The following is a 288,358-nucleotide window of genomic DNA, read 5'->3' on the forward strand; positions in this document are numbered from 1 at the left end:
CAAATGAAGAGTCTCGATCATTGCAAAAGCCTTCTAACTGGTACCGTCACTTCTTCTTTTACCCCCTATAGTCTATTTATGACAGGACAGCCCCAAGAGATCCTTTTAAAATGTAAGATCCTATTTCCCCTCTGCTCAAAGTCTCTATGATTTCCTATCTCATTCGGAGCAAAAGTCAAAGATCTTACAATCACCCTCAAGACCCTACATCATCTTCCCTGCACCTTCACCTCTGACATGTCCCCAATGACCCCGTGTTGCTGGCTTCCTCTGCTCCAGCCACAACAGTCTCCTGCTTTTTCCCCAAACCCACCAGGAACAGTGCCACCCCAGGACCTTTGCCCTTGCTAGTCCCTCTGCCTGGAACACTCTTCTCCCTTGTGCTTCATTCCTTCTTCAACCTTAGGTTTTTGTTCAAACGTCACCCTCCCAGGAAAGCCTTTCCTGACCGTCCTATTTAAAGTTGCCACGTTTCCCCTCCCACGCTGCCACTTCCTCTCCCTCTTCCTGCTTTGTTTTTCTCCGTAGCACTTGTCAACACCCTGTGGCATATTATACATTTTATTTATTTGTGTTGTATTTTTCCCACTCTAGAAAGAAAACTGCATTAAGACAGGGATTTTTGCTCATTTGACTCACCGCTGTGCCTCTACTCCCTAGAGATACCTGGCACCCTGGAGGTTCTCAACAACTATTTGTTGAATCAGTGAAAGAAAACAGAGCAAGGCAGGTTCCTGAATGCCCTGTGCGCTGGTTCTGATAATCGAGGGATTCACGTCCTTCCTTCACCTTTTAGAAATCGTGCATCCAAAGTTCATTTTCATAAACAGAGCATATAGATCAGGAAACCAGCACGAAGTAGTAGTTAAAATCTCAAACCCTGCAGTCAGAGCCACTGAGCTTGAATCCCTGCTCTGCCACTTGCTGGAGACCTTGGAAAATCCACTTAACTTCTTGAAGCCTCAGATTCCTCAACTGTAAAACAAAATACCTACCTCCCAGCCTTGTTGTGGAGATAAGGGAAGATGGTGTATGTAATACCTGCCGAGCACCAAGTAAGCGTTCAGTAAATGTAATCTATTGTTCTTATCAGAGCAATTATAAGAGTAAGGAAGTATTCAATAATAATAAAAATAACAACCAACAAGCTTTCAGAGGACGACAGCTTCACTTGTCCTGGGAAAATGAAATATGTTTAATGGAGGCCCAGGATGAAGTTCTTACATGCATGTCATGGAAATAATGGCTTTGCCTCTGTCAACGACCATGTAGAAGAGTTGAACTCAATATGCACTTCTTCCTCCTATTTCTCAGGTAACATTTTACCCTTTCTCAGTTCGCTTCATGTCCTCTTACCCTCAGTAGTCTGGAATCCCAGGCAGCATTGCCAGATAAAATACAGGATGCCCAGTAAAATTTGAATATCAAATAAACAACTATTTTTTTTAGTATAAGTATGTCCCAAATATTGCATGGGACAGAATTATATCAAAAAGAAAAAAACAGTTGTTTATGTGACATTCAAATTTAAGTGGCCTCCTGGCTTGGTTTGGTTGGGTTTTTTGCTAACCCTAAACCCAGACCAGGAACAAAGGCTATTTTCAGCAATAGTTCCACCTTCAAAGTAAATCCAGCCACTTTGTCATCATGAACACCCTTATTTTCAGACAGGCTTCCCAGTTAAATTACCAAAAATAAGTGCTTTGTATCTCAGAAACTTTCAGATTGTGGGGAAACTAAATCTCATTCTTTTATTTATTTTCTAGATGTAACCTCCCTTTTCAGAGCACAGTAAAGGCATAAATAAAAGCTGGCTGACATTAAGGAGAATCTCACTCTTTCATAGTCTCAGTACTTCCATTTCTCCAGTGAGAGCAGAGTCCCTAACCTCCTGCGGGTGACCATTACCCAATTAAAGCCGTTCACTGATTTATAAGGGCAAGAGAAGATGGGTTGAATTAAGGGGAAATGGTAACTTGAGATTTTGGCCCACAGAGAGCTCCAAATAGCCTGACACAGCTGTGAGCAGGGGAAGGCACTGCCAGACCACACCCTGAATACAAGTAAGTTTCCCACATAAGTTTGATGTCATGTGACAGCCACAGTATCTGCAACAACCGAATTTTCATCTCACTGTTAGGTCTCAAGCCCCCAAATGATGGAAAAAAACGAAGCGAACTTGGCGGGGTCATTTCATTTAAGTTAGAGGTTTCATCACCATAATCCAATTCCAATCACGGGGCCATAATTTTATCCAAGTGACAGCAGTTTGCTCTCTGAGTCCCTGAATAGAAGGATACTTTTCTTAATGGCAGTGTCTTCTCATGGTGCTTGTGGACTTCTAAGTTGGCTCAGTTAGGCGAGAGGATGTATGACTCCAGGAGGGGATCCATCCCTTATAGTTCAACATTTATTGAATGCCTTGTTTGTACATGTCATTTGACAAGAGCTGTGAAAGGCACAAGAATGAACCTCTACCCTCAAAAAACTTAAAACCTACTGTGGGGAGGGGGGAGGAAGTAAGACAAAAAGTAGATGATGGTCATGGGTTGAGCAGAGAGTCAGAAAAGGCTTAGAGGAGTGGGCACTGCAGACAGGCACTGAGGAATAAACACGAGCAGGAATATGAGAAAAGGACCAAAAGTATGATTTCATGAGGAGCATTGAATAAAACCTTTAAAATCCAGTCTCTTCGCAGACGTAGAGAATGGACTTGAGGACACGGGGAGGGGGAAGGGTAAGCTGGGACGAAGTGAGAGAGTAGCATGGACATATATACACTACCAAATGAAAAATAGATAGCTAATGAGAAGCAGCTGCATAGCACAGGGAGCTCAGCTCGGCACTTTGTGACCACCTAGAGGGGTGGGATAGGGAGGGTGGAAGGGAGACGCAAGAGGGAGAGGATATAGGGGTATACATTTGCATATAGCTGATTCACTTTGTTATACAGCAGAAACTAACACACCTTTGTAAAACAACTATACTCCAATAAAGATGTTTAAAAAAAAAAAGAATCCAATCTCTTAGGCAGAACTAAGAATATGTGTAGTCACTGGGGAAATAGGCAGACGCCATATTGCTGAGGACCTTAAAAGGTGGTTATTGAATTTGCAGTACTTGGTGGTCATTAACAGTTTTTGGAGTCAGGGTGACAAAATCAGATCTAGTGCTTCATTAGGAGCCAACTCCAGCCCTGGTGGGAAGAGGCAGCAGTCACTATATGGTGTGATCTGATGGGATGCTGAAAGGCCCTGTTTCTCCTCACACCTCAAACATCTCCTCTCAGCCCAGCAGGGTTCTAATTTTGAGATTTTTATCCCATGTTAAATGTATTGTCTCTTAAAAAGCTGGATATAATAGTATATGAAGGGCCTTAAGGGATGTCAGTGATAATCCCTGAGGGGCCCCAGGATTTACTCTAGGGGGTGGGAAGAGAGTAGGGCTGTGGATGAGGCACTGAAGGAGGGGCTGAGGACCCGCCCTCGCCTGCTATTTAGCTTAGGGCCTCTCTCGGTAACTGGCTGGCTTTTTCACTGGTGGAGGAATACAGGGAAGAGTTTGGGTTACAAGCTTGCACCAAGAATTTACTCCGAACTTTCCACTGACCCCCTACATGACTCTGCAGTCAGCCACCAATTGAATTCTTCCATGTCATCTATAAAATGGGTAGAAAGATAGCACATCTTGACCTCTCAGAGATGATTCCCCAATAGACAACCCTGTGTCAATCAAATTATTAATTTTATCAATGCTTTGTTAGAAGGGCAGTATCTTGTTTCTTTCAGATTATTTTTGGAGGATACCATGTAGTTGTTTTTTGTTTGTTTGTTTGATCCACAGGAAAATGTAGATACCCCCGCTCTATCTCATTTGATTAAAAAGTGAATACATAAGAATCAGGCCAAGGGGCTGGCCCTGAAGGCATTGCCACCTAGGCCTGTCTTGGGACTCACCTCCCAGGTTTCACAGCGGCCCCAGCAGGCATCCGTGGTGATCCGAAGGCCCCTGCAGCCCGGCTTCTTGGCCAGGAAAGTAAACTCTCTCACTGCACAGCCCACAAACGTGCGCAGGTTCCCGCCGGAGGTGCTGAGGACACAGCCGCAGCCAGCCAGGAGGAGGAGGGCCGCAGGGCCAAGGAAGAAGTATGCCAGCCTCATACTGTTCCCCAAGAGGGAGAGGAAAGAGAGTTTATTAACAGATCCAGCTGCCTCCATGGGACTGCCATCAATGTGTTGGTCGCTATCAAAGGGACATCGCTCTTAGCATTTCAAGAGAAATGAGCCAAGAAATTGTAAATGCCCACAAACTCCAACACAAATGCCCAAAGTTTCCTCCAAGTGGCTCCAGTATGGATTCCATGGACCCACTGAGCTCACTAGACATCCAACCCTCCAAGGGCATCCTCAGGCTTTTCCTTATAGCATTCCACCTGCTGGACTTGACTTGTGGGTAAAAGAAGTTTGTCCCAATCGTCTCTTCAAAATGAACACAGAATATGAGTAACACCAAAAGTAATGCATATCCTAACATAATACAGGAATATACACAAATTCTTTTCATTCAGATCAGGGTATTTGGAATTATGTTACATGCTTTGCTCACAATTATATTTCCAATGTCATGGATGGGGAATGGAGGGGGAGGTAAATAAACAATAATTGTTATGCCCCATACATATTGCTACTAACCCAACCCACCACAAAACTTGGATATGCAGATGTGAACCCTCACACCTGACTTGGCGGCCATTCATAAGAATGTGTCCTACTTGCTACAAATTCCCTCTGGTCTAACCTCCACTCTAATAAGCACCTCGTAGTGAGTGAATTTAAATCCAAATGATGGAAAGCATCACGGGTATTTAAAACATAACCCCAGTCAACTACAAATCTACTGTCTATCCTCTCTGGGTCTTGGTCATTTCCTGTGCTTTTTCAGGAGCCAGAATCACTCCTTTCACCCTTGGCCCACCAGACAGAACATACCTGGATGTTGAAATGAGTGTGGACACTACACTTATAGAACACCCCCAATTCATTATGACATAAAACTGGCTGCAAAGTTATTTATTCCCAAACTGATCTCCTAGTTCCTACTTCTGATCTGTCACCTTAGCAAGGCTATCTGGACTTACCCTCAAGTAGAATGAAGTTACAAGCATGGAGAAGCACTTACCTGATTTTACTGGAGCTACCTCTTCTTTAAAGCTGAAACTTGCACCCAAGACTTTGGAAAGTCACGATAAGCGGTACAAGTTTACTCTGGGTAAATGCCTCTACCCTCTGTTACTGGGCTGCTTGATTGCTCAAATATATAGGAAAGGTCTCGTCAATCCAAACAAAAGGGAGGCAGAGCCTTACAGGAACCACTAAACACATCAAAGCCTTGGGATATAAAGCCACTCTCTATTTTCCAAAAGTGATTAACTTAAAGGGTGTTGTTCTGTTTCTTAACATCGCCTACTGAAACAGAAAGTTACCTTGGTGGGTGACATAATCCTAGGGAAACAGTCAAAGGTAGTTCACCTGGCTCTGGGAAACCAAGTGCACTGGGGCAAGTTGGATTAGATTTTCCTTCGCGGTAACCACAGCTTTCCTTCGAAACAGGAGGCAGTCACCAGCAGCTCATGGCAAACTCTTTCCTTTAACTCACAACACATATCAATACATTGAAAGATAACAAAACAATAATTCTTCCTGGAGACAACATGGGATCACTAACTGAAAGGATGGAAATCACAGTGAGAAGAAACATTTGAATGTCTTAAAATGAGTTAAGGATTAGATCATATTAATAACACTTTAAAATGAATCACACAGGAAAAAAATATTAAGGTGTTCAACATGATTATCTTCCAGCATGGTACTTAAAAATGACTTTTTTTTCTAAGTAGTTTTCAGCATTTTTCACATTTTCTACTTGGGGCAGGCTTTTGTAATAGAAAGTCAATTAATATTGATACTTTAAAAATTAAAATAAACCAATAAGTATCCATTTGTGCTGCATGTAAGGATATTCAATGCTGTTGTAATGGAACTGTTTCATTTGATTTCAGGTTCTTAAAAGTCTAAACTAAGAATGAAATGGTATTCTTTATGAGTGTGCGATACAGTTTATATTCCAGTCTGCAACTGTAGCATGTAAATAGATGAAAAAACCTCATTGTTCATGGCATTACTCGGGGTGCTCTAAAAAATAAATGAAGCAAACATCATTCTTGCCTTTAGGAGTTTACATATCATAGCCAATAATGACATAGCCCAAGACATTTAAGGTGCACATTAAATAAATAAATGATACAAAATAAAGAAGTTAAAACATTTCTATTTTCTGCAAAGAAAGGTGTTCTTTAAATAAACATGCTACTCATTAAGGGTTTGATTTTTTTTTTCAAAACATATAATAACCCTTAGTGAATCTATCACTATACCATCAATACACCCATCTCTAGGGTCAGATTATTATATATATTTTATAGAAATTGAACTAGGTTTGGAATAAAGGACTTTCTTCAGCCCTTCAGCCTGTGAGTAGCATAACCAGACCTGGGGTACTATAGGGACAGACTGCTTACCTGGCGTGAGAGTCCTAACTTGCTGGGCTAAGAGCTAGCCAATCAGCGGTGAGCTGCCGTCCTGACCTGAGACTGTTCAACCCTTTTAGATGAGACCTGAAACATTCATACCTGTGTCTGCAATGTCACAAGATAAAGAAAGACAACAAAAGGAGGCGAAGAGTACCATTCTTTCACCATCCCCTACTTCCTTATAATGCAGAGCCGTGGCATCCTGACTACTCCCCATCAGCATTAACTTCATAAGAATGACAACTTACAGTCACTGAGCACCTACTATGTACCAGACTCCATGGTATCTGCTGTGCTTACATATGTTATCTCTAAATATTATAACAATTCTGTAAATCAAAGATTAATATCTCCTTTCTTCCACTGGGAGAAATGGAGGCTCAGTTATTTTGTAAGCTACCTGCCTTCAAAGACTTTGACAACACTGAGGATGGCAAATAGGTTTGTTTCATCCCCGTAATCAACTGCAGTCAATTGAAGGTGCCGCCTGGAACACTGTGTTAAGAAAGGCCCTTGAATCCATTCCCAGTGCAGAAGGCTGTGGCCCACCAACTTCATCATGAGTGTAGGAGAGGGGAATGGTATACGGATGCCACCTTTTTGCAGTCCGTGCACTGTGCCATGCCACCTGCCTCTCTAGAGACAGTGAGAGGTTGCTGTGTGATTTCTAAGGCTACTTAAGGCCCTGATACCTGCAGAATATCTCAGGATCTCTATCTGCCACCTTCCCTTCCATTCCTGTTGATGTTCCCACCACTAAAGTCCCTCTCTTGTTGTAGCAAAGATGTGTGCAATGTCTCCAAGCACAGGCCCTAGGGCATCTTCTCTCATCTTGCTCCATTATCTTCACATGGATTCATTGTCACCTTGGAGGATGAGTCACAAGATACAAGTTCACTAGGGGTAAGGAGAGGGGAGAAGGGGCGTAGGAGAGCAATCATCTTGAGGTCTAGGGGAGCGTGAAAACAGAAGAATGAGCTGAATGTCAGTGCCTTGAAAGGTTGAGGCCTGGTCCAGGGCGGGCAGCCCCAGACAGGGAGGACCAGGGAGTGTACAATCTGTGCAGGAGATGGAGATATTGCAAGAGCCTGGTAGCTCCCTTCCCTGGCCTAGCCATGCTGATTCTCAGTGGCACAACTTCTTTTGTGACTGCCTTGGGCAAGTTACTTCTCTCAGCCTCAGTTTCCTCTTCTGCAACATGATGGGGTTGGACCCTATGACTCATAAGGTCCTTCCTAGCACCAGAATTTAAAAGTTTGCAAAACTATTTATGAAGATAACAAGCTGAGGGCAAGTCAGATGGAGAATCCAAAGGTTCATATCATCATAAAGTCATCTAGATTTGTGTTTGTCTGACTCTGGCACCTGCCAACTTGTGATCTTGGAGTCTCATAACACACTGAGTTTGTTTTCTACAAAACTGAAAATGTCTCCTTCATAGGGTTCATGTGAGCCTCCTACAAATTAATGTCTATAAATTTCTTATCTCAGTGCTTGATATCTGATAAGCAGGCAATAAATGCTTTACTTTTTTCCCCATCATCATTGTGTGTACCTCTAAGAAATAAAAATCTGCCAATAAAAAATTATGTCCATTAATTATTAGGCATATCCTAATTTCAAAGGTATTAAATGTGAAAAAAAAAAAATATGAGTCAGAAAATAGAGGAAGCAAAGTCTTTGGAGGCTAGGAGAGCTTCTCAGCATTCTGAAACCAGGAGACATGGGTAGGTACCAACCATGCTTCCCCACAGCCTGTGGTGCTTTGAGCTGACACTAAAATTGACCCATTTTTAAGTAGGAAAAAAGGTCTGACATATTAGATTTAATTTTTAAGGTCCAAATCTCACACTTCATGGATGCAAGCTTTACCACAGTACCAACTTTTAATATATTAATAAATCATCATGAATACTCCCAAACAATTTCAGTTCTGACCAAGGATGCAGTCAAACTAACTGAGCCAACCTCTGTCCCACAGGTACTAAGTGAGGGCCCACAAGAACTCTGCTGTCTGCTGCATCACTTACAATGATCTCTTAAGAGTTGAGAAAAGACATGCGTGCTCTGATACATTTCTCCACGTTGTCCTCTCAGAATTCACAATGCTCTGTCCAAGGGCCAAATTAATTAGCATGATGCCTCCTGTGGATGAATAAAAAAGCCACAAATGAAGCTATGTGTTTCAAGGAAGTAAGAGAATTAATGATTTTCTGCAAACAGATACAAGAAAGGTCAGCCTTGGATTTTACAAAGTTGAATTTTGCTTCTAATATCCCTTATTTAGATGGGAAAAAAACTCTGGGATTACAAACGAAGATGAATGGTGAAGTCTTGAAAGAAATTAATTTTATTGAAAAGTCATTTCTTCCTTTGGAAGCACTGGGCATTTGTGGGATAGCTCTTCATTTTATTGATTTAAAGGGATAATATTTGCCCTAGATGATGGTGCAGTTGCTATGGTAACGTTTTTTCTAACGAGACTAAAAATAATGAAGCCTGTGTCTGATTTACTAGGGCAAGTCAAGCCTTTCTCCACAACTTTCTGAAAGAAGTATCTGTCAGTTGTCACAGATTTATTTCAGATTAAGGGGAACATGGTTTAGGAGCTGAAGTGGAATGTTTTTATTTCCGCCTGACTCTTCCACTTTTGAATGTCATAGATTTGCAGGGCATGGCAGACACATGCCCAATAGAGAGGAACAGAGAGGAGCTTAATGAGTCACAAAGAATCATTCTTTATTTCAAGTGCGTCCTGTATTCTCATTGGAATGAGTCCACAAAGCTGCTGGGTCCCCAAATCCTTCATTTGTAATTCCCTAGGCGGTCGCACAGACAAGGCCAAGGTTGTTGTTAGCTAAGCTTTGAAGCAACAGCACCTCATTTGTTAGTTATTGGCTTTGTTCCAGAAAAAGGTTCCTAGGATCATGGCCCCAGAGTGCGTGCGTGTGCCTGTGTGCGCCAATGCTTATGCTTGAGAGATGGAGCAGGGTGATGGGAGAGTGGAGACAGAGAAGAGGAGAGCTGTTCTACTCTCCAGCATTCTCATTATATAACTTAACACATATTTATTAAGCTACTACTATGTGCCAGGCATTGTCTAGCACTGAAGTCACTGGGTTCATTAAAAATAAATAAATAAAAAGATGATGTTGAGAGGCATGAAGGTGGAATAGCTAATAACTGAGGGTAATGATAGATTTCCTTCCTCCTTCCCTTTCTTTATCTCCTCTTCCTTCCTTCTTTCTGTCCTTCCATATTTTATTGAATGTTACCGTGTGTCAGACACATGCTAAGTACATGTGATGCAAATATGAACAGAGCTAAGAACCTGCCCCCAAAGAGTCAAAAGTCTAGCGAGGGTGATAAATAAACCAACATACATATGGCCCAGATATTGTACTCTTGGGCATTTATCCCAGAGATATGGAAATTTATGTTCACATAAAAACCTGTACACATGTTCATGGCAGCTTTATTCATAATAGCCCCAAACTGGAAACAACTCAGGTGTCCTTCAACAGGTGAATGGTTAAACAAACTGTGGTCCATCCATATCATGGAATCCTACACAGCAATAATAGGGAACGAACACACAACAACTCATGAATCTCCGGAGAATCGTGGGGAGTGAAAAAGCCAATCTTAAAAAGTTATATACTGTATGATTCCATTTATATAATATTCTTGAAATGACAAGATTCTAGAGATGGAGAACAGACTAGTGGTTGCCAGTGGTCAAGGAGACCCAGAGATAGGAAGGAAGTGGGTGTGGTTACAAGGGGCAAATGTAGGATTTTTGTGATGATAGAAATGTTCTGCTCTTGACCGTGGTGGTAAATAAATGAACAAAACATATAATAAAATTGCACAGAATTAAATATACACACATACACAGATATAAGTAAACTGAGTAAATGTAAACAAGATGGGTGATTATATCAATGTCAATACCCTGATAATATAATATTGTACTACAGTTTTAAGTATAAAAAACACTGAGGGAAACTGGATGAATGGGACACAGGATGTCTCTGTATGAATAAATGAGTCCTGTGGATGTAATGTTCATAATGATGACTATAGTTAGCAACACTGTATTGTATATTTGAAAGTTGAAAAGAGAGTAGATCTTCAAAGTTCTCGTCACAAGAAAAAAAATTTTGTAACTATGTGTAGTGAGGGATGTTAACTAAACTTAATGTAGTAACCATTTTATATATCAGATCATCATGTTGTACCACTAAAACTAATACAATGTTAATGTCAAATATATCTCAATTTTTTAATGAAAAAAGTATTCTTCATAAAAAAAGTAAAGTTAATTTTAAGTATTACTGTTAAGAAATAAAAAGAATTAGAAGCTTAAAAAAATAAATCAATATAACATTAAGTGGGATAAGTGCAGTAGTAAAAATGGAGATAGGGTGCTAGGAGACCTTAGATTATTTCCTATCGAGGTGACTCTAGCAAGTTGGGAGAGAATTCATTTCAGGCAGAGGAAACCACACGACTCCACCATTAGAGTTAAGAGCAGACTCTTTTGACATGATACTATATATAGAAAATCCTAAAGACTCCACACAAAAACTACTAGAACTGATCAAACAAATTCAGCAAGGTAACAAGATACAAGATTAACATACAGAAATCAGTTGCACTTCTTTACACTAACAATGAAATATCAGAAAGGGAATGTAAAAAAGCAAATCGCATCAAAAAAAGTAAAATACTTAGGAATAAACCTGACCAAGGAGGTAAAAGACTTTTATGCTGAGAACTATAAAACATTTATAAAGGAAATTTAAGATAATTCAAAGAAATGGAAAGATATCCCATGCTCTTGGATTGGAAGACTTAATATTGCTAAAATGGCCATACTACCCAAAGCAATCTACAGATTTAATGTGATCCCTATCAAATTACCCATGATATTTTTCACAGAACTAGAACAAGTAAGTCTAAAATTTATATGGAACCATAAAAGACACAGAATTGCCAAAGCAATCCTGAGGAGAAGGAACAAAGCAGGAGGCATAACCCTTCCAGGCTTCAGACTATACTACAAAGCTACAGTAATCAAAACAGCATGATATTGGCACAAAAACTGACATATGAATCAATGGAACAGAATAGAGAGCCCAGAAATAAACCCACACATCTACAGTCAATTAATCTTCAACAAAGGAGGCAAGAATTTACAACGGGAAAAAGTCTCTTCAGCAAGTGGTGTTGGGAAAAGCTGGACAGCCGCATGTAAATCAATGAAGTTAGAACACTCCCTCATACCATACACAAAAATAAACTCAAAATGGTGTAAAGGCTTAAATATAAGACATGACACCATAAAACTCCTAGAAGAGAACATAGGCAAACATTCTCTGACATAAATCTTACCAATGTTTTCTTAGGTCAGTCTCCCAAAGCAATCGAAATAAAAGCAAAAATAAATAAATGGGACCTAATTAAACTTGTAAGCTTTTGCACAGCAAAGGAAACCATAAACAAAATGAAAAGACAACCTACAGAATGGGAGAAAATATTTGCAAACGATGTGACCAACGATTTCCAAAATATACAAACAGCTCATACAAGTCAACAATAACAAAAAAAAAACAAACAACCCAATAGAAAAATGGGCAGAAGACCTAAATAGACATTTCTCCAAAGAAGACATACAGGTGGCCAAAGGGCACATGAAAAGATTCTCAACATCACTAGTTATTAGAGAATTGCAAATCAAAACTACACCTCACACCAATCTGAATGGCCATCATTAAAAAGTCTACAAATAACAAATGCTGGGGAGGGTGTGGAGAAAAGGGAACCCTCCTATACTGTTGGGAATGTAAGCTGGTACAGCCACTATGGAAAGCAGCATAGAGGTTCCTCAAAAAACTAAAAATAGAGTTGCAATATGATCCAGCAATCCCACTCCTGGGCAGATATCTGGACAAAACTATAATTCAAAAAGACACATGCACCCCTATGTTCATAGCAGCACTATTCATAATAGCCAAGACATGGAAACACCCTAAATGCCCATCAACAGGGGAATGGATAAAGGAGTTGTGGTACATACATACAATGGAATATTACTCAGCCATAAAAAAGAATGAAATATTGCCATTTGCAGCAACATGGATGCAACTAGAGATTACCATACTAAGTGAAGTCATTCAGAAAGAGAAAGACAAATACCATATTATATCACTTATATGTGGAATCTAAAATACGACACAAATGAACTTATCTATGAAACAGAAACAGACTCACAGACATAGAGAACAGACTTGTGGTTGCCAAGGGGAGGGGGAAGAGATGGAGTGGGAATTTGGGGTCAGCAGATACAAAGTAGTATACATAGAATGGATAAACAACAAGGTCCTACTCTGCAGCACAGGGAACTGTATTTACTATTCTGTGATAAACCATAATGGAAAAAGAATATTAAAAAGAATGTATGTATAGGTATAACTGAATCACTTTGCTATACAGCAATTAACAAAACACAACATTACTGTGTATAGTAAATCAACTATATTCCAAAAAAATTATTTTAAAAGAGCAGACTCTTCATCTGTCTTGCTCACTGCTATTTCTCCAAGGCCTAAAACACTGCCTGGCTCACAGTTAATTATCAAAAACTGTTCATTGAATGAATAATAAAGATGTGGAAGAGGATGTGGTGAGTTTGGGAAGCTACAAGGAGTCATCATGGTTGAGCATAGAGTGTGTTTAGGAGGATAGACAGGGATGAGAATGGTAGCAGAAGATGGGCTACGGGTCAGGTACTCTGAAGGGTTCAACCTTTATTCCAACATAGAGTAGGAGCCAAGAAAGATCCTGTGAGCATAGTGAGGAGACAGACTGGAACAAAGACACCAGCTGGGGAGGTTGCTGTGGCGATCCAGGTGAGTCCTTTGCTTACAGTCTCGTATGTTAGAAGTCCTTCAGTATAAGTCCTATGTCCAAAACGGAGGTGTCCAATAGCAATAGAATTCAAGCCACATACGCAATTTTAAATTTCTAGTAGCCATATTAAGAAAATCAAAGGAAAAGGTGAAATTAATTGTAATAATTAATTCCAGTGTGTTAAACTCTAGAAATAAGATTGTACCCAATATTATCATATAATCAACATGTAATCAATATAAAACATTATTCATGAAATTCTTTATACTCTTTTTACATCCTTTTCTTATACTAAGTCTTTGGAGTCTAATCTGTATTGATATGTATCATTGACAACACATCTCAGTTCAAAGCAGCCACATTTCAAGTGCTTAAGAGCTACACGCCCTAGCTACCATATTGAACAGCATAGGTCTAATGCATAGATGGTGCTACCCAGTGGCAAGGAATAATTATTTGAACTTCTAGACCCTTTCCATGTGGCATGACTATTAATTCTCACAACAACAGCAACGACAATCCTATGAAGTATTATTATCTACCTTTATGATGAGGAAACTGAGCCCCAAAGAAGTTAAACAAATTGACCATGGCCTTCCAACTAATCAGTGATGGAGCTAGTATTCAAATTCAGCTCTGACTGACTGCGTTTTCCTCTATGCGGCTGCTTTAGCCACTTTATTATGCTGTTCCAGTGAGAAACCTTGGCCTGCAGTGAGGGATCATAAGATCAATCTTATGGAAACATCTGAGCCCTCGCCAACTGAGCTCGTGCAGCTGATGCATGTGAAATTCAAAACTTGAAGCAGCAAGGAGTCCATAAAAGAGATGATTTTTTTTCAGAATTTATCAAAATGCTTATTTATCTAGAACCTGATTTCTGATCTGCTGAGCCTAATTACTTGATTTGAGAGTCTCAGTCTTTAGATATGTGCTGGTCTGCCTAACTGAATCACTGCTTCTTACCTTAACCTCACTGAGGAGCTCACACCAAAATAAATTATGGGGAGAAATTTCTTCTAAGTAGAGATGGCCCTGACATTTAGTGAATGATGAAGCCAGAATGGTATTCAGGTCCAGAGACGGGACACTAATATAATCAAGGGAATGGAAGAACGTCATAATAAAGGATAGGCTTTGAAAAAAATCACCAGCCTAAAGGATGAGCTGGACAGGCAAAGGCTGAGGGGAAGGAAAATACAGTATAAGATCTTGAAGCCATGATGGCTGTGGATATAGTGAACAGCAGTATTTCTAAGGCTGACCTAAGACCCATTTCTCTCTGTAGCTGTGGTCCCTGGGCCCTGGGTGTCTCTTGGAACAAGTGACCCACATTTGCAAAATGCTGGCCAAGGATTAGAGATGTAGTTTGAGATGTTTAAGAGCTGAATAAAGTAAAAGTCTCAAACCCATGAATCTGAGTTAACAAGCCATGTATAGAAAGCCAACTAAGGCCGAGAACATGAAGCTGAAACAGTCTGAATATTAAGTACACAAACGTCTAATACCATTTGTTGACCTCCTCACTATCTACAAGACCTCTCTATTTGGATGTCACAGAAACATCCCAAACTCATTATGTCCCAAAGTTCTTTATCTTTCTCTCCAGGGTCTTTCCCACCCCTTTCATCTGGCATTTTCCATCTCTGTAAATGAAACCCTTTGAGATTCATTCTAAGCACCTCCCTGCCTCCCCCCCACATACAATTCTATCAGTTTTATCTCCTAAATACCTTGTGACTCAGTTTCCTAATTCAAAACCCTTGAAGACCTTTCTTACTTATGCCTCTGACTCCTTCCTCTCTCTTCACTGTACCTAGAAAGATCTTTTGTCAATGTCAGTCTAAACATGATTTGTACATTCTGGTTTAAACTCATCACTGCTCCCCATGCCACCCAAGACAAAATACAAACTCTTTAACAAAGCTCTCTCCTTAGCCCCTCCCCATTCTCACTCTAAGTTCAGGTCTCTCTGCCTGAGCCAAGGACCACCCTCTCTCCCATCTGGCCTTCACACTTGCCCTTTCCTCTCCCCAGTCCCTACCTCTGCTTCACCCCCTATTCATCCTTTAGGACTTGGCTTAGCTGCTTGCTTCCTTCAGGAAGCCTTCCCTGATCCTCAAAGTCTGAGATGGATGCCCAAGACATGAGCTCTCATCATGCCTCATGCCTCCCCTATTGCAGCTCCTTTCATATGGGACCATCATCAGCGGTTCACTTGTCTCCAACCCCTACTAGATTGTAAGCTCCAAGTAGCTGCCCTGTCACTCTTCTGTTCACCCTTCTATCCTCAGTGCTGTACAGAATAGGCAATAAACAAGTAAATGAGGAAAACTGAATGCTTGCGGAGAACACCAAATATCACTTATTCCCATTTTCCCCCAACGCAAAACTTTGTGAACCTCCATTAAAGTTTGGCAAATATTTCTGGAAAAGCAAATAGTCAATCCAACAAGATCTGCCTTCCCATATCTAAATGAGAACTCAGTGGGACAGTGCAGGGTCATCATGAAATGCCAAGAGGTTTGAGTTAGTGCAATGTGGGGCCCACGTGTAGGGGTGTGGACTCACCCAGGCAACAAGCAGTTCTGGAAGCATTAGGCCCAGGGAGCAGGGTCAGCACCCACTTCCCCGTTATCTTCTTTCCCATCACAGGACACTAAACCTGATGGCTTCCACCCCCTACCAATATGAACAGGTTCCCCCATGTGAGTGGTCAGGCAGGGCACATATCTGCTTCTTGGAACTCCTCGGCACCTTGGTCTGTTTGGCTGAGTTTTATGACTAACTTCAATTACTTGGAAAGGAAAAAACATTTTCCTTCTTTGCAGCTTGAAATATCTCATCAAAGATTTGTGGAGACTATGGAAATCAGATTTGACTGGCAGCCAGCTCTTTGCTTCGATCACTTCTGCTATTCTGTAGCTCTCTTTGGAAAAAGGAGTTTGGGCTTTTCTGACAGCCTGATGGGCAATGACATAATTTTAATAATCCTCTCCCTTCAGGGGCAAAAGTAAAGAAGGAAACTTCATAATGAAATTACTGTGCCTCAAATATGTGGTCGCTAGGTTCATCCTTTCTGCATTGTTCATGTCCAGGACTCTGGAAACGAGATGCGTATTTCAGGCATGCCTGACACTGCTGTTGATGCTCTGTTTTCTACACTGTCTTGAAGACTGATGAGGCCTGCAAAAGACTGAGCCTGTGAAGCTTTAGAAGTACTATCAGAACACACACACCACAATTCAACTCTGTTCATCACGTAAAGATCATGGATCTAACTCTTCAAAAAATTACAAGGCCCTTGTATTTTTAGACTCCAATTTCCAATGTTATGATTGGGGTTAGTTGGGAGGAAGGGATGCTTATCTCCCATTCTCACTTGTCTGTAGTGGACAAGAGGAGAGAATGGATAGAACAATTCAGCCCTCTGTCTCTCTACTCCACACTTCTACCCTCTGTCTCTTTTCTGATCCAATCATGAGATTGGGAAATAAACAAAGTGACTCAGCATCCTGGAGGTTTAGAGTTCAGGTAGATTTATCAGTTGGGATGGTTTTGGCTGCAAATAACAAGCCACTGAAGATGCCATAAGCATACTTGAGCTTCAGTAACAAGAAACCCGGAGTCAGGACGATCCGGCGTTGGTGTGGCTGCTCAACAGTGTCATCAAGGCCCCAGGTGCTGCTCATTTGTCTCGTCTGCGATCCCCAGCGTGTTGACATGCCTCCCTTCATGACCTGCCGCAGCTCCAAACTTAGTGTCCTTAAGCAACAGTGTCCGAAAGCAAAAAGGAAGGAAGGAGGGAAGGAAGGGAGGGAGGGAGGGAGAGGGAGAGGGGGAGTGAAGGAAACAGGAAGGAAGGAAGGAAGGAAAGAAAGGGAATAAGGATACCTTGTCACAGCACTTCTCTTTTAAGAGAGAAAACGTCTTCCAGAAGTTTCCTCCGATTTCCTCTTTAATCACGTTGGCCAGAATCAGGCCACACAATCATGCGCTAGCTGTAAGGAAGGCTGGGAATGGGAGTACCTCGTCTGCAGCTGGAAGACCAGCTTTGCTCACAAGGGAGAAAGGCACCTACTGGTGTGTCAGGTAGACAACCACCAGTGCCTGTCACGTGTGTTGGTTTGAGTCAGAGCAAAGGCCATGTCAAGTTGTGCTCTCTAATTTAACCTCATTCAGTAGGAAAGCCAATATTTGTACCTCCTCCTGTCAGATTCCTGTGTCCTGTCTTTCTATTAGTTCCAAGCTCAGAGCCAGGAGACAGTCATGATTACTTATTACCCTCAAACACTAACAGTTACTGCCAGGAGCACAGCTGACCATAGAAAAATAAACCACCACCCTCAGTTTCTTCATCTGCAAAGCGAGAGGTTTGGATGAGAGCATCTCCGAAGCCCCTTCCAGCCCTGACAGTCTGTGGTTCTATGACTGTGCATTCAAATGTCTCCAAGCAGTGAATCAAATCACAATCAGCCTAAGAAATATTATGAAAGGAAACAATTTTACTCACATTGATTTACATTGGCCTTAAGGAATCAAAACTAGTGAATAATGATGACGTTTGAAGCCAGTGTCAGCTTAATAAAAATAGGAACTTGTGAATATGCCCCAAGCCTGTTGTTCAGAGTAGCCATGTAATGGGCTTACGAGAGCTTAGGAAAATTGTTATTCCCTTGAAACTGAGTTTTGTTAAGACAAGCAGAATGACAAGGCACTAAAAGTGGATCTCTCCTTCATCTCTGCATTGAAACGATCTCTAATGTCTACAGGATACAGCCCAAACGCCTTGACACAGCTTATAAAAGGTCCTAGCATCAGCCTCCATTCACAGCTAATGTTTTTAGTCTTACTCTGAGCTCAATACATATGAAGCACTTTACATGTCATGGTCTCTTTTAACCCTCACAACAAGAATATTGTTATAATGTTGTTATCTCCATTTTACATATGAAAAAAACTGGAGTTAAGTAACTTGCCCAAGGTCACACAGCTAAAAGTAATAGAGTCAGGATTTGAATTTAGGCAGTCTGTATCCAGAGCCCATGCCCTTGACCACTATGTTATATTCCTCTACAGTATTTAAATATTTTTTTAAAATTTTGTTTACATTTCTATTTCTACCACTAATCCATAAGGGCCATTGTCTTCCCACCCCTTAGTATTGTATCTGACAGTAAACAGACACTCAATGAAGATTTAAAGAATGAATGAATGACTTCCTGCACAGACTTTTCACTGTTCTTCAAACGTTCTTACTCTATTATACAACCAAGCTGCTGTGCTCTACCTTACACAGCTCCTTCTTCCCAGCAGACTCCAACTCCTCCTTCATGCATGTTCTCAGATGTCACATCCATGCTGTGCTCTTCCCATCCATCTTCCAAAGAGAAAAATAGGTCACATGGAAAACAAGTCACATAAGAAGGCACTAGAATCAGAATGGCATAGGATTTACTTATTAATCAGGATCAGCTAAGAAAAGTGCCCAAACTCAATGACTTACCAAATAAAATCACTCACAGTCAGCAGAAGCAGAGGGCAGGGCTCTGCCATCATTAAGGAACAGACGGTCCATCTTACGATAACACCATCTTCAAGGTGTGGCCTGGAGGACCACCATGGAAGGGGAAGAGAGAGCCTGGAGGACAGTGCAGCCTGAAGTGGGCACATCACGTCCACCCACGTCCCATTGGCCATAACTCAATCTTATGGCTCTGACCTAACTGCAAATAAGGCTGAGGAACAAGGCTGTCCTGCACGCCCAAGAAGAAAATGAAATAAATTGGGTGAACACATAATATTGTTTTCACCAGAGCTTCTTCACAGTACTATGGAAAAAATGCCTTCAAAATTCTAATGAAAAGTATTTTCATCTTAGGAAATTGTACACCTAGACAAATTTTCAATCAAGCATTAAAGTAGAATAAAGAAATATTGAGGTATGCAACGTCTCAAAAAGTATACACCCCATGTACCCTTTCTCAGGAAGCTAGCAAAGAACGTAAACAAGGAAGTAAATAAAGGAAGAAGAAAACATAAAATCCAGGAATCAGGGATCCAAGGCAGGAGAGAGTTGAAGAGAAGTCCAGAAATAATAGCCATACAGAAGGCCCAGAGAACAACAAACTCAAACTGGAGAAGAAGGGTGTATAGTGACCCCATTTGAAGGTGGGGAAAGGGAAAGGGGGCTGGTGATATAAGTGTGCTCTATTATACCACCCTGCTCCCTCATCTTCATTATATGAAGTCAACAAAATAACATCTAAAATTTATAAATCTAGAAATTACAGTATAGGCATATTACTTAGAAATGGAGAAGTAAGTTACAAAAGAAACAGTTAAAAAGAGTTGAAAAGTGTTGCTCTAGGGTAGCTGAACTTGGAAGTGGGGTGGGGAGCAAGGAAATGCCATTTTTCATTATAACTCTTGGTATAGTATTTGAGTTTTTAACCATATAATGTATTTCTTGGCTAAAACTTACATATTTTTTAAACAAAGAGGAAAGAGAGATAAAGAAGTTTTCATAATCTTTTCCTTCATCCTACCCAAAGGTCCCCCCAAGGACCTTATGATGGCCTCAAAATGTCAAGAAGGGAAGAATGGGACAGGGCAAATGTGCATTAATATGACAACTTCTTTGAACCCGCTAGCAGAGTATTTTCCCTTTCATCCAATTCTTTTTTAAAATACTGGTCAGTGGTTCCATCTGCCTGAGCAGGTTCAAGGGAAGAGGGGAAAACAGATGAGGCCATGAACAGAGGCCCTGTAATAGCACTAGTGACCACCACCCATATTGGACCTCTCCTCCATCTTGCCAAAAAAGGAAAAATAACACATTCTAGGCATTTTTCTGAAATCATTATGCTCTATATCCTCCTTATCTAGTTTGACATGACTGTTTGGTGAGCTTATGATGGTCACCCATAAGTATTGCCTTCAAAAGTGCTGGTACACCTGTCAGTCTTACCTGTCCAATTTCAATAATTCACCTTTTGATTTTTTTTCAGGCAACATTTGTTCATTTCTTGGCTCTCTTGCTGCCTTCCAGCAAGAGAGCCAAGAAACTTCCAAAAGTTCTCTAGCAATGGTTCTGTTGTTCTTCCAGAACTTCCAAAAGTTCTCTAGCAATGGTTCTGCTGTTAGTTCTGTAAGATCTATTAGAATGTCATTTACTTGGTCCTAAATATTTGACCACGTTTTTTGGATGTGGGAGTTTCAGTTGTCTCTTCAACAACATTCATCCTGTTGTCATCTATTGGGCACCATTAGGTATGGGGGGTGGGGAAAGACATGAAGAACATATTAACGGTTCTTGCCATTGAGGAGCTCTTAGTCTAGAGGAATAGAATGAAAAATAAGTCAGTAATTTCAACAGTGATAAGGGCTATGATATGCATAGGGGGCTACAGGTTTGGAGGGACACTTAAGTCATCCTGGAGGAAGGAGGATAGGCTTCCTGGGAAGAGGCATCCTTTGATCATGTGAAGGACACAGGAGTGAACATGTTAAGGGAAAGGAAATGGCATTCTGGGTAGAAGAAAGAGCATGAAAAAGCTCAGAAGTGAAAGAGAACGCAGAAGGGTCAGGGAATCGAAAGTCATTTGGGCATAGGGAGGAGTGACAGGAGATGGAGGGCACAGCCAGAGGGGAACAAGGGCCAGGTTCTGCTGGGCAGACACTGGAGGATTTTATTCAGAGGAGTGATATGATCAGGTATGAGTTTCAAATAGATCCCTCTGACCCAGGGAATTAAAGTGTGTGTGGTAGGGGAGGGAGGGTGAGATTGGAGAAAGAAGACTCTGACCAGACATGAGACCATTGAGGTAACGAGGGGAGAATCCCGAGTGTGGATTAAGACAATGGAAGTGTAGATAAAAAAGGAGAGCAACTGAAATCTATTTGAGAGGTTAATTCAACAGGATTTAGGTATAAAGGATGAAGGAGGGGAAGCATCTCAGATGGCCCAAGTGTCTGCCTTGTGACTCGGTAGATGGTGGTAGCATTGGCTAGCAGGGTACTGTGTGGGAATAGGTTTGGGGGCAGGTGAGTTCACTTTGGGTTGACTTTGAAATATCTGCCAGACACTTGTATAGAGACATCTACTCACGGGTAGACACATAGGTCTGCAATCTAGAGAAAGATCAGGGCAAGAGAGAAAACAATTGAATCATCTGCACACAAGAGGTGGTGGAAGCTCTTGGGGGTGAACAAGATCTTCCAGAAAAGATATGTAGCAAAGATAAGGGACAAGATTGGGATTAACATACACACACTACTATATATGAAATAGATAACCAACGAGGACCTACTGTATAACACAGAGAACTCTACTCAATATTCTGTAATAACCTATATGAGAAAAGACTCTGAAAAAGAATGAATACATGTATATGTATAACTGAATCACTATGCTGTACACCTGAAACTAACACAACATTGTAAATCAACTATACTCCAATAACATTTAAAAAAAAACAAAAAAACATAAGGGGCAAGAAGTCAAAAAAGGAGACTCAGAGCTTAATACTTGGCTCATTTGAACCAAAGTATTTATCTCCTCAAGGTTCCCACAGCACCTTGACCAAACATCCATCATTGTTATGACTGTGTACTGTTTTCCCCTGTGCTAGACACAATCAGCTTGAAGGTAAGGACAAAATCTTATTTGATTTCATATCCCTAGGATTAAATACATACATAATTAAGAATATTCTACATGTTCAATAAGTGTTTATTAAACAATGATTGTATACTCATAGTTTATGGAAGAGGCAAAAAATAGCAAGTCTGATGTGCTTCAAATTCAGGAAAGCACCAGGCATGTCACTCAAGAAGAATTTTAATCTAAGAGCACACCTCTTCTCTCTGCCCCCTCATTCTCTTTACTCACTTAAGAGCAGAAATCTGGTTTCTAGATTCTACCACTTGCTTTTCTCCAATCATCATGAAAACAGGAGTATTCTCTTTTTCTGAATTGTCTGGGCTCACTTTTAAAACTAAATTTAAATAGAAATTGTCTTAATTGGTTTCTGCTCTTCAGTTAATCCTTCTCTAAGGCCCTGGCAGGTACGGTGAGATCAGACTCCTTCCTGGGGCCAGCACCTGTGTGACAATTCCAGCAGCATGGTTATTATATGTGAGGCTTTTGTAACCAGAACCTCTCTCTGGGGACAGTTTACTGACATCGGAAGTTCGTCATGGTTACAAAGTACTTTGATTTCACAAAAATAAGAGGTCTTCTCTGCCGAGGTGGCAAGTGGTGTTTTGTTTTATACGGAGTAACTGGGGAAGAACCTCAAGTTCAGTGTCAAAGAGCCAAATTTTTCTCCCTTCCCTGAGCCAGCTACCAGCCTGCTCAGAAGACAGTGATTTGTGTTTATAGTCACTAAATTGAGTTTGAGAGAAAGTAAAGCTGGAAGGCATTTTGTCTTTGAAAAGAGGCCACCAGAGGCAGGCTCCTGCTTCATCTGCCCGCAGAAGTCCTCATGTTTAACACATGGACACCAAGGCGGGAAAGTGGCGGGGGAGGGGTGGTGGTGGGATGAATTGGGAGATTGGGATTGACATGTATACACTAACATGTATACACTAACATGTATAAAATGGATAACTAATAAGAACCTGCTGTGTAAAAAATAAATAAAATAAAATTCAAAAATTCAAAAAAAAATAAAAATTTAAAATATGAAAAAAAAAAAAGAAGTCCTCGTGTTCTCCAGCCATGTGTCCTGGTTGGTAATAAGAAAACATAGTTAAGACTTTGTGCTTGGCATAGTAAGAGCTCAATCAATGTTAACTAAAAAGCAAAACAAATAAAAACAAAAAGGTGATCAGGTCTGAATACTGGACCTTGGCTTCAGTCAGTACAATGCAGCCAAGAGCTGGGGTCCCGGTCTCAGACAAAGCTCAGGACTAACTCTTATTACACCCAAGAAATGACAGCAACAAAATCAACCCTGGAATCTCAGTGGGACGGTCAGCATTTACTGGAAAGTACTCTCCTCATTCTCCTGCCCCTGAGACTGGAGACTAGATTTTTATGATGCTATTTCATACCTGACAACAGAAAAAGTATATATAAATAACAACCAAAGCTGACAAAAATGTTGTGCAAATAACGCATCAAAATTCTGGAGACCCTGTAAATTTGTACAATATTTTTGGAAAATAATCTGCCCATAGGTCTTAAAAGTCATAGAAAGTTTTCTACCTTCTCATTCCTGGGAATTTATCTTAATTGGGAAAAAAATCTAAAATTAGAACACAACTTTGCAAAGTGCCTTTATTGCAGCATTATTTTACAAAAATAGCAACAGGAAATATCTTAATCATGCAAGGATAGGAAAGTGTTAAATTATGGTCCATCCACACAATGGAATAATATTTATCAATTAAAATTATTATAAAGACTGTAGCATGTGGAAAAGCATTTGAAACAAAGTTAAGGGGAAAAAATCAGAATGCAAAATTGTACAAAATAAATATTAGTATAATTATATCTGTTTAACAATTATGCCAGCCTGTGGACAAAAACTGGAAAGTCATATTAAGAATAATTTTTAAGTAGAGTAGATTGTGTTCACCATAAAAGTCAAGTTATTTCAAATCTTCAAGGAAAGAAAATTCTGAAACTATTTAAATAATCCCAGAGAGAGAAGAAAAATAAAGTGCCTTTACAAAGGCCCTAATACAAAGACCAGGATAAGAGAGCACCAGAAAAGAAAGCTATAATCTTATTTTTCTTATGAATACTGATATGAAAATGATAAATAAAATATCAGCAAATTGAATCCAGCAACATATTAAACAAATAATATACCATGGCCAAGTTGGGTTTATTCCAGAAATGCAAGGATGATTCAGTAACAGGAAATCTGTTCATATAATTCTCCATATTAATAGATCAAAAGAGGAAAAACACATGATGTCATCTCAACAGAGGCTGCATGTAACAAAACAAATACAACAGTTATTCCTAATTTAAACTAATATTTAAATTCTAAGTAAAATAGGAAAGATAGGTATTTTCTCAATGTCATCTGTATATCTACACATATGTGCATAGTTATATTGAATTTTGGTTATTAGACCTATAAGAATGCAACAACAGTTAGTTGATCTGATGAATTCCTTCAAGACTAAATGGGTGCAATAACTATTCAAAGGTTCAAAGGCAAATCCTGCTATCAGTGTGCCCTGATCTTTGCAGACTGTACATTCAGGTCCAAGTTACTTTACCTCTATACCCATTAGGATGCTTTGAGCTGCAAATTACTCCCATTCTCAATATTTTCCAATAGCTTTGCTTCACGTAGACAGACAGTTCCAAGTCTATCAACCCACATGTTCTCACCACTGCCTCCTTCTTACCACCAATCTCCATCTCATTCAGCTGTACCAGTGCTTTAGGTTTTTCCTAAAACATACCAAGCACATTCCTGCCTTGGGACCTTTGAATTTACTGTTCCCCCTGCCTAGAAAGTTCTTTCCTCAAATGTTTTAATGACTCACTCCCTCACTTTATTCACTTCCCTGACCAAATAGCATACCTCTCAGATATATGACCCCCAATCAACACTCCCTACCTCCTTACCCTGCTTGATTACCTGATATCATATTATGTATAAATGTGTGTATTGTTTTTTCTGTTAACAGAAGGCATGTTTCATGAAGGTAGCCACTTTGACCATACTTTTCACCAGTACCTGGGACAGCGCCTGGCTCGCGGTAGCTGCTAAGTAGGTAATATGTTAAATACATTGTTGAAAAAAATAGGAAAATCTGACTCACACAGATTTAAACAATTAAGGAATTTATTTTCTCACAAAGCTAAATCCCCAAGGTAGGACAAGCTCCAGGAAAAAGTAAGGCTTTTTTTCTCTTTCTCTGCAGTTCTCTATGGTCTTCCCTCTTTAGTAAGCCTGCTTTATCCTCAGAAGGAGCCTGCCCTCGTGGTCACAAGATGGCTGCAGCAGCACCTGGAGCAATGTGCTTTCTCTTTCATGTCCATTTGAGAAAGAGCAAGACTCTCCCCCTCTACTAGTCAGAGTTCTCTCAAGTTGACACATAAAATTAACTATGATCCCTCCCCCCCCATCACGAAGTAGAAGTCATTCCTTTCAGTCTGATTGAGCCCCCTTAGTTCACATGCCCACCCCTGAACCAATCACTGAAAAGCAGGATTGAATTCCAATTTTGGCTCACATGAATTAGGACCCACCCCTGGAGAAGGGCTGGAGTCAGCCTCCACTGCCTCACATGGGTTGCAGGAGGAAGGAGTGGGTGGATCTTTGTCTTAGACAACCAGCCATGACCACTACAATCTCTGACTTCAGAGAACTCCTCAAGCCCAGGGAACCCTTTCTGATAGAGTAACTAGCCTCTTGGGGTCTTAAAACACAATCATTTGGGGGGGGGGGGTGCTATGTCTTGAATAAAGTACCACTCTTACACAGGGGAGCTGCCTCAAAAATTTTCCTCCTGGGAGAGACTGAGCACTGGGAGAAAGAGAGCCAAATACACCCCTTTCTTGGGAGGGAGAAGGAGATGGAAACTGCAGTGCAAAACACATTTCACCAGAGAGCATTTTTTGCAAATCAGTATCAAAACATGAAGCATCTACAAAATACAATATTCTCCCACAGAAATTAAAGGTCATTTAATTCATATTCAGGCAACGTGAAGAACGGCAGCAATTCAACACAGGAGAAAATATTTTGTCAGCAAAATGAGCCCGGCTGTAAGTTACTGAGAACACATCACCAGCCAGATACCCTAAACTGGTAAACCAATAGTTTGATTAAAAGTTGCTCCAGGCACAACTCTTGCATTAGGGTGATCTCCTAGGAAAGAGAGCCTCAAAGAGACATTGAAAACCATCTGAAGTATTGCCTACCATTTGAACAGTGTCACAGTATCCTATTTAACCTGGGGCAAAAGCACAAACCAACTTCTAATGTATCCTTCCTGAAAAATATTTGATAATTTTTTTACACTGTGACTCCTTCACTGAGATACTTTAAATCCCATATAATTGTTTTCTTTTTAATTAGCTGTTGAGTTGTCACTAACTATATTAAGACATTTTGGGGTGACTATTTCACATGTCTTGAAAATGCTGTTTTTCTCAACATCAGATATGTCCAAACTATTGTAAGTTGGCCTCCTTCTTGACCCCCAGTGCTGGAGGCTGCAAACAACCATAGCAAAGGCAAGCCTTTTGTTTCTAACACAGAAAAGGTAAGACTTTGAGTAAAACTTTCTTGCTTCTTTCTAATTGTCTTGCAAGGGTGTCTTCTTCAAAAGGGCTATTGTTTACTCACATGACATGAGCCTGAACATTATCCAGCATTTATAAGCTCTTTCATGATAAACATCCAAAACTGATTTTGTAATGAATGAGAGGGAACAGTAGAAGATTTGAAGATGCACAATATTGCATTACTAGCCAGGAAATTTGATACGAGTTGCCCCAGAACACAACCAGCAAGGGACAGAACTGGACTACCCTCTAGGGTGCCTACTCCCAGCCCAGGGCTCCTTCTGCTATAATGCTCCTGCCGTGGGAAGGTTCTCCCCTCAGCCAGGCAGCCGAGTCCCTTTCCGGTGTGTCTCTCTGTACACACGGTGAGCTCCTGCTCGTGTGCTACAGTAAAGCACAAATTCAGCTCTGAGTTTTCTTTCATCCAAAGCAAAGACGTAAGGAAGATTTAAACATCCACAAGGACATACTTGTATATATTCCTAAGGATCTATATAGATATATCCAAACTAAAGTTGCTCCAAAGAATCACAGCTACTCCTAGTTCAGATAGGACTGAAAATACACATTAGTAGAGACACTAATCCCTAGGTCTGCATGATTTTATTCAGCAGAAATCAGTGACCAAGGTCAGCCAAACTGCAGAAAGCAGAGAGTCAAACTGAAGTAAGATTGGGAGGTTTCCAGGACTGCTAAAAGGCAGGGGCTTGAGAGGTTGTCAACAAAGTGGATGAGGAAGTGAAGCAGGAGTCTGAACTGGGTGAGTGAGTAGGGACAAGGGAGAGCTGACAGGCCAGGGAGTCCTTGCATTAAGGGCTGTTTCATATTTGTCTCTGAATCCCAGCAAACAGCATAGTCAATGATCAGTTCATATTGAATTTATGTATGAATGAAAGAAGTGGGTGAATGAATTCATACACACCCATGAGTGTACACACAAACAGATGCACACAGAGAATGAGAAAGAGAGAGAGTCTTATACACTAGAAGACCAGGGTCATCATTAGACAAAATTCACCATTATTATTCATCCTTGTTAATTCTTGTTGCCTCAGATGGGTACTTCTTTGCTTCCCTTGCTCTACCCTTTAAGATCGAATACTTTGACGCTCAGACTCTGCATTCTGGGGAACACAAGCAAAGGCAGGTAAGTCTCCTGGGAGGCTTCTAGGGAAGAATTTCCCCTCTAATGAAAAGAGACCTATAAGGAGAAATTGTTCTTCCTTCTTCTGGATGCAGTAACATGAGGACACAGTGCCTGGAGCTGAGGCAGCCCTCTAGTAAACAGGAGGCGACAAGCTTGTGAACAAAAGCCAGTGTGATGAGGACAGCAGTGTGATGATGGAAGTCCCTGCCTCCCATTGTTCCACTAAAGTAACCAATCTTCAGACTTCTTATTATGTAAATTTATAAGTATTTTCATTATTTAAGCCACTGTTAATCCAATTTTCTGTTCTTTGCAGCCCCATCTCACCTGATACAATGAAACCAACAGAGTAGAATCACTCAACTGTAGGCTGTAACACACACGACACTGCTGTAACAAGGAGGTAGCATTGAATTCACTTAAATTGAAATATTCATGTATTTAAGTCAGAAAGTTCAGAAGTACAATAACTTAGGTGAGTTCATAAGTATACTGTTGATAATATTTCTGACCAGCTAATTCAGGAGAAACTGATGGAAACATAGATAAAATCTAAGCCTATAATTTGACCCCCTCTTCCCCTCAATCTATAAAACTAATTCACATAAAATGATTTTTATGTGAATAAAATGATAAAATGATTTGCAATTCATATGTGTTGATCTTCCTTGTACCAGCCGCTATGTTAAGCACTCTACACATATTACCTCTTTAATCTTTAGAACAACACTATGAGGTAGGGAATATTATCATTCTCATTTTATAAATGAGGAAAGGCAAGCTGAAAGTAACCATCAGACTTCCATCTTGCTGTAAACTTCTTCTCTGTTATAATCTCATCCTTTGGTGTAAATGTTTATGAGTAATGAAATACACAAATATCAGAAAGTAAGAGAAAGACAGAAAAGCAAGAGACTTCAATAATCCAATGTTAGAATAAATTAGTCAATGCTTAGGCAAACAAAGCCAACGTATTCAGAACTTAGAATAAGCTAATATGGAAAAATATTAGCTTATTTTAAGCTAATATTTACTTAAACTTTACGTAAGTTTCTTCCAATTCCATTACCCAATTTCTCTCCAGCAGGCTCTGAGTGGGTTTCTATCTCACCTCTCCCATGACTAGATACTGAGAAGGTTTCCTTCAGAAAGGATACCCACCTGTTAACAAAATACTCTCAAGTCATTTCCAAAATTTCCCCTAGAGAATTAATCTTCTTCCAACTCATGTTCGTAAGCTGCCAATCAGATGTCATCAATGGTAATGAAATCCATACCATTAAAATATAAAACTTTTTAAAATCTATCTGTAAAAAGACAACAAAAGACACATTTGTTTACTTTAGAATAACATAGTAACTCTGTGCTATTTAGTCAACTTTCCAACTAAACCAGGATTTCTATTATTCATGACTATGACATTTGATCAAAGGAAAACACTAGAAGGACTACATATGGCTTATTTCTCCAGGCTCTTTTCCCTGGTAGTTAAGCCAAACATAAATTTCATTATCTGGTTTCCAGCCACAATAATGAGCCAGACTGTTCTGAAATCTCAGACATCACAACCAAGGATTTTTGAGAGGGGTTGTAGGTGAATCAGAAAATAGTAGTAATGGCAATGGTTTTTAGGAATAATTTGTCAAGTGGAAGGAAAAAGAAAAGGTTATGAGTAGGGATTTTTCAATGCAATAATAGAATTGCATAATCTCTCCTCTTAAGAACTCGTCACTCAAATTCACTAAGGTTCCAAGATGGCTTTAGAATAAGGTGGTGTCTTAGCAGGTTTTCCAGTTCTCCATAAGGAATATTCTGTAGCAGGCTTCATCACTTTTTCTGTTTAGAAAAGCAACAATTGTTGCTCAGAGGTTACCACTTGGACTCATTTTCCTTATAGGTCATGAAGAAAAATATCTAGAATTTTCCTTATATGGAATTTTCATTTGATGATGAGGGGAGAGCTGCAGGACAACAGATACCACACAGGAATGTGCCAGCAAAGCCATCACAGAGTAATATAATACCCAGATAAAGTCAACATACTTAAGCATATTTAGACATCTACTTGAAAAATGATAATCAAGAACACTGAGAGGCAAGTGGAATCATGCCAAGCATTTTACATACAACAACCTAACAACAACCCCATAAAATTGGTGATGTTAACCTCATTTTACAGGAAGACAGAATAATAAACTACCAAGAGTGATATTTAAAATTTTAAATATCTCAATTATTGTCTATTCTATGTACATATTAGTTTGTGCTTCACTTCAACTGAGAATATTGAAATTAAAGACTTTCTCACTTGAAATCATTGAGCACAAGAGTAATATTGGATATGCACATGAAGGAACATAGGCTTTTTCTAGACCACAAATTCTCAAACTCTTTGATCTCGGGATCCCTTTATTCTCTTAAAAATATTGAAGACTCCCAAGAGCTTTTGTTTATTTATGTTCTAGCCATTAAATCCTTAGTTTCATTTCTACCATGGTAAATATCCATAGATTTTTTTGTAATATCTAGCTACTAATTCATTTTAAAATAACAATAGTAAGCTCATTACAGGTTAACATAAATAACACATTTTGTGGAAAAAAAATATATTTTCCAAAAAAAAGTAGTAACAGAAACTGCTCTGTTTCACACATTTACAAATTGCTGTAATAGCTGGAATATAGAAACATCTGGATTCTCATAAGTATTTTTACATTCAATCTGTTGTGATACGTTGTTTCTATTGATGTATATGAAGACAATCTAGTCTCATAATGATACATAGTTGGGAATGAGAGGAATATTTTATTACTCTTTTCAAATAATGTGTATTTTTTCAACTTTTTTATTGAAGTATAGTTAATTTACAATATTGTGTTAATTTCAGGTGTACACCCAAATGATTCAGTTATACATATGTGCATATAGCTATCTTTTTTCAGATTCTTTTCCATTATGTTATTACAAGATATTGACTACAGTTCCCTGTGCTATACAGTAGGTCCTTGATTATCTATTCCCTATATAGCAGTGTGTATATGTTAATCCCAAACTCCTAATTTATCCTTCCCCTCCCCCACGCCCCACCCCTGCTATCCCTTTTGATAACTATAAGTTTGTTTTCTATGTCTGTGAGTCTATTTCTGTTTTGTAAATAAGTTCATTTGTATCGTTTTTCTAGATTCCACATATGAGTGATATCATGTGATATTTGTCTTTCTCTGTCTGACTTACTTCACTTAATATGATAATCCCTAGGTCCATCCATGTTGTTGCAAATGGCATTATTTCATTCTTTTTTATGGCTGAGTAATATTCCATTGTGTGTGTGTGTGTGTGTGTGTGTGTGTGTTTGTGTGTTAGCCATTCATCTGTCAATGGACATTTAGGTTGTTTCCATGTCTTGCTGGTCTTGGCTATTATAAATAGAACTGCTATGAACATTGGGGTGCACATATATTTTCAAGTCAGAGTTTTCTCCAGATATATGCCCAGGAGTGGGACTGCAAGATCATATGGTAGCTCTACCTTCAGTTTTTAAGAAACCTCCATACTGTTCTCCATAGTGGCTACACCAATTTACATTCCCACCAACAGTGTAGGAGGGTTCCTTTTTCTCCACACCCTGTTCAGCAGTTATTATTTGTAGACCTTTTAATGATGGCCATTCTGACTGGTGTGTGGTGATACCTCACTGTAGTTTTGATTTGCATTTCTCTAATAATTAGCAAAAGCTTTTACGTTTAATTAGGTCCCACTTGTTTATTTTTGTTTTTACTTCCATTACTCTAGAAGACGGATCCAAAAACATATTACTGTGATGATAATGTGTATTCTTTGATACGAAACCAAAACTCAACAAGTGGTAGTTCCTTAAGGGCTGGTTATAATGTAGAATCTGAAACCACGTCAATGAACTTTCCATAATGAGTTACATTAAAATCCACTTGTCTCTCTTGCATTTAAATGGATCGTTTACCCAGGCATGATATTGTCACATACTGCACTGGTCATGTAGAAAACATTAGTTGACTAAATTGTGCAAATATTTCAAGTGTTCATACATTTCATCATACAATATCAAAAAATCACATTCATTAATTTCACCAGCACTCTCATCAGAAAAGTCTTTACATTTTTTTTTTTTTTTGGAAACTGACAAGCTCACAGTGGTGGATACAAGTTTTTCAAAATTCTAATTTTCCCTTAAAATCTCAAATTTCATTTTGCCAACAAATACTGTCAGTTATTTTCCTTGAAGTGACAGGTTCACTTGAAATTTTTGGCAGAAAATATCTGTCACATACCCGATTCTAAATAACCACAGACTGAACTGCCCCGGAGCCCGAGGGGAGGGCGGCCTCACTGAGGCTGCCGGCTCTGGAGGGGACCCACCAGCCGAAGCCACGACAGTCCTTGGGACCACGGGCCAGATTCTTACTAGAGAGGAGCTTCAAGATGGCGGAAGAGTAAGACACGGAGATCACCTTCCTCCCCACAAATACATCATAAATACATCTACATACGGAACAACTCCTACAGAACACCTAACGAATGATGGCAGAAGACCTCAGACCTCCCAAAAGGCAAGAAACTCCCCACGTACCTGGATAGGGTACGTGGGCGGGGGGAAGCTTCAGAGCCACGGAGGAGAGCGCAGCCACAGGGGTGCGGAGGGCAAAGCGGAGAGATTCCTGCACAGAGGATCGGTGCCGAGCAGCACTCACCAGCCCGAGAGGCTTGTCTGCTCACCCGCCGGGGCGGGCGGGGGCTGGGAGCTGAGGCTCGGGCTTCGGAGGTCGGATCCCAGGGAGAGGACTGGGGTTGGTGGCGTGAACACAGCCTGAAGGGGGCTAGTGCGCCACAGATAGCCGGGAGGGAGCCCGGGAAAAAGTCTGGAGCTGCCGAAGAGACAAGAGACTTTTTCTTGCCTCTTTGTTTCCTGGTGCACGAGGAGAGGGGATTAAGAGCGCCGCCTAAACGAGCTCCAGAGACGGGCGCGAGCAGCGGCTATCAGCGCGGACCCCAGAGACGGGAATGAGAAGCTAAGGCTGCTGCTGCCGCCACCAAGAAGCCTGTGTGCAAGCACAGGTCACTATCCACACCGCCCCTCCCTGGAGCCTGTGCGGCCCGCCACTGCCAGGGTCCCGTGATCCAGGGACAACTTCCCCAGGAGAACTCACTGCGCGCTGCACGCTGTTGCAACGTCACGCCGGCCTCTGCCGCCGCAGGCTCGCCCCGCATCCGTACCCCTCCCTCCCCCCAGCCTGAGTGAGCCAGAGCCCCCGAATCAGCTGCTCCTTTAACCCCGTTCTGTCTGAGCGAAGAACAGACGCCCTCAGGCGACCTACACGCAGAGGTGGGTCCAAATCCAAAGCTGAACCCCGAGAGCTGTGCGAACAAAGAAGAGAAAGGAAAATTTCTCCCAGCAGCCTCAGAAGCAGCGGATTAAAGCTCCACAATCAATTTGATATACCCTGCATCTGTGGAATACCTGAACAGACAACAATCATCCCAAATTGAGGAGGTGGACTTTGGGAGGAACAATATATTTTTTTTCCCCTTTTTCTCTTTTTGTGAGTGTGTATGTGTATGCTTCAGTGTGTGATTTTGTCTCTATAGCTTTGCTTTTACCATTTGTCATAGGGTTCTGTGTGTCTGCTTTTTTTTTTTTTAACTTAAAAAAATTTTTTTTCTTAATAATTATTTTTTATTTTAATAACTATTTTATTTTATTTTATCTTCTTCTTTCTTTCTTTCTTTTTCTCCCTTTTATTCTGAGCCATGTGGAGGACAGGCTCTTGGTGCTCCAGCCAGCATCAGGGCTGTGCCTCTGAGGTGGGAGAGCCAACTTCAGGACACTGGTCCACAAGAGACCTCCCAGCTCCATGTAATATCAAACGGTGAAAATCTCCCAGAGATCTCCATCTCAACGCCAAGACCCAGCTCCACTCAACGACCAGCAAGCTACAGTGCTGGACACCCTATGCCAAACAACTAGCAAGACAGGAACACAACCCCATCCATTAGCACAGAGACTACCTAAAATCATAATAAGGCCACAGACACCACAAAACACACCACCAGACGTGGACGAACCCACCAGAAACACAAGATCCAGCCTCATCCACCAGAACACAGGCACTAGTCCCCTCCACCAGGAAGCCTACACAACCCACTGAACCAACCTTAGCCACTGGGGAGAGACACCAAAAACAACGGAAACTACGAACCTGCAGTCTGCAAAAAGGGGACCCCAAACACAGTAAGTTAAGCAAAATGAGAAGACAGAGAAACACACAACAGATGAAGGAGCAAGGCAAAATCCCACCAGACCTAACAAATGAAGAGGAAATAGGCAGTCTACCTGAAAAAGCATTCAGAATAATAATAGTAAAGATGATCCAAAATCTTGGAAATAGAATAGACAAAATGCAAGAAACATTTAACAAGGATGTAGAAGAACTAAAGAGGAACCAAGCAACGATGAAAAACACAATAAATGAAATTAAAAATACTCTAGAAGGGATCAATAGCAGAATAACCGAGGCAGAAAAACGGATAAGTGACCTGGAAGATAAAATGGTGGAAATAACTACTGCAGAGCAGAATAAAGAAAAAAGAATGAAAAGAATTGAGGACAGTCTCAGAGACCTCTGGGACAACATTAAACGCACCAACATTCGAATGATAAGGGTCCCAGAAGACGAAGAGAAAAACACAGGGACTGAGAAAATATTTGAAGAGATTATACTTGAAAACTTCCCTAATATGGGAAAGGAAATAGTTAATCAAGTCCTGGAAGCACAGAGTCCCATACAGGATAAATCCAAGGAGAAACATGCCAAGACACATATTAATCAAACTATCAAAAATTAAATACAAAGAAAACATATTAAAAGCAACAAGGGAAAAACAACAAATAACACACAAAGGAATCCCCATGAGGTTAACAGCTGATCATTCAGCAGAAACTCTGCAAGCCAGAAGGGAGTGGCAGGACATATTTAAAGTGATGAAGGAGAAAAACCTACAACCAAGATTACTCTACCCAGCAAGGATCTCATTCAGATTTGACGGAGAAATTAAAAGCTTTACAGACAAGCAAAAGCTAAGAGAATTCAGCACCACCAAAGCAGCTTTACAACAAATGCTAAAGGAACTTCTCTATGCAGGAAACACAAGAGAAGGAAAAGACCTACAATAATAAACCCAAAACAATTAAGAAAATGGTAATAGGAACATACATATTGATAATTACCTTAAATGTAAATGGATTAAATGCTCCAACCAAAAGACATAGATTGGCTGAATGGATGCAAAAACAAGACCTGTATATATGCTGTCTACAAGAGACCCACTTCAGACCTAGGGACACATACAGAATGAAAGTCAGGGGATGGAAAAAGATATTCCATGCAAATGGAAATCAAAAGAAAGCTGGAGTAACAATTCTCATATCAGACAAAATAGACTTTAAAATAAAGACTATTACAAGGGAAAAAGAAGGACACTACATAATGATCAAGGGATCAATCCAAGAAGAAGATATAACAATTGTAAATATTTATGCACCCAACATAGGAGCACCTCAATACATAAGGAAAATACTAACAGCCATAAAAGGGGAAAGTGACAGTAACACAATCATAGTAGGGGACTTTAACACCTCACTTTCACCAATGGACAGATCATCCAAAATGAAAATAAGTAAGGAAACACAAGCTTTAAATGATACATTAAACAAGATGGACTTAATTGATATTTATAGGACATTCCATCCAAAAACAACAGAATACACATTCTTCTCAAGTGCTCATGGAACATTCTCCAGGATAGATCATATCTTGGCTCACAAATCAAGCCTTGGTAAATTTAAGAAAATTGAAATCATATCAAGTATCTTTTCTGACCACAACGCTATGAGACTAGATATCAATTACAGGAAAAAATCTGTAAGAAGTACAAACACATGGAGGCTAAACAACACACTACTTAATAACCAAGAGATCACTGAAGAAATCAAAGAGGAAATCAAAAAATACCTAGAAACAAATGACAATGAAAACACAATGACCCAAAACCTATGGGATGCAGTAAAAGCAGTTCTAAGAGGGAAGTTTATAGCAATACAATCCTACCTCAAGAAACAAGAAACATCTCAAATAAACAACCTAATCTTACACCTAAAGAAATTAGAGAAAGAACCAAAAACCCCCAAAGTTAGTGGAAGGAAAGAAATCATAAAGATCAGATCAGAAATAAATGAAAAAGAAATGAAGGAAGGGAGGGGCAAGATGGCGGAAGAGTAAGACGCGGAGATCACCTTCCTCCCCACAGATACATGAGAAATACATCTACACGTGGAACTGCTCCTACAGAACACCCACTGAACGCTGGCAGAAGACGTCAGACCTCCCTAAAGGCAAGAAAATCCCCACGTACTTGGGTAGGGCAAAAGAAAAAAGAAATAACAGAGACAAAAGAATAGGGACGGGACCTGCACCAGTGGGAGGGAGCTGTGAAGGAGGAAAGGTTTCCACACACTAGGAAGCCCCTTCGTGGGCAGAGACTGCGGGTAGCAGAGGGGGGAAGCTTCGGAGCCACGGAGGAGAGCGCAGCCACATTGGTGCGGAGGGCAAAGCGGAGATTCCCGCACAGAGGAGCGGTGCCGACCAGCACTCACCAGCCCGAGAGGCTTGTCTGCTCAGCCGCCGGGGCGGGCGGGGCCTGGGAGCTGGGGCTCGGGCTTCGGTGCTAGCCGGGAGGGAGTCCGGGAAAAAGACTGCAGCTGCCAAAGAGGCAAGAGAATTTTTCTTGCCTCTTTGTTTCGCGGCGCGCAAGGAGAGGGGATTCAGAGCGCCGCCTAAACGAGCTCCAGAGACGGGCGCGAGCCGCGGCTATCAGCGCGGATCCCACAGCAACAGGGACGCAGAGGGAAAAACGGAGAGATTCCCGCACAGAGGCTCGGCGCCGAGCAGCACTCACCAGCCCGAGAGGCTTGTCTGCTCACCCGCCGGGGCGGGCGGGGGCTGGGAGCTGAGGCGCGGGCTTCGGTCGGATCCCAGGGAGAGGACTGGGGTTGGCTGCGTGAACACAGCCTGAAGGGTCTAGCGCACCACAACTAGCCGGGAGGGTGCACGAGAAAAAGTCTGCAGCTGCCGAAGAGGCAGGAGACTTTTTCTTGCCTCTTTGTTTCGCGGCGTGCAAGGAGAGGGGATTCAGAGCGCCACTTAAACGAACTCCAGAGACGGGCGCGAGCCGCGGCTATCAGCGCGGACCCCAGAGACGGGCATGAGACGCTAAGGCTGCTGCTGCCGCCACCAAACAGCCTGTGGGCGAGCACAGGTCATTCTCCACACCGCCCCTCCCGGGAGCCTGTGCAGCCCGCCACGGCCAGGCTCCCGTAATCCGGGGACAACTTTCCCGGGAGAGCGCACGGCACGCCTCAGGCTGCTGCAACGTCACGCCGGCTTCTGCCGCCGCAGGCTCGCCCCGCCTCCTCCGTACCGCTCCCTCCCCCTGGCCTGACTGAGCCAGAGCCCCCGAATCAGCTGCTCCTTTAACCCCGTTCTGTCTGGGCGGGGGACAGACGCCCTCAGGGGACCTACATGCAGAGGCGGGTCCAAATCCAAAGCTGAACCCCGGGAGCTGTACGAACAAAGAAGAGAAAGGGAAATCTCTCCCAGCAGCCTCAGAAGCAGCGGATTAAAGCTCCACAAACAAGTTGATGTGCCTGCATCTGTTGAATACCTGAATAGACAACGAATCATCCCAAATTTAGGAGATGGACTTTGGGAGCAGGATATATTAACTTTTCCCCTTTTCCTTTTTTTTGTGAGTGTAGATGTGTATGCTTCTGGGTGAGATTTTGTCTGTATAGCTTTGCTCTCACCGTTAGTCCTAGGGTTAGGTCCGTCTGTTTTTTTTTTTTTTTTTTTTTTTTTTTTTTTTTTTTGGCTTAAAAATTTTTTTTCCCCTAATAAATGTTTTCTTAATAATTTTTTCCTTATTTTCTATTTTTAAAAAAATTTTTAATAAGTTTTTTCATATTTTTTATTTTAAAAAATTAAAAATTTTTTTTTCTTAATAAATTTTTTCTAAATAATTTTTTTCTTATTTTTAGTATAAAAAATTAATAAATCTATTTTTAAAAATTAAAAAAAATTTTTTTTCTTAATAAATTTACTCTTAATAATTTTTTTTCTTATTTTTTATTATAATTGCTTTATTTTATTTTATTTTATCCTCTTTTTTTCTTTCTTTCCATTTTTTCTCCCTTTTATTCTGAGCCGTGTGGATGAAAGGCTCTTGGTGCTCCAGCCAGGCATCAGGGCTGTGCCTCTGAGGTGGGAGAGCCAACTTCAGGACACTGGTCCACAAGAGACCTCCCAGCTCCACGTAATACCAAACGGCGAAAATCTCTCACAGATCTCCATCTCAACATCAAGACCCAGCTTCACTCAACGACCAGCAAGCTACAGTGCTGGACACCCTATGCCAAACAACTAGCAAGAGAGGAACACAGCCCCATCCATTAACAGAGAGGCTGCCTAAAATCATAATAAGGCCACAGACACCCCAAAACACACCACCAGACGTGGATGAACCCACCAGAAAGACAACATCCAGCCTCATCCACCAGAACACAGGCACTAGTTCCCTCCACCAGGAAACCTACACAACCCACTGAACCAACCTTAGCCACTGGGGACAGATACCAAAAACAACAGGAACTACGAACCTGCAGCCTGTGAAAAGGAGACCCCAAACACAGTAAGATAAACAAAATGAGAAGACAGAAAAACACACAGCAGATGAAGGAGCAGGGTCAAAACACACCAGACCTAACAAATGAAGAGGAAATAGGTAGTCTACCTGAAAAAGAATTCAGAATAATGATAGTAAGGATGATCCAAAGTCTTGGAAATAGAATAGACAAAATGCAAGAAACATTTAACAAGGACGTAGAAGAACTAAAGAGGAACCAAGAAACGATGACAAGCACAATAAATGAAATTAAAAATACTCTAGATGGGATCAATAGCAGAATAACTGAGGCAGAAGAACGGATAAGTGACCTGGAAGATAAAATGGTGGAAATAACTACTGCAGACCAGAATAAAGAAAAAAGAATGAAAAGAACTGAGGACAGTCTCAGAGACCTCTGGGACAACATTAAACGCACCAACATTCGAATTATAGGGGTCCCAGAAGAAGAAGAGAAAAAGAAAGGGACTGAGAAAATATTTGAAGAGATTATAGTTGAAAACTTCCCTAATATGGGAAAGGAAATAGTTAATCAAGTCCTGGAAGCACAGAGAGTCCCATACAGGATAAATCCAAGGAGAAACACACCAAGACACATATTAATCAAACTATCAAAAATTAAATATAAAGAAAACATATTAAAAGCAGCAAGGGAAAAACAACAGATAACACACAAGGGCATCCCCCTAAGGTTAACAGCTGATATTTCAGCAGAAATGCTGCAAGCCAGAAGGGAGTGGCAGGATATACTTAAAGTGATGAAGGAGAAAAACCTACAACCAAGATTACTCTACCCAGCAAGGATCTCATTCAGATTTGATGGAGAAATTAAAACCTTTACAGACAAGCAAAAGCTGAGAGAGTTCAGCACCACCAAACCAGCTTTACAACAAATGCTAAAGGAACTTCTCTAGGCAAGAAACACAAGAGAAGGAAAACACCTACAATAACAAACCCAAAACATTTAAGAAAATGGGAATAGGAACATACATATCGATAATTACCTTAAATGTAAATGGATTAAATGCTCCCACCAAAAGACACAGACTGGCTGAATGGATACAAAAACAAGACCCATATATATGCTGTCTACAAGAGACCCACTTCAGACCTAGAGACACATACAGACTGAAAGTGAGGGGATGGAAAAAGATATTCCATGCAAATGGAAATCAAAAGAAAGCTGGAGTAGCAATTCTCATATCAGACAAAATAGACTTTAAAATAAAGACAATTACAAGAGACAAAGATGGACACTATATAATGATCAAGGGATCGATCCAAGAGGAAGGTATAACAATTGTAAATATTTATGCACCCAACATAGGAGCACCTCAATACATAAGGAAAATACTAACAGCCATAAAAGGGGAAATCGACAGTAACACAATCATAGTAGGGGACTTTAACACCCCACTTTCACCAATGGACAGATCATCCAAAATGAAAATAAATAAGGAAACACAAGCTTTAAATGATACATTAAACAAGATGGACTTAATTGATATTTATAGGACATTCCACCCAAAAACAACAGAATACACATTTTTCTCAAGTGCTCATGGAACATTCTCCAGGATAGATCATATCTTGGGTCACAAATCAAGCCTTGGTAAATTTAAGAAAATTGAAATCGTATCAAGTATCTTTTCCGACCACAACGCTATGAGACTAGATATCAATTACAGGAAAAGATCTGTAAAAAATACAAACACATGGAGGCTACACAATACACTACTTAATAACGAAGTGATCACTGAAGAAGTCAAAGGGGAAATCAAAAAATACCTAGAAACAAATGACAATGGAGACACGACGATCCAAAACCTATGGGATGCAGCAAAAGCAGTTCTAAGAGGGAAGTTTATAGCAATACAAGCCTACATCAAGAAACAGGAAACATCTCGAATAAACAACCTAACCTTGCACCTAAAGCAATTAGAGAAAGAAGAACAAAAAAACCCCAAAGCTAGCAGAAGGAAAGAAATCATAAAGATCAGATCAGAAATAAATGAAAAAGAAATGAAGGAAACAATAGCAAAAATCAATGAAACTAAAAGCTGGTTCTTTGAGAAGATAAACAAAATTGATAAACCATTAGCCAGACTCATCAAGAGAAAAAAGGAGAAGACTCAAATTAATAGAATTAGAAATGAAAAAGGAGAAGTAACCACTGACACTGCAGAAATACAAACGATCATAAGAGATTACTACAAGCAACTCTATGCTAATAAAATGGACAACCTGGAAGAAATGGACAGATTCTTAGAAATGCACAACCTGCCGAGACTGAACCAGGAAGAAATAGAAAATATGAACAGACCAATCACAAGCACTGAAATTGAAACTGTGATTAAAAATCTTCCAACACACAAAAGCCCAGGACCAGATGGCTTCACAGGCGAATTCTATCAAACATTTAGAGAAGAGCTAACACCTATCCTTCTCAAACTCTTCCAAAATATTGCAGAGGGAGGAACACTCCCAAACTCATTCTACGAGGCCACCATCACCCTGATACCAAAACCAGGCAAAGATGTCACAAAGAAAGAAAACTACAGGCCAATATCACTGATGAACATAGATGCAAAAATCCTCAACAAAATACTAGCAAACAGAATCCAACAGCACATTAAAAGGATCATACACCATGATCAAGTGGGGTTTATTCCAGGAATGCAAGGATTCTTCAATATACGCAAATCAATCAACGTGATACATCATATTAACAAATTGAAGGAGAAAAACCATATGATCATCTCAATAGATGCAGAGAAAGCTTTCGACAAAATTCAACACCCATTTATGATAAAAGTCCTGCAGAAAGTAGGCATAGAGGGAACTTTCCTCAACATAATAAAGGCCGTATATGACAAACCCACAGCCAACATTGTCCTCAATGGTGAAAAACTGAAACCATTTCCACTAAGATCAGGAACAAGACAAGGTTGCCCACTCTCACCACTATTATTCAACATAGTTTTGGAAGTGTTAGCCACAGCAATCAGAGACGAAAAAGAAATAAAAGGAATCCAAATCGGAAAAGAAGAAGTAAAGCTGTCACTGTTTGCAGATGACATGATACTATACATAGAGAATCCAAAAGATGCTACCAGAAAACTACTAGAGCTAATCAATGAATTTGGTAAAGTAGCAGGATACAAAATTAATGCACAGAAATCTCTTGCATTCCTGTATACTAATGATGAAAAATCTGAAAGTGAAATTAAGAAAACACTCCCGTTTACCATTGCAACAAAAAGAATAAAATACCTAGGAATAAACCTACCTAAGGAGACAAAAGACCTGTATGCAGAAAATTATAGGACACTGATGAAAGAAATTAAAGATGATACAAATAGATGGAGAGATATACCATGTTCTTGGATTGGAAGAATCAACATTGTGAAAATGACTCTGCTACCCAAAGCAATCTACAGATTCAATGCAATCCCTATCAAACTACCACTGGCATTTTTCACAGAACTAGAAGAAAAAATTTCACAATTTGTATGGAAACACAAAAGACCCCGAATAGCCAAAGCAATCTTGAGAACGAAAAATGGAGCTGGAGGAATCAGGCTCCCTGACTTCAGACTATATTACAAAGCTACAGTAATCAAGACAGTTTGGTACTGGCACAAAAACAGAAATATAGATCAATGGAACAGGATAGAAAGCCCAGAGATAAGCCCACGCACATATGGTCACCTTATCTTTGATAAAGGAGGCAAGCATATACAGTGGAGAAAAAACAGCCTCTTCAATAAGTGGTGCTGGGAAAATTGGACAGGTACATGTAAAAGTATGAAATTAGAACACTCCCTAACACCATACACAAAAATAAACTCAAAATGGATTAAAGACCTAAGTGTAAGGCCAGACACTATCAAACTCTTAGAGGAAAACATAGGCAGAACACTGTATGACATAAGTCACAGCAAGATCCTTTTTGACCCAGGTCCTAGAGAAATGGAAATAAAAACACAAATAAACAAATGGGACCTAATGAAACTTAAAAGCTTTTGCACAGCAAAGGAAACCATAAACAAGACCAAAAGACAACCCTCAGAATGGGAGAAAATATTTGCAAATGAAGCAACGGACAAAGGATTAATCTCCAAGATTTACAAGCAGCTCATGCAGCTCAATAACAAAGAAACAAACAACCCAATCCAAAAATGGGCAGAAGACCTAAATAGACATTTCTCCAAAGAAGAGATACAGATTGCCAACAGACACATGAAAGAATGCTCAACATCATTAATCATTAGAGAAATGCAAATCAAAACTACAATGAGGTATCATCTCACACCGGTCAGAATGGCCATCATCAAAAAATCGAGAAACAATAAATGCTGGAGAGGGTGTGGAGAAAAGGGAACACTCTTGCACTGTTGGTGGGAATGTAAATTGATACAGCCACTATGGAGAACAGTATGGAGGTTCCTTAAAAAACTAAAAATAGAACTACCATATGACCCAGCAATCCCACTACTGGGCATATACCCTGAGAAAACCATAATTCAGAAAGAGTCATGTACCAAAATATTCATTGCAGCTCTGTTTACAATAGCCAGGACATGGAAGCAACCTAGGTGTCCATCATCGGATGAATGGATAAAGAAGATGTGGCACATATATACAATGGAATATTACTCAGCCATAAAAAGAAATGAAATGGAGGTGTTTGTAATGAGGTGGATGGAGTTAGAGTCTGTCATACAGAGTGAAGTAAGTCAGAAAGAGAAAAACAAATACAGTATGCTAACACATATATATGGAATCTAAGGGGAAAAAAAAAAAGAGGTCATGAAGAACCTAGTGGCAAGATGGGAATAAAGACACAGACCTACTAGAGAATGGACTTGAGGATATGGGGAGGGGGAGGGGTGAGATGTGACAGGGTGAGAGAGTGTCATGGACATATATACACTACCAAATGTAAAATAGATAACTAGTGGGAAGCAGCCGCATAGCACAGGGAGATCAGCTCGGTGCTTTGTGACCACCTAGAGGGGTGGGATAGGGAGGGTGGGAGGGAGGGAGATGCAAGAGGGAAGAGATATGGCAACATATGTATATGTGTAACTGATTCACTTTGTTGTAAAGCAGAAGCTAGCACACCATTGTAAAGCAATTATACTTCAATAAAGATGTTTAAAAAAAAAAAAAAAGAAAAGAAATGAAGGAAACGATAGCAAGGTTCAATAAAACTAAAAGCTGGTTCTTTGAGAAAATAAACAAAATTGATACACCATTAGCCAGACTCATCAAGAAAAAAAGGGAGAAGACTCAAATCAATAGAATTAGAAATGAAAAAGGAGAAGTAACAACTGACACTGCAGAAATACAAAGGATCATGAGAGATTACTACAAGCAACTCTATGCCAATAAAATGGACCACCTGGAAGAAATGGACACAGTCTTAGAAAAGCACAACCTTCCGAGACTGAACCAGGAAGAAATAGAAAATATAAACAGACCAATCACAAGCACTGAAATTGAGATTGTGATTAAAAATCTTCCAACAAACAAAAGCCCAGGACCAGATGGCTTCACAGGCAAATTCTATCAAATGTTTAGAGAAGAGTTAACACCTATCCTTCTCAAACTCTTCCAAAATATAGCAGAGGGAGGAACACTCCCAAACTCATTCTATGAGGCCACTATCACCCTGACACCAAAACCAAAGATGTCACAGAAAAAGAAAACTACAGGCCAATATCACTGATGAACATAGATGCAAAAATCCTCAACAAGATACTAGCAAACAGAATCCAACAGCACATTAAAAGGATCACACACCATGATCAAGTGGGGTTTATCCCAGGAATGCAAGGATTCTTCAATATATGCAAATCAATCAACATGATACACCATATTAACAAATTGAAGGAGAAAAATCATATGATCATCTCAATAGATGCAGAGAAAGCTTTCAACAAAATTCAACACCCATTTATGATAAAAACCCTCCAGAAAGTAGGCATAGAGGGAACTTACCTCAACATAATAAAGGCCGTATATGACAAACCCACAGCCAACATCATCTTCAATGGTGAAAAACCGAAACCATCTCCACTAAGATCAGGAACAAGAAAAGGTTGCCCACTCTCACCACTATTATTCAACATAGTTTTGAAGTTTTAGCCACAGCAATCAGAGAAGAAAAAGAAATAAAAGGAATCCAAATCGGAAAAGAAGAAGTAAAGCTGTCACTGTTTGCAGATGACATGATACTAACATAGAGAATCCTAACGACTCTACCAGAAAACTACTAGAGCTAATCAATGAATTTGGTAAAGTAGCAGGATACAAAATTAATGCACAGAAATCTCTTGCATTCCTATACACTAATGATGAACAATCTGAAAGTGAAATTAAGAAAACACTCCCATTTACCATTGCAACAAAAAGAATAAAATATCTAGGAATAAACCTACCTAAGGAGACAAAAGACCTGTATGCAGAAAATTATAAGACACTGATGAAAGAAATTAAAGAAGATACAAATATGTGGAGAGATATACCATGTTCTTGGATTGGAAGAATCAACATTGTGAAAATGACTATACTACCCAAAGCAATCTACAGATTCAATGCAATCCCTATCAAACTACCACTGGCATTTTCCACACAACTAGAACAAAAAATTTCACAATTTGTGTGGAAACACAAAAGACCCCAAATAGCCAAAGCAATCTTGAGAAAGAAAAAACGGAGCTGGAGGAATCAGGCTCCCTGACTTCAGACTATACTACAAAGCTACACTAATCAAAACAGTATGGTACTGGCACAAAAACAGAAATATAGATCAATGGAACAGGATAGAAAGCCCAGAGATAAACCCACACACATATGGTCACCTTATCTTTGATAAAGGAGGCAAGAATATACAGTGGAGAAAAGACAGGCTCTTCAATACGTGGTGCTGGGTAAACTGGACAGCTACATGTAAAAGAATGAAATTAGAACACTCCCTAACACCGTACACAAAAATAAACTCAAAATGGACTAAAGACCTAAATGTAAGGCCAGACACCATCAAACTCTTAGAGGAAAACATAGGCAGAACACTCTATGACTTAAATCACAGCAAGATCCTTTTTGACCCACCTCCTAGAGAAATGGAAATAAAAACAAAAATAAACAAATGGGACCTAATGAAACTTAAAAGCTTTTGCACAGCAAAGGAAACCATAAACAAGATGAAAAGACAACCCTCAGAATGGGAGAAAATATTTGTAAATGAAGCAACTGACAAAGGATTAATCTCCAAAACATACAAGCAGCTCATGCAGCTCAATATCAAAAAAACAAACAACCCAATCCAAAAATGGGCAGAAGACCTAAATAGAAATTTCTCCAAAGAAGATATACAGATTGCCAAGAAACACATGAAAGAATGGTCAACCTCATTAATCATTAGAGAAATGCAAATCAAAACTACAATGAGGTATCACCTCACACCAGTCAGAATGGCTATCATCAAAAAATCTACAAACAATAAATGCTGGAGAGGGTGTGGAGAAAAGGGAACCCTCTTGCACTGTTGGTGGGAATGTAAATTGATACAGCCACTATGGAGAACAGTATGGAGGTTCCTTAAAAAACTAAAAATAGAACTACCATCCGACGCAGCAATCCCACTACTGGGCATATACCCTGAGAAAACTATAATTGAAAAAGAGTCATGTACCACAATGTTCATTGCAGCTCTATTTACAATAACCAGGACATGGAAGCAACGTAAGTGTCCATCAACAGATGAATGGATAAAGAAGATGTGGCACATATATACAATGGAATATTACTCAGCCATAAAAAGGAACAAAACTGAGTTATTTGTAGTGAGGTGGATGGACCTAGAGACTGTCATACAGAGTGAAGTAAGTCAGAAAGAGGAAAAACAAATACCGTATGCTAACACATATATATGGAATCTAAAAAGAAAAAGAAAAGAAAAGAAAATGGTCAGAAAAACCAGGGACAAGACAGGAATAAAGATGCAGACCTACTAGAGAATGGACTTAAGGATACAGGGAGGGGGAAGGGTAAGCTGGGACAAAGTGAGAGAGTGGCATGGACATATATATACTACCAAACATAAAATAGATAGCTAGTGGGAAGCAGCCGCATAGCAGCAGGATATCAGCTCGGTGCTTTGTGACCACCTAGAGGGTGGGATAGGGAAGGTGGGAAGGCGGGAGATGAAAGAGGAAGAGTTATGGGGACATATGTATATGTATAACTGATCCACTTTGTTATAAATCAGAAACTAACACACCATTATAAAGCAATTATACTCTAATAAAATGTTAAATAAATAAATAAATACAGTTTGTCTGTCATTGTTTCAAGTACAAATGGTGCCCCATGAAAAACAATCAGCTAATTCAGCTCCCATCCCAGTCACACAAGTGCTTTTCCTCAGAATAACCATCATATTTCAATATGCAGCAGAAGTGCTTTATGCACACTTTCCATATCATCATCACACAAACATTAAAATCATTCAAGGACTGAGATTTAGTAAAATTAATAATTTTTACTGCTTTATTAAGGACATTCTTAATTGAAACTAGCATCATTTTTTTAAGTGAGAATGTGTGGTAATGAAAATTTCAATTACTATTATTATGGTTTGGTGTCCACTACCTTAATTCAGCACTTTTATTTGCCAGCACTTTTATCTTTCATTGATTTTACACTACCAGTGGAAATGTCTACACAGTGAAAAGAGCAAATGACATCTTAATATTGTTCTGAAAATAGTTTTAACCTTTCAGATTCCTAAAAGGGTCTCAGTGTCCAAAGGCCACACTTTGAGAAGCACTGCCCTACGTAAAAGATAGACTAAACTTAGACTAGAAAGCTGGGGTGAGGGAGAAAGAGAGAGAGAGAAATTTGATTTTTGGTTAATTCTTTCTGGAAATCACTATCATTTTTTACCTAAACTTATTCATGGTAGAACTAAAATAAATCTCAATACATTTTCAATGAGGTGATCACCAACTTTCATTAATGTTAATGAAGTCAGTAACATATTGACTGGCACCAGTTACCAAGATTTCTTCCTGAATCTCAAAATCAAATTCCTATAGTTTTTAGGCAAAGCTGTTTTAATTGAAAGAATTGTCTGTATATTCGATGGTTAATCTGTTAATGGCACTGGATTTTATTTAAGTTTCAAAAGTGTTTTGCCCTGCAATATGGTCAATTCATAATGATTTGTGAGATGGTATTGGGAGTTGCAAAGAACTTCAATTTACTCTATCAGTGAAATGACCAAAACATTGAGCAGCCAAGGTGATACATAGAAACTGTATTCAGCACTACCAAATGTAAACTAGATAGCTAGTGGGAAGCAGCCTCATAGCACAGGGAGATCAGCTCGGTGCTTTGTGTCCACCTAGAGGGGTGGGATAGGGAGGGTGGAGGGAGACGCAAGAGGGAGGAGATATGGGGATATATGTATATGTATAGCTGATTCACTTTGTGATACAGCAGAAACTAACACACTATTGTAAAGCAATTATACTCCAATAAAGATGTTTAAAAAAAAAAAGAAACTGTATTCAGTCCTTCCCTGTCTTAAACCCCTTCAGTAGCTTTGGATAGCTTTGGGGATAAAATCCGAATGCTTTAATACAACTTGCAAAGCTGTGTGTGATCTAGCCCTCACCTCCCTCACCAGCCTTGCTCCTTGCTCTCTCTTCACTCTGGACACCCATCTTCTCAAGGCCTTTACTTTAAGTAAAAGACTAAATTGTCAGGATGAATTTTAAAATTCTGGATGGATAAATGATAGGCTATATATATGTGTATATATACACATTTATATAGTTTTATATATAATATATTATCATATATTATTATATATCATAGATTTTATGTTATATTTGAAGAAAGAAAACCTAAATCTTATTAATCCTTTCCTTTTCTTCAGAAAGTAACATATTTACATTATTTTAAAAGCAAATCAATATTAGAAGTCTAACTCCCACCCTGTCCCCATCCACCGAGTTCTGCCCTCACCCCCTACAGGTGATCATTTATATTAATGTCTTACTTATCCTTCCAGTATTTCATTAGGCAAATACAGAGAAATACCCCCGAAATCTTATTTCCCACCCCCCTTTTTTTTTTAAAATAAATTTATTTATTTATTTATTTTTGGCTGCGTTAGGTCTTCGTTGCTGCACGCAGGCTTTCTCTAGTTGCGGCGAGCAGGGACTACTCTTCGTTGCCGTGTGCGGATTTCTCATTGCGGTGGCTTCTCTTGTTGCCGAACATGGGCTCTAGGCACGCAGGCTTCAGTAGTTGTGGCTCATGAGTTCTAGAGCGCAGGCTCAGTAGTTGTGGCTCACGGGCTTGGTTGCTCCATGGCATGTGGGATCTTCCTGGACCAGGGCTTGAACTCGTGTCCCCTGCATTAGCAGGTGGATTCTTAACCACTGTGCCACCAGGGAAGCCCTCCCCTCTTTTTTAAAAAGTGTAAGCATACTGTATAAACTCTTCTCAATACTGCTTTTTTCACCCAATGGTATATCCTGGAGATCTCACCTTATCAGTTCATAGAGATCTCCCTCATCCTTTATTACTAGCTGCATGGTATGCCATAGTATAGTCCTTCAGTCCCCTATTGCTTCATTGTCTCCAATCTTCTGCTACCACAAACCATGCTCTAATGAATAACTGAGCACATATATGACTGCTTCTTTTTTTTTTTAAGGTTTTCACACGTGGTTTATTTCACTTGTATTTCAACAGTGTGGTTAGCATTTAAATTTTGCTTTTAGTACTTATTTACATTCACGTGCACTGAACTTAAGAATACCATCTTTTTGTGTTATGTGTGATTTCTTTTTTTTTTTAATTAATTTTCATTGGAGTATAGTTGCTTTACAATGTTGTGTTAGTTTCTGCTGTACAGCAAAGTGAATCAGCCATATGTATACATATATTCCCTCTTTTTTGGATTTCCTTCCCATTTAGGTCACCACAGATCACTGAGTAGAGTTCCCCATGCTATACAGTAGGTTCTCATTAGTTATCTATTTTATACATAGTAGGGCATATATGTCAATCCCAATCTCCCAGTTCGCCTCCCACTTCCCCCCTTGGTAACCATAAATTTGTTCTCTACATCTGTGACTCTATTTCTGCTTTGCAAATAAGTTCATCTGTACCATTTTTTCTAGATTCCACATATAAGCAATATTATATGATATTTGTTTTTCTCCTTCTGACTTACTTCACTCTGTATGACTATCTCTAGGTCCACCCGCATCTCTGCAAATGGCACTATTTCTTTCCATTTTATGGCTGAGTAATATTCCATTGTATATATGTACCACATCTTCTTTACCCATTCCTGTGTTGATGGACAATAGCTTCCATGTCCTGGCTATTGTAAATAGTGCTGCAATAAACATCGTGGTGCATGCATCCTTTCAAATTATGGTTTTCTCCAGATATATGCCTAGGAGTGGGATTGCTGGGTCATATGGTAGCTCTATTTTTAGTTTTTTAAGGAACCTCCATACTGTTCTCTATAGTGGCTGCTTCTTAAACCTAGCTTTTCACCTCCTGATCAGGAGGAAAGTATAAGCATACTTGTATTCTAACCCCATGGCTAACAACTTGATCCCTTTAGCTTCCAGTCTTTCATCCTAGAACTCCAAGGAGCTTAATTTGTGTCTCTATCTCCCTTTGCCTTTCTCTTCTAAGGGCACCTGACATTGGTTTCAGAATCCACCCTAAATCCAGGATGATCTCACTCAAGATCCTTAACTTAATTACCTCTGTGAAGATCCATTCCATGTAGGGTCACATTCACAGGTTCTGGTTGGACATATCTTTGAGGGGGGGCATAATACAACTCACTACACGCTAGGAAAAGAGAAGCGAGAAGGGCTAACTTCTCTTGAAGGGAGGCGGGCAGGAATGAAGAAATGGTACACTTGCCTCTGCTTAAAACAGCTTATCCTTTGCTTCTGGACAAGTGACACTCCAAGCTTGATGATCAAAAATAATGTGATATAACTTGACCTGAATAGGAACTTACGCCAACAGAGCTAATAAAACAAAAAGTACCTTTGTCTTTTTTTTTTTTTTTTTTTAAAGAATTGGCATTTTCTACTTAGCAAGAGACTCTAAGACTGCCTGTTTCCCACATCAGCTGAAATTATTGTAAACCATACAACCCTGTCCCTGGGAACCCTGCCTCCCATCCACCCAGAAAAGTAAAACAGACAATGAGTTTTAATTAGAGTTTATCAGAAAGTTGGACAAAGGCTCTTAGGAATAATTACAAGGCAGGACCACCCATGATTGAGGGCACTTTCCTAATAGAGAAGAAGTAAAAATGAATCTTTCAAAAGAGAAAGAATATATTTATATGACAGCGGAGAATAGGATCCTGGCTGGAACTGAGGAATATATTGACCTAGATGAAATGGAAACATGTGTACGGATGGATGCTGCACATGCAGTAGCAATTTCCCATGCAGAAGAATGAGTCACTCGGTCAACTGAAATGGTAAGACACTATGATACAAGGCATGCCCATGGCATTCATGAGATCATGCTGAATTAAGCTCATGTGATACATAACAAGTTAGACAGGCATGATCCTTAAGGCACTCAAATGTCTATATATTTGTCATCCTGGTATTTGCTATAGAGAAACATTCCAGATTAGTAGGGACCAAGCATGAATGCCAAGCAGCACTCTTGAGCTGTGGGAGACCCCCAGCTGGGATCCCAAGGCTCACCTTCAGGGTGTATCCCCAGAAGTGGACAAAGTCATGGAGTCCCGCTGCCAGCTTGGCTTGTTAGCAGCAGAACAGGGTTGCCAGTAGGGTCTTCTAGCCTGAAGCATCTTTATCATGTGTCAGGATGCTGGGGTACCCTGGCTGCCACTCCTGGGGACAGCCATCATAGGAAGTGTTCATCCTCTCAAAGGTCAGACTGCTGGAGGAAACATGCAGCAGGGGCCCAATAGCCTGCTGGGGAATCCACGTTTTCAAATGGGTTGGAGATCACAAAGCACAAACCCACCACCAAACGGTCCATCCCTAATACCCCGCTAAGCCTCTCTCACCTAGCTGTGTCCTCCTTGCTGCTAATATTTCCCGGAAACCCCAAGCCCATATCTACACCCAGTGGTTTGGCTTCAATTTGCTCTACTCACTCAGCAGAGAGAGACAGACTGAACCCCACAGGCATATAAAAGTGCAGAGAAATCTATCCACGATGATGGAATAACAGAGTCAGGACAACAGTATCAACCTTGCCCAAAAAGGTAACTGCCACCAAGTAGTTTTTCTTGCACCTCACATGCTGCTGGGAGTATGGTAGGTTTTACTCAGCTCTTGGGGCATCAAAGTGAGTCAACTGTCATCTTCCCTTAACTCAGGTTGGTGAGAGTCATACACAAAACTTATCAATATAGATTTTGGTCTTTGGAAGTGGGGTGCTGTTGTGACAAATACCTGACAATATGAGCATGCCTTTGGAGCTGTGTGGAGCCTGGAAGAATTTTGAGGCACATGAGAGAGAAAACCTAAACTGACTTGGCTTTTATTCCATGCCACATTTTCCTGACAGTGCAAGGAAAACATTTCTTAATTTTAGTATCTTTTGATACATAAGAAGTCTAATAATTTTCAAAATCATTAAGTCTTGTTTCTTGGTTTAACAGTTTCCACCCAATTCACCTGTCTCCTCGTACATTTTACTACAGGAGTAAAAAAAAGAAGGATCATTCTGAGGATGAAAGCAAGAACCCAAAGGACAGAGCCAATGAGGATTATTCCTAGCACTCCTTTCTACCTCCCGTTTCCCTCTTTTTGAACAGGAATATCTGTAGCTATTATTCTATGCCTATATTCCACCGTTGTAGGGGGTAGGGGCAAGAGGTGGATAAAGTTATCTCTCTCATTTTTTTAATTAATTTTTATTGGGTATAGTTGATTTACAATGTTGTGTTAGTTTCTGCTGTACAGCAAAGTGAATCAGTTACATGTATACATGTATCCACTCTTTTTTAGATTCTATTCCCATATTGTCCCTTTAGTTTTAAAAATTGATAAATGTAGAGGAATTTTACCCAGAGTGCAGTTTCTGATTTGGATAATGAGATGCTGGACTTTGAAGAGATGCTGTAATGGGTGAGACTCGTGGCCCTTCTTGGAAGGAGGTGAATGTATTTTGTGCGGGGGAGGGATGCACGGGAGGGTGTGAACCGTTGGGAGCCAGAAGTTGGAGAGTGACAAGCAGATTCTAAGATGGCCCAGGGATCTCTGCTTCCTGGCATTCACATTCTGGGTCATCTCCTCCCCTAGCATGCAGCCTGGACCTGTGACTTGCTTTAGACTAGAATACGGCAACAGAAACGAGCTGTCATTTCTGCGATTACATGACGTAAGATCGTAATGTCCATCTTGTAGCAGACTCTCTCTCCCTCACTGTCTTCGCCGTGGCAAGCAGCCAGGTTGGGGAGGCCCTCATAACAAGGAACCGAGGAGAGCCTCTGGCCAACAACCAACTAGAAACTGAGGACAGCACCAGCCGATGGCCAGCCAGAAACTGAGGTCCTCAGCCTTACAATTGCAAGGAACTGAATTCTGCCAACAACCACGTGAGCCTGGAAGCAGTTCCTTTCCCAGTCAGTCCTTGAGAACAGACCACAACCCAGGCCCACACCCTGATTGCAGCCTGATGAGAAATCCCGAGCAGCAGACCCAGTTAAGCCATGCCCAGACTCCTAATCCAAAGGAACTATGAGCTAATAAATGTGATTCAAGTTTCTAAAGTTTCTAAGTTTGTGGTAAATTGTTACACAGCAATAGATAACTAATACAGAGTTTAGTAACCAAGCCTAGGTGTTCCAGAATTCTACATGTAGAGCACAGCACTCAGACCTCTATGCTCAGCACCCCGCGGGGGCTTCCAAAGATAAGAAGAGCATTGGCTCATTCCTTGCAAATACCTTACCCTAATATGTTTATTATGCATATTGTTCACTATTCATTTACTCATTCATTCAATACAGGCTTAGCACCAGCTATGCGCCAGGCACTGTTATTCTAGGGGCTACTTTATAGCCATTGGTAAAGCAGATAAAGCCTCCCCTTATGGAAATGACATTCTAGAAAGGGGCAATAAAAATAAGAAGCAAGTGAAAAAATAAATAAATAAAAGGTAGTTTCAAGCTGTGGTAAGCTATTCAGTAAATAAAGAGGATGATGAGATAGGAGTGATTCGGAGGAAGGGACTCCTTCATTTACGTAGACCAGTCAGGGGAGTCCACTGATGAGGTAACATCTAAGCAAAGAACTAAAAAGTGAGAAGCAGCCAACAATACAAAGTTCCTAGGGCAGAGGAAACAGCAAGTACAAAGGCCCTGAGGCAGAACCAAGGAACAGGATGGCAACCAGTGGAGTTAGGATCAGTGAGTAAAGACGGGGAGTAGCAGGTGAGAAGGTCAGAGAGTTGGGTGGTGCCAGATAACTTGGCACCTTGTAGACCACTCTTGGGAGTCTAGATTTTATTCCTAATGTATCAAGCAGTCATGGAAAGGTTTTTTTGGAAGGGGATCGACATGATCTGATATTCAGAGCAATCCACTGACTTTTCTTCAGCTTCCACTGCCTTTTCTTCCACTGCCTTTTCTTTCATTTATCTGAATCAGTGATGTGTCATGGAATGGAAACAAACCATGAGGCTCCTGGAAAAACCATAGCAGGGACTTTGTATTTATTCCCTTAATCACTCATAGTCCTATTTCTTTTATAGCCTATACATGAAGTCTTACTGTCTTCCCAGGTGTTGCTGGGTGCAGCCACGAAGTTGGCAGGACTACCGTTGCTGTGGGTATCCTCACAGGGGGTCATGCCTGAGGCAATCCTGATTGGTCCTTAGAGGAGTGGAGACAATTCCAGGGAGATGCAGCCACACCTGGCCATCAGGTATACATCAGAGCATCAAGCCACTTGTCCCTAGATGGTGACAGCAGAATATAGTCTCTCCCAACCTGTCTTCTACTTCTCACTTTGGTTTCTTGTTTTTATCTCTAAAAAGAAATCTGTAAAAATGCAGTGAGTTGTTCATGTGTGACATGTACATTTTTCTGCAAGGATATTATACCTCAATAAATAGTAAAAATGAAAGGGTACATATAATTTCATAATGAAAATAAAGCCTGCAAAATTGATATGCTTTTTATTTGTGAGCTTTTAAAATGATTCTTCCTAGCACTTCCCTTCCCTCTCCCACTGCTGTAATTTAGCTGAACTGTTCATGTGGTGTTTTATGGATCTTCAGATGTTTCTCCCTGTGATGATTCCCCATCAAATTACCAATAAGAAGAGTACAGGACTCCACTCCCACAAGGATGCCTCATGACCTTTGCACCCTCAGATTTTCAGAGTCTGCAGAAGCAATAATGAAAGTTCTTCTCCCTCTCCTGACTGGCCTCTCTCAGGCCCCTCCAGGTGGAGGAGCTTCTGGAACCAGAAGTAGGCTTTCTAAAGTGACAGTGCTATTCCAGAGTTCTAACAAGGAAATGAACCTGCCTTTGAGATTCCACAAGCCCAATTTTTTCAATCATAATCACTTACCATTTCAGATTGCTCGTTATGTGAATTCACTATTGTCTGAGACAATCCAGGTGCTGAAGTGCAAGGGGGAACAAGGATAATATCCTTTTTGTGTCAGTGAAATAGCCTGTAAACGCCTAACTAATTAACACCATCTGATGTTCACATTTCCTCATTCAAGCAAACTAGAAGTCTATCTGTGCCAGGTTTTTTTCTAATCTGGGATAGAGTAAACAGTGGCAGAGGTCAATTCCTGACCCCTGCATTCTCAAAAGCTCAAAAAAATAATTATGTGTCTTGGGGGATATCAGCTCGGCCTGTTACTTCCTAATGCTTGACCTGGACCTGCTTTATCTATACATATGTAATCACCCTGGCCTGAAGAAAGCCCCTTTTATACCAACAGGCATGTCTCAATCTGCTGGGGAGGTTTTCTAAGGTCTGCTCCACTGAGCTTTTGAAAAAAGAATGCACACTATTTATTTGACCTATTTCTCAGGCATTGATACTCTGATAAAAGACAGTTATGCCTCTTCTTCATGATCTCTTCTCTCTCTCCCCTTGACTACCTTTAGCCAGTTTTACCTCTGTAAGCTATCAGTAAAATAGCTTCCACATTTCCAATTGCTTATGCTGCTATTTCTTGATTTGGAAATTCTATAGACATTGTCAAGGATTTAGCTCAGTTTTGCATAACCTGTGTCTCCCCTCTCCCATCCTCCCAATATATCACTATTTTAATCAATAATCAATCAATCAATAATCAGGGACTGCATTAATATGAGTATGTAAATATTCTCTATAGTCTAATAATAAACAGTGACATCATGTACTCCCTGATCTCATGCACTGAGGGAGGAGCATCACCTCTGAATCATCCTATCAATATCCTGAAATAATATATATAACTTCAACCTTGCCATATGAAAACATCAGAAAACCCAAATTGAGGGACATTCTAAGAAACAACTGACCAGTGCTGTTCAAAACTGTCAGTAATGAGAGATCAGGAAAGACTGGGGAAGTGTCACAGAGTCGAAGAGACTGAGGAGACCTAACAACTAAATATAATATGGAGTCCTGGATTGGATGCTAGAAGAGAAAAGGGACATTAATGGGAAGACTGGTGAAATCTGAATAAATTCTGTATTTTAGTTGATAGTGTTATACCTAGGATACTTGTACCAAGGATAAATGTTCTATGGTTATAGAAGATGTTAACATAAGGGAAAGCTGCGAGAAGGGTATCCAGGAATTCACGGTAATATTTTTCAACTCTTGTATACAAGTCTACAGTTATCTCAAAAATAAAAAGTTTAAAAAGCAAATAAATAAAATTGAATGAAAATATGATTCATTTAAAAATAGCTAACAAATCACAAGAGTAGGGAGTTCCCTGGTGGCCTAGTGGTTAGGATGCCAGGCTTTCACTGCCATGGCCCAGGTTCAATCCCTGGTCAGGGAGCTGAGATCCCACAAGCCACACAGCGTGGTAAAAAAAAAAAAAAAAAAAAATTGCAAGTGTAATGTTACAAGTGGCAAAATTCATGGCAGTGATATATAAATCACTGATGTGTGGGAAATACTAATCTTGACTTAGTACAATGCCTGATATGCAGAATATGTTGGGGTGGGGGAGGAAGGGAATCATGTGTCTCCATATGATAGCCCTTGAGTGAAGATCTGCTTTAAGAATATCTGATTAAAATTCTGCTAGACCTCCTCATACAGATTAAAATGGGAAAATGTAGCCAAAATACAGAGAGAACGAGAGCAAGAGGAAAACAACGGGAAAGCACTAAAAGGCATATTCTGGAGGAAAGTCAACACTTGGGAAAAAGGATGACACTGGGTAAATCTTCCTTTTAATGTGTTTTAGCCTGAGAGTCAATACTAGGTGAAGCAGGAGAACACAAATTTAAAAAACTGTTTTTCTTCCCTGAAGAACCAGAGGACAGAGTTCAGGGCAACCACAGCCATTGGAAAGTGAGGGTAATATCACAGAAAGGAGAGCACTAGACAGTAGGAGCCCAAATCTTGTGTATAACTCAACCCAAATCTATGACTAATGCCTGACCCTCACATGCATGGGACAAACTCCGCAGAAAGAAAAAAGAATTGAACTAAGATTTGAGCTACTGCCCAAGAGTTGGAGTTTGTAGTTTGAGTCCTTTCAAATTAGTCTTTGCTAAAATAAAATAATTAATACTCTTCAGAGAAATATTACATAATCCAGAGTTCCCATAACATAATATTCAAAATATCCAAGACAAAAATTCAAATTTACTCAACGTATGAAGAATCAGAAAAATGTGACAGATTCTCAAGAAAAAGACCATTAAAAGAGACAGGTCCTGAGATGGCCCAGATATTAGAATTAGCAAACAAGAATTTTATGATGGCTACTATAATTATGCTCAATGATATTAAGAAAAACATACTCATTGGGACGTCCCTGGTGGGTCAGTGGTTAAGAATCCATCTGCTAATGCAGGGGACATGGGTTTGATCTCTGGTCCAGGAAGATCCCACATGCCACTGAGCAACAAAGCCCATGAGCCACAACTACTGAGCCCACATGCCACAACTACTGAAGCCTGTGCACCTAGAGCCTGTGCTCCACAACAAGAGAAGCCACCGCAATGAGAAGCCTGTGCACTGCAACGAAGAGTAGCCCCTGCTCACCGCAACTAGAGAAAGCTTGTGCACAGCAACGAAGACCCAACATAGCCATAAAAAAATAAATTAATAAATAAATTTTTTTAAAAAAGAAAAACATATTCACAATGAATGAAAAGATAGAAATCTCAACAGAGGAATAGAATCTAATAGAAAAATGAACTAAGAGAAAATTCTAAAACTAAAAAAATACAGTATCTAAAAGAAAAATATTTGTTATAGGAGCATAACAGTTAATAGAGATGACAGAGGAAAAAGCCAGTGAACCTGAAGTAGATCAATAAGTTATTCAATTTAAAGAACATTGAAAAAAGATATTTTTAAGAGATGAACAGACCATCCACTAGGGTCACTATAATAAAGAATAATAACAGAAAATAACTAGCATTAGCAAGGACGTGAAGAAATCAGAACCCCCATACTTTGCTGGCAGGAATGTAAAACAATGCAGCTGCTGTGGAAAACAGCTTGACAGTTCCTCAAAAAGTTAAACATAGTGTTACCATATGACCCAGCAATTCCACTCCTACCTACTTACCAAAAGAATTGAAAACACATATTTAAACAAAACTCATAATGTTCATCACAGCACTATACCCAATAGCCATAAGGTGGAAACAACCGAAATGTCCATCAACTGACGATGGATAAACAAAATGTGGTATATCATACAATGAAATATTATTCAGCAATAAAAAGGAATGAAGTACTGATACATGTAACAACATGAACTTCAAAAAGAATATGCTAAGTGAAAGAAGCCAGACACAAAGGTTACATATTATATGATTCCATTTATACGAAATATCTAGAATAGGTAAATACATAAAGACAGAAAGCTAATTTGTGATTGTGGGATTGGGAGGGAGGAATGGGAAAGTGGTTGCTTAATGAGTGCAGAGTTTCCTTTTGGGGTGGTGAAAAAATTTGGAATGAAATAGAAATGAAGGTTGTACAGTATTTTTAATGTACAAAATGTCAGTAAAACGTATACTTTAAAATGGTTAATTTTATGTGAATTCTATCTTAATAAAATATAATTTAAAAACTGAACAGTACCACTGTGACTTATAATATAATAACAAAGATTTAAGTACATATTAATTAGCATCACAGAAGAAAAAAATAGAGAGAATGGGACAGAAAAAATATCTGAAAAATAACGACCAAAATATTTACCAAATCTGATGACAGATATAAATGTAGAGATTTAAGCAACTCAGTGATCTCCAAGCATGATAATTATGAAGCAAACCATTAGGCACATCAGAAGCAAATAGAAAACAAAAGATTAAAGGAAATCCTGAAAATAGCCAGAAGAAATGACACATTATATTTAGAGAAATATCAAGTTGAATAAACCCTGCATTGTCATCAGAAATTAACATGTATACATATAACTACAGTCATCCCTCAGTATCCGCAGGGGATTGGTTCCAGGACACACCATGGATACCCAAATCCACTAGTTCTATAGTCAGCCCTCCATAACTGCAGATCATATAGTATTGTATTTTTTATTGAAAAAAGAATCTGTTTATAAGTGGACCTGTGCAGTTCAAACCCAGGTTGTTCAAGGGTCACTATATAGATGTATAAACTATATATATCTTTAATCCCAGAAATGCAACGCAATTCACCATGTTAATAGAATAAAGGAAAAAATTATAGGATCATTTCAATAGATGCAGGAAAATCATACGACAAATTTCAGCACTCATTCATGATAAAAACTCTCAGTAATGTAGAAATAGAAGAGAACTTTCTCAATCTGATAAAGGGTATCTACAAAAAACCTACAGTGAACATTATATTTAATGGAGAAATAATGAACACTTTCCATCTAAGATCAGGCAAGGATGCCCAGTCTCAACACTTCTATTCAATATTATCCTAGAAGTCTGAACCATTGCAACAAGGCAAGAAAAAGGAAATAAAACAAATAGAAATTTAGTGACCATTAATAGAGAAGTAAAACTTGCTATTTGCAGATAACATGATTGTTTACATAGAGATGCTAAACAATCTATAAAAACTAATTGAACTAATAACTGCTTGTAGCAAAGTTTAATGATGGCAGTTATCTACAAAAACCAACTGTGTTTTTATATACTAACAGCAAACAATTGAAAAATGAAATTTAAAAAACAATTCAATTCATAACAGCTTCAAAAAACATAAAATACTTAGTAATAAATTTAACAAAAGATGTGCAGGATATCTATGCTGAAAATAATTTTAAAAGTGCTGAGAGAAATTAAAGACTAAATAAACGAAGAATAATACCATGTTCCTGGATTATAATACTCAATATTATGAAGATGTCAATTCTTCCCAAAATTATCTAGAGATACAATGCAACTTTAATCACAATCCCACAAGGTTTTTTTTTCTTTTGTAGAAATTGACATGTTTCTTCTAAATTTTATGCAAAAATACAAAGGATCTATAATAGGCAATCTTGAAAAAGAAATAAAAAATTGAAGTACTTAGACAACTTGATTCAAGACTATTTTAAAGCTACAGTAATCATGACTGTGGTACTGGTATGAAAATCAATAAGTCAACCATTGAAATAGAATAGAGAACCTAAATTTAGATCCACACTTTTATGGTAGTCTTTTTTTTTTTTTTTTTTACAAAGGCACCAAAGCAATTATTTGGGGAGAATTTTCAATAATTGATGCTGCAATAATATGCTATCCATACAGAAAAAAAGAATCTAGATTTTTATATTAAAACCTATGCACAAAAAAATAATTCAAGGTGAATCATGAACCTACACATAAAAGTAAAAACTATAAAGCTCTTAAAGGGAATACATAAGAGAGTATAATTTGGTCTGGCAGGTAGGGAGGAAAGGAAGCAGGGGAAGAGAAAGATTTCATATGTCACAAAAAACAATAATCATAAAAAGAAAAAAATGTTAAGTTAGGTCTCATCAAAATTTAAACCTTTTGCTCATCAGGTAGGGAGTAAATTTCACAAAACATTGTGATATATTCACAAAACATCTATCTGAAAAGAATTATTATCCAGGCTATATAAAGATCCCCTACAATTCAATAATAAAAAGATCAACAACACAATAAAGCAAAATGGGCAAAAGATTTGAGCAGACACTTCACAAAAGAAGATACACAAATTACCAAAAAACACATGAAAAAAAGTGTTCAATATAATTAGTCATCAGAATACAAATTAGAACCACAATAAGGCATCTCTATATGCATACACCAGAATGTCTAAAATAATAAAAAGTGACACCACCAAATGTTGGCAAGAATGTGAAACAACTGGAATTCACATACATTGTTGGTGAGAGTGTGAAATGTCATGTCCACTGTAGAAAATGGTTTGGTAGTATTTTTTTAATTATTGAGGTAAAATGCACATAAAATTAAGTTACCATTTTGACCATTTTTAAGCGTACAGGTCATTTGTATTAAATACATTCACATTGTTGGGCAACCATCACCACCATCTATCTTCATAACTCTTTTCATCTTATAATACTGAAACTCTATACTTATTAAAATATAACTCCCCATTCTCTCCTACTCTCAGCCCCTGGCAACCACCATTACACTTTCTGTAATTTTTGACTTGTTTAAGTACCTCATGTAAGTGGAATCAAACAGTATTTGTCTTTTTAAGACTGGCTTATTTCATTTAGCATAAAGTCCTCAAGGTTCATCCATGTTGTAGCATATCTCAGAATTTCCTTCCTTTTTGAGGCTGAATAATATTCCATTTTATGTATATACCACATTTTGCTCATCCATTCATCTGTTGATGGACACTTGGGTTTCTTCCACATTTTAGCTATTGTGAATAATGATGCTATGAACATGAGTGTACAAATATCTCATTGAGACCCTGATTTCTCTTCTTTTGGGTATATACTCAGAAGTGCAATTGCCAGATCATATGGTATTTCTATTTTTAATCTTTTGAGGAACTGCCATACTGTTTTCCACAGCAGCTGCATCATTTTACATTCCCACCAACAGTGCACAAAAGTTCCAGTTTCTCCACATCCTCGCCAACTCTTGTTGTTTTCTGATTTTTGATAGTAGCCATACTAATGGGTGTGAGGAGTTTTCTCATTGAAGTTTTGATTTGCATTTTCCTAATGATTAGTGATGTTGAGCATTTTTTCATGTGCTTGTTGGTCATTCATTTATCTTCTTTGGAGGAATATCTATTTAAATCCTTCTCCATTTTTGAATTGGGTTGTTTGGTATTTATATCATTGCGTTTTTGAAAATTCTCTATATATTCTCAATATTAACACTTTATCAGATATATAATGTACAAATATTGTCTGCCTTTCTGTGGGTTGCTTTTTTACTGTGGATAGTGTCCTAGGATGCACAAGTTTTTTTAAATTTTCATGAAGTCTAATTTGTCTATTTTTTTTCTTTTGTTACCTGTGTTTTTGACGTTATATCCAAGAAGTCATTGCCAAATACAATGTTGTGAAGCTTTTGTCCTATGTTTCTAAGAGTTTTATTGTTTTAGGTCATACATTTAGGTCCTTTATTATTTGGTGTTAATTTTTGTATATGGTGTTAGATAGGGTCCAACATCATTCTTTGGCATGTGGATATCCGGTTTTCACAGCACTATTTTTTGAAAATGCTATCCTTTTCAAAAGGTATTGGAAACCTTATTAAAAGTCTTTGGACCATACATATGAGTTTTTTTCTGGAGTCTCTATTTTATTCCGTTGGTCTATATATCTATCTTTATGCCAAAACCATCACACTGTTTTGATTAATGTAGCTTTATAGTAAATTTTGAAATCAAGAAGTGTGCATCCTCCAGTTTTGTTCTTTTTCAAGATTGTTTTGGCTATTCAGGCTCCCTTGAGATTCCATATGAATTTTAGAATGGATTTTTTTTAATTCCTGCAAAAATAACTTCATGGGGATTTTGACAGTGATTGATTGCATTCTATCTGTAGATCATGTTGGGTAGTACTGACATTTTAACAATAATAAGTATTCCAATCCATAAACATGGAATATGTTCCCATTTATTTATGTCTTAATTTCTTTCAGCAATGTTTTATAGTTTTCATTGTACAAGTCTTTCACCTCTTTGGTTAATTCCTAAGGAGTTTATTCTTTTTGATGCTATTGGTTTGTGAAATTGTTTTTGTAATTTCCTTTTCAAATTATTCATTGTGTATAGAGATGAAACTGATTTTTTTCTTTAAATATTGCTGAATTTTATTTGCAAATACTTTATTAAGCATTTTTGTATTAACATTTATGAGAGTTAACAGTTTGTAGTATTCTGTACTATTAGTGTTCTAATACATTTGACTAGTTTATCAGGGTAATGATACCTTCATCAAATAAGTTGGGAATAATTTTTTAAAAATCTATTTTCTGAAAAAAACTTGGTTAAGATTCCAAACATTTTTTTGAGATGAAACTGATTCTTGTGTGTTGACTTAGTATTCTACTACTTTGCTGAATTCATTTATTAGTTCTAACTACTTTTTGTGGAGTCTTTAGGATTTTCTATACCATCATACCATCTGCAAACAAATAATTTTACTACTTTCTTTCCAATCTGGATGCTTTTTATTTCTTTTCCTTGCCTAATTGCTCAGGATAGAACTTCCAGCACTATGTTGAATACAAGTAGTTAAAGTGGGCATCCTCACCTTCTTCCTGATCTTAGAGGAAAAGCTTTCTGTCTTTCACCATTGAATATGATGTTTGTTGTGGATTTTTCACACATGGCTTTTATTGGGTGGGCCAAAAATTGCCTTCGGTTTTTTAAGTAAAAATAAAAGACACATTTTTCATTTTCGCCAAGAATTTTATTGAACAACATATTCACCCTTTTGTTCCACTACCTTCCGCCATTTTTCAGGCAACTTCATAATTCCATCTTCCCAAAACTTTTACCTTTTTGAGTAAAGAACTGTTCCAGGTGCCTTTTACAGTCTTCCAGGGAATTAAAATTTTTTCCATTAAGAAAATTTTGTAAAGACCTAAATAAATGGAAATCCTAAGGTGCAATGTCTGGTGAATACAGCGGATGAATCAGAACTTCCCAGCCAAGCTGTAACAGTTTTTGCCTGGTCATCAAAGAAATATGCGGTCTTGTGTTATCCTGATGGAAGATTATGTGTTTTCTGTTGACAAACCCTGTATGCTTTTCGTCGAGTGCCACTTTCAGTTGGTCTAATTGAAAGCAGTACTTGTTGGAATTAATAATTTGGTTTTCAGAAGGAGCTCATAATAGAGGGCTCCCTTCCAATCCCACCATACACACAACATCACCTTTTTTGGATGAAGACCAGCCTTTGGTGTGGTTGGTGGTGGTTCATTTTGCTTGCTCCACGATCTCTTCCATTCCACATTGTTGTACACTATCCACTTTTCATCTCCCGTCACAATTTGTTTTAAAAACGCAACGTTTTCCTTTTGTTTCAGTAGAGAACCGCATGCAGAAATATGGTCAAGAAGGTTTTTTTCGCTTAACGTGAAACAAAAACATCAAAGTGATTCACATAACCAAGATGGTGCAAATGATTGTCAACACTTGATTTGGATATTTTGAGTATGTCAGCTATCTCCCACATGGTATAAAGCTGATTGTTCTCAATTAATGTCTCAATTTGATCGCTATCAACTTCAAGGGGTCTACCCAACCATGGAGCATCGTCCAGCGAGAAATCTCCAGCACGATATTTCACAAACCACCTTTGACATGTTTGATTAGTCACAGCACCTTCTCCATACACTGCACAAATCTTTGTTATGTTTCAGTTGCATTTTTACCTTTCTTGAAATAATAAAGCATAATATGTCGAAAATGTTGCTTTTTTCTTCCATCTTCAATATTAAAATGGCTACACAAAAATTCACCAATATTTATGTCTTTTTTTAAATGCACACTGATATGATAGCTGTCACACACAATCTAACAAATTGTTTTGAATGAAGCTAAAGACCACTAAGTGCTACTGGAGCCATCTTACGGGAAAAAAAAAAGGAATGAAACTTTTGGCCCACCCAATATTATGTTGAGGTAGTTTCCTTCTATTCCTATTTTGTTGAGTGTTTTTATCATGAAAAGGTGTTGAATTTTCTCAAATGCTTTTGCTGTATAAATTGAGATGATTGTGTGGGTTGTTTTTTTTTTCCCTTCATTTTGTTGATGTGGTGTATTACATTGATTGATTTTTGTATGTTGTACCACCCTTGCATTCCAGGAATAAATCCCAGTTGGTCATGGTGCATAATCCTTTTAAATATGCTGGTGAATTCTGTTTGCTAGTAATTTGCTGAAGATTTTTGCGTCGATGTTTATAAGGTATATTGGCCTTTAGTTTTCTTTTCTTGTAGTATCTTTTTCTATTTTTGGCATCAGTGTTATGCTTATCTGACAGAATGAGTTAGGAAGTGTCCCCTCCTCTTCAATTTTCTGTAAACATTTGAGAGGGATTGGTATTAATTCTTTTTTAAATGTTTGGTAGAATTTACCAGTGAAGCCGTCAGGACCAGGACTTTTCTTTATTGGGAGATTTTTGATTACTGACTCAATCCCCTTACTACCTACATGTCTATTCAGATTTTCTATTTCACTGTGATTTAATCATTTCATCTAGGCTATCCAATTTTTTTTGCATACAATCATTCATAGTACTCTCTTATACTTTTTTATTTCTGTAGAATCAGCAGTGATACCTCCACTTTCATTTCTGATTTTAGTAACTTGAGTCATCTTTTATTTAGTCCATCTAGCTAAAGGCTTGTTCATTTTGCTGATCTTTTCAAAGTACCAACTTCTGGTTTCATTGATTTCTATTCTCTATTTTGTTTATCTCTGCTCCAATCTTAATTACTTCTATCCTTTTGTTAACTTTGGGTTTAACTTTTGGATTTAATAAAATAAGCATTTATTAAAGGTAATAATTAATATTTTTTCAGGTTACCATGTGTCAAGCTTTATGCTAACTACTTTACATATATTACCTAATGGAATATAACAACACTATAAGTACCATTTTACCTGCATTTTACAAAGGAAACTGAGACTTAGATCAAGCGATTTCCCCAAAGTCACACAGCTGATAAATGTCAGAAGCCAAATGATCCCAAGAGTCTCTGATTTCCAAGTCCACGGCCGTCACCTTGGGTGACTCTAGACAGAGACATCTCGTCTGAAGAGCTTTGGGGAGGACAAAGGGGGCCGTGGCTGATATCCATCCTGGTTCTGAGGCCTCATATCATCTGGTAGCAGCAAAAAGTGACTCAAATTGTACGATTAATACAGACTTTGATTGCAAGAGGTGAAATAAATTAAATGAGACATTAAAGAGGCAGGAAATCTGCACATCAGAGAATGGGCAAGACTATGGACAGAGGTAATCAATAGACACTGCTCCAATCAATCAATGAATGCACATGACTTGCAGTGGACTTTTAGGTATGGGGCACAGCATGTAGCTATTAAACTTGTTTTTTAAAATCTTCCTTTTCAAGAATAAATTATACATTGAACATGTATCATAATCAGAAAAAAATCTAATTTTAATTCCCCTTATCCTACAGTTAGTCTTGGTTAACTATCCCATAGTTAGTCTCTGTTTAAAAAAAAAAAAAAATCTAATGTGAATTTGATCTAAGAGAAACCACCAGGACACAATATTATATAAAACTCCAGGAAATAGGAATTGGACTGTACATTAACTTTGCCTCCATTATAATATAGTGTTTACAGGCAGGAGGCAATGTTATAGAAAGGATTAGATATTGCATGAAAATCAACTCTTAAATTTCTTTGAACCCTAAATTTCTTTTAACCCTTCTTTGTTACAAGTTTCTTCTTGGTAAATAACTTAACGACCTTCAGATGTTAAAATGGTCATGCTTTGAAATACAAAACTGCTAAATTTACAAAGATTTTTCCCTCTCCAAGTCAGAGTTTAACTGAACATGAAACAGTAATTGGTTAACTCTACATGGTTCCAAATCTGATATGATTTAATTAGCCAAGAGAGGAAAGCACACCTAAATCAAATACTTTACAAAGAAAGTATCCCATGGTTGGCTACAGATGACACTCCTCTCATCACATCATGATGAGGCCTATGTCCCCTCCACTTGTATCTGAGCAGACCTTTCCATTGTTTGACCAAGAAAATATTACAGAAGTGATGCCATGACAGCTTCTGGGCCCAGGCCTTAAAGTATTGGCAGTGTCCACTTCCTGTCTCTTAAAACACTCATTCCTAGTTGTCATGCTGTGAGGAAGCCCAAGAAGGCATCCCCATAAGGAGGCCCATGTCAAGAAGAACTGAGGCCTCTGGCTGAACCCCAAGCCAACAGCCAGCACCAACTTGATAACAGCCATATGAGTGAGCCATGTTGGAAATGAATTCTCCTATCCCACTTGATAAACCCAAGTTGATACCTGAATAGCAGAAACAAGACATTATTGCCAAGTCCTGCCCACACCATACATCTGTGAACAAATGTTTTGTCACCAAGTTTTGGGGGTAGTTTGTTATCCAGCAATAGACATTGGACCGCTCCCTAATCACAAACTGATTTTCTCAAGTTGAAAGCCTGAACATACCAACCCCACTGCCTCGCAGCTACATCTACCATTAGTATGGTTCAAAAAGGCCATGGACGTCAGAAACAGACAAACAAACAAATACACACAGCCAGGCACCTGAAAACTCTTCACTGCTTCTTTATTAGGATGCACCCACAGTACAGAACCTCTCACACACCTGTGAAAGGGGAAGGTTACATTTCCCTTTGGGAGCACCTTCATTTTTGTTTCTGTTACCACTTTGAAGAAAGTAAATCATTTTCAAAGAAAGACATTTTAAAACTCCAAATGTTTTAAGACTCGGCTTGCATTTTGTTGTGTTTGAAAAGGAAGTAGCACATTTTAGCCAGCGCTGGAAGGTTGCTTTGTGGCATTTTAACTTTAATGTGGATCAGAAGTCTTCACTGTCTGGTTGACCCAGTCTATAATTTTCATATGCAACTTCTCATAGCAAAAATGTTTCATTTTTACCTCTACCCACAAACAGATGCTGTTTAAAAAAACACACACACAACTAAATTTAAAACCAATCATGAACCACAGCATTTCTAACAGGGAAAATGAACTTTTGCTGCCCTCTCCTGCTAAAACAATGAAATACTAAAATACCAAAAGATTTATGAAGCTAAAGCGAAATCCTCAAACCAAAAGCAATGGACATGTCATTCTCATTATACCTCAATCAAAAATCAGACAACAACCAGAAAATGTATTGGTAATATTTATATTTGAAAGTTCCCCATTGATACATGAGGTCTGGATTACAACTTATATACAATAAGTGATTTCCAAAAAAGTAAAGAAAGAGAAGGGAAGGAAGGAAGGAAAGAAAGGAGGGAGGGAGGGAGGGAGGGAGGGAGGGAAGGAAGGAGGGAGGGAGGGAAGGTAGAAAAGGAAACCTATATTCATAGACATCATAATATGGGATGTTTATTTCCAAGAGAGATACTACTGCTGCTATCGTGCACAAGAAGCAGCACAAATTAACACTAGATTAAAATTTGCTCAACTTTCTCTCAAGATGCACAATCCTTTTAGAGTTTCAAAATTAAATACTGAGAAATATAAAATGCATTGCCAATATAGCTACTACAAAAATCCTTTGTGGCTCATTCCTTAACTCCACTCAGAGAAGCAGCTGAGCCAGAATATAAAAATAAAAATATTGATGTGCAAATAAAATATCACTGATCATGTCTGGTGCCACCTGTTTGCTATAGGTGACTGTCACTTTGTTATAACATTGGTAATAGCATCAAAAGAGAGAATCTCTTCATTTCTTGGGCCAGGTCAGTGCATCCAATTAAAGGGAAGAAAAAACAAAACAGAAGAAACAAAACAAAACAAACAAAACAAAAACCTCTGAACATTTAAAAATGCCAATAACATCCATACATCTTCCCTTTCCCACCCCCGATCCCCACAAAAAAATAAAAAAGCTTTTAAAGCTCTAAATATACTTTTTTTTTTTCTTTCCATAGTGTGATTGAGCCTAGGGCTATACATTTAAGTATAGCAGGTGCAATTATAAGCAATTCCTAGCTCTGCACCCTGGACTGTCCCACGCATAGAAGGAGGTACAAAATAAATTAAACCCTTCCATTTAGGCAAGCGAGCCCAAGATGAAGGAGCATACCCTGCTTGTGAGTATCCAGAGGCATTGAGGGTATTATCTATGTCTTACTTTTTTTATTTTTTATTTTATAAAAAACAGATGTCAGGGAGAGCAAAATATAATAAAATTTAAAAGGACGAAAACACTGAAGGAAAACAACTGGAGACGCCTGCACAATGAGAAAAGGAATGCATGCTTGATTCAAAGTATGAGATGGGTCAATTCACTCACATGGTTGTTCTAGGCCCACAGCCTAAGGCCTCAGCATCCTTCTAAACCACAGGGTTCTGTTTTTGTTTTTTGTTTTTTCTTCCAGAGACACGCTTAATCCTACCCCTGAAACCAATATGGTAGGGATAAGGCTGGAGCGATCATCACTCACTAACTACAATATTTGCTATTTAAAAAATATATTTATATATAGTTCTGGAAATTAGGAAGCAAACAAAATATAACACAAAGATGCATTTGTCACAATTAACTCAAGTTGCAGCAACAGCAGAAATGTGGGAAAGGACAAAGAGAGGGCTGCTGCAAATGCAGCAAGTACGTCCTTAAATATGTCACATAGTGCAACAGTCAGATTACCTCAGTTACTGTGCATCACTGGACACAACATGACAAATGCCACATTGTCACTTTCAGTTAAAAAAGAAAAGACAGTGTTTCTTCTCAGAAGTTGCCCTATGAATTTTAGACATATATCTATAATAACTTCTTTAAATATGTCTAAAATTTGGCTTTATTCTTCTCAGTTTGGAATGATCAACATATGAAATTGACATCAAGGATATCGGTGTAGCTCTCACCTTAACTCTGAGGACAGGGTAAGGTGCAAAAAAGGATCCTGGTCTTTCTCATTTCAAATGACTGCATTTCATTCTAATGGGCAGAGATATTTCATAAACCTGTGATTGTAATGTCCTCAATCTAAAAAGATGAATTAATGGCAAACAAAAGTTTATATTGTCAAAATTAAATGTAAAGCAGAGTTAAAACTAACAGGCTAAAATCAAAGGGCTAAAGGAGATGATTTGTTACAAATTTATTTTTATCTTTAGCATTTGAACTTGCACCTTTGCTCCAGTACTTTTAAAGTAAGTTGTTTTCATCTTTGGCAGCCTCTGCCAACTTCACATTGAATTCCCATTAATGTTCTATTAAAAAAAAAAAAAAAATCTATTAATTCCATTAAACCATGTTGTGTTTGGTATTGCATATGACTCTTTTACTGCTGTTTCTTTTTCAGAATTAACAATGCCAAATTTTGTTTTTGTTTTACAAAGTTATTGAGATGACAATATCCATAATCAGCTGACTTTTACGCACAAACTGTGACCTGATAATCCTGAAACACTTAATAGGGGAGAAAGGTCAGTGGCTTCTTTTTTTTCCTTTTTTCTTGTAAAGAATAAAACTGCATATTCTACCTTATATTTTAAATGGAAGGAAGAAAATATACAAGCCCATATTGATACCATATTTCTATTAAGAGCAACAACAGTTCATATGTTCCTGTTTGCTACTATCACAATTCAACACAGGAACGCAGAATCAGCTCTATACCACGAATACTGCTGGAAGGGATTGTTTAGGATTATCAACTCACTGCTGCCAAGTCCATAACAAGCAAAAGCATCCTGGAAATAAATCCCAAAACACATATCTTTCAGTACACAATAATGCAACTGCTTTAGGTAAGTACATAATGTACACAAGTTTTATCAGCATTTTAACTCCCCAAGATGTAAGCTTCCTCTTTTAAATACAAAGCAGAGAGCCAATAAGATAGATCTATAATACAGCCTTAGATTTTGTTTTTTGTTTTTCTTAAACAATTTGGTCACAATGCACCTTTGATATAAAAGCATTTTTAAACTTTATTATTAATACTCAGGACATTAGGAATTTCCAGATTTTTTCAGTAGCATTTGTAGAACCACTTTTGGTAACAAATACAGTAGTTAGGAATACGCATTCAATTCAGAATGCATAATAATGTTTATCCTGAATCCTTTCTGGCTAAAAACAGGGCTGGCGCTGTGATGGGATACAGAATGAGAATCTACAAAAAACACTGTAATACATTTGTTTTTTTCCCAGAGGCTTCATCCTCTTTTGCTGGAATACTTTATAAATACATATTAAAAAGTAAGGCAACAACTCCAAACAGTCCAAGCTGTTTGCTCAACTCTATTCCCAATTAGATTCGCAATCCTGGTGATCAATTTCATGGTTGTACTGTTTAGTGTTTGTCTTCCTTATTTCAAAATGGTCCAAAAGGATGTCTTCTGACATTTCTAAAACATCTCTGGTTTGTGTGTTCAATGACGTACATAACTAATACTGGTCAGGTACTGAACCCTATGATGTCCCAGTGCCTGTTTTCAAAGGATTCAAGACATTGATTTGGAGTCACCATAAACTGACGCGTGAATCCAAAATTCCCTTCCCTACTATGTTTATCACCTGCTCTCTTTTACTCCTAATTTTAAAACTAAAGGAGTACCAGGACTACCTGCTTACTGGAAAGATGTTCACTCCAGTGAACAAAACTTTCATCAGAGACCTTTATAATTCACGACCCCATTCCACGTGGACATTCAACTCATGAAGATGTGCAAAAGGAAAAGATGTCAAATTACAGTCAAGTTACCCAGAGGAGGATGTTATACAAACTTATAAGGAAATGACAGTCTTTTTTTTTCCCTTCCTTTACTGTAAATACACTTAACAGCTTAGCAGAAAGACAAGCTAAATTTAAGGTTGTTCACATTTGAAAATTGTTTCATACTCTCTGCTAATGATAAATAAGGAACTCCCAATCATGGAATTTTAATATACAAATTTCATTGACAGATCTTTGAAGACTGCTTTTTTTTTTTTTTTTAAAGAGGGTTAGAACAATGATTATGTTTGCCAAGTTCTGAGAAGTCCATCTACTGTCCATACTTTGGACTGAAGTCCTTATTTTTTTTTCCTTTACTTAGAGACAGGTATATACAGTGCTGTTGTAATAATGAAACAAATGTGAAATCTACTGTAAAGTTGCACAATACAGAAAACTGCTGCTCCATCTTCTACTACATAAATGTGTGACTCCACAGGTTAGTAAGGTTGTTGTCATTATTTTTGTTAAGTTGGAATTATCCCATCACGTCTAAGACCTCTCTTCAACTCCAGATCCTCCAGTTTTTTCCACAATTCTTCACGCTCCTTTTCTTTCTTTTTCTCACTGGGGAAAAAATAGAATACAAGGTAAACAACTGAGAAAGTGTAAAGAGATTATCCAACAATAACTGCCCCTTTGACATACTTTTCCCCAGACTTTTTAAAAGGTCTCTGAAAAGTTTGGCATTTTTGGTTTTTCTCTCTCTTGCTTTTTATTTTTTCTTGACACTTATATAGACATAAAATAGAGTAGGAGATGACAAGAATATTTTAATATTTCACATTAATATCCCTTTATACTTAGCTTAATAAAGAAAATTAACTTCAAAATTACCAAGAAAGAAAAATGATGATCATTTTTATGTATCTGTTAGCCTAAAACCAATGGTACATTATTCATTTTTACTTTGGGTCTAGTTCAAATCTGATTTTCTTTTTGTCTCCAAATAGTTTCTCAAAAGGGTTGCTAGAGATGACACTGATACAAAGAATGTAGTAGGTCAAGAAAATATACTTCCTCTTTATTATTACTCATTTTTCTTACATTATGTATATGTAAACTCTTTAGCAGAATCTTGTTCTTACAAGTATTAAACCACAAAATCCACATTACTAACTAATTTTATACCTATATATGTGGACAAATTAAACATTCTTCTGTGATTTCAGTCTTAATTCTGGACAGAACTTTGTTGATATTACTGGGTATTAAATTTTTAATGTTCCAAGCCTTCAAATTTGGCTCAAGATCAATTTGACTAATGACTTCCAGACTTTTCAGATTTCACTGTTTGGTAAAATTTACCAAAAAACTAGATGTTCAAAATAGGGTAGGGACTCCCCTGGTGGCACAGTGGTTAAGAATCCACCTGCCAATGCAGGGGACACAGGTTCGAGCCCTGGTCCGGGAAGATCCCACATGCCGTGGAGCAACTAAGCCTGAGCGCCACAACTACTGAGCCTGCGCTCTAGAGCCCGCGCGCCACAACTGCTGAAGCCCGTGTGCCCAGAGCCCGTGCTCTGCAACAAGAGAAATCACCGCAATGAGAAACCTGGGTGCCTCAACGAAGAGTAGCCCCCACTCACCGCAACTAGAGAAAGCCTGTACGCAGCAACGAAGACCCAACACAGCCAAAAATAAATAGATAGATAGATAGATAGATAGATAGATAGGTAGATAGATAGATAGATAGGGTAAACAAATTTTATTTTGCCAAGGACATTTTTAGATTACCATATTTTTATAAAATAAAGAATGTTAACTTTAACGTCAATGAAGTAGTAAGTCCACAAACCAGGAATACATGGCTATACTATACATTAAGTAATTTCATATTTATTAAAAATAATTCACTACACTGTCCCTAGTTTCTTCATGTTGTGATGAACCAGTAAACAGCAGACCCAGATAACATTTGTGAATCCATAAATTCAGATAAATCCTGAAAACAGGGGCTCTGCCACCCCAGGCATGGCAGATTATGGTCCTTGTGCAACTTCACTTGGTAAGAATTTAACTTCACTTAAGTAAGAATTTTGTACTTCACTACAGTACAATATGTACTCAGGGAAGGAAATCCACATAGGTTAAGTGAAATGTGTATATAATTCCATTGCCTCATATTTTTTATTGTCACCAATTTTTTTAAAGTTATATTGATATCTACAGCAACAGAAATTAATCTTCATCCCCCCCGCCAAAAGGTCTCTAGAAATATCTAAGGAATTTTATAACCTCATTCCACTAGAGTATTGAGGGAACATTTAATTATATAATATGGTAATTAATATTATCATTTTATAATTATTATTTCGGTAATTTAAGCCTTGTTTACTACAACTAGTTCCAACCAGCTCAAATACAATCTGCACAATATGAATTTCAGTGAGTGTAATAGTTTTTCAAACAATTATCTACTTGGTAATTTTGATCCTGAAAATTTTTATTTATAGGGTAACAAGGGCAAGATTAGATAATTCTCCAACCATTATGGATACTAGATTCTTAACTGTAAAGCAAGCTGTTTGGTAAATTACCACTTTTGGTTTCTCAGTACAGTCTGGGGATAATATTAGGTCTAAATAAATGTTATCACAGAACACTGATTTAAAAGTAAATTCTACAGATCCTGCTGAGTTTCAATGCATATTGATCTTCCTATTTGGAGGAGGAAGAAGATGGTAAGCAAGGGCTTAGAGACCTTATCCAACTAAAAAAACAGCTTAAACATATGTTAGGTTCTCACTGCCCTAATCTGCAGTTTAAATTAAGTGCTGACATGATTAAAACACTCATCTTGTTATTGAAGCATTTCATGAGCCTTTGATCAAGAGTTGCATGGCAATCATTGCAGTCTATCCTGTGGGGCTTTTCTTCCAGATGAACTTCTTGCTGAGTTATCATACATCTTTTACACTGACAACTTTATCTTCAAAAATCCTAAATATTTCTGAGATAGCTTCTGTCACCCCCATTCTTTCCCACTTTTCTCTCTCCCTGTAGGTGGCAATTTAAAACTCCACCAAGTTGTCATACTAGGGATAATGTCAAACTCTCTTCCAATTTCAATTTCACAGAGCACTAATGTTGGCATATGTATCAATATCTATCAGTGTTACTTACTCCACCCACCTGTTTTCAGATTTGTAATACTTAAAAAATTTTGATCTGAACTGAAACAGTTAGTTACTTCTTGCCTTCCGGAAGTGAAATCCTCCTTTCATTTCTTGTCTAACAATACCAAATAAATCTCTTTAGTCTCTTTTTCTCTTCCCACATCCATGGAAAAACCAGTATTTCCAACTATTCAGTACAACCTTCTATTGCTCACTTGACAAAATATTACCCTGGCTTTAAAAAAACCCTTCTGTCATTAAGAAAGTCCACTCACTATAAGTCGCTTTAATATACCAGATTACCAGAATCAGCTTCATAGTGTCTATTCCTGGTCCCCTTGGTTCATTCCTATCTTTTTCAAGAGTTCAGCCTATTTAGTTTAAATGATAAATGATCAGAAAACAGTTCTGAAATTCAACAGAAATGAATGAATTTAATTCAATCGATTTGAATATTTTAGAAATAAGGTCTTTAATCGTCTTAATGGAATTCTACAGATTTAATCCTTATTCAACTAGGACAATAAAAATGGGTTTTTACTTACTATAAAAGAAAGGATATTATGTACAATGCACTCCTTAATTGTATGTCACAGTATAAAAATGTATCCTGTATCTCCTTTACTTAAATAACATTTTTTTAAAGATTTTAATTTAAGTTTGGAACATGGAGGGTTACTATAAATTTAATGATTTGCAGCAACTATAAATACTGTATAGTAAATTAAAAGTTCTTTAGGTATGGTACAACATATCCAATAACTGGTATTTATTTCAATGTGGCATAAAAAACCTCAGTCTCTTCTCTCTACCATTAAACACTTGCCATATTCCATAATTAAGTCGCTTTTCTATACTGCATCCTGGTAATTAAAAAAAAAAATCACTGTGAAGGTCCTTTGTCCCTGCCACCAAACCTTTCCTTTCATTGCTCTTTTTATCTAAAATCCAAGTAACACATTAAAAATTGGGCAAAGATGCAAGGGAACCACAGAAAGTTTTGCTCAGGAGGTTCAGCCAGGTCTTGAGTATGAAAACTCTGGGATCCTTGCAGGTCCGTGGTTTTATGATATACACAAAGCTGACATTTTCTTCTGGATGAGAAAAGCCAACCCAGAGGCTCAACTACTAACAAGCTCTCCAGACTTTCCTCAATCTCTCCAAGTATATCAAACCAGGGTCTGAATATCTGTGTGCCCCCAAAATTTATATGCCGAAATCCTAACCCACAGAGGTGACGGTATTAGTAGGTGGGGCTTTGGGGAAGTGATTAGGTCATGAGGGTGGAGCCCTCATGGATGGGATTAGTGCTCTTATAAAAGAGACCCCACAGAGATCCCTCGTCCCTTCCACCATGTGAAGACATAGTGAGACCAGCTATGAACCAGAAAGAGGTCCCTCATCCAACCATGCTGGTGCCATGCTCTTGGACTTCTAGACTCCAGAACTGTAAGCAATACATTTTTGTTCTTTATAAGCTACCCATAAAATACCCATAATGTGGTCTTTTGTCATAGCAGCCCAAACGGACTAAGACAACATCTTTTGGAAAGTGAACACATTGAACAAGAAATAACAAAATTGAAGAATCATGTAAATGAACTCAAGGAAGGCCTACTAAACCAGAGCATTTACTATAAAGAGTTCAACTGGTTTCTGCTCCCCTTTGATCTTAAACATTTCAAGATTTGTATAATACACTTTACCTCCTTGTTCTTTTCACTGCTCTCTAAATCATAAGAAGTTTGTTGGCTTCTAGTATAGAAAGTAAGTTCTGGGCCAAAGGGCTAAACAAAAACGGTGCCTCATCTCTCCTGCTGCTGGAGTGAAGTACAAATCAGCCCCATTCTAGTTCAGAATGGGAGTGACTCCAGATGGCAAACTACCTGATGGTCCCCTTAAGTGGACCGGAAATACCAGTTATGTGCCAGGCTCTTAACCCTGAGGCAGAAGAGAAACATGACGGAAGGGAAGAAGGAAAGCAGCCTTTTTCAAAATGACACTTTGTTACCCAGTGGCAGACTAATAAAGTCACAGCTAATGAGCATGCGAAAACGAATATGGAAATAAATAAAATTTGCTGCTTAGGATTTCAGGTACAATTAGGCAACTTCAGCAAAGAGCAAAAAAAGAACTCAATAGTATATGCACGGCTGACAAAAAAGCTTTAAAAAGTTACCGCTGACGATCTGACTTGTATGTGGCTGTCAGCTCATCAAACATGGTGCTGTTCATTTCCATAAACGCCTTCAACACATTGTACACTAACGCCACGATAGCCCTGGAAGCACAGAGAGAAGGGAACGTATTGGTTAGTCCTACATAATGGGATGCTGAATGAAGAAAGCGGATGTACAGCCTTTATCTGAACGAGCTCCTCACGCTGCATAGTCTCCATGCCTTTTTAGTTGGAACAACTAGAAATGACCTACGATTCACTTCCACATCAAGAGAGCTACATTCTTTAGGTAAGATATCTTTCTGAGGGCTTGGCAGGATTAGAAAAACAAAATCTAATTTTGCCCTCCTAATTATGGGTACCCAGAATAGACTTGCCTGTGGGCACTTGTTAATTTCATTTAATAAAAAGGCAAGCATAAAAATAAAGCAACTTCACCTTAAAAATGAGCACCTGTGGTAGGACCAACCTTCGAGACCTGAATTTGCATAGAATTTTATTTTTAAAGTGATAATATACATAATTCATCAAAATCAAAGGCTGTTCCCATGGTAACAAATTTTATATATCTATAATTCATATTCAAAGATGATACCAAGCCTCTGTAAGCTGGGCAGTTTACTACGAGTTATGTCTCTAGTTGGGATTTGCATCAGTCCATCCACTCCTTAGTCCCCTTGCTGACCCAATACACAGGCTGGTAAGGTAACTGGCAAGCTGGTGATGGCTGCTACTAGCTGTGGAATACCAAACAGCTAAAGAGCCAAACGGCTGCCTATGCTTATCCAGTGGAAGAATAAGCTCTTGGCAATGTGAGGACTCTGCCATGACGGGCTTGGTATCTTCAGACTGGAGTCTAAATAACATTGCCCTTTTCAAAACTACACGACATTACTTCCCTTTAGTGTGTTTCCAATACCATTGAAAAAGGCATTGGTAAAAGTTAGGCCATATAGTAAACCCTGGCTTTGATGTTTCTAAAACATTTATAAGAAAGTGGACTTGCTGTGTTGCTTCTGCCCTGTGTCCATTAAAAGGGAAACTTATGGGGAACGACCTTCTCAAATAGGATGGGCAGTGATGGAGAAGAGCCAAATACAATCTACTGAGCAGTTACAGACACTTGCTAGAAGCACTCTCTAGGTTCTCCAGAGGCTATCTACATAATGAGATTTGTCTGCTAGCTCTTTATTTTTATAAGTTTTAGTCATAAGATTTGACAAATGTGAAAAGTAAGAAATATGGTATTTTATAGCTGTATGTAAAACTTTTAGACAAACATACTACGAATATACTAAATTATCTCTAATTTTTAATGCCACATTAAATTTTCTTTCTATTCCACAGAGAAATATGTAAAGCTCTTCAAATACAGAATGCTTTAACTTTCATAAGACTAGATGATAAACTCCTCTTTGAACATTTTAAAATGTTTTTCCCCCTAGAGAACCCATATAGTGACTGAACTGGTTTTTAAGAAATGGCTCTTGTTAAAATGCAAATCAGTTCAGAGCACTTCCCTTCTTACAACTCTTTAGTGTTTCCTTATCATCCACTTGGTGAAGACTCACGTGGGCACCACTCCACTTTCTAACCCTATCTTCCAGCAACCTCCCCAAAAGCCCTTGTGCTTCAGCCCTCCCAAATTCACAGGTCTCAGAACATGACAGGTGCTTCTTACCATTTTGTGACTTTTTTCTGTGATGGGTAGACCCACTATCTGAATGGACTTCTCCATCCCATCCACCTGCCAAATTCTTTTAAGATTCCGTTTGAGCATCATCACCCTATCGATATCCACAAACTTCTCCTCTTGATCCAGAGCATCCCCAAAATACCTCCACTACATTCACAGACAGGTCAAGAAGCCCTCAAGTAAACAGATATCTGAATACAACAGCACTTAAAACACTGTTTTATAAAATATCTGTTTATTTGTGGGTCTCCCCAACCAGTCAGTGAATTTCTAAAATGTAGGGATTTTATCTTTTCACATATCTATCTTCAGCATCAAGCACAACATCTGACACATAGCATACATACAAGACATTTTATTAAGCAAAAGAGAAGGAGGGAGGAAGAGAGGCCAAAGGAGGGGGAGAGAGAGAAGGAGGGAAGGAGGGATGGAGGGAGGGGGGAGGGAAGAAGGAAGGAAGCAAGGAAGGAAGGAAGGGGAGGAGGGAGGGACAGAGGGGGAAAACTGTGAAAACCTACGGATTCCAATGTTCTTTTGAAATCCTATAAAGACTGGAAAACATGATGGGAAGGATGACATTAGAGTTTTCTTCTATTAAACTCATGATGTATTCATTATTCCAATAATAGAGTGCCCTTTCCGCCACCTTTGAGAAAAGAAAAATAAAATGTTAAGAGAGAGCGAAAGACAAAGATAAAACAAAATTATAATCTCTTCAAACAAAAGTATTTTAAGACTATCTTAATATCATTAAATCAAGTATAAAATTAAATATTAATCACACTTTACATTTTTGGAGGTTTAAAATCTTTCAGAAAGTTCCAAAGTGGTTCATCAATTTGGGGAAGAAAAAGAAGTTTTCCTACCTACTTCTTTATATTCTCCTTTAACAATGCCCATTTCATCTGATTCCACATTTTCCCTACACAGCTCGCAAGCTCCAGACACCCTCACCCTACTTCTATATGCTACACTGTTTTCCCCATCACTTTAATCCCCTTCCTGGCTCACCTCTTTCCTCCCGCACACTGTAGATCAACCACAAGGCGCAGCGCGTGGCTGGCCTTCAGTCAGCAGCTGCTGAAGAAAACCCAGCTGCCCATCCCTGCAGAGCAGGCGCATTTGCTAAGCACCTCCTATGGCCAGGCACTGTGCCCACCCTGCAGGCAGAATGTGTCAGCCTTACCACCATCCAAGGAGTGGGAACCACTGTACAGAAGAGGGCACTGAGGGTCAGAGAGATCGGGAACCTGGCCACAGTCACACTGCTAGTCAGTGATAAACTGGGATGTGAGTCTAGTGCCCAGACTCTTTCCAGAGTTCATTTCTGGTCCCTTCCTTTGAACTGGGTAACCCAGGAGGAAGTCACTCAGTTTAGGACTCAGGGATACTGGCTGTACGTACATTTGCTTGCTATCTCAGACCCCTTTTTTCTGACTGCCACATTTATCAACTGACTCTCTGAATTCAGAGGAAGGCCTCAAAAAAAAAATCTAAAAAGTAATCTAAAATAACAATAATAATTCCAATAAACCAAAGTCTCAAAAAAAAAAAATCTAAAAACCTCTAAAAAGAGTAGTTATATGGGGAAAGGGGAAAAAGAGTGGCTTCTTTTATTCATACAGATTAAGAAATTATGTTTTAATTAAATAAATTTAAATTTAACTTAAATGTAATCACTTAATTTAATAAAATGGTACAACCTGTGCCCACCAATAGACTCTGAGAAATTAGAACCTTTCCATTTACATTATTCAATTTGGTTCACAAAAAAATCCTGGGTCTCATAAGGCACTAGACACTGAGAGTACAAAGAAAATAATTCACTATTATTGAATGTTTACTATATGCCAGGCACTGTGGTAAGTGTTTCACTTATATATTTTCTCATTTAATCCTCACAACCAACACACAGAGTAGGTACCATTATTTCTATTTTGCAAATGAGGAAACTGAGGCTCAGAGGAGATAAGCCATAGCCTCAAGGTCACATGGCTAGCAAGTGACAGACCCCTAAGTCCCTGCTTCACCTCTTCACTCCATTATCCCTATGGAGCTCGTGTGCTGGTAGGGAAAGGGGGTTCCACGATCCCCAATCCAACGTGAACTGTGATAGATGCTGTATCAGATCTAGAAATAAAGTGCCAGAGGAAAGAGCAGAAAGAACAATCCAGATGACTCGGGGGAGAGGAAGAGTGGCAGAAATGTACCGTAGGCCATAGCATCTAAGCTGGGCTTTGAAGGATGAAGGAAAGAAGCAAAGGGCATTCCAGGCCAAAGGAATTACAGGAAAGGGGGGCAGAGGCACCAACATGGACAACGTGTCTAGAAACACGAAGCACACGTGTGGCTGAGGCAGGTAGAGCACGAGGAAAGGGAAGGGCGGGGCGAAGAGGAGGAACGGGGATGAGGCTGCTCTGAAAACAGCCCATAGGAGAAACTTCTAAAGAGGCCACAAGGGAATGCTGGTAAAGGAAGAGAGACCTAGGCTTCTCCTGTATCCAACTACGAGTCTAGTATTTACCTGCTACTTAATGCCAGTAAGTATCCTAAGCTCTACGGATCTACTTATCAATATGTAAAATCACTTACAGAAAGAAAGTCAGTATCCAGCTAAGCCCTTTAAAGAGGAAAGGCACTGTTTATGCAAAGTGAAAATTAGCATGTCTGACAGCAGGACAGAACCACTACTTTCCTGGAACCCACTGTCTTCCCGCACACACACAGTGCAGTGTCTCTAGCTCACAGCCTTCTAACCCCAGTGCCACACCTGGGCAAGTAGTGAGCGGCATCTGACTACACAGAGTGACACTCGATAAATGTTTGCTGGATGAACCAATGAACACTCAATGAATGAAAAAAGAACTTCTTTACTCTCCTTCTTTCTTTTGTTCTCAGTTTTACTTCTGTCAAGGAATTTAAAATTCTTTTTCCTTCTGCTATGGACTGAATTGTGTCCCCACCCCCCTACCTCCATCCCCATCTCCCCCTCCTGCAGGAAATCCAAATGCTGAAGCCCTAACCCCTAGTGTGAGTGCATTTGGAGATAGGAGTTAATTAAGGTTAAATGAGGTCATATGGGTGGGGCCCTAATACGATAGGCTTGGTGGCCTTACACGGAGAGGAAGAGCGAGATTTCCTTCTCTTTCCTCAGCATGCAGGAGGGAAAGGCCATGTGAGGACACAGTGAGAAGATGTGCAAGCCAGAAAGAGCCCTCACAGAAGTATACCACGCTGGCACTCAGATCTCAGACTTCCAGCCTACAGAACTATGAGAAATCAATTCCTGTTGTTTAAGCCACACAGTGTGGGGTGTTCTGTTATGGAAGCCTGCTGCAGTCTAAATGTTTGTGTCCCCCCAAAACTCCTACGTTGAGATCCTAACCTCCAAAGATGGTGGGATTGGTGCCTTTTAAAAGAGGCTCCCAAGAGGTCCCTAGCCCCTTCCACTATGTGAGGATACGGCGAGAAGTCTGCGACCCGGAAGAGAGCCCTCACCCAACTGTGCTGCCACCCTGATCTTAGACTGCCAGCCTCCAGGACTGTGAGAAAAAACTTCTGTTGTTTATAAGCCACCAGAGTCTGTGGTATTTTGTTAGAGTAGCCCTAAGACACAGCCTTAGCTAATTACGACACTCTGTCTCCTTTCTAAGCTTCTGAGCTTCATTTACGGCTCCCTGGTGGTGCTCATCTGAAAAGAGAGTCCGCTCTTTGCCCTCCATTACCACAAACACATGATACAAACTGAAAAATAAGGTAAACAATCCAGATATTTGAGCACCACAGGCCACGTGTAACATGTAAAACATCTACACAGTGTCCCGCATTTTAAAAAAAATCTAGACGTGTCATATCATCTGAAGGTAATGGTTCATGTAAAGGTTTCTACTCTTTTTTTGTTTGTTTGTTTGTTTTGGCTTTGTGGTACAATTGCAAGGTTGTCATAAGATCACTGACTTGACATACTAAGATGTCTTTAGGTCAAAAATTAAAACAACAACTACAGCAAGTGTCTCTAACTATGCAGGATAATGACAGCTCAGAGAAAAGTCCACCATCAAGTCCCCCATGTTAGCAATGGGGTTCTGTGCTGCCAACTACAATCTGAACAGTCTCTTCAAATCAACAGGCAGTATATAAAGAGTCAATTCTCTAGGTCTGTGACTTGGACCTTTGGTGAGACAGCCAAAGTATAAAACCTAACGTGTTTCACCCAAGATCACCTTCTTCTCCCCAGTGTGGGTCCCACAGCACTGCTAAAATGTCCCCAGTCGAGAAAAGGGTTGCCCAGGCTCACCCTCCCTGTGTTCTCCCAGAGCGGCCACAAGGAGGCAGAGTGGTGCCACAGGAAGGGCACGGGCTTTCACCAGAAGCTACGCCTATGGGACTCCCCACTCCCTGTTAACTGGGGAACTTGAGCAAATCATTCTCTGAGCCTCATTTTTCTCATCTAGAAAGTGGGGGGGAAGCCTCAGAGGATAATCTGAAGTTTAGGAGTAATGTATGTAAAACATCTAGCACAGTATAGAATGTCAGCATTCTCTTTTTCTTTTAAGCTTTATTCAGCATTCTCTCCTACACACTACAGGAGCCCTACCAGTTCACCTCTTATTCAGCCCTTTTACTTGAGACGTTATTTTACCACTTTGAGGGTCAGTGTTTACATCTGTAAAAATCATAATGCCCTCCTTGCAGAGTGGTCATGAGAATTCAAGTTACTGGGCAGAAAGCACCATCACAGTGGCTGTCATGTAGCAAGTGTTAAGATGAAGGTGGTGATTACCAAAAGTATTGTCATCGTGTGAAAAAACAGCCAATAAAAACAACAGGTAGTTAGTGTCCATTACATTTCTTTCAATACCAGTGAAACTTTACCAAAATAATACATGTTGTATAAGCCACTCTGGCTCACGCCCTCTTATTACTAACCTGAAAATGGGGGCTAGAGACACACTTGGCAATTTGTTTAAACAAAGGTTCTTGGATTTTAACAAATTGTGAAGGTTCAATCACATCCAATATTTCTTCCAGCTCCCCAAGGAACATGACCTGGAAGTACATGCAAAACACAAAGTGTCAGGTGCTTGATTAAAAAATCCATATGGACAATGTGGATTAATGAGGGTTTTTGCACAGTTTTAATATAATGAAAATTTACACATAAAACCAAACATGAACAAAACAAATCAGGGTTTAACTTATGTTAGATGTTCATTTCACAAGGAATTCACCAGAGAGTACTTGTTAAGAACAAATTCCCTATGGCACTGAAAATGTGATTCTATTTACTTTGGAAAAAATATTCTATGTGCTACATCTATTATACAGAATGAGGGGTACTTACACACTGCAGCAGGGCCCTGGGAAACGGGACTATCCCTTTGGGGCTCTCCTCCCCTCATCCATATTTTTAAAACAGTGGGCAAGTAGCCCTCCTGCACGATGGACAAAGCTCACGGAGGCAGCACATGCAGATATTTGCCGAACATTTACAGCCCCTGCTATGTGCTGGGCGCTCCTCTAAGAGACACCAGTTCGCAGAACACACAAAGTCGGAGAGACACAAATGAGGCGGTTCAGCCACACACACACACCACTTTCAAGCCCTCAGCACGCACGGACCCAATCTCCACACTTACACACGTATACTTAGGAACGCACTCACTCGCTACAGAGCACAATGAATCTTGTGACCTCAGTACCATCTGCCTCCAAACCCAGAGCTTTTAGATCACAAAATGGAGTCAAATCAATAGTAGGGTCACTTGTTTTAAATAAAATGGAAAACTGACAGAGAAATAAAAACCACTTTCCTATTTAGGTATGAAGAAATAACTGCCTAGAAAAAAAATTAAGCCTGCAATTAAAGTACGAAAAATGACGTTTTCATATCTTGAGATGCATCTGGGTAGCAATGCATAGTTTAATCTTACCTAACAGGTATTAAGAAATTAGATGATTTTCTGAAAATGTGTAAAGTAGGGTTCTGGAGAATCGTAGCTGACTTGAGAAGGAGGGTGTTTCCGTTAAAAGCGAAATAGAGTCGAGCCTTGCCATTTGTTAAGAAACATTCTGAAGTTCTTCCAAAATACTCTCCAAATGAAAAACTAACAGCTGACCTTTGTTTCTGGGCCATTTTCCATATGGTTTCTAACCTTTCAGAAAAGTGGGTGCAGATCTGGGGCCCAGCAAGGCTCACCACGAAGCTAAGAGCCTCACTTTCTCCACAGCAACCTCACACAGCACATGCCCACTTAGGTCTTGGCAAAAGTACAAATGATTGTAGATCAGAGATTTCCAGGGCCACCTGTGAACAGCTGAAACTAAAGGTCTGTAATATATTTTAAGATTGTACATAGTAAGATCCCACCTACATGATGCTTTAAAGTAGGTATTGGGGCAGCTTGCTGTAGCATCTATCAACAGTGACAGCAAAACCTTCATATTATGTAGGTGGTCACTAGGAAGGGGACATCACTAGAGCTAGACAGTTGGACACATGACTGGGGTCTGCCTTGGGCTTACCCAGGGCTGAGCAGCCCAGGGTGAAAGCCCAGGGTTCAGGAATCAGGGAGGCAGGTTGTGGCCTAATCACCTGTACTTAGCACACCCAGGCAGGCTACTTAACCTCTAAATAGCAATTTCATAACTAGTAAAATGAGAATATTTACAGTCCTGCCTTGCTGAGTTACAATGAGGATTAGAGGAGATAATGCATTTTTACACATGCTTATTATCTCAGTGCTCTAGTAAGCTATTAACACACTGACATTGAACACTTACCTCTTTTTGACTACATGTTTTGGGCCAAAATTTCATTAATCCCCTAATAACCTAAAATGAAAAGGAGAAAAACAAATTGCAGTTAATTTTCTTATATACGCCATGAAAAGTGGTCTTTCTGAAGTTTTTTGAAATTATGGAAAAAATACTTACTGGTTCTGTGAGTGAAGGATCTTTCTCCAGAAACTGTACTATGCAATATGCCAGCTGGAGAAAGAAACAGACAAAAGACAAAACTGGAAATTCTATATACTCAGGGCTCAAAGATGTATTATTAAAAAGCCCTAAAAAGTTTCCAGAGTCTGGTTTTAATAACTTCACATTCAATTCATTTTTTAAATAAAGTATATATAAAGCAAAATATGAAGCTACTTTTTCAAGCCAAAGATTGACACTAACAAGGCTCCAGGGAAGTTTTTTTAAAAAGAATATTGGGACATGAAATATTCAGCTAATGAAAAGCAGAGGTGAAACAGCACATCCAGTATATTCTGAAAGTATCTCATCTACATATAGTTTGAGCTACATCTCATGGGCTTCTTTTCTCTTTGCTGGAACATCAACAGCATTGGGTTTTACTGTGGTTCCAGAAGAGTCCTACATGAGAAGCAGGCACTTACTAAAAACATTGCTGGTGGCATGAAATGGCACACGCAAACTGAAGCAGCTTCATGGAAAGATAAAAGGTTGTACCTGCCACAGGTAGAGCCCTGGACAAACACGAAGAGTTCTACATCTGATGCTAACTCATCGAGGTAAGAATTTGTAAATGATCATGAAGTGTGATATCCTATTTCAAAAACTAGAGACAAGATCTGCAAAAGGGCTCGTAAAGATTCTTGGACAAGAAATCCACTCTTGCAAAACAACATTTTGATGGTGTTCTAAATTAGAAGCATATGGACTAATTTTTCCTCGAAACACAGCATTTCACATTTAAAGAGGAACACCACTCTGAAAAATGTGTTACATTTTTACGCAAACTCAAAACATTCCCATTGCAAGGAGGAGGGCGTCAGAGGTTTGAACTGGTAAAATTAAAATGCCACTAGATCATTTATCTACCTCCTAGTGACATGCTTACCATGCAAGGCAGTGTTAGCAGGGAAATTAGAGTGGGGACTAGACAGGGTATGCTTTTTAAAGTAATGGAGGCTAAAAATAAAAGTAAGTGAAAACACTGATTGATTTGTTTACTTGTGAGAGTGTTATTTGTATATAGAAAGTGAGAAAGGAATGGTGCATGAACTAGAAGAGGGGGCAAAGGGCAAGGAGAGACTAATGCAAAATGAGGATGAGCTAAAAGATTCAAGAACATCCCAAAATGATTACACATGTCCAAAGGTCCAAATCTGAAAAGCCCATTACATTTTATTATACGCAACCTGTTCAGTATATAATTGTGTGAACTTGGGCAAGTATCTAAGTTCTCTCTGTAAAATGATATGATTAAACAAATGCTCCTCCCACTTGAAAAATATTCCCATGACACTCCTATACATAGGAAAATATAGACACATTTTTATTTGCCTTGGGGAATATTTTAAACTTTAACAAGCGTTTTGTTTGTGTAAATTAAGTAAATAACAATATCAACGAAACACTGGGTTTACAAACTTTATTTTGCTTCCAAAAGTAGTTGTACAAAATTCTACCTGGGCATGGAAGAGTGATAAGCTCCTGACAGTGTGTAAAGGGATCAACACTTTCACCAGAAACTGTTTGTGTTCTGCCTTAAGAGGTAAAGCAAAGCCATTGATAATACTAGGAAAAAGAAAAGAGACATGAATTAGCAATGTTACCACAACAAGCTAAATTGAGACACTGTTCTTGTGAGATTAGGTTAAATCTTAATCAGTTTATGTTGAGTCCAGAACAACCCAAAACCCACCCCAGTGGCATTCAAGACTTCTTAGTTGCTTTAAACAATATCTTTAAGTAGGAAGGAAATTTAAAAGAAGGAAATTTGCTTCTGATCTCCCAGCAAAGGCTCCTGAGCTCTTACACCTAGTTGGATAGTTCCCAAAAGCTTTTGTATCAACAACTCTTTATTTTTCCTTCCCTCTTTTCCTTCCCCAAATAATCGCCTGCCTTGCTCACTGATGACCCTTTCCATTTCCAGACATCATTCCTTCCCGTTCCTGAAATTGGCTCAGGCCAAGAATACCCCTGGGTAAAGAGCCCAACTATGGGAAGTCCCAGAGAGAACCGTGTTGACTCCACCTTCCCTCTCTCCTCATATTAGGAGGAGAGACTAAGTAATCACATCATCCAGTTACATTAGCTCTCTTGTGTGTAGAAACCCACACAACAGCTGTCTCTTTCCAATTCATTCCACTACTCCAGGCAGCAGCTGTTCAAGAACTTCACCTGGGTACATGGACCCTTTGAAAATGGCAATCTTTCTAACTTATTATAAACTTACTTTCAAAAATTATGGCAGAGGATAGGTAGCTTAGAAACGAAACTGACAAGAATAAGATGTTTTGGAGTAACTGGCCTGACTGCAATTAGATGAATAATGAATAAACTGTTAGCTCTTTCAGTCATTCCAAAAAACAGCAATTCATAATTATGGAACAAGGGAAACACAAAACTGTGCCTTGTAGAGTCAGCTGGGAAACATGCTATAAGCACAGATGAGACCCGATGTACATACAAGCAAGGGATTTGGGGTAGCATTTCCCTGTGCCACCTGAACCTGTCACAACGACATTCACCTGAGATTAGCAATTAGATAAAAATGTGCTTACCTTCCTAATATTTCCAGCAGTTCAGCTACACCATTGAAGTGTTCTGTTTCATAAACAAACCTAAAAAGAGAGAGAAAAGAAGAGGGGAGGGGAGGGGAGGAGAGGAGAGAAAAGAAAAAGAGAAAAAGTCAGTACACTATGGTCAAATATTTGAGGTTTACTTAATACTTCTATAAAACCACCAACTTTGCTTCTCCTTCTCCCCCCACCCTCCACTTACCTTAGAAAAATATTGTTAATCTGTTTTCGGATAAATGCTCTAAGACCAAGAAACTTGCCATAAATTCTGTGTAAGACTGTTTTTAAGTAGTCCCGTTCCCGAGGGTCTTCGCTGTCAAACAGCTCCAAAAGCTGTTGTAAATAAAAGACAGTGTAGCTGTCAAAAGCAGTTTCAGAAAAGGATTTAGGAATTCTGCCACTCATTATTTAAAATCCCTTCCTTCCTTCCTCCCTCCCTCCCTCCTTTCCCTCCTCAAAAAACTATTGAAAATCTATTATGTGCCAGGCACAGTGCTAGTCTTTGGGAATACAGTGATAAGTAAGTCAGACAAGGGTAGCTTATACTCTAAAGAAGATATACACAATAATAACAATCATAACAATAATCATAATAATGGGTAACACATATACAGCACTTAGTATGATCATCAGGCAATTTTCTAAGCAATCTACTTATATTAATACTCCCTATGAGGTAGTCTTATTCCCATTTTTCAGAAGAGGAAATTAGGGCACAGAGATGCTAAGTAACTTGCTCATGGTCTCAAGTGGTAGAGCTGGGATTTGAACCCAAGCAGTTGAGACCCTGGAGTCCATTACCTCAATCACCGCAATTCTATACAATAAGCCATCTACTGAGCTTATGTTCCAAATATATAGTTAAGCTTTCAGTTCTGCCAGAGCATTCAAGTAAATTTAGATAACCCACACCAAAGCAAACATCAAATTTCCCAACAATACTGGCAATGTTCTCTTTCTAGATCCTGGCTCTTATTACATGGGTGTGTTCACCACTGAGGTAAACACGATTTCCGCATGGATGTTATACATGAATAACATTATTTTTAAGTTCCCAATCATTTGTAATCTAAAGGCAATAACTGAATCCTGATAAGACCACATCTTATCAGAAGTGAAAACATATGTCAACACAAAAACTTGTACATGAATGTTCACTGCAGCATGATTCATAATAGCCAAAAAGTGGAAATAACCCAAATGCCCATCAACTGCTGCAAAGTGTGCTTAGAGTGGAATATTATTCAGCCATAAAAAGGAATGAAGTACAAAAATATGTTACCACATGGATGAACCTCTCAAACATCATGCCAAGTGAAAGAAGCCAGACACAAAAAGGCCACATATTGTATGATGACATTTATATGAAATATCCAGAATAGGCAAATCCATAGAGACAGAAAGCAGAATGAGGAGTGGCTGCTAACGAGCATGGTGTGTCTTTGGGAAATGATAAGTGTTCTGCAATTATATACCAGTGATGGTTACACAACTCTGTGGAATATATTAAAAAACATCAAATTGTAAACTTTAAAAGGCTGAATTTTATGGTTTATGAATTATATCTCAATAAGGCTGCTATTTTTTTTTTTTAAACAATAGTGGGCAGGTTCCTCTAGCTGAAGAACAAACTTGGAGACTAGTTTGAATTTTACTGAGTTCTTCATACATTCATTATCATTGCAATAAAACAAAACTCACAGTTCTAATGTTGACTTTAGAGTAAAACATTTCAAGAGCATATAGACAGCATACAAATGAATAGACTACCCTAATTACCAAAAAAAGCTATCAAGACAGACTAAAGCATGATTTCAGGTGATTAAGACTGAGGCTGAGACCGACAGCAGAAGAACTCAGTGGGCAGTAATCAAATAAATCATCTACTTTGGTGCTTTTCTTTGAACAAAAGACAGAGTTACAGACAAAAAAAAAAAAAGCCCTTTACATAATGGCAGAAAGCACAAACTGAAGAATAGTCTTCAAAACTGGGCAGTGAGACAGACAAAATTTTTGACTGTACAATGTCATGCATCCATTCAAAAATGAATATTTCAAATGAGTATGTCGCCAGCCACTGGGCAAGGTGTCAGGGATACAATGATGAGCGACACTGCTTTTACAGAGCCTAACGCGATGAGCGATACAGGGAAGTAAGCAGCATGGTAAGTGGCTCAGGATACTATATAAATACATAGCAGACACATCTACTCTATTTGGGAGAAGTGGAGTGATCAGGGAAGTCTGCTATAGGAAGTGACGTCCATGAAGAAATTAGGAGTTAGAGGTGAAGGAAGTGTTCATGGCAGATTCAATAACACATACCTTCACCAGCAGCCTATCTAAACAGAAGATGTGGTTAAAATACCTGCCATCTCTCTGCCTACTTTGTCATGCAATCAATCAACCAGTCAGTCAGTCAATCTCTGCACGCACCAGGGATTGTCGTCTTTGCTGCGCGCATGCGCGCGCGCACACACACACGAACAAACTTGGAGTCCACAGGAAAGCAATGAGCAAGTCAACTACACATTTCCACAAGACACGGTCTAAGAAAGAAAGATGTGAACCCTATGGGCAAAAAAGGTCCCACCGGCTTGGTATCTCTTACCTAATGCCTGCATAAAATGACAGAAGATTTCTAACCTACTCATTCCATTCCTTGTTAATAGAAATAATTAACCTTTGAGTTCTATTTTTTTAGTTGGTTTCTATTTTCAAGTGTTGTAAAAGGGCTTAATGAGTAATTTGCAACTAACGTAGGAGAAGGTTTGAGGGGGTGTACTTTTAGCAAAACTTGAATCAACCATGCTTATGTACTGTTAATCTTTAAGAGTTTAATGAACACATAATAATTAAACAAAAATTATTTAACTAATGTTTCCATTAGGCCCTCAAAGAAAATGTATTATCAGGCACCTAACCTGAGTGAGTTTTAAAGCCACAAATACTATATATTCTATGTTCTTTGAGAAAGATGAATTGCAGTACATAAACTACTTTTCTGCTGCTCTACAGAACACACTCTTGATGATTTCATGATGTATGAGACAAAAGAAAAGGTAGAACAGTGCACAGGCCCAAAAAGAGGAGAGAGTGGGATGAGCTCTAATTTCCAAAACAAAGTAATATTTGTGTGCTTAGTCATATATACACTTCAAACACTCCCCACAAAAAAAGCAATGAAAAATATAATCCAGTATCTGTAAATGCCTAGGTAGACTATGCTCCCTACAATGTAACAGGCAACTTGTTGTCAAAGAAGCGAAGCTGGAGAGTTTCCAGGGTGATTACAGAGCAAAGACAGACCTGTCAACATGCTGTCTCCTAGTTTACAAAATCAGCCTTCCTGAAGCTAACAGACAGAGATGAACTGCCTAGTGATTTAGCCAAAGAACCTCCCCTGAACCTCATAATAAATCTACAGTGAAATTAAAAGGGCAAAATGAAAAAGGTAGTTAGGGTCTTTCAGTTAGACTTGGGGGATTGAACCTCTCTCCTCTTGAACACTCCCTGAAGTGAGAGTAAAAAGAATAAAAATGGAAGAAATCCATGGGGCAGAAAGGATTGGAGAGCAGATTAGACAAATTTGCACATCTCTCAAAGACGGAAAGTAGATGGCAAGGGGTAACCATCTTAGGTTTCCTCTTTCTCCACTCTGCTAAATGTTTTTCAATTCTGCCAGCAGGGAGGGACACCAACAAGAAGCAAGCCAGTTCACACTAGAGAACCCGTAAAAGGCATAAGAACTGAAGGTACCAGATATATTTGATGTCAAGGGTGTGAGGAGCTAGAAACAGGAGAACTGATTGAAAGCTTGGAGAAAGAGTAACAAGACCTCCCAGATCCTCTGTCCCATGCAGTGTACTGAAGATCTAAAATCAAGGTCTGGAGGGAATAAATGAGTAAGCCTCTAGTCTTGGGGACATCAGATATAGCTAAAGTAAAACAGTTATTGAAAATAATGGGATTTAATAAAATTCTGCATGCTGAAGAACATGACCTTTGCCAGGCCCTTCCCTGACTAAGCTCTCAATTCTGACTGAGGCAGGAGATTAGACGGTCCCTTTTTGGGGAAATTGACAGCCTCAAGAGAAAAACACCTGCAGATATACTAATATTTGAAGGTTTCTCAATGAAATGGCAAGGCCTCTGCCTAATGTGCCAAGTGTCTCCCACTTATGCGTACACACACACACACACACACACACACACACACACATACTCATACTCACACACACACACACACACTCACACTCACAGACACAGGTTCTAGGAGGCTTTTTTTGGACTAACGTATAACTATGAATATTGTCAAAGATCACCAAACACTCTAACATAAAAGATAGAGACCAAAACAATCATAAAGAACTCAGAAAAAATAGCCATACTGCAAGGAGCAGAAAAAAAAAACTGCAAAAAAAGAACCTATAACATCCCCAGAAATAAACAAATCTACTAGATACTTGAAACAAAATCAGAATGCTATTACAGATGAATATTCAGAAAATAAAATAGAGCTTTTGGAAATTCAAGATGTAACAGAAATAAAAGTTTCAGAAGGACTGGCACATTAAAATGAGCAAATCTATGCTGCAAGTATAACCAAACGATGAAGATTGTAACAGAAGAAAGAAGATAAGAAAACTAAAGGATCAATTCAAAAGGTCCAACACATGACTAACATTTTAAATGGGTACAGAGACAGAAAATGGGTACAGAGACAGAAAAACAGAGAAAATAAAGAGAAGGAAATTATCTGAGAAATAATTCAATGTAATTTTCCAGGAAAAAAGGACATGAGTACATGAGTTTCAATATAGATGAGGGCCATTATGTCCTCTGCACAATAAATGAACAAAGACTCACAACAAAGCACAACACTTTGAAGTTTCCGGACATTGTGGACAAAGAGTAGATCACAAAAGCTTACAGAGAAAACAGGTCACTATAAAGGATAAGGAATTCAGCTGGCACAGGCCTTCTCAACACCAACACTGAAAGCTAGAAGACAATAGAGCAATCCCTTAAAACTGCTGAGGGAGGATGGGCTCCAACCTAGAAATCCAAACCTAGCCAAAACATCAATCAAGTATGTGGGTAGAATAAAGCCATTTTCAGAGAAGCAGGGCTCAAAAAATTTACATCCCATTCATGCTTTCTTAGGAAGTATTTAGAGTATGTATCCCACCAAAACGAGAGGAAACCAAGGAAATAAAGACATAGTCCAGAAAAGGTAAGTCCCAGGATGGCCACTGCAGATACAGCCTAGAGAAAGCAACCAGTGCCAACTAGAGCAGGATGACTGGAGCTCCAGAAAAAAGGCCTCCAAGAGAAAAAAAAAAAGACTAGTTATCAGCGTGGGCCAGACTGGGAAGAGTTGTATGGTGCTCTCAGAGAACTAAGGGATGAACTAATGACGACTACATAAGAAAGCAAGCAAGTGAAAAATAAGGCAACTACTAATTCTAGGGGTTAAAAAAAAAAAAGCCCTACAAGAAAAGAAATGTAATTATAGCATAATGTGTGCCTTGGCTCTGAACAACATATACACAGTCATACTAATGCAAACACTACAATTTGATTGAATTAAATATTGTGACATAACTGCATTGGAAAGACATAAAGGAGGGAGATATAGAGGGAGACATGTAATGATGGCTTATAGTAGGAACAGATGAAAAAAATCAACAAACGGCAGTAAGAGTGCTATTTAGAAGTATGGAGATACATATGAGGAAACAGCTAGAAGATCTGAATGTGGTTACCTATAGGGAATGAGACTCTGGGTTGGGGAAGGATCAGGCAGGGCTTGCTATTTTTCTTTATAAACCGTATGAGCAAAAGACTTGAAACAAAAAGCCCATTATCCTCTTCTACATAAAGAAGCAACTGCCCAGCGCTACTTCATGTAAAGAAAGAGTAAATAATCAATGAAATTAGTATTCTCAATGTTTTAAACCAAACTAAAATCAGATCTCTACATGTCTGGCTTTGTTTTTCACTTAAGCTACTCTGCTAGGTGAAAAAAAATTATCTTCCTAATACCTTCACCTCGATCAAGTAATAAAGCACCTGGAGAAAATAGCCCAGAACCAAGAAAGAAGAGCCAGCGGCAGCCTGACTCCCACGAATCATAACAACTCAAGAGGACCAACATATGAAATGAACTGACCTATGGGCAACCACTGAGCAAGCACAGCATGGACAAGGGATCAAAAGGTTGCACATTATAAGCTTCTAGCAATTCTGACTTCAGGACCCCTATAACTCAGTATAAAAATTTCAAAGGTGTCAGTCATAAAAACGTGAACAACTCTGCCAAGTCACAGGCTTTTATTTCTCTCCTAATTTCAGCATTTTTCCTACAAAGTAGAGAAGTCCATTCTATTCTCCCTCAAGCATTTATTCCAACTGATTCAAGAAAACCCTGCGATTTAAAATTTTAAGACAACCAATTCGGTCAGCATTTCAAGAAAGAGTTGTTATGGTACATAATGATGCACTTAGTGGGATACAGGCAGGGACTAGCTACATAATTTGCGGGCCCAGCGCAAAACGAAAATGTACTGCTCCTTGTTCAAAAAGTATTAAGAATTTCAAGACAGCAACAGCAAAGCATTAAACCATGAACAAGGTCCTTCTAAGCACAGGGCCCTCCGCCCCTGCACGAGTTGCTTGCTTACCAAGCTGGCTCTGGATGCAGAAGTCAGAGTAGTACAGCCTTTTTTTAAGGTTTTTGAGTTATAGGTTGGACAGGATGGGATGGGGCAATTTATTGTTAACTGGTAATGGCTATCTGATAAAATTCCTGGTAGAAATAAGCTCTCTAAAGTTTTATTTGCTATAGACTCTGAGAGAGAAATGTAAGCATTTTGACATATTCAAGGAACTTGTTTGGAAAATAGTTCTTTGTATTAGAGCTGAGATTCAAGGCCTCGTGAATTTTATTTCAGTTAAGAACCTAACATTTTTTCATGGGTTGGTTTTGTGTCATGTCCAATTTGTCTTCAGTTTTTAAAACACAATAACAAAAGGTCACTTTTAAGGACAGGCTGGATGACTTGCATAATTTGCATGATAATTACAGTACCTTTCAGCTAAATATAACCGCAAATGTGAAGTACAAATTACTAACTAGCTATCTCCAGCAGTACATATGTTTATGGAGATACTTGAATAGTACATCTCTTAGCAACCACTGACTACTTTTCAGACTTGCAGAGTGGTTGAAAGCAGTCTTTAGAGATATGCTACTAAACTCTTACTACAACAATTCACCCAGTGACATAATTCAAGGTTTGGCAATTCATTTGTGGTCTTGGGGGAGGGAAGTGTCATAAAGAAACCATTTTCCCAACCACCCTAATGCAGATGAAAATTATCTTTACTGGGAATAGACAAGGTTGTTTCCAAAGCCTAGGCAAGCCAACACACTTATAGCTAAGTTACCTAAGTCTAAAATCAACAACATTACCGTGCACACAAGGGCACTATTTAATCAATCGACTATCTTTGATAAGTCTCTGACAGCTTCCTTATGTAAAGACTTAGATTAAGTACATAAGAAATGCTAAAGGTCATGTAAATCTAGATTTAACAAAAATTACTACGAAATTTAAACAAACTAGTCCATTCTGAAATAAAAAAGAGCAAATCCTTCAAAGGTACAAGTCACTGACGATTTTGACCGGCCCATACAAAAATCTAGATTTCCAGGTTCTCTTAAAAAATCAGAAGAATCTAGCAACACTTGGCCCACTTAGCAATCAGCCAACAGTTAACAGGAACAGATTGGCAGCAGGGTCCTAGCTCTCTAGGTCACCACTGTTTCCATCAACTCCTTTCTGTTACACCCAGACTACTTCATTATGTATCACTTGTCGGGCCTCTGTAAAGATTTGAATGCGCTTTCCCTGGTTCTTACACACTAAAAAGTACATGCTCTTGGCACTAAGTAAACATTTACTTCTAACACTGATTGGAAGAAATCAGTTGGTGAAGTGGAACTGATGAGAATTCAAGGACAAGAGACCACATTTAACATCTTTAAAAATCCCAACAGCCCACGAAGAACCATATAAGCAGAGTCCAATGGGCTTTTTGATTTTTTAGAATGGTAAAAGTTAGATTTCAAAAAATTAATAACATGCTAGGTAAGACATGACAGACTAACATCATGTAACTTCTTGGATTGAGGCTGTTCTAGAAAATAATGGTAAAGAAAGTTTTAAAAACAAGAACTGATCCTAATAAAAATAGTAGTGACAGCAGCAGTGTAACATTTACTGAAAAGTTACTATTATCAGGAATTGTTCTTAGTGCTTACATATGTATACACTTATTAAATCTGCACAAGAACCTTACAACATAATTACTATCATATAATGGATATTTTGCATCTACTTTCCAGAAGAGGAAACTGAGGCATACAGCAGTTATATAACTTGCCCAAGGTCATGCACTAAAAAATGGTAGAGTCTGAATCCAAACCAGTCTATACACTTAACCACTAATCTATATTGCTTCCTGCTGAGGAATTAAAACGAGAGGTATTGAAAGAGGCCCTTGAGGCAACACAGGAAGCTTGCCACCGAGCTTCAGACTTTAAAAGGACATGCACAAATGATAAAAGGAAGGAAATACAAAATAATGTTAAGTATAAAAGAATGGCATAGTCTTATAAAAAATAGTCTTAGGAAGATTAATGCACAGAATCAGCTGAGTTTTACAAAAAATGCAAGGCAACAAAATGAGAATGTAGCTGTAATTGAAATATTTTGACTATTCTTATTGATTATAACATACATGTTAACTATTTTTTAAATGCAAAAAATAGAAATTAGAAAGTAAAGATCATCACACATAATCTTACACCCTACCAGACAATTAATAAAAACGTGGTATCTCCTTCCAAAATTTTTAGTGCAGAGACAAACATTCCTTTTCCCTAAAATAACAGACTCAGGTTCAAAATATCATAGTGTTCCATAATGTGCATGTTTCACTTAAAAACACATCATGTGTAGCTCTATCTCATTCTTTTTATAGACTGATGAATATTTCATTAAATGAATGTCCACAGTTTATTCAACCAACCCCTACTGAAGAACTTTTAAACTGTTTCCGATTTTCTAATAATCATTAACAATGATACATTCAATATCCTTGTACATATTGCTTGGTGTACACATCTACTTCTCATGGAATTGCTCAGTCACAATCTGAGTCAATAGAATTCTATCAGATCGCCTCTTCAGAGCATTATACCAATTTAATATATATATATGTAGGTAGGTATCTATCTTATCTATTTATTCATATATTTTTTATGAGTTTTATAGCATACTAAAAAGGGTCTTCTCCACCCAAGCCTCTACTATGTTCCAGTCTCCTGTACCCATACCATGCTGTTTTAATTAATGTACCTTTACAGTATGTTTTAATGTCTAATAAAGTATCACTAGTTTTCTTTTTCAAAAACTTTTTATTTCATGAACTCTGAAATTTTCAAATAGAGAAACTACTGAAATTTTAGTTAGAATTGCACTAAATGTACAGATTAATTTGGAGAGTCTCTGGGCATTTTTATGATGGCAAGTCTTCCCACCTAGGATTATGTTACATTTCTGCATTTATTCAAGCCTTCTTTGCAAAATTTTTATTGTAAGTTTCACATAAATTTTAAAATTTTGTTTCAAAAGGTGTAAGTTTTACAACTAATATTGGAATCAAGAAAAATAAGACATCCTACCAATGTGGAGAGGTAATATAATATGAGGATGTGAAAAGAGGAATTGATATTTAATGAGCAACTACTAGGCCCCATATATGCTACCAGCAGACATTTATACAAGTCATATTATTTTATCATCATAACAGCCTATTTTTTTGTAACTTGTAAGAAAGACGACTGTTATTGTCATTTTACAGAAGAAAACACTGAGGCTCAGAATAATCAATTATCTGCCCAAGTTTTCAGTACCTATTTAAGACTGAAGGTAGGGAGCCTCTGTTTGTATCCATAGTGCCAATTCAATTAAGGAGATTTAACAGTTGTCAGTTTGGGGGTATATCTTATTTTACTGAACAGTATCTCACTTATTCTGTTATCCCCATGTCATGAATGAGGAAACTCGTGCTTGGTAGCAAGTGTATTAACTTGCTGAAAGTCACATTGCAAGTAAGCAGAAAAGCCAGGGTTTGAATGCAGTTTCTTCTTATCCCACAGCTCATATTCTTAGCTCCTAAAATATACTTAGAGTACATAGGGGAGTAAGGATTCCAGTCCAGAGCCTTCTAAGTTTCTCTCCACTACATCCTGTTAAAATAGCCCAATTCTTATTTTGCTTTTGGGGATGCAGGAATCAGAGTCAGAACAGACTGTAAAGAATACAGCTAGCTGCTACAGAAAGTAAGTGTAAATCTTGTGGCTAGAATAAATTATGTCTTACTAAATAAAAGAGTTCTGAGTTGAAAACTCTTTTTGAGATCTTTGAGAATCCACAGAGAATAAGAAATCTGCTCAAAGAAAAGGAATAAGGTGAATGTCATCCTGATTTGCAAAAGGGAAAAGTATGAGGGTTCCCATGGCACAAGAAAACCAGGCTAGGACCAGGTAGCACCCTGGGAGTCCATGGGGTAGAGAAAAAAGAGGGAAAACTGAGGGTGTGCAAAATGAATGAGCTGACTAGACAGTACAGACATACGAAGGACCTGCCAGCTCAAGGACAGTTAAGGCATGGTGGTCAGAGGAAGAGGACGGTAGGGTGGGATGGGGGATAACAGGATAGAATCTCAGCAATAACGCTCAAGCTCCAAAAGGCTCACCCATTGCCATCAGGTCTCAAGTCGGGACCAAAGCTCTTGAGGAAGGAAGCTTAGGAGAAGCAGGCAGGGGATTGAGTCCCCACTCCTAGAAGGTGTTGGGGCAAACTTAGGGAAGGAAAAGGAATAGGAGGCCAACTTTACAGGTTACGAACATGAATGAACAGGGTAATTTGGAAGATGGCAGCTGATAGGCAACCAGAGCTTATCCCCAACATGAAAATTAGTGCACTGGTTAGTCACATGATTACATTCAAGTACCACTCAGTGGTGACGTTAATTCCACCAATACCCTGCCTGACCCCTTCATAACTGATGCAGGCACTGAGGTGAGCCCTGGTCTAAAGGCTGAGTTCATCAACAGATCCAGCAGAGGGAAGATAAAGAAGGCAAAAAAGTTGAAAAAACGAGGCAAGGACTGAAAACATAAAGCATAAGTAGATGAGCTTCACTATTTACACTTTATTACTTGTCTCTCACAAAACTTGGGGACAGATGATCAATGCCATAATTTGCAAGTACTTAGGGCAACATTACCAGTAAACCAACAGTAGCCCCCAGAAGTTCACTAATGCCCCGTGGCAGACGAATGGCGTTCCTTTTTATTTCTTTTTCTTTTTCTTTATTATTATTATTCTTTTCGGCCGTGCCCGCAGCTTGAGGGATCTTAGTTCCCTGACCAGGGATCGAACCCGGGACCTTGGCAGTGAGAGTGCAGAGTCCTAACCACTGGAGAGCCAGGGAATTCTGGCATTCCTTTTACGATAAAGTTCCAAGGCCCACGGAGGAGGGGAATGCTGTAAACATGAAGTCCTGGCTTCTACCATCACATCTGACGAAGTCTCTACACTCTCCTTATAAACAAAATTCTTAAATGCGAGGATGAGGACATCCTAGGGTAAATTTCTTTTTCTTTTTTTTTTAAGATACTTTTGAAAAAAAATAAACTTATTTATTTATTTATTTATTTAATTTTTGGCTGCGTTGGGTCTTCGTTGCTGCACGCAGGGTTTCTCTAGTTGCTGTGAGCGGGGGGCTACTCTTCATTGCGCTGCACGGGCTTCTCATTGCGGTGGCTTCTCTTGTTGCGGAGCAAGGGCTCTAGGTGAGCGGGCTTCAGTAGTTGTGGCATGTGGGCTCAGCAGTTGTGGCTCGTGGGCTCCAGAGTGCAGGCTCAGTAGTTGTGGTGCATGGGCTTAGTTGCTCCGCAGCATGTGAGATCCTCCTGGACCAGGGCTCGAACCTGTGTCCCCTGCATCGGCAGGTGGATTCTTAACCACTGTGCCACCAGGGAAGCCCCCATCCTAGGGTAAATTTCTAACCGGCTCAAGGAGGGAATCCAAACACTGTTATTAGTGAATCTGTGTTAAAACAAAGGGAAGTTGCTAAAGGCATGCCACAGGCCTCTATCCTGAGTCCTGGCTAGTTTAACAATTTTAATCAATGGCTTCAATGAGACCAATCGCTAGTAATCACAGATGTGATTGGAAGGCACAGTGAATAAGGTGGATGACAGAATCAAGATCCAGAAAGATTTCAGAAGGCTGGGGAGATAAGATATTCCATAGGAATACATGTCAGATCCTACACCTAGATAAAAAAGCAAACTGTAAAATGAACAAGGGAAAACGAAAACGGATTTATGACAACATGTGTAAAACTAAATTAGAAGTCAGTTAAGACCACAAGTTTATTAACCTAAGTTAGCAGTGTCATGGAACAGCAAGAAGAGCTAATGAGACTTCCCCTTTAAGAACCCTAGCATCCAGACAAGGGAATGGAGACCCTCAACTCTAAGCTGCATTGGATTGACCAGGCTCAGGGCACTGTGTTCAGACATAGATGTCATCCTTGAAGACAAATGGACACATGTCGAAGACCAAAAACTGACAAATGAGACAGGGTTGACAGAACTAAGGACTCAGTCTAGAGCAGAGAACACACACTGACAGCTGGTAGGCTAGATCCAGAAGGCAGATGGCTTTAATTCATTCTGAACAGGATTTTAAAACTATCAGAAAATTTCACAAAAAAACTGAATTTGGGAGAAAAAAATTTCTCTTGGAAAAAAAAAAAATGTCTGGCAATAACTGAAGAAAGAGGTATAGTCAAAGCTCCCTTCAGTAGGAGCTGGTCTGCCTCCTATTGTCTGACATCTGGCCACCAGACTATTATAAATGAGCCTATAGGCATTTGAGTTGAACTGCTGTTTTAGAGAAAAAGAGGCAAGAGGTAAATACAAAAGCTGTGTTCTAAGACCTGAAAGGTTATGCCTGGGCTAGTGATATACTAAGGGACTCTTCTGAAGAAATAAGGCCAAAAGGTATCAGGTATAGGGAGATTCAACATAAAAAATAACTTTCTAACAAAAATGGAACAATCTACCTGAGTATGTGGCCCTTCCTCACTGAAAAAGGGCAAGGAGAGGTCACCCCTCATCAGGGTCTCAAAGAAAACTGATTCACGGCGTAAAGAACTAGAAGAGACAACCCAAAATGTCCCTTCCAAGTCTGGGTTTCTCTGTTGTTTAAATTTTAGGAGCTTTATCAGTACCCATCGACCACAGAGAGCACACTGACTGGGCCCTTTGCAGGATTTACTGTTTCCATGTCAACTAAACACAGTGTCTACTGTTGAATCATTATCTGATCCTCTCGGGCACTTTAATTTACCATAAATGTAAGAGAACCTTGTTTTTCATCAGTGTTGAGAGACGGGGGCTACTCCTGCGTTGAAGTCATTCCAAGTTATGGTAAAGGGAATCACAAGGAGGCATCATGGTTTAATGGACAGAAAACCAGAATAGGAAATGTGCTGGGGAAACCTGGATAACTTTTCTAGACCTCAGATTTATTCATCTATAAAATGGGCACAAAACTTAGCCATTGTCTCCTCTAGATCGCTGTATAAATCAAATTAAATAATGCATGTAAAGGTGCTCTGACAACTATACAGTGCTACAGAAATGCAAGGACTTTCCAATACAAACACAGACCTGTTATGTCTTGCTTTTGTTTTGCCTGAAATGCATTTTATCTACTTGGGATAAGGGTCTGGATCAAACTATTTCCAAGTGATCCATGAATCTACCTATTTATCTACTACCTCTCTAGCTATATATCAAATCTCACTTTTCCAAGGCTTCTCAACCTAGTATGTCCAGAATTCTAAATGTATTAATTTAAGGAGGGGGAATGAGGTCATCACTGAGGTTATCAACCTTTATCCAAGTAAGGCATAGGAGATCAATTTTCTCCAAAGTAATGCTTTAAATTTGAAGTTCTGCATATTGGCTCACTAGGAGATATTTATTCTTTTCCACAGAAGGCATCTCATTAATCACTTAGAAAGGAGTTACAACAATCCATACGTCAGTTGGCTCAAGTACGCATTTTTATAGATGAATGTTAACAAGAGCAAGGAGATACTACCTAAATATTCAGGGCCATGAAAGCACCCAATTCCAGGGTAAAAATATATGATTTACAGTTATAAAATGTAAAATGACAAATCAAGAAAAGTACGTAGGTACCCTGAAAAGTTCCAAACAGACAGGTGAGAGTTAATCTCTTCAAGGGAATCTTAAGGTGTTAAGCTGTGCTACTTCCTAGTTGTGAAAGCTCACCAGTACCCTGACTTTGATTATTTATTAAAGCTTACCTATGCTCTAGACCATGCCTACTCAGTTTTAACAGATGTATGAAATAGTTTAAAATCCTTATGCAAATAGAAGTTTTCAAGCTTACATAAAGATTCACACAAACTAGGGTTATACAAATGAAATTCCTTTATAATTAAACTTTAAGAAAGAAAACTGCAGGGATTTAGGCATTAGCATTCCTTGTTGTTTAAAATGTAATTAACTTCCAGCACAATAAATTAAAGAGGTACCTATTACTTTTAATGGGCAATAATGAAAACTAACTTATGTGTATATATTTGTTTACAGGGTGATATAACTGTCACTGTAAGATTTTGTAACAAACATCAAGAGAAAATGAGATAAATTGTTATCAACTGAAAAACAAATACATGCAATCACAATAATGTGCTTACCTGTAATACAAATTTCTGATCTATGTATTTTTTGGCAATGCTGGGTTGGAATTCTTGGCTTTCCAAAAATCGTATGAAAAACTCATATACAAGCTGCAACAAATAGGTTATCGTTAATTTCAAAATATAATTCACTGAGAATAGTATCAAAAACCTTAAAAAGCTCTAATACTAAAACTGACAAGGGGTTTAGTAGGTTTTAATATCATTCAACTAGCAGTGCTAGCCTTTCTTGTAGCTCACAGCTGCTGTTATGATTTTTAACTTTTTTAATTTAAAATCTGGAAACACAGCCAAAGAGAGCAAATAAAAATCTCCCATAATCTCACCATTAAGAGTTAACCACTGTTAACACTTTAATGTATAAAACTCCCAATTTTTCTCTATACTTCTACAATATACCAATGTACTATAAATATATATATATATAAATAATATAGTTTTAAAACTACTTTTACAATCTAAACAATATATTGTGGACAATTTATGCCAACAATATCTAAGCCATCATTCTTAAACTACAAGCAGTCCATTATATATATTTATAATGAATAATTCCAATACTCATAATTAATTTAACCAATATCCTATGCTTAGACACTTAAGTAGTTTTTAAATTACTTCTCTATTAAATTATGCCAGAATGTACATTATATAACATGCATCAGTGTGCACGTGTTCAATTATTTCATGAGGAAATATTTCTAAAAGTAGAATTGCTAGATCAAAAGATATCCAAACATGTCAGGATTTTCAACATTCATTACCAATTTCCTTTTAGAGAGTTTATGGCAATTTTCACTCCTCTAAGCAATATATGATGGTGTATCAGGTTATTCTCATCTGCAAAGAGTAAGAATAGTCTCATCTGCAGAGTCAAACTCAAATAACCGTTTTGATAAACCGTGGGGGATCACTGTTTACGCTCTTTGCAAAATAAATCTATGTTGAAGTATACATTAAATCCTGGTGTAGTATACAACAGTATATCAAAACCAGGACTTTCAGGAGACAGGTAGACACTGGGTTGAAAGCCTAGCTCTACCCCTTACTAACTGTGTGACCCTAGGCAAGTTAATTTCTCTAAAAGTCTGTTGTTTCAACTGTATAATGGGGATGATAATCCCTGAGATTAAATGTGATTTTATATATATATATTGCCCTCTGCACAGTGATTAATACATATCACCACTGTCATTACTCTCATTATTGCCTAAAACAGCATTCTCAAACTTTTTAGTCTCACTCCTTTACACTGAAAAATTATTGAAGACTCAAAAAAGCTTTCTGTTTACATGAGATATATATATGAAAGTAGAAATAAAAATTGAGAAAATTTAATATATTTATTATTTTAGAACAATAAAATATATCACATGTTAATATAACTAACATATTTTTGTGAAAAACAAATTTATTTTCCAAAAAAGTTACTAGGAAGAGAAGCACTGTTTTTTATTTTTGTAAATCTCTTTAACAGCATATGAAAAGACAGAATCTTATCTGCCTCCATATTCAAGCTGTCGTAATATACTGTTTTGGGTAAAGTATATAAAGAAAATCGAGCTTCACACAAATCTACTAGTATGAAAAAGGGAGAGTATGTTCATAGTTTTTTCACGTAATTGTGGATACTTTTCTTTGATACTACACCAGAACTCGACAGTCATTTCTTGAAGAAAAGTTGCAGTTGTAGAATCTGAAACTGTATCAATGAATTTTTCATACCATTAAACTAAATTCCAATCATCTATCTTGCACTTTGGATGATCTTTACCCATGCATGATTGCCTAACATCATTCATTGGCCAACTGGAAAATACTGGTTCACTGAGTTATGGAGATTTTTCAAATGTTGACACATTTCATTACATAGTATCAATAAGAGTCACATTCCTTAATATCTCCAACTTTATCAAAAAAAAAGTCTTTAAGCTTTGCGGAGCTGTAAAGCTCAAGGTAACAGATAAAGGAAAGATACAGTTTTTCCAAAATTCTAATTCTAAATTTTTCTTCAATGCTTTAATTTTATCAGTAGTAAAACAATTGTTTGTTTGTTTTAGAGAAAACATCCACCAAATACCCAAGTCAGAACAACCATAGTTTGTCAGGTATTCTTTCAAGTAAAAATGACACTTCATGAAAAAACAGCTAGTTTAGCTTGCAGCTCAAACAATCACAGAAATGTTTTAGCACAAGACCACTATTCAGTATGCAGCAGATGTGCTTTATGCATACTTCCCATTTCATCACGAAGAATATTATCTTTAATGTATACTCAAAGGTCAAGATTTAATAAAATTAATAATATTTGCTGCTTCTTCAAGGACATTCTTGATTGAAATTGGCTTTTTTTTTTTTAATTGGAAGTGCATGGCAGTGAAGACTATGATTACTAGACCAGTTGGGCGCAACTACCTTATTTGTGTTAATACAACAGCAATTTCAACCACCATTGCTATTACAAATATTAGTGCAAATGACAACACAGTGAAAGGAGCAAATAATACAGTATTATTATAAAACTACTTTTGACCTTGCAGGCCACTGACAATTAGATCTCAGGCCCCCCCTAAGGGTTTACAGATACCACTAACCTAAATGTGTCACATGGTGACCTTGTGACTTCAGACTCTAACACTTATATTAGGTATTCACGTTAGGATTTTACTTCTTTATAAAACTATGTTTTTCTCTCTGGAACTCTGAATTCAGAAGAAACTTCTTTCCCAGTGATCTGAACATTGCCAAGTTGTACTTCTAGTCATAATAATGCCTGAGTTCAAACACCCCTTAGAAGAATTGTTCTTTTTTCAATACACTAATCTTTCAACTCTTGGTTTTACAAACAGAACATCAGCCTTGTTCAAATAACCCATAAAAAGGGGTTTCATCTCTCTTTTGATTCCCACAAAGTGGAGAGATTCTCATCTTCCAGGCCTGACTTGTGGGCAAGCAGGGCTTTCCGGTGGGATTGGCAAAATGTCCTCTCCCCTCTGGTCCCTTGAAAGCAGTTATGGTTTAAAAAAGTTTGATGGAAACACTTCAGACATATTAATTAATAAGCATAAATGTTCTCTACTTTAAGAGACAGATTTTACCTCAGAATCAAAAATCTCCCTTGAGTTTCTAAAGGGAAAGACTAGGGACTGGGGAGGATAAATTACTTTTCAAGGTCACATAAGTGAATTCTTCAAGGAACATGAGTAAAAAGACTTTAGCATTCTGGTTTTTCAGTCTCCAGTGTAAAGCATTAAAAACAATCCCTTAAGTGTAAACGGAAGTCCTACAAAATCGTATTCTACTAGAAAAACAGACCCAATTTCAAAAAATATGCAAAAAATAACCATGGTAACCATGGGATACCACTTTAAAAGATACCAACGCAGATAATAGAGAAGATCAAATGACACACATACAGTAGACCTTTTGACATATGTCAACTAAAAATTTGTAGATTTAATACTTTTTCTTATTTTTAAATATCCTCAAAGATCCATGATTTGTTGTAATGAGTAATTCTATATGAGCCACAATTAAAATCAGAGTGTGCAGGAGCAGACAACTAGTGAGGCAATGAGCCTAGCCAACCACCCAACAACCATAATGTGATTTTGTTGTTCTCTACTATTGTCAGAGATTTGGTAACAAACACCGTGCTTCCTTGCAAAATGTGGGCCAGAATCAGCAGCACACTGCTAATGCTGGAGGTAAGAAAAAGTGAAAAGGCTGAAGAAAGTGCTGTTTGGGTCTGGAAAAATCGATTGTTGGATCAATCATAAAGTAAAATGTTGAATTTAGTGATTGGTCACCACGACATGAATGACCTATCACGAACAGAAAAGAAGTTTTCTTAAACATTCAACAAGGGCTCTTGTCAGTACTAAAACCACTTACTAGTGAAAATGGAAAGGTGACTGATTTGTGGAGTCAGAATTTACAAAGAAAACACAGAATTCGTGAGATAAGTCAGGAGCCAGTATAAACACTTCCATAAAGCAAAAGATAGTGCCTTCTGACTTGGCCTTTGCTATGAATGAAGGTTGATTTGTGAATTTTAAGAGTAGATTTCTTTTTTTTTTAATTTATTTTAATTTTATTGGAGTATAGTTGATTTATAATGTTATGTTAGTTTCAGGTGTACAGCAAAGTGATTGTTATACATATACATATATTCATTCTTTTCTCATACAGGCTTCTTTACCTGATCCAGCCTATGTCATGTTTCCCCCTGAGCTAAAGAAAGGGAGAGAGGACTACAGGCTGAAACAAGATGTCAACACAGATGAAACCAGCCTGTTTTGGAATACAGTTTGTGACTTTAGATCCATTAAGGGTACAGGTCTCAGCATCACTCCTCACTGTTGCTTTGGTTTTAAGCGTTGCAGAGGAACTAATGGTTAATGTTCCTGTAGTAAAGACAATGTAAGCTCAAGATTTTTGGTGGCAGAATTCTCCTTGATAGCTTTAGAAATTAATTTAGACCCATATTTTATAGAGTCATTAAGCTTAGGAAGGATTAACTGAAATATTGAGTTAAATATTGAGTATGATAAAGTTTATCATACTTTAGGAGAAATTTATATCTATGGCGATCATGATTTAGAGTATTCAAAAAGCTCCTGCAAATGGCAAGAATGGTCTACTCTCTCTTCTTTGGGATGTAGACAAGACAACAAGTTGAAGCTTTGAAGACATCTCCTTCCCTGTCTTTTCAACCACAAGATGCAGGACTTTTCTGAGAAAAGTATCTTTTTTGTTTGCTTTGTTTTTTAAATTTCTTCCAGACTATACTGCACTTCTGTGAACTGGTGCCAAGCATCAAGAATAAGACATGACAAAAAGTCCATCCATTCAAAACAGTAATTCCATTTTTTGGTTTTTTTTTTTTGGATTTTTTGTCACAATCTGGGATACACCATGAAAAGCACAAGTAGTTTTGCAAATTTCTTAGATTACAGATAGTATGTCTGGCACCTTATTAAAAAAAAATCAAGCATCTAAGATAGTAAATCAACTACAATGTTTTAACTAATTTACTCTGTATTTTGGCATTGGTAGCAGGAATACATATGTATAACATGCCTAGGTAAGAGTTGAGAAAACACAGCCCCTGAAAGCTCTCCACATAACTAGGGGAAAAAGCATTACACGTATATCTGCAGCAACCTTGAGCTGCCAAAGCAGGACAGGGAAAGCTGCAAATTTATGTCAAAAATTCTGAAGTGGGGAAAAAAATAAACCCTTAGAATATCTCTAGGCCTTATCTCCCTGCTGCATAGTTTTCTGCCCTTCAGAAAGTCAACCAGTAACCGTGAGCACACTTCTACCAAGATGCAGTGACTTCTGCCTTAGGGTGAAAATGGACAAGGTCATATTCCTTCTCTACCATCCCTTCCCTCCTATCTAGCTGTCACCCAGCCTCTGAGGACATTCTAACTGAATGGAAAAATGGCTTTGAGGTTCACTACACTCACATTTCCTTGTTCTACTCATTTGAGAAATGCTGGCCTTGAAAGAAGGCAGCCAGGAAAGGAGGATGGAAAAGGGCTGGTATGGATAAGTAAATACAATACAAATGGGCCTGGTGCTGGGAAAGGAGATGCAGGGGCGGTTCTAATCTGTCCTGGCACATGAGGATGATTGGAAAACATGGCCTTCTCAGTGCAAGAGTGCAAAATTGGCCTTTGTACAAGATTTTTCTCAGCTATTGCTCTTCCTTACAACACTGTGAAATAGCTATTGCAATTTGATTTTGCCCTTCCAGGATAAAGAAACACATTCGTGGTTATCATGAAGACAGGCATTCAAAGTCCCCCGGGTACCTAACTGCTGAAAATGAGGTACGTACTCTGTGACCTAATCACATCTAACTAATATTAATGTGAAAATAGTTCTGTTCTTGTTTGAGCCTCCAGCAGGAAGGATCACACAGAAGCTCTAATAAAAACTGCTGGCTGAGCATGCAACCCAGGAGGGCCCACCCTAAAGCATTATAATGCTTATTATTTTATTCTTTTGGCATCCTAATTATCAACAGTAAGAAACATAAAAAGCATTCTCTAGCTTTCCAGTAATGTACTCTAATTTGATTTCTTGGTGAATAAGGCCTTCAAGGAATTCCCATGCTAATCAGCTAATGAGTTAATGGATCTTTCTTTTATAACAAATGGTAGTTCAAAGTACCTGTAAGTGTGGCCACGATGCCTCAAGGGTAGGTTCATCTTCTTCTGGATCAAATTCATTGCTGTCACTAGGAGGGAGAGTTCTGAATATATTGCAAGAGACCTAAAAATAAACAAGCAGCAGAGTTAGCTGGAATGGAATCACCTCCTCAGCAGCCTTACACAAGGTCTTTCTGGACAGCAGAAGGGAACCCAGACAACAGATGACAGGAACACCACCAGACTGGAAGGAGAACTCTTGCTATAGGCTTTGAGGCCAGAACCACCTCCAGGAAAAGATGGAAAATAGCAGAGCAGCACCCTCTTGAACAGTACTGGTAGCCCTTATAAGGCCTTCCCCACCCCAGGTCCCTGTGATCTTATGCCTTCTATCAAAGCTTGTGCTTCGTTACGTACCAGTCAAGCGTGCTCCTAATTAATCAGTTTACACTAAAATATAAATAACTGCTAATGGGCTTCATGTAGTTCCCTTCTCAGGCTTATTCACGATTTGCAAATTTACAGTTATACTAATAGTAAAATTTCAGGCATCTACAAAAAGCAAATCAGAAAACATATTTCAGAACCTGAAGTTCTTTTTAAATTTTATTTATTTATTTATCTAGTTGCGGCAAGTGGGGGCCACTCTTCATCAAGGTGCACGGGCCTCTCACTATCGCGGCCTCTCTTGTTGCGGAGCACAGGCTCCAGACGCGCAGGCTCAGTAATTGTGGCTCACAGGCTCCGCGGCATGTGGGATCTTCCCAGACCAGGGCTTGAACCTGTGTCCCCTGCATTGGCAGGCAGATTCTCAACCACTGCGCCACCAGGGAAGCCAGAACCTGGAATTCTTAAAATTGTATCTAATCTGTTCTCAGTTGGTTTACAAAATAGTAACAATGCCCAGGGTAAGATACATCTGTAATACAAATTTCTATAGACCAAGTATTCCTTTACCATGGGAAATTTCCAGATTAAATCCTGGATGCTCAAAGAATGGCCATGAGTTGATAACTGTTGAAACTGGGCTATGAAGAGACGAGGATTCATTATACTATTCTACTATTTCTGCACATATTCCAAGATTTCTATAGTAAAATGCTTATTTTTAAAATGCTGTTGCTACTACTTTGCAGTAACCTACCCAGGGTTCCTTCCAATTTCTATTCTTTTTCTTGTTCTATTACTTATCTATCCTCTCCTAATGACCTAAATGTATCCTCAGATCTAAAAAATAAAACAGGGGTGGGGAGGGAATTCCCTGGTGGTCCAGTGGTTAGGACTCTGAGCTTTCACTGCGGAGGGCCCGGGTTCAATCCCTGGTTGGGGAACTAAGATCCTGCAAGCCGCCGCTGCGGCCCAGAAAAAAAAAGGAGGGGGGGCAGGGGGAGAGATTGCACCAGAAGCTTTTGCTGGACTTTCTGTATAAAGTAGAAAATACGAAGCTATAATATGTTGCTCTGGAAGAGGGAAAAAGAAAGGCTTCTGGAGGCCCATATAATCTGAATGTGTTTACTCATTCAACAAATAATTATTAAGTGCCCATTATGTGCACACACTGTTCTGGGCACTGGGACAATAGCAATGAACAAAGCAGATAAAAATCTGTGCCTTCCAGGAGTTCATATTCTAGTTAAAGTCATGATTATCCCTATTTTCTAGATATGGAAACTGAACCCAGATGTGTAAGCTATGGAAAGAAGATTTGATTTTATTCTAAGCGCAATGGGAAGCCACCAGTGGATCTAAACAGAGAAGTGACGTGGTTTGATTTTTACTTTAAAAAAAAAAAAAATCACTCTGGCAGCTATGTATAGAACAGACAGGAAGGGGACAAGTTAGAATTCTGTGGAAGTGGCAAGACATGATGATGGCTAGCAGAGAAGACAGAAATAGACTGATTCAAAATATATTCTGGAGGTAGTATTTGCTGCTGGCTTGGATGTATGGGGTGAACGAAAGGAAAGATTCAAGGATGAGTCACAGATATAAGGTCATTTACCAAAGATGGAGATGACTGGGAAAGCGAAGTTTTCTTTGTTTCCTTGCCTTGGTGGGGAGATCCAGAGATCCAGTTAGAAATATGTTAAAGGAGCAATATCCAGGAGCCAATCAGGCACATGAATCTGTACCTCAGAGCTGGATAGGTCAGGACTGGAGACATACAGGGACTCATCAGCATGTAGATGATATTTAAAGCCATGGGACTAAGGGATCTCCTTGGAAAGGAATGAATAGAAAGAAGGGAAAGGACCCTGAGGTATCCAACATTCAGAAACCAGACAGGAAAAAAAAAAAAAGGCCAAGAAAGGCAAATGAAAAGGAGTAGGAGGTAGGAGAAAATAACAGTAGAGTTTGGGGGTCTTAGGAGCTAGGAGAGAAGAGTGTCTCAAGAAGGAAAAAGAGGACAACAGCAGCAAATGTTGCTCTGAGGTGGACGAAGATGAGCATAGAGCAGCACTGAAGTGGGTACGATCACTCCCCAATTTACCACTGAGGAACTAGAAGCATGGATGCTGAGATCTGAGGTTACCATTAGGAACCAGCAGTTATGACTGAACCCAGGCTGTCAGGCTCCACTATAGTGTTCTAGAAAAGTGGGCAGACTACCTCTTTTGCTCTCCTTTAGCTTAGATGACTGAAAAAAAAAAATTATCATATTAGAATATTTTTGCTATGGCTAATTACAGCATGCACACTTATATTATTTTACTTTTGTCCCTTCCAATGATTATTAAAAATTATGTTTACAAAGAAACTGGTGACTTTTCAAATAACCATCAACCAATGACTTCTCTTCAACCAGCCAGTCATACTGTAATCAAAAGAGCGAAAATCTTTTAATTACTTGTTTCTGAATCTTCATTAAACTATACGTGTATTTCAGAAACTGAGTTGAGTTTTCATCCCAAGCGTGTCATTTATATTTACTGTACTCTGTAACAAGTTTTATTTTCCTCTCCCAAGATGTGAAAGTAAACCAAGGAAGGAAGGGAGGCAGGGAGGGAGGGAGGAAGGACAACTATACTTCAATAAAAATTAATAAAAAAAAAAAAAAAGAGAGAGAGAGAGAGAAGAGAGGAGAGGGAGAGGGAGAGGGTGAGGGGAAGAGAGGAGAGGAGGAGAAGGGAGGGGAGGGGAGGGGAGGGGAGGAGAGGAGAAAAGAGGGGAGGAGAGGAGAAGAACATCTTCTGTAATAAAAAATCTGGGTAAAAGGACACAAACTTCTGTTCCTCTGAACTCTCTGACACATAAACACTCTTATGGTGCCCACCATGGGCTGCAGCAAGTATTTGTTTACATATTTGTCTCTTCCCACTAATTAGTAATATGCAATGTCATATTCACATTTGTTTTCTTGGCACATATGGGGCATCCAATAAATGTTCACAAAATAAAGGTTTGGATATATAATAAAACTGTATGTTTTGGTTTTGCTTTAACCAAATTTAAATTTAAATTTTTGAGTGATTTAAATAAACCTAGGTTATTTAACCTAAGATGTTTAACTCTGCACAGTGTTCTAAAACCTCTCTTTTGGTCAAAGCTTCATCTCTCAATTATCATCCCATCGAAAGAATGTTGAATTGTGTAAATAATCCAAACGGCAAATAGTTCTAAAGGCATGTACATCTCACTTAACCACACACTGCCATTTCTTCAGATCTGCCTTCCTTACAATGCTTTAGTATACTTCTAAACATTTAGTGTACTTCTAAACATTCACCATGAGTAATGAGGAAGCAAGGATCTATTAGGCTGGACAATTAATAGTCAACTCAACTGGTTAAGTAGTTCTCTAGCACGAATGGAAAGAATGTCAAAGCAAATCAAGTGTCATGGAAAAGGCCAAGCCTTTGACCCTGCCTAGCACATAACAGGTGCTTAATAAAAATGTCATGAATGAATGAACCATTGCTCTCATCCTTGAGAATCTATCCTAAGAAACTAATCTAAGACAAGACTGAAAAAACTACTTAAAGCAGTCATTTGCAACATTCTCCAAAGAGTGTAAAATTGGAAATAACCTTTATGTCCAACATTAGAGACGTACATCTATTTAGTAGAACACTGTGTAGCACTGAAGATGATTGCTATATTGAAGCACAAAGAAATGTTAGAAATAAAGATTTAGGGGGAAAGATGATGTGACTATAATGGTGTGACTATAATTATAAAGATAAGAATGAAAATGGATAACTAAAGGGAAATTAAGAAAAGCTGTATTAAAGCAAGAGAAATATGGATGAAACTCAGTAGTTGCTGTTTATCCTCTTGGGACACACCAAATTAGTCCTAAATCCATAAAAAGCATAAGTTATCGACATGCAGTATGTGAGTTATGCTTTTAATTTCAAGATGAAAATGCACTCTTGAATTTGAACAAGATTATTACCGTCAGGAGAGTTAAAAATCAGTGCCTCTCACAATGCCTAGAGTCTAGCTCATGAATGAATGGTTGAAGGACTGAAATGACTGGACCACTTTAACTATACATTTGAGCTCCAAAATCATGAGTTTAAATTTGGGTCATCCTTGAATGGGCTGGGGGAAAGGGGCGGGGGAGAGGGGAGTCCTCTAAATCCCCTGAATTTTCTGCAACACTTTGTATGTGTGAGCCCAATTAGGGAAAAGAGCCAGTTGACTTCACAAGATTTTCAAAAGACTTCCAAGATCTAAAAATGGTTAAAAACAACTGTGCAAAATAATAAATTTGCTTCCATTAAATCTTCCTTTATCATGGCAGCCACTTCTGATTTATAGCCCAGGTTTTAAATGGATTATTAAGTAGGTAACATTATTAAATAGGTAATGGCAGTTGCATGCTATGCAAATGTGTCATGACCACAAGTAACCACCAGCATCACTCCTCACCACAGAGCAGTATTGTAAAGAGTCTACGTAGCTAGAAGAAAATGCATCCAGGTATTTATAAAGTCACAAACTACCTCTATTAATATATTTAAATATATGAGGCTCTAGCCCTAAGCCTTCTATTTTATTCCTTCAAAAACAAATTATTGAAAATGAACAATAGAAACAACCCAATTGAAAAAGGGCAGAAGACCTAAATAGACATTTCTCCAAAGAAGATATAAAGATTGCCAACAAACACATGAAAAGATGCTCAACATCACTAATCATTAGAGAAATGCAAATCAAAACTACAATGAGGTATCATCTCACACCAGTCAGAATGGCCACCATCAAAAAATCTATTAACGATAAATGCTGGAGAGGGTGTGGAGAAAAGGGAACCCTCCTACACTGTTGGTGGGAATGTAAATTGATACAGCCACTATGGAGAACAGTATGGAGGTTCCTTAAAAAACTAAAAATAGAACTACCATATGACCCAGCAATCCCACTATTGGGCATATACCCAGAGAAAACCATAATTCAAAAAGAAACATGTGAGGGAGACCTTCAAGATGGCGTTAGAGTAAGACGTGGAGATCACCTTCCTCCCCACAAATACATCAGAAATACATCTACATGTGGAACAGCTCCTACAGAATACCTACTGAACGCTAGCAGAAGACCTCAGACTTCCCAAAAGGCAAGAAACTCCTCACGTACCTGGGTAGGGCAAGAGAAAAAAGAAAAAACAGAGACAAGAGAATAGGGACGGGACCTGCACCAGTGGGAGGGAGCTGTGAAGGAGGAAAGGTTTCCACACACTAGGAAGCCCCTTCACTGGCAGAGACGGAGGGGGAAGCTTCGGAGCCACAGAGGAGAGCGCAGCAACAGGGGTGCGGAGGGCAAAGCGGAGAGATTCCCACACAGAGGAGCGGTGCCGACCAGCACTCACCAGCCCGAGAGGCTTGTGTGCTCACCTGCCGGGGAGGGTAGGGGTTGGCTGCGTGAACACAGCCTGAAGGGAGCTAGTGCGCCACAGCTAGACGGGAGGGAGTCCGGGAAAAAGTCTGGAGCTGCCGAAGAGGCAAGAGACTTTTTCTTGCCTCTTTGTTTCCTGGTGCGCGAGGAGAGGGGATTCAGGGGCCGCTTAAAGGAGCCACAGAGATGGGCACGAGCCGCCGCTATCAGCGCGGACCCCAGAGATGGGCATGAGACGCTAAGGCTGCTGCTGCTGCCACCAAGAAGCCTGTGTGCAAGCACAGGTCACTATCCACACCGCCCCTCCCCAGAGCCTGTGCAGCCCGCCACTGCCAGGGTCCCATGATCCAGGGACAACTTCCCCGGGAGAACACATGGCGCGTCTCAGGCTGTTGCAACATCATGTCAGCCTCTGCCGCCGCAGGCTCGCCCCGCATTCCGTACCCCTCCCTCCCCCGGGCCTGAGTGAGCCAGAGCCCCCGAATCAGCTGCTCCTTTAACCCCGTCCTGTCTGGGTGAAGAATAGATGCCCTCAGGCGACCTACACACAGAGGCGGAGCCAAATCCAAAGCTGAACCCCGGGAGCTGTGCGAACAAAGAAGAGAAAGGGAAATCTCTCCCAGCAGCCTCAGGAGCAGCGGATTGAATCTCCACAATCAATTGGATGTACCCTGAATCTGTGGAATATCTGAACAGACAACGAATCATCCCAAAATTGAAGTGGTGGACTTTGGCAGCAACAATATATATATTTTTTTCCTTTTTCTCTTTTTGTGAGTGTGTATGTGTATGCTTCTTTGTGTGATTTTCTCTGTATAGCTTTGCTTTTTCCATTTGTCCTAGGATTCTGTCTGTCCATTTGTTTTTTTGTTTGTTTTTTTTAGTACAGTTTTTAGCACTTGCTATCATTGGTGGATTTGTTTTTTGGTTTGGTTGCTCTCTCTTTTCTTATTTTTTTTTTTTTTATTACTTTTAAATTTTTTAATAATTTTTTTAATTTTTTATTTTAATTATTTTATTTTATTTTTTTCTTTCTTTCTTTCTTTCTTTTTTTTCTCCCTTTTCTTCCGAGCCGTGTGGCTGACAGGGTCTTGGTGCTCCAGCTGGGTGTCAGACCTGTCCCTCTGAGGTGGCAGAGCCGAGTCCAGGACATTGGTCCGCCAGAGAACTCCCAGCTCCACGTAATATCAAACGGCGAAAGCTCCCCCAGAGATCTCCATCTCAACGCTATGACCCAGCTCCACTCAATGACCAGCAAGCTACAGTGCTGGACACCCTATGCCAAACAGGAACACAACCCCAACCATTAGCAGAGAGGCTGCCTAAAATCATAATAAGGTCACAGACACCCCCAAAACACACCACCGGACGCGGTGCTGCCCAGCAGAAAGACAAGATCCAGCCTCATCCACCAGAACACAGGCACTAGTCCCCTCCACCAGGAAGCCTACACAACCCACTGAACCAACCTTACCCACTGGGGCAGACACCAAAAACAATGGGAACTATGAACCTGCAGCCTGCGAAAAGGGGACCTGAAACACAGTAAGTTAAGCAAAATGAGAAGACAGAGAAACACACAGCAGATGAAGGAGCAAGGTAAAAACCCACCAGACCAAACAAATGAAGAGGGAACAGGCAGTCTACCTGAAAAACAATTCAGAGTAACTATAGTACAGATGATGCAAAAGCTTGGAAATACAATGGAGAAAATACAAGAAACGTTTAACAAGGACCTAGAAGAACTAAAGAGCAAACAAACAATGATGAACAACACAATAAATGAAATTAAAAATTCTCTAGAAGGGATCAATAGCAGAATAACTGAGGCAGAAGAACGGATAAGTGACCTGGAAGATAAAGTAGTGGAATAAACTGCTGCAGAGCAGAATAAAGAAAAAAGAACGAAAAGAATTGAGGACAGTCTCAGAGACTTGTGGGACAACATTAAACACACCAACATTCGAAATATAGGGGTCCCAGAAGAAGAGAAAAAGAAAGGGATGGAGAAAATATTTGAAGAGATTATAGTTGAAAACTTCCCTAATATGGGAAAGGAAATAGTTAATCAAGTCCAGGAAGCACAGAGAGTCCCATACAGGATAAATCCAAGGAGAAACACGCCAAGACACATATTAATCAAACTATCAAAAATTAGATACAAAGAAAAAATATTAAAAGCAGCAAGGGAAAAACAACAAATAACATACAAGGGAATCCCCATAAGGTTAACAGCTGATCTTTCCGCAGAAACTCTGCAAGACAGAAGGGAGTGGCAGGAATATTTAAAGTGATGAAAGGGGAAAACCTACAACCAAGATTACTCTACCTAGAAAAGATCTCATTCAGATTCGACGGAGACATTAAAACCCTTACAGACAAGCAAAAGCTAAGAGAATTCATCACCACCACACCAGCGTTACAACAAATGCTAAAGGAACTTCTCTAGGCAGGAAACACAAGAGAAGGAAAAGACCTACAATAACAAACCCAAAACAATTAAGAAAATGGTAATAGGAACATATATATCAATAATTACCTTAAATGTAAATGGATTAAACGCTTCCACCAAAAGACACAGACTGGCTGAATGGATACAAAAACAAGACCCGTATATATGCTGTCTACAAGAGACCTACTTAAGACCTAGGGACACATACAGACTGAAAGTGAGGGGATGGAAAAAGATATTCCATGAAAATAGAAATCAAAAGAAAGCTGGAGTAGCAATTCTCATATCAGACAAAATAGACTTTAAAATAAAGACTATAACAAGAGACAAAGAAGGACACTAAATAATGATCAAGGGATCAATCCAAGAAGAAGATATAACAATTGTAAATATTTATGCACCCAACATAGGAGCACCTCAATACATAAGGCAAATGCTAACAGCCATAAAAGGGGAAATAAACACTAACACAATCATAGCAGGGGACCTTAGCACCCCACTTTCACCAATGGACAGATTATCCAAAATGAAAATAAATAAGGAAGCACAAGCTTTAAATGATACATTAAACAAGGTGGATTTAATTGATATTTATAGGACATTCCATCCAAAAACAACAGAATACACCTTCTTCTCAAGTGCTCATGGAACATTCTCCAGGATAGATCATATCTTGGCTCACAAATCAAGCCTTGGTAAATTTAAGAAAATTGAAATCATATCAAGTATCTTTTCTGACCACAACACTATGAGACTAGGTATCAATTACAGGAAAAAATCTGTAAAAAATACAAACACATGGAGGCTAAACAACACACTACTTAATAACCAAGAGATCACTGAAGAAATCAGAGGAAATCAAAAAATACCTAGAAACAAATGACAATGAAAACACGATGACCCAAAACCTATGGGATGCAGTAAAAGCAGTTCTAAGAGGGAAGTTTATAGCAATACAATCCTACCTCAAGAAACAAGAAACATCTCAAATAAACAACCTAACCTTACACGTAAAGCAATTAGAGAAAGAAGAACAAAAAAAAACCCCAAAGTTAGTGGAAGGAAAGAAATCATAAAGATCAGATCAGAAATAAATGAAAAAGAAATGAAGGAAATGATAGCAAGGTTCAATAAAACTAAAAGCTGGTTCTTTGAGAAGATAAACAAAATTGATAAACCATTAGCCAGACTCATCAAGAAAAAAAGGGAGAAGACTCAAATCAATAGAATTAGAAATAAAAAGGAGAAGTAACAACTGACACTGCAGAAATACAAAGGATCATGAGAGATTACTACAAGCAACTATATGCCAATAAAATGGACCACCTGGAAGAAATGGACACAGTCTTAGAAAAGCACAACCTGGGTGGGATAGGGAGGGTGGGAGGGAGGGAGATGCAAGAGGGAAGAGATATGGCAACATATGTATATGTGTAACTGATTCACTTTGTTGTAAAGCAGAAGCTAGCACACCATTGTAAAGCAATTATACTTCAATAAAGATGTTTAAAAAAAAAAAAAAAAAAAAAAAAAAAAAGCACAACCTTCCGAGACTGAACCAGGAAGAAATAGAAAATATAAACAGACCAATCACAAGCACTGAAATTGAGATTGTGATTAAAAATCTTCCAACAAACAAAAGCCCAGGACCAGATGGCTTCACAGGCGAATTCTATCAAACGTTTAGAGAAGAGCTAACACCTATCCTTCTCAAACTCTTCCAAAATATAGCAGAGGGAGGAACACTCCCAAACTCATTCTATGAGGCCACCATCACCCTGATACCAAAACCAGACACAGATACTACAAAAAAAGAAAATTACAGACCAATATCACTGATGAATATAGATGCAAAAATCCTCAACAAAATACTAGCAAACAGAATCCAACAACACGTTAAAAGATTCATTCACCATGATCAAGTGGGATTTATCCCAGGGATGCAAGGATTCTTCAATATACGCAAATCAATCAATGTGATACACCATATTAACAAATTGAAGAATAAAAACCATATGATCATCTCAATAGATGCAGAAAAAGCTTTTGACAAAATTTAACCCCCATTTATGATAAAAACTCTCCAGAAAGTGGGCATAGAGGGAACCTACCTCAACATAATAAAGGTCATATATGACAAACCCACAGCCAACATCGTCCTCAATGGTGAAAAACTGAAACCATTTCCTCTAAGATCAGGAACAAGACAAGGTTGCCCACTCTCACCACTATTATTCAACATAGTTTTGGAAGTTTTAGCCACAGCAATCAGAGAAGAAAAAGAAATAAAAGGAATCCAAATTGGAAAAGAAGAAGTAAAGCTGTCACTGTTTGCAGATGACACAATACTATACATAGAGCATCCTAAAGACTCTACCAGAAAACTACTAGAGCTAATCAATGAATGTGGTAAAGTAGCAGGATACAAAATTAATGCACAGAAATCTCTTGCATTCCTATGCACTAATGATGAAAAACCTGAAAGAGAAATTAAGAAAACACTCCCATTTACCATTGCAACAAAAAGAATAAAATACCTAGGAATAAACCTACCTAAGGAGACAAAAGACCTGTATGCAGAAAACTATAAGACACTGATGAAAGAAATTAAAGATGATACAAACAAATGCAGAGATATACCATGTTCTTGGATTGGAAGAATCAACATTGTGAAAATGACTATACTACCTAAAGCAATCTACAGATTCAATGCAACTCTTATCAAACCACCAATGGCATTTTTCACAGAACTAGAACAAAAAATTTCACAATTTGTATGGAAACACAAAAGACCCCGAATAGCCAAAGCAATCTTGAGAAAGAAAAATGGAGCTGGAGGAATCAGGCTTCCAGACTTCAGACTATACTACAAGGCTACAGTAATCAAGACAGTATGGTACTGGCACAAAAACAGAAATATAGGTCAATGGAACAGGATAGAAAGCCCAGAGATAAACCTACGCACATATGGTCACCTTATTTTTGATAAAGGAGGCAAGAATATACAATGGAGAAAAGACAGCCTCTTCAATAAGTGGTGCTGGGAAAACTAGATAGCTACATGTAAAAGAATGAAATTAGAACACTCCCTAACACCATACACAAAAATAAACTCAAAATGGATTACAGAACTAAATGTAAGGCCAGACACTATAAAACTCTTACAGGAAAACATAGGCAGAACACTCTGTGTCATAAATCACAGCAAGATCGTTTTTGACCCACCTCCTAGAGAAATGGAAATAAAAACAAAAATAAACAAATGGGACCTAATGAAACTTAAAAGTTTTTGCACAGCAAAGGAAACTATAAACTAGACAAAAGACAACCCTCAGAATGGGAGAAAATATTTGCAAATGAAGCAACTGACAAAGGATTATTCTCCAAAATTTACAAGCAGCTCATGCAGCTCAATATCAAAAAAACAAACAACCCAATCCAAAAATGGGCAGAAGACCTAAATAGACATTTCTCCAAAGAAGATATACAGATTGCCAACAAACACATGAAAGGATGCTCAACATCACTAATCATTAGAGAAATGCAAATCAAAACTACAATGAGGTATCACCTCACACCAGTCAGAATGGCCATCATCAAAAAATCTACAAACAATAAATGCTGGAGAGGGTGTGGAGAAAAGGGAACCCTCTTGCACTGTTGGTGGGAATGTAAACTGATACAGCGACTATGGAAAACAGTATGGAGGTTCCTTAAAAAACTAAAAATAGAACTACCATTCGACCCAGCAATCCCACTACTGGGCATATACCCTGGGAAAACCATAATTCAAAAGGAGTCATGTACCACAATGTTCACTGCAGCACTATTTACAATAGCCAGGACATGGAAGCAACCTAAGTGTCCATCAACAGATAAATGGACAAAGAAGATGTGGCACATATATACAATGGAATATTACTCAGCCATAAAAAGCAACGAAATTGAGTTATTTGTAGTGAGGTGGATGGACCTAGAGTCTGTCATACAGACTGAAGTAAGTCAGAAAGAGAAAAACAAATACCGTATGCAAACACATATATATGGAATCTAAAAAAAAAAAGAAAAAGGTTATGAAGAACCTAGGGGCAGGACAGGAATAAAGACACAGACGTAGAGAATGGACTTGAAGACATGGGGAGGGGGAAGGATAAGCTGAGACGAAGTGAGAGAGTGTCATGGACTTACATATACTACCAAACGTAAAACAGATAGCTAGTGGGAACAGCCGCATAGCACAGGGAGATCAGCTCGGTGCTTTGTGACTACCTAGAGGGGTGGGATAGGGAGGGTGGGAGGGAGACGCAAGAGGGATGAGATATGGGGATATATGTATATGTATAGCTGATTCACTTTGTTATAAAGCAGAAACTAACAGCCCATTGGAAAGCAATTATACTCCAATAAAGATGTTAAAAAAAAAAAGACACATGCACCCCAATGTTCACCGCAGCACTATTTACAATAGCCAGGACATGGAAGCAACCTAAATGTCCATCAACAGAGGAATGGATAAAGATGTGGTACATATATACAATGGAATATTACTCAGCCATTAAAAGGAATGAAATTGGGTCATTTGCAGAGATGTGGATGGACCCAGAGACTATCATACAGAGTGAAGTAAGTCAGAAAGAGAAAAACAAGTATCATATACTAACACGTATATGTGGAATCTAAAAAATGGTATAGATGATCTTATTTGCAAAGCAGACACAGACGAAGAGAACAAATGTATGGATACAAAGGGGGAAGTGGGGGTGGGATGAATTGGGAGATGGGGATTGACATATATACACTATTGATACTATGTATAAAGTAGATAACTAATGAGAACCTACTGTATAGCGCAGGGAACTCTACTCAATGCTCTGCAGTGACCTAAATGGGAAGGAAATCCAAAAAAGAGGGGATATATGTATACGTATAGCTGATTCACTTGGTTGTACAGTAGAAAGTAAAAACACAACACTGTAAAGAAACTATATTCCACTTTTTAAAAAAATGAACAAAATAAGTTTTTAAAGTATGTTAGAAGAATTTATTTTTCAACTATTTTATTTTAATCTACACTGGGGTCAATGCAAAGAAAAAAAAAAAAAATTAAGAAATAAGTGTCCCTTCCCCGTGGTTCCCAGTTCACACATATGGGCACATAGTTCACAGTGTAAAATGATATATTGGTCTTCCAAATGATTACTTAAGAACCATCCATTTAAACTTGAACCGTTTAAATTTTTTTCCTTCTCGTTCAACAACAATAAAAAGTAATAAAAATCTGTCTGTGATGCCAGAAAAAAAAAAAAGAAAGAAAGAAAGAAAGACGTGTCCTTGAGGTAGTCTAATTCATTTTCATTTCAACGATATTCCAATAAACACTGAATGTTGGAATCAAACTAAAGGCTTGAAGGCACTGGCCTGGCCTCCAGAAAGTGACGATAAGGACACAAAGCAAAGCTGGGGGAATGGGAGGAACGGGTATTAAAATCTGGAATGTTAAAAGCCCTCCTCAAAGACAGCAAACCTAGGATTAAGGATTCCACTGAGTTGCTTCTAGAATCAGATCATGTTAGAGACTATCTAATCCAGCTCCATTTGTATGAAATAAGAAACGTGACGTCCAAAGAGCTTGTGAGTTTTTCAAGATAACACAGCGCCGTGATCTGCACAGAGAGTTCTGGGGGTTCTTTCCTTGACACATCACCTCCACCCCCACCCCTGAAGACCATGTATGGACCCGACTTCTTTATATATCTCTCTCTTTTTCCTCTGATTCCCCCCACCATTTCTTTTTATCATTTTTATTACTCTCTCATTTTCCCATCCCTCCTTTCTCATCACCCCCTTCTTAGGTTTTTGGCCTATCAGTGCCCCTCAATGGCATCCATGGGCACTGTTTACCTGAGAGCATTCAGGCCTAAGCTGATGACCTTGCCCGGCACTAACAGAGAAATAAAACAAGCTCTGCACCCCTGTTGTCTGGTTCAGCTCCCCATCATCAAACACTTTGATGACTGCAATGGTTTCCTCTCTGGTGTTCTGCTCCTCACATCCCTTCTTCTCACCTTGCGCAATTAGATTTTGAGCCCCTCAAGGGCTCTTTACTAATTTCTGAATGCCTAGAGCCTGATATACAATGAATGGAAATAAATAGGGTTTCCAGATAAAATACAGTGTACCAGTTGAGTCTAAGTTTCACATAAACAAATAGTGTTTTGCTCAAGTATGTCCCACATACTGCAAGGGGACTGAAAAAAAAATTATTCATTGTTTATCTGAAATTCAAATTTAACTAGGCGCCCTATATTTTTATTTCCTAAATCCGACAACCCTAAAATAACACCAATATTAATTAAGAACCTCTACTGGTTACAACTCAGTTGTGACTCAGAACTGGAGCTGTAACATACGAGGGAAGAGGAGGAGAGGGGGATATTGCTGCGGGCAAGGCCTAGGACCTAACGGCTGCTTGCTTTGAAGGACTGGCTGCTCTCTTATTTTTCAGTTCTTTAGTTTCCTGCTGATTACTGTTAACTATGGCGTAAAAAAATAAATTTCGAAGTCTTGGCCAAACGTGAAAGAGAAGACTAAAAGGTTCCTAAGTGCATGGCCCGAGAAGCAAAAGAGGAAGAAGGCATACTTTTAGGCATACTTTCATCAGTTTTTGATTAAACAACTTATTACTTTTTAACTTGCAATATTAAAATACAACTACTAGGGCTTCCCTGGTGGCGCAGTGGTTGAGAGTCTGCCTGCCAATGCAGGGAACACGGGTTCGAGCCCTGGTCTGGGAAGATCCCACATGCCGCGGAGCAACTGGGCCCATGAGCCACAATTACTGAGCCTGTGCGTCTGGAGCCTGTGCTCCGCAACAAGAGAGGCCGTGATAGTGAGAGGCCCGCGCACCGCGATGAAGAGTGGCCCCCGCTCGCCGCAACTAGAGAAAGCCCTCGCACGGAAACGAAAACCCAACACAGCCATAAATAAATAAATAAACAAATACTTTAAAAGAAAAAAAACAACTACTAATATTTTAGTTATTTAAAACACTGCAGAAAAATAAATAAATAAATAAAAACTCACTGTCCTCAATCCCTTCCTCTCCATGGAAACTACTAACTTTACACCATGATTTTGGTCGACATCTTGCTGTTGTTACTGCTTAAGGAAAATAACTAGCACATTATAAAAGAACAGAATGTGTTAGCACCTAGTAGCTACTCACTAAGTATCTGCCAGGATTAATAAAGAACAAAACAGAAGGTAAGGACAATAGAGTGAGTATTACTTTAAAAAAAAATAAACAACTTTTTAATGACTATTAAAAAGTATTTTTAAAAGGTATTAAAGGAATACTTTTTATTTCCTTTAGTTATATATTTGTTAGCACTATTAATACTTAAGGCTTGGGAAAACCAGGCATGTAATGTAATCAGGGACCACTTTCACGACAGCATAACAAGGCAACTTAAATCATCTTCCCTGTGCTTTAAAATATTTTCTAGATGATTAAGTATCATCTTTCTTTGATAAAAGCAGGTGAACTTGTTGATATCAAAAAGATTTCTCCCTCTTCCATCTGTGAAACTATAATTTCATACACTTATGCAATACTGCAAGTATACCAACTGTAAATATAAAAATGACATCATAGCTATAAAATACATTTTCTTGGGATTACATCTAAGAAGCAAATTTTCTAACAAAAAAGAACTGTATGAAGAATGTTAAATAGAGAACCTTCAAGCAAAATTAAAGTGCCATTATTCCTCTAGCACTATTTGTATTAAGACCTCATGCAAGTAACTATTTCAATGATACCCCTGAGTTTTTCATCCAGTTCTTCATTCATTCATTCCATAATCCATCACCTATTGAAAAGAAACAAATGACTTAATCCAGCATTTATAATCAGAGGGAGGACCCAGTAAATGCAATGTTGAAGCTAGGTCATCGTGCATTATTTTCATAGTATTTTGTGTTAGCCCAATAGATGCATCTAAATAGATATAGTAAAACTAAATCTTGAAAGAAAATAGGAAAATCTCATAAGCAGTTCATCAACATTTACCATGGATGCAACTTTCAAAAACAATTACATCTAAAACAAAAGTGTGAACATAAACAAAACTTACTTTAAATCTCTAAATCAGACGTTTGAACAGAGAGGACTATTTCCAAACATACTAGGATTTGTATTAAATATTCAAACTCTAAGAATAAGAACTAAAATTCCAATAAAATTTGCCTAGATACCCTGCTATGCTATGTATGTTTTATAACATCAAAGTAATAAATAGCACATACACATAATGTCGAGTTACTTTTGGTAGCACCAAATTTAAGAATTCTTAATGGTCCCAATGATAAAGAACCTTTCAAACCTGACTCTCAACCCCTTTTAAAGTAATTATAGATAAATAATTATTCATAAATAAAAACAAGGGGAAAAATCCCAAAGCACTTGTAATTACGCTCAAGGAGTTTAGAGCAGATAAATATCTTTTAAGCTGATGCTCTGATTAGGAAACAAATGGCAACATTTTCAAACTTTCAATTAGCACTTAATTTAATTCACTGGCAATTCGTTCAATCAATAATTTGTTTCTAAAGCCAAACTATGTCTTTTAATTACCGCAATAAATCTACCGTAGTCTTCACTTCAGACTAGGTATAAATTCTCTTTTTAAATCTCACTGTTTATGTGAATGGCTGAGGCTGTTTAAAAGTTGTGGAACCATTAAAATCCTGTATTCTAGCATAAAGACAAGTCCTTAGCACTAACTCTAAGAGCAGAAATTTAATTAAATCTGTATGACAACTTCCTAGATTATGAGCCACCCACTGCAGGTGTCACTTCATTCTCTAATATATTAAATATGTAACTGTCATCGCTATGTAATATTATCAATACAATTAAAATGTTCAGACAGGCGTTTCCACAAGTTATTATTCAAACATGCTCACTTGAGTTAAATATGATTCCTTGAACCAAAACCACCTCGGCAATGCTGGTGTGTGCCACAAGCACAGGTCCTCGTGACACAATAAGCACTAAAATATTGTGATACATAGGTATGTCAAGCTACTGCAGCAAGGTTGCTCACGTTTTTATCATAAAACCACCTTTGTGGACAAAGCTCTATACCTTTCAGAAAACATTCACCGAACCAGAACCAAACCAGACAGAGAGCACTGTTTCCACGTGACTAAGAAACACGTACTTGAGACAGTTGTGAGGTTTGTTTTACAACATTCGGAAATCTAGACGAGGATTTAAAAGATTTCTAAAGTCAATGATTACAACCTAATTATTGTTACCCATTCATTGTCATACCTTAAATCTGTATTAACAGGGCTTTCTAGGACATAGCAGCCATTCTATTAAACCTGATTTCTGAAATGAGGCAGAAAGAACATCTTAAAATGATGAAAAGCTTAGCAGTCAGTTGAAGAAAGAGAGTAACAAACAACAAAAAAGGAAGTTTAAAAATTTATGTTGCCCAATTAGAATTTTTAAATACATAGCCAAATTCAAAAGACAAGATTAAAGTAATAGAAAATTTGGTCATGCACTATTTTCCTAACTCACAAGGATACCATCATCTTTACTTATATTTCCTTCATTAAGTACTTCTTTCAAAAAAAAAAAAAAAAAAAACCTGTTTTCATTGATGTTATTACTGCTGCTGTTGGTGGTGGCAGTATTTAGTTGATAATTGTTATGATCAATTGGTGTAACTGGATTTTTCTGAAAATAATTTGATCCCTTTAGATAATCAGTTTCTAGAAGGATCAGAGCACTGACAACTGCATGGGAAGAAAGGGATCTGTCCATGAGAGATTAAGACCAGAGAATCAATAGAATTTGAATACAGATCAAATGTAAATACTAGGTACAGTTTTGAGGAATAACATCAACATTTAGTTACAAGGAGACAAAAGGGAGAAAGTGTGTGAAGGAAAGATCTCTGTCTTTTGTTCCATTCTCTCTGACCTATCACATGCTCATCAGAAGACAGCAATGCGCCAATAGCAGGAAAAGAGATCGGGAGGGTAGGGGGGTGCAAGGGAAAGAGGAGGATATCAGAGCAGAGCCCCCTCCATGTGCACTTACATAAAATTCAAAATCTCACAAAACTAACTAATAGCATTAATGCCAGTACAGAGCAAGGAGAGAGGACTCAAGCCCACAAAATCAGTGCTCTTACTCACAGTGCCACATCCGGGCAGATTAAAATGGGAGCCCTGTATGAGAGGGCGGCATTGAGACCGGCTGGGCCATTTCCTTACCACAACCCCCCTTTCGTCCTCCCAGGAACTCTCCTTTTATTGGTGCCTTTGGGTCTTTTCTCTTGGGCTTGTCTGATTCTCCAGAAAAGAATCATCCATCTCCAGAGTAGCGGCAAAAGGGATCTGGGAGCTGGGATGGGGAAGAGGGTTAAGGAGCTTTCCACTCAACATGATTCCCTGCTTTCAGAAAGGTACCATTGTTCTGAACTGTGCCTAATATCCCTGAGTCTAGATTCCCTCCAGTTTAGCCTCTCCAGAGAGCAGCCCTTCAGTCTTCTGCTGGGAGTTGGGAGGCACAGTCATGCCTGGTTTGGGGGGAGTGGGTAGGATCAGGAGTTCCAGCTACTTCTTACACAGACCTTCCACCAAGTCTCCTATTTTTGCCCCCATGCACCCTTACTTTGAAAAGCACCTTTCTGCACCTTCCAGGGGTTAATATGGTACGAGTTGGCTACTTCTGAACTGTCCTTGCTGTTGCTTAGGGTTCAACTGTCTCTTTTCAGCCAAGGTAGTGACCACCAGTTCATTTGCTTTCTGGTTTCCAAAATGTTGAGTCTGAGATGTCCTCTCCATTTTGCTTTGTTCCTGTGGGCTTTATTTCCTTTCAGTAATTTTTGTGTGGGTTTGGAGATAAAGGAAGTAAACATATGCATGTATGTGTTCAATTCCCACTATTTACTCAAAAGTTAGCAATTGTTTCCTATTAAATTATTTCTTCCATTCTCCAGTAACTTCTGCTAATTCAGGCAATTTAATTTTCTTATGCAAAAATGTCAATCCCCCATTAGTGGGAAAGAATCCAGTAGAAGGACAAGAAAACTAAATGGCAGCTGCTCTAACCTCAGCCAAGGTAAAGTGAGAGATGCCCACATCAAGTTTTCTTTCTCAGAATTAGCACCAACCACAGTAAAAGGTCTCAGTGTGAAGCAAAATAGAAAGCAAAGCACGTTCTGGATCTTGGAATACTGAATAAAGAAGTCAAATGAATGCCTCAAAGTCATCAATTTCATCCAATGAACAAGTACACAAATCTCAAAAGAAAAATCAGCAGTACAACTCAAGGTCAAGCAAAGCTGAATCCCTGGCATGCTGCTCTTGTCTCAATACTCAGTTCTCTGTCATCTCTTCTACTATGACTTCTGTTTCCAGGGCACTAGGATGTCCTTAACTCCATTATTTCAAGTTATGTACAGAGCAATCCTGACTTCTCACTAGATCTCAAATTCATTCTAGTCAAAACCAATCACATCCTCTACTTCCCCCTGAAAGAGAATTCTCTTCTCACCTTTCTCACCTGTCTAACCCTTTGGAATTTTCTTTAACTCTTCCTCTCCGCTACCTGCTTTATGCAACTTATCAACGAGTCATTTTATTTATTCCTTCACAATGTCTCTTGGGGCTAATGGTGGTGTTACTTTTTTTTTTTTTTTTTAATTTTTTTTGACGTCGACCATTTTTAAAGTCTTTACTGAATTTCTTACAATATTGCTTCTGTTTTTATGTTTTGGTTTTTCGGCCACGAGGCATGTGGGATCTTAGCTCCCAGACCAGGGATGGAACCCACACCCCTTGCATTGGAAGGCAAAGTCTTAACCACTGGACCACCAGGGAAGTCCCAGTGTTACTTTTAATAGTGGAATTTGAGAACAGTTTAAATGTCCCCAAATGGGAAAACCGTTAAGTAAACAATGGTATATCCACATGATGGAGTATAAGGCAGACACTAGAACGATGTTTTTAAAATATATTTAATTACATGAAAGCATATCTACGTCATAATTCTAAAGAAATTTTTAATGCAAAATTAAATATATAGTAAGATTAGAAAAAAAATTTAACAAGGGAAAACAGGAAAGGGAACAAGGAAATTTTCTTAAGTGACGGCAATGTTCTAGATCTGGCGTTATGGTTACATGAGTGTATAGAATTGCTAAATTCATTGAACATTCACTGCCTAAGCCCTATTCTTAAAATTGTATTCCATGTAAGCATATCTAAAAAATTTTTATTTAAGGGAAAAATCTCATTTTAAAACAGTGACTAGGAGGAAACTGGTCAAAATGTGGACAATGATTGAATTTAAATAATGAAACTATGGATCATTTTTTTCTCTGGCTTCCAAACTTTCTTCGATGAGCACAGGAAAAAAGAGAGAAGATGGGGAGTTCCTTCACATATTCTTTTCCAATTCCTCTTCCTTTGCTACCATCTGACAAGATTAGGACAACAGCCTTCTGCCATCGGCCATCCTGGGTTAAATCTGCCAGCCAAAAATCTCTGTAAAGGAGCTGGCAGGAAGCTTTTTTTTGTGGGGCAGGAGAAAGAAAAATAAGAATATCGTTTACATTTCACCTCCTATTCAAAACCTTAGCAACTCCCTGCTTGCTGTCCACAAGATTAAGTCTAACCTCTTCTACTTAGCTTGCCAAGACCTCTGTAATCTAGACCCATCCCTGCCACTCCATCTTATTACCCACAAATTCCAACCACGAACCCTCCACTCCCGTTCGTCTTCTATTTCAAGACTAAACTTTGCTCAAAGTAAGAGGCAACTTTTTACCTGCTGAAATGCTGACAGTAACGTTAAATTAATTCTCTCTAGAGTCTATTATCCCCACACGAACCATCACCGGGAAATGTTTCCTACAGAGAGACAACTATATTGCACTGTCTCCAAAATTGGAAATGTAGCAGTGAATCCAAAAGTGAAGATTGTTGATATTAAATCTTGGAATCCAAAAATAGAGGTGTAAACACTGCAATAGTCATAGTGCTTAACTGTGTATAAATACGGAGCAGGCCATCTTGCTGCTGGCAGTCAAGCACTCACATCCCACACACAGGCTAGCCCTGTGATACCAGGTTTTTGCTACATATCATTATGCATGGACTGCGGATCCTACATCCCAGAAAGGTACTAAAACTGGTAAATTAAGTCATTTTGGTAAGAGTCAAAGTGCACAAGTTGATAAAACAATAACAACACGGGGCTTTTTTGAGAACACGTATAGTCCTTTAACATCTGCTTTGAACACTTTACGGTTCAAAATCAGCTAATGCTAAAAGAAAACTTAAACCTCTTGAATTTTGAATTAAAAAAACGCACACAACACTTGAGGCTCCTGAGGCAGAGTTTCCGGCTATTGAGTATGTGTTCTTATATGAAATCACTGAAAATAAACAGGAAACTGTCAAAACTGTCACTGCCCCTTACTCTGTGTCTGTGTGTAAGTCTCTGCCTCTGTGACCCTTCATTAGTGAAATAAAGCCCTGAGCTAAAGGGTGAGCAGTGAAAACAAAACACACCTGACCTACATTTGACCAGAGATTAACATCACCCTTTACCAGATACTACTGCTTCATAATAAATTGAGTAAGATACGCCCCTCCAGACAGACAGCTCTCCCTCACCAGCCTCACTGAGGCATGCTGGCCTCATCTTGGAGGGGGAGACAGGAGAGTGGGTGTAAGTTCCTGGGAAAGAAACCAAGACAGGGTTCTAGGGGCAAGTACTGCCCACCAACCCTTTTAGCTTCCTTTTTCTGGGGGGGCCACACCGCGAGGCATGCGGGATCTTAGTTCCCCATGCCCTCTGCAGTGGAAGTGCAGTCTTAACCACTGGACCGCCAGGGAAGTCCCTAGTTTCCATTTTCAATGTGCTTTTAAAGACCATTGCCTTCCAATTATTTCACCCTTCAAATAACTACACTTACTTTCCAGAATAGGGCATGACAAACTCCCCACTTTATACCTGACGGCAGCACAAATACAAAACTCAATTTTCTAGCACCTTATCTACTAAGCTTAACAAATTTTTCTAACTTCTAAGAGAAAAAGCCAAACGTCCCGCAAAAGGAAGAGGCCTGCATTATTCCAGAATGTTCTACCCTATTCTCATAAACGCCTTAACTTCTTCAGGAAGGGAAATTCCATGGTATTTCAAGGTAGCCCATGGAGCACCTGCCCAGCCCCCCCTCTCTGTTTGTAACCCACCTTTCTGTAGGGCCAGGAAACATTATACTCTCCAGAATACCTTGCTTATCCATTTTATTAAAAAATAAACTCACTCTCCAACTTACCAAATAGTTATAACAGGTCCTATTTTTATTCAGAAACATCCTCTCTTCTGTATGTCACCCTCCGCCCTCCTGGCACTGCTCCTCCCGCCCGGGACCTGCACGCTGCCTTAGGCTCTGGTCTTTCCCGTTCTCCCTCTTCCACTGCCACGTTAACCCGCACCTTTGTCTATTCATCATTGTAACTGCATTTTTACTCTAAAGTCCCTCATCTTACCCTCACTCTCCAGAGGCAACTTCCTCTGCAGAAGTCACCAGAGAGCATATTTCTTCTTGTTTTCATCTACAGATCAAGTTTGGCTTTTAATATTGGTCAGAAGTCACCTACCTCCTGGAAATGACCTGCATTGTTTTCTTGCCAAATTGTTGCCTCAAGCATTACTGTTTTTTGAGAATGCCACATGGAGAACACTCATTTTCTCCGTTTCTTCCTGCTAATAATGCACCACTGTGGTGTAACCGGCTTTCCCCTTAGAGAATCAACCAATAAATACCTCTCTCTCATTTCTGTCTTTCCTCAGTAAAGAGAAGACTAAGCCATATAAACTAACATCAATTCCTATGCTAGAGGTTAAGACCCACTTATATATACCACAGGCAGTATTTCCCAATCATTATATCATCCATTTTCTTGGCAGATTTTTCCAGAAGTATTGCTTACAGCGCTAACCATATTTTCAGTTTCAAGGTTAAATTAAAAGGTGGGATAAAAGAGGAATCAAAACTTGAATGCAATACTGTAACTTATCCTGCAAAATTCTGCTGCCAGCTTGGGGGCGTGGGGGGAGGAGAAAGAGGGGGAATAGTCTCATCTCAGTGAAATGATAGTATTGGATAGATCAGTGCTAGACAAGTCACAGCTGTCAAACCATTTTAAGTATATTGAAAACTCTGAACAATCTGTAAAGCAGTTAAGCCAGAGGGGCTACAGCTTGTAAATGAAGCAAACAGTAGCTCATTGCTTCCTGAGTAAAAATCTGCTCCTTAAAATGTTTAAATTAAAACTAAACCCATTAAAATCCCTGTCTGATATTTTAAGAGAGAATGTTTGCAGGAGAGAAGTGGTAAATTATTAATACAGTATAGACATTACTATGCAAGTAATATCAGGAAAAATTTTATGTTGGTGAACTAAGGGCAGCATATATACACATGTATATATAGTTATACACACACGGGCACCTGCAGATTTACAGGGCTCTCCCCACACCCTCAAAAAAAGACTTGAAAATAAAATTTCCCAGAGAGAATTAAAGTTTAAAATCAACAGTCAAAGATATGGAAAGTCATCTTAAAGAGACAAAAAAGCTTCCAGGCTAGCAAGACTTTGTAACCAGAAAAACTGATTAATCCATCCAAACAAAAAAGGTTAAGTCTAGCAGAGGTGGTAAAGGTGGTACTATGAATAATGATAACAGTAACAACATCACAACAATCTTTATAAAGTTACAGTGGGTAACAACTTTAAGAGGATTAAGACTCATCTAAGATCACACAGCTAGGTAAGTGGCCCAGGTCATTCCGTCTATATCACAGACCCAGGGAGGACCACAAAAAGGAAAAGCAGGCTGTACAAATGTTAAGTGCTTCCAAGGATTAGGTGCCATCATAGAGATGGAGGGACATTTAAATCATCTAACTCCCTTGCTCCAAATCCAAGCTAACCAAGCAATTTAGGGATCCCTTGGCTGCTGACATACCTTGCCTGCTTCTAACGGTGGGGCAGACAGAGAAGTAGCATGGCGCGAGCACATGAACTTAAGGGATACGACCATCTCGAGGACGGAACAGAGGAGAGTTTTGAACTACACAGCTTTCCTCCTGGGCTCCTCCTCACCCCCAATCACCATGTACTCCTGCCTACTGGGAAGGAGTGGTAGGGCAGAGAAAAAACGTTAATTTGAGAATAACACAAAGGCAATGTAGTTATTATATATAGGGTAGTGAGGTGGTGGGGGGAGAGGGAGTGAAAGGGAAGCTGTTTCTTAAGCAAAAACAAACATTTAACCCCAGAGCCTATTATTTGATAAAATAACAAGCAAGGAAAAGGTAGAGGGAAAGCATCAAGGCCTTATGACCTATTTAGAGGGGCTCGAGGAAGAGAACATAGTACTGAGGCAAGAGTCCAAATTTAGAGATTTTAGTCTTCATTCCTATTAGAAAGACTGATCCCAGGAGAGCATTATGGCACAGCAGTTAAGAGGATGGGCCCTGTAGCCAGACAGACTAGGTTCAAACCTCAGTTCTGCCAGTTACCCAGGTGAGTAGCTTTGGGCAAGTTTCTTAACCTCTCTCTACTTCCTTTACATCATCTATAAAATAATATATAATAATGTTATAACAAAATATAATAAAAAATAAAATAATATAATTATATAATATATAATACAAAACAAGGTTGTTGTTAAGACTGAATTCATCCACACAGTAGTTGCTGCAGATTATTATGCTGCTAACAATGGAAGGTCTACAGGTGCTGGTGACCTTCTTTTGTTAGTGCACACCTTTATGAAGAACCTCTAAGGATTAAGTATTCAACCACAATTCTAAACTATATAACCATCATAAAAACCTACAAAAACTGACACAAGGTAAAACAAAAAATCTGAATAGTCAGACATGTATTTTAGAAATTGAGGGGGTCTGGGAGGGATGGATTGGGAGCTTGGGATTGGCAGATGCAAACTATTATATATAGAATGGATAAACAACAAGGTCCTACTGTACAGCACAGGGAACTATATTCAATATCCTGTGATAAACCGTAATGGAGAAGAATATGGAAAAGAATGTATATATATATAGATGTATAACTGAATCACTTTGCTGTACAGCAGAAATTAACAGAACATTATAAATCAACTATACTTCAATAAAATAAATTAAAAAAAAAAAAAACGAATTCACTGCCAGAAACCTTCCCATAAAGAAAACTCCAGGCCCAGATGGTTTCATTGGTGAAATCCTTCTTACAACTTCATTTTTCATCTTCAGTTACTGCCATAAATGGGAAGACCCTGTTCCTTTCCAATCTCATCCTATATTTTCCAACAGAGCAGCATCAAGCAGAGCACTGCATATGTAAAAATCGAGCTTAAACCATTTTGGAGTCAGATTATATCTTTGAAAATTTAATCAAAAGCTACAGATCTTCTCCCACAAAAATAGGCAAAACACACAAAATTTTGCACTCAACATCAGGAGGTCAACTGACCCCCATGAAACCAATCGATGGACACCCAAAGATGCTAAATGAATATTGTTAAATGAGCATTAACTGAAGTAGCACAGAGTGATAGTTTAAGGAAAGGACAGAGCGCCTGCCAGTTTCTCTACCCTCTGATAAATTACAAATGGTAACAATCTGTTCCTAACCTTGAGCAGCCATTCTTCCTGACCTCATTCTAAAAATATCTTTTGGTAATCTTCATCATCATAACCTTAAAGTCTTTTCAAAGTACCAAGGAATTCTTTTTCTAATTTAATTCTTAGGTCCTATCTTTTAGACTTATCCTATCCTTAAAAACTCCCCAATAAGTTCATCACTTCCTAAATGACTTTCCCAGATGTCACTCAACTCTTTCCCATTATTTATATTTCCAATCTTGTAAGCAGCCCACCTTCCCCCATCCCACATCCAATGGCTCACACCAAAAGATCTTATCTCCTTTGGGCCTAAAGAATCGCCTCCAAGGCAAATTCTGGCCGGGATGTATAGTTATATTCCTTATCAGATACAGGAGGATGAAAAATGGAAATTTCATATTCCCCCCTGGTAGTTATCATTCCCAAGGCTACCTTTAGATAGTTGTTATTTTATGAAAAGAAATCCTCCACCCTTTAGCCAAGAGAGGATGCAATGAAATTAACAAAGGATTCCTAAGAGTCTGTGTAGGCAGGCTCTGAGACCTTTAATTGCAACTTCATATTTTTCTACAAAACCATATTATCCTATTAAGAGGCTAACCAGAGCTGTGATTTTCAGTTAAGTCACAGAATGTATAAAAGATAAAGCACTTAGATAACCAAGTGACAGGATATAATTTGAGAGTGGGAAAAAACGAAGCTAACGCGTGGCCAAGAAACAATATAAAGGACTCAAGGAAAGATTTCAATAGAAAAAAGAAGAAAAAGTTGTACAACATATTTTATCTTAAAACTACATTCGCTTTGGAAAATCATATATTCTACAGTTTGAGATATACAGAGATTTAACCACAGATGAGGCAGGAGTAGGGCAGACTCTGAAATCAAGAAAAGCCAAGATATAAAGAGAAAATATGAAAATAATAACAGCAAACGACCAGTGCAACAAGATATACTTTGTGCAGGAAAGAAGTGATAGGGTTTTACTCTAATGAGGACAGTACACCCAAGATTCCACCACTGTACATGCAATCATTATCTACAGCCGTCATTTCAACTTCCTCATGTTTCACATACAACCCACTACCTCCCCCGAAACACTGCACTGAAGCACAATGATTCTCTGCATCACCTGGGGTCCCAGTATTGTTCTCTTTCTCCCCTGCTCTACTCTCATGCTGATAATTACCAATCTCAGTCTCCAACTTTCCCATCTAGGACTCCTGTAACCTCAAAGTTAACACATCAAAAATCAACTCAGCTTCCACCCAAAAAACCTGCTCCCCCCTCCTGCTGTACCTTTCTCAAATAGGAGCACCATGACTACCTAATCCCCAAAGCTATCCTAGACTCCTTCCTCTCTCTCTCACTCCAAACATCAATGCAAATGCTAAGTGCCTTCAATTTTACCTCCTAGTGAGTCTTAAATGCCATCCTTTCCTCATCTTCTCTACTTTCACCCCGTGCTTGGTTTAGGCCCTCTACAACTTCTCTAATACAACAGGCCCCTAATCAATTCCTCTCTGCCTTCAAGTTCAGCCCCCTCCAATCTACCTGGCTCACTGCCATTACAGTACAAATCTAACTGTGTCACTCTCCTGCTTACAACTTTTTCAATGATTATCCACTGTCTGTGAGGATCATTCAGGATCTTCTGGTCCACATCTGCATCTTCAACTGCCATCATTCACCTCCTCTCACTCCCCAACACACACACGCGCACTTAATGCTGTAACAACACAGCACTGCTTGTGTTCCTCTGAATATATCATGCAGTTTGGGAATTCCTTTGCATCATGTAATTCTCTTTTTCATTTCAACACTATTTCAGCCCCTGGAAAACATGTTTTCACCTTTTAATACTCGGGCTTTCCTCACTTTGTAAAGCCTTCCCTGACCACCCCTACATTCCTCGGATTAACCCCCCTTTTGCTCTACTCCTTCCCTGCCTTCTACATACTTCTATTAATGCGCATATGACATATTTTATTATTTGTTCACATGAGTGCCCTCTCTACCAGACTGTGAGTTTGTTGACAGAGCAGGGTCCTGTCTTTTTTTAATTATCAAAATGTAAAAACATGGCTCTAAATCACTCAATAAACATTACTTATTAATTAAAATGATGTCTTCACCCATTAAGATTTCCTCTCACATTTGAACTATCCCCCAAAGAGATGGTTTTGAAAAGGAAGATGTGTGAATATAAAGAGTATAAAATACAGTTTAAGTTTGAGTAAAAAAAAAAAAAAAAATTAACCCAAGATTACTTGGAGAGCTAGAAATTCTAAGAAATCTTTTAAATGGATGCATGGCAACAGAACCAGAAACAAAACATGAGCATAATGTGGTAAAAATACTGCCTCAAGGACAGAAGCCTGACACTTGAGATGATACACGGCAAAATGTGCCAAAGCCTAAGGAACTAACAGTCTTGGTTCTCATTTTTCCATCAGATGTGACCCCATGAGAAAGAAACACATGGAAGAAACCACTTACAGAGTAGAAGCAACTACTTTGGACAGTGTTCTGTAAACTTTAAGAATGGCAGAATCCAGGGACTTCCCTGGCGATCCAGTGGTTAAGACACCATGCTTCCACTGCAGGGGGCACGGGTTCGATCCCTGGTCGGAGAACTAAGATCCCGCATGCCATGCAGCACGGCCAAAAGTAATAATAATAATAGAAAAGAAAAGAAAAAAAAAAAAGAACGGCAGAATTCATTCTAAATTTCTTACACTGTGTTGATGAAAGAGCTGGTATTTTTCAGAGCTGGAAGGATGTGAGAGACCACCACCAACTCCCTCCATTTACAAGAGGAGACTTGGGGCTTAGAGAGGAACCCAAGTCTCACCACTAGTTAAGTGGAAGATGAGAAATGAGGACAGTGGCTTCTACTTTCTCTATCTGGGGCTCTTTCCACTACCCCACACTACCCTTCTGCAGGTGAGTTAGGTGCTATATTGTTTTTTTTAATTTTGTTTACACATAAAGAGTTATTTGTCTTTCTTAATTCTAAGAGTCTGTAGGTGGTATCCAGACTTTATTTAAATGCTAAAAATGGTTTCCACACTCATAGATTACTTTCATCTTCTACTCTTTTCTTACCCTAACAGGCATAGCAACTCTCAAAGTACAGTCCCATCAGGTTTTGGTAATAATACTGACATCAGAACATGCCATCTTAAGTCATCACTCATCCTGGTTTGCAAAACCTAGCTATCGCTTCATTGATATTTCATTAAAAGCACTACCATTTCCCTCACTAATCCTAGTGAAGCAGTTTCATTTTACAGTAATAAGAAAGAGGAATTGGGCTTCCCTGGTGGCGCAGTGGTTGAGAATCTGCCTGCCAATGCAGGGGACACGGGTTCGAGCCCTAGTCTGGGAGGGTCCCACATGCCACGGAGCGGCTGGGCCCGTGAGCCACAGTTGCTGAGCCTGCGCGTCTGGAGCCTGTGCTCCGCAACAAGAGAGGCCACGATAGTGAGAGGCCCGCGCACCGCGATGAAGAGTGGCCCCCACTTGCCGCAACTAGAGAAAGCCCTCGCACAGCAACGAAGACCCAACACAGCCATAAATAAATAAATAAATAAATAAAATTTAAAAAAAAAGAAAGAGGAATAGGTGGGGACGGTGACTGTTCAACAGGCAGGACTGGAGTTACAGAATTTGAGGACCACTGAGGCAATGGGATATAGCGTATCGAGCCAACAGAGCATTTCAAGTCCACAAACAGGAACTCTGGGTTCCCCCAATGATTATAAAGTCAAGTATCTAATAATGAAATCACAAAATATAGTACCAGTATCGCTGATTAAATGCTTGCCATGTGTTAGGGACTGTTCTAAGAGCTTTACATACATCATCGCCAATCCTCACAAAATACCCAAAAGGTAGGTGCGTTACAGATGAGGAAAGTGAGCAGTAATAGCACCGGGGTTTCTACACGCAGGGGGCTCACAGGTGGCAAAACAGAAGGGAGTAGAGGGCAAGTAGGGACTTGGCTCCAACCCTTCTTAAAGAGACATAAACCCCTGTTTCCTAGGTTGTACGTGTATCTGAGGTGGTGAGAACCTTGATGTACAAGCAAAGCACGAGTTTCCTCAGGTGAACTATTCATGGAGCAGGGCAGGAGGGATGGTGGCTGCCCTTCCCCCAACGCCACATACCTCTTAGCACCTCACGGAAACTGAGGACTCCAAAGATGGAGGGCTCTGTCCGAAGTGATGAAGCAGGTAAGTATGGCCGGAGTTGGCATTTGAACCCAGGTTTGTGTGGCTTCAAAGCCCTTTCTCTTCCTACTCTGCCATACTACTTCCTTCTCTATAAATGCCAGATTGCCTAAGAACCATGCAAATTAGCAGGTAGCAATTTCACAAATCACAAAATATGAAAAATAAATTACACCTCTGAGAACCCTAAACTATCATCCAGAAAGTCAATTATCTAATGCCCTAGAATAGCATGCATGCTACAGATTCAATACTTCTTAAAGTAGGGCTTAACTACATTTTAAAGTACACATTCACACATGAATGACAGGAGTCTTTTTTTAAAAGTTTTTTTGTGGGGGTAGAGGGGCATGGGGGGAGGTGGTAAGAAGAGAAAATGGTCTCCTTTGAGAGACTCAAGCTGGTTTAGGACCAAGTTGGTTCACAGGAATGAATGGGTTTTTGGATTATGCCAGCTACTGGGTTTAAAGCTGAATATAATCCAATGACATCCAATATCTTCATCCTAATTTGAGAGCCTAAAATGCCCCTATTTTAAGAGGGAATTCATCTATTCACTCAACAATCTCCAGGTAGGCCTGGGCTAGGAGGTATTACAGAGGCCACAGAGATGTGCAGGACAACTCCGAACAGTTCCTGCTTAGGAGTACTGACAGCCTAATTAGAAAAATCAGATAAACGTGTGAAAGGATTAAATAGCAGCAAATGAACAAATTCTAAAAGGGTGAGTTGCCAAGAAGTGGTAGAAGTGAAGGAAGGAGAAAACTCTGGGCTTTTCAGGAACCAGTGGTATCACTGTAAGCCAGATCTTAAAAGGAAGGGCGGAATCAGAATTAAAGGCATGAGGGCAGGGAATTCACAAAGGTCCAGGAACAGGGAAAAGGGCTATTACAAAACAAATCCACAAATACCCAGATGTTCTCGCACAAGGGCAAACTGAGATGTGTACAAGGATATTCATGGGGTCGTGGTTAAATAAATTATGGCACATCCACACAAAGAAATGCAGCTATAAAAATGAATGAGGCAGCTTTATATGTACTGATGTACATTATATACTGCTAAGTAAAAAAAGCAAGGTACAGAGAGTGTGTATACTATGCTGCCATTTGTGTGTTTACAAAAAACAATATTTATACATATATGCTTGTATATGCTTCAATATTCATGGACTATCCATGGAAAGATATAGAAGAAACTTATAAATGGTGGATACCTCTGTCAGCTGAGGACATGGGTAGGTTAAAACCAAGGGACTGTGCTCTGCAGAAGGCAGGTGGGCTAGAGAAGATCCTAAGTGTCAGGGTAAGAGGTTTAGAGAACATGCAAACTCTAGAGCATGGTTTCTCAACAGTGGCATCATTGATATTTGGGGCCAGATAATTCTTTGTTGTAGAATTATCTACAATTCTTTGCTGTAGAACAATCTACAAAATTGTTGTACAGTGCCGTCCTGTGCATTGTAAGATGTTTAACAGCATTCCTGGCCTCTACCCACTAGATGCTGGTAGCACCCCACCTCCCACCCCTGGTTGTGACTCCCAAAAATGTCTCCAGACAATGCCAAGGTGCCCTGGCAGGGAAAATCGCCCCTGGTTGAGAACCACTGCTCAAGAACCACAATATAAACAGTTAACATACAAAACCCTGTTTTACGTTCCTATAAATTAACAAATGCAACATACACTCCAATATGGATCTGAGGAATATATTGGACATTGTTTTGAAATGACCTTCATATATCTGTCATAGTTTCTCAAGTTGTGATAATTCAGGTCCCTTCCCAAATCTGAACTATTCATTTTTAACCATAACTACCCCATCACAGATGTCTCTTTTCTGCATTTGTTGAATACAAGTGATAAAAGTGAAAAAGAAAGGCTAAGTACATTTTCAGCAGTACACAGAGGGTGGGCGAGATTCCCCAGTGGGCTTCCCATGATGCACTGACCCCCTTGGATCTCTTCAGCATAACTTCTCGAGTTAGTAGACCAGCCCCACCTCCTCCAGATATCATGTGCTCTCTAGATCCAAGATGATCTAGGATGCCAAGGAAGGCAACCCTCCCACAGAAATCTAACAGAAAACTATATTTTGGCTCAGCTTCTGAAAAACTAATATAATTATTGACACAATAAGAACATAATTACTCGTATTATGCTAATAATGTTTCTTCTCATAACTCTTAACGACCACACAAATTACAAGACGCTGTTCAAAAATAATGAAAGACATCACTCCTGTTTTTAAGATTATAAAGAAAATGATTAGTTTATAAAGCCGAGAGGCTTTACCTAGATTCTACATATCATGATTTCATTAAGCTTAAAGCCATTTCTAATATACCAAAATGAATAGGGAGAAAAAAAAAAATCAAGACATCCAACAGGCTTGAATATTTTTCAAACACAGATCTAAAACTTTTGTTGATTCTCCTGTGTCTTTTCTTTTCCCTATGCCAGAAATCCAGTAACACCCTGGCAATCTTTGCTTCGTATTTTGAAGTCACTGATTCCTCCAACACTGTTGTAGGTGAAAAGTTCTGGATTTCATTCTCATGAAATCATGCTCTTCAAATTTTAGTATTGTGCCGACTACTTGTGCTTAGCTCTCAGAAGGTTGGCTCTCATTTGTGGAGGTGACCTCCAGTGACCTGACCCTGCAGTAAATACACCTGTGAGTCCCTATGGAAGGTGCTTAAATGTGTCCGCGGCGAAAAAAAGAAACTCACCATTCTAACTACTTCAGGGTAAGTCTGCTCTGTCAAACAGCCTCTGCTTATTGTAATGTAGTCCACCAGTTCATTAAGAGTGGAGCGCTTGTATTCTTTCATTTTAAGATCAGATAGCGTGTCCATGAAGTCAAAAATGACACAGCACTGCTGAAGTTTCTTTAGGAACAGTTCAGGCTGCTCTGAGGATGGAACGTCTAAGAAAAAAAAAGGAAATGGTGTAAGTCTGTCATCAATTTCCAGGTAACAGGAATTCTCTGTGAAAGTTAACTTCAAAAGCAAGCTCAAAAAAATAAGAATTCACATGACAACAGTGTTCTTTTAAACAGTTACACATGGGCAGGAGGGGATACCATATCCACTACTTCAGAGACCTTGTCTTTGGAAACTACATGGTACCAACACAATTGACAGCATTTGCTATTCAGCCACCAGAGATTGACCAAAATCCCAAGAGCTGTTAGAGAGTTGAAGCAAATTTTAACCAAAAACACCCCAATGTCAACACCCTTAAGCCAAAAACACTGAAAAAGGTCAAACTTTCCATTATAAGGTAGACACAGAAGTTTTCACTGTTGGTTTAAATTAATTTCACTAAAAAAATTTCAAAGCAGAAATGTCAGTTGATTCATTTTAATTTCATGCTGACATCCTTGGTATTTAAAGCAACTGTTGGGTGTGTGAGTTTATATTTCTTGTTTTGTTTTGGCTTGATATCTATGAAGCTTCTTTGTCAAAGAAACTCGAAAAATCAACAAAATCAAGCAATACCAACTCTCTCAAAAAGGGCACATCAGTAATGGGACAATGCGAGCAAACTCTATTAAAATCTAGGCTCTCCCTTTTGACCCATCTTCTTCCTTTACGGTGGGAGAAAACCACTAACATTTTTATTAATATGTTCTCAGAATAAACATCTGTTCTTTTCCTACAGGCAGCAGGTCAGACATTTGGTTTGGTGTCGTTTCTAAAAAATATGTAGAAATTTTACACTAAAATTCCCCAGCGAGAATGGAAACCTGACCTACAGTTAGACTTGAAAGACACCAACTAAGTTGTCGATAGCTCTTTCCACTCCTATCTTCTTTCCACTACTTTATTCCACCAAACTGGAGCTTCTCTGGAAAGGCGATGAAATTATAACAAGAGAACCTCTGCTGCCTTCATCCAAGGTGATTAACTCATTAATCCTCAGAACACTCTTTGAGGTAAGCAGGTGGCATCATATTATTATTCTATATTTTTCACAAAGAAAATTAGAGACAATCATGGAGGTCCCACAATGAATGAGTTATGAAGCTGGGCTCAGCACCTGGGTCTCTAACCACACTCCCACATTCCTTCTGTACGACTCAAGAAGGACTTGAACAATGTTTGGCCTGTCACTTGCTACCATCCTCAGTTGCCAGCCTCCCAGTAAATGCTTTACAGTGGCCTCACAGCGTGGGCCACCTGCTCCCTGGAGGTTAAGTGCAACAGCTAACAGCACCCATCTTACAGCCACCAGCAGCAGGGAGAGAGGGCTAGATTCCTAGTCACAGGATCCACATGACTCCTCTCCACAACCCCCTTGCCTCCTCACAGCCCACAACCCAAGTGCCAGCCCATGTACCCAGGACCTCATGGATAATTCCCCCCAAACACCACCTACTGGCATCAACTTTGGGGTAAGCCTAGATGAGGTGCAATGGGCATCTGAAAGTATAGGATTTCCCTACCAGATATAAGGGAACAAGAAGTAGTCGATGTTTTAAAAGGTATATAGCACCACTGCTACTCTCAGCAAAAACAAGTTACACATTTAGAAATTATTCTCAGCCAATGAGTTGCCCCTTCCATCACCACCCCATAAATCCCCAAAGGCCTAATGTATCTTATAGTCAAAGAACTGGGGATTTGAGTTCAGCCATGACATATGTCTTATTCTATGACCCTAGACTTAATCACTTCCGAAACATTTAAGCTTTATAAGAACTAAATTTAGACAAACCAAGCTTTCCCTTTAATTGCTATTTGCTTCAGGTATCTACATAGACAAACAAAAACTAAACAAGGCTGCTTATCAACATGACTATATATCGTTAACCAGTGGCTAATTATATGTACACGACCATCATGGTTAATTACTGAAGTCTTCTAAGTTCTAAATCAGATTCCATACCTCAGATCTGAAGGGGAGTTTTGACACTGCACAGGGAACAAGAAAAGGCTTATTAATGTAACACTAAAGTCTTCAGGACAAATTTTAATTAATCCTATTTTTGATACAGTAACTTTAATAATGCTTAAAAAATCAGACCGTGTACATGGAGAACTCCTTAACTCAGCATATATAAAAGCATCTATAAATGATAGCTTTTCCTCCAAAAAGCAAACCATCATTTAAGCAGTGACAACAATGATTACTCTTTGTGGTCACTGCAATGATACTCAAGAGATTCACATTTGGCTACTTAAAAAAATTCAGGCAGTTAACATTTAGTTCTTTTTCTTAATGTTAGACAGTTGAAATTTATTCTTTATTTATCCAAATTGATATAATGTCATAGACAAATGTGAGGCAGGCTATCTACCTAACCAATGGAATAATGATAATAGCTTACATTTACTGAGCACTATTACTGGGTACTATTCTAAGCACTTTACATATATTATATCTTATTTAGTCCTGACAACAACCCTGTGCAGTAGGTACTATTTTCAATTTAACAGATGAGAAAACCAAGACGCAGGGACAGTCAGTGACCTGCGCAGAGTCTCAGAACTAATAAGCAGTGGAGACAGGATTCCAGCTCAGGCAAACTGGCTCCAGAGCCTGAACTCTTCACCACTGTGCAACAATCAAACTCAGTGAAACACAGGAGTAATACCATATTCCATAAAAAGAGGGTATGTACAAAGAGAAAAGAGGAAGAACACAGAAAGAAATCAGCCAATTAATTTCCAACATGCCCTCATTATAAAGTATCATGCTGAACCCCTCTAGCCCACTCCCCAGAAATTAACACATACAGCAACAAGCTATGCTTTATCCTTTATCACAGACTAAATTCCTCTAAAATAACTTCCTTCACCTAAATTAAAGAATTTAAGTAATCAAGACTGACCAAAAAAAAAAGGGGAATGGTGTCCTCAAAGAGCCAATTCCATTATAACAACTTTTTTAAACTGTGTTTTCATTCGTGCTGAAAGATGACCTAATTCACAACAGTCCAAGCATAGGGCTCTTCCTATAATGTTTGGCCCTCAGACTGCCCCACATAGCTGTGCTGCTCCCATCCCCCTTGCCCTCATTTCCCTAGACCCAGTGGCATATTAAAAAAGTAGAATGTGAAAAGGTAGGACCAGCCAGGATCAGAGAAGGAACACTCTGAGTAGTGCAGAAGGTTCCAGTGAAACAAGTTTAATGTCTATGGAACCAGTCCCAGTAGCAATACAAATATTCTTTTTAAAGAAACATTTGTGTATAGCTGATTCACTCTGTTATAAAGCAGAAACTAACACACCATTGTAAAGCAATTATACTCCAATAAAGATGTTAAAAAAAAGAAACATTTGTAAAATGTATCAGGTACTAGGCCATAAAGAAAATCTCATAAATGACAAAAAGAAGAAATCAGACAAGCAGTACATTTTGACCACATGCAGTAACACTAGATTTTAACAACTCAAAGCTACCCACCTCCCACATCCAAGCCACCTGAAAATCTAAATGTTTAGTAACATAGATGAAGGAAAAAAATATATAGACATTCAAAATAAATGTAAACTAGAAAAATTAAGGGTCATCGCAGAATCCCAAAGCAAACCAGGCAATGGATGCTTGTGTCATCTCTCTTCCAATGGAAACCTCTGTCCTGCACAGGCCGTCCCTAACAGCAGGAGAGGGATCCCACAGAATCATAACCATAAATAATGAGGAATCAGTAAGTGGTTATATAATACCATGCAGGTCATTAGCACAACAACCCATCCATCCAATGTTAGTATTCATTTAAAGGGGAGAGTAACTGATCTAATGATCACAGCTTGATAAGATTCCATAAGGTCAGATTCTACTGCTCTGGAAAAATGCTTAGAATTAATTTAATTTCCAGAATATGTTTCTCACCTAAGGAAATAATGTACTGACCAGCTAAATGGTTGATGCTCTTGGCAGTTGCATTTCTCACTGTATTGTCCTTCTCTTTCCTTTTCAGCATTAGTCATTTTCTCACACGTGCTTTTCTATCACCATCTCTCAACAGCCTCCTATCAATTTTCATCAGTAAGTTGGGGAAATGATTACTCTCACCTCCAAGGTGTTCATACCCAAATAATTTTAAAATTTACAAGTGCAAAAGGTAATGGAAAAATGGGCACAGAATTCAACAGTAGAGGGAGGATGCAAGTACAGATTAAGGGACAAAGATTCTCCTGTGTCTAAAGAACAGTCAACAGGCATTATACACATTTAGTTACACGTGCACATGCGTGCACACACACACACACACCCATCCCCTCACCCCCATTATGATTTTAAGGGCTGGTTGTTTATTTATTATTTATTTGTTTATAACTGGCAGAAGCTCCTTCCTCCCTAATCAAAAGCTTTCATTGTTCCATCCATCTAAAGTTTGGGGCATACAGTCATGGGTCCAATATCAGCCCATCTTCCCTTGGGGCCTGACTCAGTCAAGACTTTGCAAAGCAGAAAGTAGCAAAGGTACAAGAAATAAAACATGAGCCCAATGTCCTTTGGGTTTGGTGCTCTGGGACTCCAGTCAAATGAAATTGTTGAAAATCATTGCAACCTGCAAATGTGCCAACCGAGGAAATAAAGAAGGCCCACACATTAAATTGATTAGACACAATATCACAGGAAGAAAGCAGGTTGGTTTAAAAAAAAAAAATGTGGGCTGGTAACTTATTTACACATAAGCTGTTTAAATGTATATAGATAAAATTTCCATAAAATGGTCATGTTTGCATTGGAAGCTAAGCAGTAACATTGTTTGAGCTCCTGATGAACAATATTTATAGCTGGTTATTCCCATTCAAAAGAAATGGAAAAAATATTCTTCTAAATTAACAATGCTTTTCACCTGAAAATGCCCTACGATATTACACACTTAGCCCTTCTACATCCATTTCCCCATCTCTCACAAAAAATAAAGGTACCTGCAGAGATTGAGCATGTAAATGTGGTCTTTGATCCCTTACACCTCATCCTTTAGAACTTTCCTTAAGGTGAACACATCCCCATCCAAGTATGTGATCAGTCCCTCACAAACGACCCTCCAAAACTTCAACAAAGTCAATGAAAATTGTACCTGCATATGCATATGAGAATATATTTACAGAAAATTAGTCTCACAGCACTGAGAAGAGCTTAGCACTAAAATATTAAGTTGACTTAGCCTTGAAGGACTAAAGTGTGGTATGTTAGCACATGTGGTAAAATGCCTAATAGCCTGTCCATGTGGTCTGTCTAAACCCTTGCCACCAACTTTACTTCTAAACATAGATACAACAGGTAGCATTCCCTTTTTGTCATACTTATTTCAAAAAACCTAAAAAGAATCCTATTTTATTTGTGGACCTATGCTTCCATTAGGAATTGCTTTTGACACTTGAGAAAAAAAATCACAGACATAGCCAACAATATTTCATTAAAACAAGAAGACCACTATAAATCCTTACAATGAATCAGATAAGAAAATTAGGCTTCATGTACTATGAACTGAACCCAAGTATACCATGTTGGTTACACAAGATAGTTCCATGTTAATAAGCAAATAAGAAACTGACATGTGAGCTAAAATAAGTATTTTAGCTGACCATTCCAATTACTCTATTACTGTATTCAAAATAGGGGTTCCAAAAAAGTTTGTTGTTGATAATAGTGGTGGTAGTGGTGGTGTGTTTCCACTACAAGGTATTTGTATTTTATAGAAGCGGCTCATGTGATTTCAATGTGTGACCACAGCTGAAAACCACTGTTTTTAAAGTAATAACTTTTAAAATCCTTCTTTCATCTCCTTCACCTTTGAAATTCTCTTTCTCAGTTTATTTAAAGCTAACAGTGAAAATTTTTGGTTTTCAAGCAAAGGCAGGTCCCTGGCAACACCTACAACAGTGAAAGCATTCCTTCTTTGCCTTGGCTATAAATACGTGAATGTAGAATTGGCTGCTTTTAGAACTCTTCACAGTGTATTAGGAAGATCGAAAAACACTTTGCTGATTATTAGCATACACCTTTTTTTTTTACGGTCAAAACATGTCTCATAGAACTACTACACCAATAAAAATAGTATCAAAAGAAGGAAACCAAGGTGTATTAATTAAACAACAAACCGTAAAGCAGATAAGGCCAGTACTGATATTCCAAGGTAAAAAGAATGATAACAATGTTAACGAACATTTACTATTGCAAAGCACTGTGCTAAGCTCCTGACACACATTATCCCTTTTAATCCTCAGAAGACCTTATGAGTGGCCACTATTAATATCCCAGTTTTTCAGATGAAAAAAAAGGGACCCAGACGGCTAAGTCGCTTACCCAACATCACCCACTACTAAGGACCGCAGCTAGAATCTGAACCCAGGTAGTCTAACTCCAGTGCCCTCACCAATAACAATAATGATGATGATGATGATGATGACTGTGATAAATAGTAGCAGCTAACAACCACCACCACCACTGGAGCAGTGGGTAAACTGTCATGGCTGGTTATTTGTTTAAGAAAAGATGTAATCTGAAACTAAAGGAAAATTTGATTGACTTTTCTGCTAAGTATTTACACATTCTAAAACTTAAACAGCACAAAATTAGCCTTAAATGAGTGAACAATAGTAGGTGGGTAAATTAAAGTTTTAAATAATAATAATATATTAATGATTCCTCCCAGCTTGGACAATCAACATGTATTATTATTCTTTCATGGATCTCTCCAGTTATCCTTTCCCAAAAGCTGACAAATATGTACACTCCAGTTTATAAGCAAAACGCAAAGGTGACCACTAATGCAGAATAGTGGCCTCAGCGTCAAAATCACAGGATTCAGAGCTTTCACATTGTTTTGACACTATGTTCTAATCAGAATAAACAGGAAACACACACATGCACACACACATACACATTTCTAATAAATATTTCTGTTTCCAACCTTTCATAATTATCCCTCATGCTTTACCTTCTAATGCCAAGGTGGTCACTGAAACTTGTCAGGACAAGAAAAATAAAACATTTAAAAATTGATCAATGACTAGGGGCTTCCCTGGTGGCGCAGTGATTAAGAATCTGCCTGCCAATGCAGCGGACACGGGTTCGAGCCCTGGCCCGGGAAGATCCCACATGCCGCGGAGCAACTAAGCCCATGCGCCACAACTACTGAGTCTGAGCTCTAGAGCCCGCGACCAACAACTACTGAGCCCACGTGCCACAACTACTGAAGACTGTGCACCTAGAGCCCGTGCTCCGCAACAAGAGAAGCCACCACAATGAGAAGCCCGTGCACCGCAACGAAGAGTAGCTCCCACTCACCACAACCAGAGAAAGCCCACGCACAGCAACGAAGACCCAACACAGCCAAAAATTCTTTTTAAAATAAACAAATAAATTTATTTTAAAAAATTGATCAATTCCTAATTATAGGTATGGATTACTTTCCTGCCACCAAACTTATCAACAGGATAGAAGCCACCACAGCTTCTGACTAACACAGTCAATCTCTCTACTATCAATTCATTACCTACAGGCTTCTTTGCAGAGGTGAGACACCAGGAGGATAGGGACCAGGGCCTTTTGAATATAAGGAATTCTTGAAGCATGCCGGGCTATACCAAAATAAATAAATAAATAAGGGCTGCAAGAATTAATTATACAGTGTTCTAAAGTATCCCTGACAGTGGCTCCCTCTGAGGATTTTACCAGTAAAATTATTTAAAAGAGCAGGTTGACTTTTTTTTATTTCAGGAAAAGGAATTAAAATAATAACTAGCCACCACCTATTTCCACTATAATTTCATAAAACAAAAGGACCTTTAGGATAGTAAAAGAAGAGAAAGGACAAACCTAGAAATCCTTCCTTAAAAAGGAGGGTGGCAATCCTCCACACATAGGTACACACGCGTGCGCGCCTGCACACATGCGAGCACATACACACACAGAGATGTGTTTTCTCTCGATCTTGCTTCCCTTCTACTTCTTTTTCACTTTGCCCAGTACCAGTAACAACTTTTCCACTAGTCTGTATTTGGGAATCTCTGAGCCACATCACTCCTTTGTTCCAACATTTCTAGCATGGATAACAGACGTCCAGCTGTAATGACAGTACTAATTTCCATTGTATTTGGACGACTGTAAAAGCTGAGAAGATAATCATACACCCTGCATTAGTATAGGAGTACCTCACTCTATGGCAGCCATGGAGCCTTTAGAAATCCTGGAACATAAAAATCCTCATAAAACTTTATACATAACTCCATTCAAGGACTTGCCACATTACATTGGGACCTTTTTTTTTTTTAACCAATGAATCATGTGTCTTATTCTTCTTTTAATACCCAGCCCCTAAAAGAAGTTTCTAGAATATGGTAGGCACATAATAAATGCAGGTTGAGTCAATAAATTCTACATATTGAATCTTATTTCCCCATATTTTAAACTGTAAATTAGAACTTTATTCCTCTAGAAATAAAATTATACTGAAGAATAGAGAAAAAGGTTTAATATAACATATTTAATAGAATAAATTATTTCCTAATATTTTAATAATACCAAGTCATGAAATGCAAATTTTAAAACTAAGATGGACTAAGTGTAAGTCAGACAGAGAAAGATGGATATTGTAGGATACCACTTATATGTGAAATCTAAAAAAGTCAAACTCATAGAAAGAGAGACTAGAATGGTGGTTACCAGGGGTGGAAGGGTAGAGGAAATGGAGAGATGGTGGTCAAAGAGTATTAACTTCTAGTTATAAGATGAATAGGTTTTGGGGATCTGATGTACAGCATGATGATTATAGTTAAGAGGGCTATATTATATACTTGAAAGTTGCTAAAAGAGTAGCTCTCAGATGTTCTCACCACATAAAAGAAATCATAATTATGTGACCAGATGGAGGTGTTACCTAACACCATGCTGGTAATCATTTTGCAATATATGAGTGTATCAAATCAACATACTGTACACCTTAAACTTACACAATGTTATATGTCAATTATATCTCAAAGAAACTAGAAATAAATAAATAAAATTTTAAAATAGGATGGTTTTTAATGATACATTTATGAAAGTAAAAAGAAAAAAAAAAAGTCCAGCTGACTTGACAAAAATCTAACTAAAAAATGCACGATTCCTTAGTTCTTTGAACTATCTGCCCCTATTAATATCCAAAAAGATAATGTCTTACTTTCTAACACTTTCTAAAAAAAAAATCTGGCTGACTTTTAAAAACAAACAGAGTGGTTTATATTCACGGATGAGAGGAAAATGCAACAGACAAAAATATTCAAAATGAAGGTGAATGCACAAAACTAATGAAATAGTATTACTTGGAATGCCCTTCATAGCAAAAATATCCTAATAATTTTGTCAAGTGTATCATTAATAAATGAAAAGTGGGAGATCTGGTGCAAAGAGCACAGGCTTTGCATTCATTCACCAAATATTCACTGAACACTCACTGAGGTCTAAGCAGTGCAGGGATATCACAACGAAGAAAAGAGACAAAAACCTCTTCTCTCACAGAACTTTACATTCCAACAGCAGGAGACAAATAACTGCAACTAAAAATAATAAATACATTGTATGGTATATGCTCTGGGCAAAAATATACAGGGCAAGGGGGATGAGGCATGTTGGGTTGGAGGGTATGATTTTAAGTGGAATATTAACCTGAAATATGGCATTTGAGCAAATACTTGAAGGAGGTGAGGTAGTCAGCCAAGGGGGTATCTGGGGGGAAAGTGTCTGAGCAGAGGGTAGTAAACGCAAAGGTACCCTGGCAGCAGGGAGTGTGCAGGTGAATCTGAGGATCAGCAAAGAAGCGAACGTGGCTGGAGCCTGAGTGGAAAGTAGGGAGATGGGTCAGAAGAGTAAGGGACGAGGAGTGCAGGAGATCATGTTGGGCCTTGGGAAACACTGTTAGGACTTTGGCCTTGACTCCAGTTCTGAAATGGAATCACACCTTTATGGTTTACTAGGAGATACTGGACAAACCACTTACTTCTCTGAGCATTAGTTTCCTTATCTGTAAAATTGAGAAAATGTACTGCACAGGGTTGAGTGAGAAGTAAATGAATAAGTGTTTTGTAGGCTGTAGAGTGCTCTCCAAAAGTACTTTCAAAAAGTTATCCCTTATTTGACAAACATCTATCAAGTACCTACAACATACAGTATGGAATCAATTCCCTATTTTATAACTCCTATTAAAACTATTTTCTGTATAGAAAGACTTACATTTACTTTTTTGGCACATCTTCAAAATTACTTTAAAAGCATTTACAAAATAAATTCTAAAATAAAGTTTTAGAAATATTAATTTTTGAAATTTTATCGAATAATACCAAAGTTCAATTAAACAAAGGCCATCAATTTAAAACCCTCAGATAGGGGCTTCCCTGGTGGCGCAGTGGTTAAGAATCCGCCTACCAGTGCAGGGGACATGGGTTCGATCCCTGATCCGGGAAGATCCCACACGCTGAGGAGCAACTAAGCCCCTGCGCCACGACTACTGAGCCTGCGCTCTAGAGCCTGCGAGCCACAACTACTGAGCCCATGCACCACAACTACTGAAGCCCGCGCGCCTAGAGCCCGTGCTCCGCAACAAGAGAAGCCACCGCAATGAGAAGGCTGCGCACCGCAACGAAGAGCAGCCCCCACTCACCGCAACTAGAGAAAGCCCGTGCAGAGCAACAAAGATACAACACAGCCAAAAATAAATAAAATAAAAAATAAATAAATTTTTTAAAAATGCTGTGAATTGAGAACACAATGATAAAAAAAATGTATTAAAAAAAACCCCTCAGATAACCACAATTTGTCTTCTCTCCCACATTTGGCTTTTAAGATAAGGAGTAAATCATAAAATCATAATCTGATTAAAAAGTAATTAATAGAACAAACTTCTGGGATGTGCCCAAGAGTCAGCACTGTTAAAGCCCAATTTTCAGCCAGGTTCAAAAGTATGAGCAACAAAAATCTTCAAAAAGACTACTTTCACTTGTGCCATGATTATAAGGTAAGAAATAAATTAATGGGATTACAGATTTTTCAGCAAGCACTTACCCTTCAGTTGACCCTCCCCCACCAAAAAAAAAAAAAACTGCAATAAAAGAACACATTATTATTATTCAGCTAATTGACCCGCCTCCACCCAAACCCCTTCCCAAGGGATTACTTCTACAAGGGATAAAAATGGCCTATCTACTTTCCATTTGTTTTGAGGATTAACATCAGGGGGAATCAGTTCAGAAAGAGATGAACCTCAGCTATTTTAACAGTATGATATGAGGTTTAAAAACAAATTAAATAGATATATATCACATTAACATCAACTAAGCCCATGTCTGGTACTTCACAATTTATAGCTGACACCAAAGATATTAAACTTTTTTTAAAAAAAGATTTAAAGTACAAAAAAGAGTCAATCCAATGTTGCAATGCCAGCTTAGAGATGCTATTTCTGAACCTCAGCTGGGAGTTTTAAACATGAGACCTTAAGCTCCTGAGAGTGACACAGGACTGAGTGAGTACAGTGGAATGGCCTCTAATCCCAAGAGTAAGAAAGAGTGTATATGTACAATTAAAGTCATAATCTGGGCAATAAAATCCAGTGATGGCATGTAGTACACCGTACTAATTGTGGAATGTGCCTATGCTTCATACAAATTAACAGAAATTAAATATAAATGTAAAGCCCATATATAAGGTTTGAGGAAATCCGAAATTCAGATTTGAAATACCATACTAAGAAAAAGGAAATCCATTTTGAAACCTTATTTCTTATTATGTATAAAAACAGTACTGTCAAGTATAAAACAACAGAGAGACAGGAACTTACATGTATGTACTCATGTATTATGTACATATGTATGCATAATTGTGAGTGCATGACTCCAAAATGGAAACTTAGAGAAAAGTAGTACAGAAATTTTGTAAAAGACAAAGAATGTGTCTGGAAAGCTTAACACCTTCAGAGCAGAGAAGCATGTTAAAACACTAAATAGTAAGATATGATACCAGTTAGAACCAGAATATTTATGACAGAAGTCCCTTCTTTGCTACTGACTTCCTGGCCACAAATATCTGTCACCAAAGGTAGGAAGAGTCATTGAAACCTGAAGATAAGCATGCTAATGAGGCAATTCTAAGCAGAAGCCTCTTTACTGAATCTAGATATAATTCAGCATTCTATACCCAATGTGGTACCCCAGGGCTTAGCTAAACATGCCACTGGGTGGTACAAACATTTTTTCTTCAGTTATACTAAAAATGACTTTTAGGAAACATATTCTACAACTGTATCTTCCACTTAAGGAGCCAGACCAAATATGAAAAATAAGATCTGGCGTTAATAAGAGTAATAAAATTAATACTAAGCAGGGCACCTAAGTCTACTATCTCAAAAGTTTGTCAGTTGTAATTCTGGAGGAACATCACAGAAATGTTTACAATGCCAAATTAAGTTGATTTCTTTCAGCACAATTTCTTTCACAATTAAAAATTGGAAACTTGAAAAAAATATAAACTCATTCTGCATTCTTCCAAATGGCTGAGATTATTCTTCAGGTCCCACACTTTGAAGTCGGGGACCTGGGTTCTAATCAGGCTCCACCGTGTACCAGCTTGGCAATTTGGGGAGTAGGATGGCAGTTAAGACAATGGGATACAAAATCAGACTGCCAGAATGCTGGATTCCAAGCCTGGCTTTGCCACTTCCTAGGTGGAAAACCAGAGGTGAGACTGAGTGCATTCGTTTCCTCATGTAAATGAGGGCATAAGAGTAGTACCTACCTCATATGATTGACTTAAGGATTAAGTGAGTGAATAAAAATAGAACAATGTCTGGAACACTTTAGGTGCTTAATGAACTTTAGCTGCTACATTGTTGTTGTTAAAAAGCACTGCTGAGCCTATCCTTTGCAAAATGAATCTAAGAAGAGTAGCTCTGTCACAGTGACAGCTCAAGCATTTCATAACATAATACATAAAATGCTTCACACAATGCCTGGCACATGGAAAATGTTCCATAAATGTCAGCCTTCTAAAAAATACCTAACAAATGAACAACATAAATTGATGACACATGTAGGGTTTCTTTCCTCCCCTTTTGTGTGTGTGTGTCCAATTGTGTAAGCCATATTTGAAGAAAATAATATTGAGCTTTTGACCTACTAATATCCAGTGAGATTACTTCGAAATAAAATTGTAATTTGATTAGAGGAAAGGTGAAGATGCTGACTCAATTCAATACGTGAAATGATTCCGCCGTCAGGACATGCATCAGCAATGTGTCAAAATCCTGAAGGGTGAAGACAGTCAGCATTTGGGTGAACGAATGATGGCCTAACAGAGCACTGGGAACAGAAAAGCAAGAATTTATGAGAAGTACGACAAACTGGAGGAGCACTGCCAAGACCAGGACACACCAGGTTCTCACACATTCTCAAAGATCCCTTCAGATACAATCGGGTTTATGCAAAGTTCGCAAAGGAAAGAAAAATAAACAGCGTTTCACAGCTTTGCCCTTCAAGCCTAAATTTTAAAATAATATTAGTATTCACACATGTTAATACTTATAAATTTTAGCTAAAAGTAATAACAGTAATTTACACGTAAAGCGTTCTTTACAATAACATATTTATAACAAACATTACTGACCTCCCACTAAAATAACATCAAGTACTGAACCACTTCAAAGTATTTTGTAAACCTTTTTTCTTTTCCACACACTCTGTTATTTAAAGGTCTAAGGTATTAGTTAAAATTCTGCAAACTTTTTATAGCCTCCTACAAGGCTTCAGGCTAAGTCTGGAAGGAATATGATAGGTAGTTTCAGCCTTCCCAGAACAAGTATTCACTTAGAGTCTACTATGTTTAACTTAATCATCAATCATTCATTCATTCATTCCACAAATATTTACAGAACACTTTCTACATGCCAGGCACTAGTTTAGGCCTTAAGTACACATTTCTGAGCAAGATCAAACAAGATTCTAGCCTTCATGAAGCTTACAGACCGAAAAGGAAGAAAACCTAATTAAATGGTCATATACATAAATATAAAACAGGCTGCACTATGAAGAAAAGGTACAAGGTACTATAAGAGCATATACTGCAGAGAATAAAAAAAGAAACGATGTTTATCCTCAAAAAAGTTCAGTCTGGTGGGAAGCAAGATTAACATATGTAAATAAGAGCAAAAAATAAAGAAAAATGCAATTAAGTACCTAAATTTCATGGACTAAAAGACAGGAAAGTAAAAGCATTTAGCGAGGACCTAAAATATTCCAGCCAGGGTGCTTCCATGTGTTCTCTCATTGAGGCCTTGCAAAAATCCTGAAAGGTAGGCATTAATATTCCCATTTTACAGATAAGAAAACTGAGGCTGCAAGATATTCAGTTTTATTAGTATGGGCCAATAACCATGGTGTAGAAGCAGTTTCATTACACAGAACCAGAAGGTATGATAACTTTACATCAAAATGGAATCCTTCTTTGACATTAATTTGGACAGATATATGTGGCAACAGGAATGTGGACACCAGAGCAATGAATCTGTCCTCCTCATCCTCTACTTCCCTTTTTACAGCCCACCTCCAACCCTCCAAGGCACACGGTATTTTCACAATCATACCCTGCGCTCATGACCTTTCCACACTTAAAATATCTGCCTTGTCCTCTGAAAATACGGTTGATTACCCTGAATGCTAAAGGGCTAATGGGTTTACCCCCACAAAGAAACATATTTATACTATTGCAAAGACTTCATAAACAATAACAAAATGGCTGTATCCAATGGTCTAATTTGAACAATGGAAATTTCAAACAAAATGGGCAAGTTACTTGGAGCCCCTCCAGCGACATCTGTATTACTTTCACATCATCATAAGGCAAGCCTTATCAACAGATCTTGGGCAGGAATAAAAGAGCACATCTTGATACAAAGAGAAAATATCTTTCTTTTCTTCCAGTTTTATTGAGATATAATTGACATACAGCACTGTACATGTCTAAGGTGTACAGCATAATGATTTGATTTACACACATCATGAGGTGATCATCATAATAAGTTTAGTGAACATCCATCATCTAATATAGATACAAAGTTAAAGAAATAGGAAAAAAATTTCTTTTCTTGTGATGAGAACTCTTAGGATTTACTCTCTTAACAACTTTCACATATAACTCACAGCAGGGCTAATTATATTTATCATGTCGTACATGACATCCCTAGTACTTATTTATCTTATAACTGGAAGTTTGTACCTTTTGGCTGCCTTCACCCAATTCCCCCTTCCCTCACCCTCACTCACCTCAGCCTTAAAGAGATGAAACATCTATTCTGAAGTTTAAAAAATTTACATTGTTCATTCATACCATTAGTGCACACTGAGTTCACAAAGTTAACCAAGCAATAGCTTCTGAGCCATTGCCCCTCCCTTAAGTCCAAAGTCTTGAGAGTTACCAAGCACTGCATGCAAACGACAATGTCTCTTTGAAAGGATAAAGTGCAGCAAGCTCAGCAGAGTTTTGAATGACATTCATCCAGAGCTCGGAAATTCTCATACTACCTAAATTGGAAAAAAAAAAAAAATATGCACCAGATTCTCTGTGGGAATAGAAAGCACATGCTAAAATGTGTATGTTTCCAACTTCCAATAAAACCAGATGCTTTATCTATATAGATTGTTCATAGATCCAGATGGGCCAGGAGAACCTCATTCACAGAACTCTCAGAGTATTTTTCAAAATCCATCCTCTATTGAAAATACCATGATCTCCTACAGACAATCTGCCCTTTTAGGATCTGCAACACTATAAACAATGTCAAAATATATTAGTTCATGAATGAATAAATCAAAATAAACAAGAGTCACCAAGGACAGATCAGGTATGAAAAAAAAGAAACACATTTTCAAGAGCCATTTCCTGTTTCACAATAAATAGTTCTTTCTGAAAATCTTGAATGAGTCACCCTTTCCCAGCCATATCATGTATACATAATAATAGTAAGAACTTAGTAAGCACTTACTCTGAGACAGTCATTATTCTAAGCAGTTTACATGTATTAACTCATGTAATCCTTTCTACAATATTGTGCAGGAGGCATTATTATCCTTATTTTACATACAGGAAATTGAGTCCCAGAGAGATTTAGTAACTTGCTCTCGGTCACACAGCTGGAAAGGAGCCCTGCTGAGCCTCAGACTCAGGCAATCTGGCACCTATATACACTGTATCACCTCTGCTAGAGAGTAACATGAATTGGCTTATCAATAACCACTTTTGTTTTTTCATCTCATACCTACAGCATACACTAGAGGGACTATCTGAAAAGGTTAATCCTCTTAATAGATTCTTTAATATAGACTGAGGCAGGCATGAGCTCAGTGATCTATCTCCACTTTGACCAAACAAAATGCAAGTACCAGGGGTTATACAGATTCTCTAGCTGGCTTGTTATTTCTGTTAATATTTAAAGGACCTCTTTATGTTGGTGTTAAGTCTCTCAAATGATGATTACAAGTCTTCTCTGGCCTTCCAACATTCTCCTTTGCGTCTAAGCTGCCTTACCTTAAAGACTTCAACATTCTTTCTGTTTGGCTGTAATTTACTTTTCAGGGAAATGTAATGACACAGAGGTTTAGCTGTTGCATTTTGTCCTGGAACACCTGACATTTGTTGATCTTTCATATGTTTTCATAAGATGAGTCAAACTGAGTGTTCAACCCTTTGTTATCACTGGCAGGGCCTAAGGTCAAGAAGACATCCAGCAGGTAGATGGCAATGCGACTTAAGGGAAGCACGAATAGGACAAGGAATAAACAAAGGAAAGGTAAGAAGACATTTTTGGCAGGAAGAAAATGGAGGTTAAGAGTGAGCACACTGGGGCTTCCCTGGTGGCACAGTGGTTAAGAGTCTGCCTGCCAATGCAGGGGACATGGGTTCGAGCCCTGGTCCAGGAAGATCCCACATGCCGCAGAGCAACTAAGCCCATGCGCCACAACTACTGAGCCTGTGCTCTAGAGCCCGTGAGCCACAGCTACTGAGCCCACATGCCACAACTACTGAAGCCCGCGCACCTAGGGCCCGTGCTCCTCAACAAGAGAAGCCACTGCAATAAGAAGCCCGCACACCGCAAGGAAGAGTAGCCCCCACTCGCTGCAACTAGAGAAAGCCAGCGTGCAGCAGCAAAGACCCAACGCAGCCAAAATAAATAAATAAATTTTTTTTTTTTTTAAAAAAGAAAAGAGTGAGCACATTATATGGGAAATATGAGAAGATATGCAAGACTGACTGGATAGAGGAGATAGTTGATTGGGAAGAGTAGGAAACCAGAGTGAAGAATTAGAACAGACCTGGCCTCAAAGGATAGTAATCTACATGGTAATCTGGGTTTCATGCAGCTGACAACAGAGATCTGTTGGGCAGGAGCAAACACGATAAGTGTTTTAGGGAGGTTTGGACAGAGGCAATTAAATTAGCCAAAACTCTGTCACCAAAACCAAGCATGAAGAGTTATGACGGCCTACACTACACTGATGGCAATGGAGGAATGGAAGAAAAGGAAGTCTGAGATACGTTTAACAGATGGGAACAAAGGGATTTTTTTTTTTTTTTTTTGGTCATACTAGATATAATGAAAAGGAAAGACAGTCAAAGATTACTAATGTTTCCAGGTTGAGAGAATGATGATACTGCTGATAAAAATGGAATCACCAGAGAGGGTTTATAAAGGAAGCTCATGTATTTCAGTGTTGGGGACAATGGAGTGTGAGGTTAACTCCAGGGCATGCAAGGGAGGAGAAATTCATGACAGTATTGGAAACATGGGGCTAAACTAGAGAATAGAGATTCCAGAATTTTCCCATAAAGGTGAAAGTTAGAGAAACAGATAAGCTCAATGACAAAGCAAATGGAGAACTAAGAACAGAAGGTTAAAAATAGAACCATAAAGTGGCTAGAAACAAGATAAAGAAAACTTAACAACGAGGCAGAAAGCTCAGTGTGGGATGGGACAGAGAACCAAGAAGATGAAGTGTCAACCAAAAACAGTAAGTAGAGTTTCTAATCCACATCCAATGCTAACAGTGTATGACAGACATACAAGTAGAAAAAACTTCCTCTGTAGTCTTAAAGAAATTCTCCTGATGCTAATGAAACAAACAAAACAAGTTCCCAAAGAGGTCTGAGAGATACCCAATGAAATCAAAGACTTGGGAGACTGGGACAGGGCTAGTTGTAATTTGGCTATGATGTGGTTTTTATCAAATTAAGAGAAGAAACAAGAGGGAAACGAGAAGATGAAAGAGGAAAAACATCAAGTCCATTCAAGCTCTTAGACACTCAGGAGTTTTAACCTACATGCTTTTGATTTCAATATTAAATTTTAATTAGTAATGTCAAAAAAAATTGCATGAAAAAAGCCAAGGTGAAGAGAGAAGAGCAAAAGGTGAAGGTAAGGAATTTGGATTTAATTCCAGATGCAGTGAAAACCCATGGCAATGTTAAAGCCTGAGGGAGAGACATAGCATACGATTTCTACTTTTAAAAAGATTACTCTGGTCACTATGAGTTGAATGAATGGAAAAGGGGCAAGAGAAGAAGTAGGAAAACCAATTAGACCACTGGTATATAAAAGGCTACTGCTATGAGTCGCTATAATGACTGGAGACAAAGTGGACAAATTAGAGATATATATTGGACGTGGCATCAAAAGTACTTGCTGATAGTAACCGTTCTGGGGGGAGGGTATGAAGGTGACTTGAAAGTGAGAAACAAAGAGGAATCAAAGATGACTATTGGTTGTCTGCTTGGAATAGCTGGGTGAACAGAGGAGTCGTTCAGTAAAAAAGAAATAGTTTGGTGGGGGAAATCAAGTGTTCCACTGAGACTGCGTTAAGTTAGAGATGTTTAGGAGACACATACCTGAAGATGTCCAGTCAGTAACTGTATATACAAGACCAAAGTTTGAAGTAAAGTCAGAGGTGGAGATAGAAATGTGGAAGCCAACAGTACATAAATGGTCTTAAAGCAAATGGCATAGATGATATCACCTATGGTGAGAGTGCAGAAAGTGAAGTACAAGGAGCCCTGAAAAATATAACACATACAAGTGGAGTAGAGAAGGAAGAACCAGCAAAGAAAATGAGAAAAAACAGAGAGAGGTAGGAAGAAAATGTGAGGAGTGTCACAGAAGCCAAAGAAGAGTATGTTTCCCCAAGGAGGATGTGGACAAGTGTCAGTGTTGCGGATAGACGTGTGTTCATCAGGATTTGGAGGTGGCCTTGACAAGAAATTTCAATAAAGCAACAATAAAGGCAGAACCACACAACAGCAAGAATTTATGGAATCCTACCCTATGGACCCACTGTAAACATAACTGTTTTTTCTTGTGTTTTCAGCTTCTATTCCTGCCTTCAACTGCTCTGTGCCAAGTTCAAACCTAGGGGTTCTGATTGGTACAACACGTCACTCTCATCTGTTGGGTAGAGACTTTGGGTAGGATTACTGCCTGGGTCAAAGGCCTGCTTATCCATTGGATGGTCCTGGGTCAGGTGGCCACTGATCCAATCATCTGAGACCAGACCACAAGGTTCTACATGACATCCTTTAGAAGAGGGTCTGTGGATATAATGGGTATTCTAAGTCTTGGCCTGTCTCTAATATACTTTACTCAAATTTAAAACAAAGATCAATGAATATTTTTACTGATGAAGGTCTAAGAAAGTTTATATATTATAAGCAGTTTACTTTTTCTTAACTTGAGATAAGCATCCAGGTGTTCAAGATATCATTATTTTTAGATCTTATCATAAGTTTATAAAAACGATTTACATTCTTTTACCTTGGATAATACATTGAAGACAGTGATCATTTTAAGTGGAAAAACTACGACAGCAAAGAAAAACTATTTATGAATATGGAGGGAAATTATCTAATACATTTTTTAATCATTAAAGAAAAAATATGTACATGTGTTTTTAAAACTTTTACGATAAAATGTTATAAAGTGCAAGAAAAAGTTTTTTAATAGCATGCATTCATTCCCTATTTTAAAAAGGAAAAAAAAAAAGTTTCCAACCAAAAACATTCGGGCCCTATAATTTCATCCCACAGGAAAGCTAAGCTAAAATGAAGGAAAAAAAGGAAAAAAAAACATCTAAAGGGAAGTTTACAGTGGAAACTCTGACAAATGCTTAACTATAGTGTCATGAACAGCACTGCTATCATGTACTTATGTCTGTCTATATAGCCAGACACAAATGCATACATCCTTCAATTCAATTAGTGGTCAAAAAAATAGAGGATCATGATACTTGAAGCTTACACTTCCCACTGATGAACCTAAACAAAAAATTAAAACCATAAACACAAGCTGGAGCCAGAACACTCCTCAAACAATGCCTTTGCATTTGAAAGTAGAGCTGATATTAATTTACATTTGTATAGTACTCAAAAGATTTTCAAGGCATCCTTAAAATATATAACTTCATTTAGTGATCCTAACAAATCTATGAGTTAGACTGGCTAGGTTTGATGCTAATTTTGCAATTGAGGAACCTGAGTTGCACCAAAGATGCACAATTTACTCAAAATTATACACATAGGAGGTAACAGGGACCACATTCAAATCTATGCCTTGTAGGCTTCAAGAGGTCCACTTCTCCCTATACCAAAATTTACATTAATATAGCCTTTAATTAAAGGGTTTCAAATCCCTGCTGGAATTGGTTCAAATATGACATAAAATACTGTGACTTCTAAAACAGACTCAACTATTCACCCAAGTAATAATATTAACCAGGCTTTGATTATCAGTTCTGAGGTATTAGATGCCCTCCTATACCGGTATATCACCAGAAAGCCAATTTTGACAGTTCATTCATTATGCTATTATTTTTCCTAATGAACTCATTATAAGACTGCTGGTGGTCACTGTGTTTCCATCCTTTCTTAGAAGTTCCACTGATTCAAACCCATTAACAATCAGTAGTCATAAAGTAATCTATAAATTACTCGTTCATGACATTCACGCATAAGATCATATCAATATATTTAACACAAACTTAACTAAGAGTCCAATAATAGCTGAAAATTAAAGAATGAGGTGAATCATTTAGATTGTAAAGTATTAGAGGGTCTGTTTTGTGACTTATACATACACCAAAAAAAAAAAAAAAAATCAAATAGATCTCTACTTTTTAAAATGCTTATTTACAAGTTTCAAATCTTTTTTTTTATTTTAATAGGACATTTTATTTAACCCAATATATCTAAATATTATCATTCACCATGTAATCAATATAAAAATATTAATGAGATATTTTGCATTCTTTTTTCATATTAAGTCTGCAAAATCCAGTGTGCATTTTATACTTCCCAGCACATCTCAATTTGTATTAGCCTCATTTCAAGTGCTCAATAGTACCATGCAGGCAGTGGCTACCATAATAGACAAAGCATATCTAAAGGAATCAAGGAAGGCTCCAGGCAAAATGAGCAGGTGCCAGAACTTTGTCCTTAATGCTCCTCTTCTTCTCCCTTTCTCCACTGAGACACCTTCCTGCTTCCCCTTTCAGGACCCCAGTGTTTTGCTATTCACACTCTTGCTCTAGGAAAATAAGACAGCACAGGGCATGGAAATACATTATGATTCAAATAGCCCTAGATTTGCAACCTAAAATGCCATTTTACCAGTATCAAATCTTCTCCCTACTTCTCATTTAATTTAATGGCTGTTCTCAGGAGTATCCTTTATGAAGTCCACAATATCTACTAAATATGTTTGGATCATAGGCCATGATCCGGCATCTGCATCATTTCCTAAGAAAAAAAAAATCTCATTTAGAAATTAAGACAGCATATAAAACTACTACTACTTCATATCTGCCTCAGCCAAACTCGATGCACCATCTAAAAGCAAATATGCAATGCAATAATATTAAATAATATGAATAACTACTATTTACTGAGCACTTGATACACTCCAGGAACTGTCAATCTGCTTTAACAATAACAAAAAAATAATAGCAGCTAACATTTACTGAGCCTTTAAAGAGAGCCAAGCAATGTTCTCTGTGGTTTACAGAAATGACCTCCTTACACCACACTTTACAAACGAAGAAACTAAGATCCCCAGAGACTAAGCATTTTGCCCAAGGTCACACTGGCAGTCAGGGAGAAACCCATCACCCGAGCCTCTGTTCTTTCTTCATCGTGTGCAGGTGAAATGGGCTAATTTAAGTAAAGTGCTCAGAACAATGTCTGGCACATGATAAACACTCCATAAATGCTAATAATTGTTACCAATATTACTCAATCTTCATAACAATCAAGTAAAATAAAAACAGTAGAAGAAAAGAATAAGGAAAGCAAAAGGAAACTGGGAAGAGAGAAGGAAATAGATCCATAGGTAACACCTCCAGAAGAAACAAGTCAAAGCTTTCAGAAAGAATGGCCAAGTTCAATGATGACTGTCCAAAGGTTTATCTCTTTGTAATAAAATGTGTTTTTCTTTCATTTTACTGATTTGTTTATGTAAAAAAAAAAAAAAAAATTCAGTGACAGAAAAAGGAAATGGAAAGGGGAGAAGAAGGAATAAGGAAAATGAGGGAAAGAGAAGTTAGGTACATTATCTGTAAAAATTAACTGCCAAATAAATGCAAATCCTCATTTTAAGGCAGGCGCTTTCAAAGAAAGTATAAGTGTAGAATAGCCATAAGGTTAAGTCTCTAATCTATCCACTACTGGATCCTACAGAAAAAGCACTTAATTAACGTGTATAATAGAGTTAAAAGCCCAAAAATCTACATGAGAGAAACAATGAATTCCAACTGGTACTGCTCTTAAGCAAAACATGGGCAAATGAATCAATCTGATTTAGCTTTGAGATCCTTCCAATACTCACTTGAGGCTGCTTTCCCGCCTCAAATGTGGAAATTATAACAACAAAAAAAGACATAGCTCAATTTCATTTAATACGTGGTTCATTTAATACTTGGTCATCTGTTGAAACAATAAGGAAACCAAAGAAGGGAAAATCAAATAAAGATTTTTATGATGTGGACACCAACCCTGTATAATTGAACACTGAGACTACTGTTTTCAACTGCTAAACATCAGATGACAACTTCTGGTCTTCAGCAACCTAATATCCAACATCCAACCCTTTTTTTAAAAAAAAAAAAAAAAAGAATAAGGAAATTGAAACCCAGAGCAGTTAAGTCTCACAAAAAAGCCAAACAGTCCAGTGGAAAGCAAGTACATACTGGAATAAGACATACTTGGAGTAGAATCCTGGTTCCCTCACTGACTAAATGTTGCCTCGCTTTCCTCATCCAACGGGAGAATTATACCACTCTCCCAGCAAGCTGTGATGAGAAATAAAGAAAACAGAATGTACAACATTTAGCAAGTAATAGGCACTCAGTAAGTGGTAGCTATTGGTTTTAATGTTACTCCAATCTCCTTGCAGGTGGCTCAGAAGATGGCAGTTATCATTGTTATCATTATGAATACAACCTTCTAGGGGGAGAGGACTGTATCTGCCTTAGACAATTGGTATTGTACAGGGCCTGGAATAGAGTAGCCATTAAATACTGGAGGCAGGGAGGAAAGAAAGAAAGATTACACAAATAATGAACAGAAGAATTGATATTCAATACAGTTCTTCAAAATTCCTTCTAGAAGGCACTTATACCATATGTACAGTAACAATATGTACCATTTCATTGTTTTTTTCAAAATCAACTTAGGGAATTGCAACACCATGTATTTTTAAATGAAGTGGAACAGAAACAACATAATATAAACAAATGCATCTAACATAGTAAGTATAAGTTCTACTTCATTTAACTTTTATATTGGTTACATGTACACTGCTGCATTAATTGGGGGGGGGATGTGCATATATTGCGGTCAAACTGTAAAATGAATTCTTTACTGCAGGTAGCAAAAAATCAGAAAAACACCATCTTAGATTTTCTAGGATAGTTCCACTTTTATGTGATCTTGTATTTTTCAGTAAAGGTGAAATGAAGTATATTAACTAAATAGGATCTGAGTTTTATACGTATGTGTATCAAAAATCATGAAGAAAAATTAAATCTTTGCCAGACCCTAAGCTCCAACTATTGGTTTTGAAAATACAAACATGGTACCTACATGAAACCTAGAACTTGAAACATACATCCAAACCTGCACCAAGGAAGTCACCCTACAAAACTCAGGTGACACTAAAATCATACGGCTTAGCAGTTCTAAACCATAGTAACTTTTTTTTCCCATCCAAAACACAAAAGTACTTTACTATAAACTCAAGATAATTTCTGAGCATTATTATTCTTTTGTGAGATAACACAAAATCATCATATGATATGCCTGAGATTCTCTATAGTGAGGCTAAAGTATCGAAGCAAATTGTACTGTGGGCAAAGCTCTCTACTGAGCTTTCTAAAAAGAAAACTCAGGGAACTTCCCTGGTGGTCCAGTGGTTAAGACTCCATGCTACCAATGCAGGGTGTTTGGGTTCGATCCCTGGTTGGGGAAATAGGATCCCACATGCCGTGCAGTGCGGCCAAAAAGAAAAAAATTAAATAAAAGAAAATAAAAAGAAAATTCAGAGTCTAAATCTATATATCACAAAAGCCAGAGTTTTGTTGTAATTTATGCCATATGATACCTAACTAGGCAAAAAAAAAAAAAAAGCATTAAATGCTTAATATTTATCCTCTATTAAGTTAAAAAGTATAAAAGTAACACATTTAACTAGAGAGCCAGGAAACTCTTGGGTGACAACGACCAAGCTGGCTAACGCAGCACACTCTGAGTACAACTAGTCTAGGGTATGGAGCATACAACACTGTGAATCCATGAGAAGCTGACTCTATCCCTGATTTACCATGACAGAACACTAAATCACTTACCTTCTCTAGATCCCAATCTCCTTCTGGCTAAAGAAAACATTAAGAACAGTATCTATCTCCAGTCTGTTATTCCCATACTTCACAACAAAGACAAAAACACAGAGACACACACTCTGAGCTCTTTAGGAGATTAATTTCTCTCTAAAGTCAACTTGTCAGGTACTATTCAGGTGACAGCTCCATCTGTCTGGCCCCGAACATTCTCTTCTGTTCACTTAACACCTCACTAAATGAACTGACCCATTTGTTTGCCCACACTTAGGAATAAAAACCTGAACAAAACGTAACTTAAGTATTTGGTACATAGAGGTAAGACAAGGCTACATGTTTAACTCAAGCTATATAGTACCTAGCACCATACTGACAGCAAATTAAGAATCTTTTTGACAAATTTTAACTAAAAAAATTGTCTATAAGGATTAAAGACCCTGAAAAAAAATTCTCCCTGAGCCATCAAGCTCTGTTCCAATTAGTGAAATGCAAGTGGTATGGAGAGAAAACCAATACATACGATCAAATATTGTTATGTCGAATTATATAAAACTATCATTTTTATAAGTCAAAAGTGGTCCTAGGCCTATATGAAATATAGGCAATTTCATTTGGTTCAACCTAAGAGAACGCCTTACTTTGTTAACAGCACTAAGACTAATGGTGTTAGTAGCATCAAAGGACAGTGGTCTCACACCAGAATACACATGCTTCGTCTTGTTTTACTTTTTGTTTTGTATTAAAATATACTCAAAAGGAAAAACAATATAATAAACCCCCATGTACCCATCATCCAGCTTCTCTTTCTGACATTCTCTAAATGTCAATATTTACAATATCCTGGAAATTACACACTATGTAATTATCTAAACATACAAGATAAACTTGTCAGAATCAATTCAAAAATTCAACGTTCTACAAAATTCTATCAGGTATATATAACTAAAAATGTTTGAAAACTGTTGCCATGGGGTATGTGTGATTTTGGACTCTATATAGATGGTATTCTGAAAGCATGAGTTTTGGTGAAATATTTTCTTAGTTGTTGAGTTCTGGCTTATATAAGAAAGGGGGGTAAATATAAGTCGGCATGAAACACATCTCACCAACTAGGACATCTGAAACTAACGGAGAGTAAGCCAGCTTTTTACAAAAGAGCAAATTTATTTGAATGCATAAAAATCCTAAAAAGTATTTAATTATAGTTACTTCTACGTACCAGACAAGGGCACAGGCATACACCTCTTGACAAGTATAACAGAATAAACTATTCATCAACAGTTTAACGTATCCAATGCCTGTTGTGAGCTGGGCCCCGACATATTTCCTTCAACACATATTTCTTGAGTATTTTCTGTGTATCAGACACTGCTCTATGCACTGATGATACAGCAGTGAACAAAAGAGATGAAGAGCCCCGCCCTGGTGGGGTTTATGTTCTAGCATCAGGCACAGATACTATTATAAATAAGAACATTAGCTAGTATGTTAAAAGGGGATAAGTGCAATAAGAAAAAGAAAAAGAAAGCAAGGAAAGAGCAATGGGGAGGGTGGCGTGGTTACAATTTTAAGTAGGGTGAGCTCACAGACTTGTGGCCAAGACAGACATTTACCTAATTATGACATCAATGTGATAGATACCACATGAGATTTGATCAAGGCTCAGAGGGAAGGAGGAGGAGGAGGCACTTAATTCTGCCTCCCAGAGGAAGGAACATCTGAGCCAATTTTTGAGAGAGCAAGAGAAGTTGGCCAGAAGCACAAGAGGACAACAGGCTCCCCTTGCCCAGAGAACAGCATGTGCCACGGCCCAGAGAGAAGCAACAGCCCAGGGCGCTGGGAGCAGGCGGCCTCCTGGGGATGAAGCCTAGTGTACATGATGGGGAAGAGGCAGCCCAGAGAGGCAGGCAGGGGTCAGAGCAGGGGGGGATTCCATCTTCTGGGGCAGGGGGGCTTTCTACCACCAAGCTGTGCTACAGAAAGCTCATACAGGCAGCTCTGAAAGGTAGCTTCACACGGGACCAGGCAAGAAATGAAAGAGCAGAGGCAGTGATGGGGAAAGGAGAGGACAGGACAGACTCAAACATCTACTGAGCAGCTAGAAGTAGAAGAGTCGGAGCCCAAATAGATGCAGCAAGGCCCACAGTGGAGATGAAGGTGCCACTTCCTAAAATGGGGAAACTCAGAAGAGACCCTAGAGAGATTTGGGGCACGCTCAATGTGAGGTTCCCGTGAAAGGGACCACAGAGTAGCTAGAAATGCAGATCTGGATTAGGGAAAATTCTAGCCTGGGAGGGGCAGCTGAAGGCATCAGAATGGATCTCTCTCTCTCTTTCTCCGCCCCCATCCTTCTTCCCCTCCCTCCCTTCCTCCCTCTCCCTCTCTCTCTCTCTCTCTCTCTCTCACACACACACACACACACACACACACACACGATTATATCAATTATAAACACAGCACCAACGACTTCTAATCATTTCCTTTTACAGAAGGAAGTAGCCTGCAACAACACTACTCGTAATATTTTTTTCATTTGTCCTAAGCATGCACTGTCTCCAACACCCACAATTACCCCAAAGCAAAAAGCAACTTCTTAAGAATGAGGCAATAACAAGAATGAGGCTATTACAGATAGTTTTCAGAACCACCAGAAACAATGTTATAATTCAAACCAAAGAAAAGTATTCAGAACCTACTCAAAAGATCAGGAAAGCCAGACACAACAAGGTTCTAAATCTAGGCCAAGTATATTTGCTGAGTCCTTCAGAGTATTCTCAGGCTAGTCAAAGACACAAGAAGTTTAAAAACACTACCAGGGCACCGTGAAGTTCAACTTTTATGGCCTGATATCTCAATAATTCACAGTGAAAACAGATAAGCCAACAAATTCTTTTACGTTTGCAGGAGACCAAGGAAGCAAAGAAGAGCTGCCCGCAGCAAACTGGGCAGGTTTGCTCATCTCTCCTCAGAGGGAGCGCTCCTGACAACACTCCTGTAGGAAGGGACAGTGGAACCCCACCTCTTATTTTAAAAACTACTTTTCAGCACTTCAAGAGAAGGGGGGAAAAATCTTTCTCTTAAAGCCATTATTATATCCAAACTCAACCATTCATGTCTTTAAATAGCCTTTTCACAGGCTTTGTTTTCACAAAAGTAAATGTTCTATCCAAAAGAAGCATCAATTCCTTTTGTAGGGTTTTGGCCTGACTCACAGAAGAGCTGGTGCTGCTACGGTATTCAAGTAAAAACATACTTTTTACATACATAGTTCAACAAGAGGAACTATGAAATGTGAATGCTCTCTTCCATGTTTCTCTTACCTTTTTTTTAAGGTAGGAAAAAAAGGCTACAGTTGTTTCCATTTTTAGTAACATATAACTTGTAATTAATTTGCAATCTGTGTGTATACTGACAAACTTTTGTGGTGGAGAAACCTCCCAAAGGCATTTCCTCTAAAAAATGTGTCCTCGTTACATTTAGTACTAGCTATGCTCCCCAACCGCTCTTTTCACTTCTCTCCTCTCCTCACCTTTCTCCCCCTCACCCTCTCCTAACTTCCAACTCCTCCAATCTCTTTCACACACACACACACACACACACACACACATTCTTTAACATTTTCACCATGAAGCAATTTTTTTCCCATGATGCTTATAAGTGGAAACATTTGCACAAATGAGAGGTTCTCTAACAAATCCAAAAGACACACTTTTCCGCAAGTTTCCCTCTCTCTCTCCTCTCTCTCTCAAACAGAAAGATCTATTATGTATATATGCCAGTATTTTACATTTTGCCAATATTATTTTGAGATGTACATACTAAGTTACACACTGTAAATTCTCATCACAAACTGTTTAGCAACACCATCATTTGGGACATAACAGAATATAAAACTGGAAAAATCATGAGATCCACCATTCTCCACCATTTCCTTCCCCTCCCATTTTCTTTCCTATCCCTCCTCTGCTTTCCCGCCTCCTCCTTCCCCATCATCCCATATAAACTCCAAGCCCCATTCAAATTGTTACCTGTGTTTCAGTTAAAAGACCCCCAGCAAGTCTTCACTCTCCCTGTTCTGGCCCCTTCCCCCTCCAGGCTCTATCTCCATCCATCCACAAATGTCACTTGCACAGTGTTCTGTCATGAAGCCATTCCTGGTGATTCCCTCAACCTGATGTGATCTTTCCCCTCCTTTGAACTGCAGGGACCCCTTGCTTGTACCTCTCTTACTGCACTCAACTAGATTACAGGATGAAATAATATCTGCCCTCTTGGAATTATATTTGTACCCTGTAGCCCCTATGAGACTAACACATAACATGAATAGAGCTGAGCTGTCTGAAACCCACGTGTTTCTGTAGCAAATAATTTATCTTAAATACAGCTACCCATAAAGCTGCACGGGCACCCCGGCTCTTTGCAAAGCAAGTTATTCGTTCAGAAAAGTAATACAAAACCAGTATCCTAAGTACTTTAACACATTGCCTCAGTTTCCATAATGCCACCAACTAAATATAAGACTTGAAAGTGAAAATAAATATTAGCTCAAGTTGTTAAGACATTTTAAAATAAAAGTTATATATTCCACTAGGAAATCAGTCTTGGAATTAAAATAATTAAATAATTAAAACCATTTATCCTGCCTCTCTCAAATGTTTGGTCTTTCTCCAGAGCAACAGATGATTTTCTTCTTCAGCTTAGCCATTTGGAGAAGAAAAGGGGCTTGAAAATGGTTAAAAAGCAGAAGGGAGACTTCCCTGGTGGCACAGTGGTAAAGAATCCACCTGCCAATGCAGGGGACGCGGGTTCGAGCCCTGGTCCGGGAAGATCCCACAGGCCGCAGAGCAACTAAGCCCATGCGCCACAACTACTGAGCCTGTGCTCTAGAGCCTGTGAGCCACAACTACTGAGCCCGTGTGCCACAACTACTGAAGCCCGCACACCTAGAGCCCGTGTTCCACAACGAGAAACCACCGTAATGAGAAGCCCACGCACCACAATGAAGAGTAGCCCCTGCTCGCCACAACTAGAGAAAGCCTGCTCACAGCAACGAAGACCCAACACAGCCATAAATAAATAAATAAATAAATAAACAAACTTTAAAAAATTAATTAATTTGAAAAAAAAAAAAGCAGAAGGGAAGCACAGTGGTTAAATGTGTATAAGTGGACAGGGTCGGTGCCAAGGATATGGGCGTTTAGAAATCAATCCAGTGGTTTCTGAAAAGCATTTCAGAGACTACTATAAGAACCTGGGAGGAATATGTTTTGAGGGTCTTAACAAACTTGTAATTTTAATCCTTTCTACTTCACCAGTTGGTCATTCAGCTTTCAAAACTCTTTAAACTCAGTAATAGACTCAACTGTATACTCTCTCTATATTTACTATCCCGAAGAACCCTTCCTGTTATTTCTAAAACTCAACAACACTTAATTTCAGGGTTCCATCCTCACACTTGTCAGCTCAACACAATCATTTTTTCTTAATTCTTCTCTCAGATTCAGTCAAAGTACTCTTTTCTCAGATTATTCCAAATACTGCTTTATTATAGTACTCAAGGTTTTCTTAATAATTTCCTCTTATTTATTTACCTTTTACACGGTCCCAACTACTTCCGTATATTCTCCCACGTCTCCAAAACATTAAATGGTGTTAAATGAGATACTAAACAAAAAAGTACTTTTTAATTTATACAATACTATGTACATACTCACTTTTTTTCTATTATTTGTTCTCATTTTTGTGCTTCATTCCTCCTTTCTACCCCCATCTCAACCATCACCACTACTACTTAGGACAATGTTTTCCAAATTCTTTAGAGCTAAAGGACACTGCATGGCACTTAGGAAGCACTTAATAAATATTCATTCAGTGTGTGACTTCAGAAGGAGTTCTCAAGACTCTCTTCAGGCTACATATTCCTTCTAAAAATGTTCCCAAAAGTCTTACATGAAAACTGCCATGGAATTATATTACTCTATGACCAAAGACCTAAAGAACCTAATCAACTTAATTTCTGGTTTTACAGGTGAAGAAATAGAGACTCAAAGACGTTAACCGACTTGCCCCAAATGATACAGATGATTAACAACAAAACCAGGATTAGAACCAGGTCTTCAAACCTCCTCACTTTTGTGTACTACTGGTGGTTTTGGTTTTTTGTTTTTGTGCTGCTTTTCCCTTCTAGGTTTTTTTCCCCTTTTTGAGGGGGGATGGTGCTTCTGATTATAAAAATAGTACAAGCTCACTGTAGAATATTCGGAAAGTAAAAGATGAGCATAAAATATTTTTGATTCACTTTTAAAGTGCCAATGCCTTTCACATACCCTTATCCAGGACAAATTATATGTCTCAAAACTCAGAGTTTCATTTACAGAAGTGTAAGTTTAAATCCAACTGAGTCCTATCTTCAATTTGTAAAGTCTTAATAAAGGCAGAATCCATTTTCTTTTTATGGATTTGTACTACAGTACCACACTCAATGCTGGTTACCAAATACCAAAATTCTGAATTTTAATTATCAACAAGTTCCTGAGGACACTGAGGTTTAGAATGTTTCTATCACAGTACATTAAAATTTAATTCAGGCTTCCCTGGTGGCGCAGTGTTTGAGAATCTGCCTGCTAACGCAGGGGACACGGGTTCGAGCCCTGGTCTGGGAAGATCCCACATGCCGCGGAGCAACTAGGCCCGTGAGCCACAACTACTGAGCCTGCGCCTGGAGCCTGTCCTCCACAACAAGAGAGGCCGCGATAGTGAGAGGCCCGCGCACCGCGATGAAGAGTGGCCCCCGCTTGCCGCAACTAGAGAAAGCCCTCGCACAGAAATGAAGACCCAACACAGCCAAAAATAAATAAATAAATAAATAAATTTAAAATTTAATTCAAGTAGAAGTCATTTTTTCCTTAGATGACGCTTTTCTCAGCTTTACAACTGGTTTTAAAGACTACCCATCACAGGAAAACTGCACAGCCACAAACACAGTGAAATCCAGGCCAATTCATGCCATCAACTACAATACTGAAACATGACAGACACATTTGGAGTATCCTAAACAAGAATGGTTACGTTTTTTTTTTCTTAAATTATATGTGTTAGTATATGACTGCCTTTGTCTGAATGCCCTGTAACTAATAAGTAATAAAAATTCTTAGAGTTGAAACAGATCAACTAAAACTGCGCTGTCCAGGGGGTGGAAGAAATGGCGAGATGTTGGTCAAAGAGAACAAACTTCCAGCTATAAGATGAATAAGTTCTTGGAGGCCTAATATATGTAATATAGTGACTACAGTTAATAATAATGTATGCCTGAAATTTTCTAAAAGAATAGATCTCAAGTGTTCTCATCTCTCTCTCTCACACACACACACACACACTCACACATACACACAAAACCAGTAACTATGTGAGGTGATGAATATGTTAATTAGCCTGACTGGTAATTTCACAATGCATACATGTATCAAAATAGCACACTGTACACTTTAATGATGCATATAACTTTTATTTGTCAATCATACTTAAGTTAAAAAAAAAAAAAACTGTTCAGTCCAATCCAGTAGCCCACATGTAGCTATTGAGCATTTGAAATATGACTAGTCCTAAGTGAGGTGTGCTATAAATATAAAATACACGTGAGATTTCAAAGACTGAGTATGAAGAAAGAAATAACTCATTTTTATATCAGCTACATATTAAAATGATAATATTTTAGATAACTTGAGTTAAAACATTATTAAAATTGATTTCACCTGTCTCTTTTTCCTTTTTTTAAAATCTGGCTACTAGAAAATTTTAAATTATGTATGTGGCTCACTTTGAGGTTTGTCCTATTTTGGGGGGGAAGCACTAAACTAACGCAACAGAAGAAAAAAAGGAGACAAATTGATACAACAAAAAACAAAGGGGAAAACTTCCCCCATTCCCTTGGATCTGGAATAGCTCAGAACCTTTCTACTCTGTGGTCACAAAAGAAACCCAACCATTCTCTGTTCTTCAATAACCTGACTTACAGCTTACTACCTCTGGACAAGAATTGCAGGCAAACCTTAAATAAACAGCACACTGAATTTTTACACCTTGATAGACACTTCATACACTTAGCCTAAACATAAACTGTCAGGGAAAAGGAATAAGGAAGAATATACCTTATTTTCCAATGGGAGAGCTTCCTTCTTATTCAAAAGGAAATGTACTTCATGAGAATCTCTACCCTAAGCAACTGTTCTTTCCTGTTAAGGACCCCAAAATTCCTATCTGTTTTTCTCTTACGTGTTGGTTAATAATGTAAGAAATGTGGCCAAATATAAAGGTGCCCTTTAGAAAGACTTCCACTAAATTAGCAGTATTCCATGTTGTTACAACTCTGAGGCCTCTTGTGAAGATTTTTAAAGGGTCACAACAGGTTTAAATTAACCCCACAGAAAGAATCTGGCATTTTAAAAGGATCTGATGACTCAAAACATTCTTTTGGACTCTCCCAGCCTCTTCACTGGAAATGTATTCAGGACAGTCATACCAGTTAGTTTTCTTTTATGCTAGCCCAAGTCAAGTACAAACTTGAAATGTGAGATAAAGATAATTACCTTAGGCTCTCCTTGTTCACCAGGTGTTTTGTTTTTGTTTGCTGGGAGTTTTTTGTTTGGTTGGGTTTTTGGGTTTTGTTCTTCTGTTCTTCTGTTGGGGAAGGGGGAGTATTTGTTTTACTTCCCATTTGAGTGGAAAATAATAGCAAAATAATAATAGCCAATTCCAAGGCAGAAATTACCAGAGTCCTCACTGGAACTCAGAAGTCACCTCTTTATACCAGGCTTTACTTTGTCAAGCTCTAAAGGGTAGCCATAGAGTCACCCGCCAGCCAGTCACTCTAAGTAAGGAATCCTGACATATTAAAGACAGACCTGGCATGAAGCTGCAAGAAATGGGGGTACAGTTTAAGAAAAGGAATCCAATAGTTGTTAAGGCTAAACATCCTAACTTCTTTGTGTAGAGCTGGGTTTCTCAATCTCACACTATTGGTATTTGGGGCCAGAAAATTCTTTATTGAGGGCGAAGTTCTGTGAATTGTAGGATACTTAGTAGCATCCATGGCCTCTCTCCCCACTAGATACCAGTAGTAATCTCCTTCCCACACACCCCCACCACGAGTTGTGACAACCAAAAGGGTCTCCAGACATTGTCAAACGTCCCCTGGGAGACAAAAATGCCCCTGGCCAAGAATCATTGGTAGAGAGCAAAAGCACCTGGAAAAAGCTGCAGTAGCCGCCAAATCAAAGGCAGCTTTCTCTGTACGTAGGGTTTTAAGTTGTACTCAAACAGCTGGTCTTGCGTACCTGGTAAGAAATACTTCTGATGAAGTTTCTGATATGACCAAACATGAAGGATAACAATTTAATGAAGTACTCTAGGGATCGGAACCAGCCGAGCTTCACATGACACAAGGTTCTTCAGCTACAGTGGAAGTGAAGCTTCCTGCCTCAGTAACTAATTCAGTTTGTAAACATTGTTCTTTATTAGATTAACCAACAATAATTATTCAGAAGACATGATGTTCCAACCCCTAAACTCAGATTGTTATCTTTTTTTTTTTTTTTTTTTTTTTTTAATGCTACTCTTGTCTGTTTACATTCTTTTTATGTATGTATGTATGTATGGCTGTGTTGGGTCTTAGTTTCTGTGCGAGGACTTTCTCTAGTTGTGGCAAGCGGGGGCCACTCTTCATCGCGGTGCGCGGGCCTCTCACTGTCGCGGCCTCCCTTGTTGCGGAGCACAGGCTCCAGACGCGCAGGCTCAGTAATTGTGGCTCACGGGCCGAGTTGCTCCGCGGCATGTGGGATCTTCCCAGACCAGGGCTCGAACCCGCGTCCCCTGCATTGGCAGGCAGATTCTCAACCACTGCGCCACCAGGGAAGCCCCTTGTTATCTTTTTTAATACAGTTTTAAATAAAAATAAGGTACCATGGACTTCCCTGGTGGTGCAGTGGTTAAGAATCTGACTGCGGGTTCGAGCCCTGGTCTGGGAAGATCCCACATGCCACGGAGCAACTAAGCCCGTGAGCCACAACTACTGAGCCTGCACTCTAGAGCCTGCGAGCCACAACTACTGAGCCCGTGTGCCACAACTACTGAAGCCCGTGCACCTAGAGCCCGTGCTCCGCAACAAGAGAAGCCACTGCAATGAGAAGCCCACGCACTGCAACAAAGAGTAGCCCCCGCTCGCCACAACTAGAGAAAGCCCGTGCACAGCAACGAAGACCCAATGCAGCCAAAAATAAATAAATAAATAGATAGATAAATAGATAAATAAATAAATAAATAGATAAATAAAAGAAATAAGAGGGAAAAAAAGCCTCCAAGTATTTTTTAAAATAAATAAATAAATAAGGTACCACTTTGTGACCCATACAATTAGCAAAAAATGAACAGGACTGAGAATATCCAGGAACTGTAGGAAAACAGGTATTCTCAGATACCCTTCTAGGAATGTAAATTGCTACTTACAAAGCAATTTGGCAGCATCTACCAAACTTTATTTTTTACTCAAAATTCCACTTCTAGGAATCTATCCTACAGATGTGCTCACCTCTGCACGAGGAGAGGTATGCATTAAGCAGTTCCCACAGCACTGTTTACAACAGTAACAAATTGGAAATACTTCAAATGTCAATAAGAAAATAGTTTTAAATAAATTACTGTATATTCACACCTTGGAAGACTGTACAGCTATTTTTCTTTAAAAAAGCAACAATAAGACAAACTGTTAAGTGGAAAATAAATGTACAAAGAAATATATAGAGAGAGAGAGAGAAAGAGTATGGTCTCATGTTTGTAAAAATAAACATGTATATATCTGTGTAGATGCAAACAAAGAAAAAAGTCTGAAAGAATATACACCAACTTGTTTTCATTTTTTCGACACGTGTGTGCTTTTTTAAGCCATTAACAGTAACTTTCAAGACACAGACTTAAAATTAGACTTGGGCTATCTTCATTTTTCAAATTTAAGGCTTAAAAACTGTTTTTTTCTGTGTGTCACTTCTTCAATAAATCAAGCTTTGTGGATAATTCTATATCACACACTGGGATGTATTGGTGTCCACTGTTTGTTCACCAACATTATGCTGACATTGTTATGCCTTCAAAGCAAGTCACGTAAGGCTTAATTCAATTTGCCAAACCAGCTTCAAAGAGGTAAGAAACCTCACCAAGCTGCCCTCCTGAACCATAACCAGCTGACAACTAAGAACATATCCAGAAAGAAGTAGTTTAATTTAGCAGATTTTTTTTTAATTTTTATGAAATGTTTAATAAATGTTTCATTGTTTAATTTAGCAGACTCTGATCTCAGGCAGTCAAATTTAAATTTGATTCTAATTTTCTTTTCAATTTATTGATCTAAATGATCAATACTTAATGATGCGGCTTTTCCTTTCTTACTTAAATCTCCAATGAATAACCAAAGTCAAATGTGTGAAGCACTGACAGACCTGATGATTAATAAAAATTAAAACCTCAATTCTAGACTTAGAATAACAAACTATTTTATCTGGGTGCACAGTAGAAAAGGTAGTTTTCCAAAAAAAAAATTTCTGGTTCTACAATAAACGAGAAGACACAGTTCAAAACAAAATGTCAGGCACTCACCGTAATAGCTATGGCCGCCTTTAAACCATCCTAGCACCCCTCCCTCTACCCTCAGCTCTAACCAGTTTAACTGCTTTTAAAAGGAACATTCTAAATTATAAAAATAAACTGTATTTCCTCCTGCTTAAGCTTTCCCATTTTTCCAAGACATTTTAACCTTTATTCGGGCATTTATCACAAATATACTACATCCATACAATACCATTTCTAAATATTTTATACAGAGATGCATTAATATGAGTGTGATACTATTTCCCTTCCATTTAAAGAACAATATGACAAAAGAACCTTGAAGGTCTTTATTCAATTAGAACCCTGGATCTGAAGACTGGCTCCATGGGATTTCATAAAACTTGAGTTCACATCGAAAGGTCACAATCCTTTTCTTTCTTGACAAGCACCATCGCTAGATAAACCACAGCCCTTCACTCTCCAAAGGTAACTAACAGAGCACAGGGTAAGTAACTGGGTAGAAACACATGAGGCTGCTCAAAGTCTACCCAGAAACTGGAAAGTAACTCAGTGCTTGCTGCAAGCTGTCATAGAACACTGCTCCTTTCATGGCCAGAAACACATTCATTTTAGTGGCAACACCTGGTATCACATCTCTATTGTTCATATTTCTTTTGTCACAAATATCAATAAATCTCATTTCCTTATTCACCTAGGAGAAGATAATATATTTAGTGAAACTTTGGCAATAATAATATTGCCAAATATTATTGGCAATTATTACTGATATTGCCAATATCAGTTTCTATAGCTTATGTCTTATTTTAAGCATGATACCAATTCAGTCAACAAAATAATCATCTTAGAAATGAAGTTAATATCTTTCCCTTATAAGTTAGATAGCTTTTTTTAGTTAGGATCAACCAAGTCTTGAGGGCCTATTTGAATGTTTGTCTTTTTGTCTTGAGACCAAATGCCCTAAATCCATTAGAGAGACAAATAATGTGGGTTTTATTAAGTGAAAAGGCAAAGCTTGCTTAAATTAAGTTTTACTTAAAACAGAAATTACTTAATATATACATGTTTCTAAACAAATCTATATCAGGTGGGTTCAGCTGACCATTTTACTACCTTCTTGACATGGTTTTAGAGAAGAATGTTTTTCAAGCTTCACGTACATGAACCTTTGGAAGGCTTTTAAGTGTCTGTGGATCTTTACATGCTAGTAATTGTATCATTAATATCATTAAAGAAAATATAAGGACAAAAGATTTTTCTGAATTCAGTACATGTTTTTAAAAACATTTGTGCTTTATTAATCACAAGTACCTATATATATCTGAAAAACACTAGTACATTTATGCCCAAGGCCTATTTATTTAGTCGGCAGCTTAGGGGTTTGCATAGATGACTGAACCCCTTACAATAACTACATATCGCTCATCTTTTTAAGCCCACAGTTGGGAACCACTGGCAGAGAATATGAAATACAAAACTGCCTAGTTACAAACAGTATAGCTCTCTACAGTAAGTATGTGGAATCTGAAGTGACAATTTATTGTGTGTTAGGTGTGAATATGCTTTTTCCCTCTAAAACTACAATTCCAAATTTAAAATCAAAATTAGTCACAAAAATCATTTACATACAAGCATTTACTTCATAGGCAATTTTTAAGAAATGCAATTACTCATAAAAAGGCTTCAGGACACCCTGGAACACAGGACAAGGCAGCTTGCATTTCTACCACCACCGAGGGAAGGTTGATTTTAGTCCTGAGCTACACTGCCGGGCCAGACCATCTGTAACTACAATCTTAATAAGATTTTGAAGGTATCACAAGTCAGAGCTGCTTGTGAAAGAGACAAACACACATGGCAGAAATGCATAAATACAAATCAGAAAACAGCCACCTCACCATGAAACTAGAACAGCTGTGGTAGTAATGATAAAAATGGGGAAAAGAGCAATAAAAACACAGATATAGTGACTTCTCTGCCCTATCCTTCCCTTACTAATGCACGGAGAATTGATCGATGTTTGGTAGTATCTTGTTTATTGCAAATGAGAAATAAACCAAAGAATTTTTGCTCTGGATGAGTCCCAAGAGACCATCTATCCTGGACCCACTGTCTCATTTTACAGATGAGAAAACTCAAGTGCCTAAGTGGCATGCTCCAGGTTGCTCAGCTGACGACTGATAGCAAGTCGTAGTCCCAGAACTTCTGGTTCCTAGCCCAGCATCTCTAGTGTCTTATCTGGTATTTCACAATCCCTCTCACATGTCCTAATCTAGATCTGATTCGCATTTATGTTGAAAATTATTTTGACAACGATAACTATTTTAAACAGACTTTCTCACACTTCATTTTACTATCCTGCAGACCATTTAAATTGAGCCTCAGAGTTTACCCATCTATGGAAGTGGTGGTGGTGGATATGTTTTTTGGGCACTGTGAGTTTTTCTTATAAGAACATATGAAAAACAAATGTGTTCAAAAAACCAGTTTCAAATGCAACTTTTCAAGAAACAAACTTACTTTAATGAAGTCCAATTTGGTTTTCAGAAACCAATGACCTAGATTTACTTTACTTTAACTAAATCAGATGGGTGCATCATCTCTCATTCAAATAAACACATCAAGGTGCCAAATGAAGATGCATAATTATACTGCCAAATGCTGCAGGCTTTTTTTTTTTTTTTTTAAACCAACAAAGTCTCTGTGACAGGAAACAGTTTACAATGACTAAATTCTAAACTCTGGAGTTAGGACACAATACTAAAACTGACCTGAATAATTTGTATACACTTTAAGGTTAGCTGTTAACAACACAGAAACAATAAATACTAATAAAGAAAACTTCAAAATGAATTAATCAGAAATATGACAGGTCGTAGCACAATAACAACGGCAAAAATTTACAGAGTACTTATTGGGGACAGATACAATTTTAAGTGCCTTCCACATGTTAACTCATTTTATTTTTAAAACCCCACATGTACGGGGGACTTCCCTGGTGGCACAGTGGTTAAGATTCCGCGCTCCCAACGCAGGCAGCCCGGGTTCGATCCCTGGTCAGCGAACTAGATCCCACATGCATGCCGCAACTAAGAGTTCACATGCCACAACTAAGGAGCCCACGTGCTGCAACTAATGAGCCCACATGCCGCAACTAAGGAGCCCACCTGCCACAACTAAGGAGCCCGCCTGCCGCAACTAAGGAGCTGGCAAGACGCAACTAAGAGCCCGCCTGCCACAACTAAGACCCGGCACAACCAAATAAATAAATAAATAAATATCAAAAAACCCCATACGTAGGTACTATCATTATCTTCTACTTTACAAACTAAAAAACCAAGGCACAGACAAATTAAATGATGAGTTCACGGTCAGATTCTAGTAAGGGATTTAAACTCAGAAAGTGTAGCTCTAGGGTCTGTATAGGAAATGCTAACAAGACACAAAGATGGTGGAAAATGTACATGAAATGCCCAGAATATCTAGACAAATCTAGAGAGACAGGAAGTAGATTAGTGTTTGCCTGGGGCTGGGGGAAGGGGTAGAGAAAGGAATGGACAGTGACTGCTAATGGGTATAGGGTTATTTTCTGAGGTGCTAAAAATGTTCTAGGGACTTCCCTGGTGGCACAGTGGTTAAGAATCCACCTGCCAATGCAGGGACACGGGTTCGAGCCCTGGTCCGGGAAGATCCCACATGCCATGGAGCAACTAAGCCCTTGCGCCACAGCTACTGAGCCTGTGCTCTTGAGCCCGTGTGCCACAACTACTGAAGCCTGCGTGCCTCGAGCCCGTGCTCCGCCACAAGAGAAGCCACCACAATGAGAAGCCTGTGCATCGCAACGAAGAGTAGCCTCCGCTAACCGCAACTAGAGAAAGCCCGCGCTCAGCAACAAAGACCCAACACAGCCCAAAATAAAAAAAATTAAAAAAAAAAAGTTCTAAAATTATTCTGTGGTGATAGTTACACAAATCTGTGAATATACTAAATAACTAGTGAACTGTATACTTTAAATGGGTAAACTGTATGGTATGCATATAATAGTCATCCCACGGTATCCTCAGGGAATTGGTTTTAGGACACATACCCCACCCACATACCAAAATCCTAAGGTGCTTAAGTCCCTTATGTAAAATGGCATAGTATTTGCACATATGGCATAGTATTTGCATATAACCTATGCACATTGTCCCTTATAAGTTCAAATCATTTCTAGATTACTTATAATATGTAATGTAAATGGCTATGTAAATAGTTGTAAATACAATGTAAATGCTATGTAAATAGTTGCTAGCATGAAGTAAATTCAAGTTGTGCATTTTGGAGCATTCTGAAATTTTTGTTTCCTGAATATTTTCAATCCACGGTTGGTTGAATCCGCAGATTTGGAACCTGAGGGTAGGGAGGGCCAACTGTTTATCTCAATAAAGCTGTTTAAAAAAGAAAAGATGGTGGTGAAATATATTCAAAACTGAACCATATTCAGTAGAAAAAAATGGAGATGACGGTTATGTAAATTGCTACTATTAGGGAAGCAATTTGAATTCTCTGTTTTTGCAACTTTAAATCTAAAACTATTTTAAGTTCTGTTTTGTTGTTGTTGTTGTTGTTGTCTTTAATGGAAGCATCAACATAGCATAAAGTAGAAGGTACCAGAGCTAGAGGCATGAGGTGCTGGGCCTGCCTCCTACCACCTGTAACTTCCCTTATCTAAATAATGAGGATGATAATACCCATCCTCCTCACTCCCTCACCTGCCATGAGAACCAAATGAAACGTAAAGGTGATGAAAGACAGCCAGGATAACAGCAGAGATGACCACTGGAGCAAAGACTCTAATGGATGAGTTAACTATGACTCAAAAGGGTTAAGTTCTTGCCAAGGGTCATACACAGGTAGAAAGCAGCAAATCACCAAGGCCTGTTCTCTTCCACTCCCCCATACTCCCTCTATGAATACAAGAAATCTTTGTATTGGCATTAGTCAGCAGTTATCTGGATTCCTTCTGCCAGGAAGATGGAAGGGTGAGAAGGGAACTGGAGAAATGTACACATTATGTCATAAATCATCATTCTCCAAAATGCAGAGAAGCTGAGCATGAGTACTCTCCTTCCTCAAACTACAAGCAAAAATGTTTTGGCTCAGTTTCCAATATTAAAAAAAAGTCAGTGGTTCCCAAAATGGGTAGTCGAATGAAGCAGAGGACATATGACCTAATATTCTAGTGGCACTGCTTTATGTTCTTTATATTTCAGTCTTGTTGCTCAACAAGCACTGATCTAACCAAGAGATATACTACTATTTGGCTAAGTCAATTACTTGATGTAACTTGATAAAAAAGGCAAATTAATATAAATTACTCACAGTCGTGGATAAGATAGAATTAGCCCTTCCCAAAAAAATGTGGGGTTAATTTAAAAATAAATTCAGGGGCTTCCCTGGTGGCACAGTGGTTAAGAATCCGCCTGCCAATGCAGGGGACATGGGTTCGAGCCCTGGTCCAGGAAGATCCCACATGCCGTGGAGCAACAAAGCCCATTCGCCACAACTACTGAGCCTGCGCTCTAGAGCCCGTGAGCTACAACTACTGAGCCCACGTGCCACAACTACTCAAGCCCGCGCACCTAGAGCCCGTGCTCCGCAACAGGAGAAGCCACCGCAATGAGAAGCCCGCGCACTGCAACGAAGAGTAGCCCCCACTCGTCACAACTAGAGAAAGCTTGTGCACAGTAACAAAGACCCAACGCAGCCAAAAATAAATAAGTAAAAATAAATAAATTTTAAAATAAGTAAATAAATAAATTCAGAATTATTTTCAAGACCATGAGCCCATACACAGTCACCCCCTCCCCTCCAAAAAGCCTGAAGAACATACAACAAAATGTTTGAAATGGTAATCATCTCTGGAGCTGAGAATAGGTGATTATTTTTATGTCCTTCTATAATGTTCATCTGTATTTTCTATAATGATATATGCATGACTTTTATAACTTTGAAAAAGTTTCCTTTTTTCTTTTTCAGAAGAAGACCAAAAAACACATTCAACTATTCACAGAGGAACAATCTGTACATTTGGAGGGTGGTGGGGGGAGGTTCAGAAAAACTTAGCTCAAGGCTTCTAACTGGAATTGTTATGTCAAAATCTCCTTTAGCAACTGTATATTCCATAAGACAATATTCAATCAACAGTACTTTAATTTTAATGGTTATTAAAACATTACTCATCACATACTAAGTTATAATGGAAATGAAGCACTGGTGGCAAAAGAACTCTAAAAATTAAAAAAGAACTTTCATCAAATTTAAGACTCTGTGACTAATCTTAAATCATTTCTGTTAGTACAGTTCTTTCCTAAATAAAAGATAAAATAGTACCACCATATTTTTGTTATATGAAATTGATAAAAATATTAGAAGAAATAAGCTGAATATAAACAATTAACTGGGTGCTATGGAGAACATAAAAATCTAAGATTATTCCTACTTTCAAGGAACTGAAAATCTTAATGAGAGAATGGACAATTTTTTATATTAAAAGGTTGTACATTATGCAGTGAGTGTAAAATCTGCGAAGCTGTACGTGGGAGCCCTGAAAGGTATGCTAGTAAGGCAGTCCAATATATGGGAATGGTCCAATAAGCAGTACACCCCATACATCAAGAATTACATACTCAAGGAGCTTAGGCAAGATGGCAGAGCAGGAAGATCCTGAGCTCACCTCCTCCCACAGGTACACCAAAATGACAACTACTTACAGAGCAACTATTGATAAGAAAGACCAGAATCTAGCAGAAAAGATCTTCTACAACTGAAGATACAAAGAAAGAACCACAATGAGATGGGTAGGAGGGGCAGGGTTGTGGCATAGTCAGAACCCATATAGTCAGAACCCATACCCTTGAGTGGGCAATTCACAAGCAGGAGGATAATTATAATTGCAGAGGTTCTCCACAAGGAGCAACAGGTCTGAGCCCCACATCGGGCTCCCCAGCTCCGGGGATCCTGCACCAGACACGCCCCCAGAACATCCGGCTTTGAATACCAGTGGGACTGACTTTCACAAGACCCAGAGGGCTGTGGGAAATAAGAGACTCCACTCTTAAAAGGCACATACAAAATCTCACATGCTCTGGGACCCAGGGCAGAGGCAGTCATTTGAAAGGAGCCTGGGTCAAACCCACCTGCTGATCTTGGAGAGTCTCCCAGAGAGGCAGGAGGCAACGGGAGCTCCCCCTGGGGACATCAAACACTGGCAGCAACCATTATTGGGAGCTTGTTCAACCATGTGGACACTGGTGTCGGCAAGTGACATTTTGGAATCCTCCCTCTAGCTTATTAGCACTAGGGACCTGGACCCGCCGATCAGACTGTCAGCACCAGTACTGGGAAGTCTCAGGCCAAGCAACTAATTGGGCAAGGACACAGCCCCACCCGCCAGCAGGCAGGCTGTCTTAAAACCCCCTGAAACCACAGCTACGCCAGGACAGGGCCCTGTTCACCAGAGGGCCCAGGATGCAGCCCCACCCACCAGTGAGCAGGCATCAGCCCCAGGAACCCCTGGGCCTGGCCCCACCCACCAGTGGGCAGGCACCAACCCCAAGACTCACTGGGTCTCAGCCCCGCCCACCAGCAACACACCAATTCCGGGACCCCCAGGCTTATAGTCAGAGACTCTGGGACCTGGCTCCACCTACTAGAAGGTCAGCACTAGACCGGGACCAACCTCACGTACCAGTGGGCAGGCACCAGCCCCAGGACCACCGCAGCCCCACAGACTGACATATCAGGACCCATGCAACATGCCAGCAGGCTGGCAAAAGCCCTAGGATCCCCAGGGCCCTGGTCCTGTCCACCAGCAGACCAACACCAGCTCTGGGACACCTTGGGCCCATCAGCCAGCAGCCACACCCACTAGTGGGCTGATACCAGCTTCAGAACCCCCAAAGCCCTGCATCCAGAGACCCTAGAACCCGGCCCCACCCAGCAGCAGGTAAACACCAGCTCTGAAATACCTTAAACTCCTCAGCCAGTCACCCCAGGATCCAGCCCCACTCACCAGCAGGCCAGCGCCAGCTTTGGAACACCCTGAAACCCACAAGCAGCCATGACAAGAACTGGCCCCACCCACCAGCAGGCCGACACTAGATCCAGGAACACTGGTCCTGTAACCACTCACTCCAGAACCCTGTTCTGCCTACCAGTGAGCCAGCATTAGCTGTGGGACCCCCCCTGGGGTTCCGCAGACAGCTATCTCATGACCTGGCCTTGCCAACCAGTGGCCAGGAGCCTCCACACAAGGCAAGGTCTGGCAACCAACTGGGCTGGGGGCCAGCCACACCTACCAGATTGCCCATAGCAGTCAGCCCACCACAACGGAAGGACCCATGCAGCCTACATAGGGGGCACTCCTAGAGCATATAGCCCTGGTGACCAGAGGGAAGTGGGGTGCTGGCACGCATAGGACGTCTCCTACAAAAGACCACTTCTCTAAGGTCAAGAAACATAAGCAACCTACCAGACACATAGAAATAAAAACAGCAAATTGGGCAAAATGAGGTGACAGAGGAATATGCTGCAAATGAAGGAACAAGATAAAACCCCAAAAGAAGAGCTAATTGAAGTGGAGATAGGCAATCTACCCAGTAAAGAGTTCAAGGTAATGATGGTAAAGATAATCAAAGAACTTGGGAGAAGAATGGATGAGCAGAGTGAAAAGTTAGAAGTTTTTAACAAAGAGTTAGAAAATATAAAGAAGAACCAGAGGTGAAGCATACAGTAACTGAAAATTTTTTTTAAAAACTAGAAGGAATCAACAGTAGATTAAATGATACAGAGGAATGAATCAGCAAGCTGGAAGACAGAGCAGTGGAAATCACTGAAGCTGAACAGAAAAAAGAAAAAAGAATAAAAAGAAACGAGGACAGTTTAAGAGACCTCTGAGATAACATCAAGTGTACTAACACTCGCATTACGAGGTCCCAGAAGGAGAAGAGAGAGAGAAAGGGGCAGAGAACATATTTGAAGACACAATAGCTGAAAACTTCCCTAACCTGGGAAAGGAAACAGACATTCAGGCTCCAGAAGCACAGAGAGTCACAAAAAATGGATCAATCCAAAGAGGACCACACCAAGACACACTGTAATTAAAATGGCAAAAATTAAAGATAAAGAGAATATTAAAAGCAGCAAGGGAAAAGCAACAAGTTACGTACAAGGGAACTCCCAGAAGGCTATCAGCTGACTTTTCAGCAGAAACTCTGCAGGCCAGAAGGGAGTGGCATGATATATGTAAAATGATGATAGGTAAAAATTTACAACCAAAAAATTTCATTCAGATTTGATGGAGAGATCAAAAGTTTTACATACAAGCAAAAGCTGAAAGAGTTCAGCACCACCAAACCAGCTTTACAAGAAATGTTAAAGGGACTTCTCTAAGCAAAAAAGAAAAGGCCACAACTAGAACATGAAGATTACAAAAGGAAAAAGCTCACTGGTAAAGGCAAAAACACAGTAAAGGTAGTAAATCAATCACATACAAAGCTAGTAGTAAGGTGAAAATACGAAAGTAGTATGGAAACACAAAAGACCCCAAATAGCCAAAGCAATCTTGAGAAAGAACAGAGCTGAAGGTATCACACTCCTTGACTTCAGACTATACTACAAAGCTACAGTAATCAAAACATTATGGTACTGGCACAAAAACAGACACATAGATCAAGGGAACAGAACAGAGGGTCCAGAGATAAACCCACACATTTATGGTCAATCTATGACAAAGGAGGTAAGAATATACAATGGGGAAAAGACAGTCTCTTCAATAACCAGTGCTGGGAAAACTGAACAGCTACATGTAAAAAAATTAAATTAGAATATTTTCTCATACCATGTACAAAAATAAACTCAAAATAGATTAAACACCTAAATGTAAGACTGGAATTCATAAAACTCCTAGAAGAAAACATAGGCAGAACACTCTTTAACATAAAACATAGCAATATTTTTTTGGATCTGTCTCCTAAGGCAAAGGAAACAAAAGCCAAAATAAACAAATGGGACCTAATTAAACTTAAGAGATTTTGCAAAGCAAAGGAAATCATCAACAAATCAAAAAGACAACCTACGGAATAGGAGAAAATGTTTGAAAATGATATGACAATCATAAATAGTCTATCTCCTCTTAGGTATAATGAAACTGTGAGAATTGTATGAGGGCCTTGAAAGCCCTTATTAATAGCAGATTGCAAGGGAAAACATTTGGAAAAACCCCAATCAACTCAAACAAACAAAAAAATTCTGCTTTACTAGGAAGGGCATTGCCCTATTTTTAAAAACAAAACAAAAGAGAAAAACTCTTTGAAGTTCTGATTTAGCATGCAGCACCAAAATCACATGCCAGGGTCCTGAGTCCCAAATTTGAAAACATAAGTTCATTACTCAGAAATGAAATCTGGGTAAACAGCCAGGGAGTATGAGCTACTTCCAAATTTTTTTTTTTTCTTCCAAATGAAAAATCAGCTACAGGTATGGATTATTCCTATCACACTAACTGGGTAGCCACTTGGGAGACCCAGACACATTGTATACATTATAAACTTCAAAGTTCTGATTTCACCAAACAGCCCTCGTGTTTTCTTGGCAAGCAGAATTTTTCCTGGCAATCAAAAGAACCCCATCCAAGAAGTCAGTCAGGTAATTCTTGAGAACTACTTATTCAGGGTATTAAGATAACTGCAGGAATGAAATACAAAACACACAACTTACAGTCTAATTAGGGAGAGCAAACCAACACCCATGAAAAGTAACAGCCTGTACCGTGTAAGAGCCTTGCCTGTATTATTCACACTTTGTCCCTAGGACATAGTATAAAATATATGTTCAACAAATGCTGTTAAATAGATGCTGCTTTAGTCATCTTGGTCACTCCAACATCTAGCACATTTCCAGTACAATGTCTCCTGAATGAATGAATGATACGGTGCAGTACACATAAATATGTCTTGCATGACTTAGGATAAGAAGACAGAGATCATTGAGGACTAAAGTAATCAAGAAATATTTCATGGGTAAGACAAAGTCTTGAACCATGAAATCTCAGAGCTGGAAAAGATCTTATTATAGCATTAGCAGGATCATGTAATCTGGTTACTCCCAAGGAAGTTTCCAAAGATGCCAAAAACAGCTTTACATCCCTAAGGTTAAAAAGATAATTAAACTCAGTAGTAACTACTTTAAAATTGAGGAAAACCACATAAACAGTGGGGACTATGGAACCGTAATAATAACCACCTCCTCACACACTCTTTCCATTCACTCTCCCCGCAACTCCTTCCCCACTCTCAAAAGACCAGGCAAGGGAGGCTGTGTCCGTGGAGCCAGCCTGTCTCCAAACAGTCTCTGTCAAAGTTTGAAGGAATATCTTTTGCTGAGGATTTAACTCCTCACATCCTTTTACATCCGCTTTATAATCTTTCTCTAACCTGGTTTCTGAAAGCTGAGAATCAACAATCTATATCCCCTCTTTAATTTACAGAGTTCCCCAGAGAAACTCATCCATTCACAGGCAACATTTACTGACCACCTTATACTATCCTGCTGCACATGCCAGAAACTTAGCTGGGAACATAATGGACATATCACCTGCTTCCCAAGGTATCACTGGGTGGAAGAGAAAAATATTACAAACAAATTACAAAACTGTGTGGGAGTATTATCACAGACATAAAAAAGCATACACTCTAGAAATCCAAAATAGGAACTAACAATTTTGTATAAAAAGCCTGGCAAGGCTTTCAAGAAAATATAGTGGTTCATTCATTCATTCAACAATTACTTATTAAGCATGTACTATGTACCAGGCACCGCATGGGCACAACAATGAATATTTGCCCTGGATCTTGAAAGACTAAGTAGGGAGTTTACTACATAAAGAGGAACAGGAGATGGGGAAAGATTTCTTAGTCAAGAAAAAAAGCACAAGCAGAGTCATGAAGTAGGAAAAGAGTATGACATAGGTGAGATATTCAGCATAGGTTTAAACATTGGTGAGATACTCAGCATGTCTAGAAAGGATGTGCTAAAGAAATAGAGGGCCAGCTTTAAATGTCAAACTTAAGTATTTAGATTTTATCCTTTATGGACAATAAGAAACATAGACATTTCTGAAGAGCGAAGTGACATGATCAGCATGGACTTTTTAGAAAAAGATCTCTTTTGTGGAGGACAGACTGGTGTAAGCAGGGCAAACAGGCAGTGACCTGCCCACTGTCAATCAGTTCATTAGTGGTAAAATTGACTAAAACCCAGGTTCTCTTGTTCCTATCCCAACATTCCACAGAACAGCTTGGGATTACAAAGCAGGAAGAGGGACTTCCCTGGTGGCACAGTGGTTAAGACTCCGTGCTCTCAATGCAGGCGGCCCGGGTTCCATCCCCGGTCAGGGAACTAGATCCCACGTGCATGCCACAACTAAGAGTTTGCATGCCACAACTAAGAGTTTGCATGCCACAACTAAGAGTTCGCATGCCACAACTAAGGAGCCCGCCTGCCACAACTAAGACCCAGTGCAACCAAATAAATAAATACTTTTTAAAAAGAAGAGGAAATTAAAAAAAAAAAAAGCAGGAAGTAAAGCACAAACAATAAAAGAAAAAAATAGATAAATGGGACTTCATCAAGATGAAAAACTGTTCTGCTTCAAAAGACACTATCAAAAAAGTGAAAGACAACCCACAGTATGGGAGAAAATATTTACAAATCATGTATCTGGTAAGAAACTTGCGCTCAGAATATTAAAGGAACTCTCGCAACTCGATAACAAAAAGACAAACCAAAAATGGGCAAATGATTTGAACAAAAATTTCTCCAAAGAAGATACACAAATGACCAATAAGCACATGAAAAGATGCTAAACATCATGAGCCATCAGGAAAATACAAATCACACCCAATAGGATGGCGCTAATCAAAAAGACAAAAGAATAACAAGGGTTGCCAAGGATGTAGAAAAATCAGATCCCTTATACATTGCTAATGGAAATGCAAAATGGTACACCACTGTGAAAAACAGTTTGGCAACTCCTCAAAAAGTTAAACACAGAATTACAATATGACCCAGTAATTCTACGCCTAAAGTATCTACCCAAGAAAACTGAGAACATGTCCACACAAAAACATAGCGTTACTCGTAATAGCCAAAAAATGGAAACAATCCAAATGTTCATCAACTGACAAATGGATAAGTAAAATGTGTTACACGATGGAATATGATCAACCATAGAAAGGAATGAAGCAGATACATGTCACAACGTTAGGAACCTTGGAAACATGCTAAATGAAAGAAGTCAGTCACAAAGGACCACGCAATGTACGATTCCATTTATGTGAATAGAATAGGCAAACCTATACACAGAAAGTAGATTATGGTTGCCAAGGACTAGGGGTGGCAGGGGTGGGGGCAGGAGAATGAGGAATAACTGATAATGGGTACAGTTTCTTTTAGGAGGAACAAAAATGTTCCAAAATTAGACAGCGGTAATGGTTGCACAACTCTGTGAACACACTAAACGCTGAATTGAACACTTTAAATGGGAGAACTGTACAGTATGTAAGTTATATCTCAATAAAATTTCTTGAAAAAAGCAGTAAGAAAGAGGCTGGGTATTTTAGGCCATGGGAAGAGAAGAAAAAAAAAAGGTGGGGAAGCAGTAAGCACTAAAGCACTGTTAGTGGGCTTTCAAAAACTCTCTAGATGCCTTACAGAAAGGATTTGGGGCCTACAAGGCCTGGAAGAAGAATATTGAGGGACCCCACCTGCCTGCCTGCAGGCTGTTGAGCGTGAAGCCCTCCTAAAGGCCCTTGGCCCTCGCATTCCAAATACCCTACTTACTAATTACCTTGCTCCTGGACCGATCCAAGGAGGGCAGTGCGAGTGTCTTCCAGAAGCCATAGAATAAACATGGCACATCTCCCTGGAGCCATAACCTTTACCAAAAACACCCATTTTTAGAATGAACAGAAGCTAATATACTATGGAATGCAAAAATCTCTGAATTTGTAAAGTGAAAAACAAGACTTCAAAGAAATTGCAGGATTGTGGCAAGGGCAATTCTCTTATGCCTAGAGGCACCTGAGTGGATAGATTTGAGCATTACCCTACTGATCTGTCTTATACCAACAGGAGAGCCTTAGTTTGTCTCATCCCTCCTTGTAGAGGCCTAGCTTGAATGGCCCCTAAATGCCTTTGCCATCAAATGTAATTGCCAGATTGAAGCCTGCAAGTCCTCACTCCAGGCCCTTTCCTCCCACCCGGTGCCCAACACACGCCTATCCACACCAGTGCTCTCCTCCTGCCCCTGTAGCTCTCTGCCCCCACTACCACACACATGCTTTTCTCTCCTCACTCAACCTCGCACTCCTCTCTATGGAGCCACTTTGCACACGTCAAAGGCCCTGCCCATTCCTTGCTAAACCACGGGCTACCCACCCCAGCTGCAGGCCTTGTGAATGCTATGACAGCCCCTTCCCTCTCCCTGTCACCGCTCGCCCTGTCCCTCTCACAGACTAACTGCACATATTCAGTATTTTCATGGGGGCCAAAACGTCACAAAAGACTCTGTCCTCATGCTCATTTTTAAGCCCTTCTGGCACCATCATTTTTCTGAATTCTTGAAAAAGTATGCCTTCTCTATATATTAGCTAACATTTCCTGAGTATATATTATGTGCCTTTTCTAGTACTAAGCCTTTTGCATACATTAACTTCACTTATTCCTTACAAAAAATCCAAAATACAGGTTCTATCAGCACCCCTGCTATGACAAAGGAAACTGAGATGTAGAGAGGTTCAGTAATTTAAGATCACTCGAACAGTAAATGGCAAAATCTGCACTAAAACCTCAGCCTGCCTCCAAAGTGCACGTCCTTAACCCTGTCCACGCCATCGTGAGAAGCCAGAGACCAGAACAGTCCCCCAGTCCCTGCTGCCATTTATGAGCACTCTCTTTCCACTAAATTATTTTAAAATTCCTCTTGTTTTGCTTTCCAACTTCCTAACTCAACCAGCTTTGGGGCAACAGAAAGTAATACGTATCCACCCACTTTCTAGGATGGGAGAAGATGTTTCCACAGAGGATTAGCTGAATGTCCAGAAGGAAGGAAGGTGAGGCAGTGACACCTCCTGTCACAGCTCCTCCTCTTCCATATTTCCACTTTAAACTTGAAGAATGTGATTATGATCAAGTACAAGTCCATCTGTACCTGCATACTTTCAGGTCTTCACTAATGGGGAACGCTCTATACAAAAATCAGTAACTTTTTCAAATCAAAGCTTTCAAGAAATTTATGATTCTTCAGGTTCTTTGGATTAGCCTTCAAATTCTGAGTCAAATAACCCTCACAAAGACTTTGCTGCTTACCATTCTTAGCTTATTCTGTAGGCCTGTTGTGAATTGTGAATATTTCCATACCGCTGCTCGCACGGCTCATTATGTCTCAGTTAACATATTAGTCTATAATATGCACTATAATTTAAAAATCATATAATTGTCTTTATTTTTAAGTATTCTGTGATTTGGAGGCTTCACTAAGCCAGACTGCCCTTCCTCCTACTCATTCCCGTCCCATCTCGTTATTCCAAATTAGAGGTTTGACTCTATGTTACAAACACGTACCGGCAGATGGTAAACTCCTGTGGACTAACAATTCAGATTCAAGGCCTGAGAGGCACCTACAGGAAAGCCATTTGAGAGACAAATTACACTTGAAGGACAGCAACCCTTGCCTGGGTTAGCTAAAGCTCAGGGGAAACCTAGCCCAGTAGGACCTGAATTTGGTACACAGGCTTAAGAAAAAGGGGCTTGGGGACTGAAGGAATTTCAAGAGTACAAGAAGAAGGTATTAACACCACAACAACTGAGCCTCCACGTCTAGCCCAGAGAGTTTGCTGTGTGCCACCCTCTGCAAAAAAACATAAATAAGTATTTATCTATTTACCTAAGCCATCAGGATGAAACAGAATAATTATATTTCTGAGTCCATGAAGATAGACATTTATAAAGAAAAATGATCCGAAAACCATTAAATCTAAATTGTTTAAAATTTTCTAAGGGAAATAGAATAAAAACTTCATTAAATATCATTACACCAGTCCAGCTGAGCACTGGGCAAGGGGAGGAGAGACGTTGCCTCTAGCCCAGCAACGACAGGACACAGGTATCACCAGCTCTAGGGAAGAGCCACCACTGAGACCAGGTGATGAATTTCACTTAACAGTCATTCCACTGAGGCTCAGGGAGCATATACCCTGCACCAGGCACTGTTCTAGTCACTGTGGATAAACACTCAGTTGCAGCCCTCAAGGAGCTTACGTTCTAACTGGAGGAGAGAGAAAACAAACACGTCAGGTGGTGATAAGTGCTAGGGAGTAAAATAAAGCCAGCCAGAGATTGGTAGGAAAGACTGTTATTTTACGTAGGGATATCAGTGAATGCCTCTCTGAGAAGGTGACACATACATGGAAACCTAAAAGAAGTGAAGGAGGGAGCCATGCAGAATATCTGGCAGAGAAAACAGCAAACGCAAAGCCTTGAGACAGGAGCACGTTTAGTGTATCTGAGAAACAGCCAGAAGGGAAGTGTAGCTGGATAGGATGAGTGAGGAGAAGAGTCCTCCTCCTTTGAACATGATCTGACTTTTATTCGAAAAGTTTGCTCTGGCTGCTGTGTAGAGCACAGGGGGCAAGGGTGGAAGCAAGGGACCTGTAAGGAGGCAAAAGGTGATTATGGTCTGGACTCGGAGGTAGCACCAGAAGTGGTGAGAAGTGGCGGTAGATTCTACGTGTATTTCAAAAGGGAGACAATATCCACTGAACCAAGATCTGAAGTCCTCAGAATATCTGTGGCAGACTGCAAAAATGGCCACCAATTCTTTTCCTCCTTGTATTCATGACATCGCAGTATAATTTTACAGCTCCTCCCACAAAGGGGTGGAGTCTTTCTCCAGCCTTGGGATTTCAGCTCGCTTGTAACCTGCTGTGGCCAGTGGGATAACAGCAAACCTAATGCAAGAGATCTGAAAAGTACTTAAGCCTTAAAGCTTGTCCTCCCTCACTGCTTCACAGAACCCCGCAACTTACCACGTAAAGAAAACCAGGCTAACCTGCCAAATGTTGAGACTCACACAGCCCAGACACCCCTGTAGCCACAGCCAATCAACGGTCAGCCAACCATCAGATATGTGAATGAGACCATTATGCGCCAGCTGACTGCAGGTGCAAGAGTGAGCCCAGCAGAGGCCAGGACCATCACGTCGCTGAACCCAGCCCCAGCGGCCAAACCACAGAATGGTGAGCTAAATAACGGGCTGTGTTTTGAGCCACCAAGTTTTGGAATGGTTTACTAAACAGCAAAAGCTGATTCAATATCTTTTTACCCCCCGCAAATCGAAAACAAACCACTAAGCTCTCTTGGTTTCTCTAATGGCATTACACAAAAAGAAAATTTCAATTCTAAGGTAAATTGATACAGAATGGGTATGATGTTGATCAGCTGATAAGCTGATTAGAAAAGGAGAGAGCACAAGTCACAAATTACTGTGTAGCTCATTAAAGTGTGGTGTATGACAGCCAGGGAGCTGAGTTCTTTGTGAGATAAAATCACCAAGATAAGAATCTCAGAAAACTGTGAGAATAAAAGATTTCACACCAATAGAATTTATCTTTTGAATGTCCTACACACCATTTCTGAAAATTACCAAGTACTTTACCCTCCTTCTAAACGTTAAAAATAATGCTTTTTCAAGGTTATCCAGATAGATGAGCAATTAAAGCTCTTTCCTTATAGAAAAGAAACCAATTATATTAAAGAGATCACAAGTTGAGGTCACAGTTCCTTGACTGATACAGACAGATGGGTAGATGGATGATGGGTGGATGGAGGATGGAAGGATGGAAGGACAGACATACATACGTCAATAATACTTCGATTATTAATTACCTTCAGTATAAACATTTATGCTGTATGGAAAGACTCCTGTATACATTTTCTCACGTTACAACTGAGGCTTAATCTAATGATCACCAATGTTAAATGGATCACTTTATTCCCACTAGTTTGCTTACTTTCACTAGTTTGGAAAACAGACACAGGACTACCATTCTGTTTTTTAATTAATTTTTTTAAATGTCAAGGTAGAAAGTGAAACCCTCCATTCCTATTTCCCCAAAGATAATCACTCTTAGTCCACTCTCCCTCACAAAATATTTTTTTAAAAATGTGAAACCGAAGTATTTAATGGGTGAGGGTAAATCACCTTTTTTGGAACTGAAACAGAAACTGTTTAGATGGTTAAATGAAAGAGTTTGCCAGAGTTTAGGGGCTTAGTTTATGTTTGACGTTTGGAAATGGGTCTTCAGGAAGAAAGGAAATTCCTGGTGACAGATCTTGATTACCTCCGTTTCTGAAGCTATGCTCACCAAAGAAAGGCCTCCCAGGGTCACAGACTGGTCTATTCAGAATATACACTGCATCTCCTTTCAAGTACAAAGGACAAGGACAGATAGATTGAGTCTTATCAAAGTATGCATGGCAAAATGAAAAGCCCAGAAAATGAGGTTTCTAGTAAAAGAAAATCTTCCCAAATACTGTACGGATTTTCAAAAATATGAACCATGAAGTGTGCTTCTCATGTTACTTAAAACTTTAGCAAGCCACATCGAATCCTTGCACCTCTTAATTATACTCACTAATGAAGGGACAGAAACATGAATAACCTAACATTCACTTCTTCCTGAGTATTAAAAAAATATATAGGGGGTAGGAGGCAGGGGGTAGAAGCAGGGAGGGCTTCCTGCAACAGCCAACAGAAACTTTTCCTTTTTAATTATGTTTGCTTAAGGCTAGAATTAAAATAAGCTTTTAGATTTCCTGAACACACACCAAACAACAGTAAAGACACACTGGGTGAAGAAAAAAGTCCACCTAAGAGGAAAGAGAAACTACACAGAGGACCAGGTTAGTAACTTTTACAGCACTTCTCTCCCATTAATCATGGTGAGCCAGAACCGGTGTGTCTGAGCTGACATAAATCCCTGCAAGGCAAGAGGGGCCAAAGTGAGAGAAAAGACTAGAACATCCACATTCTCTCCCGCAGCTCACTCTTTCACTCAAACATCCCCCATCCAGAGAAGACTATACAAACGTGATGCTTTTCAGGTCCTAGGTTCTAGCCCAGGGGAAACTTCTCTATGGTGTATTTTAAGGAGAGCAGCAAAGTGCCAGGTTAGTGTCAGCAGCAATTACTGTGAACCGGCAAATCTCTGTTTGGTCCAAACCCAAGATGTGACAGGAAACTGAGTTGGTTTTACTGTCAAGGAGGTACTAAAATTCATTTAATGTTTGCATACTATTTCTGCTTTTCAAAGCTGATCAAATAAAATCACCCAGTGAAGACCCCACTATATTTTGATATCTTAACGACCACCATATTCATTCATTCTATAAACACTCACTCCATGTCACAGCCAGCTCTCAATCACAGCTGCAGAGACTAAAGATAAAACCAGAAGAGGAAGCCTTTCAAAGCACTTGGCAACATTTTTTTTTAATATAAATTTATTTATTTATTTATTTACGGCTGTGTTGGGTCTTCATTGCTGCGCGCGGGCTTTCTCTAGTTGCGGCCAGAGGGGGCTACTCTTCGTTGCGGTGCGCGGGCTTCTCATTGCGGTGGCTTCTCCTGTTGCGGAGCACGGGATCTAGGCACACGGGCTTCAGTAGTTGTGGCACGCGGGCTCTAGACCGCAGGCTCAGTAGTTGTGGCGCACGGGCTTAGTTGCTCCATGGCATGTGGGATCTTCCCAAACCAGGGCTCAAACCTGTGTCCCCTGCATTGGCAGGCGGATTCTTAACCACTGCGCCACCAGGGAAGTCCAGCACTTAGCAACTTTTGATAATCCTTTCAGAGACTGTGCTCTGTCCAAAGCAGCACCTTTTCAGCTAACCAGAGTGGGCCATAATCATAAACATTTGCCTTTTTTGTTTGTTTGTTTTATTGTGGTAAAAGTCACAGAACATAAAACATACGATTTTAAACCATATTTAACTGTACAGTTCAGTGGCACTAAGTACATTCACATTGTTGTGCAACTGTCACCATCATCCATCTCCCAAATTTTTTACCTTCCTAAACTGAAACTCTGTCCCCATTAAACACTAACTCCCCATTCCCTCTTCCTACCCCCTCACCCCCACCCCTGCCCCTGGCATCTACCAATGTACTTTCTGACTCTGTGAATTTGACTATTCTAGGTACCTCGTATAAGTGGAATCAAACAGGATTTGTTTGCACCTAATGTATATTGGAATGCATTTTTAAGGTTAACTTACATAAACATTTGTCTTTAAAGTTATGCTCAGTTTATTAGACAACTACATTACACATTAAAATATATACTGATATATACATTTGTTAAAAGAATATTTAAGATACAAATCAGAAAACAAAAAGGAATGAGTCAGCACTGCTTTACATACATAAAGAATTCCTTTCCTACCTGAAGGATGGCTTCACTCAACAGGTACTCAATGAGCAGGGAAGATGTGAGGGGGGGGCACTATCCTAGACAATGGGAATACAATCACAAATCGACATGGTCCCTGACCCCAAGGATGGAAATATCATGACGAGTGTCAATTACCAAGTGTCTACCATGTATGAGGTACTGGTCTAGACATATCACAGACATGGCCTCTCAAACTAATCCCACAAGGCAGATATTATCACTTTACAGATGAGTAAACTGAGGCTCTGCGAAGATCATCTGTCCAAAGTCACCCAGTTTGCAAGGAAAACTGACTGGAATTCCAAGACTTTTGGCTGCTGGCTCACAAATCTATCCTCTTTCCATTAACTCTACCTTGCTAGACATGCAACATCTTTGTGTCTTAATCATCAGTCTCCCTAGCTTCCCATGCTACCTCTGTACTTCTGACCTGGTCATAGCGCAATATGGCCTGAAGTAAACCCACCTGAAAAAAAAAACTAAGCAAGAGAAACAGAGAACGAAAAACAAATGTTGAAATTTTGTTTTAAAAAATTTTCTAAACAGATGGGGAAAAAAATGTCTGGGAACTGTCTCAAGCTTCAATAAAGCTGTAGTCAAGCAGTATGGTATACACATAAAGTGCCTTGCCTTGACTGAAGCTTTCTTTTTTTCGGTCTTTGAGTCTTTATTTTAAATCTTTAAGATAAAAAGTAAAAATTCAAAGTAGAACAGAAACATCAGCATCTACCAGCTCAAGGAGATAGGTAACTTGGAAGAGAGAGTTCTTTTCTGATTAACATTCCAATTCAACTTTGAACTGCCAGTGATTTCTTGGAGCCTTGGTTTCCCTCATTATATACCTACTTCAAATGTATGTACACTCTGCTTTTATGAATATTTTCAATTCACGGTCACTTATTTTATTTGAATTCATTATTTCTCAACAGAAACTGAAGACATATCAATGAGAATACTCATTATCTTGAGTTAAGTTTGAGAAAAGAGTGCTTTGGACATTGTAATAACCATAACTTCCCATGGGGGAAAAAGAAAACTTTCTAGGTCTAGGCCTGAATAAAGACTAAATACAGGTTTCACTGCTAATCAAAATTACACATGCACAACAAATCCATAATCTCAGTTCATAAAAATAGCTTTAGGTAAAAACTCACAGGTGAAGAAAAACTTCTAATACACATGAAACTCATATTCTAAGCCACTTGTTCCAAAGATACTTTTGCAAAACTCCTAGCAAAGTCTTTAGATTGGGGGGGGGGGGGGGCGGATTGGTGTTTTGTTTTACAATTTTTCAGTGTTCCCACTAAATGAAAGATGTTAGGTTGATAGCTATTTCCTATCTGTCCAGGTCGCATCCAACAACATCTTAACTCCATTTAGCAACCACCTACAGTCCCTCCTAATGTTTCACAGTGACAATGTTCATTCAGTGTCATCACACACATGCAACTCCCCAACCCACCCTCCCCGCAAAGCACCAAATGCACCAGCTGGGGAAGACAGGTGAACACAATGCTCTAGGTGAACATAATGCAATGCAGCTCACTCTTGGCTAGACTAGCCCTTGGGTTCAGTAATTTTTTTTTGACAGCTTCCAAATGTTACTTCACTCAAAAATTCATTCTAAATGTTCTCTAAATTCCATTAGCAAATGTAATACATAGTGCTATACTGTTTTACTTCAACAATTTAGTCTATGTATAGACTAAATAGATTTTAAAAAACAAAACACCCACTTCCCAAACATAGTATACAAAAATAGATCATCTTTACAGGATCCACTTGAAACCCAAGTCTTAAGATACAAACAATTAAGTAGTATTTATAAATAAATGATAATAACAGTAACAACAATGACAAAGATAGCTAACATTTATATAATACTTGCCATGATCTGGGTCCTGCTCTGAGCATTAGCTATATTAACTCATTCAATCCTCAAAACCACCCTGTGGAGAAGTTCTTGATCTCTCATCATTTCCAAATGAGTCAAGCAAAACACCACAACTTTCTCACCAAGAAAGAGGCAAATAACTACTTAATTATCCTTGCATTTATGGAGAAATGAGTATAAATCATTAACTATGATGCTATGATGTAAAATTATTCTCTTAAAAGACAGTACAAAATAAAAAAAGGATATCTTTCTAGCCAGGAAATGTATGTGGGTAAAGTGTCCTACCTACTTTAACACATAAAAGAAACTATTCCATTAAGTCAAACTGTAAAAAAATATAATTTTACCGAGAGTATATTAAATATAGATTTGCACTTAGAGGTGTGCACATTGATTCTAAAATCATTTTGAAATTCATTAACCACTAAGGTACAAGAGTGGTTCTTTAAGCCCTGACTGTCAAAAACTCCAGACTCTACAGTCCTTTTACTTATTTTGTTGGATTTCCCCACAAGTCACAGTCTGAGATAATCACAGATGATGCTTCTTCCTTATGTAAACCATCACAAATTCAGTTCTGCTTCAAGCACTGGTACTGAAAAGCACTCACTCCACTGAATTTTCACCACCTACAGAATGCAGCACAGATAACACTCAATAATTTAAATCATAATAGCTCAGGAAAATTTAAAATTAGCAAATGACAAGGAGGTGGATTCGATTTTTAACTTCATTCAATTTGTCAAATTTAAAATACTTTCAATTATTTATTTTTCTCAATCTTTACAGTAACCATAACACTTAACTAATGTTAATTGCTTTGCCTAACTGGTTTTACTGTTGCCTGCATTCTCATTTAATGAACTTTAAGTGGTGCTGACAATAATTCTAGCTCTGATCTTTCTACACCTTTCTTCTGTTAATGAATTAAATCTAATGTATTATGTTCCCCACTATTCCAAGCAGCAGTTCATAAAACAGCGAATTAAACACATGAAAACTTAAGATCATGCACTTCAATAACACAGTGCCATCTACAGAGTATGTAGCTGGACCTACAGATGGATTTTATTTAGTTTTTAAAGGACTTGATATCTTTTTTTTTTACAGTTTGTACATTTCATGTTTATAGTGTGAAAGTACATTGGTAATAATTTTCAAAAAGCAAGCAATGATTAAGCAATTTGTTTTCAAAGAAACCTCAGTATCATAAGATGACAAGCATGATGCTACCACAACAAGAAAAAAGAACTTTTTAAAATTCCAACTCCAATAATAAGACTATCTCAAAGTAATTAAAATGGTATTAATCATCACATATAACAAAAATTTTTTAAAGCATAACACAAGAATATATAAACATGAGGGAAAAATACTCATGACTAGGTAGGAGGTTTGTGGGTGATTTATATACTCTGTCATTGTATATTTACGGCTATGTACAAATGCCCTCAGGGTCAAGGACAAACTTTAACCTAGCCTGGATGATTTGGCCCAACGACCTAAATAGCTCCATCAGTCTCTGACCTCCAGCTACAATGGCCTTTTCAGAAGAAGTACCTCATCAATCTTCTTGTTTTGCTCATCACTGTGTTCCCAGGACAGTGCCTAGTACATCACACCACACAGTAGAAATCTGATGAATGAATGAATGAACTGAATTACAGAGCCCACAGAAAAATTTCAAAAATGAGAATTTGAGGCCTTTGGATGTGACTGATTTAGCCAGGTCATATGCAGACTCCTTTCATAGCTATTTGCTTCATATATACTTTGAAAAATACCTGCACACCATTTATTTCATTCGAGTCTCACCATAATTCAAGAGTAGTACAGGGCCTACCACTCCTAAGCCCAAGGGTATTTAAAGTATATACCATTTCTAGAACATACCACTAAACCAGAAATGCCTAAACAAATTCCACCATTAGTTGAAATGTCTTTTACAATGTCAAAATATAAATCTAAACACAATAAAATATAGCTCTATCCAAAATCTTTAGGAAATAACTAACTCTAGATAGTAAAGCACAAGGTTTTCTCAGCAGCCAAAGGTTACATCAAGGTTCCTCATAGCTAAAAACTTATAAACCTCCAAGAACCAGCCACATCGCAAATTGAAGCAACTAAGTTTTAGAACTTCATCTTAACTGTTATAGATTAAAATATCTTTAAGCTTTCTTAAAGTGAAATGAACTTTATTTATTTCTAAATGACTAGGTATCGTTAAAAACACCAGTTAGTTATACCACTTGTAGACGTAGTTGAAGAGGCAAACACAGATGAATGCATGGAAGACAAGGCAGAACAGAGAGTACTGAAACATCCTTTTACTTTTTAGAAAGTCCCTTGTATCAAACTGCTTTCAAGTCATTTTGACTTTTGCTCACAAATTAGGGAAAAACACCAATCCTTCTGATTCATCACTATATCTTTCCAAAAAATTAACTTGATGAGTCAAAGGTTGAAATAGCCTTCTGACCCGCAAAAGAAGCTTCATTTTTGCTACAAATGTCCTTGAATTCAAAATACTCATTCAAAAAGAAAAGTGGTACATGCCTATAATGTGGAAGGTACAATCTAGCTGTGATTTCCAAACTGCTAATGTAAGAATATATGAGAGGTCCTCTGGAGCCTGAAACCGCTCTGAACTCTCACTGTACATCCTTATTAGGTATGGCGAAGGCACAACCCCTCCATTCCCAGATATTGTCTTCTGGGCTTGCTTTGGTGAAAGGCTAATTCCAAAGCCTGTATCTTCCTTGTTAGAAGACAGTACTTTTCCTGAAATGGTGGCAAGTCCCAATTTTCTCCACGTTCTTTTTAATGTTTTAACGTTTTACTTTGAACAGTGTTCCAGGCACTAGCAACGGCGAGTTAATTACATAAAATGTAACCTCACCTTAAGATGAAAGTCCTTCATGGTGCCTACATAAATGGATGAACTTTTGCCAGACCCCTTCCCTCACAACACTGTGTATTCTGAAACACGATGCAGGCCCACAGGAGTGACTCAAAGAAAGATCAATGGCAAACAGACAGACAAGGGAAGGAATATTTATTAGGCCACCGACCACACATTAGCAGTTTACCCACATTATCTCATTCCTCACAACCACCTTGGGATGTATGAGTCCCATTTTACAAAAGTGGAAACTGAGGCTCCAAAGAGGTTAAATACCTGATCTCAAATCACAGAGGTAGAATTATCACCCAGGCTTGAACCCATACCCTTTCCTACAATATGCTAGTTCCCAAAGATGGGAAGATGATGGTAAAAAAATACCACTGCCAGAATGCTACCTGTTTACCAAACTCTAACTCTCCCGCCTTTATGGTGACAGCATTTGTGTCCCACAGGGGTCCAGAGGGGCATCTCCCCCTCCCTGCCAACGTGCGGTGCCGGCGACCCTTCCTGTCTGCCTCTTGGTGGCACTGCCTTGGCCTCTCCACGGAGCTGAGTCTGTGCGGCCCGCTGCTCTTCCTCACCTCTTCCCTGTCACCATCCACCACCCAGTGCTACAGCCAGCCCCGCCGCTCCCCCCTCTGCTATTCTCCACTTCTCTTTCTCATCACCTCAGTCTCCTCACAGTTTTCAGGGTTCTTACAAGAGGTAGGAAGATGATTCACTTAATAAATCATCCCAGCACAGCATGAGCAAGAAGGCTGTTAGCTCCAGTGCTCACCTGTGTTCATCCACCACTAACGCACATAATGGAAAAGGCCCTGGCTCTGGAACCAGATGGAAATGGGGTCCCAACTCAGGCTCTCTCCACCCTCAGTCAACAGCAAATATCCCTTGTTCTTGGTGTTGTTGGGAAGCTTCAATGCGACACCATGTGGTACCTCACCTGGCACAAAGCAGGACCAAGAGATACTGCTTCTCTTCTCCTTCACTAGTTACTAAATTATTTCTTCACCAGCAAAGATAACCTGAGTTTCTCCTCCCGACTTCTTCCAGGTCCACAGCTGTTCCAGAGAAAACGCTATTTTACAGGCACTCTCAATTTTACCAATGGTAGTTCTATTCACCCAGCTTAATTTTTCAAATGACACTGATCAAAAATTTCCAAACAACCACACTGGAGTCATGTAGTAACTTCTACCCTCAAATACCTTTTAAAATTCTGTTTGGTATCAAAAAGAATTAAAAATCAAAAAAAAAAAGAATTAAAAATCAGAAAACACATGCAGGACAAACCTCTTGACATGAGATCTCCCTTCTGCAGAAAGGAATTATATGACAAATTCTCTCTCTCTGCTCTGAGTGAGGAAACTGACACCTACCACCCAAGGCAATGGTTGCTAGCCTTTAGGGAAACTCCTTTGAGAATCTGATGAAAGCTCTAAACCCTCTGCCCCAAAAAAATGTCAATCTGCACAGAGACACAAAAACTGCCTGGAATTTCAAGAAGGTTAAGGACACTCTGAGACCCACCCATCAACAGCAAAATAAGAGCCCTCGACAAAGAACCTTCTATGATACTCCTTAAACTGGCAAAATCCTCAACTCAGATTTTAAGGTGCAATAAATTCAAAAGCCTAGACAAAAATCTCAAGAAGATAAAGAAAGAAGTTTTCTCATTCACTCTCCACATCTGGCTCCAATGTCAACTCTTTCTGGCTCAAAACAGAATGCTACAAAATTAACCAGGCTCAAAACCTGAAGAGAAGGTTCTCTCTATGAAGCAAAATGTCAAAACAAAGATGTGTTCAGGGTTAGTGAATGTGCTGGGAAAGTGGGCAAAGGAAAAGGAGGTAAAAAAAAATTAAGTATTAAGAACATCTACGCATTTTATTTTCCAGTATCATCCTTTTTAACTTTCTATGTCTGTGTATATTCTTAACGTGCATTATATATTCGTATAATAGCACATGTGTACAACATATAAACAGAAATATACATTATTTTTACTGATAGGAGTAAGCAATCACAAAAAAAGTTTGCAGATCCTGTCCTACTAGACAACTTCCAAAATAAGTTTACCTAACAATAATTTCTCCTGGTTAACTCTCCACAAATGGAATTTCCCTTGAAAATAATCACATTAGCTACCTTAAGTTCTTATTCCTGAAATGAGAAGTCAGTTTCAAACTGAGGTTGACTAAACAGTAATGCTGAGATTGTTCCACAAGAACCAGTTCTCCTTTTTGCTTTAAAAGTCTAATTCTCACAGCTCCACATACCCCATATTTTTCTTCCTTAAGTGTAAATAATTCATGTAATGTATTAAAGAAATAATCAACTGAAAAACACTGGTATACATTTTCCACTACACAGTTCTTCCTATAATTATAATAGTTAATATTCTTCAACTCCTACAACATCGCCAGCACTGAGCTAAATGTTTTACCTGCTTGATGGCCCTTAATCTGACTTTATGAAGTGGGTTCCTCTCCCAATTTTGGAGATAAAAAAACCAATGCTTGGAAGTCACATGGCTGTGAGTGGACCTAGAATTCGAACCTACGTGTGTGTGACCCCAGAGCCTCCATTCTTACCTCAGAGAGGCCACCTGCCTCCCTCAGGTAATGTTACATATATTAGGTATATACTGTTATATATTAGGTAATAATATAATAATATTATACTGTTTAATTAATAAGTTCCTTTATGCATAACTCTACTATAATATAAAAATAAGATCCCTGTTTTGTTTTTATAAAATCTTACAATACAAAAGGTAGAAAAATACTTTTAAGTGGTAAAAGAGAATGTCATTACTGGCAAACAAACCAAAGAACTACTTTAGTTAGCCTTTTTATAATATCTAGAAACTTTACTGTTTTTTTTCAAGCACTACAAAATCTAGTTAATATTAAGAGCTTACATTATTATAAAAGTTTTAAAGACAAGAGAAAATTTGACCATAAAACACTGCTCTGAAAGTCCATTATAATATCAGATATGCTATTCTCTCTTAAACTATATAAAGAAAGAAAGCCTGGTGATCTGATCAGCCCATAATTCAGTCCCCAAACACCAGAAGAAAAAAGAAATTTCACTGTACTTAACATCTTAACTTCTACAAAATGAAAGTGATGAATCCCCTAAGTAAAAGGAATGACTCTTAGTCTGTCATACATAAAATCCACTCCCTCCTCTCTCCACAAGATATCACTTCTGTTTTTAACCTGAAACAGGCAGAATTACCAGAGAAGAAAACCACTCTCAGCTTTTTAAGTGAACACTCAGCAATTTGATCCTTTAAAAATAAAGTCTTCATTAAACAAGTTTATAATTTTATGTAAATTACTAGTTAAAATAAAATCTGCATGGCCTGGGTTTGGGGGGCAAAATTTAATATTTAGAAAGGAAAAATAAATGTCTATAGTGCTATTACTAATAACCTAGATGTTTTCAACTAACAATGTTCATTCATTTACTAACAAATACTTATTGAATACCAACTATGTATGAGGCACTGATCTAGCCCCTAGAGATAAGAGAAACAAGGTTTCCACACCAAAGATTATATTCTCATGGGGGAGGAAAAACAGATAACATACAAGTGAACAAAGATAAAATAATTTCAGATTATAAATATGATGCAAAAAAAACAGAGTGATAGAAACGTCAAAGAAGACTATTTTTAAAAGTGATGAAGGATGGTCCCTAAGAAGGTCCCATTTGTGCTGAAACTTGAAGAATGATACAAAGTCAAGAGAAGAAAGTTCTAAGTAGAAAAGGACCACCTCACCTTAGCAGAGGTTTCATTTGGCACCTTAGTATTTTTATGCCCTGGATGGGTTATATCCTGGAGAGACCCATTTTATGATGAATTCTGTTTAAAGCTTACAATATTTATTGGTAAGTATCCAATGCATCCGCACACACATAAAGCTAACATGATACTCAGGAAAAACAATAATAATAATTATTCCCAATCTTTTGGTCTAAGCCAAAAGCTCTTAACTCTGGGGAAAGAGCAGGAATGGTAGAGCTAAATCTTTGAGAAGTTGACGAAAGCAATGAACTCTATCCTACAAAAAAAAAAAAAAAAAAATGCACCTACACAGAAACTTTACATATAATTTTAGGAGGTTCTCAGAAACTTGAAGCCCATCCACGATGCACACACCCTATCCCCAACGAGAAATCCATGAACCCTAGGTTAAGAACTAAGCAGTAATTATCACACTCAGATGGGACGGATATGAATGCAAGCTGCTTACCCTACTTTTAAATGATTCACAAATCAGGAACGCTTACTCTCAATTTATTTTGGCCCACATCAGACTTTGTATGGGAATTTTCTCTATGCTACAGAAACAAACTATTAGGAGATATAGATATAGATATATAAAACTGTCACCTAAAAGTGAATGAAATGCCTCTTCACTACAACTAGTATAATCTTTCGCACATGATAACAGTGTCATTTGATACTGGTTTTGTGCAAGATCTTATAATTTCTTCCCCCAAAGAAATATATTACCACACTGCTTCAAGGGCTGCAAAGCTGAATGTTAACACCTATTAACTTACAGATGTTCTTCTGGTTCAAAAGCAAAGCTCATGATTATTTTTTTAAAACCATTCACACATACACACACACTCACACTACAATTTAGTTGCCTAAGGAATATACATCAATTACAAATGAACTTATTTACAAAACAGAGACAGACTCACAGACATAAAAGACAAACTTATGGTTCCCAAAGAGGAAGATGGGTGGGGGGAGGGGGGATAAAGCAGGAGTTGGGGATTAGCAGACGCAAACTACTATATATAAGATAGATAAACGACAACAAGGTCCTACAAAGAATTATATTCAACATCTTGTAATAAACTATAATGGGAAAGAAAAAAAAAGAACATACATCGTTAATCTAAGGTACAAACTAGATCAATGGTTCTTAACTTTTTTGATTCAGACACCCCTTTGAGAATTTGAAAAATGCTATGGAATTATCCCATTTAAAAAACGGACAAATGCATACAAAATGTGCACATAATTTCAGCCTGTTCAATGCATTTCAAATTCATTCAAGGGTTTAAGAATGCCTATACCTACAATACAAGTATATTATGACTGGCTGCTTCTGGGAAGGGGAGCTAATTAGGAAAACCGACTTGGGAGGAAGATGTTTCATTATACATCCTTTTGTATCTTTCGGAATTTGAACCATATAACTGTATTATCTATTCAAAAAACGAATAAGTCAAAAAGCACTACACTAAAAAATGTGGCAGGATACCAATGCAGAAGGTGAAAAACCGCCACGTAAAGATGTTTAAAATAACTGGTCTACTAAATTCAACACATTTGCACACTCTTTCTTCGTATTTGGGGGTTGAAAAAGGTTCCTGACCTCAAAACTATGCTCTTGTTTCATAATTTTCAGAGAAATCTCCAGTTTCAACTTTTTTGCTAGGAAAATACAAAAAGTCAAATAATAATTTCACATTATTCATATTGTAACTTCTGAAATCCCAGTTAAATGACAACAGTTAGTAATGTATTGAATGTGGTACTGCCGCATCTCTTGATTTTTATTATCATCCCCATTTGACAGACAAGAAAACCAAGCTTTCCAAAGCTAACTCGCTTGCCCCAGGCAACACAGCTAGTGAGCTAGCCAGGACTCTTGCAGGCAACAAAGCCCGTGTACTTCCTCCCATGTGACACCGCGGCATAACCTACAAGGAAGACAGTGAACACCAAAATCGAGGACATTATTTCTTAGGAGATCATTCGCATTATAAATACAGTTTAGAGCACTAGTCCATTATAAAACTGGGAATTCTATCCGTATGCTCCTTTACACTACACAAAGCAGATACAGATGAAAGAGACGAATTATCCCATCCAATAATTTTAAAAGCACACAAACTAGTTTTAACTTGGAATTTTTCAAGTCTTTACAAACTGTCACCCTATAAAATAAAAAGGTAAGCTGAATCATAAGTGTAGAGTTAAAAAAAATCAGAGAATTAGTGTTATAGAAATACATTACCAATCTAAAGGTTTCAACACCAAGGGGCAAAGAGTTTCTTTCTGCTGAACAGCACCTCCAGCCACCAAAGTTTTTGCAATGTTTGATACTGACTGTCCAAACTATGAGCAAAATGCTTTAGAAACATATGATGAATTGTGAGGCTAGCAACAATGATGCCACTTTCATTATAATCCCATTTTCAAAGAGGTGGTAGCTTTCAAAAACATCTCACTCAAATCTAAACATATATAATCGTTTAAAGTTAAAAAGAGAAGGAAATATGGCGTGGGTAGAAAACATAAACCACCTAACCAGATACGACTACTCCTAGTAGTTATTATTATTATTGCTATTATTATTAATGTGTGTGTGTCTATTTGCCTAAGTGTTTATTTTGTCCTTATTCAGCGACTTACCTAGGTAACTGTCAAAGCTTGCTTTATGTCCTGCTGTGCAGGCACCCAGAAAGCATCCAAGTCTTTACTTTCTTATCAAGCACATAAGGCACTCAACCTCTACTGAATTTCCCTTATCAGGAAAATGAGTAAAAGTCCTTCAAGCTCAAAAACTTTAGGACCTTCTGAAAATATTTTCAGAAGTACTTTATGGAGAAAACTCAAATGTCTACATGTCACGGTCTATCCTGCAATTTCACAATTGCAGGAAAAGCCAGGTCACTCTGATATATTTACACAGAACTACATGCTGGTGTTGCTGTCTACAGAAAAATAACATCATTGATACAAATTTCAAAACCCCACCTACTAGGAAAAGAGCAAAAGAGATGAAACTTTCCTTTCACTTTGTTACAGTTCTGCAAGTGAAGAGACTTTTAAAATGCTAAGAAATAATGGCAGTGTTACTTATAAGTCAGTCAAATATTACAATGCATATAATAAGCATTCTTATAAAGCAAACACACAAAACAAGTGATCATTAATGAATACCCAATTTTTGAGCTTTCAAAAATTACACATTAAAAAGATGAGCTACATAATTACTATGTTTACACAATTTCCGTTTTCAAACTCCCCTAAAATTAAAGACCTTAAGGACATGTTTTTTCTTTACTCTTTAAAGCAACCCCCAAAATTCAACTACAGTTTATATTGCACCCCCAAATAAAATTAACTTAAACCTTCCAATTCAGTCAAAACAATTCTATAGAAAATTAAATCAATAACTACCCTTTGGCATGCATATATAATTTATTCTGGTTTTTCCTAAGGAAATGGCAAAAAAAAAAATTCCTTTTATGTTTTCCTTATATTTCATAAACCACCTTCTAAAGTTGTGAGAAGGCACACAAATAAAAGTCAATCCATTGTAAGGAAAACAAATGTCATTCAACAAACTCTTTACATTCACTATAATAATCAAGAACAAATACACATTTCTAAAGTCTATACATGATTGTACTTCTTTGTTATTCTACAGATATGGAAATCTAATTTATGGAATGCTTCCCGGAATATTTTCCCAGAACGTGCTTATTACACAAGAATCACTTTTAGTCTGTCTGGAAATTAAGCTTGTGGATGTATCTAGTATTATATGATCTTGTTGCTCTCCAATGCTCCTATGCTGGCAAAATATACAAGTTCACAAAAATCATATTCTTGGAGAGCAGAATTCTTGGAAATTTTACAATACTATCAGACTCCACTTAAAATATGAGAAAAGGATATACAAATGGCCAAAAAGCACATGAAAAGATACTCAATGTCACTAATCATTAGGGAAATGCAAATAAAAATCACAATGAAATACTACTTCATACACATTATGATGGCTATTATCAAAAAGAAAAAAAAAGGAAAAGAAAAAAACAAGTGTCAGTGAGAATGTGGAGAAATTGGAAGAAGCCTTGGGCATTGCTGGTCGGGATGTAAAATGGTACAGCTGCTGTGGAAAACAGTATGGCAATTCCTCAAAAAATTAAACATATGCTCCAGCAATTCTTCTGGGTATATACCCAAAAGAAGTGAAAGCAGGGACTCAAAAAGATATTTGTACACCCATGTTCTCATAGCAGCGTTATTCACAATCACTGAAAGGTGGAAGGAACTCATGTATCCATTGACAGATGGATAAACAATATGTGGCATATATATACATACACACACGCACACACGATGGAATATTATTCAGCCTTAAAAAGGAAAGAAATTCTGACACATGCTACAACATGAATGAATCTTGAGGACATTACGCTAAGTGAAATAAGCCAACCACAAAAGAGACAAACATTGTAGGATTCCCCCTATAGGAGATACCTAGAGTAGTCAAATTCACAGAGACAGTGGTGGTTGCAAAGAGGTTAGGGGGAGGGGTAATGGGAAGTTAGTGTTTAATGGATACAGAGTTTCAGCTGGGAAAGATCAAAAGTCCAGAGATGAGTGGTGGTGATGGACGTACAACAATGTGAATGTACCTAATGCCATGCTTCATGCACACTTAAAAATAGGTAAAATGGTCAATTTTATGTTATATGTATATTACAATTTTTTTTTAAATGAGATAAGAAACAACAAAATATTAAAACATGTGCCAAATTCTTCTCACACATGCTTCTTTCACTACCCACGAAACCAACACCATGGCTCTGAGTGGTCAGTTAAGTTCTAATTTAAATGTTTACCATGGGCCCCAAGAAATTAATATAACAAAGTTTAAATCTGTTCTAACCCTAAGAAAGTTTAAACTGCTTCCTCAGAATAAAGTCCTTTGCCAGCTATAGACACTAATAGCTATTACATGTCTATTTCAGATTAAATAAACTACTAAAGAATCCAATATACCTCCCAACTTTGTATTTCAAGTACAGTTACTTTTATCCCTAGCGAGTTTTTCCTTCATTTTTCTTCCAAAGCCTCATAAAGATTATTTTCATTTTTACCAGCAAAAACTTTAGCCAAAATTTTCTCCCCCCAAACTCATACGAGCTCATCTTCATTAACTGTAGATATATCATCTTTACAGTAATAGTATTCATTTCATGTTTACCAATTTCAAGTATAAGCATGGAAATCTTATTTATGAATCTCCCTCCCTTAAAAAAAAATGTTCATACGGGAAAAACAGAAGTTTGAAATATCCTAGGCTACATTTTGAGGATCTTTTCTAGTCACACTCCAGTTTTTCTTTTAATACCTTCTGACTTCACAAATTGTTACAGAAATAAATGTTCACTAACTAACTAGCAACCAAGTTTTTTGATTTCCTCTGAGCCACTAAAGTGCATTGTATTGTTCACGTCCCCTTTCTCCTCACTCTTAAGTGTTCAGCAGACAAAAATCTACCTTCAACAGTAGATTCTAATAGCTCCATGCTATAAATGCTATGTTCGGATACATTTCAAACAATGCTTGTTCATAAACATAAAGCAAACAGATAAAAATTAAAAGGAACAAAAAGTACCCACATACTCAAACAAAAGGTAAAAGGTTTAATTTAGAAAAAAAAGTTCTCATATTAATTCCATAAACAATACGATCATCAAATATTTTTTCTATTTGCACTATCCGAAAACAAAAATGCATGTAATCAATTACTGACCATTTTTTCTCAATTTTAAAAAATGAATTATTTCAAACATCATTTTCTATATGTAAGTTAATGGCACCATCTCCTCTACTAGGTCTACCTCCTGTGATTAAAACTGTACAATTTGTAGTTGTCACTGCATACAATGTATACATCTAAATGTCAACAGAAGACAATAAGAAAAACACAGACCCAGACCTCATAAAGTTTCTGTGGCATTCAGTTTTTCTACTTATCAATGTGAGAGATTCTCTGATAATAAGTTTCTTTTCATTTGTCCATGGCTATTTATATTAAATTGAACCCTTTAAAAGGGGGAGTGGGTGTATCTGGTCACACACCAATAATTTCAGCATATCGGAAACCTCCATCCCTTCAATTTGCAACACGGAATTTTAACAAAAATGGAACTCTACAAAAAAGAAAATTATATACAGATACAAAAAGATCAATTGAAAAGGAATCCATCACCTAGTCATGAGCCTTACCTTTTAGCAGCGGCAGAGGTGTTAACTCAATAGGCTTGCCTTGAGACCTAAACTGTGAGGAACTTTGCGACCTCTTCTGTCTGGCTTTTCTGACGGACTTCCGAGAAAATCCGTCTACTTTATCCACTGATGGAGGAGTAGTTGGTGCTGAGGACATATCCCTACTGAAAAGAAAGAAGTATCATCAACACATTCCCGAGGAAGAAGCATACAAGTAAGTTACTCAAATTCTAAAATTCCCATACACTATTTTTGAAAATGGGAATATGTTTAAAAGAAAGCAAATAAAATCAATTAAGAGCAGTCATATGTTCAATGGGAAAACAGAAAAACTTGGTGGAAAATAGAATATAAGTACTATATAAGCAATATTGTAATGCTAATACATTGTGCTACTCCCACTACAATATGCATTAAAGATGTTCATTTATACTTGAACATGTACTCATTTTCTAACTGCACAGCTCTTCTCATCTTGAGATCCTGAAGTAATTGAGGAACTATTCTGCAGCTACAAAATTTCCATCCAAACATTTCCCCAAGATAGTTAATATTATGAATGGGCTCCAGAGTTGAAACTCTTATGGTACTTCAAGAATCTACACCAATGTATCACAGCAAGGTGAAATTTACAATTTCTCAACTACCAAGACATGACTTTTAATGCAATGTGCTGTGTTAGCTATGATAAACTACACCACACCACAAAGGAGGACAAGCTAGGCTACTTTAAACAGAACACATAAAAGGCATAATTAAAATCATTTCGAAGAAGTCTTCTTTTTGAATGAAGCCATCTGAAGTTACTAAAGCTTAATAAACAAAACTATGATGAAATGGTACACCAAAGTTGAAATAAAAACAAATTCACCGCCTACTTAGACAACCAAGTTGAGTTCCCTTGAAGTTCATCATCAAATATTAATTTTCAGTCTATCAAACTAATGGAACTGAACAGTTCTTTGGGATTTTTTTTAACATTCTCAAATCATTAAAATGAAGGCTATTTCCTAAAAGTAACAAGGATTAAGCTCAGTTTCATTCACCAATTTAAACAGATGCCATCATTTCTATGGCACTGAGGCCCCATGCTCCATGCAAGATTAATGGCAGACTTGAATAGAAATAACGCACATGGGGGAAATGCTGAAATGCAATTACTCACCTGTCATTCCAATACATAACAAGTGTTTTTTAACCTCTAAATAAAAGAGTAAGGGAGTTTCTTCCTGAACGTGTGAGAATAAAAAGTTACCTGGATTAGCTGGATTCTGACAAAGTAAAAATAACAAAAACATAAACAAAAAACAAACAAAACCATATGATGTCGAGGTTTGGAATTTTGAAGTCCTGTTTGGTACTCCTTTTTAAAAAAAGTTTTTAGCAATCTACTTTAGCCTTAAATAAAACGTGATAGATAAAAAGGAATTGCAAACCATGAATGATTATAGAAGAAGTAAGATGACTTAAAAATTCATAATGACTGCATCTGCAAGAAGCTCCACATCACATTTGTATGTTGTAAATTTAGGGGCTGCTTTTCCAATCTGGTATGTGAATTATTTAGACTACATTTAACCCTCACAACACAAGATTTCCGTAAATCCTGTTCCTCCTCCACTCTTTTTGTCTCTCCTTTATTCTTTATCTCCCATCTCTAAAGATGATTTACTGGTAGCAAAAAACAAATTTTTTTTAATCATTTGCCCCTTTTGCCCGCGGCCCAGGATAAACGTCAAGGATCTCAACCCTAAAGCGCTGCAGAATTGAACGTGCAGTAGCAGCGGGTCCGTACAAAGCCCGGGGAAACAGGTTTCGCCCTGGGCTAGGACGCCCGAAGCTTTATCATCCTCTAAGCATTGGGCACGGGGCATTTCCAAGGCACAGGATAACCTAAAGGGGATACTGGGGTGGAGGAGAAAGACAGAGAAGAGGTTGGTCTGTAGGGATGCTCACATACTCCGTTTGCTCCCACCCCCTCCCCCCCCCCCGCGCCACCCCAAGCCCTGGAGAAGATAAGCTGCTACAAAATCCTTCTCACTACACCAATCCCCCTTTCCTCCCCCCCGCCCCCGTCAGTGGATAAAGGGGGACAAGAATACGCCTCCAATGCCGGAAGGTGGAGAAAACGGGGGGTGGAGGGCAGAGTGAATGAAAGGCATCATCAGAAGCATCTGCAGGTAAATCAGACAAGTGGGACCGGCGCTCCCTCTCCCGCACCTCACCCAATTGCACCCCTCGCCGGCCCAGGCCAGGCCTTCCCCAGGCCGGTGCCCTGCAGGTTCCCCAGGAGGTCGGGTAGGAGGCAGGAAAGGAAGCAGACGAGCCGCGGTGCTGGAGGGACTAAGTTACCTTGAAGCTTCTGGAGAAGAATCCGAAGATGATCTGTGGTTTCGGAGGGGCGGGAGACGGGAGAGAGGGCCGCAGCGGGGGCGGGTGGCGGGACCGGGGCGTGCGGGGGGAGGTCCGGACAGCGGCAGGGAGCCCGGGGCGACGGCTGTCCGGAGCGGCGTCCCTCCGGTTCCGCGGCAGCGGCGCCTATAGGCCTCACGGCCGGACCTGAACCTCAGCGCTCCGGCGGCGGCGGCGGCCTCACGATCCTCCCCCGCGGGCCCGTCCCATCAAATCGGCACCGACCCCGCTGCGGCTCCGCCGGTGGCTCCTCGCTCACATTCCCGGCGGGCGGCGCCTCTGCTCGTTGCCCCGGACCCGGCGGCTGCAGCGACGACGAGGGGAGGGGGGAAGGGAGGGAAGAAGAGTGGATCCGCAGCGGCAGCAGGAGGAGAAGGAAGGAGAAGAAGGAGCCGCTGGGGCTGGAGCCGCCGCTGCCAGAGCCGCCGTTCGGTGCCCGCGGTGGGTCCCCGTCAATGCCCCTTTCTCTCTCCTATTGTCAATATCACCGGGCAGCTGAGTCCATGGCACACGCGCAACCGAACCTTCTGGCCAGCAGCGCCCGCCTCCAGCGCCCACTCACTGGAGGCTTCAAACGGGAAGCGAGGCCTCATTGGCCGGCGTCCGCCTTCACTCCCTTGTCAGCATGTTGGGCTGAGACCCGATCAGGGATTGGCGGCGGGGGGGCGGAGAAACAGGAGGGTGGGAAGAGAGGAGGCCGAGGATTGGGCTGAGGCGAGAGGGACCCGGATGCAACCGAGATCTCCGGCCGCGCTGCCGCCGCTTCCGCCAGGCGGTGGGGTAGGCTGAAGAGGGGAGTCGCCGCCACCGCCAGGCCTGAGAGGAGCTCCTTAAACCCGGAGGGGTGCGCCTGACACCAGTGCGATGGGTTTCCGCGCTGTGCGGATCCTCTGGGCGGCGGTCGTCTGCAACCTGAGGATTCCAAGGGCAAGGGTCGGCTAAGGGTGGGGGGCGTCCCTGGCCCTTGATTCCTCCCCTTTCAGCGGCGAGGCTGGCCCTTCTGGACTCGAGGAATCCCATTCGGACGGGAGCCAGCGCCGCATAGAAAGAAAGAAAGGCAGCCTGGGCGCCGCTGCCTTTGTAGATGAGCCCCTCGCAGCCCGGGGCTGTAAAACCCCCAGCAGTCGCTCTCCGCTCCACCTTGTGGGAGGCCTGGCACGGAAATCCGAACCCCTGGGGCCCGGCCAAGGGTTGGGTATCGCTTCGAATTCTCTCTCGCCTAGTCTCCTTTTCCCTAAACCTCTGTTTTGAATATCAGCTCCCTGGAGCTCCTGCAAGCCTGGTTGGGGCCAGTTCAGTGTAACTTGTGCAGGTGGGAACGCGGTCTCTACGCTCTGTGATCATTTATTGAGATCAACCTTTTGGGCCCACCCGCTGTACAGAGCTCAGGGAAACCCAGCTTCAAACTGCGGGAGCTTGGGAGCTCTTCAAGTGGCAAGTTGGATCCGAAAGAGTTTATGGAGAAGGCTTCACTTAACTCTAGCTAGAACAAGTGATAAAATATTTAGAGATATCTTTGCATCCTTGATGAGTCCTAGGCCAAGTGGTGCATTTCCAGAGAATATTCTTGGACTCTTGCTCTATTTGAGTGGATTCTACGTATGTCTTTTGAGAGGGTTAAAAAAAAAAAAAAAAAGAAGAAAGAAATTCTTAATGCTAAGTACAAATGTCAGGGTACCAAATGTTCAAAACTTGGAAAATGAAAAATAATAACGTTTATAATCCTTCAACCCAGAGATAACCACTGTTAGCATTTTGGTGTACTTCTGTCCAGTATTTTTTTTCTTTAAAATTGTGTATTGCGTTCTGTAGTTTTTCCCCTTCGCATTATATCATGTTTTCTATACAGTTAGGAAATAGAACTATATATAAATAAAACTGTAACATATTATACAACTGACAATAACAAAAAAATGCATTGTATTTCTCTTGTTTGTGTTATTTAGCACTCAAGTGTTGCAAATTTCTATGCACATCCCCAAAAATGGGTCTTGAATGGAAGAAGTCTTTTTGTGCCATTAAAATTTTTTTTAATTCCTGTTTTGAACTGAAATGGGAAACAGGAAAAGATGGTGCTCTTATATGGAAGCAGGCTTCCTCTACTGACTCCAGGTGATTGGTCCCTGTACAGATAGTGTCTGTGTTTGCTCTGAAAAGTTCACCTCCCCTAGGCCTTACAAAACTGGCTAGAATACCAGTCTCCTTGCCACCTGCAAGAAACTTACATTTCCACATCTCAGTTTCCCATACCAGTCTTCATGAAAAGTTCAGTGCCCCAGCCATGCAGAACTTGTTTGCTCAATTTCTGATTAAGGGTAAATGCAGAATTCAAACCAAAGAAGATTTTAAAGCCAACTCAATTTCCCTTGGCAACAATTGAATTGTCAAAGAGTAGTGCACGTTTGAAATGCTCACAGCTGTTGCTTAGAACATTTCACATTTTGTAGAGTGGGGATTTTGCTTGCAAATTATGAATCTCTGTAAAGATGATTCATTTCAAAACTCTTTCACTTTCTGTAAAATGGCTGAGTAACTGAAATGAGTAGGTCTTTTTTAAATGGAAACATCCTTGCCTATGTGAGAGATTTTTCCTTGGACCAATAGTTTCTAAAGGAGGTCCATGCATCCCAGGAGTATGTATATTCCAGGAAGAATGCAAGGCAGTCCATTTGGGATGCAGGAGAAGAAAATATGAGGACATCTATTTATGCTTAGTTCTAATCGAAAAAGAAAACAAATATTTTATATAATATTTTATATACATAATGAGGGACCCAGCCCATGGAATGGTCTCTTGGCCCAGAACGATGTCCTCAAGGAAAAGTGGGAGTTACCCATTTCCAGGGGTTGGCAGTGGTGGTCCCACCCAGTCAGTCCTTGTCAACATGTATTGACTTATTGTGGTTTGCTAGGTTAAGTGGACTTACTGATTATAGTATCTAGGTTTAATTAAACTAACCCATAGAAAATAGGCAAGTTAGTTTACCAGAGTCCTTTGCAAAGAAACCACAGGAAAACAAGCAAATGGCGGAACTGACCTTTCTCCCAGTATCAGGTTTTTTGACAGCACATTTCAAAATTAAAATAACGATCTAATAAATCCAACCAAATTTTGGCTTAAAAAATATCAAATTCATCAAGATTATTTGAATGTGGATTTATATCCACTGTCATTAACAATGAACTTCACCCTGAGCATATATTATAATTGAGTTATAAGCTAATGATGATATATACTTTACAAATAAATATACATATATTTGGTTAAGAATTGCTCCCAAAAAATACACTGATCGGAATGAATGAGCAAAAAAGTTTGGAGACTGCTACTCTAGATAATACAAAAAGAAATACATTATAGCCATCTGGGAAGCCATTATCAAGTGACAAAACACTGTCCATTGCTATCAGATGAAAGCATTCACTTCCCAGACATCAAGGCTGAGCTTATCATGAACCTACTGGCAGACTGGCCATGTGATGAGACTGGAAGACGTAGTAGACTATCAAATGGTAGCTGACTGGTGAACTAAAGAAGGGATAAGATAAGCAGCAGTATCATCAAAACAATTATCAACCAGTATAGGAGGAAAAGACCTATGCTGATAAGACGACATCATCAGAGGTAGACTAGCCCAGTTGTGAGTGCGGGTGGAGGGTACATTAAACTGGTTGTGAGCTGAGAGGAAAGAATAGTGAAAAAGCCTGAGACAAGAGCTGCTCTCTTAGGAAAAACAATAAAAGATTACATACACAGCTAGTGTAGACAAGGGACTTTGGTGTTATATTTCTTCGAGCCACATTTATCTACACAGGTAACACCCTCAGCAGTGACATTTTCTTGGGTCACAATTTAAAGAGTACAGTTGCATTTTCAGATGTGCCTCAAAAGTCATAGGTCATGCATGGCTTTCCATGTGATTAATGTGTATAATTATAGCTTGAGATTTAAAATGTTTAGGTGCTCCAGTTCCATTCCTAGCAGTGAGAGATCCTCGGTCACTAGTGGATCAAGGCAGGAACAGGGACCCTATGCCACTGATGGGGAAGGAAAATGGACCAAAAAAAAAGGGGGGAGAAGGAGAAAGCCAGCTTCAAGTGCACTTTATTTCACACAGGATAAAACACAAAATAATGCACCACAAGCAATAATTTTGCTGGTAAAATAGTCAACTTACACAATTAAATGAATTAAAGTTATAACAAATTATAAGCATAATGATGAGAACACAGACTCTGGAATTAGATATACCCAAGGTGGAATCCCAGCTCTGAGAGCCAGGAGCTGGGGCAAATTTCTCACTCCTCACAGCCTGGGATTCCTGGCCTCTAAAAGAGCAGAATAACACTTCCTAACTCATAGGATGGTCATCAGATTTAAATGAGGTTATGCACTTACTATAGTGCCTGGCATATGTTAACTGCTAAGTAAATACTAGTTATTACCATAATCATCCACTTTCTTCACATTTTAATACTTTTTATTCACTTAAAGAAATTTTTCTTTAAGTTAAGTTTTGTCTTTTTTTTTCCCTCAAAATTATATTCCGGAATACCCCTCTGTGACAGGAAGAAAACAAGGAGCAAGGAAATGAGAGGCATGCCTTTCAATCCACTTCCACACTAAATTATCAAGTGCGTGTAGGAGCATTCATTAGCAATAACAGGGATTTGCATTTTACAATATCCATATATTTTTGAAAGTAAAAGAAAAAAAAATGGTCATTTGACTTAACATCATTTCAGAGCTTTATCTTCATTTCTAATTTATACATCTTTAAGAGAGGCTTAAACTATTTTGCTCTAAGCTTACCTATTTCTCTTTCCCACTGCAACCTTCAGAACGGCACTAGGACTGAGTCGTAGCCCCACCTTAATAATGCCCTAGCCTTGGTGTGGTGGATATCTGCTTCCCATGCATCCCCACTTTCCCTTTGAGGACCACACTCCTCACTTCATGTGATCCTGGTGGGACTGTTAACCAAGAGTGATGGGTTATCTCTCTTGGATCCAAGGGGATCACTTTGATCTTCCACAAAATTTGCTCTGTGAAAGCTGGGAGAGAGATGCCTCTCTTCCTTTTGGATAATAAACCATAGAAATGATGTAAGCTGGAGCTACTTATGACCATCTCCCTCCCTCTCCTCCATCCTGGAGGAAGCCAATACTGTGGGAAAAACGTTGGCAAATGCTGAGCTTTAAGAACATGATTGGAGCTGCTGGATTCAGCTATGTTGGAAGCTAGTTTCTGTTGTGTGACCCAGTGAATTCCATTTTTTGTTTAAGCCACTTTGGAGTCGAATGTCTATAACCTACACCAAAAAGAATCCTGACTAATAATGCATGGCCAAGTCACTAAACCTCTCCAAACCTCAGTTTACTCTTAGGCCCTGAATCTGGGGTTTTCTACTGGTTGAACTAAATGAAATCTTTAGGTGAAATCTAATCCTAAGCATGAAAGAAAACCATTTAAAGTCATCCTGCTAGAAATTCTTTCCTAATGTAATTTATCAAGGCGAATTTATTTGTTGGGTTTTATTTTAAGACTCAAGGCAGATATTCTTAAGAATTGCACCTATAGAGTTAAGTTCCCCTAGAATACACTTACATGAGGAGAGACGGTGAAGTGACCTACCAAACACGAAAATAAGCTTTATTCTTAGCAAACTGCTGCTTTTCACTAGGTTATTTTTACTGTGTCACTTAAAACACCAAGGCCATATTTTAGAAAGTGCAGCCTATGATTGAATATTGCATCTAAGGTTCTTATCTATCATAGAGAGCAAACATTGCTTTTAACACATCAATAAAATTGGGTAAAGCCTATGAACATAAGGTAAATCACTGCTAAAATGTTCTCAAGGGGCAAGACAACCAAAAGAGGGTGAGAACTTAAATCTGAATACACTTATTAAAACAAGCAAGCAAGCAACAACAACAACAAAAAAAACAATAAGGACAATATATCCAATCTTGTATGGTGCTGGTAATAACTGCAAACATGTGCATAGCAATTTAGCTCACTTTCCTACGCAATACTTAATTTGAACCTTAATTCTGCAGATACATATTATTTCCATTTTATTTTTTATTTATTTTCTTATTTATATAAGAAAAGTGAGTATCAGGGAAGTTTTCCAGTGCCACACAGCTAGTAACTAGTAGAACCACAATTTGTATCCAGTTCTTCCAAGGGCCAGTCCTCTTCACACTGTACCAAGTTACCTCTACTTTTAAATCCTTGTTTGCTAATGATATGGCCAAGTAATTGAATATGAGGCTACTCTTTTCTCCATCTTACAGAAGGAAAGACTAATAAGATACAGAGGTTAAATGTCCTATACAATGTCATAAAGAAAAAAAAAAAAGCATAAACGATGGGCCAAGTCTTCCATCATCATCAACATGAACTCCCACTCTATAAGCCAGGAACAATGGCACACATTTTACATGTATTCTCTTAATTCTTAAAATAACCTGTTAATGTAAGTAATTTTATCCCATTTTACAGGTGCAGAAATTAAGATACAGAAAGCTTATTTTCTTTTCAAAGGTCATACAGCTAGTAAGTGGCAGAATTTGGGCAGGAGTTAAGACTAGAAGACAGGCACTGAAATTCAAAACTGTTTTACTGCCTGTCCCCCCTGGGAAATGGTCTATACAATCTGGTTTGTATATAGTGCTGTGTAGAATATGTAGAAAACATGAAACCTTTCTAGCTCATTTCCCTTGATATTTAAGCCTTTTTCCAAAATAACAAAGAAGCCCCATTATGTCTTTGGTGAGAAGCACACTTGGCTGGTGGAGTTAGGTTGCAGTGTGGATCCAAATCAACCTTCTTGTTATTGAAGAGATTTGTTTTGGAAAACTTAGTCTTAAAGAGCTTTGAAACAGGGATAATGGCAGAAGTCACCTGTAGTATTTGAAAATGTTCTGTCTGGTGGGTTTCAAAGTCAATAAAGCTTATATTCTTGGGACTTCCCTGGAGGTTCAGTGGTTAAGACTCTGCACTTCCACTGCAGGGAGCGCAGGTTTGATCCCTGGTCGGGGAACTAGGATCCTGCATGCCATGCAGTGCGGCCAAACAAAACAAAACAAAACAAAACAAACTTCTATTCTCAGATTTGGATGGTTAGTGACCTGATTAACAAACCAGTTGGCAACTGGAACAAACTATTTATGAAGAAGTATTTTTGAAGAACAAGCGTTGGAAGAGACTCATTCAAAGTATAAAATTCCAGCTGTCTTGACCTTTAGAGGAAAAAAGTTATAATTAACTAAAAGTCACTGGCTTCAGAGGCAAATGGGAGCAAGTGCTCAGCTTCAAGAGAAATCATCATGATCATCATGGTGAGTACATTTCAATAAGCCTTTCAAATACTTAATATCGGAGAACTTTCCTAACCAAATTTCCATTATTTCACTTAATCATTCCCTCATGCATTCATTCCAAACATTTAAGTAACTACTCTGTGCTCTGGGAAAATTCAAATATAAATAAGACATAATAAGTACTATCACTCTAGTGTATTACAAGATGTCATGATCAAGAGCTAATTATTATGGGAGCCCAGAGCCCAGTGTAATACCTTGTAAGCAGGAGGGGGAAATGGAAAAAAAAATTTTAAAGGAAAAAGAGGGCATGATATATAAGCTGAACCTTGTGACACTCAGAGCTCTCATTCACTCCTGGCTTGACATCTTATTTGTTCATTTGTTTATTCTTTACTATAGGCCAGGAACTATCCAAATGAGTCACATAGATTATTTTCATTTTATTAATAAGTGCTCAACCGGGGTTCAATTCTTCCTTCCATTCCTTCACATCTTCCCTAGGCCACCTTCAGAATTAAGAATTAGGATACTCATTACCCTTCACTCTCTGCGTGCTGGGATATTGAGGGGTAAGGCAGAATCTAGAGGTCTCTCTCTTGAGTCAGAGCAGCAGAAGCCTTACCAGGGACTTAGCTGGTGTAAGCAAAGGGGAGGAATTGTTAAAATTCTGGGCAGGGACACACAGCCTCAGCAAGCAGGGACTAGCGACAGGACAGGAAAGCCCTGAGGTCTTTCTTTGTCTCTGTCCCTTGCTGTGATTGTACTCTATTTTTCTTTTTTTTTTAATTTATTTATTTATTTTTGGCTGTGTTGGGTCTTCGTTTCTGTGCGAGGGCTTTCTCTAGTTGCGGCGAGTGGGGGCCACTCTTCATCGCGGTGCGCGGGCCTCTCACTATCGCAGCCCCTCTTGTTGCGGAGCACAGGCTCCAGACACGCAGGCTCAGTAATGGTGGCTCACGGGCCTAGCTGCTCCGCGGCATGTGGGATCTTCCCAGACCAGGGCTCGAACCCGTGTCCCCTGCATTGGCAGGCAGATTCTCAACCACTGCGCCACCAGGGAAGCCCTGTACTCTATTTTTTTCTCTCATTAAAGAGGGGTTTTCTCTGAGGACAAGGCTACATGGTGCAAAATGGCAGATCAAGCTCTCACATTTTCATTGGCTCCTTTTAAGAGAGCATCCAGAAGTTAGGCTAGAATCCCTGGATAGGGGGCTTTGGTCCAGCCTAGGTCAGGTACCCATGTCTGGTCCAATCAACTATGGTCAGGACATCAGAGGCGTGTTGCACAAAATGAGTGATTGGGGCTCTCTGCTGTTTCGATGTGTGCTGGGAAAGAAAAAGAAGAAAAGGAGCCATTGCCCCAGAACACATGCGATGATTGTCTACTTACGACATCTTTGATTTTTTTCCTCAAATTAAATTTATAATAGTGGAATTAATGGTCTAGGGATAAGAATATTCCTTAAGTCCTTGATTAAGTTCCGCCACATTGCCAACACTATCACTCCCTTTCTCATCTTGTCTAAGTTGATAGGCCCCAAATTTGAAACTAATCATAACTTTGATCTCTTTCATTACAGAGCTAAAATAGTTAAAATATTTCCCACATATTTAGTAGTCATTTATATTTCTTTTCCTGCAAATTGTCTATTAGCATTCATAGCTTATTTTTCTATTACAGTTTTAATGCTTTTGTGATTTACTTACATGAGCTTTCTACACATTGATTTTTACATACAGGAGTATACCAGATTTCCTTTGGGATTTCTTTCATTGCTAAGCATAAATTCTTAGAAAGTCTTTGCCTTAAAAATTCCTCCCTCTGGAAACATTTCAAACAAAAATACTCGTAAGGTTTACCAGGGATATTCACTGAAGAATTTTAATAACAAAAAATATAAACAACTTAAATATGTATCAGTTGAGGGATAGTAAAATAAATTATGGTACATTCATACTATGGAATATTATGTAGCTGTTAAATATACGGGAGATGTATATGTACTCATATGGAAAGGTATCTATGGCATTAAGTGAAAAAAGCAAGAATTACAAAATTTTAGGTTAAGGAGTACTCTATATTAGGAGAAACCTGACATATAGTTAGATATATAGATATCTAGAAAAGGTAAATATCTAGAAAAAGTCTGGAAGAATATACTTGGAACTGTTAACAGTGAATATTTTGGGGCATGGGTCAGAGGTAGGTAGTAGAGATTAAATTATATACTGAGATACTGTTTCAATTTGTATAAGGAATATGCATCATCCTAAATCTTATTTAACAAAACATTTTAGACTTACAAAGAGCCATAATGAGTAATATAACAATAGTATAACCACACGACTCTAGAAATAAATACCAACGTGGTGGAAGTCTCCTATGTAACAGTCTCCCATCACATCCCTTCTATCTCAGAGGTTACCATGACCCTGAATCTGGAGCTTATTTTTCCCATGATGTCATACTTTACTAAATAAGTACACGTTCCTAAACAGCATGTAGTACTTTTTTCATATTTTATGATTGTATACAATTGGTGTTATACTGTACATTATCTTCTGTAACATAATTATTCACTCAACATGATGTGTTTTTAATTTAACCATGTTGATAGAGGTACTTGGATCATTCACTTTCCCTGCTATAGCATTCTACTTACAAATGTTCTGCAGTTTATTCATCCTCTTATTTTGTGATGTTTGGGTTGTTTCCAGAATTTTACTATCTTGAACAGTCGTGCTGTGAACATCTCCTTGTGTACTGTAGTTTCTCCAGTGTGTGTATCTAGAAGTGGCATTAGGTCATAGGGTTTGTGCTCTTCAACTTCACAAGATAGGGGCATATTGCTTTCCTAAATGTTTGTACAAATTTACAATCTCACCAGCAGTATATAGGAGATTCTGATGTCCAAAAAATTCCTTCCTCATCCAGAATGTGGACATTTCTCTACATTATCTTCTAATTTTTTTCTATTTTTCTCTTACACTATACTGTTTAATTGAGCTTGAATTAATTTTGGTATATGGTGTAAAATGAGAACCTAAATTGATTTTTTATAAATAATCAATTTTCCCACCATCATTTATTGTCACGACAAGTCCTTCTTCATTACACTTTTAAGTCTTTTTCTTCCTTATTCTCACCTGATGACTCGTGTAGTTGAATTTTGGTATCATGTTGTAGAGCTCTCCTAAATATTATAATTCATTGAAATTTGATTGCAATTGCATTAGGCCCAAGAATTATTTTAGCTTAAAACCCACTCTGAACAGATCATTCTTCCACTCTCAAACTGAAATGACTAAACTCCTCACTGCACAAAATCCAGTATCCTCAGCCACTACTGAAGTCCCCCCAATATCTGTATCCTTTTCTCAACTTTCAGGCTCATCATTTCAAGCAGGCCTGTGTCCTCTTTGTCCCCTAAGCTTTCATCATCTATTTTTATCTCCAAACTTTGCTCATGAGGTTCCCTCCCGCCAGAAATGCTAACCCTTCCTTCCGTTCCCCTGTTTTGTTTATTCAAGACTTTTCCTTCCTTCAAAGAAGAAGGAAGGGGTCCTAGCTACTCTAAGAGTCCTAGTCAGGAGTTATCCCACTATCTTGCATTGCAATTCAATTTTCTCATGTGTTTGTATTTAATCTCTCCAATTCTATGATTGCGTTAACTAAAATAAGAAAAGGGAGGCAAGTAGAACTTGCCTGGAGAGAAGTTGGTAAGAACAGTTGCTGTTAAGAGGATCAGCAACCAGGTTAGGCATTCCACTTTTAAAATCTGTAACCTGGAAGTGGAGAAAATAGCAGGACAAATGGAAGACAGAAGCTCAACATCTCTCATGGTGCTTCAACATCCCACCATGCCCAGGTATGGACAGATGCAACAGTGGGGTAGCCAGATAATAGAGAAATCCACATCATCACCATAAAACAGTGCTTTAGGGTCTGCCAACTTGCACACACATCATCTCATTTAACCCTGAAAAACTCTTTGAAGTAGTGACATGATCTCCATTTTACCAGGGAGGACACTGAGACTTAGAGGTTAAATGCAATTCCAAGGTCACAGTCAAACAGCTAGGAATTGGCAGTGCTAGGTCTACAACTCCAGCCTTCTAACTGACAGCTACTCACCACTCATTTTATCACACCCACGGTTGCTTCCATGATAACTGTGTTAACTTTTTTAAGTATCTTTATTTATTTATTTATTTGCCGAGCCCCGAGGCATGCAGGATCTTAGTTCCCCAACCAGGGATCGAACCCATGCCCCCTGCAGTGGAAGCATGGAGTCTTCACCACTGGACGGCCAGGGAAGTCCCCTAAAATTATTTTTAAAAAATTTTAATTGTGGCAAAAAACCCACATAATATAAAATTTTCCCTCTTTATTTTTAAGGGTATAGTTCAATAGTGTTAACTATATTCACTTTGTTCTGTAATAGATGTCTAGAATTTTTTCATCTTGCAAAACTGAAACTCTTTAGCCATCAAACAACTCCCCATTCCTCCCCGCCCTCAGCTCCTGGCAACCACCATTCTACTTTCTGTTTCCATGATTTTTGACTGTTCTAGATATCTCATATAAGAGGAATCATACAGTATTTGTCCTTTTGTGACTGGCTTATTTCACTCAATATAATGTCCTCAAAGTTCATCCATGTTGTAGCATATGATGGGATTTTCTTCTTTTTTAAGGCTGAATAATATTCCATTGTGTGTTTATACCACATTTTCTTTATGCATTCACCTGTCCATGGACACTTGTGCTGCTTCCATCTCTTGGCAATTGTGTAATGCTGCAATGAACATAGAGGTGCAAATATCTCTTCAAAATCGTGCTTTCAATTCTTTTGGAATATATATCCAAAAGTGGATCACATGGTAATTCTACATTTAGTTTTTTAAGGAACCAGTTATCATTTAAACAAATAGCCCCATTCTCACGGACTCTCCTGCAACATGTTAAGAGGCGGCATATTGCCTTCCCTCTAATTAAATTGAAAATAGCAATCATGCTCATATACAAACATTACAGTATGTTTAAACTTCTTACTTAAGATGCATCAATTACAATGTTGGCAACTGTAGACACTTCCATTGCCTCCCATTCTCAGTTGACAAGCTGCTCTTCACTTTTAATACCCCCCCCTCAATTATCAGGGTCACTAGATCAGAACATACATGATGGAAGGACCTATCTGTTTTGTCCAATACTGTGCCTGAAGTAACTAATCCAGTCGCTGGCATAGAATAAGCACTCAAAAAATGGATAAATGAATAAGTATATGAACAAAAGACCATGTTTCTGGGTATAGTTTGAAAAATTGAACTTAACCCCAGAAGTGGGTGTTGTCATTGATGAGAGAGAATAGTTTAGCACTTCTTGTTCCAGCAAGCAGGAAGTAGAACACAGATGGCAAAGAAACATTCAATGACATGAATTTTGCCGGAATGATGATAACATCCCTAGGATGAATTCAGACTAAATCTCTGCTGATAAGACTAAATCTCTGCTGATAACGTAGGATCATACTAACCACAAGGATTTGGGGAGCTCAGAGAACCCTTGGAATTCTAAGGTCCTGCCAGATTGACGGGACAGTGCTCTAGGTAGGAAAAGCCAAGAAAGGGCGCTAATAGTGCAGGATTGTATTTCCCTTCTCTTCTGCCAGACAGCATGAGCCCTGCCTGGGTAGAGAGCATCAGAAGCAAAAGCATTGTCACCCCAAGTGGAAGATTCTCTGCTGGCCAGCTTGCTGTGCATTAGGCTGACTGATGCCCTCTATTGGGGACAGGGGTGTAGAAGCAAAGAGAGGATTAAACACACTGAGGGTAGTTATTATCTCAATGAGAAAGCAAGCTCTCCTGTTAAAGGCTGCTGTCCATGTATCTTTGGACTTAATATATAATCTTATGAAAGGAGAAATGGGATTACACTGTATCAATGAAAATTAAATTTAGACTTAAATAATTACATGAATTTATAAAGGATATAGGCACTAGAACAAATTGCTCAGTGGAATCTGTGCTCTGCACATACCTGAAGAATGAATGAATCGTAGCTCTCTTCCATTTTAATGAGGAGATGGAATTCAAGAGAAAAGTATCTTCTAATAGGCATGTCTTTCCAAAGAGAGGAAAGACAAGGTTAAGTTGTTCAGTGATTTTGTGAAATTCTTTCCCATTCTCTCAGTTAAGAATTTAAATTCACACTAGCAAATCAATACAGTAAATAGTGGGACCTTTTATACACTGCTCTATAGAGGGGTCAGCATGGTTTAATGCAAAATCTGCTAAACTTGGGTCAAAAAGACTTGAGTTCTGATATTGGTATTGATTTGACCACTTTAGCCTTTCAGAGAATTATCAGTCCCCCTTGTCTACACTGCCAACAGAATGATACAAATCTCATCATTGTCACTCCCTAACATAAAATTCTTCATGGGCTCCCATCACCTATAGGGCAAATTCTGAACACCTCTGACTAGTACATCCCTTCATTATCTGACTCCTGCTTACCTAACCCACGTTAACTTACATCATTTGCCCCTCACTTCGTGACAGGCAACACTGAATGGTCCGTAGTTTCCTCAAGATACACCATAGTGGTTCAAGCTTCCTCTGCTTGAATACCTTCCTCTCTTCATTTACTTGGCAAACTTCTCAACATTCCTGTCCCAGCTTAAATGCCACTTTCCTCTGACTTTCCTCCTGGAATTCCTATATGTCCGCTGACCCTTATCTGTACCTCCACAATGACAATTGTATTATAATTAGTAATTTGCATCCCTGCCTCACCATTAGACTCTTCCCTTGCACCACACCTTTTACTTTTCTGACCGTAAAATTAATATACTTTTATCATATAAATTCAAACAAAGTGTAGAAAGTAAAATGGCCTCTCAAAACCCACTCCCAAAGATAGCTCTTGATAACCAAAGAGCAGGAACCATACGTTTCCATCTTTGAATTTTCAGAACATAACAGTGCCCGGCACATAAGAGGCCTCTCTAAGTAGTGTTGAATGAATCCATAAAATGAAGATGGCATAACTGGCTATACCAGCCAATAGAGTGAAGGAATCAGGCGGGATAATAAATGTGAAAGTTCTTCGAAGACTGTAAAACATTGTGCAAGCACAAATTTTTGTGATCAGTGACTAATGGCCATGGGCCTCATTTTGTCTGACTTCTGCTACCTAACAAACTCGGTTCCAGTGACGATGATGATGATGATGTTGACGGCTAACACTTATTGAGGACTTTTCTTGTCCCAAGTACTATGCTAAGTGCTTCACCCATATTAATTCATTTAATTCTTATAACAACCCAAAAGGTAAAGGCTATTAATTGCTCCATTTTTTTCAGATGAGGAAGCCAAGGCACAGGAGGTTATGTAACTTGCCCCCCAAATCCACAGAAGCAATAATTAACACAGCCAGGACTTAAACGCATGCAATCAGACATCTGAGTCCACACTCTTAACCACACAGCTCACATTACTGCCTCCTACAGACAACCGTGAGGATGTCACCAGTTTTCAGAACAGAAGCCACTTCGTAAATACAGTCTAGTTTAATCAATGAGGAGGCTACTGGAACCAAAAAACAAATAAACAAGAAGACTGAAGCTAAATGAATGCAGCATTGCCCCTAGGCTAGGGACTAAAGACAGAGGGTAGAAAACTAACAAACCTGCTGTTAACTAGAAACGAAAAGCTAAAAACTAAGCAGGAAGTTTTTACAAAGCAATCTTGCAAATGTTCTGAATGTCAGAGATGAGCACGAGCCTTTAGAAGGAAGAGCTTCTGAACGTGCACAATTGCAGGATGAGTCAACGGCGAGGCCCTGAACTGGCACTGAGGAACACTTCTCCAGAAGAGTAATATTAACAACTTCACTTACTATCTACCGGTATTGAGGCTAGGAAACAGGCTCAGGGAAACACAGTCCTCAGAATTAAAACAGTGGCAAATCAAGACATAAGAGATGTGATGAGCCATCTGCGGAGGTAACTCACCCTAAGAAATGTTTTGTGAATGTGTTTGCAGAGAAACTCAGGAAGACCGGAGTCCGATGCTCGTGACTAAAATTAACCACGTATTTTATGCTTCTGCGTCTGTGCACATGTTGTTTTTTCTGCCCATTTTATCTTCTGTTGCTCTTTTCTCCCCTTTCTCCAGTCTATCGGGTAAACTATTTTTCTTTCAAAATACAGTCCAGGCATCATCTATTCTTAACCTGTGCCTGAGAACAGAATGAATCATATTCCCATCCCTCCTACTTGTGCACTCTGTACATCGTATTATTATTATTATTAGAGACTCTATATCATCTAGCACCTTGCAGGCCCTGTGAGGAGAGAGACCAAATCTCTTTCTCCAGCATCATCTACTACAGTGCCCAGTCCAATAGATATTTATCCTAACTGATCAACTGAATCAGCCAGGAGAGGGGAGGAGGGTTATGTCTCCTCTAAGGGTGGTGCATCAGGACCTTTTGGCAGGGGTCTGGGGGCGGGGAGTGAGGAGGGGTTTGCAGGATTGGCATATTAATATTGTAATAGGTTTAGGGGCAGTATCAGAATCTACATGAGCCATGAGATTTTTACGTTTACTGAGAGAGAATCCCAGTTGTTTTTGTTTTGTTTTGAATGAGAAAGAGTGGTTTAATAGGGAGACAAATGTGTAAACTGAAATATCAAGTTCACAAGATTAAGAACCAGTATAAAGCAAAGGAAGGATTAATTCCCCAGGTGGGGATCAGAAAAAGTTTCAGAGAGAAGGAAATGATTAATCTGGGGCTTAAGGACAAATACAAGTTTGCCAAATAAACCTCTAGGCAGAGGGAACAACCTTACCAAAGCATGGAAATAGGATAACATTATAAATATTACTTTGCACTCACTCTAAGAGCTGATAGTGCTCTAAGAGCTTTGACATGTATCAGTTCACGTAATGTTTTGAACAATCTTAAAAACTTTATACAATGTTATCAGTTAGGTTCCACTGCTTACAACAGAGACCTAAAATAACAGTGGCTTAAGCAGTAGTTTAATAGTTCCTTTCTCCACAAAACCTCAGGGTCCCAGGTTCCTTTTAGCCAACTACTCTAGAAGCTAGTTGTGGCCTTCATCCTCCTGGTCCAAGATGTTGGCTAGAGCTCCAGTCATCACATCCACATTCCAGATGGCAGGAGGGAGCACAGGGAACTCAACGGTCATTTTATGGAGTGTCTACATACGTCTCATTAACCCAAAATAGTCTTTTTTTTTTTTTTTTTGGCCATACCATGTGGTTTGTGGGATCTCAGTTCCCTAACCAGGGATTGAACCCAGGCCATGGCAGTGAAAGCCCAGAATCCTAACTACTAGGCTACCAGGGAACGCCCACCCCCACATAGTCTTATAACCACAAACAGTTGCAGAATACTCTGGAGAATATAATCTTTATTCTGGGCATTACATCCCCACCTGAAATGTGGAGGTTCCATAAGTATGGAAAGGGAGAACAGATAATGGGAGACAATTAGCAGGTTCTGTCACATACTCATCTTTATTTTTCAGATAACAAAACTGATGCAAAGTGTGGTTGCATTATTTTCATGGTGTATTCAGGGATTTCAAGTAATTTCTTTTGGTTTATGCATAAGGTGTAAGAGTGGGAAGAATGAAGGGTGATAAGGCTGCAAAGTCATATGATTTTAATTCTGACACTTCACGTGATCAAAAAGATAATGGGCAGTGAAAAGCACAAAACCCAGGTAGCACTAAAGTGCAGAAGACATAACGTGTGAGTAATCTCAAAGCCAGACAATTGAGAGCTGGTTTGTGGATCCGAGAGATGGATTTACTAATGAGTCAGTAATTGAATAATAAATTAATTCAATATGATATTACTGATTGCAGTGGCAGAAGATTACATAAACTTTGCGAAAAAGACAACAAAAATCATCTGGCACATTTTTCAATTTTTCTTTTAATTTTTTTTTTGAAGTATAGTTGATTTACAATGTTGTGTCAGTTTCTGGTGTATATCAAAGTGATTCAGTTATACATATATATTCTTTTTCATATTCTCTTCCATTATAGTTTATTACAGAGTATTGATTATAGTTCCCTGTGCTATACAGTTGGACTTTATCTATTTTATTTTTTTACTTTAATATTTTTAAAATATTTATTTTATTTATTTTTAGCTGCGGCACGCAGGATCTTTGTTGAGGCATGCGGGATCTTTCCTTGCGGCATGCGGGCTCTTCATTGTGGTGCGCAGGCTTCTCTCTAGTTGTGGCGTGCGGGTTTTCTCTTCTCTAGTTGTGGTGTGCAGGCTCCAGGGTGCGTGGGCTCTGTAGTTGTGGTGCGCGGGTTCCAGAGCACGTGGGCTCTGTAGTTTGCAGAATGTGGGCTCTAGTTGAGGCGCAGGAGCTCAGTAGTTGTGGCACACACACTTAGTTGCCCTGCAGCATGTAGGATCTTAGTTCCCTGACCAGAGATCAAACTCGTGTCCCCTGCATTGCAAGGTGGATTCTTTACCACTGGACCACCAGGGAAGTCCCTGTTTACCTATTATATATATAGTAGTTTTCCTTTCAATTTTTTAAATGTCTACCTCTCTTCTAAATAATAGTCCAATAAAGATATAATAGATATATAGATATAATAGTTTGCATTTAATGCACGTTGATCATTACAACAGTGCAAGTTAATCATCTCACAAATATCTTTTTTTTTAACATCTTTACTGGAGTATAATTGCTTTACAATGGTGTGTTACTTTCTGCTTTATAACAAAGTGAATCAGCTATATATATACATATATCCCCATATCTCCTCCCTCCCACCCTCCCTATCCCACCACTCTAGGTGGTCACAAAGCACTGAGCTGATCTCCCTGTGCTATGCAGCTGCTTCCCACTAGCTATCTATTTTACATTTGGTAGTGTATATATGTCCATGCCACTCTCTCACTTCGTCCCAGCTTACCCTTCCTCCTCCCCGTGTCCTCAAGTCCATTCTCTACATCTGCATCTTTATTCCTGTCCCGCCCCTAGGTTCTTCAGAACCATTTTTTTCCCCTCACAAATATCTTACATTTATTTATTTGATTCAATGATAAAATGAAAAATATTCTGAAGTAACACATACACATAACTGAAGTAATTAGTACCTGTAGAAGAACTATTCATCAACCCCAACCTACTTTTCCATACCCTTCTCTGAACCCCTGTGCTTCAGAGGAGCATATGTTATCTCCAAAACCATAGGCAGTGAATCATGATTGGGCCAGTTGGTGGTGATTGTATTTCTCTGGCTAGTGACTATTTTTGGCTTGGGCACATAATGAAATTTCAGCCAATGACACTTGCTGCACGGCTTCTCAGAAAGTGTGTGTAATCGTTAACAAAAAGAATCAGGGCTTCCCTGGTGGCGCAGTGGTTGAGAATCTGCCTGCCAATGCAGGGGACACGGGTTCGAGCCCTGGTCTGGGAAGATCCCACATGCCGCGGAGCAACTAGGCCCGTGAGCCACAATTACTGAGCCTGCGCGTCTGGAGCCTGTGCTCCGCAACGAGAGGCCGCGATAGTGAGAGGCCCGCGCACCACGATGAAGAGTGGCCCCCACTTGACGCAACTAGAGAAAGCCCTCGCACAGAAACTAAGACCCAACACATCAATAAATAAATAAATAAATAAACAAATAAACAAATAAATAAATCCAAAGTTTAAAAAAAAAAGAATCACAAGCAAATGTCTCCATTAAACATTGTTGAGGGGACTTCCCTGGTGGTGCACTGGTTAAGAATCCGCCTGCCAATGCAGAGGACACGGGTTCGAGCCCTGGTCCAGGAAGATCCCACATGCCGTGGAGCAACTAAGCCCATGCGCCACAACTACTGAGCCTGTGCTCTAGAGCCCATGAGCCACAACTACTGAAGCCTGCCCGCCTAGAGCCCGTGCTCCGCAACAAGAGAAGCCACTGTAATGAGAAGCCCGCACACTGCAACATAGAGTAGCCCCCGCTCACCGCAACTAGAGAAAGCCCGCGTGCAGCAACGAAGACCCAATGCAGCCAAAAAGAAAGAAAGAAAGAAATTTATATATTAAAAAAAAAAAAACCTTTGTTGAGTATGGATGTGCTCATTGGCTGATTGTAGTCATCTTGTGAACTTGAACCTGACAAGATGAAAACTGGCAGAGCAGAAAAATGGAAAGAATTTGAATTCTTGCTAACAACCAGCCCTGGGAATGCTTCACTTCCGAACTTATGCAAGGTAATATGTTCCTTATTTGGTTAATTTGAATTGAGCTGTTATTTGCAGTCAAAAGTATTCTGATATTCTACCAGAAGGTATGCATATAACAAAAATCAAAGAACAACAAATACAGCAGTCTCCTATCCTTTCTTTTCTGCCTTTCTTCTCCAGAGGGAACCACTTTCAACTCTTCTGTTTTGGCAGGTGATTTACTTACATACTTCTAAAAAATATGCTTATATGGCTATTTTCTTGATTTATCCATAGAAAGAATGCTGACTTTTTACTATGGAAAAGGAAAGCTAAGCATTTGCACACCCCTTTCACTTTCCTTCCTTGCTCTCAATATAGTTTTACAACTTTTGATTAAATCAATATTGTCCTTACGCTATGACTACATAAATATTATTCGCCCCTGGGTCAAGCAGTATACTACAATTCCATTTCTTTTCTCATACAATTTTTTCCCCCTTGGAGTTAAAAATTATCCCCCGCCTCTTCATTTGCATGGTTTTCCATGTGCCTATGATTAGTTCGCAAACTCTCCAGTGGGGTTGTAATATCCCTTCAAAGTGATTTTCTTTTCTTTCCTATTAAAATTATTGTCTTATCTCTCTCTCCTTCCTCTCTCAGTCTCCCTTCCTCTTTTATTTCTAAACCCACTTCCATTCCCTTCCCTCCCCATACCAGGCAACCACCCTAAGGTGATTAACATGTATAATTGTCTGTATATTCTTGCAAAATGTGAATTGCTTTTTGTATATTTTAAACGTATATAAATGGTTTTCCCCACACATGTATTCAATTTCTTACTATTTTCATTTGGTACTATATTTTTATGATCAAGCCATATGGCTAAAGTATATCTAGTTTGTGGTTTGTAAGTATTGCAGAGTACTTCATTGTGTACATCCACCACATTTTTACCTGTCTCCCAGGGATGGATATCCAGGTTGTCTCCAACTCCATGACATCACAAATAATGACCGACAATGGACCTGTATGCAAATATCTTTGGGATATCACACCAAGCAGTGTCATTCCTAGGTCAGAGGGTAGATGAACACATATGTTTTTGCTCTCCAAGATAGCTGTATCTGTGTGTCTACACTCCCATCAGCAGTGCATGAGGGTTCCTATATGCCCACATGTCTCCAATATCTTGGTATCATTTAATTTCCTAACTTTTGTAATTCTAAAAGATATAAGGTGATTATTTTGTTTTCATTTTTCTAATTACTACGGAGTTTGATGATTTCTTTGGTTTCTTCTGAAATTTGCCTTTTCATATTCATTGCTCATTTTTCCATTGGTATTGTTTTCCCTTATTGATTTGCAGAATTCCTTCTATAGTCTACATTTAATCACTCATTGATTTCAAGTATCTTTTCTCCCATTCTGTCATTTATCTATAGATGTTCTGTGACCAGAAATGCTTAATTTTGATATAATCAAATTTCTTTTTTGTCTTATACTTTATACTTTTGAAGTTTAAGAAGCCAGTTGCCACCCTCTAGGTTAGAGATATTCTCCCATGCTTCCTTGTAAATTTATAGTTATAACCTTTTATCATTTAATTCTATCATTTAAGGAATCTAGTTTTATTTTTCTCTATATAGTGAGCTAGTATCCTCAAAACCACTTAATAAAAAACTCTCCTTTTCTATTATGTCACCTTTACAAATATTAAGTTGCCATATATCCATGCTGTCTCTGAGCTCTATTCATTTGCATTGTTCTACGGCCATATCAGTTCTTACTGCTATGAGTTTGTGGAATATCTTAATATTTGATAGGGAAAATCCCCCTTTCTAAAGTTTACTTAGTTATTTGTGGACTTCATTCTTCCATACAAATTTTAAAGTAAGTTTGGATTCCTCAAAAAATTCAACTGGAATTTGGTTGGGATTAATTTTTAAGATTAAATTTAGAATGTTCACTTTTTTAATATTGTCATCTCACTGGAAGCATGGAATGTTTCTTAGATCATTTTCTATGTTTTTATTGGAATTTTAGAGTTTTCTCCAAATAGATCTCTTATATTCTTGGTTAATTCCTTGATAGTTTTTAACTTTTGCTATTGTGAAATGATGTTTGGATTTTTATAGGCTTTCTTCTGGCAACTTTGCTGAACCTCTTTATAGTTCAAATAATTTGTTGATTGTTGGATTTTTTCAGGTATTTATCTTTTGCAAAGGAGAGTTTTTTCCCCCTCTTCTCTTACAATCCTTACATATTATAGTTTTTTTTTTAATCTTTCCTTATGGTATTAGACAGAATCCATACTATGATAGGCTTACCCATTGTCTTGGTCTTGAAGGAAATGCATTTAATCTAATAACATTTCTCTACTAAGAATAACATTTAGTTTAGATTTTTTATATATAAACCTTAACCAAGTTAAAAAATTATTCCATTGCTGGCTTGATGCTGTATTTTTCATAAATAGGTGTGAAACCTTACCATATGCTTTTCTATATCAATTAAGATAATCACGCTTTTTTCCCTTTTTTGTCCATTATTCTGATAGATTTTCTGATGTGGAGTCATCCTGGTATTCCTGAGGTAAGTCCTATTTGGTCACGTATTTTAAAATACACCATTGGATTTTGTAGCTAGTACTTTTAACTGTGAATATATATTCATAAACAAAATGGGCCTTTTTTCTTCATTTTCATCTGGTTTTGAAATCAACATTAGCCTTAAATTCTATTTTATCAATAATTAAGATTGCAATCTGGGCTTTTGGGTTCATATTTGTCTGGTATATACTTTTTTTTTTGGCAAGAGCTTTATTCAGATATGGTTCACATACCATATAATTCATCTATTTAAAGTGTACAATTCAATGGTTTTTAATATGCTCAGAGTTGTGCAACCATAACCACAATCAATTTTAGTATATTTTCATCACCCCCAAAAGAAATCCTATACTCTTTAGCTATCATTCACACCCTCTCATTTCCCCGCCACCTCCCAGCCCTAGGCAACCACTATATATATATATATATATATATATATATATATATATATATATATATATATATATATATATATATATGTTCTCTTTATAGATTTGACTATTCTGAACATTTGATGTAGATGGACTCATACAACATGTGGTCTTCTGTGGCTATTTTTAGTTAGCATGTTTTCAAGATTCATCTAAGCTGTAGCTTGTGTTAGTACTTCATGCCTTTTTATGGATGAATAATATTCCATTGTACGTATATACTTTTACCCATTCATCAGTTGATGGGACATTTGGATTTCCACCTTTTGGTTATTATGAATACTGTTATGAACATTCATGTACAAGTTTCTGTGTGGACTGTTTTCAACACTCTTCAGCATATACCTAGGAGTGGAACTGCTGTATCAAAAAGCAACTCTGTTTAATCGTTTGAGGAATTGCCATACTGCAACTATACGATTTTACATTCCTAACAGCAGTATATGAAGCTTTCTATTTCTCTACACCCTCACCAATATTTTTTTATTATACCCACCCTAGTGGGTGTGAAATGGTATCTCATTGTGGTTTCAATTTGCATTTCCCTAATGACTAATGATGTTAAACATCTTTTTTTGTGTTTACTGACCATTTGTATATCTTCTTTGGAGAGATGTCTATTCAGATCCTTTGACCAGTCAAAAAATTGGTGTCTTACTATTTTTTTTAACAGATTTTTTTTTTTTCTTTTCCTTTTTTTTTTTTTCTGGCGGCGCCACGTGTGGGATCTTAGTTCCCCGACCAGGGATTGAACTTGCACACCCCGCAGTGGAAGCATGGAGTCCCAACCACTGGACTGCCAGGGAAGTCCCTGGGTGGTCTTATTACTGAGTGGCAAGTTGTTTTTGATTTTTTTTTAATAAGTTCTGGATACAAGTTCTTATCTATTATTTGCAAATATTTTCTACCATTCTGTGGGTTGGTATACCTTTCCTCATCCTTTTATTTTTTAACTTATGCCTTTAAGTGAATCTTATTTATTGCTTTTCTTTTATTTTTTAATCTTTTAAAAACTTTTATTTCTAAAGGTTTTCACTTAAAATTTTTCAATATAGGATCTCCTGTAATTGGTGAGTTTAATCCGCTTATACCATTTTCCCCATGGTCAAATGCATTGGGTAACCTGTCAGTTCATTTTTCTCCCTGGACATCTCCCTCCCCATAGCTCATCCTCCTCCAATCTGGACTGAACATTGTGGGCCTGCTGCAAATGTTATCCTGCCACTATACTGGGTTGGGGCACTGATTTCTGGTATCTCTTGCCTCCCTTGATTTACTCCCTTATTTTTTGTGGACTGCATCCTCCAGTAGACTTTTATTTATTTTTTCCTAGATGAGCCTCTTTTTTTTTTTTTTTTGCCATAATTAACAATTTATTTATTTTGCAAGTGTTCCTATTTAAGTTTTGTTTTTTTCTATTTCTCTTAACATCTTTATTGGATTATAATTGCTTTACAATGGTGTGTTAGTTTCTGCTTTATAACAAAGTGAATCAGCTCTACATATACATATATCCCCATATCTCCTCCCTCTTGCAACTCCCTCCCACCCTCCCTATCCCTCCCCTCTAGGTGGTCACAAAGCACCAAGCTGATCTCCCTGTGCTATGCGGCTGCTTCCCACTAGCTATCTATTTTACATTTGGTAGTGTATATATCTACATGCCACTCCCTCACTTTGTCCCAACTTACCCTTCCCCCTCCCCGTGTCCTCAAGTCCATTCTCTAGTAGGTCTGCGTCTTTATTCCCAATTTTTTTTTAAGATTCCATATATATGTGTTAGCATACAGTATTTGTTTTTCTCTTTCTGACTTACTTCACTCTGTATGACAGACTCTAGGTCCATCCACCTCACTACAAACAACTCAATTTCGTTTCTTCTTATGGCTGAGTAATATTCCATTGTATATATGTGCCACATCTTCTTTATCCATTCATCTGTCGATGGACACTTAGGTTGCTTCCATGTCCTGGCTATTGTAAATAGAGCTGCAATGAACATTGTGGTACATGACTCTTTTTGAATTATGGATTTCTCAGGGTATATGCCCAGTAGTGGGATTGCTAGGTCGGATGGTAGTTCTATTTTTAGTTTTTTAAGGAACCTCCATACTGTTCTCCATAGTGGCTGTATCAATTTACATTCCCACCAACAGTGCAAGAGGGTTCCCTCTTCTCCACACCCTCTCCAGCATTTATTGTTTGTAGGTTTTTTGATGATGGCCATTCTGACTGGTGTGAGGTGATACCTCATTGTAGTTTTGATTTGCATTTCTCTAACGATTAATGATGTTGAGCATTCTTTCATGTGTTTGTTGGCAATCTGTATATCTTCTTTGGAGAAATGCTGCATAGAAACTAAAGTTTAAAATTTTGTATGTCTTAAATGTTTTAAACTTCTCTTCATGTTTTAAACTTGAAGTTTAAAACATGAGGGTAGTTTGGTCACAGAATTATAGGTTGGAAAAGCAAGTATCTCCTGAAATCCAAATCTCTTTTATTTCCTAGGTTCAGCCATTGAGTTTGGCTAGCAACGAATACTGTTAGCTAAATAAATTTGATTCCTGAGTTTCAGAGAGCATGAAGGAAGTGTTCACTTAGCAAGGGATGTGTCAAAAAAATTTATTGTAATCCAAGTTTAGATTGAATAGTTTGAATCTACTGTAATCTTCATGAATTTGGAGAGCATAAGTTCAGATAGCAGGAATTTGTCCTCAGAACTTTGAAGGCATTGATCTACCATTTTTTGTTATCCAGATTTGCTGAGTCTAATGCAGATGTTATTCTTGTTCCTAAGTGATTGTTTTTTACCCTCTCTTTGAAAACTTTGAAGATTTTCTCTTTATTCTTAGAGTTCTAAAACTTCACAGTGCTATGCCTTGGTGTGGGTCTTTTTCATTCATTACACTTGACACCCTTGTTGGGCCTTTCAACCTAAAGACTGAAGTTCTGGGATAGCCTCTTATGTTATTTCATTTTAATAATCCTTTCCCACCCCTTAAAAAGTTTTTTTTTTTTTTCACTTTCTAACACCATCAGTCTGATATTAGACCCCTCCTGCGGCCTTTATCTTTTCTCTCACTTTCTGTCTCTTTCAGAGGTATTTCCTCACTTGCATCTTACAGCTCTAGTAATTACTTCTGAATTTGAAATATTTTTAAGAGCTCTGCTGTTTTATAACTCCTGTTGCATTTCCTGTTATTGCATAAATGCAGTGTCTCTGAACGTCTTTTTTACCAACTTTTCCCACTTACAACATAGTCAGCATTGTCTCATATCCTAAATATCTTGAAAACATGGTTTTTCATTTTAAACAGTCCTCTGTCAAAAGTTCAAAATGTATCAAAGATTTTAAGCAGCATGAGGCATTATCAACTCTGTGTTTTCGATGTTCAGTCTAGAAGTAGTAGGGAGAATGAACTGGAGCAGATTAGAGACAGAGTCTGTAATCTAGGAGAGAAATGATGAAAGTCTTATCTAAGGCAGTAGTGGTGGGGGGTAAAGGCAAAAGAACAGGCTGACAGATTTTAGGAGGTGGAATGGCACAGGACTTGGTGATTGACTGGTTAAGGGAAAAAGGAAAAGTACTATATTACCCTCAGGTTTATGGTTTGGACAATACCAAGAATAGCTGAATTTCTCCAAATAAGAAACATGTATTTTTAATATATTTAATATAACAACAACTTACCTGTTGTTCAGTCTCATTTGAGTTAAGCTAAATCATATCTAAATATAAGTTACAAATGTTCTATAGAAAAATAAAAATTTCCCCCAGTGCTACAGTCTCAGAGATAAGATACCAAACCTTTAGAGGGATCAACTTTTTAATTAAGATTCTTTAGAGAAATATTTAAAAGGAAGGATGGATAAATTAGCAGTAAACAAAAATTCAAGTTTAAAATTATGGATGGATAAAACACTATAGAAGAAAATTTTATCACAAAATATTGGAATATTTTGAAATAAAAAGTCATTCTACTATTATAAATACTTTTGTTTTTGTATATTCACTTTGAGTCTCAAAAAGAATTTTGCAAGGTAATTTCCTTTTCATCAGTGAAACACCTGTTTACTGTTTAAACAATATTAAAGTGTGGATGCAAATATTTACTAAATATACTTTTCTCAAATAAATGCAAATCACTATTTCTGAAAAGGTTTAATTCTATTTAAACTCATTAGAATATTTATATTTAAATATGCCAGTGTAATCTATATGTATTAAGCAAGTAGGAGCTTCTTGAATGAAGAAACAGTCTGACTTGGTTTTGTAAATAATGAAGATGATTTAAAATGTAAAAAATTGAGCTTAAAAAACACAGCCCAAACCACCTGTTTTTTAAAGTCACACCAGCCATCTACTTCTAAAAAGCCCTTATCAAAGCTATTTCTTCAAACTCAACATTTACTAATTCAACAGATGGGTTTTTAAAATGAGGAATGTAATTTTACTTTCAACTCACTGATTATATACTCAAATGGTGGCTTAAAAAAAATAATTTTAGAATACACAAAGACCTGAATTAAACCATTCTCAACATTTTTTCAGGACTGTTTGCTAACTGGCTTGCTTTTATTTACATATGAGCTTTAAACACGTCTACAACAGGTAGTACACAGAAATAATTATTTGCAACTATAAAACCTGTCAAGTAAACGCCCAATGTAACATCACTGCTTTTTCCTTCTCTTGTAAGAATCATTACTATGAACTCGAACTCGCTGGTACACAGAGGATGCTATTTTCATGCTGTCTTTCTTTGTAAGCCTCTTCTCTATTGCTCCAGGTTTCCAAAGTAACAACTGTGCATCTTCTCCTCCAGTTAGCAAAGAATCATCCTGCATATTCCAACAGAAAGAACGGACTGTAGCAGCATGCCCTCCCTGAAGGCTGGTCACATGGACCAATCCTGATGTAGTACAGCTCATTATGTGAATAATTCCTGTGTTTGTTCCTCCAACTACAAACAATTTGTTCGTCTTTTCATGATATAGGCCGCCAATCAAATAGTCCAAAATCCCTTCTTTCACATTAATTACTTCTCTGACATCCGGGATGTTCAAACATGTAATTGGTTCATCAGTATCCAGATGATTAAGATCCCACCAACAAAATCCTTCATCATGTGTCATGCAGTAAATCTGTTTATAATCTTTCCCAGACCAACCAATATAGCTTACTGATGAAACTGAGTTATAGGTTGTAACCAGTGCATCTTCTTCGTTATCAATAGTGATATCAAATACATTTACCAGGCCGTCAGTTGAACCTGAGACTACCATGTTGGGATTGCTGGGATGGAAACATACTTGAGTGATATCATCACTATGTGTCTCTGAATATGCACCAAGTGGGTCTTTAGTAGTAGACAAATCCTGAGAATTAATTCTTGCATCCCAAAATACCAACAATGCATCATCATCAACTTTTTCTGTACCAGCACAAATGACATGATCATTACAGCTGATATCAAAACTGATAAAAATATTGGAAGGGTAACCCTTGAAGAGCTGGACAGGTTTTTCACTGGCTAATCGAGCATCCCAACATTTTACAGTGCCATCAGTGCATGAGGAATACACGCTGTCACAGGAATTTGCAAACTTGACTCCATTAAGTCCAGGATATCCTCTAAATTCTCGTAGTACATTTAACCTTTCTTTATCATATATTCTGATTGATCCATTAGAACATAAGACAGCAACCAAGCTTCCTTTTTCTGCTTGTACAGTCTTTGATGTGTCTATGCCAAGCAGATAAGTAGGCTCTTTAGTTTCTGAGGAACGTTTAACAATGTTCAAATTAGCAAATTGTTCCTCAATCTTCTCCATATCAAGAGTGCATCCAAGGGTAGTAAAAATCTGTAATAAAAACAAAAATTAAAATTAAACCCAAAGCGTCTCTACATTGTGATTAAATCAAGAACATTTCCCTCTGAGAGCTGGCACAAAACAACAGAACTAAAATCTAATATTTTAATCATTTCCCTACCATGATGTAACTAAAACTCAGTTGCCTACTTCTAATTCAATCACTTTTTATATACTGAATCTACTGCCAGTAAGAGAATTTTAAAACATGTACATACCTTGCTTAGTAATTCCTTTCAGCTCAAACCTAATAATTGGTCCTACGCACAGTCCTCAGCATTAGCCAGGATCTCCACCTTGAGATCTTCACCTGGCCCCAGCTGCCTTAACAACTATAGAATCTAAACATAGATGTGTTAGCAGAAAAATGGTCCCTCAAAGATGTTCATGCCATGGGGCTTCCCTGGTGGCACAGTGGTTGAGAATCCGCCTGCCAATGCAGGGGACACAGGTTCGATCCCTGGTCCGGGAAGATCCCACATGCCGTGGAGCAACTAAGCCCGTGCACCACAACTACTGAGCCTGCGCTCTAGAGCCCGTGAGCCACAATTACTGAGCCCGCGTTCCGCAACTACTGAAGCCCGCGCACCTAGAGCCCGTGCTCCACAACGGGAGAAGCCACCGCAATGAGAAGCCCACGCACTGCAACGAAGAGTAGCCCCCGCTCGCCACAACTAGAGAAAGCCCACGCGCAGCAACAAAGACCCAACACAGCCAAAAATAAATAAATTCATAAAAAAAAAAAAGACGTTCATGCCTTAATCCCAGGAACCTATGAATATGTTAGGTCACATGGCAAAGAGGAATTGAGGTTGTAAATGGAATTAAGGTTCCTAATCAGTTGACCTTAAAATACGGAGATTATTCTAGATTATCTGGGTGGGCCCAAGTAATCACCAGTGCCCTTAAAAGTACTGATAGAAGAAGCAGGCAGAATATGAGAGTCAGAGGGAGATGTTACTATGGAAGAAAGGTTCAGAGAGATACATTGCTGGTTTGGGCAAAGGAGGCCAATAATTGGGTGGCCTCTAGAAAGCAGCAAAGGCAAGGAAACAGCCTCCTTTAGAGCTTCCACGTGAAAGTGCAGCCCTGCTAACCCCCTGATTTTAGCCCATTGAGACCCATTTTGGACTTCTGACCTCTAGAGTTATAATAAATTTATGTTGTTTTGAGCCACCAAGTTCGCAGTAATTTGTTACAGCAGCGATAAAAAACTAATAGAGGTACCCAGTAGGAATTCTGGAGATGTGCTTCTCAGGCAGTAGCAGCTTGTAAATGTTGGAGATGCAATTTGAACTTAGGCATTCTGGCTTCAGGGACTGTGCTCTTAACCACCACGCTAGATTGCCTCTCAATGGTAGGTTGTATACAGAAAAAGTTCAAGGCCAGAAAAATATGCATGCCTAGTGACTTTATCACAAACTTTTCTATCTTGCTTTCACCAATGAATATTCTAGCCTGCCTCACAAATTCAGATTTTCATTCTTAAGATGAAATGCTTTTTTTTCTGTTGCTTTAGTGATAGCTTTTTAACCGTCTGTCTTTTCGTCTTTACAAGGAGAAATGAATACTAATTCAAGAGTTGTTAGAAGGATTAACTGAAATAACGTGTCTGGCATATCATGATACACATTCAACAAATGTTATGTAAAAATGACCAGTATTACCATTATCAATACCACTAACACCACATGGGGGAGAATTTGGATCTATCAGAGTGGCTCCAAACAAAACAACTAAACCAAAAGGCAAAGAATATTAAAAAGTTGCACTGGGGTTCAAAAAAAGAATAAGCATCCTCTCCAACTTTAAATTTTGACTATTTAAAAACTTACAAAAGTTGAAAGAATAGTACAATGAATACACACACACATAGCCTTTCACCTCCGAGGTTCAACAACTTGCTTTCTTCTATCTCTATAAGCACACACACACACATTTTCTGATGAACTATTTGAAAGTTAACTGCAGACAAAATATCACTTCATTTCTAAATACTTTAACACAGAGCACCTCCCCAATCTTTTGTTTTCTTAACACTGAATTTTTTTAAAAGTCCAGGCCAGTTGTCTGATAATATGTCCCATATTCTGGATTTTTCTCATTGTTTCCTCCTGATGATTAGATTCCAGTTTAATATTGTTATCAGGGATAAAATTTAGGTGATGCTGGGTACTTTTTTTTTTGGCTGCATTGGGTCTTCGTTGCTGCGTGCGGGCTTTCTCTAGTTGCAGCGAGCGGGGGCTACTCTTCGTTGCTGCGTGCGGGCTTTCTCTAGTTGCAGCGAGCGGGGGCTACTCTTCGTTGCGGTGTGTGGGCTTCTCATTGCGGTGGGTTCTCTTGTTGCAGTGCACAGGCTCTAGGCATGTGGGCTTCAGTAGTTGCAGCACGCGGGCTCAGTAGTTGTGGCACGCAGGCTTCAGTAGTTGTGGCACGTGGGCTCAGTAGTTGTGGCTCATGGGTTCTAGAGCGCAGGCTCAAATTGTGGCACATGGGCTTAGTTGCTCTGCAGAATGTGGGATCTTCCCGGGCCAGGGATTGAACCCGTGTCCCCTGCATTGGCAGGCGGATTCTTAACCACTGCACCACCAGGGAAGCCCTGGGTACTTCTTATTGCATCACATCATAGAGACTCATAATAACAAGTTTGATCAGTTACTTAAATTCTTCTTGGTGCTCAAACTGTCCCCAGCTTGACCACTGAGAAACTCCTCAGGCAGCCAGCTTCTGTGTGCTTTTGATATGTCATTATCACAATTAGTATGTAAGCCCTAAATGGAACAACTCTGTATAAGAATAAGTCTGAAAATGGTGAGCAGCCTTCAAGTATTCAGAGACTAAATGACCATTTATCTCCACAGCATAACTGTTGGTTTTACAACCAGATAGGCTAAAATGGCCTTCTCTCCTTAAACATGTCATGCTTGCTTCTGTCTCAGGACTGTAGCAATAGCTGCTTCTCTGCCTGGAATACTTTCTGTACCTTTTTTGTGTGAGTAACTCCTTCCTGTTATTCAGGTCTCAATATGTTACCTCCCCAGAGAGACCTTCCCTGATCAACCAACCTAAAGTAGCCTGTCACCCCCCTATCATACTGCCTATTTTATTAATTAAAAAATTTTAAATGCTTAATTATTAAATATTTCAAATATACAAAGAAGTGTAGAAAAAAGGAAACAGACACCCACGTACTGTACATATTACCGAGATTTAACATTTTGCCATATTTGCCTCAGTTTTTTATTTAAAGAAATGAAACCTTATAGACACAACTCCTATGATTAAGAAATTTTTTAAATGGCATCACAATTATATGTATCTTTGTAGCAATTTGCTCTTTTCACTCAATATTTTTTAAAAACCTGATTTTACTGGTGAGATAAACTTATTACCTGACTCTTTCTTGCTTTTTTGTTATCAATATGATTGTTAAATAAATGAGTGAATAATTGATTCAACTTTCATGCATTAAGAGCTGAAGAGTTCCAGGAGAAACAGAATAAATCTAAAATGATATTGCATGTGTCTGTGTGTTTGCAGGGGGAACTGTGCTTATGGAAATTAGTAAAATAATGGCATTCTTTTTTTTTTAATTAATTAATTAATTCATTCATTTTTGGCTGTGTTGGGTCTTCGTTTCTGTGCGAGGGCTTTCTCCAGTTGTGGCAAGCGGGGGCCACTCTTCATCGCAGTGCACGGGCCTCTCACTATCGCGGCCTCTCTTGTTGCGGAGCACAGGCTCCAGACGCGCAGGCTCAGTAGTTGTGGCTCACGGGCCCAGTTGCTCCGCGGCATGTGGGATCTTCCCAGACCAGGGCTCGAACCCGTGTCCCCTGCATTAGGCAGGCAGATTCTCAACCGCTGCGCCGCCAGGGAAGCCCAATAATGGCATTCTTTAGCAGTACTTTAAATAAAGTACAAAAAGGAAATATAGAAAAAGACTTCATATTTGTGAAAAGAAAATTATTTAACTTAATTTTTTTTTTACTACAAGCTCTTCAAATACATCCTAAAATATGTGTTCACTTAAGAGTGTACTGCCTATACACTTCAAGGAAAAATCCTTTTTAATTCCAGATAAAAACAACTGCCCATTCTTGAAATACTAGTCAAAGTGTTAATGAGATTACAAAAGAAACAATTCTTTGCTACGGCTTCATATTGATCTCTGCATATCAAATATCAGGTTTTAAACAATAGGGAAGTTTAATGTGACTTTTAAGCTAATAGTTAAGTTATAAGACTATGACTATGCACTGCTACCCCCAAGCAGGAGAGTAGTGCGGTACTCCTTCCCTCCACAGTGTTGCCTGGAGAGTCCGTTTCACACTGGAACAGTCCCCTGCGAGGATTCTGGGGATTGATGAGGCAGGCAGAGTGGGCCCAGATGGAACGCTACAACAAACTAACACTTTTAAGACAGTAGTAATGGTAACAATCTCAATGGTTGTCCACCTGACACACTGTTTAAATGCAGCATAGTACTTCAAAAAAAAGAAAGATAGATGTTAGAAGGTAGGTAGCTCCTACAACACTCTCATGCTATAGAGTTTATATTCATTTGTCCATAGATACAAATAGTAAAATAGTTTAATCTCTTAGGGAAAAGATGAAAACCTCTGGCTTATGCTTTAACACATTAATATGCAAGTGAATCATATTTGAAATAGAACTTCCAAGGCTACATAGTTAATTTTAATTTTATATACTAATGGATCATTCTAAAATGATGAATAAACCCTTTTACTTCTATGTATGCCCTTCTCTGTGTTTTCTTTGTATGACCCACTTCCCAGTCCTCAAGATAAACCATAGGCTCTCTTTTCTTCTCACTTGACACTCTCACAAGGCAACCTCATTGACATTCATGTTTTCAAGTGCCACCTAAGTGCCAATGAGCTCATCTATTTACAAGTCCATATTTCCAAGTATCTACTAGCCATTTCTCCTTGAACATGTCCCACTACACCTCAAAGTAAAACTGATTATTTATGCCCCCACCAACCTTCTCCTTAAAAACAAAATGAAAATATGCTTCTCAATGTCCTCCATGTTGGTCAATGGTATTGGCACCATGACAACTCTCTGATCCACCCAGTTATCTAAGCCAGAACCTCTGGGGAATATCCAGCTCTCCTACTCAGGGCTCTCTTCCAATCCATTTCTTTTTTCTTTTTTTTTTTTTTTTAACATCTTTATTGGAGTATAATTGCTTTACAATGGAGTGTTAGTTTCTGCTTTATAACAAAGTGAATCAGCTATACGTATACTTATATCCTCATATCTCCTCCCTCTTGCATCTCCCTCCCACCCTCCCTATCCCACCCCTCTCGGTGGTCACAAAGCACCTAGCTGATCTCCCTTCCAATCCATTTCTAAATCTCACTTTTGCTGAAGGCTACTAAGGGCATACTGAACTATAAGGTTCAATCTATTTCTGTAGATCAAAACAATATTGACAACTTCATATAGTTCAATGTAACAAAAACATATAAAGAGAACAAATAAGATTATGCATAATTTTAATCTTTTCTCTATTTATTTCTGTTAGATGCATAAAAGGAAGCTTAGTTAGCATTCTAGATCTCAACAGGCTAGTGAGAGCTGAGGATGTAGAGTGAGCCTTTTTTATATCAATACACACACACACACACACACACACACAAATGAAAGGGGGGACAAAAAGAGAGGGACAGAAAAGAGTACTAAAGCAAACAGTAGGGAGGAGAAAAGAAGAGAAATGAAGATAAGCCAAAAGAGAACAGCAGAGAAAAGAGAAAGGAATGGATGGAGTTACCGCCACTACCTGTTGGATCATATTGCAGTTCTTACTTTCCCAACACTGCCATGAGACAAGGAGAAGAGGTCCAGATAAAGGAAGTTTAGTAGAGTCTAAAGCTATGTTGGTTCACTTGGTTAAAGAGTTTTCATTAAAAAAAATTCCTTGTCCTTGAGTTAGTAGATGTAGCAAGCAACCATAACCCAATTTAAAAACTGGCCTAACTGTTCTGAAAAAATTACTAATATCTCATCTTGACCCACCTGGTACAGATCAGGAAATAGCAGACCCCCAGCAATGCCCTGGCATTGAGCCACCACTGCTGTTGTGGTCTTTACTGGGATACAGAATTCTCGTGTCTGAATATAATGCAGTAGCTGGAAGATGTTTAGAAAGACACCCTAAAACAAACACCTTAGGGTAAGCTTCAAGGGGGTGAAAATATTAACTTCTTGGTGAACTGCCATCTTGAAACACATTAGAAGGGAAATGCTGACTAATCTCTAATCTGAAGAACTGTCCTTAGGTAATTAAGAGTTAGTTACTTGATAACAAAATCCCTAAACATAAGTATTTCTGTTGTGGCTTTTGCCTTAGTAAAATTTAAGTTATCTTTATCAATCAAAATATTCTTTCATTTTACTTCCTATTAAAATAAACCCAATAAAATGTTATTTCTCTATATAAAGTACATTTTAAATACATTTAGCCGCAACTAGGTATTGCTCTTATTCCTGAATGGGCCAAGTTTGAATATGAAATCTGAAGGACAGCCTAGGTAGCTTAAATCATTCCACGATGGAAGAGGAAGTAGCTTTCTTTCTCATTTAAACAAGATGAAAAAATGTATTAAACGAAAACACACATTTTATACCTATTTAGAAACTATTGATTACAAAAGGCACTGTACTAAAAGTCTTTGGCATATTACTTTGTAGGAAGTCAGAAATGAGCAGTATCCTTAGAAATATATTCCTATCTTTCAGGTATGAATAAATTTCATCATACTTGAAAGATCTGACAGCATAAGCAACAAATACTATTACATTTTCACTACTAAAGAATAAGAGTTGTATTTGAACTGTATGTTGGATAAAGGACTAGTTTTCTTTTGAAACAATTTATCAGACTTGGGTCAGAAAAACTAATTCCCCACAGCTGAAACTTAATACTGCCCACTGACCGCAAGGAACTAGCTCTGATGATTGCACAATGCAGAGATTCAGCTAATGTCCCCAATGCAGGGAGAAGCTAAATGGGAAAAGTCATTCAGGAATGGGCTCTAATAACTTCACAATCCACACTTATAATTTAACTACAATAATGCTAACATATCAATCAAATTGGGCTAGGATGATTGAGTCTCACAGAGAAGAAAAACTCATAATTGGAGTTCAACAAATGCTAGGCGGTGTGCTAGAAACTTATTGATACGTCTAATTTTCTTACCCTAATCATTTAACCCTATCAGACAGGTATTATTATCACCATTTTACAGAGGAAATTGAAGTTCAGAGAAACTGAGTAACTTGCCAATGCTCTCATAGGTAATAACAGAGGGAGTTTGATTTGAAACCCAAATTGTAACTTTAAAACCTGTGAACCTGTGTTCATTTCAATTCTATGCTATTCCTCTTCCACTTAAGTACTAAAATATTATTGTCAACTTTAATTAAGGAATATGCCTATTAGGCTTTGAGAGGAAGAATTACATATTAATTCTACATATAAGCAGAGGAGAAAGAAAGGGAGCAGGATGGGGGCTTCCCTGGTGGCACAGTGGTTAAGAATCCGCCTGCCAATGCAGGGGACACAGGTTCGAGCCCTGGTCCAGGAAGATCCCACATGCCGCCGAGCAACTAAGCCCGTGCGCCACAACTACTGAGCCTGTGCTCTAGAGCCCGCGCGCCACAACTACTGGAGCCCACGTGCCTAGAGCCCATGCTCCGCAACAAGAGAAGCCACCGCAAAGAGAAGCCCCATGCACCGCAACGAAGAGTAGCCCCCACTCGCCACAACTAGAGAAAGCCCGCGCACAGCAACGAAGACCCAATGCAGCCAAAAATAAATAAATAAAATAAATAAATTTATAAAGAAAAAAAAAAGGGAGCAGGATGATTGAAAAAACACACAAACACAGAAAAAGGTTACAGTAAGCAGCCATCACTTTTAATTTTTTTGTGTCCCATTTTTTATTATGGAATTTGTATGGAATAAAGAATAGTAAAAGAAACCCCTATGCAACCCATTATCCACCACGAACAATTACATTCCTCAAAAGTTATTATTAGCAGTGGAGGTATCAAACATATATCATATTTTATTTGAAGGGCAATTAAGAAACCGTAGAGGACATCTAGTATGATGGAACCCCTCCAACTCACCCCTCTTCCCCCTCCATGTGGCATCAACATTGTTTCAGTTGCCTGTAGCACCAGGGATGGATCCTGATTAACCTAATCATAGTAATGCCATCCTTTTTAACCAGTAATTGGTTCAGAAACCATACATTTTTGCCAGTCCACGCATGTATTCCCCTCCTAACTACAATTTGTTCACATGTAGAACGCTAATTCTAAAGGGTACCCAATCCGACTGATGGAAAGAACTTTAATTCCATGTGTATGAGATTCAACATTTTCTGACTATTTAAGTCAATTTGCAGTGGAGTTTTTGTTAATGCAGCCAGAACCAGCCTAACTAATTAGAGATAATCAAATAAAGTCTTGGGTGTTATCACCAAGTACTGACTTCATGTAAGAGGCTCCTACAAATAAAGATTTAGGGAACATACTTTAAAAAGTCAAATTTCATTCATATTAAAGATGGGGACTTTGATCTTCTGTTCCCTTTAGAACATTCTATCCTCTCCCCTTTCCCACCTATTCCAAAAAATAGGATACACAAAGGAATTGTCAAAGACTATAAAAACCTATGCTCAGTAATAATGGTAGGATCCCTGATTCTAAAGACATCAACAAAACAAAAAAACAAACAAACCTCTGAAATGATACAATATTTTAAAACTTAATATAAAACTCTATCTGGTAAGTTTCTGTGTATTTTACAAATTTATCTATATTTTTGAATTTCTAAAATAGTCCCATGGCTCAAAATTCAAAAGGTTCCAAAACTAATGTCTTAGAACATTTCTGTCCTCAAGCCCCTTTCTTCTCCCAGCAGGCGTCAAATGTTACCAGTTTCTTATGAATATTTTCAGAGATTGTCAATTTGGAAATAATGCAGTGAAGTAATTTTCAGCTTGTCAATAATCTGTCAGTGTGGTACAATAAAAAAGCAATACGTTTCAGAATAAAACATACTAATTTCAAGCCCTTGTTCTACCACAAACTAGCAAAGTCATCATTGTACAAATTAACCTAACCTCTGTAAGCCTCAGTTTCTTCATCTTTAAAATGGGGATAGAAATGGACATACTTGATATTGAGCGCCTTTTATAGCCAAGTACAGTGCTAAATGCTGGAGATTCAGATGAGAAACATACTTGCTGTCTTCAAGAAGTTAGGAGAAAGACCAGTAAACAATTACACTATAGGGTGATGGTACAAGGACAGAGATAATCACAGGATGACACAGGAACACAAAGCAGAAGGATGTAGTGGGCATAATTCTTGGCATAAAGAAAATAAGCAAATATTGATTTCCTTTCTTTCTAATAACTTCATTTGATTTGCCTTATTTCATTTCACATTCACATTTTAAAAAATACCATTCTACAGCTTTTAAAAAATGAAAGCATTCTGTTACTTTTATATTAAAACTATTTTTAAAAAATGAACCAATATGCAAAATTTCATGAACATGAATATCAAACCAGCAACTCTCAATTCTGAATAAACCACTGACATATCAAATTGTGTGGGTGCTTTTTAAGATTTCATTTTTTAATGAAAAATACATTTCTAAAGAGCAAATGAACTTCAGTATGTTTTAGAAGATGATATAGTTTCACTGAAGTGAAACAAGTTCTCAGTGAACTTCTCAAAAATTCTTATCTTTTAGTTAGGCACCGATCAGAAAGGCTTAAGATCTACCCTATTAAAAATACCCTTGACACAGGAGCCAAGATCTCCCACTGGTCACTCTAGACCAGTTTGAGCAAAAAAGCAACCAAACAATAAAATAAACACCCATGAATCCATACTGATAAAAATAAATGACTGAGTAAGTAAATAAATGAGGGAGAAGGGACATAGCTTCCTTACAGAAAAATTCCAACTAATATAAGCAGATACAACCTCCTCCAGGAGGTGGAGCTCAGTTCTCCTCTTCTGGAGTATAGGCTGGACTTAATTACTTGCTTCCAAAGAACAGAGTATTGAAAGAGTAAAAGACAGTAAATTCAACTAGAGAAAATCAGAAGACACCACCTTAACCAACTGATCAAGGTCAGCATCTTTGGTGGTAAGTCATGTTGATGTCACCTGCCCTCTGATGTGATGTGATGAGAAAGATAGTTTACTTCTGTGGCATTCGTCTCAAAAATTCATAACCCCAGCCTAATCTTGAGAAAACGTCAAACAAACTCAATTGAGGGACAATCTACAAATACCTGGCTAGTACTCTTCAGGTTTCAAAGTCATGTTAGCAGAGCATTTGGAAGCAGTAGCTGCTAATGTCTAATGTCATGTGCTAGTGGCAAGGTCAGTGGCAAATGGGAAAAATCTAATGTTAGCTACAAAAGTTCTATACTGGACATTAAAGAACAGTCCCTCATATGCATTACCAATATGTCCTAGAGAAATCAATACCTTGGGATAAAAAGCATGCATTGGTTTAACTTCAGCAGAACATTTCTAAGAAAACTTTTATATCAAAAATTTAGAGAAATTTGTGTGTATGTTTTAAACTGATACATAATTGGCCTTAAAATAATCTATCAAAGAACCATTTGTTTTAAATTGGGCAGAAGTGCTGCATATTTAGTGGAAGGTATGCTAAACTGACATCTGCTACAATTTCAATGCAATTTTAAATATCATATTCATTAATGACTGAGACAATGTCTTTGTAAATTAATCCTGGTTAGCGAGCCTGAATATGCTATTCTTGTTCACACGAATGTTCAAGATACTGGTTACAGCAACATATGGCACTTCATGCATTAAATACACTAAAATTCTTAGGGAGAGCACAGTTTTTAAAGTGCAGGAATTTGTTACCAAGGAAAAGAGGGAGGGGGTGGGAAGGAATGACACACACACACTCTCATGCAGTATGAGATTATCCTTCAGGTTCCAGATATAACATACAAAGTATCTTTTAAAAAACAAAGACATTTTCCTCAATAACATCTTGAGATATCCAGTTTCTCAAGTAAATCTTTCACCCCAAAGTTACCCTTTATAGTAAGTCTATGAATACCCAGCTTCTTTCAACAAGAACAATGAACTGTCTTTGCCTTTCCAAAACAACCAGCTGGTTAACCAAACAGAGAAGAAACCAAACTTCTTCAGTCACCAGATGTCTTAATTTGGAACAGATAGTAGCAATGTGGAATAATCCAATTCTTGAATTGGTACTCTATGTTTACTACTTCTTTTTCTAATTCTCAATAGATGCTTTTAAAAATTAAGCAAATGCTCTCTGTAATAACTGCAAAAAAAAGGAAGGGAGAGGGGGAATTAAAAGAGTAATGACCTACAATAGAATGATGTTAACATTATCAAAGAACAATCCACTTGAATATTATGTTATAGTTAGAAACTGATACGCAATATCATTAAATCCCTGGGACTTCCCTGGTGGTCCAGTGGCTAAGACTCCATGCTCCCAATGCAGGAGGCCCAGGTTTGATCCCCGGTCAGGGAACTAGATCCCACATGCAGCAACTAAAGATCTCGCATGCCACAACTAACACCTGGTGCAGCCAAATAAATAAATATTTTTAAAAATCATTAAATCCCTATTCAATAATTCAGAAACGATTCTCGAATGGCTAACATGACAGGCCTAAAACACACTGGATTTAGCAAAGTCCCTGCTCTCAACAAAGAGCAGTGGGGAGACAGACAGATATAAAGACAAATAACTAATTATAATAATGAAAATAGTGATAAGTATTATAAAAAATAATATTGGGTAAGGCAAGAAATGGGGCAGGAATAGCTTTTTAGATTTGGTCATTAAAGGCAAGCCTCTCTCATGAGGTGAGATTTGAGCCGAGACCAGAATAAAATGAGGGAGCAAAGTATTGGACCGTGTGAACCAAGAAAAAAATAATGAAACGAAAATAAAAACAAAAATAAACAAATGGGACCTAATTAAACTTAAAAGCTTTTGCACAGCAAAAGAAACCAGAAACAAAACGAAAATTCAACCCTTAGAATGGGAGAAAATATTTGCAAACGAAGCAACCGACAAGGGATTAATCTCAAAAATATATAAATGGCTCATGCAGTTCAATATCAAAAAAATAAACAACCCAATCCAAAAATGGGCAGAAGATAATTTTCTCTCCTGGGCAGAGAAAAATAGCAAGTGGGCCAGTGCAGCTAACACTGAGTCAGAGAAAGAAAGTGGTGTAGGAAATAAGGTTGAAGAGGTAGCTGCAGTCAGATAAGAGCTTTGCAGGCCACGGTAAGGACTTCAGATTTTATTCTCAAGTGAGAAAGCAAGCCACTGCAGGTTGACAGCAGGTGAGAAACGTCTGTGAAGAGATTCCTCCAGCTGCTGACTGGAGAACAGACCTAGGGCAAGAATGAAAGTAGTAAAGAGGCTTGTGCACAATTTGGGGCAAGAGATACGAAAGTAGGGAGAAGTGGCTGGATTCAGGCCACAATTATGAAAGAGGAAGAAACAGCATTTTCTCATTAGACTTCAAGATGGGTGTGAGAAGAAGTGTCAAAGATGATTCTTAGGTTTCTGGCCTCAGCCACAAAGTGAAAAACCATTGGCATGTTACTTTTAGGATAATTACAAGCTTTCAGGATAATTACAAGATGATTAATTAGATAATAAGACAATTATCCAATTGTTTAAATAGTCTTTATAAACTGTGGTATATTATTATACACAGCAAAAAAACAAAACAAAAACCCACACACCACTGGTACATGCAACAAGGTGGATGAATCTCAGAATTGTTTAGTGACAGAAGCCCGACACAAAAGGTTACTACAGGATTTCACTTATACAAAGTTTAAGAACAGGTAAAACAAATCTACAGTGGTGGCAGTCGGAATACTGGTTATCTTTTGGGGGAATCTGGACTGGGGAAGAAAGCAAGAGAACTTTGTGAGTCGTGATTATGCACCGATGTATACATTTGAAAAAAAAACAAATCATCATGGAGGAGAATGACCCTCTGCCTCCATCACGATTCTCACACTGAGTAAAAAGCATCAACAGTCTACTGCTGGAGGAGAAACAGCATGGTGAGAAATCCCCTATCTGGCACATGCCAGCAGTGCCTGCTAAAAGTTGCAAGTGGAGAAGGACAATGAGGAAAGCCCTCCAGCATCCCAGGCCCAACATGCAGTGGCTTATTAACATCAGACAAAGGAGAGGTCTGAACAAGCACTATTAATTCACTCAAAATTATCATAGACCTAAATGTGAGGGCAAGAACTACAAAACTTCTAGGAAAGAAGCAGAGAAGTTATGACCCTGGGTTAGGTGAAGATTTCTTAGAATCCAAAAGCACAAACCAGCAAAGAAAAACTTGAATTAATTAAAATTTTAAACTTCTCTGCTTTTTGAAAATCAGTTAGGAAAATAAAATGTCAATCTCTGGGACTTCCCTGGCAGTCCAGTGGTTAAGACTCTGTGCTTCCAATGCAGAGGGCGCGGGTTCAATCCCTGGTCGGGGAACTAAGATCCCACATGCCGCTGCAGTGCAGCCAAAAAAAAAAAAAAAAGTCAATCTAAAAGAAAAGAGGTGAAGCTTAAGTTACCAGAAATCAAGTTTATTAGGGAACAGCAGAGGAATTGCAATTCGCGACAGCCAAGCTGCAATGAGTTACAGGCAAGTCTGTTGAAGGTTTAGGATGGGTTGCTTTTATGGGCAAGCAGTGCAAAAAAGGAGAGTCCAGTTGGGAGCCATGCAGCAAGTCACTGGTTCGAAGATGGGAAGAGATTCTTGGCGGATGCTCATTAGTCACAGGTTAAGTTTCGATAAATCTGTAAATGTGATAATTCTCTAAATCGGGTATTCATGGGAAATCAGTCTCTCAGTCTTTAAGTTGTTTTTCTGAAGGCACATGAATGGGTCTACATTTCATATCCTTTGGTTCCATTTTAGATTAAAATCCTTTCACTCTTCCCTCGCTTGAGCAAGATCTTTCACAGACAGTATCGCCGATCAACCTTATTGCGTGGGTATTTGTTTAGTCAGAGATGTTGTTAGATGTTGGGCTGTGTGTCCCTTGGAGCTGCAGAGGACCATTCTAAGATGTTCTGTGCCACCGAAGAGGGAAATGGCAAGTGGATTTTTGGCTTCATTTGAACAACATGGGGAATCTCAGTCATACTCCTCTAAGGTGGTCAGGTTGGTTTCCACGGTCAATTGAGCCTCATGATAAGCCTCAGGAACTTTATTCTGTACATACATCTGAGAGAAAGACATTTGCCTACTGAAATAAGACAGTAGAAATTTCATTAGGAGGATGACACCCAGGGTCAGAAGTCCAGTTATGGTTACGGAGTGGAACAAACTTCTCAACCAGTTTCCCCAGCTACCTATATTTAATAGGTTGAGAATGTCCCAAGTCCTGGAGCTTGGCCTATTTCAGTTAACAGATTGATACTGTCCATCATTTTTATTTCTTGCATTATTTTTCCCCATTTGTTAACATAAAAACAGCCTTCCTCCCCAAGCAGGACACAGGTTCCTCCCTAGTGTGCAGTGAGGAGGTGTAGTGCTCTGTAGTTTTGTGAGACGACTTCCGCTAGGCTGTCTGTTTGTTGATTTTCAAAGGCTCTAAGAGAAGCATTAAGGGTAGTTGCCATGACTATGGAGAGGTTTCAAATTGCTTTTTCAAGTCCGTTACTCCAACCCACGGGGAAAAAGACTCAGGCAAAGGCACGCCCAAACCCCTTTCTATCTACTATGGGGTTATTTGTGGGCATCCATCCAAAATTATATCCATCCCAGCTTTGACGCACTCTTTTAAGTTGTTAGGAGAAAGAACCCAGACTGGGTACATAGGCAGTGGAAGGGCAACAACTCCACAACGTCCCTTCCATTTAAGGAGGAGTGTTTCTGCAAAGAAATAACCAGTGTTTTCTAAAGACAGGGTGTAAGTGGGCCCCCTTTTTTTCCCTGGTATAAAAGAAGAGCTCTCAGGATCAAAAACATGGTCATTTACACATAGCACATGACAGCATGGTGGGAATGGCTATAAGAACATTTTAAATTTCTATACATTTGGAGTAATAGGTGAGTTTGATTATTGCGGGTGAGTTTCTCATGGAGGTCTGGGGAATCTCCAGGGAGAAGGTAAGCTGAATTAAGTTCCCACCATTCACCAGATTTTTGGTCAATTCCCCATTAAGTACCATTGAAAGGAAGCACATCCGCTTCCCATTCCCTGGTACCATTATAATTTTCATTATCCCACCACAGAGATACATTAATGGAGGAGACATTTAGTCTTCTTGATTCCAGCAGGGAGTGAATTCATGATCATCTGAATCATATAGAATTGTATAGTTACAAGTGTTTAGTGGGAGGGAGGTCAGAGTTTTGCCAGTACCATAAATGTTTTCGAAACACAAAGAAAGATTTTGGGTAAGAGTCCAGATTGATTAAGGGGTATTCCTTTATGGGCAGGGGGCACCCAATGGAATGCTGTAATGTCTGGTGCCAATTTGCTGCAAGGAAGAACATGCACCTCTTCAAAGTTACCAAAGGAAAAGCCTACATCTCTGCCAGACAGATTTCGCCATCCTTCTAAGGTTAATGGCCAGGTTACCAGTTCAGGTTCATCATGAATGTTATTAGCTCTGGCACAAATCAAACAATCAGTAAGGCTGGCAGAGTCAGGGAGTTTTGGTAAGGTGCGCCAAGGGATGCGCTAAAGCTAAAGAGAGCAGCAAGAAAGCCAAAGAAAGGGCAATTAGAACTTTAGGCAGCATGACACAGGCCTGGTCTGGATATCTTGGGAAAGCTGTCTACTTCTGATGTCATCTGCTTCAGTAGAAAATTTTAGCTTTGAATCACCAGTTAGGTTGCAGATCCATTCAAGTTTGGGGGCCTTTTTATAGGAGACGCATGAATCCAGAAGTCCATCCCTTGGAGCTTAGCGACACAGGGGTTAGTCAGCAACAGCTGGTAGGGGCCCTTGCAACAAGGTTGGAGGGAAACTTTATGGATATGCCTTCTCCAACAGACGAAGTCACCAGGCTGCAAAGTGTGGTGTTTGACATCTTTGTCTCCTGGGAGCATGCTGTGGAAAGATTATTCCTCCAAAGCATTATTATTGTCAATGGATTTAATTAGACCTTTGCAAAACTGAAATATATCCCCTTTTATTATTTGTAGGTCAAAGGAAGCAGGGACTAAATGCGTTGGCTGTCCTATAATTATTTCAAAGGGTGAGAGCTTATGAATCCTGAATGGAACAGGTCCAAGATTTAGAAGAACCAGCAGAAATATTTTTGGTTGAGGTATTTGGAGATTTTTAACTAATTCAGCCAATGGATCTTGATAATTCCATTTGTATGTTCAACCAGTCCTGAAGAGTGAGGATGATAAGCAAAATGAAAATGTTGTAGAACTGGCCAGATGGCACAGATTTGTGAAAGTACTTGTCCAGTAAAGTGGGTTCTCCAGTCACTATGGAGTTCCAGGGAGGTTCCTCAAATGGAAGTAATCTTTTCTAAAAGGACTTTAGCTACAGAAGAGGCAGCTGCCTTTCTACATGGAAATGCTTCAGTCCATGTGAAAACATGCACACCATTACTAGCCTAATATATTTATATCCAGGAGACAGGGACAATTGTATGAAACCCATCTGCCGGACCTCAAATGGTCTATTGGGTAAATCAAAATGTCCCCAGGCAGTGTAGATAGCCTTCTCTGGGTTGAATTTAGGACAAGATATGTGTTTTTTGTGGCCTTGCCGACGTTTCTCCACCAATATTGATTCATAAATGTTACCATTTTCTCACTGGACCAATGGTTTAAGTCATATATGGTAGTTAAAAAGGGAAATTTTAGATTTTTTTTTTGGCAGGACCAATTTATTACTGGGTCCAAACCAGAGTCCCTTTACTTCACGGTACCAACAGCCTTTGATTTTCCAATTCTGTTTTTCTCTTTCAGAGGCCAACTGTTGTACTTCCCTGGCTAGTTCCCTTAGGTCCTCGCCAGGGGGAGTAGCCTTCTGGACCATGACAGAGGTTTGGTTTATAGATCTCAGAAGGGCGGCATTTTTTGCAGGAATACTGGTGAGGTGGTTTCCTTTGGCTTCCAGAAAATCAGACTTGGAATGCCCAGGGACTTTAATGATAGCCAGAGCTGCTGGCAGCAGTACAGCATCCAACAAATTTTGGACATAAGGGCCATTCTTAATTTTAACTCCACTAGAAGTAAGGAAACCCCACTGTTTCCATAACATTCCAAAGTCATGGGCTATCCCAAAGGCATGTCAACTATCTGTACAGACATTTGCCGTCTTGCCTTTGGCTAAAACATATGTTTGAATGAGAGCATGTAACTCCGCTTGTTGGGCTGAAGTGGTCGAAGGTAAGGGTGCAGCCTCAATGACCTTGCATACCTGGCACAGAATTTGCCATTCTCACTTTTTAGGCAAGAACCATCAATTAACCAGATCAGCATTCACCAAGGGGGTTTCTTGTAAGTCATCATGAGGGGTCAAGAGGTGATCCATCAAAGTCAAACAGACATGGGGAATTTCATCAGTGCAAGAGGGAAGAGGGATAGCAGGGTTGAGACTGTTATAATGAATAAGGGTCATATGAGGGGAGGTTAGTAAGAGGATTTCACAGGTGGTAAGACGCCTCGCTGAAAGGTGTTGAGTGTAGTGCAAAATTTAAGAAAGGCTCAACAGGCTAAGGTACAAAGATGATCAAGGAGGATCCTATAACAATCTCTTCAGTAGCCTTTACTAAAAGAGTGGAAGCAGGCATAGCTCTAAGGGGTGGGGGTGGAGTATTCTCAGGCCACTGGATCTCACTGTTGGCTGTAGAAACCTAAAGGTCGGTGATAGCCCCCATGTTTTTGGGTAAGTAATCCGAGGGCATTCCCTTCCTTCTCATATACAAAAAGGAAAAAGGGTAGCTGATAATTTAGGTGTCCAAAGGCAGGTGGATTTATTAGGCTTTCCTTCAAGATCTTAAAGGCCAAGCTATCTTGATCATCCAAACAATGGGGTCAGGTTGGTGTTCTTTAGTAAGGCATATAGGGGCTGAACCACTAAGGAGAAATCTGGGATCCAATTATGACAATGACCAGCTAGCCCAAGAAAGCCTCCAGAGAATTTTATGTCATTTAAATCAGCCTTTCAAACTTGTGAGAAGTAAGAAGGCCTCAGTAAAGCCTTGAGGCATGACTGTCCAGATGTACTGTTGTCCTTCTCAGGTAAAGGCAAAGAGACACTGACTACCCCTTTCAACAGGGATACTAAAAACCCACTGTATAAGTTGACTAGAATGTAAAAGTTGCTTCCAGTATGGATGGATACCAACAGCATGTGGGGATTAGAAAAGACAGGACGGCAAAGAATTACAATGTTATTTATTGCCCTACAGTCTTGGACAAATCTCCATCCTCATCCTGCTTTTTTAACAGGCAAAATAAGGGTATTACAAGGACTAGCACAAAGAATAATAGGCCCTTGGGCCTTATGGTCCTCTATAATGGGCCTTATGCCCTGTAAACCTTCCTTATTCACAGGATATTTGTTTATTCTTAGGAGAGGTTTCGTGCGGTCAATCTGGATCATAATGGGAGGGGCACCATGAATTGTGCCTTTTTCTGTTAAGAATTTTGTCCAAAGATTAGGGAATACCAGGTTTAATAGGGCGGATGAGTACAAAGTTTGGACTGCCTTGGTTTGTAGAGTGCAAATAATGGCAAAAGGGGTTAAATTTTCCTAAGTGTTGAATTCAAACTCAAGGGATATTTCTGCCTTTTGAGAGAGAAAAAAAAAAGGCAGCATTGTATTTCTCCAGAAAATCTCATCCCAGTAAATGTTTGGGAGCAGGCATTTATCTTGCAAAGGTCCAGACAAAAAAATATGGGCTGAGAAATAAGGACACATTGCAGTTTTTTTAAGACTCCCACTATTTGAACATACATATTACTCCAAGAAAGGGACTGTTTAATTGTAGTGGGGTTCAGCACTTATAAGAGTAGCTCCTGTGTCAATTAATACTGTAAGGAGGGACTTTCCTGGTGGCGCAGTGGTTAAGAATCCGCCTGCCAATGCAGGGGACACGGGTTCGAGCCCTGGTCTGGGAAGATTCCACATGCCGCAGAGCATCTAAGCCCGTGCGCCACAACTACTGAGCCTGCACTCTAGAGCCTGCGAGCCACAACTACTGAAGCCTGCGGGCCCTACAGCCCATGCTCCACAACAAGAGAAGCCACCGCAATGAGAAGCCCGCGCACGGCAACAAAGAGTAGCCCCAGCTTGCCGCAACTAGAGAAAGCCCGCGCACAGCAATGAAGACCCAACGCAGCAATAAATAAATAAACAAACAAATAAATAAATAAATTTTTTTTAAAAAAACTGTAAGGAATTTGTCCCTGATCTGGAGAGTAGTTTCCTCCAGTCTATTTAATGGCAGAACAAGGAACAGTCCCTGTGTGTCCTTGGAGTCCCATCACTGGGGGTGGGTTTGGCCATGGGTTCTTAGAAGCTTGTGACTATTTGGATTTCAATTTGTAGCGATCCTTTTTCCATGGTCAGGTTTTTTATAATAATGACATAGTCCTGTAGGATGGATTTGCTTTGGAGTTTCTATCCGTTGGTGTTGTAGATTCAAAATCTTAGTTGTCTTTTTTCTAGAGTCATCTTCTATGATGTGAGCTAATTTATTAGCCAGATTGACAAGGTCAGGGGTGAACACTGTCTCCCATTCCATACAGGTTCTTTTGAGCAACAAGGATAAGTTCTTGTGCAGGCCATTTATACACATGGAATTAAAAGCCACCTGAGTGGGGACTTCTCTGGTGGTGCAGTGGTTAAGAATCAGCCTGCCAATGCAGGGGACACGGGTTTGAGCCCTGGTCCGGGAAGATCCCACATGCCGTGGAGCAACTAAGCCCGTGCGCCACAACCACTGAGCCTGCGCTCTAGAGCCCGAGAGCCACAACTACTGAGCCCGTGAGCCACAGCTACTGAAGCCCACGTGCCTAGAGCCCATGCTCCACAACAAGAGAAGCCACCACAATGAGAAGCCCGCGCGCCGCAACGAAGAGTATCCCCCGCTCGCCGCAACTAGAGAAAGCCTGCGCGCAGCAACGAAGACCCAACACAGCCAAAAATAAATAAAATAAATAAATTAGTTTTAAAAAAAAATACCATTTAAAAAAAAAAAAAAAAGCCACCTGAGTGGACTCAACGTCTATGGGGAGTCCAGAATTTTCTTTGAAAACAATTTGGAGTTTGTTGTAATAGTCATGGAAGGATTCGGCAGGCTTTTGGATGCATACCTGAGTTTTATTCCAGTCCACAGGTTTGGGGAAGGCTCTAGGGATGGTTCTGTGCAGCCTTTTGGCTATACGATGAGGTTGACCATATAAAAGGACTACTGGTTGGTTTAGCTTAAACCCTAGAAGTTGTTCAGGGTTTCCCCAACCTGCAGTTTTAATCCATTGTGGGGCCTGACATTCTCCAACAAGCAAATGAACTAATTAATAGAGACCAGAGAGACTACGTTGGTAGGTTGGGGTTACAATACTGAATTCCTCAGCAAATGTATGGGGATCCTCAGTTACCTTGGGGAAATCCTTAATTACAGCCCTAATTTTGGTCTTTGTCCATGGGGCGTAGGAAATCTACGGCAGTTTTTAGTAGAATGCTCAGAAGGTCTCATTTTGAAAAAGAAGATCTTAATGGGCTCAGTTTGGTGAGGAACGAAAGTAAATTCAGACAGAGGAGAGACTCAGGAAGGGGCAAGGAGGGATACAGAGGAGGTGGAACAGTGGGGTTAGAAAGGACCTCGGTTAGCACTGAGGAAAAGGGCTCTGGAACTTTTTTATCCATCTTTGGTTGTTTATTTGCTTCAGTTAATGTAGAAACAATAAGGAGGCAATTTTAGAATCCTGAATGTTTAGTAGCCTCTAGATACCAATTAAAATAACAATCCCACCCAGATTGCTTAATATTGTAGCCATGGTCTTCTAACTTAGTTCAAAGAAAACAAGTTTGGGGAGAGCAAAGGTTCCACAAAATGACAGTTGGAGTTCTATGTTATCCTTTGTAAGATTGGTCTATTTAGTCAAACATGCACATGAGGAAGGACCATAATTTTTTTAACATAAAACTGGCTAGGATTCCCCAAGGGGGAGACCACCTTTAGTACATTCAGATGACTAGATAAAATTATCAGAAACAAAAGAGAACTTACCAGAAAGACAATCTGTCTTTATCTAGATTTTGAATAAAGTAAGACAGCTCAACCAAAAGGAGGTAGCTTGAGATCTGAGAGGAGACTTACCAAACTGAAAGTTACAGCGACTCACAGAAGCAAACAGTGCAAAGGACTCAAGTGCAGGAACCTCACTTGATCCCGGAAGTTCAAGTGGTTGGCGCCTTCAGATCACTTATGACACCATGTAATGTCAACCTAAAAGAAAAGAGGTAAGCTGAGGCAAACTCGGGTTACCAAAAATCGAGTTTATCCTGGAGTAGCAGAGATATTGCAGTTCGGGACATGCATGCTGCAGTAAGCTACATGTGAGTCCACTGAAGGTTTAGGTTGGGTTGCATTTATAGGCAAGGAGTGCAAAAGGGGAGGGTCCAACTAGGGGCCATGCAGAGGGTTCACTGGCTCAAAGACAAGGAGAGATTCATTGGTCAGAGGTTAAGTTTCAGTCTTTTGTAAATCAGGCATTTATGGGAAATCAGTCAGTCTTTAAGTTTCATTGTTCTGAGAGGACAAGTGTGAGATTCTCCATTCCATATCCTTCAATTCCATTTTAGATTAAAATCCTTTTACAGTTTTATCCACATCAGGCTGGAGGGACATATGGGGGTAGCCAAGGGAGGATGTAAAATAGACATTTGGATACATCAGTTTACAGCTCAGGAGGAAAGTATAAAACTGGGTCATCAGACTATAGGAAATAGGCAGTAGTTAAAAACTAGGGAATTGGATGAAACTCCTGAAGGGGAATTATACAGAATGATATAAAACAACAGGTCAAGAATGGAATCCTGAGAGCTTCCCTGGTGGCGCAGTGGTTAAGAATCCGCCTGCCAATGCAGGGGACATGGGTTCGAGCCCTGGTCCGGGAAGATCCCACATGCCGCAGAGCAATTAAGCCCGTGCGCCACAACTACTGAGCCTGCACTCTAGAGCCTGCGAGCCACAACTACTGAAGCCTGCGGGCCCTACAGCCCATGCTCCACAACAAGAGAGGCCACCGCAATGACAAGCCCATGCACCGCAGCAAAGAGTAGTCCCTGCTCGCCACAACTAGAGAAAGCACACGCGGAGAAATGAAGACCCAATGCTGCCATACATACATACATATACATACATAAATAAATAAATATAAATTAGGAAAAAAAAAAAGAATGGAACCCTGAAACACCAGTTAAAGGAATGGGCAGAGGAAAAATAAAAACTATAAAGGAGACAAAGAAAAAAAAAAGAAACAGAAGAACCTCAGAAAAGTGGCCAAACAATAGACAGCTAGTATTAACTGATCATTAATAACTAGGTTCCTGTATCAGTCTCTTCACATGCATTGCTTCATTTAACCCTACCAATAACCCTAAAAGATAATCTTTTTATTACTGCTGTTTAGGTGAGGAAACTGAGGCTTAGAGAAATAGGTATTGCACAGTAGTTAAGAGAATGGGTATACCGCCAGACTGTCAGGGTTCAAATTCTGGCTTCACCAGCTGCATAGCACAGGGAGATCAGCTCTGTGCTTTGTGACCACCTAGAGGGGTGGGATAGGGAGGATGGGAGGGAGACGCAAGAGGGAGGGGATATGGGGATATATGTATATGTATAGCTGATTCACTTTGTTATAAAGCAGAAACTAACACACCATTGTAAAGCAATTATACTCCAATAAAGATGTTAAAAAAAAAAATTCTGGCTTCACTAGCTATGTGCTTCAGCTTCCTATTCTTTAAACAGAGGTTAACAGTTCCAACCTAACAGGGTTGTTATAAGATATAAACTAATTACTACATGTTAAGTGCTCAGAATGATGCCTGGCCCGAAAGACCAAGAAGTGCCAGCACAGAGAACTTCAAAGAAATGCAAGTGTCAAACGATAAACTTGCAGAATAACCTATTAGATTTTACATATATATATACATATCCCCCATGCTGTTAACCATGATAACTGACATCAAACTGAATATATACACTGGGGGGGAGGGGGGGCAGGGAGACAAGCATACTAGATACTTCTACAGTGAATTCACAGTATGAAATGTTCTCCCCAAAAGTCACCAAACAGAAAGATGCTTTAACACTTCAACATACTAATAATTCTTTTAATTTTCACTGTTAACCAGTGCCTGAAATAAGGTTAAGCCAGAATGAGGCTTCCTAATACTGGAGAGCTTATAATCACGTCCACATATCTCTCATACAAAAGGCAACAGTTTATAAATATTTATAAATTGATAGTTAAAGATATCTTCTTTTACATTTTGAAGTATAGATTCACTATTTATTACTCCAAATCAGATGAGTATCCAAAAGGGATCTATTGAAATAGAAATCAAAACAGTGGTAAAAACCCTTAAACATAAATATTTATAGCTTTATATTCGTGTAAAGATTCAATAGGACAGACCAGTTCTCTTAACCACTTTGTGCCATATCACGGGAAGATCAGAATCTAGTTAAGTTCTAAACTCATTTCCTTTCCTCTGAACACAGTGAAAGATCCTGATATTAGAAAAATAACCAACAAAAGGCATAATTCTTGAACCATGCTACAAAAGCCGGATATTAAGAGGAAAAAAAAAATTCCACGCTTACTGTATAGATCTGATGTGAAGGATAAAAAGGACTGGAAATAATGTACTGTCAAGTTTAACTTTACTAAACATGAAGACTTAAGCTACCAAATTCTTTTTTAATACTTGCCTTCTTTGCTCATGGCACTGATGACTACTGCCATCGAGCAACAGGTGCAAAAATTAGAGAATGACAAAAAACATCATTCAGGACTTAATTACAAAGTCTCTAAACAGAATAAATTTCCACTGTTACCGAGGATAACTGAGATTTTCTTAAGTTGTTTTTTCCTCTTCACCTGGCAATATAAATTCCTACCCCTATGTGAACTCCTAGATTTTATCCTCAACCCTGATCTCTCTTCAAAATTCCAATCCTATATTTCTAATGTCTGCCTAGACCTCTACCCCTGAACGTGCTGCCAAAAGTTCAAATTAAATATACTCAAAATGTAACTCAAACATATATTCTTCATCTCTGTTAACTGCACAATCTTCTCAGTCACCAAGGCTCAGAATTACCTTTGATTAAAGGGAGGCAAACGACAAGATTCCCCTAGCTAATAAAGTCTACCTTGAAAATCTCCCTTTACATCCATCTCCTCACTGTTTGTCCTGCCACTATCCTCCTGTTTTCCATTACCTCTCGCCTGCAACTGCAATAACCTCCGCTGTGCCTGATACAGAGCATGAACAGGAAACACTTGACTTAACATCTGATTCCTGGCCAAAGATGTCAAGAACGGGAAAATTTCTTACTTCCCACACGAGAAATATCATGTGAGAGTTTTATTCTTAGAAGCCAACTTCATGTTGTAAAAAATATTGACACTCAGTATATCAGAAATAAAAGCAAATATAGATTTCACAAACATTTCTTAAGTACATAAAACGAAACACTTAATTTTTATGAAGTCTGATATACATTCTTTTGTTGTTTCTGCATGAACTGCAGATGTTTGAACATGTGAATTACACACTATATTTTATAGCAAGCCCAGACTCATCAATACTTTAATAGGCTAGGCAAAATATTTTCCCCACAATACAACTGCAAAAAGAGTTGCTACTCTCTCCAAGACTCCTACATCATTTTCTTGAGTTATCTAGATAATACCCATGCTTCAAGATATAGCTCAAATTCTACCAGTACTACAAAATCTTTCTTAACTAAGCCTAAAGTGAGTTTCTACTTCCTCTGAATGCCAAAATATCAACTGTTATTCATTTAGCAATCATATACCAAATATACTAAAGTGTTATTTATCTCTAGTTATGTTTTATATATTTATATTTGCTTCTTTCTCCAGTGTAAAGTATAAACTTCTTAAGGACAGGAACCATATTTTCCAATTCTCTAATATCAATCCTCCACCAGCCTGAGACTAACTCCACAGCTTACCTCACGAAATGCTACTTCCCATGAGAGGAGTATAAAAATATAAACACACACAAAACACACTCAATAGAGGCAGGCAGGAGGCAAAGATAAGGAACTACACATAGATGTAAAACAATGACAGTCAAAGACAGGAAACACACACACACACACAGAGACCAAGCTTTAGAAGCAGCTATCCATTTTGTGGAGAAATTAAATAGTAATAATATTATCAACATTGATAAAACATCCATAACCACAGTTTAGAGGTAAATTCACTCAAACTCCTAACATCATAGAAAGCACCAGGAAGGCATAACTGAGAAAGCTAAGGAAAGGGCTAGGATTTGGGAACATCACCTTACCATCTCACACAGTACCCTATAGGCAGAAAGTATTCAACAAACACCTGACGGTTTGAATGCAATTTAATAACTAGATCTACAAACTCAAATTTCAGACCAGTATGTTCAAAATGCAACTCTTCTTTCACAAAATACTTTACGGGATCAAACTAACTCAAAATTCCAGTATAATGCACTAAATACTATGTGCTTTTCTTATATGATATAAACATGCTTTTGATGCCAAAAAGATACATCCACATTATAATCTTTCAAGATTTTAAAAAATAACCCAATGATTCAAAAAATTGTATTCTTCCTACTTTTAGAATGGCTCAGGGTATTTGTGTGATTTTCAGGCTCCCTTCTTAGTTCCTAAGAAATAATTTGACTTTACAACCTCTGGGTGGGGGGGGCAGGGGAAGGGAAAGTTTGGAAAGAATAAAATAGCTCTGCAAAAATAATTCAGTGCTACATTAAATACAAATTAATGATAGGCTAATGAAATCACAGTGGCGCAGTGGTTAAGAATCCGCCTGCCAATGTAGGGGACACAGGTTCCAGCCCTGGTCCGGGAAGATCCCACATGCCACGGAGCAACTAAGTCCGTGCGCCACGACTACTGAGCCTGTGCCCTAGAGCCCGCATGTCCCAACTACTGAAGCCCGCGTGCCTAGAGCCCATGCACCACAACAAGAGAAGCCACAACAATGAGAAGCCCGCGCACCGCAACGAAGAGTAGCCCCTGCTCACTGCAACTAGAGAAAGCCCGCACACAGCAACGAAGAGCCAACACAGCCAAAACTTAAATAATTAATTACTTAATTAAAAAACAACAACAACAAAAACTAACCATTATGGAAAATTTAGCTTCAGTATCTTTTCTTTCTTCCTTTCTTGAAAACAGATGCCTGTCATGCATGCTAACAACTTTAGGTCTGAGTAATACAGGGCTGAAGGATTCATGAAGAAAGGGAAGCAGTCTGACAGAATTAGAACCAAGATAAAAATACTCTAACAAGCAGCCAAGAATTGGAAACACAATGGAAAATGAAGGAACGTGTCTCTGAGATGGACCTAGTCAATATGAGTGAGCTGAAAGGTGTTAAAGGTGGAAATGAAGGCAGTGTTTTTATGGGAAAAGATCTGCACTAGAAGTAAGGAGGCTTACCTTTTTTTTTTTTTGCATGTGACCTTCAGTAAATTACAGATCCAATCTGAATCTTGGTTGCCTCACATTTTCCACTTGTTCTGTTTACTGATACTTTTGTATGCATCAGTGACATTAACAGTAACTAAGACATACTGAACTCTTGTTATAATCCAGGCACTGTTCTAAATGCCTTATATGCATTATATCTCTTTAACCTTCCAGACAGCCCTACAAAGTAGGTACACTTACTTCTCCCATTTTATAATTAGGAAGTAAAGCTTAGAAAAGGTAGGTGATATGCCAGAGGTCACTTTGCTCACAAATGCATAGCAGGGACTGGAACTCAAAACTGGTTTCAGGGGCTTCCCTGGTGGCGCAGTGGTTGAGAATCTGCCTGCCAATGCAGGGGACACGGGTTCGAGCCCTGGTCTGGGAAGATGCCACATGCCGCGGAGCAACTGGGCCCGTGAGCCACAACTACTGAGCCTGCGCGTCTGGAGCCTGTGCTCCACAACTAGAGAGGCCGCGATAGTGAGAGGCCCGCGCACCGCGATGAAGAGTGGTCCCCGCTTGCCGCAACTAGAGAAAGCCCTCACACAGAAATGAAGACCCAACACAGCCAAAAATAAAAAAAATTAATTAACTAAAAAAAAAAAAAACAAAAAACTGGTTTCAGAGCCCACACTCTTAAATACTTTCTTATACTGCCTCTCAAATGATATAAAGGAAATATTTTACAAAGCATTCTTAAATGGCCATTCAAATGTGAAGTCCTGTTATAATTCTTATTTGCACTAATCAAAATGACTTCATACAACCAAGCAACATAAAGTTAAAATATTTAAAGCATAAATATGTGGAAGGCCTTAACAAAGTTTTTTAAGACAGTGGTAATATCAATGATGTGAAATCCAGTGCAAATTTTATTTGAATGTATGTGTAAATTTCCAAGTATTTATAGGCTTAGAGACTTAAAATATCAGCTACAAGATATAATTTAAAATATAAGCCATCCCCTAGAGCTTTTTCTCTTTTAGCTATTATTTCACATTAATACTTGATGAATGATATTGAATAAAATCATTAAGGAAGGAATTTATTTAATAGTGTTTGTCAGGCACTGTTTTAAGCACTTCACAAATATTTACTCATTTAATCCTAACAGCCTACAAAGTAGTTATAATTGGAGCCAGTATTCAACTCAGGTCGTCAGGTTTAAGGATCTGTGCTCTTAACCACTAGCTCCACTGCAATTCAAGGAATGGTGAAATTCTTCTTTTTTTTTTTAGGCCAATAAAAAGTACTAATGATCAGGATGAATGTCCACAAAGAGAATGGAGCCATCACTTACCTCAGCATACATACTAATACAAAGAAACATGTAAAAGAAATATGTTAACTGATATGGTAAACTAATCTACACTATCAGGAAAAGTTATTAGTCTTTGGAAGAAGAGGTTTCTTTTAATTTTCCTATGAAATTGTACTGTTAGCAAACCAAAGGAATGAAATTGGGAAAATAATATTAATTAACACTAATATTAATTTAAAAGACTTGATAGACAGGATTTTTATCATTTTTTGGTCCAGTCATCTTATGAAGCAGCAAAAAACCTAAAAAAAAAAAAAAATCACTTGAACGAGTGGATTTCACAATAGAATTCATGCTAAATTTGAACCCTTTTAAGGTATAACAGATACTTAATATAACCTTATATTTTGTTTATGAAAGAATTACATTTTTCAAAGGACTATAGTATGTTATTTCGTCTGTTTCTCACAACTCTGAGAGTTAAGTAGGAGAAGTACTATTATTCTTATTTTACAAATACGAAACTTAAGCTCAGAAAAGTTAAATATTGTGCATGGTCTAGATATACCTTCTGACTCCAAGTGCTTCTTCTATTACATCATGCTGCCAAAATTTTAAGCTTTATACTTTTCAAGTTGTTTCACAGCCAAGAACATTTGGAAAATATACATAATGAAGTTTTATGGTCGTTAAAATGTAAAGAGATTTGCTAAAAATCTCATTATTGTATGATGTACAAGTTATCTAGCTGAAATGATGAACAAGTTAATTCAGCCAGAATGAACTTGGAACCCAAGAAAAATCTGCATTTAAAGCTAAGTGATAGGGAGTTACTTACACACACACACACACACAAACAAGGTAACTGAATCCAATTTTAAATGCATAAATGTGAAATAATGTAACTCTATAATAATACTATTTTTCAGGAAGTAAAAAAAAAAATCACTTCTAACTACCATTCATCTCAATCACTTAAATGCTAGCTTCCCAGAGATTATCCGTTTCAAAGATAGTTTTTAAAATTGTTCATTCCGGGACATCCCTGGCGGCGCAGGGGTTAGGAATCCACCTGCCAATGCAGGAGACATGGGTTCGAGCCCTCGTCCGGGAAGATCCCACATGCCGCAGAGCAACTAAGCTCATGCGCCACAACTACTGAGCCTGCGCTCTAGAGCCCGCGAGCCACAACTACTGAAGCCCGTGCGCCTAGAGCCCGTGCTCTGCAACAAGAGAAGCCACCGCAATGAGAAGCTTGCGCACCACAAGGAAGAGTAGCCCCCACTTGCCGCAACTAGAGAAAGCCTGCACGCAGCAATGAAGACCCAACACAGCCAATAAATAAATAAAATAAATGAATAAAAAAATAAACAAATAAAAATGTTCATTCCTCTAGGACTTCTCTGGTGGTGCAGTGGTTAAGAATCCACCTGCCAATGCAGGGGACATGGGTTCGAGCCCTGGTCCGGGAAGATCCCACATGCCGCGGAGCAACTAAGCCCGTGCGCCACAACTACTGAGCCTGCGCTCTAGAGCCCGCGAGCCACAACTACTGAGCCTGCGCTCTAGAGCCCGTATGCCACAACTACTGAGCCTGCGCTCTAGAGCCCGTGTGCCACAACTACTGAAGCCCGCGCGCCTAGAGCCTGTGCTCCACAACAAGAGAAGCCACCACAATGAGAAGCCCACGCACCACAACAAAGAGTAGCCCCCGCTTGCCGCAACTAGAGAAAGCCCATGTGCAGCAACAAAGACCCAACGCAGCCAAAAATAAATAAATAAATTTATTTAAAAAATTTTTTTAAATGTTCATTCCTCTATATCTATTTCACCTGAATTACTACCCAGCCAAGGAACAGAGAAGGCTAGTGAAGCAAATAGGAACATTTAACAAATAAGTGAAATAGCTTAGGTTTGGATTATCAGTTATATAATTATCGAGAAAACACCCAATAAACTGTACCTTAAGTGCACAAAAATAAAAATGTTGTAGCTATAAACTGTGTACTATACCCTCACAGCCCTAAGTTAGGTGGTGGACCACCCACATTGGACTTGCAAAGAAGACGGCCTAAAACTAGTCTTGTAATCATTAGCTTGACACCACTTTGAGGGAATAAAAGCACTAAAGAAGCTGATAAAGAATTTTTTTGGAATAAGTTATTTGTGGAAAAATATTACAGAATTTTTTCCTTGGGCCCACTTTAGCATGCACGAGAGTAGTTCAAACTCAGGCCTTTTTTTAAAATTTCTTTTTAAAAATTATTATTTTTTATTGGAGTAGAGTTGATCTACAATGTTGTGTTACTTTATGCTGTACAGCAAAGTGAATCTGTTCACATATATCCACTCTTTTTTAGATTCTTTTCCCATATAGGCCATTACAGTCAAACTCAGACCTTGATCTGGTACCCTGTAGACTGCTGATACAAGAGCCATGCCTGGAAAAGTCCAAGATACTGTGGCTGGATGCCTGCTCAAACAGAACAAGGACAAATGGGTGCATCGCACTGCATTGTTATTTATAGAGCAAAGGATGTGAGACTTTTTCTTGTGGACCTGATGATGGCAAAGGTATGGAGCCAGCAAAAAAAGAAATTTGTGTAATAGGTTTGTCTAGAGGCATTTGGACACCAACAGAGTTCACAGGGTGAAGAAACTAAAGGCTGGAAACTAAGGGCTGAGGACAAGTCTTAACAAGTTGGCTACAGGTATTGCCCATTGTAGCAGACTGCTAACTTATCAGCAGATCACTAGCGTAGGCACACAACTAGACTGGTTAGGTGTGGCTATGTGACAGAGTTTTAGCCAAAAGAACCTGAGAAAAATGTAGGTCACTTCTAGGCCTGGCCCACAGAAATGTCCCACATGTGCTTCTCCTTGCCCTTTACCCTTCCATCTCCACGCAAAAAGCACAGAGACTGTTACAGAGTAGTTCTTATATACTGAATGCCTACTTGAAGCTGGGTTCTTTCGTATTTTATCTTATTCCAACATATCCGTACTGGGTGGGATGGTAACAAACCCAACTCATCAGATTCTGTCTCCTGAGAATTATTAATTCCAGCCAGACATGAGAGCAACAGATTATTACCTTCTTCTGAAGATACAACAAAAAACTGAAGTCATCAGAGCTACTATCTCCTTGCTGGGGGGACTAGAGGATATCAATCGTGAGGGACTATCAGTCCAGTTCTCCATGAAGCCTAGTGCATATTCTAGCCTTAGGAGCAATGAGACTCAGCGTATTTAGTTGCATAAATGGCTTCCTTATAATAAATCCCCATCATCTGAGGTCATGCTTCTTAAACTAGGGGACACACCTACGACTATAGTAAACTGGCTATTATAAGAAGCCACAAAATAAACTGTCTATCTCCGTAGAACAGCAATGTTATGATGTGGCAATAGTTCAAAATAGTATCAAACACAAATATTATGAAATTGAATGCAATACTCACATGAATTTTTAAGGCAGAAGATTAGAATATTAAGAAATTTCACTCTTCTAAGGGGTTAATTCAGGCTTTGTATCCACATTACCACAGGAATATTCATTTACCTCTTCTGTTTTCCAGGGGGAAAAGCTGACGTATCAACCTATGGTAACTTAGAAGGGTCTTTTCACAGCAATCCAGAAGTCATTTTTTTTTTTCTCTTACAGCATATCCTACTAGACTTTAAGCTGCACTAGGATAGGATATGTTTTACCCTTCTTTATACCCTTTGTGGCAAGCTAAATAATGCACCCCCAAAACATCCAAGCTCTAATTCCTGGAACCTATGAACGTCTCCTTATACATCAAAAGGGATTTTGTAATTAAGCTAAGGATCTTGAGATGGAGAGATTATTCTGGATTATCTAGATGGGACCTAAGTATAAACACAAGTGCCCCCACTAAGACGAAAGCAGACGGATTTGACTACGGAAGAGAAGGTGATATGATTACGGAAGCAGAGATTGAAGTGATGTGCTTTTAAAATGAAGGAGCCACAAGCCAAGGAATGTAAGAGGCTACCAGAAGCTGAAAAAGGCAAGGAAATGGGACCTCCCTTCAGAGTCTCCCAAAGTAATCAGAACTCAGAAAAGCAGTTAAATGAGCTGATCTACTTTTGCTTTATGCTATCTACAGCAGTCTGAGGAAAGAATACAAACCAGACAAGTACCACTTCTGTATTCACAGGGAATACTATCCTGAACCCTAGATAAGCAGATAAGTGGGCCACATACGCTTAAGAGGTATTTCACACTCAAGTGGTACTAGGCTGCATGCTAACCACTGTATGTGTGTATATATATAATATTTTAATTATAATATATATTGCATATTAATGATAGTCCAGCTTCCACAGGAAAGAATTTGAAAAGCAGAAAACTGTCATATGTAGTTAACATCAGTAATTTATACATATTATATCATTTGATCCTCACGACTCCAGGAAGTAGACAACTCTGGAATTGATTTCAATTCTGCAGTGGAGGAAGCGGCGGCTGAGAAGGTGACTTGCCCAAAGGTTAGTAAATGGCTCCTACTCTGATGTCTTTCTACTATTTTACCTCGATAACATTAATCGATTTACTTCCAGGTATGTTGTATTAACTTCTAAAATAACTTCAAGTTAGGAAAGAAAACAAGACCAACATTTTACAAGCAATACCATATTTAAATTTTACGAGCATGGAAGCCGAATGTCACACTCAATTAAGTGGTCAGAGAAAAGCTGAAGAGAACCAGTGGACGAGTAACTTAACATATCTGTTTCTTCGCATGAAAATGAGAACCGTAACAGTACCTAACCCTTTAGATGTTGCTGTATGGATTAAATGAGATAATACACGTAAAGTGCTTATCATAGTAGCTAGTCTCAGAGTTCGTACTATACACTCCAGCACGTCTCTTCCCAAAGGAAAATCTGCTTTCTGACCCCGAAAATTAACCAACCCAGGAGGTGCGTAATTCAAGAATGCGAGGGAAGGGAATGAGGGTAGGGGAAAAATAGGTCCTGGCTACCTCTCCTTGAACACTTGACGAATAGGCGCTTTGTTTTTACCCAAGAATAACCCAGAGAAGTGCTGGGGGCGGCTTCGGCAACAACAACCTAACCCTTTAAAAGCCCGCGGGGCAGGGACAGCACGGGCATGACCCAGGGGCTCCGACAACTGCACCAGAAGCCCCAACACGTGGTTCTCTCCTCCCAGCTCCTCCCCATTTCCCTCTGCTCCTCGTGCTACAGGCTCAGCGGCTTCGGCTTTCTACAGTCAACCGGCACTGTCGTTGCCCGTCTAGAGAGCTGCCCATCCCAGGAACCTGCCCAACGCAAGTCCGGGAAATATACCTCATCGGAGAGCCCACACCTGCTGCAGGAGAGAACTCGCAGCACAGCCTCTGCACGGACCGGTCGACCGGAACTCCACCCTCCACCTCTCTGATTGGATAAACGCACAAAGGAGGATGCAGAGGATTGGTCAGCAGCAGAGAGGCGGGCCATAGCCCAGGGGACGGGAAAGAGGTTGGGCGGGGGGGAGCGAAGAAGCGCCAGGGGGTGGTCTCTCTCCGGATTGGACGAATGCAAGATATCTGCGCCTGCGTAGACCCAGCTTCCGTATAGCGCCGCACAGCACTGCCCTTTACGTTACGTTAGCGGAAGTTTTAACGACTTATCGTTTGTGCTGAAAGCTTAGGTCTCCTTGCTGCGTGGCCAATAAAGGGCAAGAATAAAACGAGTTCCGCCTCTTCCTCGGACGAATGGGTCTTTCCGTTGACATAGGGTGACGTGAGTTCCTTTCAGCGTTTAGACGCTAGAACTCCCACAGAGCCAGACTCGGGTAGAGAATTGCTATGTTGACCAGATAGTAACTGCGGGTGAGAAATACTCAGTAGTTCGAATCGGGCCCTGAAACACCCACATACGCTCAGAACTCGTATGATTTCAGCGTTGTAATGTGGAAGAATCAGGCCTTCTCGCGGTCTTTTGCTTGGCTGTGTCATTGGCTGAAAAAGCTGTCAATTTGACTGTAACTCCGCCTCCACCCCAGGGAACCCTGGGATTTGTAGTATCAGGCGCAAAGATCCTATGGCTTTAAATGTGGTTGTCGCTGAGCTCTTCGTTGCTAACAACCGCTGACATTTATTGTGGTTTTCATGTGTTCCGTTGTGCTTTTTTATGCTTTCACTTATCAGCACCATTAAAGCCAAAGGACACTTAGGAAAACTGGAAAGACTTAATGTATGTTTGTAAAGATAAATACTAGTGTTTCAAACATTCCACTACTGTGCCTGGCTCTCTGCTAGATGTTCGTAATTAACGTACTAAGCGGATACTAAGTCTTGGCTTTTTGCCTTTACAACAAAATGGTCTTTGATTTGCATATTAGTGTCCATTCGAGGATATTTGAAAAGTGCCCTAAACTTAACAGCTATCTATACTGTTTTGTCGCTGCTTACATAAATCAAGTGTTGATACGACATGAAGCAGAACTGGCTGCTGTCTTGACAAAAATAGTGCTGTAATTAAAATGTCAAACGTGACCAGTTTCAGGAGGCACGCACATTGTATATTATTCGAGATTGTATTATCACGTCCATTTTCAGTCTTATTGGAAACATGTTAGTTTAAGGCAGAATTTCCCTGCCTTTATTGAATCATGAACTCCTTTCACTTCTGTGAGCACATTTAGTAATATTTCATCACTTTGTGTTTAGCAAAAGTAAAAATCAATGTATAAATACCAAAACTTTGAGTGGAATTTTTCCTTCCAACAAATTTTTTTCTATTTAATATGTAATACAAACTTTCATATATGTAAGAAAAGGGCTTGTTGCTGGACTAAAAATTAAGTACACTTTTAGAGGATTTAAGCCAAGCAGAAACCGCTTTTTTGACTGATGGTTGGAATAATTGCTTTTATGTTTAAAAAAATCAAATTATTTTAATAATTTTTTGTGTCTTGTTTGTAGATGATGAGAGAAGGTTTCAGGTCTTATTTGCAAATGAAACATGAGAAACATAACTTTTTTATAATTCTCAATAAATAGCCAAATTGGGTGTAATCACCACTGTATTTCGCCTTTGAATATTTGATATGATGTACTAAGTGACATATATGGATACGAAAATCACCCTGAGACAAAAGTGCAGATTTATTAGTTTTAATGCTTTCCATTAACTAACATTTTGAAAGAATTTTCCTTTTGACTCCTATTTTAAATCAGTGGTCCATTTGGGATGTTAATTAAATTCGTTTGACTAAGAATAAAAACCATTAAAAACTGCAGGTATCAAGACTGCTATTGTCATTAGCAGGGTTCAGCAGAGTGATAAATCAACTGAGTGACTGACTCCTAGACACATTTGGCTGATCTGTATTAACTGTCCTAAGTGCTCACTTTTGGATGCTCTCAAAGTGTTCCATTTTAAAGAGAAAAAACTTTAGTAGTTATTTTTTGTTTAACTGAGAATTTAAAAGTAGAAATTGCAACAGGCACCATTACTGCTTTTTAAGATGTGAACCCAGGAATCACCTCGGTACACCATCTGTTGGGAAATAGTTTAAGGAATGACCTCAAGGTGAGATAAATGCAAGATGACTTTTGAGATACAGGAAGAGAATAGTACAATCCCTGTTTGTAATATTTACTTTTTAATATCAACATTTTTCTTTTTCTTTTTATATCTGTATTTTTAAAAATAGTTAACATGATATAACAGTATAAACTTTGAAATCTAACCATATATATGTATATATGTTTATATATATATGAATGGTTAAAAAAACTATTGAGAAATATGTGATCAAAAAAGGTGTGGAGGTGTTAAAGAAAAGATTATTCATGACACTTTTTAAGATGGTAAGGCAGACTTTATTCAACGGGGGCTACTGTGGTAGGGTTTTGTAATAGGGGAGAGAGATTGGACTCAACTCTGAATACAACAGGAAAAGTGGGAATTTATAGCCAAGGAGTAGGGGATGGGGGTCAGTGGATGGAAAATTACTATGAAGAAACATCAGGCATAGGGGGGATTATTGCTACATCACTCAACAGTATTCTTACTGAAAGTAGGTGGGTGTAATCAGACATCAACTGGGGGATAATGAAGGATGAGGCACTCAATCAGATATTGAGGGAGGGTGATTCTGGTTAAGCTGCCTTAGCAGGATTCTTGCTACAGGATTCTTAAACACTACAAGGAAGGACATGGGAGCTGAAGGTCAAGCCTAGTCAAAAGAGCACACATATATATACAGCCCACACATACTCTTACTCCTATATATACATAAAAATATTTGTATTTGCTATTCTTAAAATATGAAGTCTGAATTACACATAATAACTGCTTGGAAATACTCAGGCTCAATCACTATACCAGGGCTCAACCAGAGAAACAGAATCAGTAGGAGACATATATTAAGGAATTTTTTGTGAAGAATTGACTTACACAGTTGTAGGGGCTGGCTAGGGGATAAGTCTGAAATCTGTAGAGCAGGGTGTCAGGAGAGGCAGGCTGGAACTCTCAGGCATGAGCTGAAGTTGCAATCCACAGGCAGAATTTCTTCTGAGTACCTCAGTTCTGCTCTTAAGGCCCTTCCACTGATTGAATCAGGCCTACCCAGGTTATCCAGGATAATCTTTATTTAAAGTCTACTGATTATGAACGTTAATTACATCTACAAAATACCTTCACAGCAACACATAGATGAAGAACTTCAGATCATTCGTTTGAGAGTCCAGTTTCAGGCTTGGAACTCATTCCAAAGAACCATGTTTGACACTGTGTCTTGTATTTGGGGGGAGTGGGTTAGTATAAGCATATAGGATGTACAAACCAATTCCATTTTCCACTCTGGTAAAATACATCTAAAAGGAACAGCTCTACCTTCAAACTCCATTCCAGCCTACCTCTCTAACTCCCTACCTCTTTTGGCCGGCTAGTCCTTGAGATCTTGGCCTGACAGCCTACATTTGAAGTCTTTGGCTCCATTCTTTAGCACCAGGAATACTTTGCCCAACTCTTCAATCACAGAGGTTTCCCAGTAAATAAGGCCCACTCGTAGGCAAGCCGGCCTCTACTCTATGAGGAGTACTTCCTGGTAAGCTACCAGCTCTAAAGCTTTTGAAAATGTCAGCAACACTGCCCTTGAAGCCAGAAGGTGGAGTGGTGGCTAAAACATCCTGTAACAGGTGCCAGCTGGTTTATACCAGTCACCATGCCAAAATTTTTTCAAGATAGTGGTGGTATTTTAACTACTTCAGTTTTAAGATGGACTTTCCTATTACCCCTTTTAATTTAGACAGCTGAAAGTTGAGGAAGAGGCAGAGCTAGTACTGAAACTGATAATTATGTTGATCGAAAACACTACCTACCTCCAGAAAACCTCTCCATAGGGCTGCTCAAAAGTGGTGAATCAACTGCATTAAGCTGTTTGTTCTCTTCCTGCCACTTTGAAGTTAAAAAGAATGAACAAACAGTAAAATAGCACACTAAATGGAGTCAAGAGGAGAAGAAAGACCAGACTATCTGACAAACTGGTCTTTGGGTCTTCTATTTAATTAAGAATTAGGACCATAGTTTATTTTAAAGAGAGAGGTGTGGTTAGGATCAATAAGAGCAGCTTAGGATCTTAATAATTGCTATGAAAATTCATTTTTTTCTTTTTTTCTTTTTCGGCCGTGCTGCGTGGCTTGTGGGATCTTAGTTGCCCAACCAGGGATTGAACCTGGGCCCCGGCAGTGAAAGCGCCCAGTCCTAACCACTGTACCACCAGGGAATTCCCATCACTTTTTTATTAAATAATTTATGAAAGTGCCCATTTACCCATGCATGTGAAATTGATCCAGGGTCCTTCCTCAAGATCAGCTCTAAAAGGATATAGCTGAAAGAGTTATTGAATTGCTAAGATGAACGCTACTACACATTTACACTTTCTTTTTTATCGTAATTCTACTTTCCAGTTTACTTTTAAAATCTGTTCAGTGTGGAAAAGTTCCATCGTATACAAAAGTAGAAAAAAAAATCATGAACCCTTATGTATATGACCCTATCACCCAACTTTAACTGATGGCTAAACTTACTTATGTCTATGCTCTCACCCACATTCCCACCACATCTCCTATCTGATTATTTATAAGAAAATCCCAGCATCATTTCATTTGTAAATAGTACTCTTTGTAACTCTAAATAAGGACTTTCCCCCCCAAATGTAACTACAATAGGCAGATATTTTAATAAGGACTATTACTCAAAACTAGGTGTGTGATTTTAATCTCTCTAAACCTCAAATTACTCATCAGGTGACCATATATTCCTTTCAATGGGGTTATGAAGATTAACACAGTGTAAATAAAGTGCCCAGCACAGTGCATGCCACAGTGCAGACGTTCAGGAACTATTGGTTCAAATTCCAACATTTGGTCTACTTTCACCACTTGCTCTGAGAGATTATAGGAAGGATGACCAAAAACAAGATGTTTGCTGAGCCCTTTAGTTGTTGAAAATTATCCTTGAAAAAAGAAAAAAACTTTAATGATAGCACTAGGAGTGTACAACAGCCAGGAAGTGGAATCTAAGAAGTTTAAATGAAGTAGATCAAAGTTATAGGCAAAGTAGAGTAGAGCCCAGTAATAAGATAATTGATATGAACTTATGTGAAATACACTCGTTGACTAATCTCATACCCTTAGGGTTTTTCTTTTTTTCATGTGATCTCCAGTTGATCTATATAATGGTATAATACAAAACTATTCATCTGAGCTGTAAAAGAAATATGAAACCTTTCTGTTTTCTTTTGTAGGATTTCTGGAACTTTTAGCCCCCAGACTCAAATACCACTGGTATCCCCACTTATTGTCTACATCTTTTTGGATTTACATATTGTTTGATTCTCTCTCACCTCTATTCTAGAAAAATATTTAGTAGGAAGTTGGATTTAATTTTCTAAGCATTATATTAAATAAATTTCCTTGCCAGATGACACAGTATCCTAAGTCGTGCCGAGCATTATAAAGATGAATCTGATCATGATTGCCAGCATCTTGATATCTGATCAATAATAATATGACATTGCAACAAAACCATGTTTTCTTTCATTTAGAGAAATACGTTGTGTATAGAAAAATAAATAAATAAAAGAAAATTTTAAAAAAATACGTTGTGATGATGGAGATAAAATATAGGGTCACAGTGAGAGTCAGCAGCTTGAATAAGTTTGTAATCAGATGATTATAAATGATTACAGATGATTGCTCTTAGTCTGATGAAGTGAAAGGTTAGAAGAGGAAAGGAACATTAAGTAGATTGTCTCAGTCATGAATATATTAATCTAATTAATTAGCATTTTCTCACCCTTAAATTCCCAAATTGAAAATCTAAACATGGTAGTTGTTGGTTGTACTATAAAACTGACTACTTTTGATAATCATTTCCCACTTAAACTTGTAGCATGTAATAATTTTTCCTATAAAACTTCCACACTAAGAAAATGTATATTTCAAAAAAAAAAAAAAAAACATATTTGAGTACTAGTTAGAGCAGCATGAGCAGTGAAGGAAAGAGAACTGTTTCAAAGAGCAAAGTCATAAATACCAAGTCTAAGTGAGCTAAATTGTAACCTTTGTCCCCCACCCTTGAGAGAATGCTCTGTGCAGGTGAAAACAAATCTCCCTCTTTTCCCTTGTAGATGCCTTGACTACCTATTTGGTGGACTAAGATAAGGGAAAGCAAGGACTTCAGAGTTTTGCCAGGTCTTTGAGTAGGTAGATGGTGGAACCAGAGGTAGATGACTGTAACATGAAATGGTTACCATATGGTCATTTCTTATGTACAAGAAGGCCTCTGGGCATGATTAGGAAGCTGGAGAATAAAAAATGAGAAATGGAAACCACTCTGCAAAAATAATATAAAGTACTACATGTATTATGGCCAGTAATTTACATAAAAGGTGCTTTATTTAGAAAATGTTTCTCCTTAATATGAGTTGATTCATTCATTCAACAAATATTATCTATCACCTGTTATGTACTCAGTATATTTTACATCCTGGAATTGCAATGTTAAACAAAACAAAGTTCCTGCCTTCATGCAGCTTACTTTCTAGTGGGAAGACACTAGAAATATAAATATAATGTATATTTTAAAAGTATATAATATAATTTCAGCTAATGACAAGTACTATGCAGGGTGGAATATTCAAATATTTAACATTGGTATGGCCAGCTTTGTGATACTTGGCATGGGTTCATATTCCCTTGTACTCCTCTGTATTTGCTCCCTTCCTTCCCTGCCTCACTTCCCTTTCCTGCTCACTCCAACTTCCTTGACATTGAACTTCCCAATAACGTGTTAGTATATAAGCTTTCGCTTGTAACTATGTTCCCACATACCCCTTCCTACTCCCACCCTAACCCCTCAGAACATGGGCCGGCCTTAGACTAGTTGTGACTGGTGTTATGCCTTTAGTTGCCAGATCATGGGAAAGTCTGGGAGATGCTAGGATAGCAAGAACAGGGGATGCACTCAGGATGTGGGGCAGCAGCTATCTGCTTGCCAGCATAGAAGTAGCGTATCTCAATATTATAACAATTGATGTAGCCCTGCTAAAGTAAATTGGCTGAAAATCAGCCCTGCTCCTATGAAGAAAAATAAAGCAAGCTAAGAGGGTGGAGAGTTATAAAATAGCTGTGTATTAACTCTGTATTCTTCCTAAGAAGTATAGAGTCTTTGGGAGGTGTGTGTGTGTGGATATTTTATACAACAGTTATCTGTTGGATGACCAGAGAGCATGGGAGATCTGTTTACCACACACTGATGGGGAGACTTCAGTGGGAACAAGAACTAGGAGTGCCAAAGACAACCTTAGACTCTTCTGATAGTGCCTCCTTTGTGTTGTCCTGGACTGAATAATTCATATTTTGGGATATATATTACAACGACAAATTGTTTCCTATAGACTGAACTGGTATGATAGAGACAGATCCGAGTACAAGACAATTTTGTAGGTGGGTGTATTCTGTGTGTGTTTTAAGGGGAGCAGAGGTTGCAAGAAGGAAATCCTAGGAACCTCAGGGGTGCCCTTCTTTCTGAGGCTGATGTCTGCCCATGCACTTAATCACATGTCCTCTGAGGCCTTGAATCATCAATTGTGTCCTCACTTTACTTTCAACCTTTTCCTCAGTTCTACCTTTTCCTTCTTCCTACACATATGTAAGTCTGTTCCGTTCTATAAAAACCTTTCCTGTGACCCTGAGAACCCATTGATTTATTCCATTTTCTATATCTTATCTGCTGCCTGTATTTCATCATCTCACCCTCATTCTTCGATTGGCTAGAATATAGCTTTCATCTCTAGGCTTCCATGAAAACTTCTCTCAGAGGTCACAAATCAACTCTTAATTGCCAAATCCAAGGGTTTTCTCTACTTTGTCTGACAGGACCTACCTACATTTGAAAATGTTGACCCCTGCATCTTGTGAAATACCATTGGCTTCTGATTTTCCTTCATCCTAGTCCTCCTTCAGTCCCTCTGCCTCCTCCTAAATGTAATGTCCCCAAAGTCCCACAAAAAATTGTCTGCACCTTCAGTGTTGCCCCTCTCTGTGGCTTCCTTATCCTAGCCAGTCACATACACGAAAGCCCTTTACATAATTTTTGACCCTCAACTTAACCCTTTTCATTCAGTCACAAATTATAGCATCTGGAAGAAGAAAAAAACATTCTCACGTACCCCTGCTTTCCCCACTGCTACCTTCCTAACTCAGACCCTCTTTACTGTTTGCTTGGACTTTGCAATAGCTTTAAACCAGCTTTGCCTCTACTTTCTCCCTCCTTCAGCCTCTTCTCCATAAAGTCACCAGTGCTTTACCTTGTAGAGAGACAGAGCAAATCCTTGACTCTCCTGCTTAAACCTTCTGTGGATTTTTGGTTTTAAAAGGTAGAGTAACAAAAGTTTCTCTCTACTTCCTCCTATTTTCTAAAATTATCATAAAGGAATGAAAAAAAGTTAATAATCCAGAAGGACCAAGCAAACAAGAGGGAAGAAAAGAGATTTTAATGGATTTTTAGAAGATGGAAATTGAGTAGAAGATGGTAATTGATTTAGCAGGGTGGAAGAAGTAACCATTTAAGGAACAAAATATGTACATGTTAATGAAAAGCCAGGTAATTAGCTCTGAAGAACCCCTCAGAGGCTCAGTGCTTATAGGCACCAACCCCACAAGATGGCTTTAGACCTAGGACCAAAAGTCTGTCATTGGAATCCCAGTTCCCCTTTCCTGTCCCACAGATCCTCACCTCTAAAAATGAACAGACAGCCAAAGATCTAACATAAAACAAAGAGGACCTGGAGAAAACAGGGTCAATGTAGGGAAAAACTTTAAAATAATTATTATTATACTCATAAAAATAAGAGTTTGCATCCATAAAAGAATAACAGATATGTGTATGTATGTATATGTTGTATAACATATGTAATATATAATCTTTCTTATTAACTGACATATACTAATTATATATGTGATTATGTATAATATCTAATTATATATCAGTTAACAAGAAAGAGTTTGATATACATTTTATATATACATATTAGTTAACAAGATACATATATTATATATTAGTTATATATATTAGTTAACAAGAAAGAGCTCTTGGAATCTAAATGTTAGTTAACAAGAAAGAGCTCTTGGAATCTAAAAAACATCTCACAGAAAATAGAATAAAAAGCAAAGAGGTAGAAAATAGAAGAAAAAAAT

At 38.8% G+C, this 288,358-nt stretch overlaps 3 protein-coding genes across 6 annotated transcripts in view; all 3 read right to left on the minus strand.

Annotated features, from left to right (window-relative positions):
* GPHB5 (glycoprotein hormone subunit beta 5) overlaps positions 1-4,160 on the minus strand; it is a 4,582-nt gene extending 422 nt beyond the window's left edge. Inside the window, exon 1 of the mRNA XM_061182662.1 lies at positions 3,957-4,160. Coding sequence (XP_061038645.1) covers positions 3,957-4,160 — 204 coding nt within the window. The remainder of the gene's footprint in view (positions 1-3,956) is intronic.
* Positions 4,161-68,232: 64,072 nt separating this feature from the next.
* On the minus strand, positions 68,233-217,565 carry PPP2R5E (protein phosphatase 2 regulatory subunit B'epsilon). Of its 3 annotated transcripts, none has more exons than XM_061180885.1 (14): positions 216,963-217,565; positions 214,611-214,771; positions 142,435-142,631; positions 109,466-109,567; positions 103,280-103,372; positions 88,599-88,729; positions 88,379-88,438; positions 87,281-87,389; positions 85,779-85,832; positions 85,626-85,676; positions 83,772-83,891; positions 79,361-79,488; positions 77,147-77,248; positions 68,233-72,415 (listed from the first exon to the last, which is right to left on the minus strand). In XM_061180885.1, exons 2-14 carry the CDS (start codon positions 214,765-214,767, stop codon positions 72,316-72,318), a joined length of 1,404 nt encoding a protein of 467 aa, XP_061036868.1. In that variant the 5' UTR covers positions 214,768-214,771; positions 216,963-217,565; the 3' UTR covers positions 68,233-72,315. The 3 variants fall into 3 exon arrangements, with proteins under 3 accessions (XP_061036868.1, XP_061036869.1, XP_061036867.1); XM_061180884.1 differs by having other exon boundaries at positions 68,234-72,415; positions 214,611-214,774; XM_061180886.1 differs by lacking the exon at positions 103,280-103,372 and having other exon boundaries at positions 214,611-214,774.
* A 26,684-nt stretch (positions 217,566-244,249) lies between these two features.
* On the minus strand, positions 244,250-279,005 carry WDR89 (WD repeat domain 89). 2 transcript variants are annotated; one of them, XM_061182663.1, is made up of 3 exons: positions 278,949-279,005; positions 266,930-267,058; positions 244,250-245,490 (listed from the first exon to the last, which is right to left on the minus strand). In XM_061182663.1, exon 3 carries the CDS (start codon positions 245,458-245,460, stop codon positions 244,300-244,302), a length of 1,161 nt encoding a protein of 386 aa, XP_061038646.1. In that variant the 5' UTR covers positions 245,461-245,490; positions 266,930-267,058; positions 278,949-279,005; the 3' UTR covers positions 244,250-244,299. The 2 variants fall into 2 exon arrangements, 1 of the variants encoding a protein (XP_061038646.1); XR_009699565.1 differs by lacking the exon at positions 244,250-245,490 and adding an exon at positions 259,200-259,872.
* Between the last annotated feature and the right edge of the window lie 9,353 nt (positions 279,006-288,358).

The sequence above is a fragment of the Eubalaena glacialis genome, chromosome 2 (assembly GCF_028564815.1).
Source record: "Eubalaena glacialis isolate mEubGla1 chromosome 2, mEubGla1.1.hap2.+ XY, whole genome shotgun sequence".
NCBI lineage: Eukaryota > Metazoa > Chordata > Mammalia > Artiodactyla > Balaenidae > Eubalaena > Eubalaena glacialis.

Coding starts and splice junctions, on each gene's coding strand:
- WDR89 (XM_061182663.1), bottom strand. CDS start 245,460: ATGGAGAAGATTGAGGAACAATTTGCTAATTTGAACATTGTTAAACGT.
- PPP2R5E (XM_061180885.1), bottom strand. CDS start 214,767: ATGTCCTCAGCACCAACTACTCCTCCATCAGTGGATAAAGTAGACGGA. Junction 103,373..109,465: donor CATCGTGGCCACACTTACAG/GTACTTTGAACT, acceptor TATTTGTTGCAG/CTTGTATATGAGTTTTTCAT. Junction 77,249..79,360: donor TCAAAAGAACATTGGAATCC/GTAGGTTTTCAC, acceptor CTGTGCTTCCAG/GGCTATCGTGGCGTTAGTGT.